The following is a 222,625-nucleotide window of genomic DNA, read 5'->3' on the forward strand; positions in this document are numbered from 1 at the left end:
GTTGTCGTTCTGTTGGAAGATGAACCTTCGCCCCAGTCTGAGATCCAGAGCTCTCTGGAGCAGGTTTTTTTTTTTTATAAAGGATGTCTCTGTACATTGCTGCATTCATCTTTCCCTCGATCCTGACTAGTCTCAGTTCCTCCTGCTGAAAAACATCCCCACAGCATGATGCTCCTCAGGTGACTTTCGGCAAACTCAAGGGGGCTGTCATGTGCCTTTTACTGAGGAGTGGCTTCCGTCTGGCAACTCTACAATATAGGCCGGATTGGTGGTGTGCTTCAGAGATGGTTGCTCTTCTTGAAGGTTCTCCTCTCTCCACAGAGAAACACTCAAGTTTTGTCAGAGTGACCATCAGATTCTTGGTCACTTCCCTGACTAAGGCCCTTCTCCCCTATCGCTCAGTTTGGCCGGGCGGCTCGCTCTAGGAAGAGTCCTGGTGGTTCCAAACTTTTTCCATTTATGGATGATGGAGGCCAATGAGACCTTTGATGCTGCAGAAATTTTTCTCTACCCTTCCCCAGATCTGTACCCCAATACAATCCTGTCTCGGAGGTCTACAGACAATTCCTTGGACTTCATGGCTTGGTTTGTGCTCTGACATGCACTGTTAACTGTGGGACCTTAGATAGACAGGTGTGTGCCTTTCCAAGTCATGTCCAATCAACTGAATTTACCACAGGTGGACCCAAGTTGTCCAAACATCTCAAGGATGATCAGTGGAAACAGGATGCACCTGAGCTCAATTTTGAGTGTCACGGCAAACGCTGTGAATACTGTACATTTTTTTTTTCGTTTTTTATTTTTAATAAATTTGCAAAGATTTCAAAAAACTTCTTTCACGTTGTCATTATTGGGTATTGCTTGTAGAATTTTGAGGAAAATAATGAATTGAATCCATTTTGAAATAAGGCTGTAACATAAAGCGTAAAAAGTGAAGCCTTTTTGGATGCACTGTAAATTAATGTATGCTGACCATAGGTGTACTTACTATAGATATAGACTAAAGCAGAACTCCAGGCTTTTTGCAAGCTGACTTTCATTTTCTATTGGATAGTGATATTGTGGATATTGCAGTGGTGAACAGGACACACACATAACATGGCTTGCTACCATGATTACCAATGCACAGACACAGCAGCACAAAATTGTAGTAGAGGCCAAGGTGCGATGCTTAGTTTTGCATTACTGTTGAGGGGGAAAAAAAGAAAGGAAAAAATGAACGGGAGGCAGTTTACAGGCAATATTTCTAGAGTTAAAACTCCTGAAAACCACCTCAGTGTGAAAGGGGTCTTACAAGCCAGAGAAGTACAAATACCCCCCAAATGACACCTTTTTGGAAAGTGGACATTCCAAGGTATTTAGTAAGAGGCATAGTGAGTTTTTTTACAGATGTAATTGTTTCCCACAATTCTTTGCGAAATAAATATTTTTTTCTTTTTTTCACAAAATTGTCATATTAACAGGTTATTTCTCTCACACAGCATATGCGTACCACAAATTACACCCCAAAACACATTCTGCTACTCCTCCTGAGCGATACCACATGTGTGAGACTTTTACACCTTCAGGCATTCTAGGGGCATAAATTACACATATCATTTCTAGACGACATCTTACCCTTTTGAAGGTCCTGAAGCACCAGGACAATGGAAACGTCCCAAGAATTACCCCATGTCGGAAAGAAAACATCCCAACATATATTCTATGATGCATAATGAGTAATTTGAACATTTTTTTCCACAAGTTTTTGAAAAATGAGACACAAAGTTGTCCATTTATAAGATATTTCTAACACATAGCATGTACATAGCAAAAATGACACCCCAAAACATATTCTACTACACCTCCCCAGTATGGCGATACCACATGTGTGAGACTTTTACACAGCCTGGCCACATACAGAGGCTCAACATGCAGGGAGCACCGTCGGGTGTTCTAGGGACATACATTTTAAATCTAATTTGACTGCCTATTACACTTTTTGAGGCACTGTAATAGCATGGATGGATGAGCCAGGGATGGGTGCAGCATGGATGAGCCAGGGATCAGCACTGTGGGCACTTCAGATCCAGCCCACAGCACTGCTGTACCAGCTCCCCTCTCTCACGCTGTACCAATCGGTGTGAGGAGCCGAACCAGACATGCTCTGGTTCGTTTACAAGTAATCACGCCCTCATCTGACGGCGTGATCACATGGTAAAAGGTCGCTGTTATTGGCCCTTTACCCTGATCCATGATGCGCTGTGTCTTGAAGACCTGACGGTCATGGATATTCCCGGGGTCGAGATTCTGGGAGGATGTCATATGACGATCTCCCAGAGTTATCTGACCGCGCTGCAGCCGTCAGCCGACCTGCGAGTCGGCTCTATACGGCGCCTGCGCCCGCCGTGTAGAGCTAACTGCGCAGGCGCCATATAGAGCCGACTCGCAGGTCGGCTAGTTACGGAAAACTGGTGACGCGCCTTATGCGCCAGGGGAAGTTTTTCACCAGACGTCAATTATCTAACCTCTGAATAGGAACGCCCAGTCCCGCAGGAACCTAGAAGGTGGAACTAAGAGACGGTGCTCAGGGGTGGGTAGGGGTTCAGAGAAGAGGGGTGACTCAGAAGGGAGAGTACCTGCACCTATTCTCTGAGAAAAAAAGCCCTGGAAGTAACATTATTATGCTAACAAATAGTCAGATAAGAGGCCTTTGTAAGATACAATTCCACAGGGTATGGTGTCTCTGTTGATTCTAAACATGTTCTGAAACTATAGAGTCATTGAAAGATCACTGTAAGTCACTGTCACATTAATAATAAAGTCTATCATTTTTAGGGCTTACATTTCCACATCAGTTCCCCCTGAAGTTCATTCTTGAACCATTGCCCTCCCTCAATGATCTCGCACCCACCCACAACAGCCCAGAAGGCCCAACTCCCTAACCACCACCACTGCGACCTCCTCTTGAGAACGACGAAACCCATCAAGGTAGACTTGAGACAGCAAATAAATCCTGGTGCCTTTTAGCAGTGGCGTAGCGTGGGGGGTGCGAGGGGGGCCACCGCCCTGGGCACAAAATTTAGAGGGGCGCTGTCACGAGTGTGAAGAGGAGGGAGCACCAACAGCTGGTGGGACAGAGGAACATATGCATGATATCACCACTCCAGGCTTTACCAGTCATTATCAAGCATGCTCTCCTCTTCCCTACAAACACCGCTGTCTCACATGGTGGATCGTGTGACCAGACTGGAGATAGCTGAAAATAGGTAAGTCCATGGGTCAGGGGGGGGCGCAAATTACTTGTCTCGCCTCAGGCGCTGACAACCCACGCTACGCCACTGCCTTTTAGTGCCTGTACTGCAATTTTCCATCGCCCCTCTGCCTTGGAAGAGCGGAACTCCAACATTGATAGCGGCATCCTGGCATCTTTTAGTCCCATAACTTGGGAATGCCGTGTGATGTGTGCTGTTTGCAAAGATTGGATCGGACCGCGAGATGGCACTGTTCAGCATGGTAAAGGAAAGTTAAGGACATTCGAGTCATTGTCCCTTTGTCTCAAGATATGGCGTGGTGGTTTTTGTTGCTTCTTCAGGTGGTGGCAGGGCGGGCCTCCGGACAGTCGTGCATTAATACAAAAAAGAAAAAGCAGAACGTCAGTGTACCGTTATTGGAGGAATGCCAGACAGGAGCAGCGGTGTGGCCATTAACCACTTACCCCCCGGACCATATTGCTGCCCAAAGACCAGAGTACTTTTTGCGATTCGGGACTGCGTCGCTTTAACAGACAATTGCGCGGTCGTGCGACGTGGCTCCCAAACAAAATTGGCGTCCTTTTTTTCCCACAAATAGAGCTTTCATTTGGTGGTATTTGATCACCTCTGCGGTTTTTATTTTTTGCGCTATAAACAAAAATAGAGCGACAATTTTGAAAAAAAATAATATTTTTTACTTTTTGCTGTAATAAATATCCCCCAAAAATATATAAAAAAACATTTTTTTTCCTCAGTTTAGGCCGATACGTATTCTTCTACATATTTTTCGTAAAAAAATATCGCAATAAGCGTTTATTGATTGGTTTACGCACAAGTTATAGCGTTTACAAAATAGGGGGTATTTTTATGTCATTTTTATTAATATATATTTTTTACTAGTAATGGCGCTGATCAGCGATTTTTTTCGGTATTGCGACATTATGGCGGACACTTCGAACACTTTTGACACATTTTTGGGACCATTGGCATTTTTATAGCGTTCTTACTGTGGGGGGGGTGGCCTCACTAGGGGAAACACTGATCCTCTGTTCATACATTGTATGAACATAAGGTCAGCATTTCCCCTGCTGACAGGACCGGGAGCTGTGTGTTTACACACACAGCTCCCGGTCCCCGCTCTGTACCGAGCGATCGCGTGTGCCCGGCGGCGATCGCGCCCGCCAGGCACACGCACGGAAATCGGGGGCGCGCGCGCCCCTAGTGGCGGCTGAGAGAGAGGACGTTATACTACGTGCTCTCGCCCAGCTGAGCCGACCTGCCGACGTAGAACGGCGGTGCGCGGTCGGCTAGTGGTTAAGACTAAATACTTATAAGGGGTGTAATGTGGATGAGTAAAGTGGGATCCCCCCAGGGTACAGAGTCCGAGCCACAGAAGTTGCCCAAAGGGTGGCGCTAAAGAGCTGAAAAAACACATAGTTTTGTGTATGTTGGCTGAGAAAGTTCTGCCGTCTGTAATGCAGAACAAGTTCACAGCCAACGCCCTTCGCACAAAATTTTAATGGATTTGTCTGATTGGAAATCCGATCGTGCGTACGAGGCTTAACACTGACAGAGATTTATAACACTTCTTAGCCTAATATATGTGTAAAGCCTCGTACGCACGATCGGATTTCCATCAGAAAAATCCTTGGATTTTTGTCCGAAAGGCGTTGGCCAAGAACTTCTTCTGCATATAGGCGGCAGAGGCGGCAGAACTTTTTCAGCCAACATACACAAAACAATGTGGTTTTTCAGCTCTTTACTGTCACCCTTTGGGCAACTTCTGTTAATGTTGTCTTATGGTTAGGATTGATTTGGAGCATGCGTGTTTGTACTTTGTATTTTTTTCCGACGGACTCTACACACGGATAATCAGACAAGACACATTTGTTGTCGAAAAAAAAAAAAAAGATATAAAACATTTGTTGTCAGAAATTTCGACAACAATTGGCCGATTAAGCGTACAAACGGTCGGATTATTTGACAAAACCCTTCCCGCACACAATTTTTTACGGAAAATCCGATCGTGTGTATGAGGCTTGTGAGTAAAGATGAGCGCCGGCGTGTTCGCACAGCCCACGTGCAGAGTCCGCCAGGAAGTCGGCACGGCGCTGTGCTAAACACAGGCAGTGAGACATTGTCCTGATGCGCGGCTGCAGACATCTGGAAATGCCTCACTGCCTGTGATTAGCGTATCACAGTGACGACTTCCTGGCGGGTTCTGCACGTGGGCTGTGCGAACACGCCGGACCTCATCCTTACTTGTGAGTGACAATTATGCCCTGCAGTCCACTAGTTGGTGCCACAAAGTCTGATATAGTTATCGCTCCCGTCTATTGAAGACATCACAATATATATATATATATGATCTTTGGGGGTTCTAAGTAATTTTTTATCAAAAAATACTGATTTTAACTTGTAAGCAACAAATGTCAGAAAAAGGCCCGGTCAGCAATGTGCTAAAGAAGGAGCCACTTCACTATATTGTGAGCCTGCAAAGTGTAAAAAAATGTTTTTAGTGTTTGCAACCAATAAAGTTGTTGATGAAATAGCAAAAAAAAAAAAAAAATGTGTCGTTGTCTGGGGAGGCGTGTTCTGAGAAGGGGCGTGGGCGGTGTCAGTGTGCAGTGCGCGGACAGTCTCCTCATTCATCCGGCGGCGGGACATGTTGTACTGAGCCGTACCCCGGTGACACATCCGCCCCCCTCACACTAAGGAGAATGCTGCGGGTGTGCAGGAAGGCCAGGGCGGCGGCGCTCGCTCAGGTAAGCGGTGACGGGAGGGTGTATTAGGCGGCGGGTGTTTCACTGACATTGGTGTGTAGGCCGCTGTGTCCGGTGCGTGTGACTCCTGAAGCGGCAGCTACACTTATCCGGTCTATACCGGCATTGCAAGGGCACACAGCTTTCTGTCAGAGGCTGCGGGACTAGACGACTTTTGCTGTAGCCAATTGGAGGTCGCCGCTTTACCAGAGCGACCAATGGCAGCGCGCAGGTTTAGTCGCTCCGGCCAATCCGCTTTCACGGTGGGGACCTTTGAACTTTGTCAGCGTGTGGGGGCGGGACGCGCCGTCAGCGACGTACTCTGTTGTCAAATGGCAGGCCGGTTAGAGGTGATGGGCGTGCGGCTCGGCCAATGGGAGTGTAGTGTTGGTTTAGGTCATGTAGTGGGCAGCGGGGAGAGTCCTAAGGACAGATGCTGGGATGAGCACAGTGCGGGGTGATCAGTGACAAGAGGAGGAGGAGGGGGGAGCACCGTGTGTGTTGTACCATAGGAGGGTGATCAGTGCCTGGGAGCCGGTATAGCTCTCCTCTGACACCAGCCCCAGGAGGAGGACGTGACCTTGCCGAGTGTCCCTCCCAGTCTCAGGGCCTGAGTGAGTCACAGCCAGGCCCTCCTTATCTCAGCATGTACAGGAGCCTGGGAGTGACAGATGCCACTAGTGAGGGCCCATGTGCACCAATCATTTCACTGTATTTCTGAGTTTGTCAGGTGATGAACGCAGATCACCAATCCCTGAACTCCGCCATCATCCCGTCTTTGTTGCAAAGGATATTCCTAAGACACTTCCAGTCACACTTGTGGACCCCATACTCATTCACATAGGAGGGGGAGGACCTGGGTTCCCTCTTGCTAAAGGGGGCTTCCAGATTCCAATAAGCCCCCGACCTCCACAACCACTGGCCAGGGTTGTTAGGAAGAGGCCCTTTCCCCTATCAGCAAAGGTGCGGGGGGGTGCTCCATCCATGTTGAGCGCATGTGGCCTGGTATGGTTCAGGAGGGGGTGCTTGCTCGTCCCCACCCCCTCCCTTTCCTGACCTGCCAGGCTGCATGCTCGGCTAAGGGTCTGATGGATTTTTAGAGAGGACCTCAAGCCATTTTTGTTTTAAATTTTTGGAAAGGGGTTCCCCTAAAAATCCATACTAGACACAAGAGCCTGGTATCATTGGGGGGGCCCCCACAAAGTTTTTTTTTTTTTTTTTCTTAAAGTGCTGACTTTTAAAATGAGGACACTTACCTTTCCAGGGCACCTGCGATGTACTCACCCGAAGGCGACCTATTCCTCAGATTCGGGTGGAGGTGCCGGTGACTTGACGGTATTGTTCCACTATCCAGATGGTTCCTGTAAGGACTTGCCGAAGGAAATCTCCGAACCTCGGCCGGCATCCAGGCTCATTCCTTCACATCCCTGTGGATTGGATGATGTTAAAAAAAAGAGCCAGGAGGCAGAGCGAGCGAAGCGAGGACGTGAGGCCGACTGGCCACTTTCCTCAAATTCCACGTCGCCCTGGATGCCGGCCGAGGTTCGGAGATTTCCGTCGGCAAGGATTGCGCCTGCGCAGTCCTTACAGGAACCATCCTGATAGCCGGAACCATATTGGCAGATCATCGGCATTGCTAGTAAAGGAATCAGCCTTGCCGCTTCACAGTCTGGTTCCCTACTGCGTATGTGTGAGTCACGCTGCATCTTCTGAGAGGTCCCTGCTGTCTTCTGGGACGTGTGTCTCCCAGAAGACAGCGAAGGAGTGGCCGGACATGGCGTAGATCGCTGGAAACAGGAGCAAATACCTGTACACCTTTGGGGGGGGGGGGGGCCCCGGACAGTGAAAGTTCCATTTTATGGGTGAAACTCCGCTTTAACAACCAGCTATTCTTCACACACAACTCAAATCGGGTAATCAATTTTTGATCGACTCGAAGTCTAATCTTTCTGAAAATTTGGAATTTGTTAGAAAAATAAACCAAACAATACTAAATACATTTTTCTGTCTAGTGACTTTGTAGAGCACAAACAAAACGATCACTTTGGTCAAATCATAAGTCATAACAAAGTCGCACTCATCCGAAGTCGCATCAATTTGCACTGTAAAGTCACAGTGGACATCGCACAAGTGTAAATGGACACTTACTGTTCACCTCCAGCAGCTCAGGATTCCGCTCTCAAACACTGAGCTCAAAGCTACTGCGTAGGGGGGGGTAGAGAGCAAACGTGAGGGGAACTGAGTCCAAGAAAAATCCCCCTCCTGTGATAGTCGAGGTGAACTGGGACAGCTAGGTGTCTCTCTGGGAGTTTTCCAGTCAGGCTCCATGAGCTACGTGAATAGCCTACACCTATAACAAGGACATTATTCAACTTTGGTCAAAGCTGCAGCTTGTTTTTATCTACAGGGGCATGTATGGGGGTTGAATAAGAGAAAGGGCTTGCCTCTGTGATGGTGGAAGTGAACAGTAACAGCGAGGAGTGTCTTAGGAACGTCCTAGCAACAAGGCAGGATAGAATGATGTGATCTCTGGGAGGTTTTCAAATTGGGATTTACTGCGAGCGGACGATGGCTTCAGGCACCGCAACATACTGGTATGTCACAGTGCAGCGGCATGATCCCATAACTGTCGTGTCTGTTGGACACAGCGGATCACGGCATCTGGGGTATTGTGATCACTATGATTGGTCAAAACAATCGCATGATTACAATGTAAACAAAACAGTCATGAATGGCTTCCATTCAAGACTATTTTGCTTAGTATTGTGATGCTGTGATTGGCCCACCGCTATCACGTGGTACCTGGGTCAATCACCGTACCCTGTATCATGTGATTAGCTCGAAGAGGGAGTTACCGCTCCAGGTGGGTATGCTGAACAACCAATTACTTCTCAGGAGATCAAGGGTGCCGGCAATGCGCAAGGCAAAATGTAGAGGCTATGAAATGGACAGCCGCACTCCAAAAAAACTTTATAGGTTGTCTTTATTGTAAAACGGATGGAAAATGCACTACAAAATACAGCAAAAATGGGGATAGCAGCCTACGCGTTTTACACTATAGATCAATGCTTAGTCATGGCTAACATGCAAATCATGTGATTAGCTGTAGTCAATCATATTAGTAAAAAAGCTGTCATGAATGAAATCTTAGTGCTAGTACAAACTGCCGCAAATAGTAAAAAGCATATAGCTATGTAAATATATTATATTAAAAACTAACGGTACCACAATGATGTCTAGATGAGAAGGGGTTAATGTTTTCAGAAGGCTCGCCAGTCACACATGGAGGGGAGGTCATCCCAAAACCGTGTGAGGAACGGTATTATCGTGATTAGGGTTGTACCGATACCAGTATCGGTATCGGGACCGATACCGAGTATTTGCGGGAGTACTCGTACTCCCGCAAATACCCCCGATACCGAAATAGAATACTTGTTTCCCCCCCCCCCCCCGTCGCCGCAAAGCCGCCGCCGTTAATCAGCGTGCGGGGAACATTACAGCTTTCGTTTGAATAGCTGTATCCCCGCCGCGTATAGACACTCCCCCTTGCGTGGGATTGGACGGATCCAGAGCAAGGGGGAGTGTCTATACGTGGCGCGGATACAGCTATTCAAACAAAAGCTTAAATGTTCCCCGCACGGCGTCCGCTCCATAGGGCAAGCTTGGGCGTCCCCCCCCCCCCCCTGGAATCAATGACACACATTTAGCCGCGGCCGCCTCTCGCACCTGCGATTGTCACTGTCTCTCTGTCATGTATGTCAGCGGGACAGCGGCATATCAAGTCAGTCATTTGTTTACCTTAAGCTCCGCTCCAGCCCCTATTTTCCGGGCCAGCCAATAGATGATCGCTCACTCCCCCTACAGTCCAGGCCAGTCCAGTGCTCGTCCTGGCGGCGTGACGTGACTGACGCCGGGAGGGGATCATCGTGGAACTAATGGGAGGAGCGTAGAGAGCTGTACCAAGAGGAGCCAGCGCCGCTGTTTAGGCAAGTTTAACACACAGACACACACCACACACAATGGCTCACTACTCGAATGATAACAATAACAATTTCAAATAGTAATAATCAAAGTGTACAATTACCAAATATTACCATGCAGCAGGTGTGTTCCTTTAGTGCATTGGGGAGCCATTAAAAAAATGTCAGTGTAAACATTAACAGTATTAATGTTTGCACTGACATTTTTTTAATGGCTCCCCAATGCACTAAAGGAACACACCTGCTGCATGGTAATATTTGGTAATTGTACACTTTGATTTTTACTATATGAAATTGTGATTGTTGTTATTCGAGTAACTCGAATAATAACAATCACAAATTCATATAGTAAAAATCAAAGTGTATGATTACCAAGTGTATTACTATGCAGCAGGTGTGTTCCTTTAGTGCATTGAGGAGCCATTAAAAAAATGTCAGTGCAAACATTAATACGTACAAAGTGCGCCAATGTGTGTTGCATTACTGCACTGCAAAGCCAGTCTGCTTTTACTGACTTCCCTTCTGAAAATACTAGTTTCTTGGCTGGAATATGTGGGGGGGACATGGCTGGAATATGTGGGGGGGACATGGCTGGAATATGTGGGGGGGACATGGCTGGAATATGTGGGGGGGACATGGCTGGAATATGTGGGGGGACATGGCTGGAATATGTGGGGGGACATGGCGGAATATGTGGGGGGACATAGCTGCATTTGGGGACACATTTAAAAAAAGTATCGGTATTCGGTATCGGCGAGTACATAAAAAAAAAGTATCGGTACTCGTACTCGGTCCTAAAAAAGTGGTATCGGGACAACCATAATCGTGATGGACAGCCTCTTGCCGATGACGGGAGGTCAGGAACTATGAGGATCCAGAGGAATACGGCATGAGCAGGAAGACACTCAGAGCGCTGCTTTTTTGTCTTTTGATTCCTGTTCCCCATTTCTCCAGTGGTTGGAAGCTGCACTGGGTATCGGTTTCATCCACGTATGTCCACATACAGTCATGGCCGAAATTGTTGGCACCCCCGAAATCAAGTATTTCTCACAGAAAAGTATGGCAATAACACATGTTTTGCTATACACATGTTTATTCCCTTTGTGTGTATTGGACCAAAACAAAAAAAAGGGAGGAAAAGAAGCAAATTGGACATAATGTCACACAAAAATGGTCTGGTCAAAATTCTTGGCACCCCTAACTTAATATTTGGTTGCACACCCTTTGGAAAAAATAACTGAAATCAGTCGCTTCCTATAACCATCAATAAGCTTCTTACACCTCTCACCCGGAATTTTGGACCACTCTTCCTTTGCAAACTGCTCCAGGTCTCTCTTATTAGAAGGGCGCCTTTTCCCAACAGCAATTTTTAGATCTCTCCACAGGTGTTCAATGGGATTTAGATCTGGACTCATTGCTGGCCACTTCAGAACTCTCCAGCGATTTGTTGCTATCCATTTCTGGGTGCTTTTTGGGGTCATTGTCCTGCTGGAAGACCCAAGATCTCGGATGCAAACCCAGCTTTTTGACACTGGGCTCTACAGTGCGACCCAAAATCCTTTGGTAATCCTCAGATTTCATGATGCCTTGCACACATTCACATCCAAAACCAAAAAAAAAGTTTTACCTTTTAGTTATGCTTTAAAATAAAATTCACCCAAAACCATTTTTGCACTTTACTGACAATATTTAGTCTCCTCTAGTAAAACCAGCCATGGAAGATGTGAGTCACTGGAGAGAAACAGAATGTATTCTCCAAGAATAGGACTTCCTTGGCTGTGATAATTTTTTCTCGGCCATGCCAGTGCTTTTGTCATTTTTCATGTAGAATGTATCCTCTGCTTGCCTGGCAATGTTCCTTGTCAGCTGACTTGTGTGTAGAATGAATGTGCGTCTTGCTAAGACATTCCACCAGTAATTCTTTCCTACCTCACTATTACTCCTGCCAGTGAAAATTGTACTTTTACCACGGTCCTGAAAATATTTTTAGGATCCATTCACGCATAAGAATTCAAATGCCACGTGCTAATGCAAATTTTCGAACAAATTACAGCACACTTTAACATGGTTGCATTGTTACATTGTTAATCTGATTGAAAAACAACCATCCTGTTCAACCCACAGGGGTTTTTTTTTTTTTAAAAAAACCTTCATATACACAATCCTATACCCACAGCTGAGGCATGCGTGCATTGCATTACCCACTTAAGGACTGGAAGGATTTACCCCCCCCCCCCTAAATAATGACCAGGCCGTTTTTTTGTGATATGCCACTGAGTTACTTTAACTGGCAATTGCGTGGACGTGAGACGCTGTACCCTTTTTTTTTTTTTTTAATAAAGTTCTGCTATAATACATATTCAACAAAAAAAAAAAAACATTTCTTCATCAATTTAGGCAACTATGTATTCTTCTACATAGGATTGGTTTGCGCAAAAGTTATAGCGTCTACAAACTACGGGATAGATTTATGGTCCATGAGACTTGGCTGAGCACAGATCGAAGTAAGGGGCCGATCCCGGCCCTTTACCATGTGATCAGCTGTCAGCCAATGACGGCTGATCACGTGATGTAAACAGAAGCTGGTTACATAGTTACATAGTTAGGTTGAAAAAAGACACAAGTCCATCCATCCTGGTAATCGTGTTTTTTTTTTTTTTTTTTTCCGCGCTGACAGCACGAGGAGAAAAAAAAGCAGATTACCGACTTGTGTAAAGCAGTTTCTACCAGTACTGCTAAGCAGTGCACACTAGTGCCACATATCAGTGTAGCCTATCAGTGGCCATCAGTGAAGGAGAAAAATTACCTGTTTGCAAAATTTTATAACAAACTTTGAAAATTATTATTTATTTTTTCTTTGTGTCCTTTATGTTTGTTTAGCAAAAAAATAAAAACTCCAGTAGTGATTAAATACCACCAAAAGAAAGCTCAAATTGTGTGAAAATAAAATAACAAAAATTTCATATGGGTGATGATGGCCAACTGTGATGTCAGCAGAGGTGACTTCTGTGACCCGTTTTCAGCAGACAGCGGGCTGGAGTGCAGTTCATGTAGGTTGACAGAATGACACGGCTGCGCACATGGGCTTAGAGGTACGTCCCCTTTAATTTGCGAGCCGTGTGGTCGTGTGCTTGCGACCCTGCCGTGAGCTCAGTGACCGTGGGACCTGCTGGCCCCGATCGCCGCCTGTGTCCCGTGATCGGGTCACAGAGCTGAAGAACGGGGAGATGTTAGTGTAAAAACACCATCTCCCTATTCTGCCTAGTGACACTGTCACTGATCGTGTTCCCTGTCATTGGGAACAACAATCAGTGATGTGTCAGAACAAGCCACGCCCCATAAAAGTTGCAAGCAATCCCTAGGACACACTTAACCCCTTCAGCGCCCCCTACAGGTTGACCCCTTCCCTGCCAGTGTCATTTTTACAGTAATCAGTGCATTTTTATAGCACTGGTCGCTGTAAAAATGACAATGGTGTCAAAAGTGTCCGATGTGTCCGCCATAATGTCGCAGTCACGATAAAAATCGCTGATCGCAGCCATTACTAGTAAAAAAATAAAAATATTACTAAAAATGCCATAAAACTATGCCCTATTTTGTAGACGCTATAACTTTTGCGCAAACCAATCAATAAACGCCTATTGTGATATTTTTGGTAAAAAAAATCTAAATGTAGAATACGTATTGGCCTAAACTGAGGAAAAAAAATATATTTTTTTGGGGATATTTATTATTGCAAAATAAAAAAAAAAAAAAAAAAAATATATAATAAAACATTTTTTTTTTTTAACCACTTCCCGCCCGGCCTATGGCCGATTTACGTCCGGGAAGTGGTTATGAAATCCTGACAGGACGTTCTAGAACGTCCTGCAGGATTTCATGCCGCGCGCGCCCGTGGGGGCGCGCATCGCGGCGATCGGTGATGCGGGGTGTCAGTCTGACACCCTGCATCTCCGATCTCGGTAAAGAGCCTCCGGCGGAGACTCTTTACCACGTGATCAGCCGTGTCCAACCACGGCTGATCACGATGTAAACAGGAAGAGCCGTCGATGGCTCTTCCTCACTCGCGTCTGACAGACGCGAGTAGAGGATAGCCGATCGGCGGCTCTCCTGACAGGGGGGGTTAGCACTGATTGTTTATCAGCGCAGCCCCCCCTCGGATCGCCACACTGGACCACCAGGGATGCCCACCCTGGAGCACCAGGGTGGGCAAAAAAAAAAAAAAATGACAGAAAAAAAAAAGACAGAAAAAAAAAAAAAAAAAAAAGCATAAAGAAAAAAAAAAGATGCCAGTCAGTGCCCACAAATGTGCAGTGACTGGCAACCTGGCAAAAATCAGTGCTGCCACCCCAGTGTCCATCAGCGCCACCCCAGTGTCCATCAGCGCCACCCCAGTGTCCATCAGCGCCACCCCAGTGTCCATCAGTGCCACCCCACAGTGCCCATCCATGCCCAGTGCCCACCTATCAGTGCCCATCTGTGCCACCCATAAGTATCCATCAGTGCCGCCCATGAGTGCCCATCTGTGCCGCCCATGAGTGCCCATCTGTGCCGCCCATGAGTGCCCATCAGTGCCGCCCATGAGTGCCCATCAGTGCCGCCTATGTGTGCCCATCAGTGCCGCCTATGTGTGCCCATCAGTGCCGCCTATGTGTGCCCATCAGTGCCGCCTATGTGTGCCCATCAGTGCCGCCTATGTGTGCCCATCAGTGTCGCATACCAGCGCCGCCAATCAGTGCCACCTCATCTGTGCCCGTCAGTACTACCTCATCGATGTCCATCAGTGCCATCTCATCGGTGCCCATTAGTGCCGCCATATCAGTGCCCGTAATTGAAAGAGAAAACTTATTTACAAAAAAATTAACAGAAAAAAATAAAAATGTAATTTTTTTTCCAAATTTTCAGCCTTTTTTTAGTTGTTGCGCAAAAAAAAAAAATCGCAGAGGTGATCAAATACCACCAAAAGAAAGCTCTATTTGTGGGGAAAAAAGGACGCCAATTTTGTTTGGGTACAGTGTAGCATGACCGCGCAATTGCCATTCAAAGTGCGACAGTGTTGAAAGCTGAAAATTGGCTTGGGCGGGAAGCTGCGTAAGTACCTGGTATGGAAGTGGTTAAATTGTCGCTCTATTTTTGTTTATAGTGCAAAAAATAAAGACCGCAGAGATGATCAAATACCACCAAAATAAAGCTCTATTTGTGGGGGGAAGGACGTAAATTTTGTTTGGACATGAATGGGATCAGACACATCGCAATTATTAAAGCAACGCAGTGCCGAATCACAAAGTGGCCCGGTCATTAACCAGACAAATGGTCCAGGGCTTAAGTGGTTAATCATCCCGACAGAAAAGAAGACAGTAATGAAAACTGAACAGAGGTTCTAACCCTTCCAACTAAAACAGTAGTTTAGGCTTGGCATACACTTTAAACCCAAACTTTTGTATTGGGAGAGGAAAATCATGAAAATATGCTTACATGGTGGTCATTGTAAAATAAGAGCATGGCTCTGTTTTCTTGAGGTTTACATCAGTAAATCTGAAGGATCTGTAAACCTAATCTCTAAAGTCTTATTTAACCACTTGCCGACCGGCTCACGCTGATATACTTTGGCAAAGTGGCACATTCCCGCGATTCACCGTATGGGTATGTCTTCACCTTTTAAGAGCTGCGCGGCGGGCTCAATGCGCATGGCCGGCAGGCGCGAGCGCCGCTTGCCACCTGCGATTGTGGGAGCGATAGCTAGAATGGGGGTGTGTGTGTGTGTGTGTGTGTGTGTGTGTGTGTGTGTAAACGCACAAATCCCTGTTCTGGGGAGACATATCGTTTGTTCCTAGTAAGTGGGAACAATGATATGTATCCACATACAGTTAGAAACACTAACTAGGGAACATATTTAAGCTTTTGATCGCCCCCTAGTGTTAACCCCTTCCCTGCCAGTGACATTTACACAGTAATCAGTGCATTTTTATAACTCTGATCGCTGTATAAATGTCAATGGTCCCAAAAAATGTGTCAAAAGTGTGCGATATGCCCGCTGCAATATCGAAGTACCGCTAAAAATCGCAGATTACTGCCATGACTAGTAAAAAAATAATCAAAATGACATAAATTTTTTCCCATAGTTTGTAGACACTATAACTTTTATTTTTACCAAAAATATGTAGAAGAATATATATCGGCCTAAACTGATGAAGATTTATTTTTTTTTTTAATTTTTGGCGATATTTATTATAGCAAAAAGTGTGTGTGTGTGTGTGTGTGTGTGTGTTTTTTTTTTTTTATCACGCAAAAAATAACCGCAGAGGGGCTCAAAATAAAGCTCTATTTTGTGGGGAAAAAAATTACGTAAATTTTGTTTGAGTACTACATCGCACGACTGCGCAATTGTCAGTTAAAGTGGCGCAGTGTGGTTTCACAAAAGATGGCCCGGTCATTAAGCAGCCAAATCTTCTGGTCTGTAAGAAGTCCAGCCTGAGCTCATTTAGCTAGTCTTCTCCTATGGATCACAGGATTGCAGTTAATTTTTGCACTCCTGTGATCCATTTTCTCCAGACAGTGGGCTGGCTGACGGCACATATATCAGTCTAGGCACCACGTCATCCTGACAATTGGAGTCTGGATCCCCCAGATACCTGGACTGACACCCATCTCGGCCTCTCAGTGACCCGCTATAAGCCTGAGATGGCGCTCCCCACCCCTTCACAGCTCCGCACTCCAGTGAGTGGAGAGGGAGCGGAGCGCTGCTGATTGACAACCGCTCTCTGCTCGGGGAGCTGTGAGAACGGAGCCATCGGCTATGTTTGATCGATTCTCAGTGTAGAAGTGCTGGGGGACCAAAGCTGGATCCACCTAGGTAAGTATGATTATGAAAAAAAACAAAAAACCCATAAGTCTTTTTTTAATCATTAACATATTAATTACATCTAAGGAGTATTTTTTATGATTTTTAAATCCACGGCTTTACTAGGAAATGTGTACCTGTTACAGCAATTCCAGGTATATTCCATATAACCCAGGAGAATTGGGGTTTTGGTGGATAAGAAATACAGGGGAGCAGTGAGGAGGGTATGATGGGGTAGTATATGCAGAACAGGAGTGTGGAGGGTATGGCGGGGGGGGCAGTATGTGCTGGATAGGAATGTTGTGTATATGATGGTGGGCAGTGTGTGAAGCATATTAAAGTTGGGAGTGTTTAGCAGGAAGTCTGGATTTCTGTATCCGAAATTCGCCACAAAAGTCCAGGCATTGGAGCCACTGGCACCAAGGGTACTAGAGGTTGTAGTTCTTGTGAGGTGTTAGGGATGAGATGATCAGGGAAGAAGATGACATGAACACACTGGTGTGCTACATCTGGGGTTCTTTTAGATATACTTGCAATCACTTCCTGTCCGGCTGAAGTGGGAAGTGAGGGGAACTTTCCATCAACGGCAGACAGGAAAAAAATAAACATCTCTACGTAGTGTAGGGAAGGCTGGAAACCCTGTGTGCTCGTTGTCTTTTTCTGTGCTCGTTAAAGTTTATTTTTATTTTTTTTCCCAACTTTCCTGTCTGATGACATCAAAAGGGTAAATCTCTCTATAGGTGCCCTGAATAGCAATAAAAGCCTGATCAGAAGTTCTAATCATTTCCCACTCCAGACAAAACTAGAAAAAAGTTTTTGGCCCTGTATACACTTCAATTAAAAAATATATATGCTTTGTACACCTGCCACAAAGGTCCATGTCCTGCCATTTTATGTTTTGGGGGTGACAACGCTGTCAGACAGGTAAAAATTGTGTTTTATTCAAGGGGGGGGGGGGGGAACATGGTGTTTTCATGATTCACAAACTAAATGTCATTCAGTTCAAGTTTACATGTACGGTAATTTTCTGTAATTCTGTTTTCTAGGAGTGCCTGCGTATTAAGACATCACTCCACCCCCTGCGCGCTGCCAGAGCATACGCTACCGAAGCCTCCGGGTAAGACTTATTCTATTCATGTTATCGGCCCACAGGTGGAGGTTTAGGCCTCTTTCACACGGGACAAATCCATGATGATTCGCCCCGTGAACCTCCGCTTGCTCAGCGGGAATCAGCAGATGACACTGTGCAGGGACCGCCCTGTCAGATCTCTGCTCTCCCCTATGGGGGTGATCGGATGAACACGGACCATCTGTCCATGTTCATTCGATCCACAGACAGATGGGAAAAATAGGGTTTTCCTCCTTCTGCAGAATCGGTAGGATTGCAGACCCGGATGAGATCGGGTGTCAGCGGATGTTCATCCGCTGACATCCGCTATCTCATAGGGATCAATGCATGTCCCACACGGGCGGACATACGGTCCGTCCGTGTGAAAGAGCCCTTGGGCTGCTTCTCTCACTTCTTCTGGTATTCTATATCTTGTAATGAGCACAAAAATTAACTAGTCAGACTACCTGCCTTTTTATTTAAAAATGAATTGTGTGTGTGTGTATTTAGTGTGCCAGTATATTGGGGGGGGGGGTTATATGACTATCTATTAGATGAAACATTTCTGAACTTGACAAATATACAAAACAAAATTGACCCTGGCATGTATTCCTTTTGTATGGCAGCTCTAGTCACACTTCTCAGAAACCTGCAACCTTTAGCTTAGGGATATAAGTGCGATTTTAAGCTGGACATGGATTGATCAAAATTCAGCCAGTTCATCAGGAAGCAGCTGAACTTCGATCTATGTGTTGCCACCGAATATCTGACAAATGATCGGCTTTTTTTTTTTTTTTTTTTTGCTTGCTAGAAAAGGTTGCTAAAGTTATGAAAATTTTCCCGAGACGGGATACAATTTTCAAAGTGATGTATTTGTATGCTTTATTTTCTGAGCATGCGTGGTCTTGGTCACTTATTTATTTATTCTTTTCGTACTAATACCATACCAATTACTCAAATCATTTGTTCTGTTATCTTACAAGAAAATGTTTCCTCCTTCTCCCTTTTGGATATTTTTTCATTAACTGTCTTGATCAGCTCTAGAAAGCTAACAAATAGATTATCAGGCTGAGCTTCTCCTTTGGGTCACAGGAGTGCAGTTCATTTTGGACTCCTGTGACCCGTTTTCAGCAGAGAGCAGACTGAAGTCCACTCTCTGCTGACGTTGCAGAAATCAGTCCAGGCACCACGTCATGCCGACAGTCTGGATCAGCTGGACTGACACCCGTCTCAGCCTCTTGGCGAGCCGATGAAATGGCTGCTCTCCGCCCCTTCACAGCAGGAGAGAGCGGAGCACTGCTGATTGACAGTCAGCAGCTCTCTTCTCCGGGAGATGTGAAAACCGTTGGTGATGTTCGATTGCTGACACCCGGCTCAGCCTCTCAGCGAGCCATTGAGCCAGCCGTCCCCTCTACAGCCCAGCGCTCCAGTGAGTGAGGAGCAGAGAGCCAGTGACTGACAGTCCCCCCCGCATCTCTTTATGGAGAGATGCGGGGTCAATAAGACCCCACATCTCTCCTCCAGGCTGGAAAGCATGAAATTGTGAAAAAAAAATTCACCGATCTCATGCTTACTAGCCGCAATCTCTGCTTACAGAACTCTCAAAACTGATCATCCATCTAAGTAAAAAAAAAAAAAAAATGTCTTTACTTTTTAAAAGGTGATTCTAAAGGCTGATCATACTTTACCTTAATGCATTGCCAGCACCATTTGCCTATAAAGCAATTCACCACAAAATAGTGAGCTGCAGTGTTGCCACGCCCATACGGTGAATGGGCCCTTAGGCTTTTCCACTTGTAATTGTTTGAGAGGTGTGCGCAGGTTTAGGATCTGAGCTCCAGAATAGGAAGTGTAGATCTTGTCACTCTAATAAGTTTGTTGCTGGAGGCACATGCCTTGTCAGGTCAGATGTTTTCACCTTTCACATTACATAATGCAATTTCCAGAAAGATCAAAGCTAAACTATCCTGCTGCATACATTTTACATTGTTCCCTTTTACATTATATTTGTGACCTACAGCTATAACACTTTTGCATGACATACCAATGCTTAACAACTTCAATACAGGGCTTTTATACCACCTCCATACCTGGCCTATTTTGGCACTTCTCTCCAACATGTACAAATCGTCATTCTTTTGCTAGAAAATTACTCAGAACCCCCAAACATTTATATATGTTTTTTTAACAAACACCCTAGGTAATAAAATGACGGTCATTGCAAATTTTTATCTTGCACGGTATTTGCGCAATCATTTTTCAAAAGCCTTTTTTTTTCATGAGTTAAAAAATAACAAAACAGTAAAGTTAGCCCAATTTATTATTTTTTTAAATATGAAAGATGATGTTGCGTCGAGTAAATGGATACCTAACATGTCACACTTTAAAATTGCGCACGCTAATGGAATGGCGCCAAACTTCGGTACTTAAAAAATCTCTATAGGCGATGCTTTGAAAATTTTTACGGGTTACCAGTTTAGAGTTACAGAGGAGGTCTGGCGCTAGAATTGTTGCACACGGCGATACTTCACATATGTGGTTTGAATGGCGTTTACATAGGTGGGCAGTACTTTGTGTGCGTTCGCGACAGGGGTGTGTGTGTGTGTGTATATGTATATAATTTTTTTTTTTTTTTTATTCCTATTACAAGGAATGTAAACATCCCTTGTAATAGGAAAGGTGTGTGACAGGTCCTCTTTATGGAGAGATGCGGGGTCAATAAGACCCCACATCTCTCCTCCAGGCTGGAAAGCATGAAATTGTGAAAAAAAAATTCACCGATCTCATGCTTACTAGCCGCAATCGCGGCTTTTACTTCTGGGAACCCAGGCGTGACATCATCACATCGCGCCTGGGCCTCCGATGGTCATAGAGATGACTGTTGACCACATGGTCACCAGTCATCTCTATGCTTACCATCCGGCACCAGACGATTCTTTGTCCGGGCCCCCGATGGCACGGGAGAGCCCAGAGAAGCACCAGATGGCGGCGGGAAGGGGGGGTATCCCCTCCCGCCGCCTATAAGAACGATCAAGCGGCGGAACCGCCGCTATGATCGTTCTTATGGTGCACAGAATCTGCCAGCAAAGGATATCTGAATGATGCCTCTAGCTGCAGGCATCATTCAGATATCCCCTCACAAAGCCCAGGACGTCATATGACGTCCACCCATCCTTGGGATTATTACTGGCTTTTATCTAGTATTTTTATTTTTAAGGATATGTACTAATTAATTTAGGAGGAACAAATGGTGTTTGTATATTATGGAGAAAACTATAAAAAATAAAAATAAAAAAATTGGGTAAATTGTGAAATCTTGCATGTGAACCATGCTTGTCTGTCTATGACCAGCCAGCAGGTGGAGCTGTTGGATCCTTTTCACTTGAACAAGTGAAAAAAATAGCGGTGTTTTACCACTAATGCCTGGGCGCTGTCACTGTGAAAGCATTCTAAAGGTAGCAAATAAGAGAGGTTCAGTGTTAAGAAAAACATACACTGTAAATATGGCACTAACCGCTAATACAACCTTGTTACACTGCACTTGCCAATGCAAGGAAAAACTACTAGGATCTATAGCAATAAGTCTGTGTGGGTACAAGCTCAGAGATGCAGTATATAAATAACCAATAATATATAAACAAATGATTTGCAGTGGAATGTTGCCTGCTCACATCCTCAATCTTTTCTCTACAGACCCTCAGCTGGGAAGATTGTTGGCGCAGGGCTACTGTTTGCTGCAGGTGGCATTGGGGGCACCGTGCTCTATGCTCACTGGGATCCAAAGTTCCGTGAAAATGTTGAAAAGTCCATACCTTACTCTGACAAACTTTTTGATCTTGCACTAGGACCTGCACCCTACAACCTGCCAGTGCCAAAGAAACCGGTAAGCTTTTGCCTATAGTTTTACTCTAAAAATTTCCAGTGGTCAATACAGGTCTATACACAATGAATGACCATACACACGTGTTTAGAAAGCTAGCAGGCTAACAATGCACAGGTAGATTAACTGCTGAGAGCATGTAAAAGTAATAAAATATCCCCCATTTTTTTCCTTGCTTGTGGGAGTTTCTTTGGTATGCTTCTTTAAGGGGAGCTCCATCCAAAAGGGGAAGCTCAGCTTGTTTGCGCCCCCACCTTTCTGGGGCGGAGGGTGGAGTGGTTATCTGGTTTTGAGAGGTACCCACTCCCACTTCTGACCTTGCCGTGGCCAAGTCACCCGGAAGTCCGCCTTCCCCCGCCGGGCTATTCACAAACTGCAGTGTGCTTCACGCATGCGCAGTAGGGAAGCCGCAAGGCTTCACTGCCGATTTTTTCCCTTTACAAGAAATGGCGGCAGCACCGAGAGTCGATTAAAAAATCGGCTGAGGTGAAGACACCGCTGGATTTGTGGACAGGTAAGTGTCCTAATATTAAGTCAGCAGCTACAGTATTTGTAGCTGCTGACTTATTTATTTCTCTGAAACCAAAAAAAAAAAAAACTGAATTTTACTTTTGCTGGCAGAGATCAATTGGGTTTGGAGATCAATTTTTTTTTATTTATTTGATCCCATGGTTTGTAGGTGGCTGTCACGGCTGCTGAATCCAATAGCTGGTAGTGGAGATTATCCTGTCCAAGCTGTTGGCAGCGATATGGGAATCAAACCGTTTTCAGTAAGCCCACAAGCTAAATGAGAGGAAATCGAGCCGTGTGTGTCTAGCTTTACTCCACATGGAATAACCTGCTCTTCAAATATCCTCTTATGTTTGATCTTCATTTGAAGGAACTGTTTTCATTTTCAGCATGAGAAGACTGGACCCTTAAAAATCTCCTCGGTTGCAGAAGTAATGAAAGAATCCAAACAGCCTAAAAAAGAGACTGTAGGGGCACCACCAGCAGGCAGTGAAAGTTCAGAAGGTAAATCCATTGTGTGGCAAAATAAAGGCTGGAGGGTGGGGGCACACATCCTGCATTAACTGCTGTATACAATTTGTTTCCTGGAGCCCCTGTACTACAGTATAGCAACAAGAGGGCAGCACAGTGGTGTAGTGAGTAGCACTTTCGCCTAGCAGCAAAAGGGTCGCTGGTTCGAATCCCGACCACGACAACATCTGCCTGGAGTTTGCATGTTCTCCCTGTGCCTGCGTGGGTTTCCTCCGGGTACTCCGGTTTCCTCCCACACTCCAAAGACATGCTGGTAGGTAAATTGGATCTTGTCCAAAATTGGCCCAGTATATATATGTATATCTGTGTGTCACGATCCTACGGGGTAAAATGACCGCACCAGCCAAGCTGACACTGGCTGGAAAAAGCGCCCAGAGGCGATTCAGTTCGCATGAGTAGCGCTATACAAGTCATTCATTCAGAGATACCGCTGCTTTAGGTCAGTCCACGCTGCAACATCTCGCACACCTCTCGGAAGGGTGCTCACCCAGCTTACATGCTGCACACAAGGTAGAAGAGAAATCCCGGATGGCCCGCACGCCAAACATAATTCTCTTAATCCAAAGGCAGTGCACCAAACAGTGGGGGGGGGGGGGAAGCAAGGTTGACACGTTTCGTGCATTAGCGCTTATTCATAACCTATCAAGGGAAGCAAGGTTGACACGTTTCGTGCATTAGCGCTTATTCATAACCTATCAAGGTCAGGTCTAAGCAGCAATGCACAAAACGTGTCAACTTTGCTTTTTTTCCCCCCACTATATGGTGCACTGCCTTGGATTTTTTTTACATGTTAATAAAGCGGATTAAATTTGGAGTACAGCCGTCCAGGATTTCTTCTACCTTGTACCACAGTAGTCTTATACCTCACAGGGTGGTGATGGTACTTGTTTTTTATCTTTCCCCCCAATGTCTGTGAAGTCATGTGAGATTCCAGGCAGAGATCTGTGAAAGAAGTGTGGAGAGGGGAGTTTGTAGACCTCTTATGATTAGCATGCTGTAAACGTTGGGCTGTCTTGTATATTGTCTCTGTGCCAACCTGCAGTCAGCAGGGCTATATTTATATAATGTACAGTATATGGTCATTACTTTTTTAGGTCCAAGCAAGGTGCCCTCTAAATCCATTTAATGTTGACTGTCAGAAATGATTACAGGTGTTAATATATCTGGGAACCACATTTTATTACTTCTCCAGCTCCTAGGTGAGGGTGACGACAACATTCTCCCCCTGGTCAGATCTCAGATTGTTGAGTAACCCAAATTTCACAAGACCAACCTGAACTGTGCTGCAGCGTCATCTTGTGAGATTTGGGCTACTCTGCATTCCCCAGAATCTTAAAATGGTTGTAAACCCTTGCATATACTGTGTGGAGGGACTATCCTCAGGTGGTACACGCATCTTATTACGTTCCATAAGTTGTATTGGTTTATCTGTCTTCTCTACATCTATTCAACAAACTGAATTTTAAAGATTGGGTGAGAGTTCAGAAATAAGGGGGTGGAGAGCTGAGGTTACACTCTGCACAGCTCAGTGAGGAGAGCTCTTAGGGGTGGTTGGAGGGAAGGGATACACCCCCTTCACAAAGCACACAGGAACAGAGCTGAGACTGTCAATCAGCTGGAGCGTCCTCCCATCACCATTTTTTCTCTTAGGCCCCATACTCACAAGCAAACATGTCTGCTGAAACTGGCCCGCAGGCCAGTTTCAGCAGACATGTTTGGTCGTGTGTGGGCGCGAGCGGGCCGAATTCCAGCAAACATTTGCCCGCCGGGCCTTTTCCCAGCGGGCAAATATTCCTGGACTTGTTTTAAAACAGCCCGCTGGAATTCAGCCCGCTCGGACATGTACGGTCGTCAGTACAGACCTACCGTACATGTCCAGGCGCCCGCCGTCCCTCGCATGCGTCGAATGACTTCGACGCATGCGTGGAAGCATTTTAAAGGCGGGCCGCCCACGTCGCCGCGTCATTGTCGCGGCGACACCGCGTCATCGACGCGGCGACACCGCGGACACGCCCCGCGTATTGTTTACGCGCGGACTTCTGTACAACCATCGTACAGAAGCCCTCTGGCAGACATGTATGGTGAAAACGGTCCGACGGACCGCTTTCACCATACATGTTTGTCCGTGTGTACCCGGCCTCAGTGTCAGAAGTGATTCATGCTGATGGCAGAAGAACCAGGCAGCAGACAGAAATGTTAGTGTCTCTTAATAGAGACAAACGCACACTATAAAGGGATATACTTTGTTCATATCTGAGAATTACTGGTGTGGGCGCGGTGCGTCTTGAAGTCCTGCAGGATGCATCTTTGGCGCGCTTTTGAAAACTTGCGCATCTTATTGAATAGATAGAAATCGCGGTAAAAGCACACAGCAAAGTGCATTTTTTTTTTAGTCTCCTGTCCATTTTTCACAGGTACAGGACACCCATCTGAAACGGCAAAATCGCGGTAGACGCATGCGTTTCAAGGGCTTGTGCAATTGCAGACATCGCATGTGATTCGCACCGCATTGCTGGACAGATCACATGCAATGTCTGTGCGATGCAAATTCAGCCATACATATTGTATGGCTGAATTTGCATCGCATTTGGACCAAACTTGTGCAGGATCCCTCCCCTTTTTTTTTGTTTACACCCATGCGATCCGATTCCTGTCCAAATTCACAGTTCACATCGCAATCTGTGAACCGATCTGGGGGTGTCCTTAACTTTGACACCAGGAGCGGTTTGCAGAGAGCAGTGTGAACTGCCAGTGATTCAGGTGCGATGCAGTAACCCGCACTGGATTCACAGGATTTCCCGCATCGCACCTGTGTGAACCGGCCCTTAGTGTGATTTTGATACAGAGCAGTTTGAAAGGGCCCTAAAGCAAAATATTACAGAGCAAAGGTTTTCTGTTTCCAGCTCTGGTGTGTTTATATCTATTAGTAAGACACATCAGGCTTCATTTCCAGGTACGTTGTCGGCTACATCACTTGGGTGCAATAACCAGGCTAATAGCGGAGGTATATTATTTCATATTGCCTCTAAAACATGACTGTCGCTGACATTTTTGCAAAGCATGGGGGCGTTGGTGCTTAGAATTAATTACCAGCATTGCTGAGGTTAGTGGTTCAACAGCCAATAGGAGCACTTGCAAAAATTGTAAAATATGCTTGCGTGCCACATGCCCTCCATCCAGAATCGGCTCTGTGTTCATCACTGTGTTTTGGATGTAAGCTCTAGGGGCAGAGACTGGTGGAATTTGTCAGCACTATGTAAAAAATAATTTCTGTTGCTTTCAGTGTATTAATTTACTTGTTTCTTTCTAGCTTCATTGCATGTAGCACAGATTCTTTCTGCAACCGGTGATGCCCTTTCAGTCCCAGCTCCTGTTGTGCATGAAGAGGCGACCTCCAAGGCACCGAAAGCAACGGAGCAGAAACCAGAACACCATGGTAGCTCAGGTACTGTCCACAACTGCTACATCTAGTGTCAGGACTTTGGAAGTGTCTGAACAATGCTCGTCCCAATACTTGTAATGACCTTGTGATTGCTCACTTAGATGTGGTATTTCACTGCTAAGCATAGACCTCTGTGAAAAACAGTCCTGTAAAAGTGTAAAGAAAGGATAAGTGGTGTTATGAGTAGAATATGCCATAACACATTGGCCATGAGAGCTGTGAGTTAGGAATATGGGTGCTTTAAATCTGTAGGTTAGTGCCCCCTCTTCTGCGGCTCGCCCAGGCCTTCCTGTCCCACTAGGTTGTCCGAGCGACCAGCCGCCACGTCCGCCAACTGGCCGGAGACACGAACGAAGCCGAGATCTGCTTCCATCAGGTCTCGGATCTAGTAACCCGAAAGTGATGTCATGACATCACTTCCGGTTTACAAAAGACTTAAAGGTGCTAAATTTAAAAAAAATTACAGTAGTCAACGCGGCCAAACTTGGCGTTTTTTAATGTTTTTAAATGCAAAGGAGGGATTTGGGTTCTTATAGACCCCAGATCCCTCCATAAAGAGTACCTGTGACTAGGGCTGCAACTAATGATTATTTTCATAATCGATTAGTTGGCCGATTGTTTCGATTAATCGATTAATCTGATAATAGCCTTAAAAAAAAAAATGAACATTTAAAAAAAAAATTGGGCCAATTTATTGTTGGGCAAATTACAAAACACAAATTGCTGCAAAAACACATTACATGCTTTTCTGCAGCTTCTCCATTGAAGTATATTGAACCAAAAAAAAAAAAAAAATAGCACTGTTTTGCGTTAAGTCCTCGCCCTTTCCAAATACGCAGCAGCTGAAAAAAAAAATCATGGACGTCAACATGTCCCATAGGAAAACATGTAGATGAACTTTAGTGTGTTTCTGAAAAAAACAGAAGTGTGACCCAGGCCTGAGATGTTTAGTAACATAATGGTTAAAAAAAACAAAAATAAGTACAAAAAGCGCAAATAATCGCTACTGTAAGGGGTTCATTTTTTTACTGTGGGACAGTGAAAGTAATATTTACAGTAACGATTTGCTTTTTTGTACTATAAAGGGCTAATTTTAGTTGTTTTAACCCCATTATGTTACTGGCCGATTAATCGAATATGAAAATTGTAATAGATTAATTTCATAATCGATTAGTTGTTTTGGCCCTACCTGTGACTGACTTCTACTGTCACAGGGATGTTTCATTCCTTCTCACAGCAATTAAAGTGATTATACTTTTTTTTTTTTTTTTTTATTGGAAAAAAAACCCCATAAAAAGCGATCCATCCCTCCGTACTCCCACGCAAAAATGAACGCATACATAAGTCGCGACCGCAAATGTAAACAGAGATTTAAAACACATGTGAGGTATTGCTACGATCGTTAGAGCAATAATTCTCCTCTGCAACTCTAAACTGGTAACCTGTAGAAAATGTTAATGCTTTGCCTATGGAGATTTTTAAGTACCGTAGTTTGTCGCCATTCCATGAGTGTGCACAATTTTTAAAGTGTGACGTGTTTGGTATCTACTCGGTGTAACATCTTTCACGTAATGCGAAAAATTGGGCTAACTTTACTGTTCTATATTTATATATTCATGAAAATGTATTAAAAAAAAAAAAAAGGCTTAATGCACACGATTTTTGGTGTTATTACAGCTTCTGTTTTTGGCTTCATAGGTGGGATTTTTTTTGTTTTGTTTTTTTCCTACAGTCAAACTCGCCAGCATGTTATCCTATGTGTCCATGCACACATAGGCTGTTATCTACTTTTTTTGCCTGGGGGGGGACGGGGACTAGCTCTAATGTAAAAAAAACACAGATAAACGTGGCTCACCAGTGTGTGTTTTTTAAATGGGTTTTATCCAGAATAGTTGATTTTTCTTTTTTGATTCCCCCCTCAGAAGCTGAGCACTGTAAGGAGTGTGAGCATGAGGATAAACACCATCTGAAGGAACGGCCTGCAGAGGAGGTGGCTGCTCGCCTTGTTCAGCAAGACAAGGCAGAGAGGGAGAAGATAGACTGTAAGTTATTCCGCGTTTTAAGGCTATTTACCTTACAGACTTGATCATTTTTAAAGCGTTTCGCCCATCTTTTTAATGAAGGACTAGTAGCTGTGGAGTAAGACGGAGCACACAGTCAGCTGCTGACCCAAATTAAGTGCAATTGGATTGCTGCAAATACCTGCAGTGGCTTTCATTCGCTTCAGTCTGTTCTGGTTGGACAATGCTTTGGTAGTGACTAGTACTGTCGAAGTTTGCTGTCCCCTATCTAACACATATGCGTTCCAGTTGGCCAGTAAGGCAGTCCATGCTATTGATGCTCCAGTGGGAATATATGGGGACAAGCTTCATCTGGGAAGCTGGGATTCAGTATGTTTAGTTTCCCTCCTTTGTGAATCACTGACTTGGACAGTATTCCAAATTTCACTCTTTTTTTTTTTTTTTTTTTTTTTTTTTGAGCGACTGACTTGGAATACGTTTTTGGTCCAAAGGTTTGACTTCACGGAGTCAGTGGCTTACTAGGTTGTGAAGCGAATGTTCACACACCCGTTAAGTCACATCTATAATAATCGTTTGAATAATCTGTACAAAAAGCAGTTGGTTGACTTGTGGTCGGTTTTCTATTTTTACAATAATAAAAGACATTGTATTGTAAATATTTTGTTTTTACGCTATGAAATTATGTTGTTGTATAGCTATAGCCGCAGTCCTGGAGGAAGCACTGGGTGGCACTGCCCGGATCACACTCCAAGCCATCTCATCCCAGGAGGCTGCAGTGCAAGCCGTTAACTTCCACGCCCAGAAACTGAGAGAGGCCATGGAAGACACTCAGGTGAGCAGAACCCCAGATACAGGAGGTGCTCTACTTCTTTCAATGTGTGGGTGTTGCCTGCATTTCACTTCCACACTCATTGTTTGAATCTTTTTCAGGTTCCTGCAGAGCACAAGTCCTTGCAGTGGAGGGATTTGGAGGATGCCTTGAAGGTGCGCAGCAGAGCTGTGGATGAAGCAGCAGATTCTCTTCTTAAAGCAAAGTTCGTATTCATGCTTTTTATCTTTTATCTATGAGCTTCAGCTATTCTTGCTGGGGTGTGTGTGTGTGTGTGTGTGTGTGTGTATGTGTGTGTGTGTGTGTGTGTGTGTATATATATATATATATATATATATATATATATATATATATATATATATATATATATATACTGTATATGCACAGTGCATATGCATGTTCTGACTATGCTTTGCATTGTGAATAAGTTTACCCTAATATTAATACCTAGTTTTATCAGCTTTTGCTGATCTCTCCTGGGAATACCATTTGCCTGGTTGTAGTAATGGTTCTTTGTCACTGACCTGGATCAAGTTTAGATATGAGAATTGCTGACTTTTCTTTGACACTCCTGGGCTGCATGCTACTTCTGGGTCATGGACTCTGTGGTATTGAAGCCAAACACAGCCATGTAATTAGCATTTTTAGAATTATTCTACCCTCATTACCTTCAAAGAGAAGTGTGGGATTTAATTAAAAAAAACAATAAACCTACATACAGTACTCGCTCCGATGCTGCTTCTGTCCCCCGCTGCCTGTAAGACGGAGAACTGAGCAATTAAATGCACTGGTCACTCGGTTCTCGGTCTTTAGTGAGCAGGAAATCCCTCCAGTGTCTTGACCAGCTCAGTGACGTCATCCGACAATGGGCTTTTGGCTGCTGTTTGCTGAACACGGGTCACTGAAGTGCAGAAATAAGTGCACTAATGTGACCCACAGGAGAAGTAGGGCCAAAAGAGATTTGGCACTACATCTCCTCTTAATATCTAGGGTACTTGATGGATGACTTGGTCTAGTTTGTCTTTATTTCTAGTATAATTCCAGTGACAAAGTTCTATGCTAAATTTTTTTTATTTTTTTATGAAAGTGGTTGTAAAGGCAGAAGTTTTTTTCTTTTTATCTTAATCGCTTGCCGTCTGCCCACCCACCATCAAATAATGGAGGGGCGGTGTGGCTCTCGTTCTGGGGCGCCATCATAGGCCAACCTCCCAGAATGGCCGCTATTGTGCACCGCGGCGATCGTGGCGACTCCTGATTACAGGAAAGCACCAGCAGTGCCACCAATTGGTGCCCATAAGTGATGCCAGTCAGTGCCACCTATCCGTGCCACCTAATTAATGCCCATTAGTGCAGCCTCCCAGCACTGTCTAGCAGGAGAGAAGACTTGATTATTCTCTGTTGCAGTAAAGTAATACTTACAGGTCACTGATGAACTCATTTTGGTTACTCTGCACTGTCCCCCTTGTTAGGTCATGAGCACTGTAGCACACCCGACTTGCTCTTTGTGCTACTTCTCTCTTCTAGTATGAGCTCTGCTGTACAGGAGTTTGTAAAAACGTGATACCAGGTCAAATTTAGGCATTTGCGCTGCTTGCATTTAAAATAATACATTTGTTATTTGTGCTAATAAATGCAAAGCTGCATTAATTTTGTCTATTGTGTGTGCATGTAGTTTGACTTTCATTATCAAAAAAATTGGCACATCTGACATTTTTCTCTGCTGTTGTCTGAACATTTTTTTTTTTGTAGGGAGGAGCTGGAACGAATGAAGGGTGTTATTGATGATGCCAAGAAGAACGCTCTTAATGGAGCCAAGCCTCACATTATTTCAGCCGAAGAGAACCTCCATCGTATGATCGTGGACCTGGATAACGTTGTCAAAAAAGTACATCTTCTACTTTGTATATGTTTCTTGGTTCTTTTTTTGTAGACTTTGGTATTCTGCACCAAGAACCCAAAAAGCAAAATGTTGCCACTTTTGATGCCTCAACTAAACCATAATCTGATACCTAAGACGTAATACTCTTCCTACCAAAACCAATGATTAAAAGGGGGCTAGATGATGCTGGATGTTCTCCAGCCAGAGGCTGAAGGAAGGGCTTAATCACGTTGTGTGTTCAGGTAGAAAATAGAATATCTCCCTGGTTTGCTGCAGATTTTAATGCACACTGTACAAAGCTCACATTGTGCAGTGAAATCCTAGTAAGCAATTTTAGTACAGTAAGGGAGCCTGCACAACTTTGCAAGACTGAAGGTAGTGAAGTTGGAGTTCAGCCATATGTTTTTAGCATTATTACTATTTTTTTTTTTTTTCATAGGGTGTGAATAATAGTACAGTATCTCACAATAGTCAGTACATATTTCTGTAAATATTTTATTATCTTTTCATATGACAACCCTGAAGAAATTACACTTTGGGCCAGATTCAGGTAGAATAGCAGCGGCGTAACGTATCATAGATGCGTTACACCGCCGCAATTTTTCATCGCAAGTGCCTGATTCACCAAGCACTTGCGTGAAAAATTACGCCGGGGTAAGCCCGCGTAATTTAAAGGGGCGTGTGCCATATAAATTAGGCACGCTCCCGCGCCGGACCTACTGCGCATGCTCAGTTTCAAAATTCCTGACGTAATTTTTTCGATCGGCGACGTGCGTAGCGTACTTCCGTATTCCCGGACGTCTTACGCAAACGACGTGAAATTTTAAATTTCGACGCGGGAACGACGGCCATACTTTATACAGCACATACGTGGGCTGTGTAAAGTTAAGGCACCAAAAACGACGACTAACTTTGCGACGGGAAACTAGACTAGCGGCGACGTAGCGAACGCGAAAATCCGTCGTGGATCGCCGTAACTCCTAATTTGCATACCCGACGCTGGTTTACGACGCAAACTCCCCCCAGCGGCGGCCGCGGTACTGCATCCTAAGATCCGACAGTGTAAAACCATTACGCCTGTCGGATCTTGGGGATATCTATGCGTAACTGATTCTCTGAATCCGTCGCATAGATACTCAGAAGTATCTGAGATACTCCGTCGTATCTCCGCTGTGAATCTGGCCCTTTGCTACAATGTAAAGTAGTGAGTGTACAGCTTGTATAACAGTGTAAATTTGCTGTCCCCTCAAAATAACTCAACACACAGCCATTAATGTCTAAACCGCTGCCAACAAAAGTAAGTACACCCCTAAGTGCTAGTTCACACCAGACGCAGTTCTGTTCAGTTCCATGCGCTTTTTTTTCTGCACTAAAAATGCATGCACAGTGTTTTCCATGTATTCCAATGGCTCTAGTTCACACCATGCATTTAGTTTCTGGTCAGTTTCTGTACCGGAAACTGCTTGTGTGAACTGGCCCTTGGTGAAAATATCCAAATTGAGCCCAAAGTGTCAATATTTTGTGTGGCCACCATTATTTTCCAGCACTACTTTAACCCTCTTGGGCATGGAGTTCACCAGAGCTTCACAGGTTGTCACTGGAGTCCTCTTCCACTCCTCGATGATGACATCACAGAGCTGGTGGATGTTGGAGACCTTGCACTCCTCCACCTAACCTTTGAAATGTGAGGGGTGTACTCACTTTTGTGAGATACTGTATCATGCAAAAGCATGCATGTAACTACATATTAAAATTATTGTAAGGAATAAAAATGCAAATAGAAGTGCATCAAATACGTACACTGCATAATCTTCGTCTTAAGGGTGAATGGGGGGCATATGCTTGGGAAAAAGGTGAATGTTAATAGTATCTTTGTTCACTACAGGTACAGGCAGCCCAGTCGGAGGCAAAGATCGTAGCCAAGTACCATGAACTGGTGGCCGTGGCAAGAGAAGACTTCCAGAAAGAGCTGGACAGTGTCACCCCAGAGGTGCAGTCTGGCTGGAAGGGCCTCAGTAAGTGTCTCTTCCTATTGGCTGTGCAGCCTGATCACAAAGTGCACTTTTATCCTCCTCTTTGTATATTAAATAAATATTTTTTTTAAATGTGTGACAAAAGGGTGTGCAGAAGGTATATCCAGTCTTCTGAGAACTTTTCTTTGTTTATAGATATGTGTCGAATATTGCTAGGTTCATTTAAATCCTGGCACAGCGCTTGTGCATCCCCCCCCCCCCCCCCCAGTGATTTGTCGCTTCTTTTAATCCTCAATCATTTTTTTTTGGAACTGCTATGCTAAAGTGTCTTGTGATTTTGTTTAGTTTTGTTGCGTAGGGATTGAGATGTCTGAGGTGATGGCAGAGAGCAGTCATGTGATTCTGTCTTCTTATGTTGGCTGTTACAACAGATCAGTCAGTGCCAACATAAGTAATCTAATTTTGAGCGTTTTTTTCCTGTCCTGATCGACATTCAGTATGTCCTGTAATTACAACGCTGCCTTTCTTTGCATCTTATTTTGTTGCTTTTGTTTTAGGATGCATTGCATTTAAACAGGTGGTCAGGAAGTGGTTACAGTGTTTAGGGTGACTTATCTGGGTTTATTTCAGGAAATGCATTAGATGGGGAAAACCTGCTATATCTTACAGCTATAAACATAAAAAGCTACAGCCATGCTTGTTCAAGTTTTCTTTCTTGGCTCCAACCCTGGATTTCTCAGAAGGCCCTGAGGTTGGAGCCCCTCATGTTGTGCTCCCCTTCATTGGTTAATGAACACAGTACACTAAGGGATGCAGACGGGGCACACCAGACTACAAAGATGTTTTGTGTATGCTGTCCCTGGTTTGAGTATTCTCCCAGCCGTTCTTGGCACCAGCTGTAGAGTACAGAGCTGTGAGGGAGCACAGGTAAGATGAGCATAAAAGGTTCAAAAGATGGACTTTTTGGAGACAATGTCATCTTGCATTACATGGGCATGCTGACGGGGTCTCTTTTAAAGATTGAGAATGTTCAGTGCCAATCCTGACCTCCCTGGGGCCCTAAGCAAAATGACAATTCACATTAAATTAAAGTTGAGAAGCGGGGGAGGGGTGTTCTGCTGTCAGAAATGACATCCTACATTAAAGTGAGAAGCGGAGGGTACTGACCTTTTACCTCTTCTCCCATGCAGCCAGCGAGTTGAGAAGCGGGGTGAGGGGCTGAAAATGACTTCTCAGGGCCTCTAGTAATTTGTGGGGCCCTAAGCGGCTTGCATAGTGAGCCTATAGGGCGGATGGGCCCTGAGCATGGTACAGAACTTTACAGCACTAGTTTGATATATGCAAACTTTTTTTCTTTCTTTTTATTTTTTTAAACATACGAATATAAGCTGTATGATGCTTGCCAGGACATTCTTGGTAATGAAAAACCCTTTTCAACATTTTTTTTAATATCAAAGAACCCTTGAAATAACCTGCCGGTCTCTGGGAACCCCTGCTAATAATTGCTCTATCTACAGCTGGTACATTAGTGGTAGAGATGCACCGAAAGTTTGGCGGTTCGAAAATGGTGGCAGATTAAAAAAAAAGGTGGTGATAATGGCGCCGAAAACGCCCACGATTTTACTGTGCTTATGGTGTTTCATAAGTCATGTAACTCAAAAACCACTTAAACGCACCTAGGTTTTAAAGGAGGAAAACTGGGGGGGGGGGGGGGGGGGGGGAATTCAGAATTTTAATATTTTACTACTACTATAGGTGGGTGGAGGACACACAGCAATCCCCCCCCCCCCCTATCAAATTGGCCCAGCTACACGGCAACCTCCCCCCCTCCCAGATCAGTTCAGGGTGACAGAGCAGACACAAACACCCCTTCTGCCTCTTCTATCACAATAGCTCAGGTGACTGGGCAGTGGAGACAATGCCAACCCACACTTCCCACCCCCTTATCACCAGCTCACTTCAGGCAGTAAAGGACACTACCATTACAATGCACAACCCCCTCTGGCTGGCTCGAATATAATATAATATATATAATTATATTATAAAAAAAAAAAATTAACCATTCGGTTTTTGGCCAAGTGCATCTTGAATTTTTGATTTTTGGCACCAAAATAAGTGGTGGGATATCTGGGAAGAATACTGCTTACATTTGCAGTCATTGGGAAGAATGCCCCCTTCCAGATGGCCAAAAGATGAATGGTGTTTGGTTATTTATCTAAGGAGCATTCATTTCTCATTGATCATGGAACCCCTTTGCAACCTTTAGGCCCCATACACACGATAGAATCCATCCGCTGAAAAATCCCAGCGAATGTGTTTCAGCGGATAGATTCTATGGTGTGTACACTCCAGCGGATCTGTTTCCGTGGATTTTTCTCCCATGCGATGGATTTCCAGCAGATAAATATTTGAAAACATGTCTTCAAATCTATCCGCTGGAATCCATCCCAACGGATGGATCCGCTGGTCTGTACAGACTCACCGGATCAATCCGTCCAAAGAGATCCCCCGCATGCGTCGTAATGATTTGACGCATGCGTGGAATTCCTTATATGACTGCGTCGTGCACGTCGCCGTGTCATCGCGGCGACGGCGCGACACGTCATCGCCAGAGTATTTCGGCGCGGATTTCGATTCGATGGTGAGTACACTCCATCGCATCAAAATCCGCGCAAATCCTCGAGAGGATTTATCCGTGGAAACGGTCCGCTAGACCGTATCCGCGGATAAATCCTCCCGTGTGTACGGGGCCTTAGAGGAACCCTTGGGTACCACCGAACCCTGGTTGAGAGGGCTGGTCTGGAATCAATGTGTTGGCGGTGGGTAGATTCTAGTGGGTTCAGATTGTTCTTGCCTAGTAATAAAAGGAGATGGAGAATGATTAGTATAAATAAAGATCAAGCAGAGTTTTGCATGTGTATCTGTAATAGATATTCTTCATTCATGAGAATAACCTGTAATTTCATTATATGAAATTACCCATTTACATTGCATGTTTCTCTGAATTCAGCGATAACTAGACTGCGTTTGTTGCATTTATCAGCATGTTAAGTGGAATAATGGCCTTGTTGCTGCAATGTGTGCCTGCAGCTGATGCTGGCTTTATGTATAATGCATGCCACACACTATCAATTTTGTTATATGTTGAATTAACAGAACAATCACAGACCAATTCATGCATGTTTACCACATTTGGGAGACAAACGGGCCACAGAGGGGCTAATCTGAGTTTAAAGTGGGAATATGTCTGAGGAATCGGAATGATGGTGTTCACTGCACAGGCACTGTCAGGGAGAAGACCACAGCTGTGAATGAGGCAGGATTGATGTCACGACCCATCGCTGTCCATGAGACCTCTGCACATCCATGGATTCTTTTGTAGAACCATCTTTGAACGTGGGGGGATATATACTTTGGGCCAGATTCACATATAATTACGTTGCTCTTGGGCAGCGTAACGTATGTGATTTACGTTACACCGCCGCAGGTTTACAGCGTAAGTGCCTGATTCTCAGAACACTTACCTGTAAACTTGCGGCGGTGTATCGTAAATGCGCTCGGCGCAAGCCCGCCCAATTCAAATGGGGCGGGCACCATTTAAATTCGGTGCGTTCCCGCGTCGAGCGTACTGCGCATGCTCCGTCGGGTAAATTACCCGACGTGCATTGTGCTAAATGACGTCGCACCGACGTCCTTTGCTTAGACGTTAACGTAAATGGCGTCCAGCGCCATTCACGGACGTCTTACGCAAGCGACGTTGATTTTTAAATTTCGACGCGGGAACGACGGCCATACTTAACATTGGCTGCGCCTCATAGACCCAGGGGCAACTTTACGCGTCGCAAAGGCTACAGAAACGTCGTAAATTCTCTGCGTCGAGCGCGCTTACGTTCGGGAATCTCGCGTAAATAGCTAATTTGCATAGACGGGGAAAACGACGAGGTGACACCTAGCGGCGGGAAAAAAAATTGCATTTAAGATCGGACAGCGGAAGAGCCTTATGCCTGTCAGATCTAATGGATATCTATGCGTAACTGATTCTAAGAATCAGTCGCATAGATACCCTGGGCCAGATTAGGACTTACGACGGCGCAAATGGTGTTGCGCCGTCGTAACGCCATTGAGAATCTGGCCCTTTGTGGATTGGTAATCCTCCTTCCCCTACCACTCTCAGGGATGGCGGAGGCCATGTTCAGCGAGTAGGAGGAAGAAAGTCTTGTAGACTTGCATTGGTGTAAATATCTGTAGGCAAAGGGCAATGATGAGCACATATCCGAGGAGGTGGTCAATCTTCTGATTGAGTGACTTATTGCTGTTTTGCATAGTTGTATGGCCTAACCCTCACATTGTCCCTTTGGCTCCTAGATTGGGCTTTCTCTCTCCTGACTTCTACAATAATTAATATAGTGTAGTATTTGTCATATTTGCCACAGTCCTATGTAATAACTGTATCTTTCCAGGTTGCATTTTTCTACATCTCAAATACCTCTGTGTATTGTTTTTCTGTGTTTGTTTGGTACTTCATGTTTATATGTCCTACCAGTTTGCATTAAAGCGGGGGTTCACCCTGTTAAAAAAAAAAAAAAAATGTTATTTTTTATTATACCATTACATTCGGCATCGTAGCGCGAGCTACGGTATGCCGGTCTTACATTTTTTATCCCCGTACTCACTGTGCTATGGATCATTGAAGATTCCGGGGAATGGGCGTTCCTATGGTGAGAGAAGGTGATTGACGGCCGGCCCTGGCACGTCACGCTCCTCCGGAAATAGCAGAAATAGGCTTGGCTCTTCACGGCGCCTGCGCATAGCCTGTGCGCAGGCGCCGTGAAGAGCCGAGACCTACTCCGGCTGTCTTCGGGGAGCGTGACGTGCCAGAGCCGGCCGTCAATCATCCTCCCTCTCCATAGGCACGCCCATTCCCTGCGGGAGTCGGAAACTTCAATGATCGATAGCACAGTGAGTACGGGGATTAAAAATTTAAGACCGGCATACCGTAGCTCGCGCTACAATGCCGGATGTAATGGTATAATGATGTTAAGGAGGGTGAACCACCGCTTTAAATCTTTAAACTGTGAGAAGGCAGCTTTGTATTCTATACCTGGATAGCTGCTAAAACTTTGTGAATTCCTGCTGACGCTTGCTAATACAATTAGCGGGTCGTTAAAGTGGTATTAAACCCAAAGCCTAAAATGTTTCTGCATTAGTTTTCTTTCTTTTAGGCTCCCCCCCCCCCCATCTGTCTTCAGCTGGTGATTTGGCCAGTGGCACAACTCCTGTATTGGAGGTCCCCACAATGGATGATTTGGGTTTAAAGGGATTGTAAAGGCAGAAGGTTTTTTTATCCTAATGCGTTCAATAAGATAAAAGCCTTCTGTGTGTAGCAGCCTCCCTCATACTTACCTGAGCTCCATCTCTATCCAGCGATGTCCATGAGTCCCTTGGCCATCTGGGACTCTTTCTCCTGATTGGCTAAGACAGCAGTGGCGCTATTGGCTCCTGCTGCTGTCAATCAAAGTCGGTTAGCCAACCAGGAGAGAGAGTGAGTGGGGCCGAACCAAACTGCTTGCTATGGGGGCACTTGACAGGAGGGAGGGGCCAGGAGCAGCAAAGAGGGACCTGAGAAGAGGAGGATTCAGGCTGCCCTGTGCAAAGCCATGGCACAGAGCAGGTAAGTATAGACCTGTTTGGTTTAAAAAAACAAAACAAGACTTTACATTGACTTTAATACCACTTTAAGATCTGTTCTATACTACAGTGGATTGGACATTTATGGGAATTAAGCCTAAAGAAGTAAACTGCAATTTTCTTAACACAATGCCTCCCAAAGGAAAGCCGTGGATGTCCTGAGCTGTGTTTTCTCAGTTTAATGCTTTTATCAAATTGAGATCATTGCAGAAAACTTTCACTGAAAACTGATCTTTTTATTCCTTCCTTTGCTGGGCTTGTGGCATACCTCCCACAGTGGGCACGTTTTTAATGTGAATACGCCATGTAGTATTCAGTGATGTTCCCACCCTGTTCTCTCCTGAAGGTACTTACCTGGTAGCAGCTCTAGGTTCTCTCTGATTGGCAGGACATTTTGCAGCGCACCACAATACATGGTAACTCTCACTATTTAGCTCTGTGATACAAAAAATGCAGCAGGTAAACTTTTTGGTCTGTTATGGTGCATTTGGGAGCCTGTATAATTAAAAGGCTGCCTTATCACAGCATATGTTAAAGCAGACTTGCTCCGCCATTCCCAATTTCACACAATTTACAATTTTACGATTTCTGAGTTTCTTGCCTAAATGAGAATGACATAACCCCCTAGCAGTCCGCAGCCTCCTGGGATGTTTGTGTATTGCACCATAGGAGGCTTCAGGTCATTCATCTGAAAATAAGCAAGCCTTGCAGCATGTCATCAGGGGACCGCTGTCTCTCCCGAGTTCTTGCAGCCAAACCCTTGATTGAAGATGCTGTGGCACATGTCTGGCTGCAAGCACCAGGACAGTCGTCTCCTGAAGACCCTTAGAAGAGACGATGGCAGCATGGGGCCACCATGATGATTGTCGGATTGCCTTCATCTGCTGGGTTTTATTGGGGACAGCTACTGTTAGATTTCAGGCCAACCTGCTAGGAAAATGGTAGCATTGCCATGAAATTGAATAGTTCTCTATGATTCATCCCTGTGTCCATCAACCAAGTCTGTAAACTGCAGCCAGATCAGAATAACGCTGCTGTTTCTAGTGGCTCTGCAAGAGGTGGTAGTAAAAGAGTAAACCGCGCTTAGGATAAATGTATGGGAGTAAATAGAATATGGAATAGATAAATAAATGGAATAAAATAACGGACTGCAGCCCCCCCTATTAAATACTCCCCGGAGGGAATATAGAAGTAGAAGAAATAAAGATATGGGGGTAGCGGCGCTGTCTCTAAAGTTAACTATTTATAGAATAGTATATACAAAATGGCTTAGTATGTGAACCAAAACAAATAATAATAAATACTATAATGAATGGTAACTAGGTCTGTGCAATAAGAGTGCCTTAGGGGGCAACGGTCCCCTCAACTGTGGTGTGATAGATGAAAAAGGGGTCACCTTGAAGTTACTAAAGATAAGTAGATATGTGCATGTGATTAAGGTCCTAGTGACCTTTACCAGAGTGCCCAGCAGATTGTACCGGTACTAAGCTTATATATACACAATCTGCTGGGCACTCTGGTAAAGGTCACTAGGACCTTAATCACATGCGCATATCTACTTATCTTTAGTAACTTCAAGGTGACCCCTTTTTCATCTATCACACCACAGTTGAGGGGACCGTTGCCCCCTAAGGCACTCTTATTGCACAGACCTAGTTACCATTCATTATAGTATTTATTTGTTTTGGTTCACATACTAAGCCATTTTGTGTATACTATTCTATAAATGGTTAACTTTAGAGACAGCGCCACTACCCCCATATCCTTATTTCTTCTGCAAGAGGTTAGTTCTGCAATATTACATGGGGGGGGGGGGGGGGGGGTGGTTCCCAAGCTAAGATCCTCGTAAAATACACAGACTTATTGATGAGCATTCTTCCACCTCCACGGGCTGCTCCATACCTCCATTATGGATTTATATATTTTTTTGTGTATTGTTAGGCGATCCTAAGATGTCTGTACACTGACCATACAGAACTACTTCGTAAAGCAGAATAGAACCTGTAGAGCAGCGGTCTCGAGCCTTCTTGGCACCGGGGGACAAGTTACATAGAAGAAAAAATTGCCAAGGATTCCGGGGCGGTGTGTTTGGGGGAATGGCTGGTCTTGGCACATCAGTCATCAATGATTAAAGTGAATTATTTCTATTATTAAATTGTCCTATATAATAGTTTAACTCGCCATAATGCAGAATCGGTAGGAGCCCTGAGCTTGCCACCGTTGCCTATCACCAGATGCAGTGTTTCACTTGACACAATTGCCTGCCATCAAATGCAGTTTTCTCTGTGCAGTGTATGAGCATAGGAGAGCAGTAACCTCCCCTGGAGACCGGGATTCTTCCATCCATTAAATCCTGTATCCCCCCCCCTGTGTGGCCCTGGGGATCAGCACTGTTAATTGTCTGGCATTCGGAGAGTTAAGTGCTATCGGGGAATTCTTTGGCTCAACTCGGCTGACTTTCCCTGATTGCTTTACAGACCTGGCACATGCGCAGTAGCTGAAGGGACACAGGAGGCAGTGCGGCCGGGTGTCTGGCAGGCCAAGGATCAGTACTGTTCTGCGACCCGGGGTTTGGGGACCCCTTTTCTTGAATCTTCTCCTGTGTATTACAGATGGAATTCAATTAATGCTGGCATTTAGGGAGCACATTATTGGTGATTTGCATCCTTTGTGGAAATACAGGTTGGTTTGCGTTGTACTGAATGTCCACATTTGTAGTGCATTGACATGCATATTAATGCGTTTCTCTTAAATTCATCGGAAAGCACATTAAGCAGAATACACAGAGGTCCCACAAGTCCAGATGTGTGTACAATGTGTAGCAGTTGTCTTGGCCCACCAGTGCTTCCAGGAATTGAAAGACTTTAGTGGGTAGTAAGTGGGAGGTATGCCATGGCCCTGCTCTGTGAGTGTGTATGTTAAGGGGGGGGGGTTGTTATCTCTGCATGTGGTGTATAAGCTTGTGCAGATTGGCGTTAACTTCTCTAAACCTCCTTTTTTCTGTTTCAGAGATTTCCGATGTAGGTGAGTCCTGTTCCTTTCTGTCTGTAACACCCTCACTTTACCTCTGTCTGTCACTGCTACTGCATGCCATTAACTTTTCACCGGTATGTCACCATTCCTCTACCGATAGTGTCACAGGGTAAATCGTGGGACTTTGTGCTTGTTTGAGCAACTCATCTTTTTCTAGTGTAAACTCATTTGAATGTGTATTTGCAGATTGCTATCCCTCTGCTTAACCACTTGACCACCAGGCCTATTCTGGCACTTCTCCTTCATGTAAAAATCACATTTCTTTTGCTAGAAGATTAATCGGAACCCCCAAACATTATATACTTTTTTATCAGACACCCTAGGGAATAAAATGGCGGTCATGGCAACTTTTATTTCTCCCACGGTATTTGCGCAATATTTTTTCAAAGGCTTTTTTTGGGGGGAAAAAAATGGTTTCATGAATTAAAAAAATAACAAAACAGTAAAGTTAGCCCAATTATTTTGTATAATGTAAAAGATGATGTTGCGTAGAGTAAATAGATACCTAACATGTCACGCTTTAAAATTGCGCACACTCATGGAATGGCGCCAAACTTCGGTACTTTAAAAATCTCCATAGGCGACGCTTTAATTTTTTTTACAGGTTACTATTTTCGAGTTACAGAGGAGGTCTAGTGCTAGAATTGTTGCACACGCTCTAACGCACTCGACGATACCTCAGCTCACATGGGGTTTGAACGGCATTTACATATGTGGGCGGGACTTGCATGCGTGTTCGCTTCTGCGCACAAGCTACCGGGGACAGGTGCGTTTTTAACCACTTCCTTACCGCGTCATTGTGAAATGACGGCGGCAGGAACCCCTCCTCGATCCAGGAGGACGTCATATGACGTCCTGGGCTTTCCGGGTGGATATCTGAATGATGCCTGCAGCGAGAGGCATCATTCAGATATCCTTCTCTCCTGCCGGCGATTCTGCACAACGTAAGAACGATCATAGCGGCGATTCCGCCGCTAGATCGTTCTTACAGGTGGCGGGAGGGGACATCCCCCCCCCCTCCCGCCGCCATCCGGTGCTTCTCCGGGCTCTCCCGTGCCATCGGGGGCCCGGAGAACGAATCGTCCGGCGCTGGCAGGAAGCATAGAGATGACTGGTGACCAGATGGTCACCAGTCATCTCTATGACCGTCGGAGGACCCGGGCGCGATGTGATGACGTCACGCCCGGGTCCCCGTAAGTAAACAAAGCCGCAATTGCGGCTGCTAAGCAACCACAAGCATGAGATCGGTGAATTTTTTTTCACCGATTTCATGCTTTCCAGTCTGGAGGAGAGATGTGGGGTCTTATTGACCCTGCATCTCTCCATAAAGAGGACCTGTCACACACATTCCTATTACAAGGGATGTTTACATTCCTTGTAATAGGAATAAAAGCGATAATAAAAAAAATTAAATAAAAAAAAAAAGTGTAAAAAAAGAAATAAATATGTAAAAAAAAAAAAAAAGAAATAAAACATTTTTTTTAACGCCCCTGTCCCCAGTAGCTCGCGCGCAGAAGCGAACGCACACGCAAGTCCCGCCGACATATGTAAACACCGTTAAAACCACATATGTGAGGTATCGCCGCGTGCGTTAGAGTGCGAGCAACAATTCTAGCACTAGATCTCCTCTGTAAATCTAAACTGGTAACCTGTAAAAAAATTCAAAGCGTTGCCTATGGAGATTTTTAAGTACCGAAGTTTGGCGCCATTCCATGAGTGTGCGCAATTTTAAAGCGTGACATGTTAGGTATCTATTTACTCGGTGTAACATCATCTTTCATATTTTACAAAAAAATTGGGCTAACTTTACTGTTTTGTTATTTTTTTTTAATTCATGAAACAATTTTTTTCCAAAAAAAAGGCGTTTGAAAAATTATTGCGCAAATGGCGTGCAAGATAAAACGTTTCAATGACCGTTGTTTTATTCCCTAGGGTGTCTGCTAAAAAAACATATATAATGTTTGGGGGTTCTGTGTAATTTTCTAGCAAAAAAATATGATTTGTACATGTAGGAGAGAAGTGCCAGAATAGGCCCGGTATGGATGGGTGTATAACTGCCCTGTATGGAAGTGGTTAAAAAAAATTCAATATCACTTTTTTTTTTAATTTTCATTTTTATTTTACTTCATTTTTTTTTTATTCTTACACTTTTTTTTTTTTGATCACTTTTATTCCTATTACAAGGAATGTAAACATCCCTTGTAATAGGAAATAGTGTGACAGGTCCTCTTTATGGAGAGATGTGGAGTCAATAAGACCCCACATCTCTCCTCCAGGCTTACAAGCATGAGATCGTGAAAAAAAATTCACCGATCTCATGCCGACAGCCGCGATTGCGGCTTTGTTTACTTCCGGGTACCAGACGTGACGTCATATCGTCGCGCCCGGGCTTCCGACGGTCATCTCTATGCTTCCCAGCCAGTGCTCGGCTGATTCGCTCTCCGGGCCCCCGATGGCACGGGAGAGCCCGGAGAAGCACCGGATGGCGGCTAGAGGGGGGGGGGGGGCGTCCCCTCCTGCTGCCTATAAGAACGATCAAGCGGTGGAACTGCCGCTTTGATCATTCTTATCATGCACAGAATCGGCGGCTGAAGACGGTGATATCTGAATGATGCCTGTAGCTGCACCCATCATTCAGATATCACCGCACAAAGTCGAGGACGTCATATGACGTCCTTGGTTGTTAAGTGGTTAAGATGGCCATAGATGGTTAGAATGTTTTCCAATTTCTGCTGAATCGGCCATAATTCAAGCCAAGGCTGACCCTGCATGTACCACCCAGCTTGCGACGTTGATTTAAAAATGGACTAAGCTGTGGTTCCATCACTGTTTAGCGGTACCACTGTATTCAGGGTGCCACGGCTGCCTGAATACACTAGTGGGGGCTGGATTGGTTTTCTCATTTAGTCTATGGACTGAACAAGAGAAAATCAAGCAGTGTATGGACTACATTTAAAGAGGTTGTAAAGGTAAAATTTTTCCCTAAATAGCTTCCATTACCTTAGTGCAGTCCTCCTTCACTTACCTCATCCTTCCATTTTGCTTTTAAATGTCCTTATTTCTTCTGAGAAATCCTCACTTCCTGTTCTTCTGTCTGTAACTCCACACAGTAATGCAAGGCTTTTTTCCTGGTGTGAAGTGTCATGCTCGCCCCCTCCCTTGGACTACAGGAGAGTCAGGATGCTCTCTACATTGCAGATAGAGAAAGGAGCTGTGTGTTAGTGGGCGTCCTGCTCGCCCCCTCCCCCCTCAAGAGCCTTTCGCCACACCAGGGAGAAAGCCTTGCATTACTGTGTGGAGTTACAGACAGAAGAACAGGAAGTGAGGATTTCTCAGAAGAAATAAGAACATTTTAAAAGCAAAATGGAAGGATGAGGTAAGTGAAGGAGGACTGCACTAAGGTAAAGGAAGCTATTTAGGGAATTTTTTTTTTTTTTACCTTTACAACCCCTTTACCAAGTCCATTTAAAGTGGCGAGTTGTACAGCCTCAGCACAATTTGTGAGTACTGTACTGAACAGATATCCATACGGCTATTTTATTGGGTATCCATCTCTTCTTTCTTAACTTTACTGAACCTCCTTTTTTTTTTTTTTTTTTTTTTTTATGTATTTAAAGGCCGTATAGTAAAATTATTATACATTTTTTAATCGCTAGGCAAACCGCAAAATGGACAGGAGTTTTGTTTTTTTTTACCTGCAAAAGGATTTTAATTTTGGTTCAGCTAGTCCTGAGACAAATCTTTTTGTCCAATTTACTGCTTCCTACTTTCAGTGTTTGCTGTCAGCATGTGAGCACTGCAGAACAATGAATTGACTCCTAGTGCTGCCCCTCTCTGTCTCAGTCTGTAAGCTCCATCGGACAATTGTTGACAGAAGTTCCTCCAACAAATGTGGGATAACATGCTTTAAAATTTTCCGACAACAAATGCGTGATGTCGGGGAAAAAAAATCCAAAGTACAAATGCGCATGCTCCAAACCAATGCTAACCATAAGACAACATTGGCAGAAGTTGCCCAGAGGGTGGTGCTAAACGGCTGAAAAAACACGTCGTTTTGTGTATGTTGGCCAACAATTCTTTTCCATTTGTATGCAAAAAAGTTCACGGCCAACACCCTTCGCACAAAATTCCACGGCTTTGTCCGATGGAAATCCGATTGTGTGTACGAGGCTTTAGTGTTCATAGGATAAGACAATGTTTCCAATGCTTTGCCAATGTCTTTTGGAAGTAAGCAACTGACTTATGTTGAGAGGTTACCTGGACTAAAATCTTTCTACCTTTTTACTAAATTTGATTTTGAAGCCCGTGGCCCAACAAAGGCTTTGTACTTTGAGACTGCACATGTTTTTACCTGATGGTCGGGGCTCTGGGGAGATCCTACTTCATGGTGTGTTTTTCAAGAGGAAGACTTAAAGCAAATTAAGAGGACATATAGAAGTAAACTTCTTTTTATTCCTTTTTTTCTTTTTCCTGTGGCTTCTGGCCCCGGGGACAAGTGTGTGTGTGTGTGTGTGTGTGTGTGGCATTTTTGTCTTTCTAACTTGTCTCTGCTGAGAGAATAGACAACAGTGCCCTCCCGCAGCCCCCCCAACCCTTTCCAACCACACATATACTAAGGAGATGAATATTTAACTATGATTGACAGTGCTTGTCTTGGAAACCAGGTGCTTCCCCTAGACGAGCGCCGTCACAAGGTATGCAGGACAGGGGATGACTCGGCTCTCCTGTTCCTCCACCCCCTGTCTTTTTTATTGGTTGCTAGGACACAAGCAGCTCCTGACACATGACATCCTTGGTTGCTAGGATGCAGGCGGTCACATGAACCATAACAACCAATAATGCTCTGTGGCCCAGCCACCTTCATCCCATCAACAAATATAGGGGTGGAACAGAGAAACTAGGTGGGAGCCCTCTAGCCGACATGCCCCTTCTCCCAGGCGCATTCATTGAACAAAAGACAGTCAACAGAGCTCCATGCCCAGAAATTGGGCTTTTATCAGGGGAGGAGCAAAGAAACTGTAAAGCAAACCATAAAAAAGGTATTTCCTCACATTCTATGTTTATTGGAGACGCTAATACAGGTATTGACATGCATGAATCTATGGACCTGGGTTTAATTTTTTTTATTACTTATGAGCGTTCTTTAATACAGAGTCTGGCACCAATGCATTACAGGTTTTCTTTAAAAGGGGACCTGTCATGAAACAGGAGTTCTGTGTTCTTAAGCTTTGGCCGAAGGTGCCATTGTCCAACCCGTGACTGTACGGTAGTGTATTGACTCCGTAAAAGGTTTTTTCTTTCCCTGGGTCATATGTGTGGCACATTCCTGTCCTTCGGAGTCTATCACATGGGTATTCTATGACAGACTTCCTTTAATTGATTTTAACCCAATGCGTATCAGAAATCATTGTGTAGAAGTAGCTGCAGTGTCCTTGTCCAGCACTGCAGGAAAATTTTAGGGGTGACGGGATTATACATGATCTGATTTGTATTGTGTGTATCCTGTGTAGCTGGAAAACTCGGCACCGAGGACCTGAACTCTCTCATCGCCCATGCCCACCGCCGCATCGACCAGTTACACAAGCAGCTAGCAGAGTCCCGGGTGAGGGAGCAACAGCACATCGAGACGGCTCTAGAAAGGCAGAAGCTGGAGGATAAGCAAGCCCTGGAGTTTGCTGTGAGTAAAGCCCTGGAGCATTACCGCGCCGAGATCCAACTGGAGCAAGACAAGAAGGTACACAAGACGTCCCTTTGTGATTCTTAGTTTTTTTTTTGGAGTAGTACAAATATATCTGTATTTAATACTTTCCTCCTATAGTGCACAAACATTAATAGGGGACACTTTGCAGGGACTTTTGGGTTGCTGGTTTATGCTAAGCTGGACAGCTTGTTATACTCTTCCACATTTGGTCCACGCTAAGCGTAACTTTGCATACCTGATAAAGAAATTAGACTTGGGCCTCATCCAAACAATACATACAAAGCTAAAAAATTACTGTAGAAACGCCAATATCCTACGATGACAGACTATATAGGTAGCTACATTTTCATGATAGTTTTGGGCGGATTATCAGAGCAGAAGATATTTAAAAAGCAAGTGGGGGTTGCAAAGCATGGCAAGTATTCCCACAGCAGATAATGAGTGCCTCAGGATTACTCTCTGCTTTTGCCTATAGCGGCTCCCCCTATGGAGCAAAACTCTGTTCAGCATGTTGATGTACATGTTGCATACCTCTTAATTATGTACTGGCATTTTATTATTTTTTTTTTGTAGTTTTATCACTTTTTTTTTTTTTTTTGAAAAGTGCCTCCCATTAATTGCAACGAGTGCTTTCACACTGGGGTGGTGCGCTTGTGGGACATTGGAAAAAGTCCTGCAAGCGGCATCTTTTGGGACTGCTATAAGCCACCCCAAACACCCTGCCCATTGAAATGCGCCCATTAAAATCAATTTGAAAGCACCGCAAAATTAGACTTTTTTTTTTTTTCTTTTGGTCATGTGCCCTTAAAAATCCACCCCTCTAGTGCCCGCAAAGCGTCACTAAAGCACTTTAAAAACTAGCGGCACTGCAGTGGGAAAGGGGTCTTAGTCTGGCTGCAGCCATTTTAACTGTTGGCAGATGAAGCTGAAGTTTATTACATATCTGTTTCAAGAGTTTAAGAAATTTTGTATTTAGCATCTGTAAGTGAAATTTCCATTTACAGTATGTACGACTTGTGTATCAACAATGCTGACTGTTGTGTAACTATTGTGAGACACCTATAAAGTCCTTTGTGTAATGTGGAGTGTTGTTGCAGGTGGAGGAGGTTCGGGAGGTGATGGAGGGGGAGATGAGAACACAGCTACGCAGACAAGCGGCTGCACACACCGATCATCTGAGGGATGTCCTTGGCGTACAGGAACAGGAGTTCAAGGCAGAGTTCCAGCAGGTTGGTCCTGATTTAGATAGGAAGAATGTCTAAAACTCACACCGCAGGTTCAAAACCGGGAGATTTGTGTTCCTAAAATTATGTGGATTACATTTTTGTAAAACTGTCCAAATTTTACATTATAATGCACACTTTGCAAAATAACACCCATTTATGACAGTGTGTGTTCTTTGTTTGCAGACTCTCTCTGAGAAGCTCTCTGAGCAAGAAATGCAGTTCAGACGCCTTTCTCAGGAACAGCTGGATGGTTTCACGCTGGATATTAACACTGCCTATGCCAGGCTGAAAGGCATTGAGCAGGCTGTGGAAGGTGAGTCCTATAAGCCAGCCATTTACACACAGACCCACGGGTTGAAAGAGAGAAAGCTAATAGAATCTGCCAACCCAAGTGGTTATCTAAACACCTAAACAGTAACTGCATTAGATGCAGTCACTGTTTGGCCAACAATTTTCCACCTGTCTCCTTTTTTTTTTTTGTCTTTCATAGTTTGTCAAGCCAGGTGCTGACAGGGACTCCAGGAATTAGCTGAAGTTTGTGCCGTGTACGCCGAATGATCCTCTAAAGATATGACTGGGGACCTCGTATAAGACTTGGGTCACTTGCAGCTGCTTGAGAACTATTAACTGGATTCAGGTAGGGTTACGCCGGCGTATCAGTAGATACGCAGTCGTAACTCTGAATCTACGCCGGCGTAAATTTTAAGCGTATTCTGGAAACCAGATACGCTTAAATTAGGCTAAGATACGAGCGGCGTAAGTCTCCTACGCCGTCGTATGTTAGGGTGCAATTTTTCCGTTGGCCGCTAGGTGGCGCTTCCGTTGAGTTTGGCGTAGATTATGTAAATGACTAGATACGCCGATTCACGAACGTATGTGCGCCCGTCGCAGTAAAGATACGCCGTTTCCGTAAGAGGTACGCCGGCGTAAAGATAAAGCTGCCCCCTAGGTGGCGTAGCCAAAGTTAAGTATGGCCGTCGTTCCCGCGTCTAAATTTGAAATTTTTACGTCGTTTGTGTAAGTCGTCCGTGAATGGGGCTGGACGTAATTTACGTTTACGTCGAAACCAATACGTCGTTGCGGTGTACTTCGGAGCAATGCACACTGGGATATGTACACAGACGGCGCGTGCGCCGTTCGTAAAAAACGTCAATCACGTCGGGTCACCATCCATTTACATAAAACACGCCCCCTCATCCTTATTAGAATTAGGCGCGCTTACGCCGGCCCCATTTACGCTACGCCGCCGTAACTTAGGAGGCAAGTGCTTTGTGAATACAGCACTTGCCTCACTTACTTACGGCAGCGTAGCGTAAATACGATGGGCTACGCTGACTCAAAGATACACACAGCTACCTGAATCTAGCTATATATATATCTCCAGTAATTGAAGGGATATCTGTAGTTCTGTTTAGTGCAGCGTAAGGGTGATCATAGCCAATAATTAAAGCTGCTGTGTAGGGATCAACCGATTATCGGTGCGGCCGATATTCACTTTTTTTTTTTTTTTTTTTAAAACATCAGTATCTGTCACAAACGTACTCGTTATTACCAATATTGCTTCAAGGGATTTTACCGGGGTGATTGCATGCAGCTGCAGGCATGACATCGGTACTGTTTTTTTTTTTTAGAGCGGACAGTCGGCTTTATTGTAATAACAATAACAACCGATGTGACTCCGCAGCCACTCGGCTATTGATACAAGCAGCACCCCCCCCCCTTCCGCCGCTTGCTCTGGCTCTCCTGTCCCACTGGGAGGCCCGAGCAACCTGCCGGAACGTCCGTCGGCTGGCCAAAAAGCCGAACAAGGCTTTGTTCGGGTCTCGGATCTAGTAATCCAGGAGCGATGTCATGACATCACTTCCTGATTACTGGCATCTTAAAGGTACCAGTTTTAAAAAATGGAAAGTATTAAAAAATGACGATATTCACGGTTTTGAATACTTTCAAGTGCAGAGGAGGGGTTTTATAGACCCCCAATCCCTCTAAGGAGTACCTGTGCTGCCTATTACTGTCAAAAGGGATGTTTACATTTCTTGTGACCGCAATTACAGTGATAAAAAAAAAGTAAAGACACTGTAAAAGTAAAAAACATAAAATAGAAGAAAACATTTTTTAAATGTACAGAATAAATATTGCCACATAATATCGGCCTGAGAGGTGGCCGAGGAATCGACTTCGTATCGGCACAGAAAAACACGAGATTGGTCTATCCCTACTGCTGTGGCTACACAGCCTCAGCTACTCATGTGTATTTTGCTTAGTTGACTTGTATATATCAAGGTGTCTACAAAATGAAATGTCTAGGTTGCCGCATGGCAGTCGTCATATTCAGTGGAGAAACATACTGCGGGCAGATAGAGATTTTGCTATATGGCAGAACAACTCTTATTCCAGGATTTTGTTAGCAAGTGTAACTCTTGGTGATTTGTTTCGTAAGGAATAAAGGCCCAGATTCAGGTAGATTTGCCCATTACTTACACCTGAGCCGCTCAGCTGAATTTCTCTGCGCTGGAGCAATTTTGCCAAATTGCCACCTGATTCAGGAATTGTTTGTTCATTTAATTTGCTCCTGTTTAAGGCAAAGCTGAGGGCGCAAGGCCGTGCAAGTCAAAGTGGGTGTGCCCCTATGTAAATGAGGAATTTTCGGCTCAGCAGAGGTTTGCTAGCATAATTTCAGGGCAAATCCTGCTCAGCTGCTTGCACTGAGCAAATAAATAGGAGCAGACTTGCGCAGGTTCTTTGCTGAATTTCATCCTGCTTTTTCCTACCCCCCCATAGCAAGGAAATTCAGCCCTTTTGCAAGACATGGCACCTCCCAAAGGGACCAAAAAAAGGAAGGCCAACTTTGTGGCTGCAGAGATGGACATCCTGATTGCTGCACTCCAGCAGCATAAGGAAGTCCTATATGGTGCCCAGCGGGCAAACACCACCATTGCCCAAAGGAGGGCTATATATGAAGCCATTGCCCTGGACATCAATGCCCTGGGTAATGAAGTGCGTTCCTGGGATGACATCCAGAAGAAATTAAATGATATGAGGCGCAGGGTCCGTGAAAAACTGGCTCTTATCAGGAAGCATACCGGTGGCACGGGAGGTGGGCCGCGATGTATGATCCGGCTCAATCAGGAGGAGCAGCTTATTGCACAAACGTTCGTGCAGGAGCAGGTGGAGGGACTTGAAGGGTACGACTCCACTGTTGGGAACTTGGGGACTGGTAAGTTATTTTTCTTTCATATCTGCTGTGCATCATGGGAGGGGGTACAAGTGAACATATTTGTGGGTAGAAGTGAAGATGTAAGTATTATTTTTCTTTCATATCTGCTGTGCATCATGGGGGGGGGGGGGGGGGCAGTCATACCTGACACCCATGTCACTCACCAATCAGCCAGCTGTCTACATACATGTTCTGGTCAAACTCGGTTGGGATGGGGCTGTGTCGGTAAATAAAACTGTCATGGCTTGACCCTGGGTGTTTGGCACGGACATGCCATATGAGGCCATGTGCATCCACAATCATCTGCACATTTATCGAATGCCAATGTTTCCTGTTGCAGTAGATATGCTCGAGGAGCCGGGGGGGGGGCGTAGTGCCACATGGGTACAATCTATTGCACCCACAGTGCGTGGAAATCTGGCTAATAAATAAAAATCACTGATTGCCTTCTGCCGCACGTCAGCCGTGGTTGGTTTGATAAATTGTGTGCCCATGCGTCTGAGTATTGCAGGGATCACTTGGTGCACACACCTGCTCATGCTGGATTGGGACATCCCCGCCACCACTCCACCTCTGCGCTGAAATGAGCCAGTTGCCAAAAAATGAAGGGTTGCCACTACCTTCACCAGTGGCTGCACTGCCTGTCCCCGATGGGTCGGGCTGCTGATGTCATCCTGCAGGATTGTTACCAACTCAAGGATGACTTCAGGGATAAAGCGAAACATGCGATACACCTCAGTATCAGTCATCTGAAAAAGGTTGTAGCGCCCTCTGTAAATCCTCTCCCGTGCCCTCCTACGAGTCGGCTCAGTCAATAGAATATCAAGAACCATAGCTGCCCCTGGCATGTTGGTGCACAGATGTGAGGTCCCGAAAATGTGAGTGCTCTGCTTGTTCAGCTCGTCTGTCTAGGTGCTGCTGAAGTTGCGCGCTCCTTCAGATGACATTTGGCCATCTTTTGCTAACTTGCCCCTGCTTTTAACAGGAGCAAGTTTGCCCAGGGAAAAAAGCTTGCACGCTTCCAGCGCAAGATGTGCATCACACGTGCATGTTTCTGAATCATCGGCAGTACCTAATTTGCATATTCGCTGAGGGAATTCCATGAAGGCGCAACTTACACCCCGCGCAAAATTGCGCGAAAATTGAGCTGGAACAGCTAGGCTGCGTGCGCGGGAAAATGGCCGCATTTCTGGCTTAACTGGTTTACAGAATCAGCGGCAAATTTGCATAGGAGCAAATCGGTACTTGCGCGGCGCAAATCACACTTGTTCCCGCGCAAGTGCTTCTTGAATCTGGGCCACTGTGTTTTAAAGTGTACCAATAGTTAAAATTGTTCTTCTAGTTTGGGTTGGAATGAAAGAAAGCTAGAATCCATGTTGGGCCTGATTAACACCTATGCATTTTTAGTGTTTCGCATTTTGCAGAATTGCTCTAGAGCAGTGTTTTTCAACCTTTTTTCAGTCAAGGCACCCTTTAAAATTATGAACAGTCTCGAGGCACCCCATTCTAAAATGTAAAGGACTTTTTTTAATAGTTATCCATAATGCAACGACATCCACATGTAGGACACCCAACGTTGGACATGACTGATTCAAAGCTAATACACTTTTGCACACTTGTACTGACTAATTCCTACTGTGTTCCTCTTCTCCCTCAATTCTCTCTAAAGTGACCCCAGTGCTGAGGGAGAGGGGCACAGGAGGGTCAAACAAGGATGCTGTGGAAGCAACGTAAATCATCCTTCTCAACTGATTACGTCATTGGTTGTTAGGATGCCAGTGTCTAGAAAGTTGTAATGGTGGATAATAAAAACCCGTGGCATTGTGTAAATAAAAGGCAGGCTTGATCCGCCTGCTGGCTTGTATACAGTTTTTGATTTTAGGCATTTTGCCAAGGCACCCCCGGTTGAAAAAGGCTGCTCTAGAGAACGTGTTCCATAGGGAACCATGGTAAATGGACTGTAGTGCAAATCTGCAAAATGCAAAAAGCACTAAAAATGCCTAGATGTGAAACCCGGCCTTAGAGATTTGCCTTCACTTCCTGTCCTGGTGACCTTAGTAGTCATGAAGTGAGGGGAAAATCTACAACAGGAAAACTGACAACAAAAAAGCTGACTTTTTCCTAATTTATCTTTGTTGCTGTCAGTTTACTTTCCTGTCCTTGTAATGTTTCACCAGAAAGAAAAGTGAGGGGAAGTCGCTCTGGCAGAGTCCTGCATAGAAGTAACGCCGGACAAGGGTCTAATCCTTCTCACACCATCCAAAAATGGAAAAAGAAAATATTTTCTTACACTGAATAATAGAAATAATTTTTATTTAGGTAAATGTGAAATATATATGAATATTTACCGCTTGTAGTCAGCAGGTAGGACTGTAAAATGTCAGATAGGAGGTGTTGTCATGTAGAGCACGGATACGTCAACCTTCTTCCCTGTTAGGACAGAAAACTTCTGAAAGCAAATGAACACATTCTGCCAGAAAACACCCTGCCAGTGCTGGGCTCTGATGTCGGCACCCCAGTATTCTTTTTGCATAGGGTTGTGTTATATCCTGTAATTTTAAATTCATAGAATTAAAACTTTTTTGAAGAATAATTTTTAGGCAATAAACATATATTAGGCCAGTAAAATATGGAAGGGTGCCAAGTCAAGAACTCCACTTGGTTTACCTTAAAGCTGAACTCCGGAAATTAGACAAAATCTACTCTTGCACTGCAAGGGTTAAATGCTAATTTCTCTTCCGTTTATGGACGGACACAGCAGCCTTTGATCTTAAGGAAGCGGATATAACCCTAGGGTCAAAGGCTGCTGTGTCCGTCCATGAACTCCGAGAAATGGATTTTACGGTGAGTACAAAAATCCTATGTTTGTCTAGGGCAGTGGTTCTCAACCCCCAACAGGCCACGTTTTCAGGTTTTTCTTTATCTTGAACAGGTGCTTTAAATTGGAATCAATAGCTTGGTATTTTGGACAGCTATTTTTTTCTAGAAATTCCCAAAACATGGCCTGTTGGGGGTATTTGAGAACCACTGGTATAGGGTACAAGGATACGGTGTATTGCATACCCTGTCCTTTGGTCCATCAGACTCCAGCGCTCTTCTTTTTTTGTTACCTGAAGTTTTGCGTTGTGGGTGGTCCCTTGATATCCTGTACATCACATATATAGCAAGGTTTGCAGCTTGAGGGGGTGACAGGAGCATGCCTTTTTAAAAATGTTTTCCCTCGCAACGTATGCGTACCTTACTTCTCCTGCTGCCACTCTATTCAGCTATCCCTGTGCAGGCTTCAGATAAAGGGTTATGAACTTCATGTGAGATTGTACTAATTAGCCCATCATTGTCATACTCTGTAGTACTTGGTAAATCCTCCTGGTTTCTGGCAGGAATGTGAATAAAGGGTAAGTATATACGGGGGGTGGGGGGTATTAAACGGACAATGCACATGTTTTCTTTATAGATGGTTTGCGGAGCCTTTATAATCCATAACATGATATTCATCTTCTCCAGGGCATGCTGTAGCTGAAGAGGAGGCCAGGAAGGCCCATCACCTCTGGTTATCTATTGAAGCTTTAAAGTTCACCCTGAGAACAGCCTCTGGCGAGAGCCCCACCGAGCCCCTGGAGAGTGCCGTACAGGGGATCAAAGCCAGCTGCTCCAGTAATGAATTCACAGAAGCCCTGACCTCTGCACTCCCCCATGAGTCCCTTCACCGAGGTGTTTATAGTGAGGAAGCCCTCCGCGCACGCTTTTATACCGTCCGTAATCTAGCCCGCCGGGTGGCCCTCATTGACGAAACCAGAAACAGTCTGTACCAATACCTCCTCTCCTATCTGCAATCCCTTCTCGTATTTGAACCGAAGCAGCTAAAACCTCCAAGTGAGTTGACCTCTGAGGATCTGGACACATTCAAACTGCTCTCTTACGCTTCCTACTGCATCGAGCACGGCGATTTAGAGCTGGCAGCTAAATTTATCAATCAGCTGAAAGGAGAGTCTAGAAGGGTGGCCCAAGACTGGCTGAAGGAGGCCCGTCTGACCCTGGAAACCAAGCAGGTCATCGATATCCTGTCTGCCTACGCCAGCGCAGTTGGCTTGGGCACAACACAAGTACAATGATGTAAAGGGAAGTTTAAATGAAGTCAGAATTGTTGCAGTGTTGAATCCAAATACCCTTTTGTCACACAGAGAGAACTTTAATTTATAGATTGCCGGATGCTGAAGTGCAGTGGGATTGGCCAATTTGCATACAGTGATCAGCAAAGCGCAATATTTAAAGTGTCAGCCCAATAAATTCCATCGATGATTCTGATTTAAAAAATCGGTTAGCGGCATTTCTTTCTTTTCAATATTAGGGATTTTTATTACGTTTTTGGTTATTGCTCCTGCCTTAAAAAAAACCTGGTGCAGCAGCGAGAGTCGCACTCCAAGATCTGCATTCTTAATAACTGATCTAAAAAAGTATCTAGTAGAGCGGGATCCCTTTTACACCTGCTGGTGGTGAAAAATGTATTGGGTAGAGCGTGATTCCCTTTACACCTGCTGGTGGTGGGCAGTTCTGGTGATCTAAGTGCACAGGGAGTACAAGAGATATCAGAACATTGTCTTCCCAAGGCTGACCCTTTCCGTTGCCTTCTGCTTGTCACTGATCCCAATTGAATGAATTATGGGCTGTGTCCTGAAATCTCTCGGGTGTTGGAGTACCTGGTGGACTAAGTACCAACAACATAATTCTATGTCTGCCTCATCCTGGGCTTTGAATCTTTGCAAGTCTGGCACTTATTATAGTATGGGCAATGTACCCATTCTAGAAGAGTGGCAAAAGCATTCATTGGTTATGTCAGCCTGAGTATTGTGTGACCAGCTTTAAATGAATGTTGTGTGTTGCATATAATGTACCCAGCTCAAGGTGTTGCCTTTACCCCTCCTAAGCACAGGGGGCAGACATAGCCATACCATTGTGCCCAACAACACAGCAATTGGGTGTGAGATGAAAACATAGGCTGTAAACTGGGCAACTGTTGCATTTTTTTTTTTCTTTTTGTGCATCTCATTTATAATGCACTATTTTCTACTATTTTGTGAGACAAATGGCAGATTTATTGCAGAAAATGCTTGGATTTCAGCCTATATATGTTCTCCTAGTTGCTGTGTAATTTGAGGACAGGTCCTTTTTACAAGTGCTGGAACCAGGAAGAAGATTCAGATTTCCCTTGTTATATCCTGGCATGACACACTAATTCCTAGGAAACAAATGGCATCTTCCTCACCAGAGGTTTAATGGTTTATCCCTTTTGTGACGTGCACTGTAAACACACAAAGTTGTGGTCTCACTAATCGTACATAGAAGGTCCAAGTTCTGATTGTTTGGCTTTCTATTATCACAATGATGGGTTTGTGTTGTATTTTGCTAACCCTTCTCACACCAGATGACGGAATTCCTTGGGCTTCCTGCACCTTCCAGCAACCTTTTCTCCCCTGCCCAGTGCTTTTTTAAGTTTTCAGGTTTTACTGATCCAACCAAAATGTAATTTACCCTTTTCAATTATTCGTTATATATCAGTTGGGACATCTAAATAAAACAATCACTCTCATCTTGTCTTCCTTATGCAGTGTGTGTTTAATTTCTATATAAAGGGGTGGACAAATGTATGGAAACACTATGTGATTTACAGGTGTGGAAGTGGCGACATGTTTTGTGTTGAAAGCGGAAGTGATATAACGTGGGATGGTAGGTGGCATAAACGCTCAACATTCAAAACACTAATGCCCGGTACACACGATCTGATTATCGGACGAATGATCGTACGTTTTTTTTTTTTTTGTATGCTAATCGCACGTCGAATCTGATGAGTTTACTAAAGTCACAAAAATTCTCGTACAGCAGAATAAAAAATCGGAAGTGATGTCATGTGTTGTAATGCATTTGTATTGCATTTTCGAACGACCGCTGTACTGATTAAACGAAAATCGTACGATCTGGCATCGTACGAAAAAAAAATTTCCGTGCATGTCCGATAGTACAGAGCATTCGAGAGCCGATCAGGACAGTTCATCCGATTTTATCCTAACGATCCGATTATCGTACTATCGTTTTGAAAGCAGAATTTTTCGTATGATTTTTGGATCGTGTGTACGGGGTTTTAGACTGGATTAGTAATGCCCGTGGCCTTGTGTATTGGTTTTCACAAACACATAATTAACAATTCACTATAACTCTTTGAATAAATACTTCAAAACTGTAAACAAAATAAGTGGGGAGCTATTTGGTGACTGGCAAAGACCCCCCTAACAAGTGTGTGACCATATACCAGAGGGCTCCCCAGAACAGTCCCAATCTGCTGACCTTTTTTTTTTTTTTTTTTTTTTTTTTTTTTTTTTTTTTTTTTTTTGACCGATCACAAACCCCCCCCCCCCCATTTATTTGCAGTGTTGCAAAGTACAGTATCAAAGGTTATGATGGCATAAACGGTTTCCGAGAAACCATCATCTGATAAGCGCCGTTCACACGGTCAACTGCCCAAAAGCACTGTGTGCAGGGTTATGACCCGGAATAATAATGGTAAATTCCCAGGAGAATTCAGGCCATCTTGGATACCAAACGTGGTCCAACACTATATTGGGTAACTATTTTGTTCTTTCACCATACTTGTGTCCATAGTTTTGTCCAACCCTTGTGTGAAAACTGTTGCAGATGGGGAGGAAAGAACAAGGGGAAGGCAAAATATATGTAGATTAAATATTGGCTTTAACCCCTTAGTGTCAACTCTGCAGGGGGAGTGAATCATTTGTCATTATACAGCAGGGGTAGGCAACCTCGGCCCTCCAGCTGTGGTGAAACTACAAATCCCATCATGCCTCTAGGAGTCATGCCTGTGATTGTCAGGGTCTTGCAATGTCTCCTGGGACTTGTAGTTTCCCCACAGCTGGAAGGCGGAGCTTGCCTACCCCTGTTAGGCCCCTTTCACACAGACTGATAGAATGGTGCTTTTAGCTGCAGATTTTACCGCTCTTCACCGCTGTCTGCCCCCCAGAACAATGGTCTGGCAATCACTTGGCTTACACCCAAGGATCCTTAAACTCAGTCACCTGGCCCCGGTCACTTTATTAATGTTAACTTTTTTCCAGTCTATTTCTAATTCTTTCCTCTGTTAGCTATGATGGTGCCTCCTATGACATGTCATTAGTATTAAAAAAAAAAAAACATTGCAGTCTTGGTTACTGAATCCCCGTTTTCCTTGTGAAGACAGGAGAAGAATAAATTCAAAAGACTTGAGACTAATAAAGCAGAGGTTCACCTTCCAGCAGAACAACGACCCTAAACATACAGCCAGAGCTACAATGGAATAGTTTGGATCAAAGCATATTCATGTGTTAGAATGGCCCAATCCTGATCGCCGCCATTGGTAGTAAAAAAAATAAAATAATAATGATTAAAAAAAATTATCCCCTTTTTTGTAAATGCTATAAATTTTGCGCAAACCAATCGCTAAACGCTTACTGCAATTTTTTTTTTACCAAAAATAGGTAGAAGAATATGTATCGGCCTAAACTGAGGAAAAAATAAATACATTTTATATATTTTTTGGGGATATTTATTATAGCAAAAAGTAAAAAATATATATTTTTTTTAAATTGTCGCTCTATTTTTGTTTATAGCGCAAAAAATAAAAACCGCAGAGGTGATCAAATACCACCAAAAGAAAGCTCTAGTTGTGGGGAGAAAAAAAAGTCAACTTTGTTTGGGAGCCACGTCACATGACCTTGCAATTGTCCGTTAAAGCGACGCAGTGCTGAATCGCAAAAAACTGGCCAGGTGCTTTACCTGCTTAAAGGTCCGGGTCTTAAGTGGTTAAAATCACTACTCCATTCCTTCTGTTAAAAAAAAAAAAAAAAAAAAAATCACTACTCCAGAAAAAACTACAGTTTTTAAAACACTTTTTTTCCATTGATAAATGTTCCCTGGGGCAAGACCCGGGTTCTCAAACCCGTTTTACGACAATAACTTGCATATTAGTCCCATAAACGTCAATGGGGTTCTAAATGTTCGTGCAAACTGTCGGTCCGATCGAAGGTTCTGGTGCGAACCCGAACTCGGGTGTTCGGCTCATCCCTAGTTAGTATTCCTCAACCCTGACATTGCCCTGAGCTTTGATATGCCAAACCTCTCACAGTCTGCGGGTTGTCAGCAAGGGAGTTGTGTAAACAGAAGTCCAGGTAGTAGACTCAACCTTCCCACATAGTAAAGATTAGCATTCCAGCGACCTTCAGTAGAGAAAATTGGGTACTGTCCTTCTCAAAAAAAAAAGAGTCCATCAACATAACCTGGGAGAAATTCTCATGGAGGGGAAATTGAAGGTTGTCCATGAGAGTTGTTCCTGAACATGGGATCAGCTAGAGACAAAAAATGTCCTACTAAAATGTTAATGTCAGAATTTTACCCAGATGCCCCACACCAAAAGGTTGGGTGAGGAGCTCAAGAAGGATGCGGTATCAAACAACAAAGAGAAGTGAACATCAGCATTTAGGTCAAAGAATCAGGCCCAGGAGCCTTGCAGTAAAAGGTCTCCAGGACACCATGGGATATGAATATTCCACAGCATGTGATTTTTTTTTCCCGGTAGTGTAAGGACTACATAGATTAGTTATACTCCCCCATCATGTTGTGTTTGCTATTAAAGTTGGAATATCTCTCATATGAGAGACATATAGTGACTGGTCTGCAGCAGAACAGGCAGAAGTCTAGCTACTGCAGTAGACATAGTGATAGGTCTACAGGAGACCACACAGGGAAACGGTCTGCTTTTTGTGCTTCACAGTAGGTATGGTGTTCCTTGGTTGCAACTCGGCATTCTCTCCTCCAAACACGACGAGTTGCGTTTCTACCAAACAGTTCTACTTTGGTTTCATCTGACCCCATGACATTCTCCCAATCCTCCTCTGGATCATCCAAATGCTCTCTAGCAAACCTCAGACGGGCCTGGACATGTACTGGCTTAAGTAGGGGGCACATCTGGCACTGCAGGATCTGAGTCCCTGGCGGCGTACTGTGTTACTGATGGTAGCCTTTGTTACGTTGGTCCCAGCTCTCTGCAGGTCATTCACTAGGTCCCCCTGTGTGGTTCTGGGATTTTTGCTCACCATTCTTGTAATCATTTTGACCCCACAGGGTAAGATCTTGCGTGGAGCCCCAGATCGAGGGAGATTATCAGCGGGCTTGTATGTCTTCCATTTTCTAATTATTGCTCCCACAGTTTATTTCTTCACACTAAGCTGCCTGCCTATTGCAGATTCAGTCTTTCCAGCCTGGTGCAGGTCTACAATTTTGTTTCTGGTCCTTCGACAGCTCTATGGTCTTCACCATAGTGGAGTTTGGAGTGTGACTGTTGGAGGTTGTGGACAGATGTCTTTTATACTGATAACAAGTTCAAACAGGTGCCATTAATACAAGTAATGAGTGGAGGAGGGAGGAGCCTCTTATAGAAGAAGATACAGGTCTGTGAGAGCCAGAAATCTTGCTCGTTTGTAGAGGAGACCAAATACTTATTTTCCACCATAATTTGCAAATAAATTCTTTCCAAATCAGACAATGTGATTGTCTGGATTTGTTTCCACATTTTGTCTCTCATAGTTGAGGTATACCTATGATGACAATTACAGGCCTCTCATCTTTTGAAGTGGGAGAACTTGGGCAATTGGTGGCTGACTAAATACTTTTTTGCCCCACTGTATATGTCAGTATTACATTGTATATCCCTGTATGTTGTGGTCATTCAGGTGCTTATCTAATAGTTTTTTGAAACCATCGATGCTCCCCGCTGAGACCACCACCTGTGGAAGGGAATTCCACATCCTTGCCACTCTTACAGTAAAGAACCCTCTATGTAGTTTAAAGTTAAACCCCTTTTCTTCTCAATTTAATGAGTGGCCACGTGTCTTGTTAAACTCCCTTCCACAAAAAAAGTTTTATCCATATTGTGGGGGTCACCAGTACGGTATTTGTAAATTGAAATCATATCTCCTCTCAAGCGTCTTTTCTCCAGAGAGAAGTTGTTCAGTGCTCACAACCTTTCCTCATAACTATTATCCTCCAGACCCCTTTTTAGCTTTGTTGCCCTTCTTTGTACTCGCTCCATTTCCAGTACATCCTTTCTGAGGACTGGTGCCCAGAACTGGACAGCATACTTCAGGTGCGGCCAGACCAGAGTGGGAGAATTCTCTTTTTATCTCTGGAGTTAATCCCCTTTTTAATGCATGCCAATATTATTTTTTCTTTGTTGGTCTCAGCAATGGCATGCAATGCCAAGCTGCTGCTATCAGCTACTAGGACCCCCAGGTTCTTTTCCATTCTAGATTCCCCCAGAGGTTCTCTCTCCCAGAGAATAGATTGCATTCATATTTTTGCCATCCAAATGTATTATTTTATATTTTTCTACATTAAACCTCATTTGCCCTGTAGTTGCCCACCCCATTAATTTGTTTAGATCTTTTTGCAAGGTTTACACATCCCGCAGAGAAGTTATTGCCCTGCTTAGCTTAGTATCGTCTGCAAATACAGAGATTGAACGGCTTACTCCATCCTCCAGGTCTTTTATGAACAAATTAAATAGAATTGGTCCCAGGACAGAACCCTGGGGGACCCCGCTACCCACCCCTGACCATTCCGAGTACTCCCCATTTATCACCACCCTCTGAACACGCCCTTGTAGCCAGTTTTCAATCCATTGTACTCACCATATGGTCCATGCCAACGGACCTTATTTTGTTCAGTAAACGTTTATGGGGAACTGTGTCAAATGCTTTTGCAAAATCCAGATACACCACGTCTATGGGCCTTCCTTTATCTAGATGGCAACTCATCTCCTCATAGAAGGTTAATAGATTGGTTTGGCAAGAACGATTCTTCATGAATCCATGCCGATTACTGCTAATGATATCGTTATTATTAAAATTGTGTATATAGTCCCTTATCATCCCCTCCAAGAGCTTGCATACTATTGATGTTAGGCTAACTGGTCTGTAATTCCCATGGATGCATTTTGGGCCCTTTGTAAAATATTGGTGCTACATTAGCTTTTCTCCAATCAGCTGGTACCATTCCAGCCAGTAGACTGTCTGGCAATTACTTGACAGACCATTGTTCCTAATTTTTTCCCTGAGTACTTGGTACTGGCGTGGAGTGCCAAGTAGTGACTCGGAGTACAGACTGATAAGTTGGGGTAGTGACTGGAGCAGCCTCCCTCCCCTAGCTGCCAGGGGCCTTCAGAAGGAGCAGAGAGCTCTCAGCATGTACCCTGATCTTCCCCATCAATTTCTTCCTCTCCTGGTGAGGTCACGTCCACCCGAGCGTTTCACACTGGTTGTCGTGGACTGACGGTCTACTGCATGAACGTCCATTCCTCCTCAAATCGCTTCTCAAGAGAGCCTGAACCCAGCGGACCATGCAGGATTGGGGATCGAGTACCCCTGGCGGTCGAACAAGTACAAAATAAGCCTGTTTTATCTAACACTTTGTAATTATTTTTAAACGTTGTTATAATAAATCCTCCCTGTGATGTTGCACTATTGTGGCACTTCCCCCTTCTTTCCTTCTCTTTGTCTTACTCACAGAGCTGGCTCAACTCTGAGAATAGCAGGCCTCACAAAGTATGCCCTGGCATCATAGACTGTAATTACTATCCTAGCAGTTATAACTGCATATTTAAAATAAAAAATAAAAAACGGCAAGGTACGCCAAGCAGTATGTTGGATGAAAAAGGAATCTATTAAAATGTCAGCCAAATGGCTACTCACATGGTATCCATATAAAACAAGCATACAATGCCAAAGAAGGTCCATGGTCCTTGGGGGAGTCCAGGACCAAGTCCGAGATAGTTTCCCAGCGGGCTGCAGCGGTACAAACCAGCGTGGACCGCTCTCGGGAAAGTCTATACTCTAGTCTTTTATTAAACTCTCTAGTATCTTACTGACTATAGACGTTAAACTAACAGGTCTATAGTTACTTGGTAAAGACTTTGATCCCTTTTTAAATATGGGCACCATATTGGACCTACACCAATCCAGTGGTACCATTCCAGTCATTAACGAGTCCCTAAAAATTAGAAATATTCTTACTACCACTGTGTCACTGGGGTATCAAGCGACAGGTGAGAAAGCAAACAAATAACTTGCATCATTGACGTAGTGCTTAAAAAAACACCTAGCCACGCACTTCTATTAGTAGCCACCTATGAACTTCCGATAGGGAGGTGAAAGAAAAGACTGCCAAATTGAAACCGGTTAATGCTATAACATTAACTATAAAAGGTCCAATTAGGCAAATCAATAATGGCTAGGAAAATGTAAATTACTCTATAACCCGAGCCCTGAAATCCACTTGTGCGCTTAGCATTGCGTTGTGTCTTGAATAAGGATATAAAGTAGTTTATATCCAGGGTAATGATCCAACAAGACACGTATAGCCAGGAAATGGTTATGTTACAGGGAAACCCTATCTAACCTTGTCCATGTTGATGGTTCTGTCCAAAGTCCATGGTTCACCCCCCAATGGCGGGCTTACTGCCCGAGTGTTTTTTAGGGTCTGGGTGCTATGGGAATGAATCACGGCCCTGGACCTGTATAGCACCCTGCAGCTAACTAATTTGTAGCATCACATACCGGGGTGAGCACCGAATGCAGGATCCAGTGCTTGAAGCAAGCATTACAGGCTATGGTTTCCAAGATGTACATCAGGGGTAACAGGTTAGGGGAAACTGCTAGCAAGTCATAAGGCAGCCAGATCTTGATGGGTCAGTCGAAGAACGAACATAAAAATGGTAAAAGATATATATAGTAATAATAAAAAAAAAAAAGCTCCATCACCTAAGGACACTAACAAAAAAAACTGGAGCCTCATAATGTAGGCAGTGTTATATGGGTACGCTTGGGGGAGGGGATTATAACCCACAATGTGGAAATCAATTCCTGTGTTCTGTACTCTATGATCAAGATAAATAGTATGAATGAATGAATGAATGAAAAAACTTATATAGCGCGGCACATGCGAACTGAATCGCCTCTGGGCGCTTGTTGTTAGTGTCTCATGCCTTTTAGAAAAGCAGGGTTTTGATCTGCCTTCTGAAAGACAGGTGGTTTTGCTCCAACCGAATGCTGGTTGGTAAAGCATTCCAAAGCCTGGGGCCCTGGAAAGCAAACCTTCTTTCTCCTTTGGACTTGTATTTGGTTATAGGAACCTTGACCAGATTTTGGTCGGTGGAACGCAGAATGCGGCTGCAATTGTGCGGTTTGATCTTGTCGCATTGATATCTAGGAGCCTTCCCATGGATGCACTTATGTGTCAGGCAGAGTGCTTTGAATGCAATTCTGTCTTTCACTGGCAGCCAGTGAAGGGATCTCAGTGAAGGTGAGATTGATTCCCAAGATTTTTTCCCAGTCACCAGTCTAGCGGCCGTATTCTGTACGACTTGGAGACGAGCGATTTGGTACTTGGGTAGCCCGAGGTAAAGGGCATTTGCATAGTCCAGTCTGGAATTCACGATAGATCCCACCACGACTGCTACGTCTTCTTTGGGAATAAATGGAATCAGTCTGCGTAGTAGGCGCATCAAATGGTGCGCCCCGCTGACTACTGACCCTATTTGTGCGTCCATTGTCATGAAGGTGTCAAACGTGACTCCCAGACTTTTGACTTTGGAGCTAGGGGCGATGATTTGTCCCAGGATGGGAGATGGTGTCCAGTTTGTTGTCGGTGATTTCTTCCGACTGGCATCGAAGATAAAGAGTTCTGTTTTAGCACTATTGAGTTTGAGATAACTCTTAGTCATCCAGTTTTCTATTGAAGAGAGACAATTCTCTAAACTTAGATGATGATCCTTTTTGTGGCAGATGCGAAAATACAACTGCGTGTCGTCTGCATAAGAGTGATAAAGTAGTTCATGGCTACTGATAATATCAAAGAGAGGACGAAGATAGATATTAAACAGCACTGGTGATAAGGGGGATCCTTGGGGGACCCCACATGTCACCGTGCGTTTTTCTGACGTGAAGGATCCCAGTTTCACTGTTTGTGATCGGTTTCCTAGAAAAGAGGAGAACCATGGTAAGGCATCTTCTGAGACTCCGGCGACTTCTGTTAGTCGTCTCAGTAGCAGTCCATGGTCTACTGTGTCAAAAGCAGCGCTTAGGTCCAGCAGAACCAGGAGAGATGATTCTCCTTCGTCTGCGGCCTCGAGCGCATCGTCCCATATTTTCAGTAAGGCCGTTTCTGTCCCGTGTCCGGGACGGAACCCGGATTGAAATGGATCGAGTAGGTTGTGGGTGTCCAGATGCTGTTGCAGCTGATTTACCACCACTTTCTCCATTATCTTGGGGACAGGGTGTCTTTATAGCACAATGTATGATTGGGGGGCCTCAGTGTCCATCCTCCTAGGGCTTATACCCCAGGAAGAAGTGCTATCAAGCCTAAATAATTCACAAAAAAAGGCAAGAAATGATTTTGTTTTTCATAATTTAATATATGCACAAGTTGAAAAAATGTAAAAAATAAAGTGTACATTTCCATAAATGCAGTCTACCACCAGATGTAATGAGGTTGATGGAAAAGTGTCTGCAGGTCACCTCAGTCCCGATCACTGTCACTGCTGCTGCTACTAGTACTACTACCGCTGTCCGGAGTCAGGTCTTGTAGGGTTATCCTAGAAGAAAATAAAAATCCATAACTATAGTAACCGTTTGGGCACTTGGTCGAGATCCCTATAAAGGAATTGTAAAAAGTCAGAAGGTTTTTTTATCTTAATGTATTCTTTGCAATAAGATAAAAAGCCTCCTGTGTGCAGCAGCCCCCCTAATACTTACCTGAGCCCCATGTAGATCCAGCGATATCCACGAATGCTTCAGCCGTCCGGGACTCTCTCTCTCTCTCTCTCTTCCGATTGGCTGAGAGACAGCAGCAACGCCATTGGCTCTCGCTGCTCTCAATCAAACTTAGTTAGCCAATCAGTGGAGAGAGAGAGAGAGAGAGAGAGACACACACACACGAACGGCAGCTCCGAGTCTGAACGGATACACAAAGCTGCAGCTCGGGAGCCCCCATAGCAAGCTGCTTGCTGTGGGGGCACTCAACAGGAGGGAGGAGCTCCAGCTGGGGACCAGAGAAAAAAAGAATCCCGGCTGCCCTGTGCAAAACCACTGCACAGAGCAGGCAAGTATAACATGTTTGATAGAAAAAAACTTCAGAGATCGTACAAGTCTGCCATTCAGGGATGGATTCTGATTGAAGGCAACTCCACACAGCTCAGTAATAATTTTAGGCCTGAAGACTATTTCAAACCCCCAAAACATTATATGTTTTCTTAAAATATCTGGTGACATAAAAAACTGGAATTACCACCATTTTAGTCTCCGTTTTGACAACAGTTTATCAAGAGCAAAATTGCAGTATAAAATACATTAAAATTCATTTTGGGGCACAAAAAAAAAAAAAAAACATACTAACAAATGTTGGTATTAATGGATTTTACATATGTGGCTAGTTTAAGGTGATTGGACACTGGCAAAAAAACAAAACTGGAACACCCCCACCCCAGGCATAACCCCTCCCATCTAGGCAAGGCTTCAATTTTTGTAGGAAGCCACAAAGGAAGCAGAGGAGGGTGACCCGTGTTCTGTGAACAAATTTTACAGGCAAACCAAAAATCCTATTTTCTTTAACCACTTAAGGACTGCCCCATAGTTACTGTTACAGGGCGGGAGTCTGGTAAGGCAGACTTCTGTAAATTCGGAGACACGTTGGACTCCAGCAGAGAATCAGGTTGCTCCCTCAGAAGTATATTGTTCAGGAACCCTATAATAATAGGGATACCCCAGGAACACCAGAGCAGGACTTGGCGAACACTCTGGGAGCAGGACATGCCAAACGGTCCTGCACTGCAAAAACATTTGGTGGGATGGAAAGATCAGAAAGCATAAGTAAGCAGATTTGATATCCACTGATGCCAGAAAATATCCCTGCTGGAGAGAGACCACCATTGACCATACTAATTCCATCAGAAACTTTTGCACCCATAGAATCTTGTAGAGTCTCTTAAAGTGGTTGTAAACCTTTGCGCTTTATTTTTTTTTAAATAACAAACATGTCATACCTCCACCGTGCAGCATGTTTTGCACAGAGTGGCCCCGATCATCCTCTTCTAGGGTCCCTCTGCGGCTCTCGCGGCTCCTCCCCACATCAGCTAACCCCCCCCTAGGCGAAGCGCTCTCCCGGGGGGGGGGGGGGTTACCTTGCGGGCGCGCTCCTGAGTCCAGCATTTGCGTCCATAGACACGAATGCCGGACTCGCCCCCACCCCCTGGCGCCCACGTCACTGAATTTGATTGACAGCATCGGGAGCCAATGACTGTTCTGCCATCAATCTGTCTAGTCAAGAGTTGGGACCCTGTGTAGAGAGGAAGAGCGCGTCACCGCCAAGGGAAATACGGGGGCTCAGGTAAGTAAACCAGGGGGGTCTGGTCACTGCCAGAAGTGTTTTCAATCTAATGCATAGGCATCAAGGTGAAAAAACACAAGGGTTTACAATCCATTTAAGGTCCAACATGGAACAAACATCACCATCTGTTTTTGGACTCTTGAAGAGGTTCGAGTAGAAACCCGCAAAACCTTTCACCCTCTGGAACGGGAATGATCACCCCTTAACTACTTGCCGACCAGACGGCGGCAGGTCGGCTCGCCTGCGCTAGGTCACGTAGATCTACGCCACCTCGCGAATCAGCCACTAGGGGCGCACGTGTGCCTGGCGCGATCGCCGCCGGGCACCCGCGATCGCTCGTTACAGAGCGAGAACCGGGAGCTGTGTGTGTGTAAACACACACAGCTCCCGGTCCTGTCAGGGGGAGAAACGCATGATCGTCTGTTCATACAATGTATGAACAGCGATCAGTCATTTCCCCAAGTCAGTCTCACCCACCCCCTTCAGTTGGAACACACCCAGGGAACATAATTAACCCCTTCCTCGCCGCCTAGTGTTAACCCCTTCACTGCCAGTGGCATTTTTTTTTAGTAATCAATGCATTTTTATAGCACTGATCGCTATAAAAATTCCAATGGTCCCAAAAATGTGTCAAAAGTGTCCGCCATAATGTCACAGTACCGATAAAAAAATAAAAAAAATCGCTGATCGCCGCCATTACTAGTAAAATTATTCATTTTTTTTTTCAAAATTGTCGCTCTATTTTTGTTTATAGCGCAAAAAATAAAAATCGCAGAGGTGATCAAATACCACAAAAAGAAAGCTCTATTTGTGGGAAAAAAAGGGCGCCAATTTTGTTTGGGAGCCACATCGCACGACCGCGCAATTGTCAGTTAAAGCGACGCAGTGCCGAATCGCAAAAAGTGGCCTGGTCATTGACCAGCAAGATGGTCCTGGGCTGAAGTGGGTAAGATAAAAGATAACCGAGATCTTGCAAAAGAGCACATTTTTTTTTTTAATTCAAAAACATTTGAGAGCATGAAGCACAGAAGGGGGAAGGCTCTAAAGTTACAGCTTGTAGCTGTGAACCACTATGGTGCGGACCCACTTATCTGTAATCTCTCCCTGGCAGACCTCCACCAAGGCCTGCAAACATAAGCCGAGCTGAGCAAGTGGGGGTGCCCCCTTTATTGTGACCTCTCTCTCTCTCAGCTTTCAGACATTTGTCCGAGGCATCTTTAAAAACCAGGACCTTGTCCACTGGACACATGGGCTTCTTCTTAAGATAAGAACTGCCATAGCTACTGAATCTACCACTCACTTTGCATAGGGTATTAGGGTATTGCTCAAACCTTTTTGGGTGAATACACACACAAAAAAAAAAAAAAAGGAGGTTGAAAGACTAACAGGAGAGGAAGAAAGGTACCAGCAATGTGAGCAGCCAGGGCTCTCACCCATTCCCACCACAGGTCCCCCCCCAGGCGGTCCAATCTTCACACACCATGGCAGGCTATGTCTCCAGGTCCTTCAGGAACTTGACTCCCTGGCTCGGGATCACTGCCCTGGACCTGTATAGCACCGTAGTGGTCCTCGAGGCAATATATCATTGCACAGGGTCCAGTGCCAACCAACAACCTTGCAGGCTGTCCCTGTGTGCCCAGCGCAGAGTCTGGGTGCCATTCCTCACAGTAGAAAAGGTAATAGGTGTGGAAAAGCCAGTCCCCTAATCTGAGATGGAACCGTTAAGAAGCGAGTTGTTCACCAAAACAAAAGCCTTGTCCAAAGAGGAGTGTTTATGACCAAGAGGGGGTTTCCTGTCTTTTTTTTTTGTGCCAGTGTCCTGAAAGTGGAAGAGGAACAGCTCCAAAAACAGAGCGCCGGTGCACCTTGGTAAAGGTGTAAAATGCTGCACTTGAGTGTCTCTTACAAATCCAAAATACCCAGTTCATACCTTTGCTCTTCAGTAAGTGTGAACTCATCCAGCACGGTTTGGGCAAGCTTGGCTGTATTTGGCAAGCTGTAGCTGACGGCCAGTTGCACAAGGTCAAAGGCCACACTGGTGCCGCCCGACGCTCTCGCACAGTCCAGGAGCTCGTCAATCACATGTAACCTGGAAGAAGCACAACAGTTCACAGTAAATACTAAAACCAGTCCAGCCAAAGGATTTCATCAAACAAGTTGCCACTCACAAGCCTCCCCCGATGGCTCCTGGCTGTTGGGTGCCAACACCAGATCAGAGCTCACCTGTGCTCCCCACAACAAAGTTCCCAGGATACAGGAACAACTTCTATTAAAGTGGATGTAAACCCAAAACTTTATTTTTTTTGATGTCACAATGTACAGTATAAAATTTCCTATTATCTGTGCCCAGTCTTGCTACACAGAGTTAATCCAGCTCTGAGCAATCCTCTTTTATTGCTCAGTGAAATAAAACGGACTGACAGAGAAAAACCTTGGTCCGTTCCGCCCCCTTGCTGTGAGTGACAGGTTGTTTACATATCTCATGCACTAGCCTGGAGACAGGCATTATTTTTTAATTCCCACCCCCACTCCTTTTCTGAAGTCATGTGGTTACTTTTCTGGATTTTGACTGGATGTTAGTGATCATAGCAGAATTTAGTGTAAGGAATACACAGGAAAAAATGCATGTTGACAAGAGGAGTGTAGAGGTGGGCAGGGAGTCTACTGACACCACAACTCCACCCACTGAGCTCCAGACAACAGATCCACCCACAGAATCTGCAGTTTCTCAGTTCTTATGACAGACAGAGGGGTGAGGATACATGCATGTATATCCTTATAGATCATCACTATGGCAGTAATTTAGAAAGGATGAGAGTGGCTTTACAGCCACTTTAAGCTCCTCAACATCAACAAAACTTTCTCTTTCCAGAGATAACAACAAAGCCACACTTGAGACCTCCTTTGTCTTTCACCTAAGACAGGCTCTCTAGGCACTCTGGGGTTGATTTACTTAAAACCGGGGAGTGAAAAATCTGGTCCAGTTCTGCAATAGAAACCAATCGGCTTCCAGATTTTTTTGTCAAAACTTAATTGAACAAGCTGAAGTTAGAAGCTGATTGGCTACCATGCACAACTGCACCAGATTTTTCACACTCCAGTTTTACTAAATCAATCCGTGCGATTAAAGGCACACAGGCTAAATATTGGTCGGTTGAACAGCAACCAGCCAACATTTGGCCAGTGTGTACAGCAGCCTGTCTGGCTTCTGTTGAATGGGCATGGTGGAAAACCAGCAGCCAATCGGCATCAGATCAGCTCTTGCAGCCAATGGCTGTGAGTGCAGACCAGTGAGTTCTGGTGAGGGGTGGGGGTGTCCCTCTGTTAGAACACAATAGCTCAGCAGGGAGATTGCTGTACTAAACATTGCATAGTTGGTACAGCAAGCTATATATATATTTTGTTCAGCCAGCTGGGTCGAACAAAACAAAAAACCTCACTGTGTGTACCAGGCTTAAAGTGGAGTTCCACCCATAAATATAACATTACATCAGTAGTTTTAAAAAAATGTCATTAGTCCTTTAAGAAAAAAAAAAACAATTTTTTTTAGATGCCTTCAAAGTGTTGTTGCTAGGCAGAATAGTTAATCTTCCCACTTCCTGCACCTAGGTGCTTAATGCACCGCACAGACTCCTGGGAATGTAGTGGGTGTAACTTTCCAGGAGTCTGTGCACTCCCTAGTCTCGAAGAATCATGTGACTTGGACAGTACAGGTGCTGAAACCTGATCTGACACTGCTTGTGCAGCACTGAGCATGTGCGAGATCTGCAAGGCTGAAATCCAGGAAGTCATACAGTCTGGCTTCATGATGCCCACACTTAAGATGGCCCCAGTCAATTTCTATTTTATAAAGTGTCTAAATGCTGTAACAACCTAACAAAACGGACCTTAGTTTACAGACTAACTTTACTAGAATACATTAAGCTTGTGTATTACAGGGGTATTTATATTTAAAAAGTGACATTGTGGCCGGAACTCCACTTTAAAGTGTTACTAAACCCATAACAGTAAAATCAGTCTGTATATGCAGTAAAGCATGCTTGTTATACTCACTGTGGTACCTAAGGGGTTATTTGTGTTGTGTATAAAGGCTGTTTGATCCTGTCTTATCTGATCCTCTTCTTCCACTGTCTCCAAAATATATGTGTATTGCTGGAGAGGGATTTTTTTTTGGAGGGTGCATGTGATCAGCACAGGGCCAATCAGCACTGTCCAGACAGAGGATCAGGGGAGAAGGAAAACGCCTCCTACAAGCTTTAACCAGGCACTGATAGAAGTCATAGGACTGCTATATACTGGTGTGAGAAAAGGTATTTGTATTTATCAGTTTATATTTACTAGAATAATTGCATTTCCATGTTCTGTGTACTGGGGAGACCAGATAATAGTGAATGCAGGTTCTGGGTTTAGTAACACTTTATGTCTGTTTTTGGGTGAATATTGGAATGTGTATGGGGGGCAGTTTCATATCCTGTGCACAAAGTTTTGCATTACTAAACGATAACTGTAACTTAGCTGCAAAGGAGAGAAGACAGGTACTGGGCTCGGCTCGGAGGACAATGAACAGTGTTGGTGGATTTTGCAAGCTAAATGTATATGGCAGGCCATACACAGTGCAAATTTAATTTCTGAAACCTCAGGCTGCAGGAAAGAAATGCACACGATTCCCCCATCAACACAGACAGGGGAATCCCTCCTGCCGAGCAACGGTCTGCTCCCAACAGGGGGGGTGGGCAGGGAAGGTCATCCCCGCTGGGAGAAGACAGTGAATATAGCAGCCGCTAGTGATAATCGTAAGAGAATCTGGCAGGCTGGTTGTACTCGATCAACTTGGTACATTCAGCCTGTCCATTAAAAGTTCGAACCACGTATGGCTGGCGTGAGGCTCTGCTGGATACCATGGAAGCACAAGCATGTTAATGTGAAACAGGCTTACATCTCACACATTAGCTGGCGTCTCTGCCCATTTAATGAAATGTAGGACTGGGAGGATTTAGTGCCAATAAGTCCAGCATTTAAAAATCCAAGGTTATGTGTTGGCTTGAATTTGGAGTTGTTACAGTTGATGCATCAGTTAACAATTTAGTCATTAATGAATGTGGTATAGGTTAAATTGTGCATTAAAGTTATTGTAAAGTCTCCTCCTCTGTGCTTCTCGGATTCCTCCCTCCTGTCGAGTGCCCCCACAGCAAGCAGCTTGCTATGGGGGCACTCGATCCATTCAGACACGGAGCCCCGGTTCGGCCTCGCCCCCTCTCTCCTAAATTGACTGACAGAAGGCTGAAGCCAATGACACCGCTGCTGCATCTCAGCCAATCAGGAGGAGGATTCCTGGATGGTTGAGGCACTTGGGAACATCGCTGGATAGAGACGAGGCTCGGGTAAGTATGAGGGCGGCTGCTGCACACAGAAGTTTTTTTTTATTTGAATGCATAGAATGCAATTAGATAAAAAAACTTCTGACTTTAACCACTTGACAACTGGGCACTTAAACACCCTTAATAACCAGACCAATTTTCAGCTTTTGGTGCTCTCACGTTTTGAATGACAATAACTCAGTCATACAACACTGTAACCAAATTAAATTTTTGTCCTTTTTTTCCCCACAAATAGAGCTTTCTTTTGGTGGTATTTGATCACCTCTGCGTTTTTTTTTTTCCGCTATTAATGAAAAAAGAACGAAAATTTTGTAAAAAAATTAATTTTTCTTCATTTCTATCATATCATTTTGTAAAAAAGTAATTTTTCCTCATACATTTGGCCTAAAATGCATACTGCTACATATTTTTGGTAAAAAAAAATAAAAAAATTTGGATATTATTTAGTCTGGGTGAAAGTTATAGGGTCTACAAGCTATGGTACCAATTTCTGAAAATTGAACAATTTGATCACACCTGAAGTACTGACAGCTTCTCTCATTTCTTGAGACCCTAACAAGCCAATAAAGTACAAATACCCCCCAAATGACCCCTTTTTGGAAAGTAGACATTCCAAGGTAGTTAGTAAGAGTCATAGTTAGTTTTTTGAAGTTGTCATTTGTTCCCACAATTCTTTGCAAAATTAAGATTTTTTTTTTTTTTTTCATACCAATATTGTTATTATAACAGGTTATTTCTCTCACATGGCATGTATATTCCACAAATGACACCCCAAAATATATTCTGCTGCTCCTCCTGAGTATGGCGATACCACATGTGTGAGACTTTTACACAGCGTGGCCACATACAGAGGCCCAACACCGAAGTAGCAACTTCAAGCATTCTAGGAGCATAAATTACACATCTAATCTCTCAACCACCTATTACACTTTTGAAGGCCCTGGAGCACCAGGACAATGGAAACGCCCACAAAGTGACCCCATTTTGGAAAGCTAACACCCCAATGTATAATCTATGAGTCTTTTGAACAGTTCATTTTTTTCCAGATGTTTTTGGAAAATGTGAAAAAAAATAAAAACGCATTTTTTTTTACAGAAAGTTGTCCATTTATAGGATATTTCCAACACATAGCATGTATATAGAAAAAATTACACCCCAAAATATATTCTGCTGCTCCTCCTGAGTATGGCGATACCACATGTGTGAGACTTTTACACAGCGTGGCCACATAGAGACCCAACATCCAAGAAGCACCATCAGGTGTTCTAGGGACATAAATTACACATCCAATTTCCTTACAATCTATCACATTTTTGAAGGGCCTTCATATTTCAAACACAGCATGTACATACCAAGAATTACACCCTAAAATACATTCTGCTGAGTAATGGGTAAAAAAAAAAAAGAAGATTACCTGTGGTTTTAGTAGTCCATAGTCAGTACAGTGCCAGCAGTGGCAAAATATTCGTCCTGGTAGGAACATGGTCCAAGTAGCGGGCCAGGAAAGAATGGGGACAGGGGTAGAGGCTTCTCCCACCCAAATCTCTTTGAAGCCTCCGGGCAACCAGACCCTAATCCGGGAATGAGAAAACTAAAAAATTCGTTTTTTCATCCAGAAAAACAATTCTGGAGCCCCTCACATATGTGAGACCCCTGTGTTCCCACTAGTATAGCAGGGTAAAAGATCAATCCAAGGGGCAGGCAAAAAATGTGGTCAAACAGTCCAGGGTCAGTTCCAGAGCAGGCAGAGGTAGGTACAGTTTAGGGTTAGGCAAAAGAGTGGTCGTATAACAAGCCAGGGTCAGTTCCAGAGAAGGCAGAGGTATGTTTAGGGTTAGGCAAAAGAGTGGTCGTATAACAGGCCATGGTCGGTTCCGGAGAAGGCAGAAGTATGTTTAGGGTTAGGCAAAAGAGTGGTCGTATAACAGGCCATGGTCGGTTCCGGAGAAGGCAGAGGTATGTCAGTGCAGTGGCATAAGGGGTGTGGGGGGAAATTACAGGAAATGAGAATTGCGTTTACCATACGTCCCTAATAATGTAGAAACGTATGGTAACGGCGGAAACATGTTCCAATACAGAGGCCTGGTTGGGAAGGACAATCGGGACAGTAATACGTGGTGTCTTTTCGAATTCCTCTTCTGGAGCACACCCGGCACCTCTTCTGATTTCTGTTTCCTGTTTCACGGGAGGGGGTTTGCTCAGGAAAGTGACGCTCGTGGAGTCTGCTCACAGAATCAGAGCGAATAATTTCCGGTGGGTTTTCAGGGTACAAAAGGGCGGTGATGACTTCTTCTTGATAGTCCAGATATGATACGGGGTTCTCTGATGATTTTTTGTAAATTACATAGGAATTATAGAAGGCCAAACTAAAAAAATAAATGGACACTTTCTTATACCAGTGGCAGGATTTTCTTGTGGGCAGGTAGGGTTCTCACATCTGGTCATTGAAGTCCACTCCCCCCATGAACAAATTATAGTCATAGATGCATTTTGGTTTTTGGATTGGGCCGGTTCTTTTGGGGACTTCCACGCAGGTGTCGTCGTGGATTGATGTAAGCATGTGGACATTCCGTTTGTCCCTCCACCTGACAGCCAATATCTCCTGGTTCCTCAATGCTGCAGACTCCCCTCGTCTGAGCTTTTGATCCACCAGTTTCTGCGGGAAGCCTTTTCTGTTGGGTCTTATTGTGCCACATGCTGGGGTATTCCGAAGGTAAAGACAGCGAAACAGGGGCAAGCTGGTGTAGAAATTATCCACATAAAGGTGGTATCCCTTTCCAAAGAGTGGATAGATCAGATCCCAGACCACTTTTCCGCTGACTCCCATATACTCTGGGCATTCAGGGGGATGCAGTTGGGAGTCCTTCCCTTCATACACCATGAATGAGTAGAGGTACCCTGTGGCTCTGTCGCAAAGTTTGTACATTTTGACCCCATATCGGGCCCTTTTGCTGGGGATGAACTGCTTGATGCTCAGCCTGCCTGAGAATTTGACAAGGGACTCGTCCACGGATATGTTTTGTTCAGGGGTATATAATTGGGGAAATTGTTGAGCGAAAAAATTTAGAAGTGGCCGAATTTTATATAGCTTGTCAAAAGCAGGGTCATTTCGGGGAGGGCACTGGGCGTTGTCGTTAAAGTGGAGGAACCGCATAATTATTAAAATATCGGGATCTTGGCATAAGGGAGGAGAAGAGTGGCATGTGGTGAATGGGTTTGGTGGACCAGTAGGAGTACAATTGTTTTTTTTTTTTTAAAGTGCCATAGTAAATGTTAGGCCTAAGAAAATTTTGAATTCGTCCACGGTTAGTTCTCTCCACTCAAAGGGGCGGGCATATCTGGAACCAGGGTTACTTCTTATGTACTGTTGTGCGTAGAGATTGCACTGGGCCACAATGAAGGAAAGGAAATCTTCGGTGAAAAGTAAATTAAAAAAATTAAGCATGGAAAAGTTTTCGGTGTTCACCTGGACACCTGGCTGGGCAGTGAAGGGGGGGATATTTGCTGCTCCGGAATTAGGGGGAAGCCACAGGGGGTTTTGAAGGCCATAGGGAAGGCTGGCATGGCCCCTATCCCTTTGGGGCTGAGATGACACCCTACTGGTGCCTGGGCTTTGTTGCAGTGGCACATCGATTGAGGTGGACGGCACAGCTCTTGAGGTGGACGGCACAGCGCTTGGGGTGGACGGCACAGCGCTTGGGGTGGACGGCACAGCGCTTGGGGTGGACGGCACAGCGCTTGGGGTGGACGGCCCTGCGTGTCTGGGAGTAGGCCGCTTCTCCACGCCAGCACCCCTTCTTTTCCTGGGCACACCTTCTTCAGATTCTGAAGCGGACCCACTGTCTATAACGGGTTCATAGGCCGAATCAGAATCGGACAGAGACTCCTCGCTGCTCTCATCGCTCATGGCTAGTAGACGCTGTACGGCCTGCTCACCGGTAAAGATTTTTTTTGCCATACTGGTGGCTGGTGAGGCTGTACTGCAGAGCACTGTGGTGGCACTGGTGGGCACAGGCGGCACTTATGTGCACTGTAGTGGCACGGGTGTGGCTCTGGTGGGCACAGGCGGCACAGGTGGCTCTGGTGGGCACAGGTGGCTCTGGTGTGCACCGATTAGCAGAACAGGCAGCACTGGTGGGCACAGGCAGCACTGGAGGGCACAGGCGGCACTGGTGGGCACAGGTGGCCGTGGTGGCACAGGCGGGCGCAGACGGCACTGGTGGGCGCAGACGGCACTGGTGGGCACAGGCGGCACTGGTGGGCACAGGCGGCACTGTTGTGGCACCAATATAGGACTGTTGTGGCACTGGTGCGGCTCTGGTGACACTGATGCGGCACAGGTGGCACCGATGTGGCACTACTGGCCACAGATGTGGCACTGTTGGCCACAGATGCGGCACTGTTGGCCACAGATGCGGCACTGTTGGCCACAGATGCGGCACTGTTGGCCACAGATGCGGCACTGTTGGCCACAGATGCGGCACTGTTGGCCACAGATGCGGCACTGTTGGCCACAGATGCGGCACTGTTGGCCACAGATGCGGCACTGTTGGCCACAGATGCGGCACTGTTGGCCACAGATGTGGCACTATTGGGCACAGATGTGGCACTGATGTGGCACTATGGGCACAGATGTGGCACTATGGGGCACTTTTTAACTCACAGTTTATCTTCTCTTCTCTCCCGCTGATACTGTGTGAGGAGAGGAGAGGAGGTAAACTTTCCCTGACCTCCTTTGTTTACATTGTGATCGCGCCGTCATTGGACGGCGCGATCACATGGTAAAAGACCTCTGTTACTGGTCAGTTACCTTGATCTGTGTAGCGCCGGGTCTCATAGACCCGGCGCGCACAGAATTTTCTGTGTGCGCGCCCGAGGCGGCGCGCATTACAGCTTCTGCTGGGCGCCGTTTCAGAACGGCGACCCCCAGTTAAGCAACCACCTTGCCGCCGTTTTCCGACGGCGGCCGGTGGTTAACTGGTTAAAAAGGTGTTGTAAAAGGTAAAAGTTTTTTTCACCTTAATTCATTCTATGCATTAAGGTGAAAAAACATCTTAGCATTAGTGGCCTCCCCGAGCCCCCGTTTACTTAGGGTGCATTCACACCACGATTTTGTCATCTTTTTTTACTCACGATTTTTGCTTTTAAATCGTCCAAATCTGTATGGCAAAACGGATCCATTCACTGCCATTCATTAATTTAGGTCCCCAAGTGCATCCGATTTGATCCGAATACGATTTGATACGATTTAAAATCGTATCAAAAAACGTGTTTGCCCACGATTTTTGGTCCTGATTTGAAATCGTATTACAATCGGATGCGGATCAAATCGGATGCACTTGGGGACCTAAATTAAATCAATGGAAGTGAATGGATCCGTTTGCCATACGATTTCAAACCTACAATCGTGAGAACAGCAGGAGAAGTGAAGTCACAGCAAGCAACAGGAGAACTCTTCTAGTTCTCATTGTGCAGGTCATTGGGGACAGTAGCAGCAGCAGGAGAAGTGAAGTGACAGCAAGCGACAGGAGAACTCTTCTAGTTCTCATTGTGCAGGTCATTGGGGACAGTAGCAGCAGCAGGAGAAGAAGTGACAGCAAGCGACAGGAGAACTCTTCTAGATCTCATTGTGCAGGTCATTGGGGACAGTAGCAACAGCAGGAGAAGTGAAGTGACGGCAAGCGACAGGAGAACTCTTCTAGATCTCAGGGAAGATGAAGCTGATCTCTCCCTGGAGGACAGTCTATGATTGCCATGTTCGGCAGAATAAGCAGGACCATCGTTGTAGCGCCTGGTAATGACTTTTCCACTTTCTCTGCTGCTGCTACTGTCCCCAATGACCTGCACAATGAGATCTAGAAGAGTTCTCCTGTCGCTTGCCGTCACTTCACTTCTCCTGCTGCTGCTACTGTCCCCAATGACCTGCACAATGAGATCTAGAAGAGTTCTCCTGTCGCTTGCTGTCACCATCACCTCCGGGCTACTCATGGTGGGAAACACAGGACCCCCTCTCTGTTCACAGCTGGATTCTCAACACACAAAAAATGCCCAAAAAGTCCGCAGGGTGACAAGATATTCTCCGCTAACGCCGCCAATGTACTAAAGAGAACTGCTGCGATAAAGGTAAAACATTTGCCATGCTAATACAGTATTCCCTGCAGCCACAGAACTAAATTTTCCGTTTAAAAATACAATTATCGGATTTTTACTTCATTTGACAACAGCAGACTTTTATGGTTATCTATCTCCAAATGTTCTTTTTTGTAATTAAAATACAGTGATCAGCCATAAGGATTTTGAAGCTGTTTCAGTAGTTCCGATAATAAATCCTGCAAAAATGTTACTTTAGAAGCAAGTACATTTAAAGTACACTGTGACAAACAGCGAGCAAGCAGGCTTTTATTGCAGAAGAGACATGCAACAAAATACAATGTTACAATGTTTATTGAAATTGTACTTATTCCAAAGGCAACATCTTCTCATTTACAGCCAATAGGGTGATAGCTCAATGTAAGTTTTGGGAACTTTGGGAAATGTATAAGCAGAGGGTAGAGGGATATATATTCTTAATTTATTTTTTATAAAAAAAAACAAGCGGAGTGAAATTATTCAGTGAATTGATACATCAGATCGCACAAGTCTGTGAAAAAAAAATCAATGACTGTTGTTTGATATAATGTTACTAATGGGAGACAACAGAAATTACTAGGAACGGATTTGTTGGGAACCAGTTTATTGTATATTATGCTACAGAAAGGGAAACCTTGTTCTAAAAAAAAAAAAAAAAAAAACCTACATTATTTAAAATCAGGATCCGATTTTTTTTTACATACGATTACATACGATTTTGACAGATACGATTCCATCCGATTTAACGGTCCGTTTTTCGGATGGAAAAATCGTGATGTGAACCTAGCCTTACCTGACCCTTCGGAAGTCCAGAGCTGTGAATGCGCTGGCTTCTCGGTCGGCTTCTCGGCTCATTCATTGGTTGATTGAAAGCAGCGCAGCCATTGGCTGGCGCTGCTGTCAATCACATCCAATGACAAGGCGTGGCAGGGATGAGTGATACAGTGAGCGGCTATGGCCGCCGGCTGCATCACAGGAGCGCACCAGCAAGAACTCATCACCACGCTCGCAAAAGGTGATGAGTTCTTGCAAGGGGAAGCCGAGACAGCCGCCGAGGGACCCCAGAAGACAGGGTTGGGGGCCACTCTGTGCAAAACGAGCTGCACAGTGGAGGTAAGTATAACATGTTTGCCATTTAAAAAATAAATAAAAAAATTCCTTTACATACCCTTTAAGGTTTAGGTGAGGAAACTAAAAAAATCTAAACCCACAGAACAAAAATGTAATCTACTGCAGTTTACCAGTCCTTAGATGAGGTGGCTGCATTCATTTTCTTTTTTCAGGCTAAAATAATTTTTTAGCAAGAACAGAAAATACCCGTTGCTCGTCAGAAATTCTGTGTCCTGGTCACGTCCTGTGAGATCATCTAGAAGCATAAAACAATCTCATCTTCCTTATGCAACTACTGGAGTAATTCCTTCTTTCTCTATGCGATGAACTGTGACAGACATGTTTAAAGTTCCTGCCTGTGTGACAACCAAGGCTCCCTACACTGATAACCGTGGAGAACCGATTGTACCCACCGAGGGACAGGGGTGCCAGTCACAGTATTACTAGGTGGAAATAAAGGGAAAAAATCTTTGAAAAAAACCCTGAATGCAACCACCTTATTGAAGGATTCTAGGGTTAGATAACATATTGATATTTGATGATAACAAAAATGGAGGTGAAAATCTAGCTAGCGGTTTAAAGTTAGAGTTGTCAACTTGAGAATTTCCAGGAGGAAGCTTAATGGCGGCCTTTCTTTCTTGTGCAAGGAAGTCAAAGTCCTAGCCACTTAAGCCCCGGACCATTTTGCAGCTAAATGCCCAGGCCAGGTTTTGCGATTCGGCACTGCGTCGCTTTAACAGACAATTGCGCGATCGTGCGACGTGGCTCCCAAACAAAATTGGCGTCCTTTTTTTCCCACAAATAGAACTTTCTTTTGGTGGTATTTGATCACCGCTGCGGTTTTTATTTTTTGCGCTATAAACAAAAATAGAGCGACAATTTTGAAAGAAATGCAATATTTTTTACTTTTTGCTATAATAAATATCCCCCAAAAACATATATAAAAAAAAATTTTTCCTCAGTTTAGGCCGATACGTATTCTTCTACCTATTTTTGGTAAAAAAAAAAAAATCGCAATAAGCGTTTATCAATTGGTTTGTGCAAAATTTATAGCGTTTACAAAATAGGGGATAGTTTTATTGCATTTTTATTAATTTATTATTTTTTACTACTAATGGCGGCGATCAGCGATTTTTTTCGTGACTGCGACATTATGGCGGACACTTCGGACAATTTTGACACATTTTTGGGACCATTGTCATTTTCACAGCAAAAAATGCATTTAACCACTTGCCCACCAGGTAAATTCTGGCACTTCTCTCCTTCATGTGAAAATCACAATTTTTTTGCTAGAAAATTAATCAGAACCCTCAAACATTATATATTTTTTTTTAGCAGACATCCTAGGGAATAAAATGGCAGTCATTGCAATACTTTTTGTCACACCGTATTTGCACAGCGGTCTTACAAGCGCACTTTTTTTGGATAAAAATCACTTTTTTTAATTAAAAAATAAGACAACAATACATTTTGCCCAATTTTTTTATATATTGTGAAAGATAATGTTACGCCGAGTAAAATGATACCCAACATGTCACGCTTAAAAATTGCGCCCGCTCGTGGCATGGCGTCAAACTTTTACCCTTAAAAATCTCGATAGGCGATGTTTAAAAAATTCTACAGGTTGCATTTTTTGAGTTGCAGAGTAGGTCTAGGGCTAGAATTATTGCTCTCACTCCAACGATCGCGGCGATACCTCACTTGTGTGGTTTGAATACCGTTTTCATATGCGGGCGCTACTCGCGTATGCGTTTGCTTCTGCGCGCGAGCTCGTCGGGACGGGGCGCTTTAAAAAAAATTTTTTTGGTTTTCTTATTTATTTTTATTTAGTTTTATAATTTTTTACACTGAAAAAAAAAAAAAAAAAAAAATTGATCACTTTTATTCCTATTACAAGGAATGTAAACATCCCTTGTAATAGAAAAAAGCATGACAGGTCCTCTTAAATATGAGATCTGGGGTCAAAAAGACCTCAGATCTCATAATTAGACTTAAATGCAAAAAAAAAAAAAAAAAAAAAAAGTCATTTTTTTCAAATGACAAAAAAAAAAATGTTTCTTTAAGAGGCTGGGCGGGACTGACGTTTTGACGTCACTTCCGCCCAGCAGAGCTATGAGGACGGGTGAAGGAGATTTCTCCTTCAGTCCCGTCCCCGCTCAGCTGCCGGACAAATCCGATCCCCTCCGCCGCTACCGACGGCTCCGGTAAGCGGCGGAGGGCGCGGGAGAGCGGCGGGAGGCCCCTCTCCCGCCACCGATAACGGCGATCTCGCGGCGAATCCGCCGCGGAGACCGCCGTTATCGTGTACACCACCGCCCCCTGAAAAGATGAATATCTCGGTTGTGGCAGCAGCTGCTGCCGTTATCGAGATATTCAACTTTAAAAAGAGGACGTCTTTTTGACATGGGGCGGTGGTCAAGAGGTTAAATTGCATTGTTTATTGTGAAAATGACAGTTGCAGTTTGGGAGTTAACCACAGGGGGCACTGTAGGAGTTAGGGTACACCTAGTGTGTGTTTACAACTGTAGGGGGGTGTGGCTGTAGGACTGATGTCATCGATCGAGTCTCCCTTATATAAGGGATCACTCGATCGATACGCCGCCACAGTGAAGCACGGGGAAGCCGTGTTTACATACGGCTCTCCCCGTGCTTCAGCTCCGGGGAGCGATCGCGACGGAGCGGCTATAAACGAATAGCCGCGCCGTCGTCACGGATCGCTCCCCGAGGGGATCCGCCCGCCACACGCAGCGGAGGGGGTCCCGATCGGACCCCCCACCCGCTAGAAGGCAAGGACGTATATATACGCCCATCTGCCTGTCCGTGCCATTGTGCGGACGTAAATAGTCGTGCGGCGGCTGTTAAGGGGCTAGAGAACAGATATCATATATTCTCAACAAATCAGACTCACCCAGGAACCAGGTTTTGGGACCTGAAGAACTTCAGTGTCGCCCTGTAAAAAAAATAAAAAATAAATAAAATAAAAACAGTAAATAGAAAGAAAAATCAAGGCATGATATATTCAATTCCTGGTTAAACAATTCACCATCTCCCTGCTAGCAAATTATTCATTTTTTTAAGCATTGTCCAAACTCCTGTAGGAGGCAAATACCTTACCAGTCAGATTATGACTTACAAAGATGGGAGTTTCACGGTTCATACTAAACCCGCCCTACAAGTACTAGAAGATGTGTTTATCGGAAGGGGGCCCAAAGTTCCTTTCCCAATATTAAAGTGGAGCGCAAAAAGGGACAAGCTCCACTTGTTCGCACCCCCTACACACACTTTTTGGGGGGTAGCGGGTTCCACTTCCTGGGTAGGATCGCTGTGGTGATCTACGAGCAATAGGAAACCGGCTTTCCTTACAATGCCAGCGCCTGTAACCGAAGCTCGGGGTGAAGACATGGCTGGATCCCTGGACAGGTATAAGTCCTTATATTAAGGCTGCATTCACATCTAGACGGACGAAATCGCGGCGTTTTGTCGCCGCAAATCGCGGTAAAAATAGCGGCGTTTTGTACCGCGATTTGCGACGACAAAACGCCGGTATTGTCCGCCTAGATGTGCCCCAAGATGACCCCCTCTATGGAGATGATTCCCATCTCCTAGCCGAACGCTCGAAGACGCCTGAAAAAAAGGTCCGGGACCTTTTTTCACGCGGCAGGCGACAGGCGTCCAGCGTGGAGATGTGAACCATCTCCATAGAGGGACATCTGTTTTCAGCCCTCTGGCGGCAGCGGCGTAGCGCTACAGGCTTAAAAAAGCCTAGGTGTGAATGCAGTCTAAGAGTGTTTTCACACTGAAAGCACTCGGGCATCGTTGGTAAAGCGCCACTATTTTTAGCAGAGTTTTACTGTCGCTTTTCAGCCGCTATCGGGGCGCTTTTAACCCCTGCTAGCCAATGATTTCAATGGGCACACTGAAATTCACCACTCCTAAAGCGCTGCAAAGAAGCTGCTGGCAGGACTTTTTTTTGACGCTCTGCCAACGCAGCGCCCCAGTGGTATTGCAGCCAAGGCTTTTTTCAGGCGCTTTACAGGGGCTATTTTTAGCGCTAAAGCGCCTGAAAAACTACTCGAGTGTGAAAGGAGTCTAAAAGTCAGCAGCTACAGCATTTGTAGCTGCTGACATTATTTTTTGTGAGGGAGCCTGAAGCTACTCTAAGATCTGGCTTTATAATATCTTTGCATCTTATAATAGTGCCATCTACAAATAGACAAGCGATACGGATGTGATTTCTATAAACACTGGCACAGCATCCTCACCAGGTTTCCTCACTTCTCCCAGCTCTGCACAGCAAGATGGCGATATCCCCCAAGGTGGTGGCAGACGACTTCAGATGGGACGATGAGCTGCCAGCGGCTTCATAGATGGATTTAATGGATGCAGCAATATTCGCAAACTCATTCTGGAGCTGGATACAAGAGAAGAGCCATTTACGAAGTTAGTTCTTAAAGGTTTCATTAAAAAAAATTGTGATTTGTCATGCGACTTTGGACAAGAAAGTCACAGCCCATCTTCTAAACGGCACCTGTTCAAATCGGTGCTACTTTGTAAAGGTGCCCGCACTACTTTGGTGCGACTCAGATCCATTGAGTGTAAAGTCGGAGCAAAGTCGCACTGCAAGTCGCATCAAAATCGCAGTAAAAATCTTTAGAATGGAGTCTAAAGTTACTCTTTCATCAGGCGGTTAGCAAAATTTAAATGGCAGGACCCAGTAAAGAAAGCAGGATTATACTGTAGCACACATCTCGGCACTGATTCAATTAAACTCCGCTGGTGTGTAAAACAGCGTCCAGTAAACGCTCCCACCCGGCTGGCCCGCTTGTCCCTCCTGCTGACCTATGAATTAGTATTTGCTGCAAGATTACAAAGTAATACATAGATTTTTTTTCCTCTAGTACAAATACAGATTTCTCCTGGCATGGTCTTGAAGAAAAAGGCATGTTTGGTAACTATTGCTTCTTAAACAAGGGGTCCATTTATAAATGTTTTCACACAAGATTCACCCATTTATTTCAATCCAATTAGAAAAAGTGTGAATCTTGGGTGAAGGACCCCAAAGTGTTCCTGTTCATAAAAAAAAAAAAAAAAGGAAGTGTGCAGTTTATTCTATAATCCTTACCATGTATAACAACCATAAATGTTTGTGCCCCCCCAATAAAGTGCCTTTTTTTAAATGTGGCACTGAAAATTTTAGGTACATAAAAGAAAAAATAAGTCTAACCATTTCAGCCCCTGAAGATCCCCCCCCCCCCCGATGACCAGATGGCCGTTTCTGCATGGCACTGTGATGGGCACTGTGTGCACGGTGTGACACTGTGATGGCAATGCGACGGCATGGTGCGGCACAGTGTGCATGGTGTGGCACTGTGATGGGCACAGTGTGCATGGTGTGGCACTGTGATGGCAATGCGACGGCACTGTGTGCATGGTGTGGCACTATGATGGCCACTGTGTGCATGGTGTGGCACTGTAATGGGCACTGTGTGCATGGTGTGGCACATGCCCAGTTGAGGGAGCTACGAGTAATGAGTTTAAAGGAGTTGTAAAGGAAAATGTTTTTTCACCTTAATGCAATCTATGCATTAAGGTGAAAAAACATCCGATGTTGCCGCCCCCCCCAAGCCCCCGTTATACTTACCTGACCCCTCGAAATTCCCGCGTGGTCCCGATATTCTCTTCGCCGCTCAGCCTGGCCGCCGATTGGCTAGCGCGGATGGATTGAGCGCAGCGCAGCCATTGGCTGGTGCTGCTGTCAATCACATCCAGTGACGCGGCGCGCCAAGAAGCGGGGCCGAGTGATACAGCGAGCGGCTATGGCGGGAGCGCGCCCGCAATTAGTGACCACCATGCGAGCTCTCACATGACTGTGGTGACTAATTGCGGGGAGGACCGAGACAGCCGCCGGGGGACCCCAGAAGACATGGATCGGGGGCACTCTGTGCAAAACGAACTGCACAGTGGAGGTAAGTATGACATGTTTGTTATTTAAAAAAAAAAAATAATGTTTTCCTTTACAAACCTTTTAAGGCTTTGTTTCCACTAGTGTGACTCGTCATGAGACTTTGGACACAAAGTCGCATGACAAGTCACAGCCCATTGATTTCAATGGCAAACAGTCCCACCTATGCAACGTTGAAAAGGTGCCTGCACTACTTTGATGCAACTTTTGATGCAATGGTAATCCGGAGTGTAAAGTTGGATCAAAGCTGCACTCAAAGTGGCACAGCTTTGGAGTAGCCTTATGCCCCGTACACACGATCCGATTATCGGACGAATGATCGTCCGTTTTATTTTGTATGCTAATCTCATGTCGAATCTGATGAGTTTACTAAAGTCACGAAAATTCTCGTACGGCAGAATAAAAAATCGGAAGTGATGTCATGTGTTGTAATGCATTTGTATTGCATTTTCGAACGACAGCTGTACTGATTATACGAAAATCGGACGATCTGGCATCGTATGAAAAAGATTTTCGTGCATGTCCGATAAATAAAAATCGGATGAACTGTCCTGATCGGCTCTCGGTAGCGCTGTACTAATGATCCGATTATCGTACGATCGTTTCGAAAGCGGCATTTTCCGTACGATTTTCGGATCGTGTGTACGGGGCATAAGGCTAGAGTGCGACTTTGGAGTTTTACCTCTGGATTCTGCTTCTCTCGTGTCATTATTTGAAGAAATTCTCTCAACAATTCATCCTTGTTTGAATGGCCGATCAGAGTGACATCTGGAAAAGCATTAAATCATGAAAAGGATCATTTATATACTGTACATGTCTTCATATCATGTTGGGGACATTTGCAGGACATACAGTGGGGCCTATTTAAAAAATAAGAGACCCTTTAAAGCTCATTTCCAACTAAAAAGCACCATACATGTTTTAAATTTGTGTGTGAGTCCAGGGCAAGATCTTTCCTCACCGTTTGTCCCTGTGGTACCAGAACATGCGTGTCGTGGGCACTCAAACACTGCTTCTATTGTTACAGGAGAAAGCTGCTTAGATTTGATCGAAGAATCCAAAATAAAAGAAAATTGGCTTCGGAAATCACAAAGCGGGTCAATTAAAAACCATGAAACCTTTCGCCCTCTTGAACCATATTGATCGCTCTTTGAGATAGAAGATGATTGAGATCTTGCAAAAGATCAAATCAATTTTTTATGGATCATTTTGTGAAAGCGTTATGCACAGGAGAAGGCTCTGCAAATCCAGCTTGCAGGCTGGAGCGGCCATGTTGCAGATCCATTGGTCTACATCAGGGATATGCAATTAGCGGACCTCCAGCTGTTGCAAAACTACAAGTCCCATCATGCCTCTGGGTGTCATGCTTGTGGCTGTCAGTCTTGCTATGCCTCATGGGAATTGTAGTTCTGCAACAGCTGGAGGTCCGCTAATTGCATATCCCTGGTCTACATTCTCCCTCTGTCAAACCTCAGCGAAGATCTCCAAACACCCCACCTAAGCAAGTGGGGGCGGCCCTTCAGTCACAGGTTTAGAGGGCTATGAAGTCCATGTCTTCTTGTAGAAATGGAGCTGGGGCTTGGAGCTCAAGTCCCAAGAGTGGTGAAAGGAACACTTCTTGGAAGTAGGACTATTAAAGTGGATGTAAACCCCCCAAAAAATGTTTTGATGCCACAATGTAGAGAATAAGATTTCCCATCATCTGTGCCAAGTCTTGCCACACAGAGTTAATTCAGCGCTGAGCAATCCTCTTTTTATTGTTCAGGGAAATAAAACAGACTTCCAGATAAAAACCAAAGTCCTTGCTTGAGTGACAGGTTATTTACATATCTTGTGCACTAGCTTGCAGACATACACAGCTTCCGTAAAAAGTGCTCAATTCACATCCCCCTCCCCTCTTCCCTCCAGCTCTATGTATATTCTGATGGCTGTTGCATTTTCTCATGGCACTGAACTGTGGCTCACCCCATATTTTGAAAACATTTAATCAAAACACAGGGGAGGGGATGTGAATTGTGCACTTTTTTTCAGAAGCAAGGACTTTGGTTTTTATCTGGAAGTCTGTTGTATTTCACTGAACAATAAAAGAGGATTGCTCAGAGCTGGATTAACTCTGTGTGGCAAGATTGGGCACAGATGATAGGAAATCTTATACTCTACATTGTGACATCCACTTTAAGCAGTTTGAGTTTGCACTTGCAAAAAAAAATAAAAAAATTGAAACTTGGCATTCACAACAGATAACAGGCGTTTAGGAGCGACTGACGTTTTTACAGCGCCCAAACTTCTCCAGAAAAACGCGATCAAGGAGGTTTTTTTTTCCTGCCTCTGAACATCCCTGTCAGAAAATGAAGTGCTTCTACAGGCAGGAGAAAGGAAAAAAAAACGTAAAAACGCCTGTAGAATCAACTTTTTTTTTTGCCAGTGTGCATGGAACCTTACAAACAAGTTGTACTTACAAACGAGCTCCCATAATGGAACTTGTTTGTAATCGAGTATTCTTACACACAGGCACCTTCTGCAAATAATCGTTCCAAAGCAGGACCAGGAACAAACATTCCCCTTGAAAAGGTAAACTTTACAAATGCTTCTTGCAGAGTGCTGACCAACACTTTTCTGCTGACCAAGGATGAGCTCTGGCGTGGTCGCATAGAACACGTGCAGAGCCCGCCAGGAAGTGTGCACGGCGCTGTGCTAATAACAGCCAGGGAGACATTTTCCGATCTCTGCAGCCGAGCATCCGAACAATGTCTCCCTGGCTGTGATTAGCGCAGCGCCGTGCACACTTCCTGGCGGGCTCTGCACGTGTTCTATGCGACTACGCCAGAGCTCATCCTTACTGCTGACCAACACTTCAGCCATAAGATCCTGTGCACATCTACAGACAAGAATTCTAGATGAGAAAGTTGTTGGGAGTTCTCTAAGTTGTTCTCAGAGAAATAGGAAATCCTCCAAGTTTCTGCTCGTTCCTGTAGCCCCACTAAAGGGGATCTTAGTGAGAGAAAGCAAGGGGGTAGGCTTCGCAGTGACTGATGACTGTGATAGCCAATCAGAGGCTATCGCAGCGATCAGGTGACCTGGAATCAGGAGTTCCAGTTCTAGGTGAGATCCCAGTCTCTATGCTGGAAGCTTGTCTCAAAAAAGGGGAGATACGCAAATATGTGGCCCCACAGAAAAAAGCCTAGTCCACTGGGGCCGCATATTTGTGTTAGGTCGGCGTGAAAAAGTTAAAAGAAACCTGGTTTTTATTTGTAAACTGTATCTCTAGGAAAAAGGGCAAAATGGAATACAGTGGAGTAAATTATTCGATCCCCTGCAGATTTTGTAAGTTTGCCCACTTACATAGAAATGAAGGGTCTATCATTTTTATCATTGGTATATTTAAAATGATAGAGACAGAATATCAACTAACAATCCAGGAAAACACATAAAACAAATGTTATAAAATTGAGTTGCAGTTCAATGAGTAAAATAAGTATCTGATCCCCAAGCAAAACATGACTAAGGCCTCGTACACACGATAGGTTAACCAGAGGACAAACGGTCTGATGGACCGTTTTCATCGGTCAAAACCGATCGTGTGTGGGCCCCATAGGTTATTTAACCATCGGTTAAAAAAAAATAAACTTGCTTTAAATTTAACCGATGGATTCCTAACCGATAGGTCAAAACCGATCATTAGTAGGCACGACCATCGGTTAAAAATCCACGCATGCTCAGAATCAAGTCGACGCATGCTTGGAAGCATTGAACTTCGTTTTTTTAAGTACGTCATTGTGTTTTACGTCACCGCGTTCTGACACGATCGTTTTTTTAACCGATGGTGTGTAGGCACGATGGACCATCAGTCACCTTCAGACCGTTCTCATCGGATGGACTGATCGTGTGTACGAGGCTTTAGACTTTGGTGGAGAAACCCTTGTTGGCGAGCACAAGGACAGATGTTTCCTGTAGTTGGTGACCAGGTTTTCACACATCTCAGGAGGGATTTTGGTCAAACTTTACAGATCTTTTTTGGCAAATCGAGAGAGTTTCAGCTCCCTCCATACATTTTCTATAGGATTAAGGTCTGGAGACTGCCTAGGCCACTCCTCAACCTATCTTTAGTGTTCTGGCTGAGGGAAGAAGGTTCTCATCCAAGATTTTTACAATACATGGCTGTCCATTGGCCCCCCAATGTGGCAAAGTCAGCCTGTACCTTTAGCAGAGAAACAGCCTCAAAGCAGAATGTTTCCACCTCTGTGCTTGACTGTAGGGATGGTGTTCTTAGGGTCATATAGCCAGATTCAGAGAGAGTTACGCCGGCGTATCAGTAGATACGCCGTCGTAACTCTGAATCTGCGTTGTCCTAAATTTAAGTGTATTCTCAAATTGAGATACACTTAAATCTAGCTAAGATACGACAGCGGGCGCCGTCGTATCTTAGCTGTCTATTTAGGCCGGCTGCTAGGGGCGTGTATGCTGATTTACGCCTAGAATGCGTAAATCAGCGAGATACGCCTATTCACGAACGTACGCTTGCCCGTCGCAGTAAAGATACGCTGTTTACATAAGGCGTTTCAGGCCTAAAAGTTATTTCACCAAAAAGATGGCACAGCCAATGTTAAGTATGGACGTCGGAACCGCGTTGAATTTTTTAATTTTTACGTCGTTTGCGTAAGTCGTCCGTTGAATGGGGCTGGGCGTAATTTACGTTCACGTCGAAACCAATAAGTCTTTGCGGCGTAATTTGGAGCATGCGCACTAGGATATGTCCACGGATGGCGCATGCGCCGTTCGTTCAAAACGTCAGTCACGATTCATTAGCATAAAACACGCCCACCTCTTCACAATTTGAATTAGGCGCGCTTAGGCTGGCAAATTTACGCTACGCCGCCGTAACTTAGGACGCAAGTGCTTTGTGAATACAGCACTTGCCTCTCTAACTTACGGTGGCGTAGCGTATATGAGATACGCTACGCCTGCCTAACGTTAGGCTCATCTACGTGAATCCACCTAATAGTCAGCATTTTTCTTCCTCCAAAACACAGAGAATTGAGTTAATGCGCTCAAATTTTGGTCCCATCTGACCACAGCACTTTCTGCAAATCATTTAGATGTTCATAGGCATCTTGAGGAGGGGGACCATGCGGGTGCTGCAGGATTTCAATCAATGGCAACGTATTGTGTTACTAATGGTTTGTTTGGCGACTGTGGTCCAAACTTCCTTGAGATCATTCACAAGCTCCTCCCGTGTAGTTTTGGGCTGATCCCTCACTTTTCACATAAATCATCCTTAGCCCATAAGGCAAAAGCTTGCATGGAGCTCCAGACCGATTGATGGTTATTATGGATTTGTTCCATTTGCAAATAATCGCTCCAAAAGTTGTCTCCTTCTCACCAAGCTTCTTGCTAATGGTCTTGTAGCCCATTCCAGCTTTGTGCAGGTCTACAATCTTGTGAGCCCCTGACGTCCTTTGACAGCTCTTTGGTCTTGCCCAGGATTGTGAAGATTTAGTGGACAGGTGTCTCTTAAACACTTAACTAGTTGTAGTCAGAACTAATCTGTGTACCACATACTGTAGCCAGTCTGTGGGAGCCAAACTTATTGTTGGTTGGTAGGGGATAAAATACTTATTTTACTCACAGAACTACAACTCAATTTATAACATTTGCATGATGTTTTTTTATGGATTTTTGGTTGATATTCTGTCTCTATCATTTAAAATACATATATGATAAAAATTATAGACTCTTCATTTCTTTGTAAGTGAGCAAACTTACAAAATCTGTAGGGGAGCAAATAATTATTTTCCCCACTGTATCTCGGTACCCACACTTCTGTTCAACTGTATTTTACCCAGTAGAGGCCCATATTTTATTATTTATAAAGACGCTATATATCACTATGGCTTAATCTGTGTCTGTAGTGCATGTTCAAACCTTAATACCATAAATAATAATTGCATATTAGAATTTTACTCCAGGAGTATACAACGAGCTTGGAAATTCTAAAGAAATGCTTAAATAATGCTTTCCAATTGATTTTAGTTGGCTAAATTAAAATTTGAATTACCATATTTAAAATCGGTGTATTAGGCCGCGTACACACGATCAGTCTAAACCGATGAAAACGGACTGAAGGACTGTTTCATCGGTCCAAACCGACCGTGTGTGGGCCCCTTCGGTCAGTTATCCTTCGGTCCAAAAATGTAGAACTCGCTTTAAAATTCAACCGATGGACGCCTAACCGATAGGTCAAAACCGATGGTTAGTACGCAAAAGCATCGGTTAAAAACCTGCGCATGCTCAGAATCAAGTCGACTCATGCTTGGAAGCATTGAACTTCAGTTTTCTCTGCACGTCGTTGTGTTTTACGTCACCGCGTTGGACTCGATCGTTTTTTTAACTGATGGTGTGTAGGCACATCAGACCATCAGTCAACCGATGAGAACGGTCCTTCAGGCCTGTCTATCATATGAGCAGGGCCAGGAGGCGTGGCTGTAAGTGACTGACCGCCGGGTACACAGGAGATCGCGGCTGTGTAATTCAGCGGTGCTCGCTCCTCCTCTACCTTCGGAGACAGCAGGGATAATACAACACTGGTGAGGCTGCAATGATGGGAAAGGTGAGGCTGCAGATTGGCACTGAACAGGCTGCATTGTTGGGCAATTTAATGGCTGCAGATGGGCACTGAGCAGGCTGCATTGTTGGGCAATTTAATGGCTGCAGATAGGCACTGAGCAGGCTGCATTGTTGGGCAATTTAATGGCTGCAGATAGGCACTGAGCAGGCTGCATTGTTGGGCAATTTAATGGCTGCAGATGGGCACTGAGCAGGCTGCATTGTTGGGCAATTTAATGGCTGCAGATAGGCACTGTGCAGGGTGCATTGATGAGCCGAGACCCTAATTTTTCTTCAACGTTCTATATTTAAAATGTAAGTTTTTTTCCTTAAACTTCCCTCCTTAAAATTGGGGTGCGTGTTATACACCGATAAATTCTGTAATTTTTGTCACAGTTTGTCAACGGACTTCATCCTAATTTTATTTTTGTTTAGTTTTGTGTAGTGTGCACATGACCATAACTAATGAGCACTGCTCATCCCAAACAAATGAAAGTAATGGGGGAAAAGGAGGTTTGGTAACTTGTGGAAAATGCTGCAAGGATGCAGGAAAGCACAGAAGGAACAATTTCATGAAAAAGTGGATATGTATGGATTTTTTGGAGAATAAGGATATTGTTTGGTGTCACTCTAAACTTGAATGCTCCTACAAGGGGCACATACCCTGGGCACTGGGTTTGCATTTTTTGGTCTATAGGAAAGTGGGTTGCTTTTATGAACAAGTGAAATAGGTGGAGCTTTCAGGACCATACACCAGAACTACCATACATCCGATTTAGGTTACCTTTCCAGATCTGAGGTAGAAGCTCAAAGCGGTTCTCCATCTCTATCACCTGCAGAAGATCCACGATCCCTTTTATATTAGGAATAAACCTCTGTGGAAAAGAGCACAGCGTAAGTATTCAAATTTTCTACAGTCATCTCAACCTTTCCCCTCTTCAGCTCCCGCATCTGTATACCCCCCTATGGACTAGAGCGATTTTTACATTTCAACTGTGGGCCTACTGATGGCTTTGTCACTATTCAAGGTAGAACTAAAAAGGCAAAACTTTGGGGATGGAGTGGAGAGGGATTAGAACACCTGTCAGTTTTTATTGCCGTCTGTGTCCCCATTAGGGAGATTGTCCCTCTCTATTTGTCCTGTTTACCGTTGTCACTGAAAGTGAAAAGAAAATCCCCAAAAATTGCATTGACACCAGAACCTGAACAGAAGGTAAACCTTCCAATAGGGACACCAGTTCTGGCGACACCTCAGGGACTCATTCACTTTGGAGCGATTTCCTCTCACTTCCTGTTTGGCTATGGGACAAGAAGTGAAGGTAAATCTCCACAATGCTAAAAAGATGGCAAAAAAATAAAAATTCCAACAGAAGTTATAACCCTCCCTTACTCTATCCAAAATAAAAAAAAGAAGGTTTCTTATTTTGTGTTTTTTTTTTATAATAACAAAAACAAAACAAAAACACCCGTGGGGAGAAAACAGGAAGGAAGGTAATTAGGGCCGATTAAGGTTAAAGGTGTTTGTTACCCCAACATTTTATATTCCCGATATGTGCCTGCTGCACCAGGTATCTTGTTTTCTTTGTATTGCTTCCTTTATGTGACATCCTTTGTATTCCTTCCAGTCCCTCTGCTTTCCTATCAAAAGATTGACCACACTAAATAGGAAAGCACACCGTGGTCAGTTTTTTAGCTTTGCTGGAACTTTGTGTGCTCTCCTCCAATTAAAAACTTGTCCTGACACACCCCTGCTGCACAGCCATTCACTGGGTCAGCTCAGTGTGTTGCCGTTTCTCCTCCCCCTAGCCATTATGCAGCTGTGAACAGAGGGAATGTGATTATATATATATTTATATATTTAAAAAAAAAAAAAGATACAATGCCTTGAAAAAGTATTCATGCCCCTTTACATTTTTCAAATTTTGTCATGTTACAACCAAAAACATAAATGTATTTTATTAGGGTTTTATGTGATAGACCAACACACAGTGTCAAGTCAACACTTTAAACACTTTGTAAAACCTGTTTTTGTGCTACAATTACAGCTGCAAGTCTTTTTGGGGGATGTCTCTACCAGCTTTGCTCATCTAGAGAGTGACATTTTTGCCCATTCTTATTTGCAAAATAGCTCAAGCTCAGATTGGATGGAGAGCGTCTGAACAGCAATTTTCAAGTCTTGCCACAGATTCTCAATTGGATTTAGGTCTGGACTTTGACTGGGCCATTCTAACACATGAATATGATTTGATCTAAACCATTCCATTGTAGCTCTGGCTGTATGTTTAGGGTCATTGTCCTGCTGGAAGATGAACCTCCACCTCAGTCTCAAGTCTTTTGTAGACCAACAGGTTTTTTTTCTGACATTGTCCTGTATTTAGTTCCATCCATCTTCCCGTCAACTCTGAGCAGCTTCCCTGTCCCTGCTGAAGAAAAGCATCCCCAGAACATGATGCTGCCACCACCATGTTTCACGGTGGGGATGGTGTGTTCAGGGTGATGTGCAGTGTTAGTTTTCCGCCAAACAGTGTTTTGCTTTTAGGCCAAGAAGTTTAATTTTGGTCTCATGTGACCAGAGCACCTTCTTCCACATGTCTGCTGTGTCTCCCACATGGCTTCTCGTGGACTGCAAACCAGACTTCTTATGGCTTTCTTCTTGTCACTCTTTTATAAAAGGTCAGATTTGTGTAGAGCACAACTAATAGTTGTCCTGTGGACAGATTCTCCCCACCTGAGCTGTGGCTTGTCAGTTAGGTGAACAGCCATGTCTTGGTAGGTTTGCAGTTGTGACATACTCTTTCCATTATCGGTGATGAATTGAACAGATGGTCAAAGCTTGGAATATTTTTTTTATAACCTAACCCTGCTTTAAAACTTCTCCACAACTTTATCTCTGATCTGTCTGCTGTGTTCCTTGGCCTTCATGCGGTTTGTTCACTAAAGTTCTCTAACAAACCTTTTGAGGGCTTCACATAACAGCTGTATTTATACTGAGATTAAATTACACACAGGTGGACCCTATTTACTAAATTGGGTGACTTCTGAGGGCAATTGGTTCCACTAGATTGTAGTTAGGGGTATCAGAGTAAAGGGGGCTGAATACAAATGCACGCCACACTTTTCACATATTTGTTAAAAAATGTGAAAACCATTTATAACATTTTCCTTCCACTTCACAATTACTTGCCACTTTGTGTTGGTCAATCACATAAAATCACAATAAAACACATTTACGTTTTTGGTTGCAACATGACAAATTGTGGAACATTCCAAGGGGTATGAATACTTTTTCAAGGCACTGTATTTATAATTTTCTTTATATCTATACACAAAATGTTCTGCTTTGAATTTATATTTCAAACTGAAGGGCTTGTTTTACAAGGCGATTGTTTACAATCACTTTATTAACCACTTGCCGACCGCCGCATGTATATGTACGTCCACAGAATGGCACGCACAGGCATATGGGCGTACATGTACGTCCCTGCCTTTCTGCGGGTCAGGGGTCCGATCGGGACCCCCCCCGCTACATGCGGCGGTCGGATACCCGCAGGGAGCGATCTGGGACGACGGCGCGGATATTCGTTTATAGCCGCTCCGTCGCGATCGCTCCCCCGAGCTGAAGAACGGGGAGAGCCGTATGTAAACCACGGCTAGGAATGCTCTACCCACGACCATCCGCTTGGAAGAAAACCATCGGGTTTTTAGGAAAAAACTGAAAACCCACCTCTTTTGAAAGACCTGTACAACTCTGGATGCCAAGCGCCTTGAGGCGATTAAGTTCGCATTTGTTGCGCTATATAAGTTTCTCACTCACTCTTCCCCGTGCTTCACTATGGCGCTGCATCGATCGAGTGATCCCTTTTATAGGGAGACACGATCGATGACGTCAGTCATACAGCCACACCCCCCTACAGTTGTAAACACACACTAGGTGAACCCTAACTCCTACAGCGCCCCCTGTGGTTAACTCCCAAACTGCAACTGTCATTTTCACAATAAACAATGCAATTTAAAATGCATTTTTTGCTGTGAAAATGACAATGGTCCCAAAAATGTGTCAAAATTGTCCGAAGGATCCTCCATAATGTCGCAGTCACGAAAAAAAAAAAAAAATCGCTGATCGCCGCCATTAGTAGTAAAAAAAAAAAAAATTTTTTATAAAAATGCAATAAAACTATCCCCTATTTTGTAAACGCTATACATTTTGCGCAAACCAATCGATAAACGCTTATTGCGATTTTTTTTACCAAAAATAGGTAGAAGAATACGTATCGGCCTAAACTGAGGAAAAAAAATATTTGTTATATATGTTTTTGGGGGATATTTATTATAGCAAAAAGTAAAAAATATTGAATTTTTTTTCAAAATTGTCGCTGTATTTTTGTTTATAGCGCAAAAAATAAAAACCGCAGAGGTGATCAAATACCACCAAAAGAAAGCTCTATTTGTGGGGAAAAAAGGACGCCAATTTTGTTTGGGAGCCACGTCGCACGACCGCGCAATTGTCTGTTAAAGCGACGCAGTGCCGAATCGCAAAACCTGGCCTGGGCATTTAGCAACAAAATGGTCCGGGGCTTAAGTGGTTAAGGTGTTAAACGGGAACACCATTTTATTTTTATATTGCAGACCAAAAGATCACTTCTTTGACCTGGTAAATGCACCATAGGGCTTCTGGGAAGGGACAGGGCATACGACACATGTCCCAATATTTAGATGAAGTTATTTCAGTTATGTGCATGTCCACAACTTTATTATTATACAGGATTTATATAGTGCGCAGCGCTTTACAACTTGAGGATAGACAGTGCAAATTCAATATACTTTAAAATGGATGTAAACCCGATTCATGAAATTTGAGCTTGACCTGCTGTGTCTTCTTATCTCTCCCCCAGGGCACTATGTCCCGCAGTGGTCTCTTGCTCTGTAGCTCCGTTATCAGCCTGATAACTTCTCACACGTTCTCCGAGACGGAAGACAGAAGTGTGTGTCGGGGGAGGTTGCTATATATAGATTAGCAGTCAGCTTGCTGTCCAAGAACAGACCTCTTCCCAGTCCTTTCTTCCTTTGCCTATGAGAGGGGGTGTGTGCCTTTCCTCCAATCAGCTGTCTTGACTGTATGCCAATAATCCACTCCCAGTGTTAACCAGCAGGGCTTTTTTTCAGCGTGAACGCGGGGGGAAAACAGTTCCGGCACCTCCAGGACTGAATGTATGTAATGGCAAGGGGTGGTGTGGTGTGATGTAAGGCCCGTTGATGCTGGCTGCTGGGGGGGGGGGGTCTATTTTGTGAGAGGAGGGTCTGTTACTGTGGGGGGCAGTTGTTGCTGGTAGGGATTTGCTGTTGAGGAGCCTATTTTTGCTGGCTGCTGGAAGATCTGTTTTTGCTGTTGGAGGTCTATTGTTGCTGAGGAAGGGGATGGTATTTTGTTGTAGGTGGTCTGTTTCTGGGGGGGGATCTATTGTTGCTTGGGGGTCTATTGATGCTGGCTGGGGGGGAGATCTGTTGTTGCTTCAGGGGGTTTATTGTTACTGGGGAGGAAGGTATTTTTTTATGGGTGGTCCATTGATGCCAAGGGAATCTAATGTTGCTGGCTGCAGGGGATCTATTTTACTGCTTTTGTTATTATCATTAACGAGTTCCATACAAATTAGTTAGTACCACAAATGTTACATGCGTCTGTATTCTTTAAAAGAGGCGGTCTTAGGAGATAGGTAGGGGGTGGAACCAAGGAACGGTGCTCGGAGGTGGGTAAGAGGCAGAGACAAGGAATGAATTGGAAATGGGGAGTTCCTGCACCTATTCTTTGAGAAAAAAAAGCCCTGCTAACCAGGAATAGAAAAACTTTAACAGGAAGAGCACTTTCTAAATGATGATATATACAAAGACAGCAGATATGGATGTAAAACTTATGTAGGGAGATTTGTTTCATCTGTGTGTATCATCTGAGGCTGTTCACTTTACTGGGTAAATGTGAAGGTTTATATTCACTTTAATACAGTAGTAATCACAGGGCCTTGCTCGTCAATTGTCAAAGTACCACTTTATTGGCAGAACTTACAGAAGGAATGTTCTCTCTGTACCACTTCAGGACCACGTCAAGGCTCTCCAGCAGGCAGAGGATGTTAAAAAACTTGCCACTGCAAACAGAAAGGAAAAGTGATTACAGTAAGTGATTGCTTGTACACCTTGGCTTCGATTTTTTTTCCTTTCCCCCTGCAGATTCTCATGCTTTGAGGTCTCGGTTGTCTATGTATCATTTATGGTTTGCAAAAGATGATGGTTTATTCATGTTGTACAACATGTAGATCTGTAGATAAAAACGTTGTTATCCTCAATGAGAAACCCTTCAGTGAAATCTCCATCCCTTGCGTCAGACTGGCGCTATTGGAGACAGCATGGGGTCTGTTTTGTATGCAGAATTATTCCTATAGTTGAACTTTAGTCAGAAAATCAAGTCTTGCTAGATCAAAACATTAAAAAGTAGTGTCCATACTGTATAAAATCCTGTAATACACTATGGGGGTTAATTACGAAAGGCAAATCCACTTTGCACTGCAAGTGAACTTGGAAGTGCAGTCGCTGTAGATCCGAGTGGGAAATGCAAGCAAAATAAAAAACAGCATTTAAGCTTGCACATGATTGTATGATAAATTCAGCAGAGCTTCCCCTTATTTCAGATCTAAACCTGCGATTTACAGAGACTGCACTTCCAGTGCACTTGTAGTGAAAAGTGGATTTGCCTTTCATAAATAACCCCCTCTGTCTCAACCTGCTCTGCACATGCTCAGTTGCTCTCTATTTTCAGGCACTGATAAATTTGTAGAGGCTAATCTGCTGACAGCCTTAAAGCAAAATGAAATCCTCCTATTCTTTACAGCCAAGGGCCTTGCATCTGTTTGATCTGCAACCGCCATGGTGCTGCACATGTGATCAGTTATAACACCAACCATTTGATGGTTTGACAGTTTGGTTGAGGACACAAGGAAAATGCGATAATCCACAATCCAGCATTTCAGAAATGTAACTGTTTTTTTTAAACCGTTAAATTGATGGGTTTAGTTCCACTTTATGATTTACTGCTGTTCAGACACATTTTTGGGAGCATTGGCTTTTATACAGCGATTAGTGCTATAAAAATGCACCGATTACTGTGTAAATGTCACTGGCAGGGAAGGAGTTAACACTAGGGGACGATCAAGGGGTCAACTGTGTTCCCTAGTGTGTGTTTCAACTGTGGTGGGAGGAGACTCACTATAGGAGATGACAGATCGTGATTCCCAGCTTGTGGGAATTTACCATCTGCATCGCCTCACAGAACAGGAACACGTGTGTGTGTGTTCACACACACACACACACACACACACACACACACACACACCCCTGTTCTGCCTCTCGTGCCCGAGATCGCTTGTGGTCGGTGGTCACGAGCATCAGCACCCCCGCAGTGCAGCAGGAGCGTGCCAGAGCACGCCCGCTATCCCATTCAAAGGGACCGACCTACGACGGTTGGCGGGATCGTGCTGACCTGCCACAGTATAATGAAGGAGGCAGGTTGGCAAGTGGTTAAAGCACTTGTAAAGAATAAAAGAATAGTAATAAAAAATAAAATAAAACACACACACACACACACACACACACACTAACCTGTAAAGCTGGATACACACTATACAATTTTCTGTAGACTTTTTCCTTCAGAGATTTACCAAAACCATATAATGAGGTTAAACCTAAAGAGTTTCAATTTGTATGCAATCAGGCAGGCCCTTGCACTACATGGTTTTGGAAAATGTAAAAGGAAATCTGACAACAAAAGTTGTATAGTGTGTATGGGGTCTAAGACAACGGCATAATGTGCAATTATTCATCGCATACTAGCACATTATGAAATACCTACCTTAGAACAAAGCTCTTCCAGCGGTGCCTGTTCACCATTGATATGGCCGACATCTTCTCCAGGTGTTTCTTCCAAGTTTGCAGGCTCCGGCACCGCGCCCGGGAGCCGCCGTTTCCGGCATGGGCTCAGAAGGTACGGCACTGTAACCCGGACCTTCAGAGCGCATTCACTGATGAGGTCATCGGCTGCATGCACTCTAAATATATTTCCTAAACTGTGCAAGTTTATGAGATATTCACAGTACCGTATTTATCGTCGTATAACGCGCACTTTTTTCCCCTGAAAATATGGGGAAAATCACGGGTGCGCGTTATACGCCGATACTGTACCTCGGCTGTGTGTACCTCGGCTCGGAGGGTAGGGAGGGGGACGAGTGCCGCCGAGCGCCGCGGGAAATTATCGCGCCGTCTCTCCTGTTTACTCAGCACACGTCACACACACATTCCCGCTTCCGCCACCGGCATTGGACCAGTGTTTTATCAATCACAGAAGCTGGGCCAATGCCGATGGCGGAGGCGGGACTGTGTGTGTGTGACTGCCGCCGAATGAACAGGAAATGACGGCTCGGCTCGGATGACGGCTCGGCGATTCCCACGAGAGAAGGTGAGGCTGCATTTGGGCACAGGCTGCATTTTGGGCACAGGCTAGGCTAGGCTGCAGATGGACCACAAAATTAAAAAAATATGTTTTTTTTTCCTGAAACTTCCCTCTGAAATTGGGGTGCGCGTTATACGCTGGTGTGCGTTATACGCCGATAAATACGGTATCTACAGATAAGCCTTCTTATAGGCTTACCTGTAGGTACAAGTGGTGTAACAGTTTACAAACACTTTAACAAAAAATAATAAATGCACATTAATTTGCAGGTAAAAATGTGCATTATTTTTATTCTACAGGAGCCTGAAAAAGTATTGCGCTCGTGATCAGCGGATTGTGGGTGCAACATCAGACTCCTGCAAATTTTTCCTCCAGCTTTCTTGCCTGTGCATGTTTTCTGTTTAAAAGTTGGAGGAAGTATCAGCGGACTACAAGGGTTCACCTCAGCGCCCCTGCAGTCCATTGAGAATTACAAGCCCTCTGTCACAGTGGCAGAAGGGACTTGTAGTTAATTTAATTCACAGATCCAAATTGGACAGTGGCTGGTGTGGTGCCTTGTTCGCTGTCAAAAGAGAAAAAGAGGTTGCTAAATAGGTTACCCCAAATACAGGTGTAACAAGTAACATGTTCAGAAGGTGAACTTGTCCTTTAACCACTTAAGCCCCGGACCTTTAGGCAGCTAAATGCCCAGGCCAGGTTTTGCGATTCGGCACTGCGTCGCTTTAACACACAATTGCGCGGTCGTGCAACGTGGCTCCCAAACAAAATTGGCGTCCTTTTTTCCCCACAAATAGAGCTTTCTTTTGGTGGTATTTGATCACCTCTGCGGTTTTTATTTTTTGTGCTATAAACAAAAATAAAGCGACAATTTTGAAAAAAATTCAATATTTTTTAGTTTTTGTTATAATAAATATCCCCCAAAAACACATATAAAAAAAAAATTTCACTCAGTTTAGGCCGATACGTATTCTTCGACCTATTTTTAGTAAAAAAAAAAAAAAAAAAATCGCAATAAGCGTTTATCGATTGGTTTGCGCAAAATTTATAGCGTTTACAAAATAGGGGATGGTTTTATTGCATTTTTATTAATTCTGTTTTTTTTTTTTACTACTAATGGCGGCGATCAGCGATTTTTTTCGTGACTGCGACATTATGGCGGACACTTCGGACAATTTTGACACATTTTTGGGACCATTGTCATTTTCACAGCAAAAAATGCATTTAAATTGCATTGTTTATTGTGAAAATGACAGTTGCAGTTTGGGAGTTAACCACAGGGGGCGCTGTAGGAGTTGGGGTTTACCTAGTGTGTGTTTACAACTGTAGGGGGGTGTGGCTGTAGGACTGACGTCATCGATCGAGTCTCCCTTATATAAGGGATCACTCGATCGATACGCCGCCACAGTGAAGCACGGGGAAGCTGTGTTTACACACGGCTCTCCCCGTTCTTCAGCTCCGGGGAGCGATCGCGACGGAGCGGCTATAAACAAATAGCCGTGCCGTCGTCCCGGATCGCTCCCCGAGGGAACCCGACCGCCGCATGTAGCGGGGGGGGGGGGTCCCGATCGGACCCCCGACCCGCGGAAAGGCAAGGATGTACATGTACGCCCATTTGCCTGTACGTGCCATTCTGTGGGCGTACATATACATGCGGCGGTCGGGAAGTGGTTAATGTTGCTGTAGGGCCTTTTGGCAGCCTACCTGAAAGTATGGCTTCATCTGAGGATCAAAGCTTTGGAACGGCCCAGTCAGAGCCCGGACCTGAATCCAATTGAAAATCTGTTGGGTAACCTGAAGAGTATGACCTTGCAACTGATTGATTTGGAGCACTTTTGTAAGGAAGGGTGGGCAAAGATATGCCATGCTGATAGACTCATACCCTAAAACAGTGGTCATCAACTCCTGTCCTCAGGGCCCACCAACAGGCCAGGTTTGCAAGATAACTGAAAAACATCACAGGTGATATAATTTGCTGCTCAGTGATTGCAGTATTCTAGTCTGCATCTCCCCAAGGAAATACATAAAAAGTGCACATTTGAGGGTAACCTGAAACTCACTAGTAGTAGGACACCAAGGTGCGGTTTCCAAGAAGTTTCCAGTTGTCTCCAGTGTTCTTCACGGCATCCAATTTATAAGCCATTTCTATGTCCTTTGTTTCCAGACACTGAAAGCAGAAAAACACTGGTAAGACAACACCCAGATTCTCATATGCAACTTAATATTTCTGCCACGTTGCAAGGTTTCATCAGTAGCCAGTCAAAGTGGTCATACCAGACCTCCGGAGGCTTGTGAACATTGGCATCTTGAGTCAAGGCTTGCTTTCCACTCTTTGCAATTGGCATGTTTTGCTATACAATACTCATATAGGCAAAGACCTACAGCCGATCTAAACAAAAATTAGGACTAAAACAAAACAGTATAAAAGCAAATCTCCTGCGCTCGGGAGATTAGTCTATAGGTAGGTGGTGCAGCCAACCCTTTGGCTAAAATGTGGAATGTCAATGGTCTTGCTGCCCTCCTCAGAACAATAAGTATGCTTAAAACTGAAACATATAAAAAAGGAGGGCACACCGACCTTGTGCATTACCAAATATACATTTTTATTATAAAAGCTATAACAGCAATAGTCATACTCACAAGCCTATGTGATAAAAAAGGCTGGTCAGTACATCAGCAAGTAGAACCATGCCTTTAGACTAGGGCTGTGGAAATTAAAGATTATTTCCTTGATTAATCGTTAAATTTTTTTGATTGATCAAAATTCTTTTGATCGGTACTAGTGGTGCAACGGATCGCAAATGATCCGTGATCCAAACGGGTCACCACATGCGGATCGGCACACCACGTGATCAGCAGAGCTCCACTGCTGCCTTGGCCATAGGAAAGGCTGCGGCTTCGGCCTAGCTCCCGGAGCGGCGGCCATCTTGGTCCACCCGGCGGCGGTCTAGGTGATCCTAGAGCGGCACGTTGATGTCATCACCCGGCCTCAACTGCTCGTGTTCGGCCGGCTTCTCTGGTAAGACAAAGCAAGCACTAATCTTCCTATTACAGCGGGGGGAGGTGCCTGTGGCTATTACAGCGGGGGGAGGTGCCTGTGGCTATTACAGCGGGGGAGGTGCCTGTGGCTATTACAGCGAGGGGGGAGGTGCCTGTGGCTATTACAGCGAGGGGGGAGGTGCCTGTGGCTATTACAGCGAGGGGGGAGGTGCCTGTGGCTATTACAGCGAGGGGGGAGGTGCCTGTGGCTATTACAGCGAGGGGGGAGGTGCCTGTGGCTATTACAGCGAGGGGGGAGGTGCCTGTGGCTATTACAGCGAGGGGGGAGGTGCCTGTGGCTATTACAGCGAGGGGGGAGGTGCCTGTGGCTATTACAGCGAGGGGGGAGGTGCCTGTGGCTATTACAGCGAGGGGGGAGGTGCCTGTGGCTATTACAGCGAGGGGGGAGGTGCCTGTGGCTATTACAGCGAGGGGGGAGGTGCCTGTGGCTATTACAGCGAGGGGGGAGGTGCCTGTGGCTATTACAGCGAGGGGGGAGGTGCCTGTGGCTATTACAGCGAGGGGGGAGGTGCCTGTGGCTATTACAGCGAGGGGGGAGGTGCCTGTGGCTATTACAGCGAGGGGGGAGGTGCCTGTGGCTATTACAGCGAGGGGGGAGGTGCCTGTGGCTATTACAGCGAGGGGGGAGGTGCCTGTGGCTATTACAGCGAGGGGGGAGGTGCCTGTGGCTATTACAGCGAGGGGGGAGGTGCCTGTGGCTATTACAGCGAGGGGGGAGGTGCCTGTGGCTATTACAGCGAGGGGGGAGGTGCCTGTGGCTATTACAGCGAGGGGGGAGGTGCCTGTGGCTATTACAGCGAGGGGGGAGGTGCCTGTGGCTATTACAGCGAGGGGGGAGGTGCCTGTGGCTATTACAGCGAGGGGGGAGGTGCCTGTGGCTATTACAGCGAGGGGGGAGGTGCCTGTGGCTATTACAGCGAGGGGGGAGGTGCCTGTGGCTATTACAGCGAGGGGGGAGGTGCCTGTGGCTATTACAGCGAGGGGGGAGGTGCCTGTGGCTATTACAGCGAGGGGGGAGGTGCCTGTGGCTATTACAGCGAGGGGGGAGGTGCCTGTGGCTATTACAGCGAGGGGGGAGGTGCCTGTGGCTATTACAGCGAGGGGGGAGGTGCCTGTGGCTATTACAGCGAGGGGGGAGGTGCCTGTGGCTATTACAGCGAGGGGGGAGGTGCCTGTGGCTATTACAGCGAGGGGGGAGGTGCCTGTGGCTATTACAGCGAGGGGGGAGGTGCCTGTGGCTATTACAGCGAGGGGGGAGGTGCCTGTGGCTATTACAGCGAGGGGGGAGGTGCCTGTGGCTATTACAGCGAGGGGGGAGGTGCCTGTGGCTATTACAGCGAGGGGGGAGGTGCCTGTGGCTATTACAGCGAGGGGGGAGGTGCCTGTGGCTATTACAGCGAGGGGGGAGGTGCCTGTGGCTATTACAGCGAGGGGGGAGGTGCCTGTGGCTATTACAGCGAGGGGGGAGGTGCCTGTGGCTATTACAGCGAGGGGGGAGGTGCCTGTGGCTATTACAGCGAGGGGGGAGGTGCCTGTGGCTATTACAGCGAGGGGGGAGGTGCCTGTGGCTATTACAGCGAGGGGGGAGGTGCCTGTGGCTATTACAGCGAGGGGGGAGGTGCCTGTGGCTATTACAGCGAGGGGGGAGGTGCCTGTGGCTATTACAGCGAGGGGGGAGGTGCCTGTGGCTATTACAGCGAGGGGGGAGGTGCCTGTGGCTATTACAGCGAGGGGGGAGGTGCCTGTGGCTATTACAGCGAGGGGGGAGGTGCCTGTGGCTATTACAGCGAGGGGGGAGGTGCCTGTGGCTATTACAGCGAGGGGGGAGGTGCCTGTGGCTATTACAGCGAGGGGGGAGGTGCCTGTGGCTATTACAGCGAGGGGGGAGGTGCCTGTGGCTATTACAGCGAGGGGGGAGGTGCCTGTGGCTATTACAGCGAGGGGGGAGGTGCCTGTGGCTATTACAGCGAGGGGGGAGGTGCCTGTGGCTATTACAGCGAGGGGGGAGGTGCCTGTGGCTATTACAGCGAGGGGGGAGGTGCCTGTGGCTATTACAGCGAGGGGGGAGGTGCCTGTGGCTATTACAGCGAGGGGGGAGGTGCCTGTGGCTATTACAGCGAGGGGGGAGGTGCCTGTGGCTATTACAGCGAGGGGGGAGGTGCCTGTGGCTATTACAGCGAGGGAGGTGCCTGTGGCTATTACAGCGGGGGAGGTGCCTGTGGCTATTACAGCGGGGGAGGTGTCTGTGGCTATTACAGCGGGGGAGGTGTCTGTGGCTATTACAGCGGGGGAGGTGCCTGTGGCTATTACAGCGGGGGAGGTGCCTGTGGCTATTACAGCGGGGGAGGTGCCTGTGGCTATTACAGCGGGGGAGGTGCCTGTGGCTATTACAGCGGGGGAGGTGCCTGTGGCTATTACAGCAGGGGAGGTGCCTGTGGCCATTACAGTGGGGACTATATTATGGTGGTGATCCGAAAAATATATGTGCGTTAAAATTAATCGAAATTAGTCGATAAAAATAAAAATTTTAAAAATTTGAGTAATCGAACACGGAAATTGTATTCAGCAACAGCCCTATTTAGACCCTGCAACCTGGACTAGATAGTGTGTGGGTGTGTGTGTGTGTGGGGGGGACCAGATGGCATTGCAAACCAGCTTACGCGTTACAAGCAAAAAGTAGGACTAGTCAGTGCGCCCCGCTTATTTACAAAGTGGTTTTGCACTCAATTACTTTAGGAGTAATTACTAGATGTCAGAATGTTTTTGGATTTACCCATACTGAATTTGGTAAATGTTCCCTGCCCCCCTACACAATGCACCCAACATGCCGATGGTCCTTCGCTAGTAATTTTTAATACGAGTTGCTGGAGCCATCCTTCTCTTCTTTACAAGCCACACTGCACAGCAAGCACATGCACCGTTCAGTCGCCTGCAACATCCACAGAAGGACAGACCATCTGGGTTGGACATCAGGCAGTACGGATCTTGACTATCAGCCGATAACCAGAATCATGAAGATAAAAAGGCACCATTTACCATGCCAACTTTGATGACAAAAGTAGATTTAAAAATAAACAAAAAGAAAAAAAAAAAAAAAAAAAAAAAAAAAAGTTCATTTTTGAGATCATAACTTTATTTTATTACGGCATTTCATATTTGAAGCAATGCATCCAGAAAAGCACAGCCAATTGCCATCTTGTGTTGCGTTTGATAAACAATATATGATTTTTTTTAATCAGACATAACTGTACATGGGACAGTCTGTTTAGTAGTTTGTCAAAGAAATCAGGTTACTTTTAAAGGGATAATTTAGGTCGACTAAATCTCCAGTACATTTTAGTCGTCTAAAATTGAATGAGTGTAATTAAATTGTAATGCATTAGTTAACATTTCTCTACAATTTCCAAACTCATACTACTTTAGGGAAAAATCGAATATGTCATCATTTATAGTATTGAGCTATGAACATGCACTAGAGACCAGTGTTAATTTTGAAATCAAATTACAATTTAGTTTTAGCCTTTTGACTAAAATGCCATTTTTAGTTTTAGTTGCATTTTAGTCAACTCAATGGTTTTCGTTTTAGTCATATTTTAGTCAAATAAAATGTTATTAATTTAGTCGACTAAAATGTTTTAGTCATTTTAGTCGACTAAATTAAAGCGGATCTCCACTCTAAAGTGAAGTCGCGCTGATCGGCACCCTCCCCCCTCCGGTGTCACATTTGACACCTTTCAGGGGGGAGGGGGGTGCAGATACCTGTCTACAGACAGGTATTTGCACCCACTTCCGGCCCTACGATACGGGCAAAAGACGGGTTTTTTCCTTACTTCCCGTCCGTCCCCCGTTGTATGCTGGGAACACTCGGCTCCCAGCACACAGCGGGAGCCAATCGGCGGGCGCAGAGCGACTCGCGCATGCGCCGTAGGGAACCGGGCAGTGAAGCCGGAGCGCTTCACTTCCTGGTTCCCTCACCGTGGATGGAGGGGGGAGCAGCAGGGTGACGAGCGATCGCTCGTCATCTGCTGCGGACGGCGCTGGACTCCAGGACAGGTAAGTGTCCTTATATTAAAAGTCAGCAGCTGCAGTATTTGTAGCTGCTGGCTTTTAATATATTTTTTTAGTGGCACATCCGCTTTAACACCGTTTGTAACCTTGGTCAATAACTTGACAACCTGAAACTGCCCAACTAAAAGCCAACAAGTAGAGAATGAGACACAGGACACCATAATGCCTCAACACCAGGGAAGGTCTGTACCAGCCATAAGAAGATACCTGAAGACGCTTTCGTCTGATCTCCAGCAACTGCTTTTATAGACGCCTGGGTCCTCGTTGCTATGCAGATCATGAACCCACTCTAACCTGGAGTTAAAGAGGAGTTTCAGCCTGGGGTAAAAAAATAATTAAAAGTCAGCAGCTACAGATACTGTAGCTGCTAACTTTTAATATAAAAGACACTTACCTGTCCAGGGAGTCCACAATGTCGGCACCCCAAGCTGATCCATCCATCGGCTCTGGGTGCAGGCGCCATAATCCTTCTAAATAAAGTAATTCTAAATAACATTTGTCAGGACCGGTTCACACTGCTGTGTGGTGCGAGATCGCATGTGATTCGCACCGCGCTGCAGTGCAAATCACATGCAATGCGAATCTAGCCATACAGAAAGTATGGCTGAATTCGCATTGCATTCGGACCAAACTCGCACAGGACCCTTTTTTGGTCCACAGCAGAATCGGATCGCATGGGTGTGAACACCGATTCCTGTCCATATTTGCAGATCACACTGCGATATGCGAACCGATTATAAATCGACACTCCCAGCAGTTCGCATAGTGCAGTATGAACTGCTGCTGGGAGACATGCGATTCGGTGGATTCGCAGGGTTCCCACATCACTGCAGTGTGAAACGAGCCTCAAGCACAAGGCCCACAGACCGAAACTAGCCTGCCAGGCCATAACATCTGGCCCTCACATTGCTCCCACAGCTGTGGCATTCCCCTTTGTCCCTGCCCCCCACCTTGCAGTCAGCAGCAGAGAGGACGACAGAAGTCCTCCACCAGATCCTGCACTTCTCCATGCCCTGCAGCACCCCCATAAATGTTGATGCTGCCCATAAGGAAATTGAGTTTGACAACCCTGCTCTAAAGAATACACATATAATATCAAAAGAAAGGTTTTTGAAAAAAAATAAATAAAAATTATATTATATTACACACACACACAGTCATTCATTATTACCACTATACAAAAGTACTAGACATCCCATCACTGTTTTTATACACAATATAGATTTTGAACTAGACCTGAACTTCAAAAGTCCAATTTTTTCTTGAAACACCATCCCCCCAAACAAAAAAAAAAAGGCAGGAAATTTCCTGTTTCTACAACCTCAAAAGATATGAATTCTTCAGTAAGACTGCGGTTCAAGAAATTTGGAGTAAACCAAAAGCATCATTTATAGGGATCATTTCGACTGATATACGGTACTTACCACTCTTACTGCCTCTGCAAAGAATTTCACTGAAAAAAATAAAATAAAAAAAACTTTTAATTCAAAACTCAGTACAAAAAATTAATAAAAAAATAAATAAGTATTGGCCATTGCCTAGCAGCTAATATACATACTAGGGGTTGACCGATATAGGTTTTTCAGGGCGGATACCGATTTTCGGGCACTTTTCAGGACGATAGCCAATAACAGGTGCCAAGAGTCTGTACATCATCATCACTTGCCACCCAGCGTGTCACTTGCCACTCAGATGCAGTATGTCACTTGCCACCCATATGCAGCTTGTCACTTGCCACCCATATGCAGCACGTCACTTACCAATGTCACCTGCCACTGTCACCCATATGCAGCTTGTCACTACTTGCGCTACTTCTTCCAGCCTCTCCCCAGCGGTGTCCCGAGCGGGTAAACTTCCACAGGAGGGTGGTAAGAGATGATGCAACGATCTGTCTGCTCGCCTGCAGCTCTGTCAAGAGCAGCCGTCGCAGCCCTGCTGTAGTGGCAGAACAGCAGTGACGCGAGGTAGGCAGTGAGATATAATGTCCTCTCTCTGCTGTCCGCCACACCGCTGACAGAGACTGCAGCGAGCGCCGCGCGGGGACAGGGGGGGAGGAGGTTTCTGACCGATACAGATTTGAAAAATGTGGATATCGGCCCCCAATAATCAGCAGCTCCGATAGTCGGGCGACGCCAAATATATACACATATATATATATATTTTTTTTTCTATAGCCCATCTTTGAGTGTACCAGTGACCACCATACTAGTAGATCGCTTTACTTTAAAGACTTAGGCTATGTACACACGGCTGGAAATCTCTTCAGGAAAAAAACGTTCGTTTTCCTGGACGAGATTCCTGGCAAGCTTTCTTGCTCGCCGAGTGTACACACACACACCATATTCAAAAGAACCGCCGTTCTTTTGAATGGCAAGAACACGGTGACGTCATCGACTATGACGAGCCATCTTGCTACACCCTACACTATGCCTTGTAAGCTACCGCGCATGCGTCCAAGTCTCATCGAGCATGTGCGGGCTTACCGAGGCCAGGTAAGCATACACACGCTCGGGTTTCTCGGCAGGAAAACACTGCTGAGAATCCGATGAGAAAATGAGAGAGCAGGTTCTCCATTTTTCTTGTCGAGATTTCCGGCAGTTTTCCCGACGAGAAACCGTACACACGCACGTTTTTCTCTGCAAAAAGCTCTCCCAGCAGCTTTCTTGCCGAGAAAACTGTGCATGTGTACGAGGCTATAGGGCTCAGTTCATAAAGCCAAAACACCAGGATAAAAGTACTTATATTCAAAAATGTCCAATAGGATTTGAAATGAAATAAAATGCACACAGACAAATAAAGACATTTGGCCACCTAGCATAAAATACGCCTGAATTTCCAGAGTCCAGGAGCCCCATCTGTGGTGTAAAAAATCTTAGTTGAAGAAAGGGGGGGAGGATCCGCCATTTTTGTCATGACGGTGGAATCGATCGAGTTTTGCGACCGTATCGGCCTGTTTGAGGCAGCGACATTTCTCCACGGTTCACAGAGGCACTGCAGAGGTAAGGTAACGGGTGTGTAGCTCGAGAAGAGAGGGACAGGATCATAGAATCAGGATCTCACGCCGGCGGAGCTCAGGCACGTCTTACCGCATGCAGCTTCAGGCCATGCCCCAAAAAATTACAAATTTACAAGATTTTAACCGAAACTAAGAAAATCTTTTTTTTTCCCCCTTTCAAGATTTTTGGCCTTTTTCGTTTGGCAAAAAATAAAAAAACCCAGTGGTGATTAAATACCACCAAATAAAGCAAAGCTGTATCTGTCTCAAGAAAATGATACAAATTTAATTTGGGTAAAGTGTTGCATGACAGCGCAATTGTAATGCAAAGTGTTACGGCGCTGAAAGCTGAAAATGGGTCTGGTCAGAAAGTGGGCAGTAGGCAAGTGGTTAAAACGTATTTAAACCTTAATAATGAGCTTCTCTTATTTGAGCCCTTAAAGTGCAACTCCAGGCACAACCAAAAACCCTTTGCAGGCGGGGTCCTCGCTCCCCTTGTACTGCAAGGGTTAAATGGTCGTTAGGTCTAGGGGGTTACAGAACAGGCTGCATTAGCTGACTCCCCAAATCCAGCAGGCTCAGCTACTGTCCTTCTCTCCCTGGAGCTCCGTCATGTACAGTACAGGGCTCTGTATTGCACATGGTTGAGGAGAAGTGTGAGCTCAGTGGGGAGCGAGCAGCTTACAGGTTGCGGGGGACCAGCTGAATGGATTGAGGGAGCCTTCTAGAGCGAGGAAAGAGGGAAACCATAGAGAATTTTAGCAACCGCCGCCCTAAAGTGGAACTTCCGCTCATTGGAACCCTCCGGTATCACATTTGAAACCTTTCAAGGGGGGGGTGCAGATTTCTGTCATTTGCACCCACTTCCGGGAGTCCTCACTGCGGGTAGTACGTCACTTCACGCCCCGTCCGTTGTGTTCTGGGAAACATTCGGCTCCCAGAACACAGCGGGGATAAGTGAGGACGGCGATGCGCGACTCGCGCATGCTTCGTAGGGAATCGGGCAGTGAAGCCGGAACGCTTCACTTCCCAATTCCCTCCCTGAGGATGGCGGTGGGGGCAGCAGAGTGATGAGCGATCGCTCGTCCTCTGCTGCCGACGGCGCAGGACTCCAGGACAGGCAAGTGTCCATTTATTAAAAGTCAGCAGCTGCAGTGTTTGTAGCTGCTGGCTTTTAATATTTTTTTGTCAGCAGGAAATACGCTTTAAGGAGGATTTAACTTGTAAAGGGTGGGTGGGCTACTGTTAGGGTTATTTTTTTATTTATTTTTTTGCTGCACCCAGAGTTGGGCTTTAAATACATAATTGAAAGCATTTAATTATATATCTGTTCAATTAGTGCAAAAAATTAATTGTTGAACCCGATAGAAATCTAGTGCTGTCCTGTTCACTCTGCAGTGTTCTCAAGTAGTCTAATCAGCCTTGCCTAGTTGTCTATGTGAACTACAGAACACCCCCATGTTATGTAGATAGGTAGGTGTTTTGTACTGTGAGTGAGAGTGTGGTCACCCTAGGACAACAAGCGAGTTACTGATGGGATCACCAAGTAGAAAAAGGAAAATAAAGCACGAAAAGAAAAACGAATACAACCACCACATCCAAGGACTGCTAAACTGCAATATATTATTGTTTTTGGGGTTTAATAGGCTTTTAATTCTCTGATTCATGCTTTTTATGAGCCCTCTTATCTCTTCATTCTTTCATCCTAACATCATTCACTTCTTTCATCTCATAACAGAGACTAAAGTGACCAATTTCCTCCACGATATAGAATTAAAGCGGGAGTTCACCCAATGATCTTTTTTTTTTCCTCTTTTCCCTATAGATGGATGCTCGTTTTGTCTAGGGGAATCGGCTAGTTGTTTTTAAAATATGAGCCGTACTTACCGTTTTCGAGATGCATCCTCTCCGTCGCTTCCGGGTATGGGTCTTCGGGAGCGGGCGTTCCTTCTTGATCGACAGTCTTCCGAGAGGCTTCCGACGGTCGCATCCATCGCGTCACTAGTAGCCGAAAGAAGCCGAACGTCGGTGCGGCTCTATACTGCGCCTGAGCACCGACGTTCGGCTTCTTTCGGAAAATCGTGACGCGATGGATGCGACCGTCGGAAGCCTCTCGGAAGACTGTCAATCAAAATAGGAACGCCCAGTCCCGCAGCCCATACCCGGAAGCGGCGGAGAAGATGCATCTCGTAAACGGTAAGTACAGCTCATATTTTAAAACAACTAGCCGATCATCCGTCTAAGGGGAAAATGTGTCATGTACGGGTGAACCTCCGCTTTAAGGACATTACAATAGTCAGAGTTCTAAAAAGAAAAAAATTACCATCATCTGGATCCTGGGCTGTAAAGCACTTTCCTTGGATCTTTGGAAGAATATCATCAAGAACTTCAGCCTGGCCTGAGAAATCACCTAACAAACAGATTTACATCATTAAAAATCCATTTACTCTTTTATATCAATTTAAAGTGCACATTGTTTATTTGCACACTTTTTACAATTATTGAACACTTGCAGCAGCAGAACGGCAAGCTCCATCGCACTTGCTTTTTCCTTTTGGGTTGTAAAACATCCAAAAATAGCAAGCAAGTTGATATTACAAAGGCTGAACGAACCAGTGGCAGTTCTCCTTCTCTACCATCACAGTTGGGCCCTTCTGAATTGGCCAGTTTATACAGTTTGACAGCAACCATGCAGGCAACACCCAACTTTTCTAGAAAAGCCCAGTAAACTATGGTATGATAAAAAACAACCATTATTAATATTTACAAAAAAATATTTTAGAATAAAGTGGAACCTCAGAGCAGAACGGCGCCGTTCAGAAATGCACGAAAAGCCAGAGGACAGCTCGGCTGACCTCGGAAACACTCCGTTCCCGAGGTTTGCCGAAGTGTCCTCGGGCCTTTCTGGCAGTTTCCGAGGCTCTCGGGCGCCCCCCAACTCTGGTATTGCATGCCATTGAAGTCAATGTGGAACAAATTATTCTCGTTTCCATTGACTTCAATGGGGAAACTCGCTTTGATGTGCGAGTACTTTGGATTACAAGCATTCTCCTGGAACAGATTATGCTCGTAATCCGAGGTTCCACTGTAGTATAAAACATAAATTAAGATCCATTATACCAGGGGTGCCCAAACTTTTGAAGAGTGAGGGCCACTAAAGCGACTTGGCAACAGGGCATGGGACACAATGGGCCAAACAGGAAGATGACAGGTCCGTGTCCACTCCGCACATGCAGAGCAGACAGGGACACCGCACGCTCTACTTTATGGGTCCTCCAAACCTATCCGCCCAAACAGAAGGGGACGGATCCCCTTCTGTTTATTTTGTTAGCGGATCAGATGGGAGGTAGGCAGGTATTTACATCTGCCACTCTATAGAGGTGAATGGAGCATCCGATTGGGTCTGCCTGAAAAAACAAACAAAAAAAAACAGGTGGATACGGTTGGACTGATTGTGTGAAAGGGGCCCAAGGATGCTTTCATACGAATGCACTGCAGTTTACCTGCACCGCAGTGTACCCCTGGATTTCCTGCAGGTTAGCTGCACTTTTCCATAGAATTTGATTACATCTTGAAGGTGTTGTGCACTTTCTGAAAGCGCACAAAACTCACAGGTAATAACAGAAGTCTATATTACTCAATGCAGGTAACCAGCAGGTGGAGATCAATTTGAAAGTAGCCCAGTGTAGAGAACAGATATGCCCATTGCTGTTTGAGTTTAATTAAAAACTGACCTCAATCTTCACTTCTTCCTCAGAATTCCTGCAGGTATTCGCTGGCTGCTGCTGTCCCCCCTGGCAGGTAAGACTAGCTGCTCTGCCCTCTACTGCAGCTGCATGCTTTCTATACCGCCTGCTCCATCCTTCACACTGACACTCTGGGGTGTCGGGCTGGGAACCCGCAATCTGGTCTTGCCGACCCACCATCCCAGAGCAGGAGGTGGCAGACCACATTGGGGGGAGCCACAGGCCTGTTGGCCAGCGGTTGGGCACCCGTGCATTATTCTGTTTTTTATGCTACATGATCAATATGTTCATATTATGTTGCTAACACAATTCAAGACCAATAAGGACCAAGTTAGTTTAGAGGACAGAAGACAAGACAGAGCAAAACAATGCATGAACTCACCCGGTCTATAAAACACCACCAGCAAGTGGCTGAATGTTGCAAGACTTGGCTCTAGAAAATGAAAAATGTGATATCAGTCTACATATACTTAAATGATCATCAGTAGATGGGTCGATTATTTTCAGCCCTACCAGATATAACATTTGTTACATATTAGAGATTTTCTATGCTCCTTGCATAGAAAATCTCTAATATGTAACAAATGTTATATCTGGAAGGGCTGAAAATAATCAGATCAACAGCTCTCCGACTGCCAGCAGAGGTGTAAAATAGGCAGTCAGTCAGTAAAACCTGTAATCACAGACTTAGGCCGGCCATAGACCGCTTGAATCTCGGCCGGTTCAGCAGCATTCGAATCATGTATGGGAAGGCGGAATGTACGCAAGATGATCCAACACATTGGCTCGGTGGGAGGAATCCCTCCCACCGAGCCAATGTGTTGGATCATCTTGCGTACATTCCGCCTTCCCATACATAACTGTCTGTGTTAATGGGGGAAATAAAGCAAAATTCCTTTTTAGCAAGCCGTGGTTGCAGAAAAAAATAAAATAATAATTTGCTCCGTCTATGGCCAGCCTTAGTTTATTCTTTTTTGTCAAAGATTTTACTTAGATTTTTTTCAAAGAAAGAATGTACAAACAATAAATGTCATTAACCACTTAAGCCCCGGACCATATTGCTGCCTAAAGACCCAAGGGGTTTTTACAGTTCGGGACTGCGTTGCTTTAACAGACAATTGCGCGGTCGTGCAACGTGGCTCCCAAACAAAATTGGGGTCCTTTTTCCCCACAAATAGAGCTTTCTTTTGGTGGTATTTGATCACCTCTGCGGTTTTATTTTTTTGCGCTATAAACAAAAATAGAGCGACAATTTTGAAAAAAATGCAATATTTTTTACTTTTTGCTGTAATAAATATCCCCCAAAAACATATATAAATTTTTTTTTTCCTCAGTTTAGGCCGATACGTATTCTACCTATTTTTGGTAAAAAAAAACGCAATAATCGTTTATCGGTTGGTTTGCGCAAAATTTATAGCGTTTACAAAATAGGGGATAGTTTTTTTGCATTTTTATTTTTTTTATTTTTTTTTACTACTAATGGCGGCGATCAGCGATTTTTTTCGTGACTGCGACATTATGGTGGACACTTCGGACAATTTTGACACATTTTTGGGACAATTGTCATTTTCACAGCAAAAAATGCATTTAAATTGCATTCTTTATTGTGAAAATTAGTTGCAGTTTGGGAGTTAACCACAGGGGGCGCTGTAGGATTTAGGGATCACTGTGTGTGTGTTTACTTGTGTAGGGGGGTGTGGCTGTAGGATTGACAACATCGATCGAGTCTTCCCTATATAAGGGATGACACGATCGATGCGCCACCACAGTGAAGCACGGGGAAGCCGTGTTTACACTCGGCTCTCCCCGTTCTTCAGCTCCGGGGAGCGATCGCGACGGAGCGGCTAAAAACAAATAGCCGCGCCATCGTCCCGGATCGCTCCCTGAGCGGACCCGACCTCCGCATGTACCGGGGGGGTCCCGATCGGACCCCCCACCCACGTCTAGCAGAGGACGTACAGGTACGTACATGTGCCTGTCCGTGCCATTCTGCTGACGTATATGTACATGAGGAGGTCGGGAAGTGGTTAAATAGTACAGCAAGGGTACAATACCCAATAGTCTTCACATATCTTCTTAAACCCACATTTAGGCTGTAACATGAAACATGGTCGCATTATTGTCGCCCCCCCCCCCCACCAAACTGCCCCCCCCCCAGTAGCTGAATTGTGGGGTGCAGACATCGGTTTTGTTTTGATAGGAGAAGGCTTGTGGGTGGCTTTGCCCTGATGACTGATCCCTGCTGCAATGATCCAAATGTAATAAACACTCATCGCTTATTTATTTTAACGTCTTAGCATTTATTACATTTGAAATATCTGGGAAAAAAAATAGTATGTCACTTGAAAGGATATATAGCTAAACATACGTCTAAAAAAATATGCAGCGGATGTTGATTTTCAATTACACTGCATCAATCTGCTCTAGCTGCAGACGACCGCTAAAGAAGATGCGATACGCAATAATGACCACATGCCACTGACAGCTTATGCATTTAAATTCTCAGCAACGGTTTCCATGTCTCACCGATATTCAGGGCTTTCATCTCATTGAGCGTTTGTACTGCTATTCCTTTTAGGTTGGTTTTCCTCAAGCTTTTTAGGATGGAGTTGAAGGTGAGCAAATTTGGCTGAACGTTTTGCCGAATCATATGATTAAGCAGGTCCTACATAAAAAATGAAAAAACAGGAAAAGTATCACTGGGTGCTGTGAAAGAAGAAACACCAACTCTCTGCTCCACTGTACCCAATTATGTTTTTACGCAGTGTTTACCAACCAGCAAGCATACTGAAAAACACATTAACCACTTCCATACAGGGCTGTTATACACACCTCCATACCAGGCCTATTCTGGCACTTCTCTCTGTACAAATCATAATTTTTTTGCTAGAAAATTACGCAGTACCCCCAAACATTATATATGTTTTTTTAGCAGACACCCTAGGGAATAAAACAACGGTCATTTCAACGTTTTATCTTGTACGGTATTTGCGCAATTATTTTTCAAACGCCTTTTTTGGGGAAAAAATTGTTTCATGAATTAAAAAAAATAACAAAACAGTAAAGGTAGCCCATTTTTTTTGTAAAATATGAAAGATTAGGTTACACCGAGTAAATAGATACCTAACATGTCACGCTTTAAAATTGCGCACACTCATGGAATGGCGCCAAACTTCGGTACTTAAAAATCTCCATAGGCAAAGCTTTGAAATTTTTTACAGGTTACCAGTTTAGATTTACAGAGGAGGTCTAGTGCTAGAATTGTTGTTGCCACTCTAACGCACGCGGCGATACCTCACATATGTGGTCTAAACGGCGTTTACATATGTCGGCGGGACTTGCGTGTGCGTTCGCTTCTGCGCGCGAGCTACCGGGGACAGGGGCGTTTTCAATTTTTTTTATTATTATTTATTTTACATATTTATTTATTTACACTTTTTTTTTACTTTTTTATTACTTTTATTCCTATTACAAGGAATGAAAACATCCCTTGTAATAGGAATGTGTGTGACAGGTCCTCTTTATGGAGAGATGCGGGGTCAATAAGACCCCACATCTCTCCTCCAGGCTGGAAACCATGAGATCGGTGAAAAAAATTCACTGATCTCATGAATAATGTGGCTTACAGCCGCAATCGCGGCTTTGTTTACTTACGGGACCCGGGCGTGACGTCATCACATCGCGCCCGGGTCCTCCGACGGTCATAGAGATGACTGGTGACCATCTGGTCACCAGTCATCTCTATACTTCCTGCCAGCGCCGGACGATTCGTTCTCCGGGCCCCCGATGGCACGAGAGAGCCCGGAGAAGCACCGGATGGCGGCGGGAGGGGTGTCCCCTCCCGCCGCCTGTAAGAACGATCTAGCGGCGGAACCGCCGCTATGATCATTCTTATGTTTTGCAGAATCACCGGCACAAGAGATAGATATCTGGATGATGCTTCTAGCTGCAGGCATCACTCAGATATCCCCTTCAAAGTCCAGGACGTCATATGACGTCCACTCTGGATGGTAGAGCCACTTTGTGGACGTCATATGACGGTGGCTGGTATTGAAGTGGTTAAAAACACAAAACGATATCCTTGTATTATTTAGAATTCAAATGCTCACTAAAGCAATTTTAAAAAGGATACGTTTACTTTTTAGAAAAATACATAAAATAAAATAAATAAAATACACATTTTTTTTAGATTTTTTTGTTTTTGTTTGTAAAGCATTGCACCAGTGACCAGCAGATCGCTGGTGCCATGCAGGTCTCCAGCAGATCTGCCAGTGTATCTGTACATCCCTTAGGGGCAGGCAGATACAATCAGACAGAAGGAGAGAATGAACTATCATGGTGCTCCACAGCACCATGGGGAGAAGATCCCCTTAGCTGTCACACCAGGGGAGCGGAGAACTTATCCTTTAACTTACCAGTAAATTCCATATACTGGGAGTACAGTACAGAACACAGGCTGAGTATCCATAGACCCTAGGCTGGTACCATCAGGTGACTGGACACTGGTAAGCTTTTGAGGACATCCCCCGCTATAACCTTATCCCGCTCCATGAGTCCTCAGTTTTGAAGCATGCAATGCAGAGTAATCCAGAATAGGAAGAAGAAAAAAAAAACGCAAGAAAAATGCAGAGCACAGAGTAATGTCAGTATACAAATCACTTTATAGGAGATAAGGCAGCATCCACTTATATGGTAAATAAAGAACATCCAGCCTGGTACCAGAGAATCACATCAGCCTGTACATTAAGGGTCAACCGATTATCGAAGCGGCCAATTATTGGGGGCCGATATTCAAATTTTTCAAATAAATGGTCAGAAACTTGCCAATATTGGTCAGACCTCCTCCCCTGCGCGGCGCTCGCTGCAGTCTCTGCCAATCTCGGTCAACAGAGCCGTGAGTAACAGAGAGATGACATCTCTCTCTACCCACTTTGCACCACAACTGTTCCGCCCCTAAAGCAGGGCCATTAGGGCTCACCGCCCACATGTGAAAGTTTACCTGCTCGGACGCTGCTGGGGAGTGGCTGCCAGAAGTAGTGCAACTAGAGACAAGCTGCATATAAGTGGCAGTAGACAGTGGCAAGTGACATGCTGCACAAAATATCGGCACCCGATATCGGCATCGGCCCTGAAAAAACAGTCGACCCCTGCTGTACATGTTCACAGCAAGCTCCAGTGGGGTGAAGAGGAACGAGCCAGGATCCACATGCTGCCTAGTGTTAAATAACCGATGGGACCGAGAATGACAGGCAGCAGCCGAGAGCAAGAACTGGAGCAGATGCACTGAATCTGCCCAAGCTGGCAGCGGTGCAGCAGTCAGCAAACTAGCCTGTGATGAGAGGGGCATGGGGGGGGGGGGGGGTTAGGCAATGTGTTTTGGGGCCAATATGCCAATTTGTCAAGCCTAGGAGAGTGCCAGGGAAATGTGTCAATTTAAAGAAAGGTATTTGGCGGGTGCTGCAGGTTAGCAGCCGCCAAGATATGGAAAGTGAAACACAGCTATTACACAAAAAAATACATAATAAATGGCTACAAAGAATTGTAAATAAAAAAAAATGTGGCGAAAAAAAAGTAAAAAAAATATATATAAAAACAAAAAAGCAATTGTGTTGCCTGGGATCAGACGGTTTCTGCAGGGCAGAGAGAACCAGACTACAGTGCCAAGCAAGCTGTAAAGGGAGGGCCTGATCTGAGATTCACCTTGCATACCCCTTCAGAAAAAAATAATAGGTAAACCAACATCCTACACCTTCCTCTCTTCCCCTGGGGGGGGGGGGGGGGGATTGGGTATGAGAGGTCAGATCCTGTTTAGGTGAAAAGGAATTCAGAGGCAGAGTGGGCCTTTGGTAGAGCGAATGTTCAGAGTTTTTGCTGTAGCTACCACAGCGACCACAGCACTGTATAGGACCCTGTGGTTAACTACACGTGCTGCACAAATTGCAGAGGTGAGTGCCCATGCGGGGTCCAATGATGTTGTATTAGCAGGCACTGGTAGAGGTCGACCGATATTTGGCCAATTTGGAGGAATCGGCATCGAACGATTATTATCCAAATTAGGCCGATATTGAGGTAACGAGAGATAGAGATAAAGCGTTCTGTGAGAACCAGCTAATTGGATGGAATCTGGGTGGGACGCTACATGTATGTGGCTCGCCCCTTTCTTAAACAGCCCAATCATTGGCTGGTATTAAATAGTTGCCGGATCCCGCCCACCCCCGACATTACCGGTGAATTTGAAAGCTCCTCTCTCTGAGCCGATGGTTTAACTGTGTGAAACTGACATGTAACTGAATGCAGTGTAAAACCTGCCTGTGCCAACCACTGCCACCTGCCAGTGCCAACCAGTGCAATCTGTACTGAGGATATCAAGTGTGTGGTAAAGTGACAGGAGCAAGCAGGGGGGAGTGGAGTGGGAGTGGGTGAGTTTATGAGATGAAGGGGTCCATCACCTTAGAACACAAGCAAAACACTGAAGACTCACAGAGTGGGGTAGAGTTATAGAGGGGCATGTCCTCAAAAACTTTCAATTACCTGAAGGTACCAGCCTAAGGCCTAATATAGGTCTGTGAGAAGAACCATCTTCAGATACACAGAATGCACAGGTATTCTGTGCAGGCAGCCTGTTGAAATCAAGGACAGGTGGCCGGCTGCATGGACCTCAATGTACATCCCAGAGAGATAACATCCGTGCAGGTCCAAATGCACTGATCAGAATGTGAATGTGTCCCGATTCATGCAGCATACCTGTACTCTGGGATGCTCATTGAGGTCCGTACAGCTAGCTGCCTGTCATTGATTTGAACAGGCTGCCAGTTTTCATGAAACTCTGGGGACAGCACTGTATGGGAGGCAAGTATTGCAGTAAGAATTGAACATTTTTTTTTTTTTTTTGTTTTAAGAACTGCTTTGTTTTTCTTTACTTCCAAAGGTTTACAGGCGAGTTGGGCTTTATTCTGTGCAATTCCCCCAAAGAAAAAGCACATACACCACTAAATAGGAGCATGGCAGTAGGCATTTACATCCTAAAATTCTGTACAGTGTAACCAACTTCTCTCTTCTTCCTGCATCACCAATTAAATTAAATGCCCAGGCCAGGTTTTGCGATTCGGCACTGCGTCGCTTTAACAGACAATTGCGCGATCGTGCGACGTGGCTCCCAAACAAAATTGGCGTCCTTTTTTCCCCACAAAAAAAAGAGCTTTCTTTTGGTGGTATTTGATCACCTCTGCGGTTTTTATTTTTTGCGCTATAAACAAAAATAGAGCGACAATTTTGAAAAAAATGCAATATTTTTTACTTTTTGCTATAATAAATATCCCCAAAAACATATATAAAAAAAATTTTTTCCTCAATTTAGGCCGATACGTATTCTTCTACCTATTTTTGGTAAAAAAAAAAAATCGCAATAAGCGTTTTTTTTTTATAATTACTTCTTTTCTTTATTTTCCAAATTACATCACATACAATAAACAAATCACCATAACAAAACAACAAACAACTTAAAAAAAAAAAAAAAAAAAAAATTACTTTCATACATTACATTATCCCCCCCATGGGCACCCTCGGCCTCCCCCTCCCTCTCCTCCAATCCCCCGTCCCACTCCCCACCTACAAGAGGTGGGAGGGACGCCAGGGAGAGAGAGAAAGAGGAGGAGAAAGGAGAGACGAGACCCCCCCCCTCCCTCGTGACCCCCTAGACCCCATCACCTTATGACCTCCCTATGGCACAAAAAGGAGGAGCTCAATACCACCCTAATAATAAAAGAAAAAAAAAGCAAAGGTATTTGTGCAGGGCTTAATAGTCCTTAATTTCGTGACTTTAGTGAGAGAAAAAAAAAAAAAAAAATGTTTCCTTTGTTTCGTGCCTCATTAACTCCCCATCACCTTATCTCCCCCCCCCCCCTACCATGCGAAGGGGAGAAGTTTCATACCCACCTCAAAAAAGAGGAGAGGAAAAAAAAATAAGTAAATAAATGAATAAATAAATAAAAAAAAAAAAAATATTGAGTGTGTTCTTCTCCTTTCCCTTATTAGTGGTCTTTCTTTTGTGACTATAACCTTCCTTTAACACCCCCGTTCCCATTCTTATGACTCCCAAATAAAATTCCTTAAGGGGAGCCTCTATACTTATCCTCCTATGTGATTTAGTTGATTATTTATTTCTTCCTCTTTAGTGATCCAAATTAGTGCTGTGAAAAAGAGGAGGGGAAAAAAAAAAAGGGTGAAAAAATAGGAGGGGGGGGGGGGCCGCGCCTCCCCCCTCCGGTGCCCGCAGGGTAGGGAGACAGAAAAAAAAAATAAAAAAAAAAAAAACAACAAACAAAAAAAATCACAGCAAAAAAAAAATAAAAAAAAAAAAAAAAAAAAAGGAAAAAAAAAAAAAAGGAAAAGATTATTCGCCGTCTCACCACTCCCCCCCACCCGCCTCCTAGCCTCTCCGCCCCAAACTAATCCTTCCCTACTTCAGGAGAGTAATATATCCACCCTGCCCATATATCCTTAAATTTGTCCTGTTGGTCCTTGACCATGTATACCCATCTCTCTGCCTCCATTATCCTCTCTACCTCGATTTTCCATTCCACTATATTGGGGACTTTAGGTTGTTTCCAGTATCTAGGTATCAGTGCCTTCGCTGCATTTAATAGGTGTGGTGTAACACTTCTTTTGTAGAACTTTATGGATGCTGGCATTCCATGAAACAGGAAATGCAATGGGGATTGCTCAATAGGTCTTAATGTCAGTTTCTTTATCCACGGGGATATCTCCTCCCAAAATCTCCTGATCCTGGGACACTGCCACCATATATGAAGAAATGAACCTCTTTGATTGCACCCCCTCCAGCAGTTGGCATTCATTAATGGGTAGATCTGAGCCAAACGGGTCGGCGTATGGTACCATCTAGTCAGAAACTTATACGACATCTCCTGTATATATGAACTTATTGAGGACCGGTGTGTTATTTCCATCAACCTATTTGATTGTTCCACTGTAAATTTAAGGCCCAACTCCCTTTCCCATTCACGCATGTAATATGGGATTGTCTTATCTTGGGCACTCTGGACCATTCTGTGCATCCGAGATAACATATGGCCTGGTTCCAAGCGGTTAACACACCACTCCTCAAAAGTAGTCATGGTATTTACTAATCTAATTTGGTGTTTCCATTTATTAAACAGGTCTGTCAACTGCCGGTATTTCCATTCCCTCATTGATACCTCCCCCTGCTTTTGTACCAACTCCCTTAAGGGGAGCAGTTCCCCAAATGGGGCCACCTCTGAACAATTTCCTCCCCACCCCTCAAAACTGACACAAGGTACTGATCAGTGAGCAACCTCAAGGCTCGAAACTGTTTAACCACTTAAGCCCCGGACCAAAATGCTGCCTAAAGACCCAAGGGGTTTTTACAGTTCGGGACTGCGTCGCTTTAACAGACAATTGCGCGGTCGTGCGACGTGGCTCCCAAACAAAATTGGCGTCCTTTTTTCCCCACAAATAGAGCTTTCTTTTGGTGGTATTTGATCACCTCTGCGGTTTTTATTTTTTGCGCTATAAACAAAAATAGAGCGACAATTTAAAAAAAAATGCAATATTTTTTACTTTTTGCTATAATAAATATCCCCCAAAAACATATATACATTTTTTTTCCCCCTCAGTTTAGGCCGATACGTATTCTTCTACCTATTTTTGGTAAAAAAAACCGCAATAAGCGTTTATCGATTGGTTTGCGCAAAATTTATAGCGTTTACAAAATAGGGGATAGTTTTATTGCATTTTTATTAATTTTTTTTTTTTTTACTACTAATGGCGGCGATCAGCGATTTTTTTCGTGACTGCGACATGACTGCGACATTATGGCAGACACTTCGGACAATTTTGACACATTTTTGGGACCATTGGCATTTTCACAGCAAAAAATGCATTTAAATTGCATTCTTTATTTTAGTTTAGTTGCAGTTTGGGAGTTAACCACAGGGGGCGCTGTAGGAGTTCTTCTTCACCTAGTGTGTGTTTACAACTGTAGGGGGGTGTGGCTGTAGGACTGACGTCATCGATCGAGTCTCCCTATAAAAGGGATCACGCGATCGATGCAGCTGCCACAGTGAAGCACGGGGAAGCCGTGTTTACATACGGCTCTCCCCGTTCTTCAGCTCCGGGGAGCGATCGCGACGGAGCGGCTATAAACGAATAGCCGCGCCGTCGCACCGGATCGCTCCCCGCGGGAATCTGACCGCCGCATGTAGCGGGGGGGTCCCGATCGGACCTGCGGAAAGGCAGGGACGTACATGTACGCCCATATGCCTGTACGTGCCATTCTGTGGACGTACATATACATGCGGCGGTCGGCAAGTGGTTAATGTGTCCGCAGGTATGGTGTGTTGTCAGGAAGGAAAGTGCTCCTGCATTATTTGCACCATTTACCATTCATTTGCACACCAAGCTCACAATACAATAGACCAGGATTACTATCAAGACACAAGACCACTACTTGTCTTACCACCATCGAAGCCCACTTCTCTCTGCTGTCAATTTTAACTCTTGGAACGGCCGTGATGAGAGCATTGAAAGTGTGTACATCTCCTGTGCAGAGAAAAAAAAAAAAAAAGAAGGAGCTATAAAAACAAACTTTTCCCCACAAAACACGATTCTCAATAGTTACATGTAGGGATAAGCTCCGGCGTGTTCGCAAACTCCACGTGCAGAGCCCGCCAGGACGTGTGCACGGCGCTGCGCTAATCACAGGCAGGGAGACATTGTCCCGATGCTCGGCTGCAGAGATCGGGAAATGTCTCCCCTGCCTGTGATTAGTGCCATGCGGACTGCCTGGCAGGCTCTGCACATGGACTGTGCGAACATGCCGGAGCTCATCCTTAGGCCCCATACACACCATCAGATTATCTGCAGATTTTTGTCTTCAGATTTACCAAAACCATGTAGTACAAGGGCCTGCCTGATTGCATACAAATTGAAACCCTTAAGGTTTGACCTCATATTATATGGTTTTGGTAAATCTGAAGACAAAAATCTACAGAAAATCTGATGGTGTGTATGGGGCTTAAGTTACATGTAATAGAAAAAACAGCCTGCTTGGCTTTACGAGAAACATATCTATCAACTGAGAATCTAGTTACGCTTGCCGCATGCTAAAACTGGCAGTTTAAGGGTCCTTTCACACGTGTGGACCGTTTGTCCGTTTTTTCATACGTCCGTTTACGGACTGCAATGCTTTCCAATGGGATAGCGTACGTTAGCGGATGAGCATCCGCTAACGTCCGTTAACATCCGTCTCCGTTAAGCTCCGTTTTTTTGAACGGAAGAAAACCCTATTTTTCTTCCGTCAAAAAAACGGAACGGACGATCCGTTTAACATCCGATCCGCTAACATCCGTTCTTCATCAAAATATGTAATAAAAATAAAGTTCTAACAAAAAAAAACGGATGAAAAAAAACGGATGACAACTGATGAAAAACGGATGACAACTGATGAAAAACGGATGACAACTGATCAACTGATGATAAAAAACTGATCTAAAAAACGGTCCGCACGTGTGAAAGGACCCTTAGTGTGCTGGTAGGTGTCCAATCTTGGGGGGGGGGGGGAGCAGTATCTTAAAGTGAAGGATCACCTGTAGATATGAAGAAATTAATCAAAACCAGGAGAGTGGAAAATCTGGTGCAGCTGTGCATGGTAGCCAATCAGCTTCTAATTCCAACTTCAGCTTGCTCAATTAAAGTGATACTAAAAGGTTCAAATAAAAAAAAAAAAAATATATATTACACAAACATGTCATACTTACCTCCACTGTGCAGTTTGTTTTGTACAGAGTGGCTCCGAACGCCGTCTTCTCGGCAGCTCTCGTGGCTCCTCCCTGCATCAGATAACCCCCTAGGAGGGGGGTTACCTTGTGGGCGCGCTCCCGTGTCCAGCATTTGGCGTCCATAGCTGCTGAATGCAGGACTCGGCCCTGCGTCATTGGATTTGATTGACGGCAGCGGGAGCCAATGGCTGCGCTGCTATCAATTTATTCAATCAAGAGTCGAGAACCCCAGGCAGAGAGACGGGGGGGGCTGGGGGGCCGGTGACTGACAGAATTGTTTCACCTTATTGCATAGGATGCACCAAGGTGAAAAAAGGAGGGTTTACAACCTCTTTAAGCTTTGACAAAAAAATAACCTGGATTGATTTCTTTGCAGAATTGCACCAGATTTTGCACTCTCCAGTTTTAGTAAATAACCACTAAATATCAAGATTCCAAAATGGCTATAAAGCATAAAATGGCATTAGAATGAAAGAACTCACTGGGGTAGATTCAGGTAGCTTTGCGCAGTTTTTACGGAGGCGCAGCGCACCGTTTTGCCGCTGCGCCTCCGCAAATTACCTGCGCTACCCTTGATTCACGGAGCAGAAATTGCGTGGGCGCTCCGGCAAAATGCCCGGCATAAGCGCGCGCAATTTAAATGATCCCGTAGGGGGCGTGGATCATTTAAATTAGGCGCGTTCCCGCGCCGAGCGTAGGGCGCATGCTCCGTCGGGAAACTTTCCCGACGTGCATTGCGGTAAATGATGTCGCAAGGACGTCATTTGCTTCAAAGTGAACGTGAATGGCGTCCAGCGCCATTCACGATTCACTTACGCAAACGACGTAAATTTCAAATGTTGCGACGCGGGAACGACGGGTATACGTAGCATTGGCTGCCCCTGCATACTAACGCCGATTCACAACCCTACGCGAGCCCTGCGTACGCAGTTTACGTCGTTTGCGTACGTCGTTTTTTGCGTAAGGCTGCCCCTGCTATTAGCAGGGGCATCCTTACGCAAATAATGACGTACGCAAACGACGTAAACTGCGTACGCAGGGCTCGCGTAGGGTTGTGAATCGGCGTTAGTATGCAATTTGCATACTATACGCTGACCACAACAGGAACGCCACCTAGCGGCCTGCGTAAGAATGCAGCCTAAGATATTACGGCATAAGGAGCCTTATGCCAGTCATTTCTTAGGCTGCAGTCGGCGTAACAAGGTTCCTGAATCAGGAGCATTCGTAACGCCGGCGCAGGTAAGCAATTGCGCTGCATAACTATGGTTACGCAGACGCAATTGCTCTTTGAATCTACCCCACTATATATAGAAAGCACTGACCACAATTTAATTATCCGGTTACATCTGAAGATAAAAAAAAGCAGAGTGCAGGGCGATGTCAGCAACTAGGCATACTTTATTACAGTGAGGGGAAAAAAGTATTTGATCCCCTGCTGACTTTGTACGTTTGCCCACTGACAAAGAAATGATTAGGCTATAATTTTAATAGTAGGTTTATTTTAACATATGCGAGAGACAGAACAAAAAAAAAACGCATTTTTACCTTTTACTACAAGGCTCCCGAGCCTGATCTTTGAACCATATGCCCAAATGCTGATGCCCAAACTTTTGTTGTTTGCAGTGGCGGCTGGAGCTCTGTTTTTTTGGGGGGGGGGGCAGCAAACAAATCACCCGACCCCACCCCCACAGTCGGTCTGTCCATCAGCCCCGCACTTACCCCATTCTAGGCAGCGGGCAGCTTCCCCCTGCGTCCACCCTTTTTTAAAGCCAGTCAGAGCCTCAGGCTCTAATCATGTACTTGAAAAAAATCAAAGATCATTGAAATTCATGCGTCCGGCGGCCCGGAATGTAGATCAGGGGCCGGGCCCATGGATTGGGGGGGTGGGGCGCCCCTGCACCCATAATGGAGCGGCCACCACTGGTTGTTTGATACCGCATCCTTCTCGAGCTCCTGACCCAACCTTTTGGTGTCAGGGGCATATGGGTCAAATTGTGACAATAACAACATTTCATCACAACATTTTTGTCTCTGGCTGATCCCATGTTCAGAAACAATTCTCATGGACAACCACCATTGAGTTTCCCATCCATGAGAATTTCTCCCAGATTACGTCGGCGGACTCTTTTGAGACGCGATAGCTGGAAGTAACTCCGGGAGCGATGTCGCCAGCCGATGCTGTGTCGGGCACCTCTGCGAGGGCTTCGATCTCAGGTGAGTATTACATAATGAGCTAGTATGCTATGCATACTAGCTCATTATGCCTTTGTCTTGCAGATGTTTTTTGTTTTTTTCTAGGGCAATGTGGGTTTACAACCACTTTAAGCATCCGCTTACATCAGTGTTTCTCAATTCCAGTCCTCAGGCCCCCCCAACAGGTCAGGTTTTCAGGATTTCCATTATTTTGCACAGGTGATTTGATCAGTTTCACTGCCTTAGTAATCACCACAGCCTTTTCATCTGAGGGAAATCCTGAAAACCTGACCTGTTGGGGGGCCCCAAGGACTGGAATTGAGAAACACTGGCTTACATGTACATTAGAGAGTATCAGCCGCCAGAGCAAGAAGCAGAGTCATCAGGTCACAGGATGCAGCATGGGGACGGGTAAAAGGAGGAAAGGTTCAGGATCCACAGACAGCTGCTGCAGCGCAGCCTCAGCTCAAAGCCAGTATATTGAGACAGCTGGCAAAGCAGCACATGCACTCTGGAAGTAGGAAGCTCAGAGGTAAGAGACAAGAGTGTAAGGGAAAATGACACTGGCCCGGATTCAAGAAGCAATTGTGCCTGTGTAACCATAGTTACGCAGCGCAATTGCTTACTTGCCCCGGCGTAACGAATGCTCCCGATTCAGGAACCTCGTTACGCCGACTGCAGCCTAAGATATGCGCGGCATAAGGCTCTTATGCCCGCATATCTTAGGCTGCATTCTTGCGATGGCCGCTAGGTGGCGTTCCCGTTGTGCTCAGCGTATAGTATGCAAATTGCATACTAACGGCGATTCATACTTCGAGCCCCAGTTTACGTTGTTTCCGTACGGTGTCTTTCGCGTAAGGCTGCCCCTGCTATTAGCAGGGGCAGCCAATGTTACGTATACCTGTCGTTCCCGCGTCACGAAATTTCAAATTTACGTAGTTTGCGTAAGTGATTCGTGAATGGCGCTGGACGCCATTCACGTTCACTTTGAAGCAAATGACGTCCTTGCGACGTCATTTGCCGCAATGCACGTCGGGAAAGTTTCGCTCTACGATCGGCGCGGGAACGCGCCTAATTTAAATGATTCCCGCCCCCTACGGGATCATTTAAATTGCGCGCTTACGCCGGGCATTTTGCCGGCGCGCCCACGCAATTTACGGAGCTTCTGCTCCGTGAATCAAGGGCAGCGCAGTAAATTTGCGGGGGCGCAGGGCAAAAACGTTGCCCTGCGCCTCCGTAAAAAAAGCGCAAATCTACCTGAATCCGGGCCAATGTGTTTCCATGCATCTAGCCCCTTTCTCAAGCCTGTATTACTAATATAAAGATGCTCAACAGCTGCAGTTCTAATAAAATCTGGAGTTTATTTTCGAGTTCCAACTGCTATAAAAAGACTCACCGGTTAGCCTGTTATTGAGAAGATCTGTGTACATGTCAAATGCCTTGCTGAAAGCTGCATGCTGAAAAGATGAAATACAAAAAATAAAAGTGTTAATTAATCACTTGAGCTTTGGAAGATTTACCCCCCCCCCCTTCCTGATCAGGCTATTTATTGTGATATGGCACTGTGTTACTTTAACTGACAATTGCGCCATTCATGCATTTTCCCTTTTTTCCCTACAAATAGAGCTTTCTTTTAGTGGTAATTTGATCACCTCTGCATTTTTATTTTTTGTGCTATAAACAAAAAAAAGAAGAGCGACAAAAAATCTATTTAAGGCCAATATGCATCCTGCTACATATTTTTGGTAAAAAAAAAAATCCCAAATAAGGTATATTGATTGTAGACGCGATAACTGTTGTGCAAACCAAACGATGGGATATTTTTATTTATTTTTTACTAGTAATGGCGGTGATCAGTGAATTATAGTGGGGCTGCGAGATTGCGGCGGACATTCGGACACCGACACGTTTTGGGGACCAGTGACACTAATAAGTAATGACACTGGTTGGGAAGGGGTTATCAGGGGGCGTTAATGGTGTTCCTAGCCTTAGTTTTTGTGTACTGAGAGAGGTGCTTTTACTAGGGGGAAGACATAGATCCATGTCCCTGCTTTGCAGACACACAGGACCCATGCCTTTCCTCCTGTCAGAACGACGATCTGCCTCGTTTACATAGGCAGACCAATGTTCTGCCTCTGTACTGGATGATCGGCGGACATGAAGTCCACAGTACCCTCAGATCAGCTCCCGCTGTGTATAATCACAGTGGGAGCTGGCCGCCAGTGGCGCGCATGTGCACCCCCAACCCGGAAGTGTTGAATCATGTATTGGGTACCAACTTGCAGCCGTATATTTAAGTTATGCAGTTGACAAGTGGTTCTTTGCATGAAGGTAAAAACTTCAGTATGCAGCTTTCCCTGTAGAGCCCCCACCAATACCCGAGACTGATCGCACTCCCAACAATGTACACAAGATCGGCTGTTCTCCTGGGTCTTGCCTCCTCCTTGGCTGAGACACAGCAGCGGGAGCTATTGGCAGGAGGGAGCAGGGTACATGGGCCAGGTGGGGCAGAGCCCTGTTCTGTGTTTTTTAGTTCGTTTACTATGGTACATGAATAGTAGTATCTCAGGTCTCTCTTAAGCTGGCCATTCACTGATAGAATTTTGTTAGAAAATGTTAATTTTCAGAATTCATTTGATTTTCCAATGGTAGTGTTGCCAAACTGATGTTTGCTTTTGGCCATGAAGGTGAGAAAATCTGGAGGTGCAGGATGGAATTTTTGTCTTAAACAAAATTCAAATGCGATTTCTGTTTGGGAAAAACTGCGCCAACGGCACAATCTGACAGCCCGATGACCGGCTGATTGCGGCAACTTCTGAAAGGACGTCATATGACATACAATCAGGAAAAAGCACCTGCCCAACCAACTGGCCGGGTGGGAAGGTGATAATATATGGCCAGCTTAATGCTCAGTGAAGCATGGTAGCATTCCAGATTAACTACCTGCCAGGCTGCCACCCAGGCCAATTCTGGCACTTCTCTCCTACATGTAAAAATCATATATTTTTTTGCTGAGAAAATTACTTAGAACCCCCAAAACACACACACACACACACTAGGGCCGAAACAACTAATCGATTAATCGACAACTAATCGATTATGAAATTAATCGATTACAATTTTCATAATCGATTAATCGGCCAGTAACATAATGGGGTTAAAAAAACTAAAATTAGCCCTTTATAGTACAAAAAAGCAAATCGCTACTGTAAATATTACTTTTACTGTCCCACAGTAAAAAAATTAACCCCTTACACTAGCGATTATTTGCTCTTTTTGTTTTTTTACCCCCATTATGTTACTAAACATCTCAGGCCTGGGTCACACCTCTGTTCTTTGGTGCTTTTTGCAGAAACACTACAGTTCATTTACATGTTTTCCTATGGGACACGTTCACATCCATGATTCTTTTCCGGATGCTGCGTATTTGGAAAGGGCAAGGAGTTTTTAACGCAAAACGGTGCGATTTTTTTTTTTTTTTTGGGTTCAATATACTTCAATGGAGAAGCTGCAGAAAAGCATATAATGTGTTTTTGCGGCAATTTGTGTTTTGTAATCTGCCCAACAACAAATTGGCCCAAAAAAAATGTAAAAATGCATTATTTTTTTTTTTTTTAAGGCTATTATCCGATTAATCGAAACAATAATCGGCCAACTAATCGATTATGAAAATAATCGTTAGTTGCAGCCCTAAAATATATATATATATATATATATATATATATATATATATATATATATATATATACACACACACATACACACATATATACATACATACATATACACACACACACACACACATTTTATCAGAGACACTAAGAAAATAAAATGGTGGTCGTTGAAACTTTTTGCCCAGCATTTTTTCAAATGCGTTTTGTTTTAGGAAAAAAATAATTGTTTCATGAATAATAAAAAAAAAAAAGCACTCAAGTCAGCCCGATTATTTTGCATAAATGTAAAAGATGATGTTACATCTACTAAATAGATACCCAACATGTCACGCTTTAAAGTTGCGCACACTCATGGAATGGCACCAAACTTCGGTACTTAAAAATCTGCATAGGCGACGCTTTAAAACGCTTTACAGGTTACTCGTTTAGAGCTACAGAGGAGGTCTTGGGCTAAAATTATTGCTCTGGCTCTAATGTGCGGTTTGAACACCGTTTACACACGCGGGCGCGATGAACGTATGCGTTTGCTTCTGTGTGCGAGCACATGGAGACAGGGGCCCTTGAAATTTATTTTTTGTTTATTTAACATTTTTATATTTTGACACTTAATAAATTTTTTTTTTTGATCACTTGTATTCTTATTACAAGGAATGTAAACATCCCTTGGAATAGGGCATGAAAGGTCCTCTTTACAGTAAGACCCGGGGACTGCAAGTCCCCAGATCTCCCCGCTAGGCTGGAAAGCCTAAAAATAAAACAATCCCAGGACCATCTGGTCTTTGGTCAGCTCTATGGTAAATGGCCGCTGCTGGGGGATTCATTCTCTGGCTCACCGAATGCATGGGTGAGTCGGTGGAAGCACCAAAGGGCTTAGGGAGGTGGGGGGGGGGGGGGGATGTCCCTTCCCACCGCCTGTAAAAACAAACAAGTGGCTGAACAGCCTCAATTATTGTTTTTACATTGCAGGGAATCACCGGCAGAAAAAGATGATATCTGAATGATAGCTGTATTGGCATTATTCAGATATCCCCACTCAAATTTTGCAATATCATAGGACGTTGTGGGCTGGAAGTGGACACATTCTTAGGCCCCTTTCACATTGAGGAGTTTTTTAGGCGGTACAGCGCTAAAAATAGCGCTGCTATCCCGCCTGAAAAACTCCTTCACTGCAGACTCAATGTGAAAGCCTGAGGGCTTTCACACTGAGGCAAAGCGCTGGCGGGAGAGAAAAAAAATCTCCTGTCAGCAGCATCTTTGGAGCGGTGAGAGGAGCGGCATGTATACCGCTCCTTCCCATTGAAAACAATGGGAAACCGCGGCAATACGCCTCTATAGAGGCGCATTGCGGGCGGTATTAACCCTTTATCGGCCGCTAGCAGGGGTTAATACCGCACAGCTAGTGGCTGATTCCCGCAGCAATCTTGGCGGTATAGCGCCGCTATTTTTAGCGGCGTTATACCGCCACCGCGGCCCCCGCCCCACTCTGAAAGGGGCCTTATGAATATATATATATACACACACACATACATACATACACACACACACACACACACACACACACACACCTTACAATATGCCCAAAATCTCCAAACCACCATAGTTTCCTTTCAACATGGCCTCCAATTCCAATTAGTCAGTGTTGTAATAAACAAGTTATACCTTCACCATTCCTCGAATCATGGTTCGGAAGGAATGCGCGTCTTTTTCTGGCATTAGGTTAAAGATTCTCTCTGCATTGTTGTTATCCCTTAAAACAAAAAGGAGAGAATAAAGTACAAAATCCATACAGCAATCCAAAAAAAAAGGATAATGTCAGACGGTGTCATTGTACTATAACTGCATTTTATTATATATATAAAAAAAAAAAAGACTATGACCTAAAACTATAAAAATGTGAACTGCAGGTAAACAGTAATAAAGATAGAACATAAAAAGACACTTAGAAGTGTCTGCTATTTAAAGCAGAGTTCCGGCCACAATTTCACTTTTTATATATAAATACCCCTGTAATACACAAGCTTAATGTATTCTAGTAAAGTTAGTCTGTAAACTAAGGTCCGTTTTGTTAGGTTGTTACAGCATTTAGACACTTTATAAAATAGAAATTGACTGGGGCCATCTTAAGTGTGGGCATCATGAAGCCAGACTGTATGACTTCCTGGATTTCAGCCTTGCAGATCTCGCACATGCTCAGTGCTGCACAAGCAGTTTAATAGGTTTCAGATCAGGTTTCAGCACCTGTATTGTCCAAGTCACATGATTCTTCAAGACTGGGGAGTGCACAGACTTCTGGAAAGTTACACCCACTACATTCCCAGGAGTCTGTGTGGTGTAGGTTAAGCACCTAGGTGCAGGAAGAGGGAAGATTAACTATTCTGCCTAGCAACAACACTAAAAAACAGCATCTAAAAAAAAAAAAATTCTTAAAGGACTAATGACATTTTTTTAAAACTACTGATGTAATGTTATATTTATGGGTGGAACTTCACTTTAAATAACTGAGCTCCGGAAAGGTTTGACCAGGCCATTTGTTGCCATTCAGCACTGGCTACTTTTTTTTCAAATTCTTTCATTTATACCAAAGTGCCAAGAGTCCGTTACAACATAATTATTCCAGAACAGTAAATACACGATCTCCTATAATATTTATAGATTACAAATTAAATAAAAAAATATGTGATATTTAGCATTGGCTACTTTAACTGGTAATTGCGCGGTCATGCAACGCTGTACCCGAACAAAATACGTTTTTTTTTTTTGTTTTTTTTTACACAAACACAACTTTCTTTTGGCAGTATTTGAGCACCACTGGATTTTTCATTTTTTAGACATAGACATAGACATAAACGACAGATTGACACCATAACAGACAAAAATGGTCCTATGTGCCGCACATCACTGCAAGATCCTGTGGACATGTGAAATGACAGCCTCAGCCTGGGCTCCAGCCAAGCGACACCCACCCAACGCATTTCACCCCACCCCCAGAGGTTAATCATGGGGACAAAAGATTGACACCATAAACAGTGCAATACCTCCAACGCTTCACTTCTGGCATATTCTGGAAACCTAGATTCTTCTGGCCATTTGTCTGAAAAAAATAAAAAATAAAAAAATATGAGATTCATTCAGATACAAAATACCAGAGGAGTATGCACTTACAAACAAGGATTTTTTTCAATTATGGGAATAAAAATAGATGTGTCGATTTCAGTTTCCAGGTATATTCAATAAATATAAAACCTTTTTATTAAAAATGTAAAGCCAAAACTTTCTTTTTTTAATAGGAGGGAGTGGTTACATCCTCTGTCTGGTTATTGTGGTCTGTGTTCCTCTGAAGAGATTAATTATCTCCAATGATCCTGATGCCCATCATCTCTCATACTGTACAGAAAGTGACGAGAAATCCCAACATTTTGTGAGTTGTCATAAGAACGAGAGGCGAAAAGAAAACTCCCAAATAAGTAGACCTGTTTGGGAGAAAAAAAAACTTTCCTGCAACAATGGGTTGCAGGAAAGAAAATTGCTTGATTCTCCCATCAACAATGACTGTGTTGATGAGGGCATCCCTCCTGCAGAGCTAATGTGGGATAATTATTATTATAGCAACAAGTAAAAAGATACTGGGGTTTATTTACAAAGGACAAATCCACTTTGCACTGCAAAGTGCAAATCTGAGGGGAAGATCTGAAATGAGGGGAAGCTCTGCCGATTTTATTATGCAATCATGTGCAAGCTAAAATTCTGTTTATTTTCCTTGCAAGTCCCCCTCTGATTTACAGCGACTGCACTGCCAAGTTCACTTTCAGTGCAATTTCAAGTGCACTTTGCACTTTAGTGTTAAAGTGCCTTTAGTACCCCTATTGTGTTTTTTTCAAAATTGCCGCTCTTTTGTTTATAGCGCAAAAAAAAAAGCCACAGAGGTGATCAAATACCACCAAAATAAAGCTCTATTTGTGTGTGTGGGGGGGGGGGGGGGGACACATCAATTTTGTTTGGTACAGCGTCGCAGGACTGTGGAATTGTCAGTTAAATCAACGCAGTGCCGTATTGCAAAAAAATGCCCTGGTCATTGGGCAGCCAAATCTTCCGGGGCTGAAGTGTTTAATGGAAACCCATGGATCACACAGCTACATGAATTAAAAAAATTGGCCATCTTCAGCAGAAATGAGCTTGGCAGCAAAACAAGTATTTTCATAAAAAAGGGAACTCTCTCCCTTTCTTCAAAGGCAAAACTAGACTACTGTGTGGTTTTATGATTAATAAAAAACTTGTATTTTGAATGATAACCACAACATTGTGGCTGGGAAACTTTTGTAGTTTGAAAATGTATTGCTGTGCCCATGTGCAATGGGCCAAATTCTCAAAAGGGATACGCAGGCTGAACAGCAGTTAAGTCTGCGTATCCCTGTGCCTAACTTTGGAAACGATTCTCAAAAGGCTTTTTCCAAAGTTAGGCAGAAAATCTGACATGTGTAAGACACTTACACGGTCAGATTTTAGGATGCAGTACCGCATCCGCCACTGGGGGCATTTCTCATTGAAATGCAGCTTTGCGTATGCAAATGAGGACTTAAGCAGATTTTCAAAGCATTTCAGCACTTTGATTTCTGCCTAAGTTCCGAATTTGCCGGCGCAAAACTAGGGCTGGTTTTATAATGTGGAAAGTTAGCCAAACCTTGTAAAGGCCCATTCCAGCGACGGCATTTGGTATGCATTCCTGAGGGAGAACTCCACGCCAATTTTTAAATTCAAAACCGGCATGGGTTCCCCCCCAGGAGCATACCAGGCCCTTAGGTCTGGTATGGGTTGTAAGGAGACCCCCCTCCGCCGAAAATTCGACGTAGGGGGTCCCCCTACAATCCATACCAGACCCGTATCCAAAGCACGCTACCCGGCCGGTCAGGAATGGGAGTGGGGACGAGCGAGCGTCCCCCCCCTCCTGAGCCGTGCCAGGCCGCATGCCCTCAACATGGGGGGGTTGGGTGCTCTGGGGCAGGGGGGCGCACTGCGGGCCCGCCCACCCCAGAGCACCCTGTCCCCATGTTGATGAGGACAGGACCTCTTCCCGACAACCCTTGCCATTGGTTGTCGGGGTCTGCGGGAGGGGACTTATCGGAATCTGGGAGTCCCCTTTAATAAGGGGGCCCCCAGATACCGGCCCCCCACCCTAAGTGAATGGATATGGGGTACATCGTACCCCTATCCATTCACCTGGAGGCAAAAAGTAAAATTTAGTAAACACACAACACAAGGCTTTTTAAAATAATTTATTATTCTGCTCCGGATGCCCCCCCTGTCTTCGTTATTAGCTCAATTAGCAGGGGGGGCTTCTTCTTCCACTCTCCGGGGGTCTTCCGCTCTCCGGGGGTCTTCCGCTCTCCGGGGGTCTTTGATCCGTTGCACCCCTAAAACAAACCCTTTACAGTTATACTATAGGTTTGATTGAGTGGCCTCTAAACATCCTCTTCTGGGGTCCCACGCCGGCTTTCTCGGTTCCTCTCCTCATCAGACAACCCCCCTCTAGGAATCGCTCTCCCAAGAGCGTTACCTTGGGGGCGTGCTCCCGTGTCCAGCATTTGGCGTAAGTAGCCGCCGAATGCAGGACTCTGCGCCCCTGGCGCCCGTGTCATTGCATTTGATAGACAGCAGCGGGAGCCAATGGCTGCGCTGCTATCAATCTATCCAATGAATAGCCGAGAACCCGTGGAGAGAGTGACAGCGGGATTGCGCCCACGGAAATTCGGGGCTCAGGTAAGTAAAATGGGGAGGCTGGGGGGCCAGACACCGCAAGGTGTTTTTTCACCTTAATGCATACGATGCAATAAGATGAAAAAACACAAAGGTTTACAACCCCTTTATCATTATACAGTTAGAACAGACGGCCTAATTATATGGTTTCAAGTTTTAGGTTGAAAACAGGTTCTAAAATAATTTTTCCAAAATAAATGCTTCAGGGGGTCTAATGAGATTAGTTATTCTGGTCCAAATTGTTTCAAATAATATCCACTACTTGATACACAGATTCAGAGAAACCCATAGATCACACTTCTACATGAAAATCGAACAAAAAATAAAAAATCATCCGCAAACAGCAGCTGAACATATCTTTGTTGTAAAACAAATCGTTTTTTTCCTAAAAAAAACAAAAAAAAAACAAAAAAAACAAACTGAACTATCCTTTTCTTCAAAGGCAAAACTAGAATACACGTCTTCAATTATGAGAAACTCTCTAGCATTTTGAAAGAGGACCACAAAATCTTGTCTGGAAAACTGCATTGTCCTTGCTCACGTGCAATGTTCTTTTCAGCTAGAAGCGAAGCGGTTGCTTTGTGAATCAATTAGGGCACCTACAAAAAAAGCCCCCGTTTTAAAAAACACACAGATCCACGTCCTGTCAGGGAAGAGGAGATAGATTGTGTGTTCTAGTATATAGGAACACCGATCAGTCTCCTCCACAAGTTAGTCCCACCCCCCCCCATAGTTAGAACACACAGTGAGGAAACACATTTAACCCCTTTATCGCCCCCTAGTGTTAACTCCTTCCCTGCCAGTGACATTTATACAGTAATCAATGGCTATTTATACCTCGGATTGCTGTATAAATGTCAATGGTCCCAAAATAGTGTCAAAAGTGTCCGATCTGTCTGCCACAATCCTGATTAAAAAAAAAAAAAAAAAAAAAAAAAAAAAAGATTTAAAAGCAAAAAAATTTGCTTTTTTTTTGCAAAATTGACACTCTTGTTTAGAGCAGAGGTGATCAAATACCACCAAGAGAAAGCTCTATTTGTGTGCAAAAATATCAATCAAAATTTCATTTGGGTACAGTGTTGCATGACCGTGCAATTCTCATTCAAAATGTTACAGTGCTGAAAGCTGAAAATTGGCCTGGGCAGGAATGGGGTGAAAGTGTATTGAAGTAGTTAAACATATTCCCTCCCCCCCACATCTGTAAATTAGCCGATTGCCTCGGCTTTGTCCCAACTGGTCTAGTGTTATGCTGCCCACAAAGAAGGCAGGTAACAGGGCAGATATCAACTTGCACAACAACCACCAAATGGATCAAGGCGAGTTACAGAACCAAACACTTTTCTAAAACAAAAGGCATCTCTGTATAAAATGTTTTCATGCAAAATTCAGGCAACTTTCACAATTTTTATTTTGACTCCCCTTTTGAAAGTGTTGGGACTAGAGCATTATGTGAAAACATTTATAAAGTGTTGATGGTAGGTCAGCATAGTTGTGTGATCTCTTAGCCAGATTCACGTAGAGATACAACGGCGTATCAGTAGATACACAGTTGTATATTTAAGTGTATTCTCAAATTGAGATACACTTAAATGTAGCTAAGATACGACCGCCGGCGCCGTCGTATCTTAGCTGTCTATTTACGCCGGCCGCTAGGGGCGTGTACGCTAATTTACACCTAGAATGCGTAAATCAGCGAGATACGCCTATTCACGAACGTACGCTTGCCCGTCGCAGTAAAGATACACCGTTTACGTAAGGCGTTTTCAGGCGTAAAGATAAACCACCAAAAAGATGGCGCAGCCAATGTTAAGTATGGACGTCGGAACCGCGTCTAATTTTGAAATTTTTACGTCGTTTGCGCAAGTCGTCAGTGAATGGGGCTGGCCGTAATTTACGTTCACGTCGAAACCAATGAGTCTTTGCGGCGTAATTTGGAGCATGCGCACTGGGTTACGTCCACGGACGGCGCATGCGCCGTACGTTCAAAACGTCAATTACGTGGGGTCATGCCTTATTGACATAAAACACGCCCATCTCTTTCCAATTTGAAATGGGCGCGCTTACGCCAGCACATTTACGCTACGCCGTCGTTACTTAGGACGCAAGTGCTTTGTGAATACAGCACTTGCCTCTCTAACTTGCGGCAGTGTAAATACGATACGCTACGCCGGCTCAAACATACGCCGCCCCAACGTGAATCTAGGTATCTGTGTTTAAGGCCCCTTTCAGACAGAGCAGAATCAGTCAAGTGAATCCGTCTGCTCAGCAGGGGATCACTCCTCCGATCAGGTGGATGACAGGTCCGTGTCCGATCCGCTATGCAGGGCAGACACAGCCCGCTGTCCTCTATGGAGCAATCGAATGTAAACAGACTGCTTGCCCGTTCTCATCCGATCGATGGATGGGGAACGGATCTCCAACTGTCTCTTATTATTGGACTGGACACATTTCCTGCTGACATCTGCTGCTCCACAGAGAATAGGTTGTCCAATTGGTCCACTGAAAATGGGTTTAACCCTTTCATGACTAAGCCCATTTCTGATTTGGTGTTTACAAGTTAAAATCCATATTTTTTGCTAGAAAATTACTTAGAACCCCCAAACATTATATTTATTTTTTTAAAAGAGAATAAAATGGCGATTGTTGCAATACTTTATGTCACACGGTATTTGTGCAGCTGTGTTTTAAATGCAACTTCTTGGGAAAAATTTACTTTCATGAATAAAAAAAAAAGAAAAAGTAAAGTTAGCCCAATTTTTATATTTGTATAATGTGAAAGATGATGTTACACCGAGTAAATAGATACCAAACATGTCATGCTTTATAATTGCACGCACCCGTGGAATGGCGACAAACTACGGTACCTAAAAATCTCCATTAGTCGACGCTTACATTTTTTTTACGGTTACCAGGTTAGAGTTACAGGGGAGGTGTAGTGCTAAAATTATTGCTCTCACTCTGACGATTGCGGCAATGCCTCACATGTGCGATTTGAACACCGCTTACATATGCGAGCGCGACTTATGTATGCGTTTTCTTTGCTGCGCGGAAAAAAAATTGTTGATCACTTTTATTGCCGTCACAAGGAATGTAAACATCCCTTGTGACAGTAATAGGTGGTGACAGGTACTCTTTATGGAGGGATCGGGGGTCTAAAAGACCCCAGATCCCCCCTTTGCACTTTAAAGTATTCAGATCGCTGAAAACTGCGATTCCGAATACTGTATATTTTTTTAAATCCGGCGCCATTGGCAGCCGAGTAAACCGAAAGTGACGTCGCTTCTGTATTTATATTGAATAGACAGGATAAAAGCCATGTATGGCTTCGTTCCAGTCTGTGGCTGGGCGCTGGAGGTGGCGGATCATAGATCAGGTCTCCCGATGGGACGGGAGGCTCGGCGGAGGCGGGAGATGTCCCCTCCCACTCCTCCGGGATAACAACCGAGTGGCTTTTAGCCTCCCTGGAAAGCCGATCGACCGCTCTAAAAAAAACAATACCGGGATAACCCCCGAAAGCAGAGGCCGCAAATGTGCCTACGCTCGGCGGCAGGGGGTTAGACTACAATTCACCATGTATGGCTGTCAGAACACCATTCCTTTGAGAAAAAAAAAAAAAAAGGACAATTTAAGAGACAATATAAAATGCTTTACATTCCCGTTTCCTCGCCACTTTAAAAAACTTGTACAATACAATAGTGACTCACAGTCTCATTCTCCTGGTCTGGATTTGGCTGGCTCTCCGATGCAGGATCTCCATCACCGTAAAAGCACAGAAGATCTAGAAGTCGATTTGCGGTCTCTATAGATGGTGGTGTTCCTACAAACATGACAGAATATCATTAGATTCACATAACAACCAATCATCCTTGTGCGGTGCATTGGGAGAATCCAATTGGTTGTTTTGGACACCAACATTTTTGGTCAAAAGGATAAGTTCACCTTTTGGAACAGATTACATGTTCCACCCATGTTTAGGGTGGAACATGTAACATGTTCCAGCTTCTGCCAACCCTCGCCCCCCCCCCCGATTCCCCTTTGATGCGACAGCAGGCAGGGGTTCTTCTCCCTGGGCCTGTTGTCACAATTTAAAAACAGCGCGGCTCCACCCACATATGGCTGCATCATTAATTTACAGTTTCCTGTAAATGAATGAACTACAACTACTGTTGGCTTGTAGTTCTGAATGAACTACGAGGGTGCTGATGAGTGTTCTCGTAGTTCATTCACAAGCCCTCCAGCTTTCAAAAGAAAGCCTGTATAAAGAGAAGATACATCGCTTATCTTCAGAATGTGAAGCATGGGTGCAATGCTTTCCAGGCTCTTGTAGGAAAAAATATAAATGCACATTTTTTTCCTGCAAAAATATGTGCACTTATTATTTCTTAAAAGGTGAACTTATCCTTTAAAGCCAGGAAACAGACCCTTTGTACACTTCTCTGACCCTGGATTCCTTCATTAAAGCCAAGACACAGATCCTGTGTACGCATTCCTGACCCTCCAATTTATCCATAAAGGCAGGAGGCAGACCCTGTTTTTGCTCCCTGTCGGAGGGTAGCAGTGATATCCTCAATACAGTTTGTCATGAAAGCTCACCCCCTGATCCAATTATACTCTTCTATGCTCCCCTGAGCCTCTATTCCTCCGTGTACGCTTCTGTCTGTTATCAGCCACTTGACCTCTGGAAGGTTTACGCCCCCCCCCCCCCCATGACCAGGCCATTTTCCGCAAGCGCACCGCTCTAGTGTGAAAGCACTTTGGCTCTCACACAAAGGCTGCAGAAGAGGCGTTTTTCAGGTGCCATTTTTAGCCCAAAAGCGCCTAAAAACACCCCAGTGTGAAAGGGGATCTAAATGTCTTAACCGCTGGCAACAAAAGTGGACTTGGGGGGTTTACTCAAATAGGGCCCAATTATCCATTTTCCCTCCCCGGTGTCATGTGACTCAGTGTTACAAGGTCTTAGGTGTGAATGGGGAGCAGGTCTGTTAGATTGGGTTTTCTGCTCTCACTCTCCCATACTAGTCAATGGAAGTTCAACGTGGCACCTCATGACAAAGAACTCGGAGGATCTGAAAAAAAAAGGGATTTTTAATACAGCTTACCTGTAAAATCCTTTTCTTGGAGTACATCACGGGACACAGAGCGGCATATTCATTACTATATGGGTTATATGGAGTACCTTCAGGTGTTGACACTGGCAATCTCAAACAGGAAATGCCCCTCCATATATAACCCCCTCCCATAGGAGGAGTACCTCAGTTTTGTAGCAAGCAGTATGCCTCCCAAAATGGTCCCCAAAAAGAGGGGTGGGAGCTCTGTGTCCCGTGATGTACTCCAAGAAAAGGATTTTACAGGTAAGCTGTATTAAAAATCCCTTTTTCTTTATCGTACATCACGGGACACAGAGCGGCATATTCATTACTATATGGGATGTCCCAAAGCAATGCTCACAATGAGGGGAGGGAGAACATCTCCAAGACAAAAGGATTTAATTTAGAGAAATACTCAAATCATAATAAATCCAACTTAGTTGAGAAAAATAATCTTAAATTTTAAATTTAACTCAAAAAAGAGGAGCCCCCGGAATCCGAGGGTCTCAAACTGCAGCCTGCAGCACTGCCTGCCCAAAGGCTGTATTCCTTCTTACGTCCAACTGGTAGAATTTTGTAAACGTGTGGACAGAAGACCAGGTTGCCGCCTTGCAAACTTGAGCCATAGAGATCTGGTGGTGTGCTGCCCAGGAGGCGCCCATGGCCCTAGTAGAATGAGCCTTTAATGATACTGGAGGAGGCAACCCTTTCAAGCCGTAGGCCTGAGTGATTAATTGCTTAATCCACCTAGAAATGGTGGACTTTGCAGCTGCCTGCCCCTTCTTGGGCCCATCCGGTAATATGAACAGCACATCTGTTTTCCGGATCTTCTTTGTAGCTTTAAGATAGGCCTTCATGGCCCTGACGATATCCAAGGTATGCAGCAACCCTTCCTTTCTGGAAGTAGGTTTAGGGAAGAAGGATGGTAATACCAAATCCTGGTTCAAATGAAAACTGGATACAACCTTCGGTAGGAAGGAAGGATGAGGGCGGAGAACGACCCTGTCCTTATGAAAAATAAGATATGGTTCCTTACAGGATAAGGCCGCCAGTTCCGATACTCTTCTTGCGGAAACTATGGCGACCAAAAATACTAACTTTCTTGTCAGTAAAACCAAAGGAATTTCAGCCAACGGCTCAAACGGTTGTTTCTGTAAACTTGACAGAACAAGGTTTAAATCCCACGGGCAAAGCGGGGATTTAACTGGAGGTTTAATACGTAAGACCCCTTGAAGGAAGGTCTTAACCAGCGAGTGGGTGGCCAGCGGCCGCTGAAACCACACTGACAGAGCAGAAATCTGTCCTTTGATTGTGCTTAATGCCAATCCTTTATCCACTCCTAGCTGGAGAAAACTTAATACTCTATCGATGGTAAATTTGCGAGAAAGCCATCGCTTGGACTCACACCAGCCTACATAGGCCTTCCAGACCCTGTAATAAATCACCCTAGAGACCGGTTTCCTGGCTCTGATTAGGGTAGAGATTACTTTCTGAGACAGACCTCTACCCCTGAGAATCAGGGATTCAGCTTCCAGGCCGTCAAATTTAGATGCCGTAAGGCAGGGTGGAGGATCGGACCTTGCGATAGCAGGTCTGGCCGTAGAGGAAGAGTCCAAGGGTCTCCCACTACCATCCTTAATATTAGTGAGTACCATGCCCTTCTGGGCCATACTGGAGCTACCAGGATGACTGGTATGTGCTCCACCCGGATCCTGCGCAGCAGGCGGGGTAGTAACTGGAGCGGGGGAAACGCATAAAGAAGTTTGAACCGATGCCAAGGGCAAACCAACGCATCGGTTCCGCAGGCCATCGGATCCCTTGAGCGGGACATGAACCTGTCTAGCTTCTTGTTGAGTCTCGATGCCATGATATCCACGTCCGGCACTCCCCATCTTTGGCAGAGTGCTTGAAAGATTTGTGGATGCAGAGACCATTCCCCCGGCAAAAGAGTCTGGCGGCTTAAGAAGTCCGCCTGAAAGTTGTCCACTCCTGGAATGAATATTGCCGATATGCAGGGCACATGAGCCTCTGCCATAGGAGAATCAAGCTCACCTCTCTCTGAGCGGCTTGACTCCTGGTTCCCCCTTGGTGATTTATGTATGCCACGGCCGTGGCATTGTCTGATTGAATTCTCACCGGGAACCCCTGCAATTTTGACGTCCAAGCCCTGAGGGCTAGTCGAGCAGCTCTGAGCTCCAAGATGTTGATGGGCAACTGCTTCTCTGGCGTTGCCCAAGTACCTTGGCGAGTGCAACCATCCAAAATTGCTCCCCAGCCCGTCAGGCTGGCGTCTGTGGTCACTATCTTCCAAGCCACTGGGCTGAAAGACTTCCCCTTCAGTAGATTCTGAGGGTCTAACCACCAACACAGACTTTGTCGGACTCTTGATGAGAGCGGCAACGGGATATCCAAGGCCTGTGGCCTTCTGCTCCATGCTGACAGGATGGCTGCCTGCAGGATGCGAGTGTGGCTCTGGGCGTATGGTACCGCCTCGAATGTGGCCACCATCTTGCCTAGTAACCTCATACATAGGCGAATAGTCGGTTCCTTCTTGCTTAGAACCAGTAGGATTAATTCCTTGATGGCTTTGACCTTCCTCAGAGGTAGAAACACTCTTTGTTGTTCTGTGTCTAATCTCATGCCGAGATATTCCAACTGCCTTGTGGGCAGGAAAGCTGACTTTTCTCGATTTAGGACCCAGCCGAACTTCGAGGTATTGGACCGTGAGGGCCACTGCTCGCTCCAAGCCGGGAGACGAGTGATCTATGACTAGGAGGTCGTCCAGGTATGCTAGGATCGTGACCCCTTGGATCCTTAGTTTGGCTAGGATTGGAGCTAGGACCTTCGTGAACACCCGGGGGGCCGTAGCCAACCCGAAGGGAAGCGCCACGAATTGGAAGTGACGCGAAGCCACCATGAAGCGTAGATATTTTTGATGTGGCTGATAAATTGGAAGATGAAGGTAGGCATCCTTTATGTCTATGGACGCCATGAAGTCGTCCTTTTGGAGTGTGGTAGCTGCTGACCGCACGGATTCCATCCGAAATGAGCGGATCTTTAGGTAAGTATTTACCATCTTTAGGTCCAAAATTGGCCTGACATCTCCATTGGACTTCGGGATGATGAATAGGTTGGAGTAGAAACCTAGCCCCTGTTCCAGGACTGGTACCTCTACTATTACTTCCTGGGAAAGTAGATGATTTAATGCCGACATTAATGCGGCTCCTTTCTCCGGATCGTTTGGAATCCTCGACTCCTGGAAATGAAGAGGAGGAAACCTTAGGAAATCTAATTTGCAGCCCGTGGCCACGGAAGACCGTACCCACTCGTCGGGAATGCTGGCTTCCCAAACCTCTGAAAAGAGTCGCAGCCTTCCCCCCACCTTCGTGGGTGGGGGCGTCCCTTCATAAGGTCGGCTTGAGGGCTGGTTTTGCTGGTTTGCGAACCCACTGCTTTCTGCCTCTAGCAGCCTGTCCTTGTGATTTGCTGTTGAAGCCGAAGTTTGCTTTCGCAGGAGGCCGTCGATACTGTTTGGCATTAAAGGGCCCCTGCCCAGGGGAGTACTGTCGTTTAAACGCAGGCCCCTGAAACTTCCTCTTAGTTGGCAAGAGAGTACTTTTGCCATTTGAAATGGTTTGAATGTATTTATCTAGGTCTTCTCCGAAGAGTCGTCCTCCATGGAAGGGGAACCCTACCAGGAGCTTCTTGCATGGGGGCTCGGCCTCCCAGCTTTTTAACCATAAGAGTCTTCTCATATGGATAAGGGATAACGATAAACGTGACGCTTGCTGGATAGAATCCTTAATTGCGTCTACTGTAAAACATATGGCCCTAGGGACATCCGAAAATTCTTCTGCCTGCTGGGCAGGAATAACTTGATCCGATTCTTCTGCCTGCTGGGCATCTGCTTAACTTGATCCGATAATGCTTGAGCAACCCCAATCGCAGCCACGGCTGGCTGTACTACTGCCCCTGCAGTAGTGAAGGAGTTCTTAAGTAGTGCTTCCAAGCGTTTATCAACTGGATCCTTGAATACCTGTATGTTTTCTACAGGGCATGTTAATGATTTGTTAATACATTAGATGGCTGCGTCCACTGCAGGAGTAGCCCATTTCTTGGAAAATTTATCTTCCATAGGATATAGGGCAGAGAATCTTTTAGGTGGTAAGAAGATTTTATCTGGCTTGTTCCAATCTTGGAACAAAACTCCCTCTAGTAGAGGGTGGATCGGAAATACTGCATTGCTTTGAGGCGCCCTCAGTGAGCCCAAAGCTGAAACCGTAGACACCTGGAGATCTGGTACTGGCAAGTTGAATGCATTATGGACCAAGTCCGTTAAGGCTTGAATCCACCAGCTCTCCCCTTGGGAGACTGCTCCAGACTCCTCTGTATCCGGATCTTCGATCCCTGAACCTACTTGGTCCTTGTCCAAGAGGTCGTCCAATTCCCATGAGGAAAGGACCTCCTCTTCTGAGGGTCCGCGCTCGGGCGACGGAGATCTAATCCGTTTACTGCCCCGCATAGCTGTGGCTATCATTTTTCCCATTCTTTTCTCCATCTCTCTTAAAGAGGTGAGTAATACCTTGTCCATGACCATCTTAGGGTTGGACTGACCCGCGCCAGCTCCAGCCCCAGATCCCGATGGCCCCAAGGCTCCCTGTGGGGAAAGCAGCGGCATAACTTTGTCCGAGACCTCAGACTCTCTGGGGGAATCCCCACCTCTTGTACCCTCCGACCCGGATGCCATGGTACAATACCGAGGTACACCTGCTACCTATTGGTATTTGGAACTATAAAAGTTAATTGCCCAAACACCTGTTTGGGGGATAAAAAATGCTTCCTCTCCCCTAGATGACTTTTTTTTTTTTTTTTTTTTCGTTTTTGTTTCAAATCCAGGAAAGAAAAAACATTCTGTCCCCCTGAGTAGTATTGCAAAGAAAAACTATGAGATGGAAAAGAAACAGCCTATTTCTAGGCTTGAAAAACAGTCTTCTGAAGACTGCAAAATCCTTTCTGGCCACTGTGTGTCCTCGGTGCCCCGTGCTGCCGCTCTGGTCTTTCTTCCTCAGTTCCAAAGTATTGAATGGAACAAACAAGGAAGGGCCGCCCCTTCCTTAAGCCACTGACCCGCCCTTCCCCCCCCCAGCAATCTCAAACAGGAAATGCCCCTCCCGACAGGGGGGGGGGGGGGGGGTTTGGGAGGAAGGGACCTCTCTGTTCCAGCAAACTGCAGCCTGCAGCCTGGAACCATGAGGAGGTCAGCGTTTTGCCTGGAGGCTTGCAGGTAAGCACAGCTCTCTGACACACACATATACTTTTATATCACACAGGCCCCACTCAATGCTTTTCCAACACTACAAGGGAGGTCACATCTTATGGGGAATAATACATATAGAGCCATCCTATCTTTATGATATGTGACTAGTTTGCCAGATGCAGTGCATAACTTTAGGCATGTCCCCTGTGACCCCCCAGAAAAAAACCTGCTAAGAACCAAGTTCCGCAAGTTTTCCCCTCACTTACCTGCTCCATGCCGCAGGACTTTGCCAAGCAAGAGGCCCAATCTTCCCCCATCTCCGTGGGGATGTCTAGACCTTCAGGCCCTGGGTTCCTATGAAGGATCCACTGTCCTGGGCCCATATAGCACCCTGGCAACAGAAAACATTAGGCACCCAAAGGTTTCTAAGTTCTGGGCCCAGGGTCCAGCTCTCTAAAAAGAAAAGCATTATGGGCTATACCCCAAGGGTTTGGGGTCCGGTTACTGACCACTTTAGCGCTGAGGCTTTTTTGGACAGAACCGGTAGCTCACCTAATCCCAAGGATGCGGAGGCAAGCTAAACCATGACCAACACCTAAAACACTGGCGTAAAAACTGAGGTACTCCTCCTATGGGAGGGGGTTATATAGGGAGGGGCATTTCCTGTTTGAGATTGCCAGTGTCAACACCTGAAGGTACTCCATATAACCCATATAGTAATGAATGCCGCTCTGTGTCCCGTGATGTACGATAAAGAAATAATTGTTGCTCTTAGAGCTGCAACTAACGATTATTTTCATAATCTAATAGTTGGCCGATTATTGTTTCGATGAATCGACTAATCAGATAATAAAAAAAAAAAAAAAAAAAAAAGAAGGTGTGGTGTACAATTTAGTTAATATGTAAATAAAAAATAAATAAAAAAAGGCAATTTATTCTTAAATATAGCCATATGCAGTGGTAAATATAAATAACCAACTACAGTAATTGTAATGCCTTCTACTACCTACACTTTCTCTGGGTTCAGATGCTGATCTTGCTTGCACAGTCTTTAATGTGATTTTTTATTTTATTTAAACAAACTTGTTGTACTTCCTTGCTCTGTGTAATGGTTTTGCACAGAGCAGCCCAGATCCTCCACTTCTGGGGTCCCTCACCAATGCTTCTGGCTCCTCCTGCCTTCAGAGTGCCTCAATAGCAAGCTGCAAAGTATAGGATAAAGCGCCCGCTATAGCAAGGTTTAAAAAATAAACAAAAAAAACACCTTCTGCCTTTAGAACCACTCACCACCTGCCCAGGACTACATATCCCATGAGGCATTGCTCCTCACACTTGCACATTCACAAATTCTCAGGCACTTGGTGACATGGATGGTGTACTGAGCTGTATGTGTGCTGCACTGTATTTCCTGATATGTAAACAAATAAGGCATTCTATATGCAGGCCAACTAATCAACTGGCCGATTAATCAATTATGAAAATAGTTGACAACCATTTTCATAATCGATTAGTTGTTTCAGCTCTAGTTGCTCTACATAAAGATGGCCTAGGCTATAACAGGGGTTGACAAATTTGCTTGGAATCTAGGAGCCAGGTAAAAAAGTTAGGAGCCAGAAAACGCGCCCCGTCCCGACGAGCTTGCGCGCAGAAGCGAACACATACGTGAGCAGCGCCTGCATATGTAAACGGTGTTCAAACCACACATGTGAGGTATCGCCGCGATTGGTAGAGCGAGAGCAATAATTCTAGCCCTAGACCTCCTCTGTAACTCAAAACATGCAACCTGTAGATTTTTTTAAACGTCGCCTATGAAGATTTTAAAGGGTAAAAGTTTGTCGGCATTCCACGAGCGGACGCAATTTTGAAGCGTGACATGTTGGGTATGAATTTACTCGGCGTAACATTATCTTTCATAATATAAAAAAAAATGGGGATAACTTTACTGTTGTCTTATTTTTTAATTAAAAAAGTGTAATTTTTTCACAAAAGTGCGCTTCTAAGACCGCTGCGCAAATACGGCGTGACAGAAAGTATTGCAACGATCGCCATTTTATTCTCTAGGGTGTTAGGATAAAGATTATATATAATGTTTGGGGGTTTTAATAAGAGGGAAGAAGATGGCAGTGAAAATAGTGAAAAAACAACATTAGAATTGCTGTTTAAGTTGTAATGCTTAACTTGTAATACCAACGGCCACCACCAGATGGCGCCAGCTCACATATGGTGGTAATAACTTGTAATACCAACGGCTCACCACCAGATGGCCCCAGCTCACACAAAAAAAAAAAAAAAAAAAAAATTTTTTTTTTTTTTTTGCCCCCCTTCCAAGCCAAGTCGCCAGGATCCTATTTCTAGTCGCCATGGCGACCTGGCGCCCGGGATTTGTCGATCCCTGGGCTATAAGATTGCCAAGACCCTGAAACTGAGCTGCAGCACGGTGGTCAAAACCATACAGCAGTCTAACAGGACAGGTTCCACTCAAAACAGGCCTCGCCATGGTCGACCAAAGAAGTTGAGTGCACGTGCTCAGCGTCATATTCAGAGGTTGTCTTTGGAAAATAGACGTATCAGTGCTGCCAGCATTGCTGCAGAAGTTGAAGGGGTGGGGGGGTTGGGTCAGCCTGTCAGACCATACACCGCACACTGCATCAAATTGGTCTGCATGGCTGTCGCTCCAGAAGGAAGCCTCTTCTAAAAGATGATGTACAAGAAAGTCTGCAAACAGTTTTCTGAAGATAATCAGATTAAGGACATGGATTACTGGAACCATGTCCTGTGGTCTGATGAGACCAAGATAAAACTTATTTGGTTCAGATGGTGTACAGTCAAGCATGGTGGTGGGAGTGTCATGGTCTGGGGCTGCATGAATGCTGCCGGCACTGGGGACCTCCAGTTCATTGAGGGAACCATGAATGCCAACATGTCCTGTTACATACTGAAGCAGAGCATGATCCCCTCCCTTCAGAGACTGGGCCACAGGGCAGTATTCCAACATAACGACCCCAAACACACGTCCAAGAAGACCACTGCCTTGTTAAAGAAGCCAAGGGTAAAAGGTGATGGACTGGCAAAACATGTCTCCAGACCTAAACCCTATTGAGCATCTCTGTGGGGCTCCTCAAATGGAAGGTGGAGGAGCACAAGGTCTCCAACATCCACCAGCTACTGGAGGAGTGGAAGAGGACTCCAGTGGCAACATGTGAAGCTTTGGTGAACTCCATGCCCAAGAGGGTTAAGGCAGTGCTGGAAAATAATGGTGACCACACAGAATTTTGACACTTTGGGCCCAAATTGGACATTTTCACCTAGGGGTGTACTCACTTTTGTAAAAGATTTATAGCTGCGCTGTAAAAATTGTATATCTCTTGTGTGACTTACATTAATTGGTGATCAGATAGTCCTAAAATGTGAATGACAATGAAGCAAACCAGGATGACCAGAACAAAAAAAATGCTGATCCAATTATCACAATATAAAAGTCCTCCAGTGTGTATAAAGGTGACTGGAATGCAGTGAATACACCCGAGAAAAGTAATGTGTTTCTATTTGAAAGAATCCGCCACGTTTGGAAAAAATGCCTCCTTACCAACTTTACTGATCTCCCGAAAGACATCGTGACAGCATGTGGCTAATTAGTCCCCGCCCGGGGTCTCTCTCTGCTGGGTATTAGGGATGAGCTTCATGTTCGAGTCAAACCCATGTTCGACCGTTTGCGCCAAATTCGAGTGGCGCGTCACGGCCCATAATTCATTGCGGCATTGCTGACTAATGATTGGCCAAGCATGCACTATGACCCGCATGCTTGGCCAATCACAGCGCGCAAAAAATGGGGGGAGAGAGGGAGAGGGAGATTTGTTTTCTAGGTAGATAGAGCAGGCAGGCTAGTCAGTTAAAGTTACAGTGTGTAGAGGATATATATGCATCTCAGGTGTTGTACATATATTTATACACTGTATAGTTTAGCTAGATCAGCTATTCCTAATTTACTGGCAGGCAGGTGATTGGGCTAGCTGCAGTATTCTCACGTGGTGTATTGCCTGTGTCCTCTGCAGTGTGCACCATAAAGCTACGTGGTGTGTACTGCCTTTGTCCTCTGCAGTTTGCACCTAAAACTACGTAGTGTGTACTGCCCGTGTCCTCTGCAGTTTGCACCTGAAGCTACGAGGTGTGTGTACTGCCTTTGTCCTCTGCAGGTCATTAGTATGTCTGGAAGGACAAGGAGAGGCAGAAAGTCACGAGGGCAAGCAGGCTCTGCGTCTAGAGGCAACAGTGCTAGTCGTGGACACGGTGCATCCTCATCAGCACGTGGCCGTTGGACACGCTCGTCCTTGTTTTCGGCAGCCGGCCGCGTTGAGCCGCAACATGCCGAAGACTTGGTAGAGTGGATGACCAAGCCCCTCTCACCCAGGCTCAGGGTACTTTGTCTGGCAAAGCAGCTGCCAAGACGTCCTCTTCTCTCTGCTCAATGGAATCAGTCACTCCTTCCCTAGCCCCACCATGTCATCCTGAGGAGTCCCCCGAACTGTTTGACCACAGTGTTGGGTACATGCTGCATAAGGATGCGCAGCGTTTTGAAGGCTCCCATGATGGTACACAGCTAGAGGAAGGCAGCAATTTGAGCCCAGAGAGAGGGGGTGCCCAAGAAGGACAGCAATCTGGCAGTCATGTTCCCCCAGCTGCAGCATACTGCCAGGTTTTCTACAGTGATGAGGAGGGAGGGGATGATGAGGTCACTGACTCTACGTGGGTGCCTGGAGGAGGAGGCACAGGCACATCTCCAACGAGGTAGGATGCCCTCCAGGGGTCAGCTTAAGGGCAGCACACTGACTGCATCACAATGCAGAGCTACGCATATGTAGGGCGCTGCTGTGCCTCAGCGTTATTTCAAAAGTTCTTTGGTGTGGGCCTTTGAGACAAATGCATCAGATCGCACCGCTGCCATTTGCAACATATGTCTCAAGCGCATCTTGCGTGGCCAAACATCACCCGCTTGGGCACCACATGCTTGACCAGACATATGTCGACCTGCCATGCAGTTCGTTGGCAAGCGTACCTCAAAGACCCATACCAAAGAACAAAGCGGACCTCCCCTTGCCCCTCATCAGCTAGGATCTCCAACGCCACTATACCCTCAGTCCTCTCTGAAGCCTGCACTGATAAAACTGAAGGTGTAGAATTAGGTGTGTCAAAGCTTAGTACATGCGAGCAATCTACTATCCGTACACCGATGGCAGATTGTACCAGGCAAATTTCCCTGCCCCAGCTGCTGCAGCGCCGAAAGAAGTTCTCTCCCAGCCATCCACATGCCCAGCGGTTGAATGCTAGCTTAGCTAAATTGCTAGCACTTCAACTGCTGCCTTTTCAGTTGGGAGATTCTGCCCCCTTCCGCGAGTTTGTGGAATGTGCGGTACCTCAGTGGCTAGTTCCCAAACGCCACTTTTTCTCACAGAAGGCGATTCTGGCTCTCTACCGCCATGTGGAAGGCAATGTCCATGCCTCGCTGGACAGGGCAGTCAGTGGTAAGGTGCATATTACCGCTGACTCATAGTCCAGCAGGCATGGACAGGGACGTTACCTGTCTTTCACGGCGCATTGGGCGACTCTGCTGGCAGCTGGGAAGGACGCAGGACAAGGTACAGTAGTGTTGGAGGTTGTTCCGCCACCACGCCTCCAAAATGCTACTACTGGTTGTGACACACCTTTCTCCTCCTCCCCCTGCACTTCTTCCTCTGTGGCCTCTTCCTGTGCTGATGTGTCCTCGGAACCAGCGGTGCTCCGTAGGCGTTCAAGTGGCTACGCAGGTACGCAGGCAAAGAGATGCCATGCGGTGCTTGAGCTGTTGTGCTTGGGGGACAGGAGCCCCACTGGGCCAGAGGTTCTGACAGCTCTGCAGGGGCAGGCTCAGAGGTGGCTGACGCCACGCCAGCTTAAGGTGGTGGTTTACGACAATGGCACCAACCTCCTCTCCGCCCTGTGACAGGGACAACTGACCCATGTGCCCCGTTTTGCTCATGTCCTTAATTTGGTGTTGCAGCAGTTCTTGGGCAGGTACCCGGGCTTACAGGAGGTCCTGAAGCAGGCCAGGAAAGTCTGTGCATTTCCCACGGTCATATAATGCCAGTGCTCGGCTGGCAGACCTCCAAAGGGAATACAACATGCCCACCAGGTGGAACTCTACGTTGGCCATGCTGCAATGGCTGCAGACGCAGCAGAGGGCCATCAATGAGTATCTGTGCCAATATGGCAGCAGAACTGGGTCAGGGGAGATCGTTTTTTTTTCCCCCACGCCAGTGGGCCATGATCAGGGATGCATGCACTGTCCTGTCACCATTTGAGGAGGCCACGAGGATGGTGAGCAGTGACAGTGCATGCATCAGTGAGACTGTCCCTCTTATTCACATGTTGGAGCACACGCTGCGTGGAATAATGGACAGGGCCCTTGAGGCAGAACAGAGGGAGGAAGAGGGGGACTTCCTTACCTCTCAAGGCCCCCTTTATCCAGACAGTGTTCCTGCTTGCCTGCCTATCACACAGGAAGAGGACGAAGACCAGGAGGAGGAGGACGAGGAGGATTGTGTCAGCATGGAGGTGGAGCCTAGCACTTAGCATCAGCAGCAGGCTTCAATGGATCAATTACAGTCCCAAGGAACCCATGGACTTGTACGTGGCTGGGATGAGGTGGCTGCGGATCCTGTCGTCCTCAGTGACCCAGAGGACTCCGCAACGAATGCCTCAGCAAACCTACGTTGTACGGCCTCCCTGATCCTGCGGAAGGATCCTCGTATTCGTGCCATCAAGGAGAGGGATCATTACTGGCTGGCAACTCTCCTTGATCCACGTTACAAGAATAAGGTTGTGGACCTTATCTTGCCGGCGCAGAGGGAGCAGAAGATGAAACATCTTCGGGAGGCCTTGCAGAAAGGTCTGTGCAACGCGTTCCCAGAGACTGGGGGGTTACAAAATCCAGGTCCTGGACAACGTGTTGTTGAGGCTTTGGTCAGTCACAGAAGGAGCCGTGGAGAAGGTGGCCGTCTGACCGATGCGTTCAGACAATTTGCCCCAAGGTATGACCGGTTCCAGTAATCATCGCCAGCGTCTGTTTTTCTGTTTTAGTGCGGGAATACCTAGGGGCAAGATCAGACTTGGACACCTTTCCCACCGAAAATCCTCTGGCTTACTGGGTCTTGAGGGTGGATCACTGGCCAGAGCTTGCACAGTACGCAATTGAGCTACTGGCTTGTCCTGCATCCAGCGTTCTTTCAGAACGCACATTCAGTGCTGCTGGAGGCTTTGTGACCGATCACAGGGTGCGCCTCTCCACCGACTCGGTCGATCGACTGACCTTCATAAAAATTAATCAGGTTTGGATCACCACAAGCTACCAAGCACCTGATGCTGATGTAACTGAATATTTTTTTTTGAAATGTCAGATCCCTTCAAGACTGCCTTTGCTGATGTTGAGTGACTATCCTGTTATGCTGAGTGACTATCCTTTTCCTCCTCAATGATCATGCTGATAGCTTGTAAGAACATTTTTGGTTCTGGGCACCGCCACCAGTGGCTAAGGCCCAATTTTTCTGCCCCTGTTTTTGATGCAATACTTTGCAGCAGGCTCATTCCTGCGCTCCAACTAGAGTATCTGTGAGGGGTTGCAGTGTTGTGGCACCAGCACCACCAACAAAGGCCCAAAGTTCTGCCGTGTGTATGCATACCAAGTTCACCGTTCACTTTGCACAAAATTTCACAGATCTGCCAATGGAAATCCGATTGTGTGTATGAGGCTTTAGAAGCTCACACCATGATCTAATTATATCCCCCTCTATACTCCCCCCCCCTCTATACTCCCCTGACCCTCTATTCCTCTAGTAAAGTCAGGTGACAGACCCTGCAGGGTTGATTTACTAAAACCGGAGAGTGCAAAATCTGGTGCAGCTCTTCATAGAAACCAATGAGCTTCCAGGTTTTTTGTCAAAGCTAAAATTGAACAAGTTGGAAACTGATTTCCCACCATACACAGCTGCACCACATTTTGCACTATTCAGTTTTGTTTGGTTAACTTTATTGTTAAAGTTTAAAGCCCACGTTCACACCGAGGGCCGATTTCAAACCAGTATTTTAGTCTGACTTTGGGGACGATTTAATGCACAGACGTCTATTCAAATCGCCCCCGGCAATTGGATCCAATTTGGCATGTGGTTTGACATGTCAGGTTGCATGCCAAATTCGGCCCAGTGTGAAGGTGGGCTAAATCTAGGTTTGCCCCAAGCATGTTTGAAGCCATTTACCGGTGACTCTCACTACCTCTGCTGGAAGTTAGTTCCAAGAATCATCTACCCCTTCAGTAAAATATACTTTCTAAGATCAGTTTTGAACTTTGTTTTGTGTTCTTGATTTTGGTTTCATATTGAAAAGACTGAAAATAGTTTGCACATAGCTGGTTCATTAGCAGATAAAAGTCTAAAAAAAAAAAAAAAAAAAACAATTTCAGCCTAAATATCATGTTCATGGGCAAACAAAACAAATACATAACTGAATCACATACCGGCTTGAAGAAGCTGGTCATACAAGTCCACGGACTCTTTGACTTTCCTGAGTTTAATGCGCTCAGTCAAGGCTTCTTCGCTGATTGCTTCAATCTGTGGCTGGACGTTCTCCGGCATCAGGAGCTTGAAACAGAAATTCCATTGGTGAAAATTCACATTTGTACAGGTTTAGCACTAAAGACTGTCAAGCCTCAGTGCTCACTCTATTACAGATGGGTATTTTTAGCGATGCTGCTCTTGTTGAGGGGAAAAAAAAAAAAAACACTCGAAATCACTAGAAAACAGAAAAAAAGGACGCAAAACGCCTAGTGCATTACCTTAAAAAACCTTAAAAATCGTATTTACGCTTGCCGACCGATGCACGTCGGCAGAATGGCATGGCTGCGCATATTGACGTACAGGTACATCCCCTTTAATATGCACAGCCGTGGGTCGCGCTCGCGACCCGATCGGGTGCTCAGTGACCGTCGGTGTCCAGCGATCGGGTCACAGAGCTGAAAAACGGGGAGAGGCAAGTGTAAACAAACCACTCCCCGTGCTTCCTAGTCAGACTGTCACTGATCGTCTGCTCCCTGTCATAGGGAACGACTATCAGTGATGTCACATGCCAAGCCACGCCCTCACACAGTAAGAATCACTCCCTTAGGGCACACTTAATCCCTTCACTGCCAGTGGCATTTTCACAGTAATCAGTGCATTTTTATAGCACTGATCGCTGTAAAAATGACAATGGTCCCAATGGTGTCAAAAGTGTCCGATGTGTTCGCCATAATGTCGCAGTCACAATAAAAAAATAAATAAATCGCTGATCACTGTAAAAAAAATAAAAATGCTATAAATCTATCCCCTATTTTGTAGACTATATAACTGTTGCGCAAACCAAACGCCTATTGCGTTTTTTTTTTACCAAAAATTTGTAGAATACGTAATCAACCTAAACTGAAGAAAAAAAAATTAAATATATTTTTTTGGGGATATTATAGAAAAAAGTAAAAAATATTGAATTTTCTTCAAAATTGTCACTCTATTTTTGTTTATAGCCTAAAAAATAAAAAACTGTAGGTGATCAAATACCACGAAAAGAAAGCTCTATTCGTGGGGAAAAATTATAATAGCAAAAAGGGGCCTGGTCCAACAAAATGGTCAGGGTCTTAAAATGCCAAAAGTATAACCCAAGTGCTCTGAGGAAGGGAGCATGCCTCCGCAAACGCGTCAACTTTACAACCGCAAGTTGACGTTTTATCCTTTTATGTTTGAGAGTATGTTTTTGGCAGTTTTTAACAAAATTTTGACAGCATCTAAGGTAATGCATTAGGCATTTGCGCTCTTGTTTTGGGTCCAGGCTCAATACCCACAAGGACGATTATCTTTATGAAGTTGATATTTTTTGATGTTATGATAAATCACCAACATTTTTAAATTCAAGCCCTAAATATATATTTTACACACACACTAATTGTATTTCGTCATTCGTTTGTATTTCTAATGGTTAGTGCGGTCAAATCAACATTCGTTTTAGACCGTACTGACAACGTTCGAAGGAGCAGGATGGTTATAATTTTCTCGAATTAACAAAATCGAATGTTAAAAGCTAAATTAAGTACTTTTGATTGACATTCTATATGGGTAGGCTACAGTAGATTATATTTTTGTTCTTGCTTTTACATACAAGTTAAAAGCTGGTCTCCGGGCAGATATCAAACATAACAGCCAATACAGCTTAATAACGCTACTAATAGGAGCACCTGAAACTAGGGGTGCAACGGATCAAAAAACTCACGGTTCGGATCGTTGCTCGGATCAGGAGTCACGGATCGGCAACAAATCCCCCCCCCACCAACTATAGTACCCCCTCGGTGCAAACACCCCCCCCTCCTCTCAGTACAAGAGACCCCCCCCTCCTCTCAGGGCAAGAGACCCCCCTCGGGCAGTACAGACACTCCCAGCGTGTGTCCCACGAGTGCGGGCTCCTCCTCTGTGGGTGTAAACAGAGGAGGGCCACCACCGGGTGTACCAAGATGGCCGCGGCTATGGAGCTAGGCCGAAGCCGCGGCCTTTCCTAATGTTATTCCTGCGGCTCCGGAGCTAGGTCGAAGCCGCGGCCTTTCCTAGCGTTATGGCCGCGGCTCCGGAGGTAGGCCGAAGCCGCGGCCATAACGTTAGGAAAGGCCGCGGCTTCGGCCTAGCTCCGGAGCCTTGGCCATAACATTAGGAAAGGCCGCGGCTTCGGCCTAGCTCCGGAGCCGCAGGAATAACACCGTGTGTTCTGATCCGAAGGGGGTGACCCGTTCGGATCACGGATCAACTGTGATCCGTTGCATCCCTACCTGAAACCATTTTGATATTAGCCTTTTGTACCATCCTGTATAGCAGTACTAAGCGAGGGAGGACCAACCCTCTTAGCCAATAAGGCAAGCCATAGATGATGCCATTTTCGACAGTACAACCAGCCTGCCCATACATGGATTGAATCTTAGCCAGTTTGTTCAGCAGGTTGAGATTCAATCCAGCTATGGCCAGCAAAAGGCTGTGCTTAAAAGCAGTATAAAGTTTGGGGTTTTTGCAGATTCATGCTTACATAAGTGGATGCAGCATTGGTCTGATGCTGCACCTGTCCCCGGCACCTACTGAGAGCCGAGCGATCCAACACATTCTCAGAGCTCCCTGAGCAGAGAGCCAGTGACTGTCAATGGAGTGGCCGGGTGCGGCTGGTTTAGGCTCTCAGCGGCTCGCCGAGAGGCCAGGCCGGTCCAGGCATGTGGCCGACTCCATTGTTGCGGTGTTTCCTGAGCCTGGACCAGTTCTGTAATGTCATTGGACAGTGGACTTCAGCCCACTGTCTACTAAAAATGATCTCAGTAGTTTGCTGCTCCTCGTTTATTGTCCAGTCAGGGAGCTGGGAATGTATTCATGCCTTGCTATATAGATTTGCACCTGGCTAGGCTATCCTGCAGTAGTCTCTGAATCACAACACTGGTTGCACAAATTCTTTGACTTGTAAAAAGACAACATATATGGACTTCAACTGTGCATTTAACCATTTGTCTACAGTTGATATGTAACATACTGTTTACGTACTGGAATAAGAGGCTCGGCTATGTTGTTCTCAAATAGATTGGGATACATGTTCACTATATATTTTGCAGCATTTCTTCCCGACTCTTTCGACATGGAATATATATTCTGAATGAAAAGACAAAAACACAATCTCAAGTTACAATGCCACTGTACCAGCATTTGGCACAATCTCTAAAAGAGGTTTCATAGAGAAAAAAAATAAAAACACACACACACACACACACACACACACACACACACACACCATATGAGATTTTGGACATTTTTCCCACGAATCCTTCACAAATTAAATGAAACTCATACAATATAATCCCCATTAAAAGACAAAGTTAAACCTGTGGTTATAATAGAAAAACCATCTTAGGGTGGCCTGGCCTTCCGTGTTCGACAGAAGCCGATCGTCAGAACAGCCACACTGGAAAACTGTCATTGATCAGACGGTGCAGCCGCTGATCAGTACATTCCGCCAGTGGAGAGTCCCCACTGGCAGAATACAATGTCGCCTGGGGTGATAGGGAGGGTTTTTTTTTATCAGACCGCCAGCTGAATGAAGAAAAATCTAAACCATGTTCACACAGCTTTAGAGTAAAAAGTCCCCATAACAAAGCCCAAATTTGAGCCGAAATTTTGCCAAGACCCCTTTCACACTGAGGAAGGCGTATAGCGTTAAAAATAGCACCTGCAATCCGCCCTTAAACAGCTGCTCTTCACACCGGAGCGGTGCCCCGGCAGGGCATCAGAAAAAGTCCTGCCAGCAGCTTCTTTGCATCGGTGCATTGACGGCGGTATGAACCCTTTCTCGGCCGCTAGCAGGGGTTAAAAGCACCCCGTTAGCGGCCGAAATGCGCTGCAAATCCAACAGTAAAATAGCGGCGTTTTACCGCCGATGCTATGGCCGTGAAAGGGGTCTAAATCAGATGAAATTTGACCCATGGGTAGCCCTGTGAGCACCACCCAGCTCAACAAAAGTCAAATTACAACTCAACTGAGCCGTGTGGAACTTTATCGGCCTTACCTCAATTTCTTATCAACTACAATCACTGATCGGGTATTCAGACAGACGCCAGTGCTGTTGCTGGCCGAACGCAATACCCTGCAGTGGCGATTTCTCCATCCAGGCTGTTCAGCATGGAATTGACTGATTATTCTCTAATTGAGCCCTGGTTCACATTGATGCGACTTGGAATGCGATCTGACGTGTCAAAAATCGCATGCCAAATCAGCAGCTATTGTCCACAATGAAACCGTCTGAATCAGTGCAACGCCGACTTTATGGCGCCGCACCGATTCCTAAAAGTAGTTTCTGTACTAATTTGGGCGATTTCAGGTGCGATTTCAATGAACATGCAGGAAACCGCACAGATGTCTCTGAAATCGTCGGACTGACAGCGGGATGAAATAGTGCGATTTCAGCTGAAATCGCACAACTTCAATCCTGCAGCAGTGTGAACCTAGGCTCAACCAGTGGATAGAATGAGAGAAAAATCAAGTGGTGAAAACAAAAAGAGTAAAGTATTCACAATACTTACACTAAAGCTATTGGCCTTTTTAAATATTTAGCAGTTTACTATAACTATAATATAGCGTTCATGCTAAAGCCCGAAATATGCCAAGATGACAGTGACAGTATGCATAGGTGACCATTGCCGTCTGGGGAGGCTAAAGGCATGATCAGGTAACAGTTGGGCCATTCATCATACATTCATTTATTTAGGGGTCTTTAAAGGCCAAGTTCACTTTTTTTCTAAATTTCAGCTCCGCTTTGTACCACTATAGTGGTGATGGCGAACCTTGGCACCCAGATGTTTTGGAACTACATTTCCCATGATGCTCATGCATTCTTCGGTGTGTTTGAGCACCATGGGAGATGTAGTTCCAAAACATCTGAAGTACCAAGGTTCGCCATCACTGCACTATAGCATTAATGTACTTCTTTTGAAAAAATAAAACAGCTTTTCATTTATTCCATGCACGCTTACCTCACTCTCTTTATTGCAGTTTCAAAACACTACTCTATTACTGCCTTACATCCTGGACAGACTTTAGGTCATGACACAGGAAGGAGTTGACCAACTGATCAGATTAGCACACACGCTGCATCATCCACCCTCAGCTGGTCAAATCCTTCCTGTGCCATGACCTAAAGCAGGGGTGCCCAACCTTTTGAAGAGCAAGGGCCACTTAAGCAACATGGTAACCAGTCGAGGGCCACAATGAGCAGATCAGGCGGATGACAGGTCACGGCTACGCTATGGCCCTCCTATCCACCCAGACGAAAGGGTACCGGCGATGTAGAGGAAGCGTCGGCTTATGGGACTCTACTCCGCAGCCGCTTCTTCCTCTACCACCAGCTTCATTTACAACACTGCTGTGGTATGGCGGGTCGGCAACCTGCGATCTGGGCTTGCCAACCCACCATTACAGAGCAGGAGGCCGAGGGCCACATCAGAGGGCTCCGCGGGCCACATGTGGCCCCCGGGCTATCCCTGACCTGAAGTCTGACCAGGAAGTAAAAGCAGAAGTAATCGAGCAGCGTTTTGAAACAGCCATAAAGACAGTGAGGTAAGCGTGCATAGAATAAATGGAAAGCAGTTTTATTTTTGCAAAAGAAGTACATTAATGCTCTATAACCCAATAGTGCAGCGCTCAAAATAAAATGGAAAATGAATCCAAATATACAATGTATGTGATATAAAGTCCACAAAATCTATATTCAAATAAACAATGTAAATATAGGATTTTGTGGACTTTATATCACATACATTGTATATTTGGATTCATTTTCCATTTTATTTTGAGCGCTGCACTATTGGGTTATATTGTTTTTGTTTGCTTATCTACAAACTGTGCTAGCTGCTCTGCACTTTTTTACTTTTAAGTTAGCGCAGATATTTGTTCACCCGTTTTTTTTACATTAATGCTCTATTGGTACAAAGGGGAGCTAGAATTTTGAAAATAAAGTGAACTTAGCCCTTAAGTTTTGGATTGCTGCCACTTCTACACTTGGAGTTCAGTCACCCCCATTTTCTGGGGGTTCAGAAACTCCCTGATCCTATGCCCATCCAGCTCTTGGCACTTGGATAATGAGGATCTCATTAATGGAAGTGCTGAATCAATAGCAATTTTGTGCATATTTATTGCAGAATCAACTGAGTGTAAGTGACTCACTGGAACCTAAGGGGTTAATTTACTAAAACTGGAGCACTCAGAATCTGGTGCAGCTGTGCATGGGAGCCAATCCGCTCTATTTTAGCGTGTTCAATTAAGCTTTGACAATAAAACCTAAGGGCCCTTTCACACGTACGGACCGTATGTCCACATTTTCATCCGTCCGTTTGCGGATGAAAACGGGACATACATGGGTCCCTATGTGATTATGGGTGTCAGCGGATGAACATCCGCTGACACTTGTAATTTGTCCACCTTCGCAAAGGTCCGCATTTGCAGACGGAAGAAATCCTATTTTTCTTCCGTCTGCCGGATCAGATCGGATGATCACGGACATACGGTCCGTGTTCGCCCGATCCCCCATAGGGGAGAGCGGAGGAAAGACAGGGCGGTCCCTGCACAGTGTGCGGGGACCGCCCTGTCAGCTGCCAGCTCAACAGGGATTTTACGGAGGATCCCTGCTAAGCTTTGCGGACACACGGAGTGGATCATTACTGATCCGCTCCGTGTGAAAGGGCCCTAAAAGCCAATTGGTTTCTATGCAGAGCTGCACCAGATTTATTGCACACTCAAGTTTTAGTAATTGTCACCTATGGATTTAAAACACCCTTTCATTGCCATGATACAACAGATACATCCATGGATATAAGACAGAGGGATAGCAATTCCATATATATTGTGTCCATGGTGTGTGAAAGATTTTTCAATAGCATTTGCTATGTACTGAGGAAGACTTGCAACCTCCTAGTCAACCGACTTGCTCTATGGGTTTGGTAATCTCTTACACAAATTTAGGCATATTAGTTAAATGGTAAAATATTGGCCAACAGTCAAAATGGAACACAAATATATGTTAAATAATTTTACATAATCGGCATTCGATCTTGGCAAGAGGTAAGGATCATCTTGAAAACTATAGCCAGCCGATGTTGGGTCCTATATAGGAAAACAGAAAAACTGGTGTTAGAAAAAAAAAAAAAAGAAGTGCATACAGACTCACATAATAAAATAATATCAAACTTACATGGTTCACGGTGTAGGCTAGTGCCTGCAGAACAGCTGTTTTATCCCTTAAAAGTAGAAAAAAAAAAAAAAACACATCAATGCCTTTTTAGATACACACAATCCTGGAATTCTTGGTAGCGGCAGGAAAAAAAAAAAAAAAAAAAAGGAAGAAGAAAAGAAAGCTCCATTTGTGAAAAAAAAGAAGACATACATTTTATTTGGGTACAGCGTCGCATGACTGCGCAATTTTTCAGTTAAAGTAATGCATTGCCGTATCGCAAAAAATGGCCTGATCATGAAGAGGGGAGGGGTTCCAGAGGTCAAGTGGTTAAAGTTTATTAGCTGGATTCAGATAGCTTTACGCCGGCGTATGAGTAGATACGCCGACGTAACTCTGAATCGACACCGTCCTAAATTTAAGCGTATTCTGGAAACCAGATACGCTTAAATTAGGCTAAGATACGAGCGGCGTAAGTCTCCTACGCCGTCGTATCTTAGGGTGCAATATTTATGCTGGCCGCTAGGTAGCGCTTCCGTTTGGCGTAGAATATGCAAATGACTAGATACGCCGATTCAGAAACGTACCTGGCGCATTTTTTTTACGTCGTTTCCGTACGGCTTTTTCCGGCGTAAAGTTAGTCGAACAAATAGCTGGCCTAGTCAATGTTAAGTATGGCCGACGTTCCCGCGTCAAAATTTTTACGTTTTTTGCGTAAGTCGTCCGTGAATGGGGCTGGACGTAATTTACGTTCACGTCTAAACCAATACATCCTTGCGGCGTACTTTGGAGCAATGCACACTGGGATATGTACACGGACGGCGCATGCGCCGTTCGTAAAAAACGTCAATCACATCGGGTCACCAATCATTTACATAAAACACGCCCCCCTCATCCTCATTTGAATTAGGCGTGCTTACGCCGGCCCCATTTACGCTACGCCGCCGTAACTTAGGAGGCAAGTGCTTTGTAAATACAGCACTTGCCTCTCTGACTTACGGCGGCATAGCGTAAATACGATACGCTACGCCGCCTGAAAGATGCGCCGCCCTACCTGAAACTAGCTATATATCTGGATTGGGCATAGATCTCTTCTGTTAAGCTGGCCATAGATAGAATACATTTCGGCTGGTTCAGCAGTGACTGGCCGCATTTCAATCAACTTTTGTACAACTATGCTGCTGGATGCCCCCCACTTTAATCAGCACCGCAGGCTATAGACTTCTGTGCTGATCAGTGTATTCTGATGGCAGGAGAGTCACCCTGCTGTCAGAATACAATAGCTCAGACTTAGGGAGGGCTGCTTAAGTTTACATCAGCTAATCACCGATCTCATCTTAAAAGTTATACTTTATATAGTTCCAAGCTGGCCCAAATGAACTATTGTCCTTCACTAACATGTGAGGTTGCTGGATGTGTTGTATAAACTGGATATAGCCGAGGCAGCATACTGCACTGTGTTCCGAGTGCGAGCCGAGACTTCCTGTCTCATACATGGAAAAACACCCTGGAGTCTATCCGATTGCCGCCCAGCCAATCAGAGGAAGCAATGTATTTTAGCAATGAATACAAAGCTTCCTACGATTGGTCAGAGGTGGTGACATCAGCCAACCCCTCATGTATTCAATGCTAGAATACATCACTTTCAATGACTGGCTGAGCGCCTCTCAGATGGACAGGAAAGTCTCGGCTCGCACCCAGAACACAGTGCTGTATGCAGACGCAGCTAAATACAGTTTATACAGCACATCCAGCGGCCTCACGTTAGTGGGGGACATAGTTTGTTTGGGCCAGCTTGGAACATGTAAAGTGTAACAAAAGCTGGAGTTCAGCTATAACCCTTCCTTGTAACATTCTAAGCATGCCTTCTCCTTCCATACCAGTCTGCTGCTGTTGATCCACCTTCTCCTGCCATTTCATGGCAGCAAGGGCACACACATACTTTATATATTCACACACACAGTGATCATACAAGCAATGCTGGCAAACAACTCTCAATATCAACTTTAAATCACTGACCAGGTCTTCTTCTTTGGAATGTCTATTTCTTCTGCAGCTGTCAAAAAGAAAAGAAGCAGATATACATGAACACAAGAAGAATATACTGTAGCCCCCCCAACCACACTTTTGACAGTGACAATAAGAACAGTAAGCAGTGGCAGTCGGTCCATAAATAGGTGCAAGGGCTCCACCCTCTAGTTTGCATGCGGGTGCCGGATTTGATTCTTCCCCCCCCCCCCCCCCCCAGAACATGATTAGAGCCTGAGCCTCTAATCGACTTGAAAAATGTTGGGCTTGTGGCGCAAAACCCACCCACTTGTGACACTAGCAAATCAATATTCGCCATTGGTTCCTGGCCTCTCCTCCCGGCCAATCAGGACAGGAGGCTAGAGCTGCACGATTCTGGCTAAAATGAGAATCACGATTTTCTTGCTTAGAAGATAGATCACAATTCTCTCACTATTCTCGCGGCGTAACATCATCTTTCACATAAAAAAAAAAAAAAAAAAAAAAATGGGCTAACTTTACTGTTTATTTTTTTATTCATTGAAGTGTATTTTTTCCCCCCAAAAAATGCATTTGAAAGACCGCTGGGCAAATACAGTGCGACATAAAATATTTCAGCAATTGCCATTTTATTCCCTAGGGTCTCTGCTAAAATATATATAATGTTTGGGGGTTCCAAGTAATTTTGTAGCAAAAAATATTGATTTTAACTTAAAAAACAAGTGTCAGAAAAAGATTTGGACTTTAAGTGGTTAACCACTTCCCGACCGCCTTACGACTATATACGGCGGCACTTTACAGATGGATATCTCGGTAAGGGCAGCAGCTGCTGCCACAACCGAGATATCCATCTTTAGTGTGAGCGGTCCTGTAAAAGATAACGGTGGTCTCCGCGGAGGCGATCGGGTCCTTTCACGTGCTGTGTGGGGATGCGAGTGAGGGCAAGATGGCCCCCACCCGTCCCCATAGAATAGCACGGCGGAAGTGACGTCAAAACGTCAGTCCCGCCCATGCGTCTTAAAAGGCACATTTTTTTTTTTTGCATTTAAGTCTAAATATGAGATGTGAGGTCTTTTTGACCCCAGATCTAATATTTAAGAGGACCTGTCATGCTTTTTTTCTATTACAAGGGATGTTTACATTCCTTGTAATAGGAATAAAAGTGATTTTTTTTTCCAGTGTAAAAAATAATAAAATGAATAAATATAAATAAGAAAAAAAATTTTTTTTAAAGCGTCCCGAAGAGCTTGCGCGCAGAAGCGAACGCATACGTGAGTAGCGTCCGCATATGAAAACGGTGTTCAAACTACACAAGTGAGGTATCGCCGCGATCGTTAGAGCGAGAGCAATAGTTTAAGGGTAAAAGTTTGACGCCATGCCACGAGCGGGCGCAATTTAAGCGTGACATGTTGGGTATCATTTTACTCGGCGTAACATTATCTTTCACAATATATAAAAAAAAAAAAATGGGCCAAATTTATTGCTGTCATATTTTTTCATTAAAAAAAATGATTTTTTTCCACCCCCCTAAAAGTTTAGCACCAGCCGCCACTGAAAAAGGGGCGATGTTCGACAGGCACTTACTTTACCACATCTACGACTCCAAAAATGTACTGTAGATCCCACATCATAATGCAATTGAACCCCCCCCCCCCCCCCCCAAAATTGATCCTGCTGGCAAATTTTTGTTGCAATAATCTGCACCTCACCTCTCCTGCATGCTCAATGCTATTAAATCTGAATTTCTGTTCTTAAATTGTTATATTAGTGCAGCTTTACCTTTTCTCTCTGTCAGAGCAGAAGTGTCAATCTGTATGGCCATCCCATCTCATGCCTGATTTAGTGCTGACAAGACACTCAAAAAGCGGTCATATAACAAAGGTGATTACATTGCAGTGGCGGTGCGTCCATAGAAAAACACCACCACTGAAAAACAATACATAGATTCATGCATTGCATGAATCTATGTATTGTCGCCGCTGCCCATTATTCAGATAGCCGGCCCCCTGGTGAGCGCCAGCCATCTGAATAACGGCAGCTGGTTGTCTTTGGAAGTGTCTATCAGATAGGCTTTCCGATTACAGCCTGAGGACTACTTTGAGGGATCATAGAGGAGGATCCGAGGAGATGGCTGACCGAGAAAGGTAAGTGCCAGGCGGGGGGGTGTCAATCTGGCGGCATTTTAGGGGCAAACTGGCGGCAATTGATGGGCACAGTGGCGACAATGGCATGGCACAGTGGCGACAATTGATGGCATGGCACAGTGGCGACAATTGATGGCATGGCACAGTGGCGACAATTGATGGCATGGCACAGTGGCGACAATTTTATGTCACAGTGGCGACAATATTAAGGCACAATGGCTGCATTTGATGGGCACAGTGAGGCTGCAAATTGATGGGGGTTTTTTTTTCGTTTGTTTGCGCCCCCCCAAAAATGTTTCAAGGTGGGGATGGTGTGTTCAGGGTGATGTGCAGTGTTAGTTTTCCGCCACACATAGTGTTTTGCTTTTAGATCCCCTTCACACTGGGTCGCTTTTCAGGCGCTATAATGCTAAAAATAGCGCCTGCAAAGCGACCTGAAACAGCCGCTGCTTTCACACTGGAGCAGTGCGCTAGCAGGACAGTAAACAAGTCCTTCTAGTAGCATCTTTGGAAATCAATGGGTCTGCAGAGGCGCTTTGCAGTGGTTTTTGCCCTTTCTCGGCCGCTAGTGGGGGGGGGGGGTAAAAGTGCCCCGCTATCGGCCAAATAGCGCAACAAAGTTGATGGTAAAGCACCGCTAAAAATAGCGGAGCCTTACCACCGCCCCCGTCCTAGTGAGAAAGAGGCCCAAGAGCTGGAAGTTTAGCAAATATCTAGCATTTAGATTTCTGACATCTGGACATATTATGCCCCATGCTGAATAGAAGTTGCTAGTCTCTAGCTGGCGGTGAAGCTCCAAACCCTATAATATTATTCTAGCTCTATAAAATGTCTATCACCGGTATGCATGGACAGGTACACATTAAAAGAAAAATGGCAAAAATATTATAAGCAAATGGAGAAAATAGACACCTACCAGCAGCTGCTTGGTGGCTACTGCTTCTACATAGGAACCTGGAGAAAGCAACAAAATAAGTCTATTAAAGACACATTTAGAATTTACAAATATTTATTATTAAATCGGTACAGTTATCTTTGAGATCTAGGCCTTGCTCACATGGGTGCTAAGGCCAGTAGACTAGGGACGGGCTGCTTGCTTGAACGTCCATAACTGGTTAAAAGAGAAGTGTGATCCCCCCAAATGTCAGAGTGAGAGCAATAATAGTACCAGACCTCCTGTGCAAATCTAAACTAGTAACCTGTAAAGGCTTTTAAAGCATCACCTATGGATAATATAACTTACCGTAGTATTTTGCCATTCCACAAGTGTGCATAGTTTTAAAGCATGACATGTTTGTTATCTATTTACTTGGTGCAACATCATCTTTTATATTTAACCAAAAAATTGGGTATTCCATTGTGTTTGCGTGCACTAGAATTCATTAAAGTGCATTTAAAAAAAATAATTGTGTTTGAAAAACTGCTGTAGAAATATCGCTTGCAACACCCACCATTTTATTCGCTAGGGCCTCTGCTTAAAAGAGAAGTATGGGATTTTTTTTTTATATTTATACTTACCTAGGTGGATGCAACATTGGACCGATGCTGCATCTGTCCCCACCGACATCTCTGCACTGAGAACCGAGCCACCAAACATCGCCGATGGCTCGGTTCTCATTCCCCCCCCGAGCGGAGAGATGTTGACTGTCAGCATCTCTCCTGCTCTGATCCTCCACGACTCTCTGAGACTGCCATCAGTCAAGGCACCTGGCGGATCGAAACGGGTCACAGGAGTGCAAAACGAATTGCACTCCTGTGTAGAGGTCGACCGATATGGGTTTTTCTCTGGCCGATGCCGATATTTAGAAATTGCCGATGGCCGATATAAAATGCCTATTTTTTAGGCAGATTTAAAAAAAAATTCCCCCTGCATCTCATAAAATCTCACAGTTGGACCCCTTTCACACTGGGGTGTTTTTCAGGCACTTTTGGGCTAAAAGTAACACCTGTAAAGTGCCTGCAAAACGGCTCCCCTGCAGTCTCGGTGTGAACGCCCAAGTGCTTTCACACTGAGGCGGTGCGCTGGCAGGACGTTAAAAAAAGTCCTGCAAGCAGCATCTTTGGAGCGCTCCTCCACCACTCCTGCCAATTGAAATGAATGGGCCTGCAAAGCGCTTCTGCATCGGTGCTACACGGGTGCATTTAACCTCTAGCTGGGTTATATGCGTCCCACTAGCAGCTGAATAGCGCCTGCCCGCTCCAGTGTAAAAGCAGCGGAGTTCCCGCGAAAAAAAAAAAAATATTAAAAGTCAGCAGCTACAAATACTGCAGCTGCTGACTTTTAATATATGGTCACTTACATGTCCTGGGCGCCTGCGATGTCGGCACCCAAAGCCGATCAATCCCTCGGCTCTTGGATGCTGCCCCGGCCATCTTCGGTAAGGGAATCAGGCACAAAAACAGGTAATCAAAACTTTTGGACGAAAAAGAAAAAAAACGGTCTAATTTCATTGAAGTGTATTTTTTCCCCAAAAATTGCGTTTAAAAGACCGCTGCGCAAACACCGTGTGACATAAAATATTGCAACAACCGCTATTTTATTCCCTAGGGTCTCTGCTAAAAACACACATACACATATATTATATTATATTATATTATATTAGGATTTTTAATTGTAAGCAACAAGTGTCAGAAAAGATTTAGTCTTTAAATGGTTAAACTGAGAACTTCTACACAGGAGTTCAGTTCATTGATAAGTAGAAATATTGGCCCAGATTCTCAAAGACTTACGACGGCGTATCTCCAGATACGCCGTCGTAAGTTCGGATGTGCGCCGTCGTATCTATGCGCCTGATTCATAGAATCAGTTACGCATAAATTCAGCCAAGATACGAGCGGCGTAAGTCTCGTACGCCGTCGTATCATGGGTGCATAATTACGCTGGCCGCTAGGTGACGCTTCCGTTAATTTCCACGTCGAATATGTAAATGAGCAAGATGCACCGATTCACGAACGTACGTACACCCGTCGCAATCAGTTACGCCGTTTACGTAAGACATACGCCAGCGTAAAGATAAAGCTGCTCTCTAGATGGCGCAGCCCATGCAAGGTATGGACGTCGGAACAAGCGTATCTTTTTACGTCGTTTACGTAAGTTGTACGTGAATGGGGCTGTGCGTAGGTGACGTTCACGTCACAGACATTGAGCCGGCATATCTTAGGGCGTAAATTCGACGCGATACTGAGCATGCGCGCACATGCGCCGTTCGTCAGGCCATGCATCTACATGGTGTCACGCTTAATTTAAATACAACACGCCCACGACCTGCCTACTTTGAAATACGCACGCTTACGCCGGCCCATTTACGCTACGCCGCCGTAACTTAGGACGCAAGTGCTATGTGAATACTGCACTTGCCTCTCTAAGTTGCGGCGGCGTAGCGTAAATAAGATATGCTACGCCCACACAAAGTTACGCTGCCTTACGTGAATCTGGGCCATTGTATCTTTTCTCACACTTGGCAGGCTGCCCAGAGACAAGTCGCTCCACGGGAAACATGGAGTTCTGTATCATAGAAGTCAATGCAAGTCGCGCTGAAGTACATCGGCTTTTTTTTTCTTTCTTTTTTTTAAACAATCGGCCGATGCCGATTAATTAAAAAATGCCAAAAATCGGCCGATATATCGGTCGACCTCTACTCCTGTGACTCAGAGAAGAAGCCCAGCCTACAAATCTCAGGCTGGACTTCTCCTTTAACCACTTCAACACCAGACACTTTCACCCTGTCCTGCCCAGGCCAATTTCCAGCTTTCAGCACTGTCACACTTTGACAATTGCGCGGTCATGCAACACTGTACCCAAACTAAATGTTTCTCTTTTTTTTCACACAAATAAAGCTTTCTTCTGTTGGTAATCACCACTGGTTTTTAACATTTTGCTAAATAAATGAAAAAAGAAAAAAAAGTTGGGACTAAAAATTTTGAAAAACACGTATTTTGCAAATAAATAATCTTTCTTCATAAATTTAGGTCAAAACATATTCTGCTACATTTCTTTGGTGAAAATACCCTAAATCAGTATATATTATTTAATCTGTAGGAAAGTTGAAAGATGAAGTCCACAAACTATGGTATATGTGAAAAATTATCAATCGTGATATAATGACCGACTATCTTATTTCTTGAGGCCTTAACCACTTCCCGACCGCCGCATGTAGATATACGTCGGCAGAATGGCACGGACAGGCACATCAACGTACATGTACGTGCCTGCCTAGACGTGGGTCGGGGGTCCGATCGGGACCCCCCCCCCCCCCCCACTACATGCGGCGGTCGCTAAACCTCGGGGAGCGATCCGGGACGACAGCGTGGCTATTCGTTTATAGCCACTCCGTCGCGATCACTCCCCGGAGCTGAAGAACGGGGAGAGCCGTATGTAAACACGGCTTTCCCGTGCTTCACTATGGCGGCGTATCGATCGGGTGATCCCCTTTATAGGGAGACTCGATCGATGACGTCAGTCCTACAGCCACACCCCCCTACAGTTGTAAACACACACTAGGTGAAGCATAACACGTTCAGCGCCCCCTGTGGTTAACTCCCAAACTGCAACTGTCATTTTCACAATAAACAATGCAATTTAAATGCATTTTTTGCTGTGAAAATGACAATGGTCCCAAAAATGTGTCAAAATTGTCCGAAGTGTCCGCCATAATGTCGCAGTCACGAAAAAAATCACTGATCGCCGCCATTAGTAGTAAAAAAATAAAAAATTAATAAAAATGCAATAAAACTATCCCCTATTTTGTAAACGCTATAAATTTTGAGCAGACCAATCGATTATTGCGATTTTTTTTTACCAAAAATAGGTAGAAGAATACGTATCGGCCTAAACTGAGGAAAAAAAAATGTATATATGTTTTTGGGGGATATTTATTATAGCAAAAGTAAAAAATATTGCCTTTTTTTCAAAATTGACGCTCTATTTTTGTTTATAGCGCAAAAAATAAAAACTGCAGAGGTGATAAAATACCACCAAAAGAAAGCTCTATTTGTGGGGAAAAAAGGACGCCAATTTTGTTTGGGAGCCACGTCGCACGACCGCGCAATTGTCTGTTAAAGCGACGCAGTGCTGAATTGTAAAAACCCCTTGGGTCATTTAGCTGCATATTGGTCCGGTCCTTAAGTGGTTAAAAAGTCAGGACAGTACAAATACCCCCCAAATTAACCCTTTTTGGAAAGTACACAGTCCAAGGTATTTAGTCATTTTTGTTTTACATATCGTCACAAGTGCAGTACAGATCAGGAACAGTGTATAATTTATTTATTTATTTTATATATATATATTATTTTTTTAACACACTGTGACCAAAGCAATACAGTGTTTCCATAGTAACAGTGTGCTACTCTGTGGAAGCGATCAGGATTTTTTTTTTTTTTTTTTGTTATTTTACACAATATAATTGCTTCTAGCAGTGGTCCCCAAACTACATCCCAGGGGCCGGATGTGGCCCTTTGCTTGTTTTTATTTGGCCCTTGGGGCATTTTTCTTCCCACCATCAGCAACAGTAGGATATAATTCCAATGATGGGGCACTAGTCCTCCCGCCGACACTAGAGCTGCACGATTAATCGTTAGGAATCAAAATCACGATCTTTTTCTCTTGCCGATCTTCAAAACAGCATGTCACGGTCTAACAAGTGCAGAAAGTTCTCACAGATGGGGGGGGGGGGGGGGAATAATTCCAGGCAGCCTACCAAGTTTCATTTACAACACCGAATAAGTAGAAACAAAGTATCTTTTCATTCTTTTATCAAAAGAAAAGAACTTGGCATGTAGATGAAGGAAGTTTAACCACTTAAGACCCGGACCTTTAGGCAGGAAAAGGACCCGGCCAGTTTTTGCGATTCGGCACTGCGTCGCTTTAACTGACAATTGCGCAGTCGTGCGAAGTGACTCCTAAACAAAATTGGCGTACTTTTTTTCCCCACAAATAGAGCTTTCTTTTGGTGGTATTTGATCACCTCTGCGGTTTTTATTTTTTGCGCTATAAACAAAAATAGAGCGACAATTTTGAAAAAAAAATGCAATATTTTTTACTTTTTGCTATAATAAATATTCCCAAAAAATATATATAAAAAAAAAAATTTCCTCAGTTTAGGCCGATACGTATTTTTCTACCTATTTTTGGTAAAAAAAAAAAAAAAAAAAAAAAAATCGCAATAAGCGTTTATCGATTGGTTTGCGCAAAATTTATAGCATTTACAAAATAGGGGATAGTTTTATTGCATTTTTATAAAAAAAAAATTTTTACTACTAGTGGCGGCGATCAGCGATTTTTTTCATGACTGCGACATTATGGCGGACACTTCGGCCAATTTTGACACATTTTTTTTGCGACCATTGTCATTTTCACAGCAAAAAACGCATTGTTTACTGTGAAAATGACACTTGCAGTTTGGGAGTTAACCACTAGGGGGCACTGAAGGGGTTAAGCGTGACCTCATCTGTGTTTCTAACTGTAGGGGGGCAGGGCTGGACGTGTGACGTCATTGATCGCGTTTCCCTATAACAGGGAACGCACGATCAATGACAGCGCCACACTGAATAACGGGGATGCTGTTGTTTACACACAGCTCTCCCCATTCTTCAGCTCCGGGGACTGATCGTGGGACTCCAGCGCCGATCAGGACCGCGGGTGCGCGCCCCGCGGCTGGGCACTTAAAGAGGACGTACAGGTACGTGCCTGTGCCCAGCCGTGCCATTCTGCTGACGTATATGTGCAGGAGGCGGTCCTTAAGTGGTTAAAGACCAAACCTTTGGCATTTGTTGCTTACAAGTAAAAACCATTATTTGCTGCTAGAAAATTACTTGGAACACCCAAACATGATATTTTTTTTTTTAGCAGAGCCCCCAGAGAATAAAATGGTGGTTGTTTGCAATATTTTATGTCACACCGTATTTGCAGAGCAGTTTTTTAAACGCAATTTTTTTTTAGAAAAAAAAAAAAAAATACACTTTAATGAATAAAAATAAATAAAAAGAAACACAAATCAATAAAGTTAGCCCGATTTTAATATTTATAACCTGAAAGATGATGTTACACTGAGAGAATCATAATCTTTTTTCTAAGCAAAAAAAATTGTGATTCTCATGTTAGCCAGAATCATGCAGCTCTAGCTGACACCAATGATGGGGCATGGTTTACCCCCACTGACACCAGGACATTTTCTTCTCCCACTGTCTGGCCCCCCTAAAGATTGAAGGACAGGAAACTGGTGTAGAAAGTTTGGAGACCCCTGGTTTATACCAATGAATTTCATTGGTATAAGCAAACATTTTTTACTGGATAAAACTGGTTCAGCGTCTTTTGTTTTGATTGCCCAAAGCTAATCACATGGTACAGATGGGCTGCGATTGGCTATACAATGAATGGCATGAAAGGAACCACCCATTGTTTAGAATTGTCATGTGATCTGCAGTGATTGGTCACAGTGATCAGATGGTACTGGCAGTGGGCCTATATAGAGATCAGTCATCGGATGCATCCAGGGGACACAGCCTGTGACAGATCACGCGGCCCCGCGTCATTGTCCTATAGCCCACGCGGGAATGCATTATAATATATATATATATATATATATATATATATATATATATATATATAAATAAAATGTTTGGGGGGTTCAAGTAATTTTCTAGCAATAAATGGTAGACAAGTACCCGTGACGTGCCTTGGCGTGCCCACCAAACCATGCAACGCCATTTAAATTAAATATGAGGGGAGGGGCTTCTCACAGGTAAGACAGAGCATTGAAACGATTGGACAGCCCTACCCGCGCGCGCAGATCTGTACCGAGCCTCACAATGAACGGCACAGCAAAGTGCAAGGCACATTTCTCATGCAATTTTGCACACAAGCAGCCCTCAAACACACCAGCCCTAAATGACCAGGATGTGGCCCTTTGGATGTGCTAGGGGCCCCTGTATGAAGAAAGTTGTCCCTCAGTGATTGGTGTCAGGTTCTCTTTAGATGGGAGATGGCGGAGTATCTGCACACAGGCTCAGTGTCTTCTCTCTCCTCCATCACTTACCTGTAGAGAGCCCCGGAACGGAGCCGCAGAGCTCCCAGCCTTACACAGGGCAGCGCCATGACAGCCCAGACTCCGGACTCATCCACTCACACAGGAGACAGGGGGGGTGAGAACTCTCTCCACCGCTCCCCCACTCCTCAGCACGGCTCGGCTGGGCGTCTCTCTGGCTCACGCCTAGTCGTCTACTCGATGCTATCAGTGGACATTTCCTCTCCAGTCTATAAATGTTATACATAGACACCCCCCCCCCAGCCGGCTTTCAGTTGGTACATTCCACTTCCGGGATACACAGACATGTGCTTCTCGTGTCCTTGCCAGTCCCCCTCAGTGAATGTACAGGGCACAGAGCTGCAGCCAATCAGATCGCGCTGTGGGTGTTTCCAGGGAGACTTGTCAGTGAAGAGCTCGGTGTCTGTTTTGGGTGTTTGTTGCCCCTGCAGTGTTTATGTCCCAGTGCTGGCAGTGTGATAGAGATCATAGAGGGGGATATTTTCCTCCATGCTCTGCACAGCCTTTATGCCTCATACACACTGAGAGCTAGATTCAGCTAGAGCCGCGCATTTTTACGGCGGCGCAGCGTATCGTATTTGCGCTACGCCGCCGTAAGTCAGAGAGGCAAGTGCTGTATTCTTAAAGCACTTGCCTCCTAAGTTACGGCGGCATAGCGTAAATGGGGCCGGCGTAAGCGCGCCTAATTCAAATGAGGATGAGGGGGCGTGTTTTATGCTAATTATTGGAGACCCTACGTGATTGACGTTTTTCCCGAAAGGCGCATGCGCCGTCCTTGGAATTTCCCAGTGTGCATTGCTTCCAAGTACGGCCTAACGACGTATTGGTTTCGACGTGATCGTAAATTACGTCCAGCCCTATTCGCGAACGACTTACGCAAACAACGTAAATAATTAAAATTTCGAAGCGGGAACTACGTCCATACTTAACATTGGCTGCGCCTCCTAATAGCAGGAACAACCTCACGCCGAAAAAGCCTTAACGCAAACGACGTAAAAAACGAACGCCGGGCGCACGTACGTTTGTGAATCGGCGTATCTAGGAAATAAGCATATTCTACGCCGACAACAACGGAAGCGCCCCTAGCGGCCAAAGTTATATTGCACACAATTCTACGCCACCACAATCAAGTTACGTCGGTGGAGGAAGCCTATTTTTTCAGCGTAACTGCCTTTGTGAATCGGCGTAACGCTACGCGGGCGCGGAATTCAAATTACGGCGGCGTATGTGAATCTACCCCACTGAGTATTTTATATGCAGCTTTTAGAGGCCTCTTCTTTGTTTTGCTTTTTCCAGCCTCTCAATGTCAGACAGTGTCCGTGTACACCTGGGCTTTTACAGGTGTCTAACCACTTCAATACCGGGCACTTTTACCCCCTTCCTGCCCAGGCCAATTTTCAGCGCTGTCGCACTTTGAATGACAATTGCGCGGTCATGCGACACTGTACCCAAACTACATTTGTATCAGTGCCCATCAGTACTGCCAACCAGTGCCTCATTGTCACCTAGCAGTGCTGCCTACTAGTGTCACCTCTCAGAGCCCATCAGTGCCACCTCATCAGTACTGCCAATCAGTGCCTAATTGTCACCTCTCAGTGCCACCTATCAGTGCCTCCTCTTTAGTGCCCACCAGTGCCGCCCCCACCAGCCCAGGCGAAATTTCAGCTTTCAGCACTGTCATGCTTTGAATGACAATTGCGCGGTCGTGCGACGTGGCTCCCAAACAAAATTGACGTCCTTTTTTTTCCCACAAATAGAGTTTTCTTTTGGTGGTATTTGATCATCTCTGCGGTTTTTATTTTTTGCTCTATAAACAAAAAAATACAATTTTGGAAAAAAACATAATATTGTTTACTTTTTGCTATAATAAATATCCCATTTAAAAAAAAAAATATATATATATTTTTTCTCAGTTTAGGCCAATATGTATTCTTCTACATATTTTTGGTAAAAAAAAAATCACAATAAGTGTATATTGATTGGTTTGCGCAAACGTTATAGCGCCTACAAAATAGGGGATAGAATTATAAATTTAAAACATTTTTTTTTTTACTAGTAATGGCGGCGATCTGCGATTTTTGTCAGGACTGCGATATTGCGGCGGACACTTTTGACACATTTTTGGGACCATTCACATTTATACAGCGAACAGTGCTATAAATATGCACTGATAACTGTATAAATGTGACTGGCAGTGAAGGGGTTAACCACTAGGGGGCGATCAAGGGGTTTAATGTGTTCCCTGCTAGGTGATTCTTACTGTGGGGGAGGGGGACTGACTGGGGGAGGTGACCGATGGTTGTCCCTATGTACAAGAGACACAGCATCAGTCTCCTCTCCCTGACAGGACGTGGAGCTCTGTGTTTAAAATAAATCAAAATTATGTCCCCTATTTTGTAGGCGCTATAACTTTTGCGCAAACCAGTCACTATACGCTTATTGCGATATTTTATTTTATTTTTTTACCAAAAATATGTAGAAGAATATGTATCGGCCTAAACTGAGAATTTTTTTTTTTAATGGGATATTTATTACAGCAAAAAGTAAAAAATATTGTGTTTTTTCAAAATTGACGCTCTTTTTTTGTTTATAGCACAAAAAATTAAAACCGCAGAGGCGATCAAATACCACCAAAAGAAAGCTCTATTTGTGGGAAAAAAAGGACGTAAATTTTGTTTGGGAGCCACATCGCACGACCGCGCAATTGTCAGTTAAAGCGTCGCAGTGCCGGAAGCTGAAATTTCGCCTGGGCAGGAAGGGGGTGTATGTGTCCAGTAAGCAAGTGGTTAAAGATTGCTGGTTTACGCCAGATTTTGGAGAGAAGGACACACTAATTGCACAGCTGTGTGTTTGGCTATTTAGTTCTGACCTGACTATGGCTCAGACCCCCACCCAACAGACAGGAAGTCTGTGCTGGGAGTCAGGTGGACTCCCATCCCTCTGAGAGGAGTCAGAGTATGCATGTCTGCAGGAGACAAATGTCATTGGTGATTGAGCAGCAAGGCGCTGATCAGGAGTAAGCTAGGAGAGAGCTTAAAGGAGTTCTCTGACCTAAAACTTTTAACCCCCGCTGTGCCCGGGCTGTAAAAAAATAGAAAATAAACTGTCACTTACCTGCCTACGATCCCCCGTTGTTCCGATATCGCCGTCCCGTTCTCCGGTCCCGGGCCCCTTCCGCTTCCTGTGTGTCGGTGACTCATAGTGCGCTCAGCCTATCAGCGGCCGCAGCAATGTCCCGTCGCGGCCACTGATAGGCTGAGCGCACTATGAGTCACCGACACACAGGAAGCGGAAGAGACCGGGACCGGAGAACGGGACGGCGATATCGGAACAACGGGGGATCGTAGGCAGGTAAGTGACAGTTTATTTTCTATTTTTTTACAGCCCGGGCACAGCGGGGGTTAAAAGTTTTAGGTCAGAGAACTCCTTTAACTCTAGGAAACTGTTCTGAGGAGCTGACTTAAGGCCTAGGCTAAAGGCCTGAAACAGCAGAATGAAAGCCAGGAGGCTAAAGTGTTGAGTATGCAAGTGGAACCCCCTGCGAGGGCTACTGATGTATTTGTGAACTTTATGTGCTTTTAACCTCTTCCCCACCGCGCCATAGCGAAAATACTGCTACAGCGCGGTGGAGTTATTCCGGGACGACGTCCCTGGGACGTCCTCCCAGAATCCTTCACTCGCGCGCCCCCTGGGGCGCGCTCGCGGAATCATCTGTGAGCGCCGGGTCTAGAAGACCCGGCGCATCACAGATCGCGGTAAATCGCCGCTGATAGCGGCGGTTTACCACGTGATCGCTCCGTCAAATGACGGAGCGATCACTTGTAAACAAACCGGCGTCATGTCATGACGCCGGTTCCTCCCTCTCCTCTCTGTACCGATCGGTACAGTGTGAGAGGAGAGGGGGGAGAGCGGAGGCAGCAGCAGCTGCTGTGGGATGGATCTGTGACACATGCAGTCACAGATCCATCCCTCCCTCCCTGTGCAATACTCTGCAATTAACCCCTCATACTCTGCAATACTCTGCAATTAACCCCTCATACTCTGCAATACTCTGCAATTAACCCCTCATACTCTGCAATACTCTGCAATTAACCCCTCATACTCTGCAATACTCTGCAATTAACCCCTCATACTCTGCAATACTCTGCAATTAACCCCTCATACTCTGCAATACCCCCATACCCCCCATACTCTGCAATTAAACCCCATACTCTGCATTTAACCCCCCATACTCTGCATTTAACCCCCCCATACTCTGCAATAACCCCCCCCCCCATACTCTGCAATAACCCCCCCCATACTCTGCAATAACCCCCCCCCCATACTCTGCAATAACCCCCCCCCATACTCTGCAATAACCCCCCCAATACTCTGCAATACCACCCAATACTCCGCAATACCTGCTAATATGACAGAAACAATTTTTTTTACAGAATTTTCAGTGTTTTTTCTTTTATAGCGCAAAAAATAAAAATCGCAGGGGTGATCAAATACCACCAAAAGAAAGCTCTATTTGTGGGAAAAAAAGGACAAAAATTTCAGATGGGCACAATGTTGTATGACTGAGTAATTGTCATTCAAATTGTGAGAGCACCGAAAGCTGAAAATTGGTCTGGTGAGGAAGGGGGTTTAAGTGCCCAGTGGTCAAGAGGTTAAATAAAAGTGGGCTACCAGGCCTTTAGAAATTCAGTTCTGGACTGGCATACTCACTAAAAACACACCTACCCTAATCTTACAATATATATAGAATTGTCTACTTGTACACTAAAGAGAGAAGCTGATTGGCTGCATGGATCGGAGGCCCCTCTCCACTGAACACAAGGGGAAGATCTGCTAGCCAGAAAGAGAACTCGCAGCGGTGGCGGCGGCCATATTTTTGGAGCCAGAAGCTGTGGTCTTTGCCAAAACAGTCCCAATTCCCGGGACAAAAGCAAAATCCTGGGATTTTCATCAGGACAGACTCACATTGGAATGAGAGTCCAAAAATCGGGATTGTCCCGGGAAAATCGGGACTGTTGGCAAGTATTCCAGTAATGTCCAGCTTCTCTGCAGTTCCTGGAAGAGTGGTGGCCGGTAAGATCGCTAGTGACCTGTCAGCGAGGTGGTGAGCTGTCAGTGGTGTTGTGCCGTTCCTCCATTGAAAATTGAGGTGGCAGCTGTGGCCCCATAGATTGGAGGCTCGGTGGTATCGGTAGTAGTGGAGACATGTGTGAGGCAGCGAGGTGAAGGAGGAAGAATTGGGAAGGGAGAGTGGAATGAAGCACATCTTTCTGTGACATCACACCCCAGGCTTGTCATTACACTGGGACACTCTCAGCCAGTGTTTGGGACTCGGGAGTTGTAGTTTCCTGCTGCGCTGCTCAGTTCTTTTCAGTCTCCAACCAGGATCTTGAGCCCAGTCCGGCTTACAAATCCTAGATTGCAGCGCAACAGCCCGCCCCCCCTGTTCAAAGGCCAGTCCTGAAGGATGCAGCTGCTAAGGGGAATGGCGTTCCTGCTCTGAAAAAGTACAAGAACGGCATTTCCATGCATTCTCACAGGACTCGAGCCCTGGAACTGATGAAACGAATGGTCCGGGTGTGTGAAAGGGGCCTTAGTGAATAGAGCTGTAGTACTGAAAACAGAATTGTGTTCTGGATTCTGGAAAGTTCACCATACAATCTGATTGTACAATCTCCCTTAGATCTATCATCAGGGCCTGCCTGATTGGATACAGAGGGCCAGATTCACGTAGAAGTGCGGCGGCGTAACGTATCGTAGATACGTTACACCGCCACAAGTTTTCATCGCAAGTGCCTGATTCACAAAGCACTTGCAATGAAAACCTACGACGGCGGCCTCCGGCGTAAGCCCGCGTAATTCAAAGGGGCGTGTGCCATTTAAATTAGGCACGCTCCCGTGCCGGACCTACTGCGCATGCTCCCTTTTGAATTTCCCGCCGTGCTTTGCGCGAAGTGACGTCATTTTTTCGAACGGCGACGTGCGTAGCGTACTTCCGTATTCCCGGATGTCTTACGCAAGAAGGGAAAATTTCGACGCGGGAACGACGGCCATACTTTATACAGCACATACGTGTGCTGTGTAAAGTTAGGGCACCAAAAACGACGACTAACTTTGCGACGGGAAACTAGACTAGCAGCGACGTAGCAAACGTGAAAAACCGTTGTGGATCGCCGTAACTCCTAATTTGCATACCCGGCGCTGGTTTACGACGCAAACTCCCCCCTGCGGCGGCCGCGGTATTGCATCCTAAGATCCGACAGTGTAAAACAATTACACCTGTCGGATCTTAGGGCTATCTATGCGTAACTGATTCTATGAATCAGTCGCATAGATACTCTGAGAGATACTCCGTCGTATCTCTTTTGTGAATCTGGGCCAGAGTGAATGGGTAGCAGGGCCAACCATTAGTAACTTTACAGACAGTTTGTAAATATCAGTGATTTTTACAACTGTCTGTAAATATCAGGGGCTGATCATTTGTCATGCTGTATATTTGGGTGGGGAACAGCCAAACTCTGCTAGTAAGGTAAGGTTGTGAAAGACAGTCTCATGTAACAGGTCATAAATGATGGCAAGACTGAGCACAGCAACAAGACACAAGGTAGGTATACTGCATCAGCAAGGTCTCTCCCAGGCAAAGACTTCAAAGCAGACTGGGGTTTCAAGATGTGCTGTTCCAGCTCTTTTGAAAAAGCACAAGGAATTGGCAACGGTGAGGACCGTGGACGCAGTGGTAGGCCAAGGAAACTTAATGCAGCAGATGCCACATCATGCTTACTTCCCTTTCCCATGCTCGAAATGACTTTGACGCATTCGCGGTAGCTTCCACGGCATAGATAGGGTGAAGCAAGATGGCGGCGACGGCACCGCCGTTCTTGCCTTGCAAGAGAACCGTGGTTCTTTTGAAAGGTCAGTGTGTACACTTGGGCGGCAAGAGATTCTTGCCAAGAATCTCGTCGGGAAAAACCACGTTTTTTTCCTGACGAGATTCTTGCCCGTGCGTACGAGGCCTCATGCTTGAATTGAGCTTTAAATGCTTGCCTTTATTTTAGAGCTGTCCCTGCAGTACCTTTTCTTCACCAGAAGATGTCCTGCATCCTGTGGGTTAATGATGCCCAGAATCATTCAACCCGTAAGACTGAGCACATACTGTGAGTACAGGGTGTCATGGGGAGGGTGTCACCACTGTGCCTTTCATTGCCAGTGTACTGGTGCAGAGGGCAGAGCTGACATTATAATATTAGTGCTTGGAGAAGAGTCAGATGAAACTCTGCAGCTTCATATGATTGGCCCTGAAGGCTTCCAAAAAGGTATTAAAAACACACAAAAACCAAACAATACCGCCAGTGGGAACTACAAAGAGGGCAGCTTTAATCTGATGTTCTATATTTTTAATCGGCTTTGTGTTTTGGCTTTTTTCTGGTCCCTAATGTTTATTTTTAGTACAGTCTTAGTTTCCTTTTTGAGCTGTAAATGTTCCGATATGTGGTTAGTCATTTTACACTAAACATTACATTTGCAGAGCTGCAGTTTGTATGACCGCATCCGATTATCCAAGTTAGATTAAAAGCAGACACCTGTTAATTAAATGCCAGAACATGATAAACCAGCCCGAGGGTTTATTTACCAATGTTATTTAATCTACATTTTCCACACTTTATTGCGCCGTGTACGATCTATACACATGAAGGGCAAATAGCTGCTGGAACCACTGGAACTGCAAGTCATGTGAAGTGCGGCTCACAGCATCCTCCCACTGACATTGTATACTGTATTGTCAAAAGTATTGGGACACCTGCCTTTACACGCACATGATCTTTTATGGCATCCCAGTCTCAGTCCGTAGGGTTTTATATTGAGTTGGCCGACCCTTCGCAGCTATAACACATACTTGCCAACTGTCCCGTTTTTAAAGGGACAGTCCCGTCAAATAGGACCTAGTCCCGGCCAATTTAGCCTGCCGGGACTTGTCCCGGCTAGTGGGGAAGGAACGCAGACCGAAACAACATTGGCCGCCGCAGCTGTCCGCGATCCGTCCGCGGCGCTGAGTGAGGATCAGGGTCCCGGTGGGGGGGCGGTCAGCTCAGTCCGCCCCTAAAGGTTCCCCTCGAAAATCTGACTGCAGTCCCGAGCCGCGCTGGTGGGACGAGGTCGGTGGAGCTGCGCTGCTGGCTAGTCTTCCCCTGCCCTGGTTGCTAACGCCTGTGCCGCTTGGCGTGTAGCAACCAGTGACGTCACGGCTGCAACCCCCAATCAGCGTTCAAAGCCAGGCACATGAAGGATTTTACTTCCTCCTCCGCGCTACTGCTCCTGGGAGGCTGGGGTCCAACACAGCTGAGCTCCGAGTCAAGTGTGAGGCTGGCTTGAAGAAACAGCAACGAGAGGGAGTGGGAGAATCGCCACCCTGACCTGAGGCTGAGCAGCAGTAAGCGCGGCATCCCCGGGACCTCCCAGAGCCTGTACATCACCTCCACGTCGGCTCCCAGTCCCAGCTGTGACAGCCTGTCATCAAGAAGAAAGATGGTCTGGCCGAGTGCCCAGGGGACGAGGATGGGCGGGAGGTAGGTGCATCACACACCTACACACTACAGACAGGGGCTGGGACAGGAAGGACCGCAGGCCAGGCTAGGGGGTCAATTTCACTCACCCCCTCTCTCTCTCACCCCCACACCGTCCCCCTGTGCCTTACACCCCCACACTATCCCCCTGTGCCTCGCACCCCCCACACCGTCCCCCTGTGCCTCGCACCCCCCACACCGTCCCCCTGTGCCTCGCACCCCCCACACCGTCCCCCTGTGCCTCGCACCCCCACACTATCCCCCTGTGCCTCGCACCCCCCACACCGTCCCCCTGTGCCTTACACCCCCACACCGTCCCCCTGTGCCTTACACCCCCACACCGTCCCCCTGTGCCTCACACCCCCCACACTGTCCCCCTGTGCCTCACACCCCCCACACTGTCCCCCTGTGCCTCGCACCCCCCACACCGTCCCCCTGTGCCTCGCACCCCCCACACCGTCCCCCTGTGCCTCGCACCCCCCACACTGTCCCCCTGTGCCTCGCACCCCCCACACTGTCCCCCTGTGCCTCACACCCCCCACACTGTCCCCCTGTGCCTCGCACCCCCCACACTGTCCCCCTGTGCCTCGCACCCCCCACACCGTCCCCCTGTGCCTTACACCCCCACACAGTATCCCCCTGTGCCTCACACCCCCCACACTGTCCCCCTGTGCCTCGCACCCCCCACACCGTCCCCCTGTGCCTTACACCCCCCACACTGTCCCCCTGTGCCTTACACCCCCCACACTGTCCCCCTGTGCCTTACACCCCCCATACCGTCCCCCTGTGCCTTACACCCCCCACACCGTCCCCCTGTGCCTTACACCCCCCACACCGTCCCCCTGTGCCTTACACCCCCCACACCGTCCCCCTGTGCCTTACACCCCCCACACCGTCCCCCTGTGCCTCGCACCCCCCACACTGTCCCCCTGTGCCTCGCACCCCCCACACCGACCCCCTGTGCCTTACACCCCCCACACAGTATCCCCCTGTGCCTCGCACCCCCCACACAGTATCCCCCTATGTCCTCCTCCACCCACCGTGTCCCCTTGTGCCTTACACCCCTCACAGTGTCCCCCTGTGTCCTCCACCCCCCCACAGTGTCCCCCTATGCCTTACACCCCCCACAGTGTCCCCCTGTGCCTTACACCCCCCACAGTGTCCCCCTGTGCCTTACACCCCCCCACAGTGTCCTCCACCCACCGTGTCCCCCCACGGCTGCCCTGAGAGACACTGTGCTGTGTCTGGAGGATCCCAGTGCTCTGCCCCATGCCCTGTGATGTGCTGTGTACTCCCTGATGTGCCCTACTGTGTGCCCCATGGTCTTCTATTGCCCGGGGGCCCCATGGTCTTCTATTGCCCGGGGGCCCCATGAGTTGTCAGTCCGCCCCTGGGCCGCCCGGTGAGGATAAGAGCATCGCCGGCATGGTCTCCCAGCCAGGGGAAGAGAGAGGAGAGGAAGAGGCCAGCTGTCAGCAGAGAGTGGAATTGCCCGCTGTAATAGCTTTCATTAGAACTTCCAGTGTTCCCGGGGCTCATGTCACATAGCTCCACCTCTTGGTCCGGCACCATTGATCGACAGAACGCCGGTCCAGTGTCGGACATGTGATGTCATCAAAGGCGCTGGGCTAAGAGGTGGGGCTATGTGACGATGAGCCCCCGGAAGATGAAAGCTATTACAGCGGGCAATCTCGCTCTCTGCTTATCCGGCCGGCTTGCCTCTTCCTCTGCACAGGTGAGGCTGTATTGGGCACAGGCAGGCCAGGCTGTATTGGGCACAGGCAATGCTGTGCCAACCGCCACAAGACTATGTACGGCGACAGAATGGCACGGCTGCGCACATGGGCGTCCAGGTATGTCCCCTTTAAGCTGCGGAGCCATTGGTCGCGAGCGCGGCGGCATGTTCGCGACTTGGTTCGGGAGCTTAATAGCTGTGCTGCAAAGTGTCCCTGGAAAAATTTTTTAAATGTTGGCAACTATGATAACAGCTTCAACTCTTCTAGGAAGGCTGTCCACAAGGTTTAGGAGTGTGTCTATGGGAATGTTTGACCATTCTTCCAGAAGTGCATTTGTGAGGTCAGGAACTGATGTTGAATGAGAAGGCCTGGCTCTCAGTCTCCGCTCTAATTCATCCCAAAGGTGTTCTATCGGGTTAAAGGGTTTGTAAAGGAATTTTTTTTTTAATCTTAATAGCTTCCTGTACCTTAATGCAGTGCTGTTTTCATGTCCTCATTGTTCGTTTTTGCTCTCAAGTTGCTGTAATTCTTCTCTGATCTCCACACTTCCTGGTTGTCTGTTTCCTGATAACCACAGTACTGGGAGCTTTCTCTCTGTGGTCACTAATCAAGGAGGTGTAATTACTGTGGGTCTAAAACCCCTCAGCACCAATCCGTTTCGTTTTTCAAACCATCACTGCCCTGTATTGGCTCTGTGGCTCTGTACATCACAGAAGCAGGAATAGGAACTATTATGTGCTAGATTCAGAGAGGAGTTACGTCGGCGTATCTCCAGATACGCTGTCGTAACTCCGAATGCGGGCCGTCGCATCTCGGCGCCTGATTCATAGAATCAGATACGCCTCAATGTTGCCTAGATATGAGCGGCGTAAGTCTCCTATGCCGTCGTATCTTAGGGTGCATATTTACGCTGGCCTCTAGGTGGCGCTTCCGTTGATCTCCGCATAGAATATGCAAATGAGCTAGATACGCCGATTCAGAAACGTACGTCCGCCCGGCGCATTGATTTACGCCGTTTACGTTAGGCTTTTTTCGGCGTAAAGTTACCCCTGCTATATGAGGCGTAGCCAATGTTAAGTATGGACGTCGGGACAGCGTAGAATTTTCCGTCGTTTGCGTAAGTCATACGCGAATAGGGCTGTGCGTAAGTTACGTTCACGTCGAAAGCAATGACTATTTGCGACGTGATTTCGAGCATGCGCACTGGGATACTTGCACGGACGGCGCATGCGCCGTTCGTTAGAAGCATCAAATACGTGGGGTCACGAGTAATTAGCATACAACACGCCCCCTACCAGCCTATTTTGAATTAGGCGGGCTTACGCCGGCCCATATACGCTACGCCGCCTGTAACTTCGGGCGCAAATTCTTTCTGAATACGGGACTTGCCTGTCAAAGTTACGGCGGCGTAGCGTATATGAGATACGCTACGCCCGCCTAAAGATAGGCATTTCTCTATGAATCTAGCACTATGTCTCTATACCCTGTAAACAGTCATTTCAGCAAAAATATTTTTTTCCTTTACAACTCCTTTAAGGTCAGGACTCTGTGCAGGCCAGTAAAGTTCCTCCACCCCAAACTCGCTCATCCATGTCTCTATGGACCTTGCTTTGTGCACTGGTGCACAGTCATGTGGGCGCAGGAGGGGATGCCCGCCCCCCACCATGCCGTGCAATGCTCAGAGAGTGTAAAGACCCCTTTGTGCGCCAGGCAGGAAGCAACCAGCCAAAGGTGCAAGCCAACCCCCAAAAACCACCCAGGTATCCAGTGACAACCAATGGGGAATAAAAAGGAGAAGGGATTAACTACCTCCCATCATTTCCGAATGGTAAATTAAATAAAAAGTGTTTTTTTGATGTGTGTTATTCAAATCTCAAAATGGTAAGGAAGTCAAAACCAAACATGATTTGGGAACACGAAAAAATAATTGGTTGGTAAGAAAGGGGAAGGAGAGGGAGAAAAATATATAAAAAATCAAATAAAAAAAAAATATATAAACAGGGAGATTGGTTGAGAAATAAAAAGAATAATTTGTATAAACATCATATTAAAATTGCAGACACTGAAGGGAAGAGAATATAACAAACCAATACTAGAATGAGCAGAAAATTAGCACACAAGTGAGGGAAAAAAAGGGGGGAGGGGTGTTAGTTCATTCATTCCATCCCCCTGATGAAAAAGGGATGATAGCATTAGCTGGCTATATCGTTAAGGTCAGGAGGTAAGGAGGCTCCTAGACAGATTATCCAGCGTGTTTCACACTGTAGTAATATTCTGTTCCAGTCACTACATTTTGATTCTGGAAATAATGGATCCAAACGCATCCAGCTATCATCCCTTTCTGGATGTTTTTTCATCAGGGGGATGGGAGGAATGAACTAACAAACCCCCCCACCCCCCTCTGTTTTCTCTCACTTGTGTGCTCATTTTCCGCTCATTCTAGTATTGTTTTGTTATATTCTCTTCCCTTCAGTGTCTGCAGTTTTAATATGATGTTTATACAAATTATTCTTGCTGTTTCTCACCAATATCCCTGTTTATATTTATATTTTTATTTAAACCAAAAAGATTAAGTTGCAAAGCCCTGACGAAGCACGAAAGTGTGAAACTAGGTGGCAACCTGCATACTATACCCTACCCTCGCTTTTTGTAACTATTGTGGTCAAATTCATACAACTATTTGTTTTATATGTATTTTTTATATGTAAATTAAACTTTTTGATACATTTATAACCTCTTTTTTTGGTGTGCTTACCTCATTACTCTAATTGACATCTCACATTAAAATCCCTATATTTGGAAGAGGGCCTCCCTCTACCATATATATTCTCTGGGCCATATTCTCGTAGATTTCCGGCGGGCGCATGCGTAAGCCATTTACACTCCGCCGCCCCAACCTACAGGAGCAAGTGCTGTATTCCCCAAATAAAATAATAATAGTGCAGCGCAAAACAAACAATTTTAAACTATACATACAGAAAGTTAAAACATATGATATATGATATATAATTAAAAATTATATAATAAAGTCCATATAAAGTGCTCAAGTGCAAAAAGATGATCCAAATCGGAATATAATAGTGCAAAAATCCAAAGGGTGATATCCAGAAGGAACCTCCACCAAATAGCAGGAATGGCCTCTCACCTTACAACTTCGACCTGCAATAGGTCACAAAGCATAATCAGAGAACCACCTGTTCTCAGAGGACAGCAAGCAATGCAGCAGTAGAACCACGATATCAGTCAGACTCAGGATCAGGACATGGCAATCAGGGCATAAAAAACAAAGGAGAGGAAATCTAGTGCTCTCTGAAGCCAAAATACATTTATTTAAGAATAAAAAACGAATACACTCACTGTATAAGCACTCTCAAACGAGTGCAGCAAAACAGCATAAAACATCCATAAGAGCATGGGTTTCAGTCTAGGTCGGCGATCGCGGTTGACGTCACATGTGGCCCCTTCCCCTCGTACGACGTTACGTCCCTATGAGCGGGACTTCATCAGCGTGGGGTGAAAAAAGGCAGCATGCACACGTCCCGCTGTCTAGGTATAAGAAGCCTGTGGCTGCCATGACACACCCACTAGTAATCAAGCCCTCCCATCAATCCTAATTAGACAAGAAAGACTGTCAGCAAAGGAAGGCACAAACTGCACCATGATGGAAAAAAGTGACAGATTCGATCATAATGGGAAAAAGGAAACACATTCGATCAGAATACTATCAAAGGGCAGACTCCTAAATACCAAAAGTTATATATATGCAATAAGGATAGAAATCCCCAAAGGCAAAAAAGACCCCTTTAAAAAGAAATCTTACATAAAAAATATAAATGACGTCAGCCACGATCGCACACCCAAATTACATAAAATACTTCAAAAACACATATGTAAATCCTTATATATTAACCCATTAAGGTCTCGAAAAGGAACACTACGTGTAACAGATAGATACTGGACATAAATGTTAAGAATATTAAAAATAAAAATATTAATATTAAAATATATATATATATAAAATATAATATATACAAAATATAATTAAAAATATTTAAAAATATTTAAAAATATACAGATACATAAGAAAGGGGGGATTATCTATTGGAAATGAAACAATTAAGGTCAAACTCTACATTTAAACCAGCTGGCGAGGATACTTTAGTCTCATATATCCAATAAGACTCACGCCGACTCAATTGGCGGATGTAATGTCCCCCTCGCCAATGTTTTGTAACTTTTTCAATGCCCCAGAATTTTAACCCTTTGGGATTCCTCTGGTGACACTGCCTAAAGTGTTTAGATACACTATGACTCCTAATACCCCTTTTGATATTGCTGATATGTTCCCCCACTCTCACATGCAATGCCCGTGACGTGCGACCCACATACTGCAAGCCGCACTCACACTCAAGCATATAAACTACGCCGATAGTATCACACGTAATTAATTGCTTGATGGGATACTCTAACTGGGTCACATTGGAACAGAAAGACTTCCGTTTCTTAATATGCTGTTTGACATGCTTGCAGGTCGCACAGCGACCGCAAGCATAAAATCCAGATAGGAAGTCAAAAAGTTTTGGCTGTGCAACAACTGGCGGGTCAATTACACCAGGGGCTAGACTATCCCTCAGAGAGGGGGCTTTTCTATAGATGAATTGTGGCCGATCCGGAAGGGCCGGACCCAAAACAACATCGCCCTTCAAGATGGGCCAGTGTTTAGCCACTATTTTTTCAAATTTCTTATACTGAATGTTATAGTCAAGCACCATTTTGAAGTTAGATGGCTCCTTATCAGTAATGGGTGGTTTGTCAGCTACAATAACACTCCTCTCTAACAGCCTAACTTTTTCCGTTTCTTGCATAATCAAGGGGCGAGAGTAACCTTTAGACACAAATCGATTAGATAATTCCTGCGACTGGGCCAGATAATCCGACTCCAGGGTGCAATTCCTGCGGAGCCTCACAAACTGGCCTCGCGGGATATTGCATAGCCACAGACGATGGTGACAACTTGACAAAGGAATATATCCATTACGATCAACTGTTTTAAAATAATTTTTGGTTAAAAGCACATTATCTGACTTGAATATCTCAAGGTCAAGGAAGTTTATCTTATCATGGGAGACTGTCCAAGTTAAAACTATATTCTTGGTATTAGAATTCAGTTTATCCATAAATAATTGTAATGAGGGTAGGTCACCCTCCCAGACCATGATAAGGTCATCAATGTACCTACGGTAACACCGCAACTGGTGCGGTCTATCTTGGAAAACAACGTCACGCTCCCAGTGTGCCATAAAGAGATTGGCCACACTGGGAGCGAAACGGGCTCCCATAGCAACTCCACATTGCTGAAGAAAGAATTCTTTATTAAACCAAAAATAATTTCTTAACAAACAAAATTTAAGGCAATCCAGCAAGAACTGCACATGATCGTAGCTAAGGTCGGAGGACTCTAACGCCCAACGAACCGAAGTCAAGGCTGCTTCGTGATCGATGATGGTATAGAGCGACCCTACATCTGCAGTCACAAGAATGGTATTGGGAGTGCAGGGGATAGTATCCAAAATCTGAATGATCTGTTTAGTATCCCTGAGGTAAGCAGGCAACCTACATACAAGGGGTTGTAGAAAAACATCAAGATATTGTCCCAATCGGGAACTGACGGAATCTATGCCGTTTACAATAGGGCGGCCAGGAGGCCTTTCAGCATCCTTATGTAATTTCGGTAGAAAGTAGATAATGGGAGTCCGGCAGTAAAAAGGATCTAAATAAGAGGCCTCCTTACTGGTCAGAACACCCTTACCCTTACCCACTTCCACCAAAGAATGCAGCTCATTTTTATACATCACCATAGGATCACCCCGCAATACAGAATAAGTACTACGGTCACTCAAATGTCTGCTCATCTCCTCGAAATAATAAGCCTTACTGAGCACAACAAGCCCCCCCCCCTTATCAGCGGGACGAATCACTATATCATTCCGTTTTTCTAGTGATAAAATTCCACGCTTAATACATTGAGAATCTTTCACTCTCTTGATGTTGAGACTTTCCAAATCTTTACTAGTGTTGAGCAGAATATGCCATATTCGATTTCGCGATATATCTCGAATATATATTCGAATATTCGAGATATATTCGCTAAATTCGAATATTCGTGATATTTTATCGAAATTAATTGATTGCGATTTTTCGCTATTGCGAATGCGAAAATAATTGCGATTTTTTAATAACTGCGGTAGGAGCGCTCTGATTGGCTTAGAATATTTGTGATATTTTATCGAAATATCGCAACATGCGAATGCGATATTTATTGCGGAATTTCGAGATATGCTGGAGGAGCGCTCTGATTGGCTCAGAATATTCGTGATATTTTATCGAAATATCGCAACATGCGAATGCGATATTTATTGCGGAATTTCGAGATATGCTGGAGGAGCGCTCTGATTGGCTCAGAATATTCGTGATATTTTATCGAAATATCGCAACATGCGAATGCGATATTTATTGCGCAATTTCGAGATATGCTGGAGGAGCGCTCTGATTGGCTCAGAATATTCCTGATATTTTATCGAAATATCGCAACATGCGAATGCGAAATTGATTGCAGATATTTCGAAAACTGCTGTAGCAGCACTCTGAAATCGAATATGTATGATATTTTAACCAAAATACATATTGCGATTGCGATTTTTCGATCGCGCATGCGCAATTGCGCGAACAACACGCGACCATTTCCTGGAGCCTTGCCAGTTTCCAACTTATGATCGCAGCGCAATCACACAGCAACATGGTTGGAAGCAATTTCACTAAGTCTGAGGAAAAGTTGCTGATTTGTGTAAGTATTTTGACCACTGTTATTTCATCATCTTCAACTGCATTTTAGTCTAGTTTAAAAGTTAGTATATATGATCAGATATTAGTATTTCACAAAAAATGTGTCTCCTGCTTTTACAAAACTACAAGTCCCAGCATGCCTGGACAGCTGCAGACACCCTGGTTGGCAAATGTGTATTTAGGCACTTTTCCTTGTTATTTAGCATAATGAATTTAACATTTTTTTGGACATAGGACGTATGCGAACGTCCTGACTTCAGTGTCCTCAAGGCCCAAGGACGTTCGAATACATATTGCCCTTTAGATGTTGCAGAACTACAACTTCCAGCATGCCTGGGAATGCTGGCACTTCTAGTATTGTAAGTTCTGCAGGCCCCCGTTTTTCAGGCCTTTATGCACGGGTCTCTAAACTGTGGCACCCTAGATGCAGCAAAAGTAAAATTCTTAGCATGCACTGACAGACCATGGCTGATGGGAGTAGTAGTTTTGCAACAGCTGGAGGTGGACTGGTCTTGAAACCCAGAGTTAGGTAACAAACCCGTAGTGTTTTGCAACCATCCTGCCTCCAGCTGTTTTTTTCCTGTTGAAAAGCCTGTGGCGTGCAAAACACAACCCAAAAACTCCACCCGGTGCAAGGAAAAATTTGCACACACCTAAAGACTGACATCACAAAAAACTGCGGCGGTTGCATACGTCAGTGGTCCTCCGAAAAGGTCCCGTCTCTGACCCCCCGGGGCGTTAGGCTCCTGACAGGGAAAAGAGTTACTGTGGTCCATACAGCCGAAGCCATATGGACCCATCTCGGTCCAAGCAGCGCAATCAACACGCGAACAACACGCGACCATTTCCTGGACCCTTGCCAGTTTCCAACTTTTTGATCGCAACGCAATCGCAGAGCAAGATGGTTGGAAGTAATTTCACTGTATCTGAGGAAAATTTGCTGATTTGTGTAAGTATTTCGACCACTGTTATTTCATTATCTTCAACTGCATTTTAGTCTAGTTTAAAAGTTAGTATATATGATCAGATATTAGTATTTCACAAAAAATGTGTCTCCTGCTTTTCCAAAACTACAAGTCCCAGCATGCCTGGACAGCTGCAGACACCCTGGTTGGCAAATGTGTATTTAGGCACTTTTCCTTGTTATTTAGCATAATGAATTTAAAAAATTTTTGGACATAGGACGTATGCGAACGTCCTGACTTCAGTGTCCTCAAGGCCCAAGGACGTTCGAATACATATTGCCCTTTAGATGTTGCAGAACTACAACTTCCAGCATGCCTGGGAATGCTGGCACTTCTAGTATTGTAAGTTCTGCAGGCCCCCATTTTTCAGGCCTTTATGCACGGGTCTCTAAACTGTGGCACCCTAGATGCAGCAAAAGTAAAATTCTTAGCATGCACTGACAGACCGTGGCTGATGGGAGTAGTAGTTTTGCAACAGCTGGAGGTGGACTGGTCTTGAAACCCAGAGTTAGGTAACAAACCCGTAGTGTTTTTCAACCATTCTGCCTCCAGTTGTTTTTTTCCTGTTGAAAAGCCTGTGGCGTGCAAAACACAACCCAAAAACTCCACCCGGATGCAGTGAAAAATGTGCACACACCTAAAGAGTGACATCACAAAAAACTGCGACGGGTACATACGTCAGTGGCCCTCCGAAAAGGTCCCGTCTCTGACCCCCGGGCGTTAGGCTCCTGACAGGGAAAAGAGTTAGCAACGCATATCTCCCCTATACGTGTATCCTGTGTTGTTAATAATATATTCATAATTATGCAAATGATAATGGCTGCTATATTTATGCAAAAAAGGTGGCGACCGAAATGGCAGGATATAAAATCTGTCATGTTACCCCTGTCATTGATTAATAAGGCGAGAATGCTTCCAATTGTTGAATAGCATACATTTACGTCATATATCCATAAGGCTGTCAACAGAAGTATTACAATATACTTTGTTCTTCATCTTGCAGAAGTTCCTGGAAACAGGATACGATAAGCTGCGGAGGCAGCCAGAGAAAAGGGCTGTGGTCAGCGCCCTAATCGCTGACTTTGGCGGCCAACACGACCACAATGCAATTGTGAAGAAGTGGTCTGACCTGAAGAGGCGCCAAATGGATCAGGTCAGACGTCTTCGGGCTAAATATCATCCAGGTAAGTTATTGTTGACAGTTATGTTTTTTTTTTAAAAAGTGTATTTTGTGCGTGAACTCGAAAGAGAGAGGAGCCGGCCTGCAGGAGTTGGGAGGCCTCCCCCAGAGGCAATCTGCCACCTTTCTCCATGCCCCGGTTGGCAATGGCGGGTGTCCTCCCAACCCAACCTCGCATAGCACACCCACCAGGGGCGGGGCTGAGACCACCAAACTCAATTCACAGGTAGCCGAGAGCGGGATCCGAACCCCTAGCTGTAGAGGTGAATCACTTGTCAGTGCAGTGGCAATCGCGTGGAGCCACCGCAGCTCCTTTGGTGACAGTTATGTAAGGTCATATGTAATTCATGTAAGGTCAGATGTTGTTAACCAAGATGCCATGTTGTGCTAACATATATCACCACCAGCCAAGGTATTCATAGTACTGTTGAAAAAAGACATGGGACAGCAGACAGGAACACAGAAGTTATGTGGGAACATAATTTTCCCATTGCTTTGCATGGGACTTTAAAGAAAAACCCCGACCATGGCAAGTGGGGGTGGGTAAGGTTTAAACCACCTATCCTATGTTTGTGGCTGACATATAAGTAACCTGTGTGCCAAGTTTCATATAAATATCTTTAGCCGTTTGTACGTGATGCTGGAACATACATACATACATACATACATACATACATACATACATTTATGCACACACACACACGTTGAGTTTTATATATATAGATTACCACTAAATTCCTGTGTTAGGAGTGGGGTTGTTATAGTAATCCCGTGTGCTCCATCAGGCCCTTTTTTTAACATGAGATGGTCTGAACAAAACAAAGGAGACAAAAACAGCTCATTTTAACATGGTTGCATCCCAGCTCACGCTCAGTCCCCTGTAGTGCCCACAAGACCCTTTAATATAACATTGTCCCATTGGTTAACTGTCTATATAAATCAATTTGTATTCATATACAATACAGCAGAGTACACAGAATTTGCATACGTCATTAGAAAACATTTTTATAATATATAAACATTGTGTTATTATAGGAGCTCCAATGCCAGTTGTCCGCGCCAAGCGCAGAAGGCGCCAGGCCGATGAGGAGGAGGAGGAGGATGCGGCAGAGGAGGATGCGGCAGAGGAGGAGATGCATGAGGAGGAGCAGCCAGGGCCCTCCCACTCCCCAACCCCAGCTCCTGTTGAGGAGCAAGCTGAGGAGCTTCCCCCCCCCCACCACCCCAACTTCTCAAGCAGAAGAGCAGGAGGAAGAGAGCGGTCCTGTGAGCCTCATTCAGGAAGGTAAATATGTGCACAATGATTAATAACATTTCAACAACAAAATGTAGATATAAAAATGGACAACATATAAAGCGCACCTGTCAGATTGTAGAACCATAATATGGTATTGATGCTAGAAGTATACAGGTAGTGCATAATTATTAGGCAAGTTGTATTTTTTGAGGATTCATTTTATTATTGAACAACAACCATGTTCTCAATGAACCCCAAAAACTCATTAATATCAAAGCTGAATTTTTTTGGAAGTAGTTTTTAGTTTGTTTTTAGTGTTAGTTATTTTCGGGGGATATCTGTGTGTGCAGGTGACTACTATTACTGTGCAGAATTATTAGGCAACTTAACCAAAAAATAAATAGATAGCCATTTCAATAATTTTTTTTTACAGTGAAACCAATATAACATCTCAACATTCACAAATACACATTTCTGACATTTAAAAACAAAACAAAAACAAATCAGTGACCAATATAGCCACCTTTCTTTGCAAGGACACTCAAAAGCCTGACATCCATGGATTCTGTCAGTGTTTTGATCTGTTCACCATCAACATTGCGTGCAGCAGTAACCACAGCCTCCCAGACACTGTTCAGAGAGGTGTACTGTTTTCCCTCCTTGTAAATCCCACATTTGATGATGGACCACAGGTTCTCAATGGGGTTCAGATCAGGTGAACAAGGAGGCCATGTCATTACTTTTTTTTATTTAATACCCTTTCTTGCCAGCCACGCTGTGGAGTACTTTGACACGTGTGATGGAGCATTGTCCTGCATGAAAATCATGTTTTTCTTGAAGGATGGTGACTTTTTCCTGTACCACTGCTTGAAGAAGGTCTCTTCCATAATCTGGCAGTAGGACTGGGAGTTGAGCTTGACTCCATCCTCAATCCGAAAAGGCCCCACAAGCTCATCTTTGATGATACCAGCCCAAACCAGTACTCCACCACCACCTTGCTGGCGTCTGAGTTGGACTGGAGCTCCCTGCCCTTTACCAATCCAGCCACGGGCTCTTCCATCTGGCCCATCAAGACTCACTCTCATTTCAGCAGTCCATAAAACCTTAGAAAAATCTTTCTTGAGATATTTATTGGCACAGTCTTGACGTTGCAGCTTGTGTGTCTTGTTCAGTGGTCATCGTCTTTCAGCCTTTCTTACCTTGGCCATGTCTCTGGGTATTGCACACCTTGTGCTTTTGGGCACCCCAGTGATGTTGCAGCTCTGAAATATGGCCAATCTTGTGGCAAGTGGCATCTTGGCAGCTGCACGCTTAACTTTTCTCAGTTCATGGGCAGTTATTTTGCACCTTTGTTTTTCCACATGCTTCTTTTGTTTGATGATCACGCTTCAGAAGCTTTGCAGCTTTAAGAGTGCTGCATCCCTCTGCTAGATATCTCTCTATTTTGGACTTTTCAGAGTCTGTCAAATCCTTCTTTTGGCCCATTTTGCCAAAGAAAAGGAAATTGACTAATAATTATGCACACCTGATATAGAGTGTTGATGTCATTAGACCACACACCTTCTCATTACAGAGATGTACATTACCTAATATGCCTAATCTGTAGTAGGCTTTCGAGCCTATACAGCTTGGAGTAAGACAACATGCATAAAGAGGATGATGTGGTCCAAATACTCATTTGCCTAATAATTCTGCACTCCCGGGATGTGTTAGACACATAACAAGTGTATACACATGATAATGATTGATTAATAAGCAAAAAAAAATATTTATTTATTTGGTAACGTTATTTGAAATCCAAATGTTTTTTTATTATATCCTAAAAGCATCAAGAGATATGAGGAGGCAGAACAGACTCATCGAAAAGACCCACCAGAGGATCCTGCAAAACCAGCGGAAGATGAGCTACCTCACCCAACAAAATGCTCTGCTAGAGCAGCAGCTATCGGGTCAGATTGCGGAAATGCACCGCATTCAGAAACGCATTGAGAGCTATATTTAAATTTATTTTTGTATTAAAAAAACTTATTTTTTGGAAATGTTTCATTTCTTTTTGAGATAGAGTTGTAGGTTTTTCAACACATCTAACTTCACATCAAACAAATCAACATCAACACATTTAACTTCATAATAAGCAAAAACATTTTATACTATTATTTTATTTAACATTAACCTAGGACAAACTAAAGCACACGACACAGACACGACGAACACAAAATAAACTGTTGAAAAATGAACATAACAAAAGCAACAATATATATATATATACAAAGAGAGAGAGAGGGAGAGCAAGAAAGAGAGAGAATGCAGATGAGCTCTTGCAGACAGCCCAATGGTTGCAGTATAAATGCCGCAAAACAGGGTTTAACATAAGGTTCATTGTTATAGTTACACTTGCTGTTTAGATCCGGTCTGGTAGTCCGGTCTGGTAGCTTGTAGCGGAGGCTGTTGGTGGATCCGCTGTGCCAGAGAGGTCATGAAGCTTTACTCAGCATGGAGGCAGCAGCAGGAGTATTAAAATATAATATAACTAGACAATGCATTTCCTGAGGAAAATGCGAGTGGGAATGCTGAATAGCTTAATTGGTGAGCCCCTTGCCAAAGACATTCACCATAACCACTACACTATCTTTAGGACACACAGCTTCTTTCTCTATCTGCAAAGTATAGAGTATGCTGACTTCCTGGTCGCCCCTCCCCCCTCAATAGGTTTCCCCTCCCCCCCAGGTCAGTGAGGAGGAATATTGCACTGAGGTCAGGAAAGTTATTTATGGAAAGAAATAACATTACAAACGCTTTTAATTCACAGATCTAATACATGATTTAAGCCTCCAAACAAAGCTTAATAAATCCTCAAACGTACATGCAATTGATACAACGACTACACCGTTTGAAATACACGGCCCTTGTAAACGCATCGATATGAAATTTATGTAGATAAACTTAAAAATGTGGCCATGTCTGCGATTTAGAAAAGAGCGTCTTTGTGAGTTCTGCAGCAACATTTTTTAGATAATTTCACATGAGAGTCTATGAGACATAATTTCTGGCTGTTGCTCCAATAACTAAAACTAAAATACGTATCGCAGAATTGGTCACATTGCCATAAACCAGACAAGCATAGCTACGTTTTGATATAAAAATTGTGTATGAAAAGTAGATCTTGTGGGCGTGAGACCAATTTGTTTCCCCTTTTTGTAAAGATATTTTTAATTACAAAGATCTCCAATGTTAAGGTCACATGACAGACTCTAAATCCCCTCCATAGGATTACATTATAACCTATTGCATTTTTGTGAAAAATTCGCAAAACGTAAATTGCGTTTTCACCATAAAATTGTAAACGATAACGATCTGAAAAGTCATAGCCGGATAGCTAAATATTTTGTGACCGCTTTAAAGTTTTTTCAGTGTCTGTAAGTGAAAGTATGAAGTAGCTGAAACTTTTGGCATGGCATGTGAATTCAAAGGGGAAAAGGATGTTCTCATTGACTTCAATGTTAAAAAAAAGGGTCTAAAAGCTTAAAATTTATAAAAGTGTAAAAAGTAGAAAAAAACTTGAAGAAGTCCCATCATTAGCTGAACGAGACGAACATTTTTACAGTTGAATGGTCTCAATAGCTGAAAGTATGCCGAAGTTACGCAGAACCAAAAAACGTAAGGAATAATAAGACTACTAAATTTACGGATATCAATACTGGAAATGTTTATTAAAGCATTCACACTAATTAAGATTAATACATTTACGGGTATCCATACTAGGAATGCTTATTAAAGCATTCCCACTAAGTATCACACAGGCATGATTTACAAGCAGTAGTGGTAATAGTAATACATAGCATAAAAACACTTGGGGAATACTTTACAGCATCAGTAGTGGTCATAGTAGTCAATAGTGTACCAAAAAATTGGGACACAGGTGTCTTGACTGAGCTGTAATAGTAGTAGTAGACATTGACAATACAGTGTCAAATCACTCGGGCAAGAGGTGCAATGATGAACAGCAGTCTTAATAAGAGTATATAGGGTGTGAAATAACTGCTGACATAGGTGTCTTGACTGGGCAGCAGCAGCAGAAGCAGCAGTAGTAGTATTAACAGTAGTAGTTGATACAGAGTCATATCACATGGGCAGGAGGTGCCATGATGAACAGCAGTAGGAATAGGAGTATATAGAGTGTCAAATAACTGCTGACATAGGTGTCTTGACTAGGCAGCAGCAGCAGAAGCAGCAGTAGTATTAACAGTAGTAGTTGATACAGAGTCATATCACATGGGCAGGAGGTGCCATGATGAACAGCAGTAGGAATAGGAGTATATAGAGTGTCAAATAACTGCTGACATAGGTGTCTTGACTGGGCAGCAGCAGCAGAAGCAGCAGTAGTATTAACAGTAGTAGTTGATACAGAGTCATATCACATGGGCAGGAGGTGCCATGATGAACAGCAGTAGGAATAGGAGTATATAGAGTGTCAAATAACTGCTGACATAGGTGTCTTGACTGGGCAGCAGCAGCAGAAGCAGCAGTAGTAGTATTAACAGTAGTAGTTGATACAGAGTCATATCACATGGGCAGGAGGTGCCATGATGAACAGCAGTAGGAATAGGAGTATATAGAGTGTCAAATAACTGCTGACATAGGTGTCTTGACTGGGCAGCAGCAGCAGCAGAAGCAGCAGTAGTAGTATTAACAGTAGTAGTTGATACAGAGTCATATCACATGGGCAGGAGGTGCCATCATGAACAGCAGTAGGAATAGGAGTATATAGAGTGTCGAATAACTGCTGACATAAGTGTCTTGACTGGGCAGCAGCAGCAGCAGCAGAAGCAGCAGTAGTAGTATTAACAGTAGTAGTTGATACAGAGTCATATCACATGGGCAGGAGGTGCCATGATGAACAGCAGTAGGAATAAGAGTATATAGAGTGTGAAACAACTGCTGACATAGGTGTATTGACTGGGCGGCAGCAGCAGCAGAAGCAGCAGTAGTAGTATTAACAGTAGTAGTTGATACAGAGTCATATCACATGGGCAGGAGGTGCCATGATGAACAGCAGTAGGAATAAGAGTATATAGAGTGTGAAACAACTGCTGACATAGGTGTATTGACTGGGCGGCAGCAGCAGCAGCAGAAGCAGCAGTAGTAGTATTAACAGTAGTAGTTGATACAGAGTCATATCACATGGGCAGGAGGTGCCATGATGAACAGCAGTAGGAATAGGAGTATATAGAGTGTCAAATAACTGCTGACATAGGTGTCTTGACTGGGCAGCAGCAGCAGAAGCAGCAGTAGTATTAACAGTAGTAGTTGATACAGAGTCATATCACATAGGCAGGAGGTGCCATGATGAACAGCAGTAGGAATAGGAGTATATAGAGTGTCAAATAACTGCTGACATAATTGTCTTGACTGATCCAGAGGAGTCATGGGAGAAAATCATGTGGTCAGATGAGACTATAATATAACTTTTTGATCATAATTTCACTAACCGTGTTCGGAGGAAGAATAATGATGAGTACCATGCCAAGAACGCCATCCCTAATGTGAAGCATGGGGGTGGTAGCATCATGCTTTGGTGGTGTTTTTCTGCACATGGGACAGGGTGACTGCACTGTATTAAGGAGAGGATGACCGTGGCCATGTATTGCGAGATTTTGGGCAACAACCTCCTTCCCTGAGTTAGAGCTTTGAAGATGGGTCGAGGCTGGGTCTTCCAACATGACAATGACCCAAAGCACACAGCCAGGATAACCAAGTATTGGCTCTGTAAGGAGCATATCAAGGTTCTGGCGTGGCCTAGCCAGTCTCCAGACCTAAACCCAATAGAGAATCTTTGGAGGGAGCTCAAACTCCGTGTTTCTCAGCGAGAGCCCAGAAACATGACTGATGTAGAGAAGATCTGTGTGGAGGAGTGGGCCAAAATCCCTCCTCCAGTGTGTGCAAAGCTGGTGTAAAACTACAAGAAAGGTTTGACCGCTGTAATTGCAAAGAAAGCCTACTGTACCAAATATTAACATTGATTTTCTCTGATGTTAAAATAGTTATATTCAGCACTGTAAATACATCAGGTCCGGGGCTTTATCAGGGAATGCATGACAAGGGACCCTTCAGCGCCCTGAACCGACGACGGGTGCCAGAAAGTCACCGCCGATCCAGGACTCATTCATCTTTATGAATGTGAGTCTGTCCACGGAGTCTGTGGACAGACGGGTCCTCTTGTCCGTGACCACCCCACCTGCCGCGCTGAATGTCCGCTCAGATAGTACGCTGGAGGGGGGGCAAGACAATAACTCCAGCGCATACTGAGCGAGCTCGCGGCAGGTGTCCAATCTGGCAACCCAGTACTCCATGGGGTCGTCGGTGCTCATACTGTCAGAAGCACCGACGGACGCCATGTAGTCTGCCACCATGTGGGCCAGCCGCTGGTGGTGACTGCTGCTGCTGCTGGTGCTGGTACTGGGTCGCTCGGTTTGGAAGAACATCCTCATCTCTTCCATTAGGTCCCCTGCTCGGCTGCAGCTGGGTGCAGCCACCTGCTGGGTGAGATGAGGGGGGACAACTGGAGGCCGGGGAGTTGCCTGCTCCAACCGTCTGACAATGCCTGCCTGCAGTTCCTCCATCCGGTGCTGCCTCCGGCTGGCTGGGATGAACTGCTCCAGTTTCCCCTTGCACCTGGGATCCAAAAGGGTGGCCATCCAGAAATCATCCCTCGTCTTGATGGTCTTAACCCGGGGGTCCCTCCTGAGGCATCTCAGCATGTGGGCAGCCATGGGGAAGAGCACAGCCCGCTGTGACTCCTCAATGCTGGCCAGGTGAATGAGGTGCGACTCTTCATCCCTGAGGCGCTGCTGGTCAAACTCAGACATGCCCAACCCCCGGACTATCGGTGCCCCCAACACCGGCTCTCCCTCCTGACCAGGCCCTGACTCCGGGACGACACCAGCAACCACCTCCTCCTCCTCTTCATCATCATCCTCCTCCTCCTCGTCCTGGCCCTGGTCTCGGTGGAGCATTGCTGACTCCTCCTGCTCCACCAAGGCACTCTCCCCAGCCTCGAGCAGGCGATCTAGTGTCCTCTCCAGCATGAACACTATTGGCAGCACGCTATTGAGGCCGATTTGCTCACTGCTGACCATCTTGGTCGCCTGCTCGAAGGAGGACAACACTTGGCAGACCTGGTTTATCTGCCCCCACTCCGCACAGGCGATGAAAGGGAGTTGTGGTGAAGTCCTCTCAGTGCCTAGTTCCATCAGGTACTCCCTCACCGCCCTTTGCTGCTCCCACAACCTCTTCAGCATGTGGAGGGTGGAGTTCCACCGCGTCACACTGTCCACAATCAGCCTGTGAAGGGGCAGATTGTACTCCCGCTGCAACTTGGACAGGGACGCGGTAGCGGTTGGGGAGTGCCTGAAGTGGCTGGCAATCCTACGCGCCTTTGCCACAATGTCACTCAACCCTGGATAAGTGCGCAGGAACTTCTGCACCACCAGGTTGAGGACATGTGCCAGACAGGGCACGTGGGTCAGACTGCCAGCACTAAGGGCGGCGAGTAGGTTGCTGCCGTTATCGCAGACAACCATACCTGCCTGGAGCCTTCGGGGTGTCAGCCACTTCTGGACCTGAGCCTGAAGTGCTTTCAGCACTTCTTCTCCAGTGTGTCTCCGGTCCCCTAAACTAACAAGCTGGAGCACGGCCTGACAGCGCACGTGCCCCACACTTGAGTAGCTACGGGGGCGCTTGCTGGGAGGCTCAGCAGCTGCGGAGACAGTGGCTTGAGGGAGACCAGCAGTTCTCCCCTGGACACCCCGGGGCGGCACCACAAGATCGGTTGCCGCCGATCCCTCACCGACGCCTCGGAGGGAAACCCAATGGGCGTGAAGCTGATGTAGCGCCCCTGCCCATGCCTGCTGGTCCAGCCATCCATTGTCAGATGAACCCTGTCGCTGACAGCGTGATCCAGCGACAGGGTTACATTCTGCACAATGTGCTGGTGTAGGGCAGGGACACCAGTCCTGGCAAAGAAATGGCGGCTGGGGACACGCCATTGGGGTTGGGCCTGCTCCAACATCTGCCTGAAGGGGTTGCTGTCAACTATGTTGAAGGGCAGCAGATGTTGGGCAATAACCCTTGCCAGGAGCCCATTGAGGGAACGCACACGTCGGTCTCCAGGGGGGAAGGGAGTGGTGCGGTCAAAGGCGTCTGAAATCGACGCCTGGCGCCGGACGGCAGTGCGGGACACAGACGTGGAGGGTGCTGTGGAAGTAGAGGTCTGGCTGCCGGTACCAGTACCTCTACTAGAGGGAGCGGGGGGGCATGACCTGCTGGAAAGAGATGAAGATGTGGCAGGGGCTGCTGTACCCTGCTCACTTGTGGTGGTGGCGCTGCTACCACCACCACGCTTCATCTCGTCATACACCGCCCAGTGGTTTATCCTCAGGTGCTGGTTCAGGGCTGTGGTACCCACCCGAGCCAAACACTTCCCTCTCTTCACCCTCACTTTACAAATCCGGCAGATGGCCACGGTAGGGTTGTCTGCCACCAGGGTAAAGTAATTCCAGACAGGTGACTTCAGCACCGCCCTCCTGTCAGATGGGGTGACGCTTACTTGCACCTGCTGGGACTCGGTGCGCACAGGTGGAGCTGCCTGCTGCTGCTGCTGCTGCTGCTGCTCCTCCTCCTGACACCTCCTGCTGCCATCACCAGTGGAGACCCTGACGATGGTCTCCCTGGTGGTGACCTGGCGCACCGTTTCACCAGGGTGCCTACCTTCCCCGTCGTCACTGACGTAGTGAGCCGACGCGTCAGATGGCAACCATGATGGGTCACCCTCTTCGCCCCCAGAGATGTCAGACCAAGGGCTGAAATGTGTTGGTCTGAGGGAACCACCTGACATGGAGCCTCTAGCCTGGCTCCGCTGTCCCCTCACCCACGCCTGGGTCTGACTAGGTGCTGCTGTTTCCTGCACCAAAACAGCAGCACCAGTTTGAAGGGATGTCTCTGGGATACTGCCAGCAGGTATCCCATCCTCCTCATCCATCCCTTCAAAAAGGTCCTGACCATCAGGACAGAGCTGGAGGTCTGCCTGATGCATGGCCTCCCCCAAGAGATCCCTCTCACTGTCGCTGTCGAACAGTAAGATGCTGGACTCTTGGGGGCTGGGGGGGGTACTACAGGCACCGGTGTAATGGTGGTACTACTGTGAGTCGGGACCGACGACTCAGTGGCACTGCTGTGCCCCATGTAGTCCACCACTACTTGAGCCTGAGATGGCAATATCGGGCGGCTGCCCGATGGGAAGAACTCCCGGATCAGGCGTACTCCCCTTGCACCCGATCCTCTACCACTAGTAGGGGCACGAGAGGTACCCCGTGCTGGCAGCGATCCAGCACTGGGAGTAACTCCCCTACCCCTGCTGCCACAGCCACGGATGCCGCTCATTATTGCTGATATGTGTGTGGGGGGGGGTAAACTTTATTGGGGGGGGGAAATGTGAACAAAATGTGTTTTTGTGTATTTTTTACAAGACAGGCACGCAGACAAAGACGTACACAGACAGCTACTAAACTATAAGAAAAGTAGTACACCAGACAAGGACTACAAAATTAAAGAAAAAAAAAAGCACTAAACAAACACTAACTTTTTTTTTTTTTTTTTTTTAAACACAAAACACAGACACTAAACACACACTAAGCTAAGCTAGATGAAATAAATGTACACTAACAGTGTGTACACTTACTACACAAAATTTAACTAAACTGAACACAAAACTTAGCTTTTAGAAAAGCTCTTTAGGAAAAACTAACCAAAATGTGAACTGAGATGCCTAGCAAATATCACTGAACAGCGAACCTGCAAGATCTAACAGTAACACAAGATGAACAAAACTTAGCTTTTAGAAAAGCTCTTTTAGAAAGCTCAGCAAAATGTGTTCTGAAATCTCTAGCAAATATCACTGAACAGCGAGGATTGCAGGATCAAACAGTAACACAAATGAACAAAACAGCACAAAACAGCACAAAACGTAGCTTTGAAAAAAGCTCTTGGGTCTATTGCTTTGAAAAAAGCAGTTGATATACTGGAAAAGATCCACTGGAATCACTAAATAGCAATGCTGGTGATGATCTAAATCAATCAGGAACAAAGACACAGGAAAACAGGAACACAGAAACAGCCTCCACACTCTCTAGCCAGCTTCTGAATCTGCAATGAAATGGTGCTGGGAGTGAGCTTATATAATGTCCATGCAGGCAGGTTCCTATTGGTTGCTAACCTCTGACGAGTGTGGAAGGAGAACTCTGATTGGCTCTGATGCAAAAGGGCGGAGCAAATAATCGCGCAATATTCCTATTGCCGAATATTCGCATTGCGAATATTCGGCAATATAAAATGATCGCTTCAGCTACTCGGCCCAATGGCTCTAATCATACCAGCAATGCTTTTAGACGTCTATGGAGATCACTAGGATGTGATCTGTTTTAAAAATGAAACTGTAAAAATCGCTCTGATGCGGAAGATCGGGGCGAGGAAAGTAATCGCGCGATATTGCGTTTGCCGAATAATCGCATTGCGATCTTTCTGGAAAATTCAATGAACGCTTCAGCGTCGATGGAGATATCTAGGATGTGATCTGTTTTAAAAAAAAAATTGTAAAAAATCGAATATTCGGAATTGCGAATATTCACCGCGAATTTCGAAATATAGCGCGATTTCTCGAATATGCTATATTCGCGTCGAATATTCGCAATGCGAATATTCGTGAGCAACACTAATCTTTACACACCATATTGCGAAAGACATCAAGATGCCTAGTATCTGTATATTGTGGGTTAAAAGTAGAGCGGTTCCTAAGATTCGAATGACCCGGAGTAATCCCGGAGGAATTCCTCTCTATTGGATTAGACAAGAAATACTTTTTCATATTCAGACTTCTGGTGTACTTTTGTACATTGACATAAGTCTGAAATTTGTTCATATTCCGGATCGGGGCAAATTTTAAGCCTCTATCTAAAACTCTAGTTTCATCATCGGTCAAAGGAACTCCGCTAAGGTTAAAAATTCCAGTACCTATCAGGACCTTGGCCTTTTGGGCTCTTCTACCGCCTCTGACCCCTCTAGATTTTTTCTCTTTAGGGTGGATTTCCCCCTTGGGGTCTGACTTGGAGGAGGAGGACCGTTCTCCCCCCAATCCCCTATCCAAGGAGGTGGGTAAGGCGGAGGTCCCCTCCAAGGGGTCCTCCCCTGCCCTAAAAAATGCTGATTGGTAGGAGGAGGTCCTTCCCAATAGTTCTGCAAAGGTGCATAGTAATTATAGGTGGGCAGAGGTGGGGCCCCCCCTGGGACGCCACCCCTCCCACCACCCTGTCCGTTCCCCCTGTTGGAGACTGTCCTCCAGGGTGGAATGGCCTGAGAATCAGGTCCAGGTGATTGAGGTAGTCTACCGACTTGGTGACCCGCTTTTCCTCTCGTATTTTTATTTTTGTTATTTTTACCCCTTCCCCTTGTAGGACCCCCCTCCTCTGTTTAGAGGACTGAATGGTCTCAAAGGTGTCCTAGTTGACACCCCATCACCATGGTTAATCCCAGATCCCTGGGATAACATGGGAGGGGGTGGTTCAGAGGTATCCATTGATGCAGATAAAGTAGGGGCTAAAGACAGAGAGCTAAGAGATTGCCACTTGTAAACGTTAGGCACCCCAAAATCATTCACATCACGCAAGAACTTCTTGCGCTTTTTTTCTTGGGTCTCTTTATCCCATTTTTCAAGCTTATTTTTAAGCTCCCCAGAGAGGCGAATGAACTCAGAGGTGTCCTTATGTCGCTCAATACGGTCAGTTATCTCTTTAATTTGACTCTCCAACCATAACTTCTTCCGCTGTTTGCGGGATAGTAAAAACCTGATAAGCTCAAAGCCTTTTTCAGTAAAAAAATTGAACCATTCTTTGATTGACTCCTCATCAGTAAGCCCGTCATTAGGTGGCAAATCCCACCTTAGACGTCTGGGTATGATTTTAGTCACAAGATATTGTTCAAAGGTGACAATATCCCACCAGGTCCTTATTTTTTTATCGAATAAATGTCCCAATTTTTTAAAAGAGATATTGAGATCTCCAGAGTCAGAGGCAACTGCAGCCTCTGAGAAAACGTCAGTAAGGGTAACCTCACGGTTCTCTAAGTAAGAAAAGACATCCATTTCCTGCGGCCAAATATAAATGAATTGAGAAATATACTAATAAAGAAAAACTATTCAGCGCTGGAATGTAAATATAAACTAAAAAATGCAAGCCAGCACTAAGGTAAATTCAAATAAAACACCTCACATTGACATAAAATAATAATAGTGCAGCGCAAAACAAACAATTTTAAACTATACTGTACATACAGAAAGTTAAAACATATGATATATGATATATAATTAAAAATTATATAATAAAGTCCATATAAAGTGCTCAAGTGCAAAAAGATGATCCAAATCGGAATATAATAGTGCAAAAATCCAAAGGGTGATATCCAGAAGGAACCTCCACCAAATAGCAGGAATGGCCTCTCACCTTACAACTTCGACCTGCAATAGGTCACAAAGCATAATCAGAGAACCACCTGTTCTCAGAGGACAGCAAGCAATGCAGCAGTAGAACCACGATATCAGTCAGACTCAGGATCAGGACATGGCAATCAGGGCATAAAAAACAAAGGAGAGGAAATCTAGTGCTCTCTGAAGCCAAAATACATTTATTTAAGAATAAAAATCGAATACACTCACTGTATAAGCACTCTCAAACGAGTGCAGCGAAACAGCATAAAACATCCATAAGAGCATGGGTTTCAGTCTAGGTCGGCGATCGCGGTTGACGTCACATGTGGCCCCTTCCCCTCGTACGACGTTACGTCCCTATGAGCGGGACTTCATCAGCGTGGGGTGAAAAAAGGCAGCATAGGGCAGTAGGGACGTAACGTCGTACGAGGGGAAGGGGCCACATGTGACGTCAACCGCGATCGCCGACCTAGACTGAAACCCATGCTCTTATGGATGTTTTATGCTGTTTCGCTGCACTCGTTTGAGAGTGCTTATACAGTGAGTGTATTCGTTTTTTATTCTTAAATAAATGTATTTTGGCTTCAGAGAGCACTAGATTTCCTCTCCTTTGTTTTTTATGCCCTGATTGCCATGTCCTGATCCTGAGTCTGACTGATATCGTGGTTCTACTGCTGCATTGCTTGCTGTCCTCTGAGAACAGGTGGTTCTCTGATTATGCTTTGTGACCTATTGCAGGTCGAAGTTGTAAGGTGAGAGGCCATTCCTGCTATTTGGTGGAGGTTCCTTCTGGATATCACCCTTTGGATTTTTGCACTATTATATTCCGATTTGGATCATCTTTTTGCACTTGAGCACTTTATATGGACTTTATTATATAATTTTTAATTATATATCATATATCATATGTTTTAACTTTCTGTATGTATAGTTTAAAATTGTTTGTTTTGCGCTGCACTATTATTATTTTATGTCAATGTGAGGTGTTTTATTTGAATTTACCTTAGTGCTGGCTTGCATTTTTTAGTTTATATTTACATTCCAGCGCTGAATAATTTTTCTTTATCTGTATTCCCCAAACACTTGCTCCGTAGTTTGGGGCGGCGGAATGTATTTGGCCGGGCGTATCCCCGCGTATCTCCAAGGGGGCGGCTTCTATTTAAATTAAGCGCGCCCCCGATTCTAACGAACTGCGCATGCGCCGGGCTTAAAATAGCCCAGTGCGCATGCTCCAGTTCTCGGCGTAAAACGTCAATGACGCCGACGTGTGCGTCATTGACGTAAAGTCGTATTCAAGAACGACTTAGTAAAAAGACGTACCCGACGGGAAAACACGACGCGGACCCGACGCCATACTTAACATGGCCTACGTGGGACTGGCGTAAGGTTACCCCTCATATAGCAGGGGTAACCTTACGCCTACGCAAACGACGTAAGCGACGGTTACACGACGCAAATTCGTTCGGGAATCGGCGTATCAGGCTGAACGTAAACGCCACCTAGCGGCCGGCGGAGTAATTACATTTAAGATCCGACAGTGTAAGTGACTTACACATGTCGGATCTTCAGCGTATCTATGCGAAAATGATTCTAAGAATCACTCGCATAGATACACGGGCCAAAAAAGAGAGATACGATGGAGTATCCTGAGATACTCCATCGTAACTTTACTCAGAATATGGCCCTCTGTTTTTATATGTATCTTTTGATGGGATTGTGAGTCACTGCCAATTGACTTTGGAAACATTTCCACCCACCCTTCTGTTTTTTTTTTATACTTTTATTTGATTTGATTTTTTATATATTTTTTCTCCCTTCCCTTTCCCTTTCTTACCAACCAATTATTTTTTCATGTTCCCAAATCATGTTTGGTTTTGGCTTCCTTACCATTTTGATATTTGATCAACACACATCAAAAAAAAAATACATATTTTTTAATTTACCTGGAAGTGATGGGAGGTAGTTAATACCTTCTCCTTATTATGCCCCCTATGTTGTCACTGGATACCTGGGCGGTTTTTGGTGGGTGGCTTGCACCTTTGGCTGGATGCTTCCTGCCCGACACACAAAGGTGGTCTTTACGCTCTCTGAGCGTGGGCCCCATGCATTGCACGGCATGGTGGGGGAGGGCATTCTTCTGTCCTGCCTCGCGCTTTGGTGCTGTGGTTGTGCGTCGGTGTCTGTGGAGCGCATTATGCCACACCGCTTCTGGGTGGGGTGCCATGCACTTCATAGACAATTCGTCCCATTGGCCACAGGGCGAATGCCCCGAGGCCTTTGACTACCTGTCCGTGCGGGCATCCAGCGCCAATATAGATTTTGGTCGTGGCCTGCAACAAGCAGAGCCGCGACGGACGAGACATCATACACACTGAGAGCTGGTGACCAAAAGGTACGCATTGAAACTAGTTTTCTGGCTCTGACTGAGGCCTTTGGTTTGCACCTTTGTGGTTCAAGACCTATGGGCCCCCTAGCACCTGAAAATAGTATACACAGGACTTTTTTTCTCAGAAAATAGGTGCAGGAACTCAACCACAACCCCCCAAAACAGCTCCCCCTCTCAGGGGTACACTTGATACATAGTACAGAGTATATGGATGCACTACATGCAGAGTTTGGGGGTGTGCTATGTACACAGCGCAGAGTTCAGGGGTTGCGCTACACACAGAGTTCAGCCTTCTTCCACAGCTGCTTACCTCTGCATCTCCCATCCACATTCTACCTTCACCCCTCTTCAGCTCTGACCTCTGCATACAACTTCCGCTCCACTTCACCCATTCCCGCTCCTTAAAGGCTCCACAATCTTCCATTTCTCCATCTCGCCGGTCAAGCTTATCCTGTCTATTGACCCTGTTTAGGTCTTTTTATCAAAGTACAGGAACTGACGAGATGTCAAATGGTATGTGATATTGAATAATGCTGAACATATCTTGGTCGTTTGTCATGGCCTATTCTGATGTTCTCTATAATACTATGGGCCAGATTCTTGTAGTTTCTGCGGCGGCGTCACGTAAGCCATTTACACTACGCCGCCCCAACTTACAGGAGCAAGTGCTGTATTCCCCAAACACGCTCCGTAGTTTGGGGCGGCGTAGTGTAATTGGCCCGGCATATCCCCGCGTAATTCCAAGGGGGCGGCTTGTATTTAAATTAAGCGCGCCCCCGTGCCGTTCGAACTGCGCATGCGCCGGGCTTAAAATAGCCCAGTGCGCATGCTCCAGTTCTCGACGGAAAACGTCAATGACGCCGACGTGTGCGTCATTGACGTAAAGTCGTATTCAAGAACGACTTAGTAAAACGACGTACCCTACGGGAAAAGACGACGCGGACCCGACGCCATACTTAACATGGCATACGTGGGACTGGCGTAAGGTTACCCCTCATATAGCAGGGGTAACCTTACGCTTACGCAAACGACTTCAGCGACGGTTACGCGACGCGATTTCTTTCGGGAATCGGCGTATCAGGCTCATTTGCATAAATAAATTACATTTAGGATCCGACAGTGTAAGTGACTTACACTAGTCGGATCCTAGCCTAAATCCGGCGTATCTTGTTTTGTGAATACAAAACAATGATACGCCGGCGGGAAATTCGATTTACGCCGGTGTATCAGTACACACGACTGGTTTTTGCCGAGAAACGTGTGTACGAGGCTTAAGTCGTTCGCGAATAGGGCTGGGCGTCATTTACGTTCACGTCGAAAGCATTGGCTTCTTGCGGGTTAATTTGGAGCATGCGCACTGGGATACTTTCACGGACGGCGCATGCGTTGTTCGTAAAAAGTGTCATTTACGTGGGGTCACACAACATTTACATAACACACGCCCACATCTACCACATTTGAATTAGGCGGGCTTACGCTGGGCTATTTACGCTACGCCGCCGCAACTTTCGTTTGAGAATAAGGCACTTGCCTGTAAAAGTTGTGGAGGCGTAACGTAAATAGGATACGTTACGCCCGCACAAAGATACGCGATTCTACGTGAATCTGGGCCTATGTGTTTTTGGTGTAATATACACTTGTATGGACCCTAAATACCCTGGGTGCCATTTAATGTCTTTGTTGAGTTCCTTCGAGGTTAAGCAAAAAACTAGTTGGCTGTATAACTTATATATAACAACTTTATTCATTCAAACTCTCAGGAATGTCACAAATACATATATATATTCATTTATATTCATTTTTTTAATTGTATTCATTTTTTACGTTTAAAAAAATTACCAAAAATTCGACATATACCGGTATATCAAACGAAAATGATTTTACTTTGTATATATTGTACAATTTTCAGAGACAGGTGGAACATAGTGACAGTTTCGCAAAGCTTTAGATAGAAACAGGTGTGACCCAGTGTCCTACTTCTAAAAAAAAACAATAAAAAAGGATAGAACTATAAAGCACGACTTACAGCCACCAAATAAGGAGAAATGCCCCCTAAAGCTGGGCAAAGACTGCTCAAATTTGACCTAATCAGCCTGCAAGAGACGGAAAAATCAGTTCATTCCCATATCAACACTGAACGTGGATGGGGGGGGGGGGGGGCGGGGGTCTTGCCTGTATTAAGTGGCCGCTACTGCTGATGATGCCGAACAGTGACTGCTTCTGATAGGATGCACTTGCTGTTCAGCCAATAATTTTTTACCCAGCTCAGGCAATTTTTAAAATTTACCTTTTGCCAAACCATGTGGTGCCTTGCAGGTTCACCTACAGCTAGAATTTTGGCTGATTCCTGCTGAGCTGTCTATGTGGTTCTTAAATTGTTACTAAAATCAATCTGTATGAGCTGTAAAGCATTATTAGTATTCTTACCGTGGAACCTAAAGTGGTTAATCCTCTGCATTGTGTAAAAATGATGTTCGATCCTGTCTTCTCTGATCCTCCCCTTCTTTCAACAACCCCAAACCACCTCCTGATAGAACACTGGAGTCACTCTGCACATACTCAGTTTGGTGTTTATTGCTAGAGAGTTTTTTTTGTTTCTTGGAAGAGTGCATGTGATCAGAACAGGGCCAATCAGCACCGTCCAGACAGAGGGTCAGGGGTCCTGCAGCCTTATAGGATAATCAGGGGAGAATAAAAACTCCTTCTACAAGCTTTAACCAGACACTGACAGAAGTCACAAGACTGCTATATACTGCTGATGGAAAAAAAAGGTATTTAGCAATTTACATTTACTAAAACTATTGTATTCCCATGTTCTGTGTACTGTGGGAGACCAGATATAGTGAATGCAGGGTCCTGGGATTAGTAACACTATAAGTAAATGCCATTTTTACGTGACAGGTCTGTAAGGGGGGTTTTAACTTATTTAGTCCCCTACTTTTCCTGCCCTCCTAAAATGTATATCCAACCAAAAACTATTTTTATTGTTGCTGTCATCTTCTTTAATGTAGGGCAGCCCTCAAAATTTACAGTGTCTGGCTGGCTGCTTGGGAGCAGGGGGGGCGATCGAGGAGAGGAGAGCAGAGCCGAACCGCCACCGCGTTCAAACCGCGGGGAAGATTAAAGCTTTCAATTCAATAGCTGTATGTGTGTTGATGTTCCCCGCAGCGCGCGTGTTCTACAGCCCCTCCCCTCTTGTCCGGGAAACTTTGATAGTCACCCATCCCAGGATTGGATGGGCGATCTGTCTATCAAAGTTTTCCGGACAAGAGGGGAGGGGCTGTAGAACATGCGCGCTGCGGGGAACATCAACACACTTAGAGCTATTGAATTGAAAGCTTTAATCTTCCCCGTGGTTTGAACGCGGCGGCGGCTCCTCCTCTCCTACCCAGCACAGGTAGGATGTGGGGGGGAGAGAACTCTGGCTGCAATGTGTGTGTGTGGGGGGGAGAGAACTCTGGCTGCAATGTGTGTGTGTGTGGGGGGGAGAGAACTCTGGCTGCAATGTGTGTGTGTAGGGGGGAGAGGACTCTGGCTGCAATGTGGGTGAGGGGACTCTGGCTGCAATGTGGGTGAGGGGACTCTGGCTGCAATGTGGGTGAGGGGACTCTGGCTGCAATGTGGGTGAGGGGACTCTGGCTGCAATGTGGGTGAGGGGACTCTGGCTGCAATGTGGGTGTGTGGACTCTGGCTGCAATGTGGGTGAGGGGACTCTGGCTGCAATGTGGGTGAGGGGACTCTGGCTGCAATGTGGGTGAGGGGACTCTGGCTGTAATGTGGGTGAGGGGACTCTGGCTGCAATGTGGGTGTGTGGACTCTGGCTGCAATGTGGGTGAGGGGACTCTGGCTGCAATGTGGGTGAGGGGACTCTGGCTGCAATGTGGGTGAGGGGACTCTGGCTGCAATGTGGGTGTGTGGACTCTGGCTGCAATGTGGGTGAGGGGACTCTGGCTGCAATGTGGGTGAGGGGACTCTGGCTGCAATGTGGGTGAGGGGACTCTGGCTGTAATGTGGGTGAGGGGACTCTGGCTGCAATGTGGGTGAGGGGACTCTGGCTGCAATGTGGGTGAGGGGACTCTGGCTGCAATGTGGGTGAGGGGACTCTGGCTGCAATGTGGGTGAGGGGACTCTGGCTGCAATGTGGGTGAGGGGACTCTGGCTGCAATGTGGGTGTGTGGACTCTGGCTGCAATGTGGGTGAGGGGACTCTGGCTGCAATGTGGGTGAGGGGACTCTGGCTGCAATGTGGGTGAGGGGACTCTGGCTGCAATGTGGGTGAGGGGACTCTGGTTGCAATGTGGGTGAGGGGACTCTGGCTGCAATGTGGGTGAGGGGACTCTGGCTGCAATGTGGGTGAGGGGACTCTGGCTGCAATGTGGGTGAGGGGACTCTGGCTGCAATGTGGGTGAGGGGACTCTGGCTGCAATTGTGGGTGAGGGGACTCTGGCTGCAATTGTGGGTGAGGGGACTCTGGCTGCAATGTGGGTGAGGGGACTCTGGCTGCAATGTGGGTGAGGGCACTCTGGCTGCAATGTGGGTGAGGGGACTCTGGCTGCAATGTGGGTGAGGGGAGTCTGGCTGGAAAATGGGGACATTTTGCTGTATTGGTAGACATGGGCAGGCTGCATTTTTGGGCATGGATAAAGTTGTTGTTAATATTTGTTTTTATAACTTAATTCTGCATAAAACATTTAAGTGTAATTTCATGAGATTTATGAGGGCGTGTCTAGGGGCGGGTTTAGGGGGGCGGGACATGGTAGGGGTTGGGCGGGGCAACTGTTGGCGAGTGGCCTTGAGGCCTGGCTAGTAGCTCAGGACTTGAAATTTTGAGCCCTGATGTAGGGTATCTAAACCCAGAAGAAAATGCTAGCTGCCTGTATGTAATGCTGAACAGGTGGTTGAAATACTTTCTCAGTCACTTAGGCTCGGTTCACACCTATGTGAATTGGATGCAGCTTACACCACATCCAATTTGCATGACATTTAAAAAAACCTTCATTTGAATAAGGCTGGTTCACATATCTGCGGGGCATTTGCACTGCGTAACGTGTGCGTTTTCTAGGCATTGCGTTCTGGCTCAGGTGCAAATTCAGGCCCATTATCTTCTATGGACAAGCATCTGATTCACAGATGCATTCCGCTGTGAACAGGCAAAAGTTGGCTGTTCATGCTCACCAACTGTTGGGCAATAAATCTGTTAAGTCGGTTTATCCGATCGTGTGTATGCAAGTTGGTCCAACTAAAATCTGATGTACAAACACGCATGCTCAGAACCAATGTTAAACATCAGCCAACAATAGCAGAAGTTGCCCAAAGGGTGGCGGTAAAGAGCTGAAAAAACACGTGGTTTGGTGAATGTTGGCTGAAAACGTTGTGCCGTGTGTATGCAGAACAAGTTCACAGCCAACGCCCTTCGGACCAAAATCCACGGAAAAGTTGGTTGGAAGTCCGATCGTGTGTACGAGGCTTAAGACACACTTGTCCATTTCCAATTCAGGGCAAAGTAACAGTTTCAGGCACTTTAGAAGATCACTAGCAATGGATACAACTAGCACTGATGCCCATATATCTCAACACCAGACACTGGGAAGCAAGGACATTTATTTACACAGAACACCAAATTTAACAAACGAGCACCCAGCCACACTCTCGCAGAAAGCGGCTCCTCACCCTTCCAACCACAATTAGCATTTTTTAAATGTATGTCCTTTCATCATGTGTTTTTATAATATAAATCCGGTCACTTACTATTTTACAATCCGCCGCCGCTCCGCATAGTTATTCAAAAAAGATAGTTTATAAAACTATGTCCACACCGTTGTCATTTTGCTTGTGGGCATTGTGAAGCCCACAAGCACTTAGGGCCAGATTCACATAGAACTGCGGCGGCGTAAGGTATCGTAGATACGTTACACCGCCGCAAGTTTTCATCGCAAGTGCCTGATTCACCAAGCACTTGCATGAAAACTTACGCCGGCGGCCTCCGGCGTAAGCCCGCGTAATACAAAGGGGCGTGTGCCATTTAAATTAGGCGCGCTCCCGCGCCGGAACCTACTGCGCATGCTCCGTTTTGAAATTCCGGCCGTGCTTTGCGCGAAGTGACGTAATTTTTTCGAACGGCGACGTGCGTAGCATACTTTCGTATTCCCGGACGTCTTACGCAAGAAATTTTTTTTTAAAATTTCGACCCGGGAACGACGGCAATACTTTATACAGCACATACGTGGGCTGTGTAAAGTTAGGGCAGGTAAAACGACTACTGAATTTGCGACGGGAAACTAGACTAGCGACGACGTACCGAACGCGAAAAACCGTTGTGGATCGCCGTAAAACCTCATTTGCATACCCGACGCTGGAATACGACGCGAACTCCTCCCAGCGGCGGCCGCGGTATTGCATCCTAAGATCCGACAGTGTAAAACAATTACACCTGTCGGATCTTATGGATATCTATGCGTAACTGATTCTATGAAACAGTCGCATAGATAGAAACAGGGATACGACGGAGTATCTCTGTTGTGAATCTGGCCCTTACTTCCTGGAAGTCTTGGATGGGGAGTGCTAATTGGACAGCGCACTGCATCCTGGGAAATGATGACACACATTTCCCAGAGGGAGATGATGTCAGGATCCTAGGTGATTCCAAAGACAGATTTTGTGGGACTGCATAGCAACAGGCATTTCCAGATGAGTAAAAAAAAATTTTTTTCTTTTTTTCTTTTTTAGGTCTAATGAGCACGAAAATGAAAAAAAAAATTTGGGATTGAAACTCCACTTTAAGGTCAGCCACATTTTGGGCCAGATTCACAGAAGAAATACTGATACTCCGGCGTATTTTCAAATTTGCTGCGTCGTATCTTAATTTGTGATTCACAAACAAGATACGACGGCATTTGGCTAAGATCCGACAGGCTTACGGCTTCGTACGCCTTCGGATCTTAGGCTGCAATACTTCGGCCACCGCTGGGTGGAGTTCGCGTCGTTTTCCAGCGTCGGGTATGCAAATTAGCTTTTACGGCGATCCACGAAGCTACTCGCGTGCGTTACGTCGTCGCAAGTCGTTTTTTCCCGTCGCAAAGTTAAGCCTCTTTTTCAAGGCTTAACTTTAGAGCTGCCATGTTAAAGTATGGCCGTCGTTCCCGCGTCGAATTTCAAATTTTTTTTTTCCGGCGTAAGTACGTTACGCACGTCGCCATTCACAAACACGTCGGGCGCCGTAATTTCGCGCAAAGCACGGCGGGAAATTTTCAAACGGAGCATGCGCAGAACGTTCGGCGCGGGAGCACGCCTAATTTAAATGGTACACGCCCCATTTGAATTAGGCGGGCTTGCGCCGGACGTCTTTACGATACACCGCCGTAAGTTTACGCGCAAGTGCTTGGTGAATCAGGCACTTGCGCTGAAAACTTGCGGCGGTGTAACGTAAAGACGATACGTTACGCCGCCGCGATTCTTTCTGAATCTGGCCCATAGTGTGTTAGCATCCCATCCCTTCATGCCACTTACCTCCGAGGATAAGTGACGCAGCTGCTTGATTTTGCATTTGTCCACCCACCCCAGTCTTGCCATTTGAGATTCTGATGCCATCCCCAAGGCATTACGTGATCAGCCCTGATTTTGCTTCAAACGGCATGACAAATTGGATAATTTCATTTGGGACTCTATTAGACAAGGACAGCATAAACGCTAAACCAATCTTGCAGAAATTGGTAGGTTGAAAGCAATGATGGTGACACCAGTTTCTAGCAACTTGGTTCGATGCAAGCTCAAAAAACATTAATGGAGCCTACAGAATGACCTCCTCAGTTCCGTAAAAATTGTAAGGCACACTTTATAAAAGGCAACAAAAGACACAAATAGCCTGTACACAATGCACAAGATAAGGTTTTAGTCCATGTACTAATCATGAAAGTAGGTCATGGTTGAGGAGATCCACCACAATTACTTCTTGTATTTGTTCATGAGGTTCATTTGACCATTCTTTTCCTCCAAGGGCCTAGAAAACAGAGAATATTTCATCATGTCAGATTTGTTTTATTTTTTTTATTAATTTTACATTCATATTTAACACTTCCCTGAGAAGAACTTTAACCTTCTTAAAGGGGTTGTAAAGGTAAAAAAAAAAAAATTCCCTAAATAGCTCCCTTTACCTTAGTGCAGTCCTCCTTCACTTACCTCATCCTTCCATTTTGCTTTTAACCACTTGACAACCGGGCCTATTTTGGCACTTCTTTCCTTCATGTAAAAATCAAATTTTTTTTGCTAGAAAATTAATCAGAACCCCCAAACATTATATATTTATTTTAGCAGACACCCTAGGGAATAAAATGGCGGTCATTGCAACTTTTTTTCTCGCACAGTATTTGCGCAATAATTTTTCAAACGCCCTTTTTTAGGGGAAAAAACTGTTTCATGAATTAAAAAATAACAAAACAGTAAAGTAAGCCCAATTTTTTTGTATAATGTGAAAGATGATGTTATGAAGAGTAAATAGATACCTAACATGTCACGCTTTAAAATTGCGCACACTCGTGGGGGCCATTGGGTTGTTTTCCTCATGGAACCTCAACTATTCTTGGGTTTAGTTATGCTCTTTGGGTCCCCCCCGCTCACAGTGTGTTCCCTGTAGGGGTGAGCGGGTTTGGGTGACACCCACTTGGTTCCTTACGTCACCGCTCGCAACGATCTCCTTTTACTGTACTCTGTTACCTAGCGGCTCTGCCCGCTCAGATGTCTGTTAACCTCCCTGGCGGTATGATTATTTCAGAAAAAAGGTGCTGAAAGCGGTACCATTATTTGCAAGGAAATTTGGCATTTTATACTGTAGGCCTGTAATTCTTAGGAATAACTCACTTAAATTTTTTTATGACGAATTTCCCCACAAATCGCTATCGCACAATTCTGCAAGTGATTACCGTATTTATCGGCGTATACCGCGCACTATTTTGCCCTGAAAATCAGGGCAAAATCGTGGGTGCGCGATATACGCCCATACCCGCTTTCCCGCCACGAGTTTGAATACTGCGCCGGCATATACCGAGCGCAGTACACTCGTGAATCTTCGGGCAGTCTCGGCGCCTCTCGCACTGACGTCCTGAGCGTACAGGACGTCAGCGCGACAGTTGCCGAGCCTGCCCGAAGATTCACAAGTGTACTGCGCTCGGTATATGCCGGCGCAGTATTCAAACTCGTGGCGGGAAAAGAGTGGGGAGGACGCCGCGAGGACGCCGCAGAAGGACGCCGGACCCGCCGAAGAGGACCCCCGACCCGCCGAAGAGGACCCCCGACCCGCCGAAGACGGACGCCGGACCCGCCCAAGAGGACACCCGAAGCCGCAGAAGGACGCCGGACACGACGAGGCCGCCGATGGACGCCGCGCAAGACACCAAAACTGTAAGTACAAAAAAACAAAAAAACATTTTTTCCACAGGATTGGGGGCCACTTTAGGGGTGCGCGGTATACGCGGGAGCGCGTTATACCGCGATAAATACGGTATAATTTATTATCGCTGTTTTTTAGCTGCTCTAAAACCATTTTTATATAATAAACAGTG

General features: G+C 45.2%; 4 protein-coding genes across 6 annotated transcripts in view; 1 reads left to right on the forward strand and 3 right to left on the reverse strand.

Annotated features, from left to right (window-relative positions):
* The first annotated feature begins 5,826 nt into the window (after nucleotides 1–5,826).
* On the forward strand, nucleotides 5,827–57,448 carry IMMT (inner membrane mitochondrial protein). Of its 3 annotated transcripts, XM_040335451.1 has the most exons (15): nucleotides 5,828–5,998; nucleotides 17,863–17,933; nucleotides 21,618–21,807; nucleotides 22,704–22,818; nucleotides 26,156–26,290; nucleotides 28,210–28,329; nucleotides 29,004–29,140; nucleotides 29,239–29,342; nucleotides 30,887–31,022; nucleotides 32,902–33,031; nucleotides 41,687–41,701; nucleotides 47,221–47,444; nucleotides 48,509–48,640; nucleotides 48,821–48,950; nucleotides 55,359–57,448. In XM_040335451.1, exons 1-15 carry the CDS (start codon nucleotides 5,954–5,956, stop codon nucleotides 55,964–55,966), a joined length of 2,292 nt encoding a protein of 763 aa, XP_040191385.1. In that variant the 5' UTR covers nucleotides 5,828–5,953; the 3' UTR covers nucleotides 55,967–57,448. The 3 variants fall into 3 exon arrangements, with proteins under 3 accessions (XP_040191387.1, XP_040191385.1, XP_040191386.1); XM_040335453.1 differs by lacking the exon at nucleotides 28,210–28,329 and having other exon boundaries at nucleotides 5,827–5,998; XM_040335452.1 differs by lacking the exon at nucleotides 41,687–41,701.
* An 8,890-nt stretch (nucleotides 57,449–66,338) lies between these two features.
* PTCD3 (pentatricopeptide repeat domain 3) lies at nucleotides 66,339–177,809 on the reverse strand. The gene is made up of 24 exons (XM_040335454.1): nucleotides 177,624–177,809; nucleotides 170,507–170,544; nucleotides 167,459–167,495; nucleotides 165,461–165,506; nucleotides 165,304–165,372; nucleotides 161,269–161,373; nucleotides 158,190–158,313; nucleotides 143,008–143,120; nucleotides 136,588–136,643; nucleotides 135,212–135,299; nucleotides 131,275–131,335; nucleotides 126,365–126,447; nucleotides 118,396–118,534; nucleotides 116,252–116,302; nucleotides 114,447–114,533; nucleotides 110,553–110,581; nucleotides 104,061–104,167; nucleotides 99,571–99,649; nucleotides 94,297–94,387; nucleotides 87,592–87,677; nucleotides 85,210–85,358; nucleotides 83,856–83,897; nucleotides 70,261–70,419; nucleotides 66,339–66,540 (listed from the first exon to the last, which is right to left on the reverse strand). Exons 1-24 carry the CDS (start codon nucleotides 177,680–177,682, stop codon nucleotides 66,465–66,467), a joined length of 1,974 nt encoding a protein of 657 aa, XP_040191388.1. The 5' UTR covers nucleotides 177,683–177,809; the 3' UTR covers nucleotides 66,339–66,464.
* A 6,306-nt stretch (nucleotides 177,810–184,115) lies between these two features.
* On the reverse strand, nucleotides 184,116–209,658 carry LOC120943214. Its single transcript, XM_040356395.1, has 3 exons — nucleotides 208,925–209,658; nucleotides 192,679–193,993; nucleotides 184,116–184,212 (listed from the first exon to the last, which is right to left on the reverse strand). The coding sequence occupies exons 1-3, from the start codon at nucleotides 209,124–209,126 to the stop codon at nucleotides 184,116–184,118; spliced, it is 1,614 nt and encodes a 537-aa protein (XP_040212329.1). The 5' UTR covers nucleotides 209,127–209,658.
* Nucleotides 209,659–220,512: 10,854 nt separating this feature from the next.
* LOC120924470 (T-cell surface glycoprotein CD8 alpha chain-like) overlaps nucleotides 220,513–222,625 on the reverse strand; it is a 70,750-nt gene continuing 68,637 nt past the window's right edge. The window contains exon 6 of the mRNA XM_040335455.1: nucleotides 220,513–221,067. Within this exon, the coding sequence (XP_040191389.1) occupies nucleotides 221,013–221,067 (55 nt within the window). The 3' untranslated portion in view covers nucleotides 220,513–221,012. The remainder of the gene's footprint in view (nucleotides 221,068–222,625) is intronic.

Source organism: Rana temporaria, chromosome 1 (genome assembly GCF_905171775.1).
Source record: "Rana temporaria chromosome 1, aRanTem1.1, whole genome shotgun sequence".
Taxonomy (NCBI): Eukaryota; Metazoa; Chordata; class Amphibia; order Anura; family Ranidae; genus Rana; species Rana temporaria.

Excerpts from the sequence above, each read along its gene's own strand:
- PTCD3 (XM_040335454.1), bottom strand. The coding sequence starts at position 177,682 with ATGGCGCTGCCCTGTGTAAGGCTGGGAGCTCTGCGGCTCCGTTCCGGG. Across the intron at positions 143,121-158,189 it reads TGACCAGCTTCTTCAAGCCG|GAACACCACCATCTATAGAG; the intron begins GTATGTGATTCA and ends TCATGTTTGTAG. Across the intron at positions 85,359-87,591 it reads GAGAGAAGCAGAATCCAGAG|CTCCAGAATGAGTTTGCGAA; the intron begins GTAAAACTCCAA and ends TCTTGTATCCAG.
- IMMT (XM_040335451.1), top strand. The coding sequence starts at position 5,954 with ATGCTGCGGGTGTGCAGGAAGGCCAGGGCGGCGGCGCTCGCTCAG. Across the intron at positions 26,291-28,209 it reads AGAACACCATGGTAGCTCAG|AAGCTGAGCACTGTAAGGAG; the intron begins GTACTGTCCACA and ends TTCCCCCCTCAG. Across the intron at positions 28,330-29,003 it reads AGAGAGGGAGAAGATAGACT|CTATAGCCGCAGTCCTGGAG; the intron begins GTAAGTTATTCC and ends GTTGTTGTATAG.
- LOC120943214 (XM_040356395.1), bottom strand. The coding sequence starts at position 209,126 with ATGAACAAATTTCAGACTTATGTCAATGTACAAAAGTACACCAGAAGT. Across the intron at positions 193,994-208,924 it reads TCGCAATATGGTGTGTAAAG|ATTTGGAAAGTCTCAACATC; the intron begins ATTAGTGTTGCT and ends ACACTAGTAAAG. Across the intron at positions 184,213-192,678 it reads GTGCTTGACTATAACATTCA|TCTTGCCATCATTTATGACC; the intron begins GTATAAGAAATT and ends TGCTGTGCTCAG.